Raw genomic sequence first — 286000 nt, 5'->3', positions numbered from 1 at the left:
ATTCTAACCTCTGCTCGGCACCTGTAGCTCAGTGAGTAGGGCACCAGCCACATACACTGAGGCTGACAGGTTTGAACCTGGCCCAGGCCTGCTAAACAACGACAACTGTAACCAAAAAGTAGCCAGGCATTCTGGCAGGTGCCTGTAGTCCCAGCTACTTGGGAGGCTGAAGCAAGAGCATGGCTTAAGCCCAAGAGTTTGAGGTTGCTGTGAGCTGTGACGCCACAGCACTTTACTGAGGATGACATACTGAGACTGTCTCAAAATAAATAAATAAATAAATAAAATTCTAACCTCCAGGTGTGCCAAATATTTTGTCTTTGTGGGGAGAAAACTGACTTCAGAGAACAATAACTTTAACATAATAAAATAAAATATTATTCACTTATTTTAAAATAATAATTTTTTAAGTAATTTACTTTTTAAAACAAATTTTACTTTTTTCTTTTTTTTTTTTCTGTGTCCTCACAACAAGACAACTGGGGTTCTTGCCAGGAAAGGACCAGCCACGTGGCCTCCAAGCTGGGATCCTCTGTATCTCATCTCCCATGCCTCCAACCTACTTCACCTTTCAATCCAAAAGTTACCAAATCTAATAGCTTTTTCATTTAAGATTTCTTCTGCTGTCTATGCCTCCACTGCCATGGCTTCATGCACCCTTGCTCAAATCATTGTCACTCTAAAGTCCCATCCCTGTCACTCCGCCCACTCAACCTTCCTGTCCAATGTGATCACCACCATGAGATTCCTGATTATTTTCATCTCCTGAATAAAACCCTTTATAGAGCCTCAGTGTTTATAACATAAAGTGCAAACTTCTTCCCAGAAAAGTCAAGGCCCTTGGCAGCTTAGAATTTTCTCCCCTCTGCAGCCATTGTGCCTTCAATTTCCCCTCAAGACCTACAATTCCCAATGCACATGACCCCTGGCCCAACGTTTGTTCATCCTACAGCCTCTGCCTGAATTCCTATTCAACTTCTTCACCTGGTGTTTTGGTTAGCTATTATTGTGAAACAAATCACCCTGAATCTTAGAGCTTCAGGCTGGGCATCTGAAGCACAGTGGTTATGGCACCGGCCACATGCACCCAGGCTAGTGGGTTCCAACCCAGCTCAGGCCAGATGAATAACAATGACAACTACAAAAAAAAAATAGCCAGACATTGTGATGGACACCTGTAATCCCAGCTACTTGGGAGGCTAAGGCAAGAGAATCACTTCAAGCCCAAGAGTTGGAGGTTGCTTTGAGCTGTGACACCACAGCACTCTACCAAGGGTAACATAGTAAGATTCTGTCTCAAAAAAAAAAAAAAAATCTTAGAGCTTGAAACAACAGTATCCATGTATTACTTCTCATCATTTCTACTGGTCAGGAACTCAGGATGGGCTCAGCTAAACAGTTCTTCCTTGGGGTATTTTGTGCAGTTGTAGTCATATATCAGCTGGGGCCACAGTCATCTAAAGGCCTGACTGGGGCTGGAGCAACTACTTTCACCAAGCTGGTGCTGACTGTGAGCCTCAGTCCTTCTCCACATCAGCCTCCACAGGGTTGCTTGAGTATCCTCCAAACATGGAGGCTGATTTCCCATAGAGTAAAAAATCTAAAAAACCAATGTGGAAGCTGCAATGCTTTTATTGTCTAGCCTCAAAAGTCACACATTGTGATTTCCATGGTATTTTTGGGGGTGATACAGTTACAAAAGTATGCTCATGTTCAGGGAAAAGGCATAGACTCCACCTCTTTTTTTTTTTTTTTTTTTTTTGAGACAAAGTGTCACTATGTCGCCCTCGGTTGAGTGTCGTGGTGTCACAGCTCACAGCAACCTCAAACTCCCGGCCTTAAGCAATTCTCTTGCCTCAGCCTCCCAAGTAGCTTGGACTATAGGTGCCCACCAGAACACCCAGCTATTTTTTTATTGCAATGGTTATTGTTGTTTGGCAGGCCTGGGCCAAATTCGAACCCACCAGCTCTGGTGTATGTGGCTGGTGGCCTAGCTGCTAAGCCACAGGCACTGTGCCAGACTCCACCTCTTGGCAGAGGAGTGTCAACATCAGTTTGTGATCAGAGTTTGTGGGATGGGAAATATATTGGAGTATCCATCTTCGGAAAATGTAGTCTGAGATATGATATAAGCAGTTATAAGCTAAAATCTAACTCCTGGATTGACTGGAGGAAGTGTTCAAATGAAGCAGGTGAGAACAGGGATTGTCTCTGTCTAACTATCTCTTTTCCCTTTGGAGGGGGGATTTGGGTGTCCCTGCCACAGAGTGAGAAGACCTAACTACAGGGATGAGGGTACAAGCAGTTGGTACCTAGATTTGTACGAGGGACTGTTTTTTTAATTGAGGAGAATTTTTTGTTTGTTTTCAATCCATTCCACCAGTCTCTTTTAATTGGTGAGTTTAAAGTGTTAGTTAAGTCTAACTAAAGAGGATTCATTGGCCTTTCCACTTTCAAATTTCAGCAAGATTGCATGGATGCTTTGCCTTGGGACCAGGGGAGAGTAGGCTGAGAGTTCATGAAGACTTCTGCCATTTTGCTATTTGTTTTCTGTATGTCTTAAATGTTTTTTTCCTCTCAGTTTGTACCAGGTACTTTCTGACCTTCAGTGAAATGCTCTATCACTGGGCCATACTCTTGACCCACTGTAACTCAGTAGCCACTGCCTTGTCACTCATGTGGACACACCCAGGGCCTCAAACTCACTTTCAGCAGCCAGCGGCACCAGCTGTAAAGATTGGTCTTCATTCCTGTCACAAATCATCCCTTCCTGTCTTCACGAACTCTCAACCTACCCTCCTCCAGTCCCAAGGCAAAGCATCCATGCAGTCTTGCTGCAATTTAAAAGTGGAAAGACCAACAAATCCTCTTTAGTTTGATTCAACTAACTCTTGTTTTGAGCATCTCCTGAATGCCTGAGCTCCAGAGACATGCCGATGAGAAATATCCTGACAATTCTCCTGCCTAATGCATGATCCTACTGGAAATAATGACAACACAATGACATCGGTGCTACAGTAGAGTTGTGAACAAAATGTTTAAAAATCAAAAACAAGGAATAGAAAAAGAGCCAGAGGTGTGGCGAAAGTCTTCCACACACAGCTGATTGGTCACCTCTGCCTCCAGGGATGAAGGTCTGTCGAGACAGTTGGGCTGGGCAAACGCGTTCAATAGCAAATAAAGAGACAGGGTCTGGAGAGGGGTGGCTGGAGGGCAGGTGTGTGCTTGAGAGTTCTGTGGTTTGGTGGTCTGGAGGGTGAGAAGGGAATACAAGAGAGAGGGAGGGGAGAGGCAGCAGAGAGGTGATGATGTTGACAAAATAGATGGACACAAGTTTGTGAGGGCCTTGTATACTCACTGTGCCCCTTCTTCTGCAAGTGGGAGGAAATTTATTTCTCGTGGTTTTAGAGGCTGGGAAGTATAAGGTGAAGGTGGATGCAGCAGTGGTGAGGGCTGGATTTCTGGCTTACCAATGGTGCGCTCTTCCTGTGTCCTCACATGGTGGAAGGGAAGAGGGCCTCTCTCTGGTCTCTCTTATAAGGATCCTAATTCCATTCATGAATGTTCCATCCTCATGACCTAATCACCTCCCAAAGGCCTCTTTTTTTTTTCTTTTTGAGACAGAGTCTCACTATGTCACCCTCGGTAGAGTGCCATGACGTCACAGCTCACAGCAACCTCAAATTCTTGGGCTTAAGCGATTCTCTTGCCTCAGTCTCCCAAGTAGCTGGGACTACTTGCCTGCCTTAACGCCCAGCTATTTCTTTGTGTGTGTGTGTGTGTGTGTGTGTGTGTGTGTGTGTGTGTGGTTGTAGTTTTCATTGTTGTTTGGCAGGCCTGGGGCTGGATTCAAACCCGCCAGCCCCGGTATATGTGGCCGGTGCCCTAGCCACAGAGCTACAGTTACCAAGCCCAGGCCTCACCTCTTAATACTGTCACTTTGGAGGTTACAATTTGGGAAAATGCAAACTTTCACACCATAGCCCGTACAAATAGAATATATAGAGAAAAAAGCTAGACCAAAAAAAGAATACATATCTTATGGTTCTGAAAGACTTGGGGCAGAACCCCCCACTCAGCCCGGAGCTCTGACCACCCCAATCAACCGCAAGAGTCGTCTCTTGATGCAAAAACGCAAGAGGATTTTTATTCCTGTATACGGGGACTTGATTCACAACTCTTTTAGGAGCCGAGAAATCAAGTCCCCCACAGCAGTTTTTTACAAACTTATAAAGGCAAAAACTACAAAGTAGGCGGGAATAGCAGACATGCCAGGGACTCTAACAAAGTAAGAGAGAATAAACACACCTGGGATTCTAATTAGATAAGGAGAACTCTAGTTCACTATTCAACTGTCTTAAGACAAGACTAATAGTCAAATATTTACTTAATAGTAAACATTTGCTGAAGCTCCTGGGGCTATCTTCTGAAACAGTTACAAAAGGTCACATTCCTATGGTAGGGAGCGAGAAGTGGTCACATTCTCATGGTAATATTTTCTTTCAGTTCCATATAAATAAAGTTCATAAATAGGCAAAATGAATACATGCTGATAGAAGCCAGGATAGTTTGATTCTTTTGGGGAGGGGTGGGCAGTGGCCAGGAGGGTACCCCAGGAGGTTTCGGAGTTTCTAGTACTTTTTTTTTCTTGACTTGAGGTGGTTATCAGGTAGATTCACCTTGTATTAACAATTGAGTTGTATGTACACTTAGGCTTTGTATACTTAGGCATTTTATATTTTAATTTTCCAAAAGAAAAGGAAAAAACTAGCCCATGAAAAGAAACCAACCAGCATTGTCTAGGTGAGAGACAGTTGTGATGCCTATTTTCTTTATAGCCCAGGAAAAAACTGATTGTCAGAAATATTCATGTGAGGCCAGGCCAGGTGGCTCACGCCTATAATCCTAGCATATTGGGAGGCTGAGGCAAGTGGATTGCTTGAGCTCAGGAGTGAGACCAGCCTGAGCAAGAGTGAGACCCTGTCTCTAATAAAAATAGAAAAACTAGCAGGTGTGGTGACAGGTGCCTGTAATCCCAGCTACTTGGGAGGCAGATTACTTAAGCCCAAGAGTTTGAGGTTGCCATGAGCTGTGATGCCACGGCATTCTATATATATATAAGTGAAATAAAGAATGGGTATTCTGTGGTAGTCAGGTACAATGTATTATATATGTCAATTAGATCGAATTTGTAGATATTGTGGTTTCAGTATTCTACATCCTTTTTGATATGCATCTGCTGTTCCATTGGTTACTAAGAGACGTGCATTAATTTCTTCCCCTATCCTTATGTATTTGTCTATTTCTTTATGATATTCTAAACTGGGTGCAGTGGCTCACACCTGTAATCCTAACACTCTGGTAGGCTGAGGTGGGAGATTGCTTGAGTTCAGGAGTTGGAGATCAGCCTGAGCAAGATATATGTGTGTGGGTGTGTGTGTGTGTATGTGTGATGAATTTAATCTTTTAAAAAATATCACAAAATGGGTGGCACCTGTGGCTCAGTCGGTAAGGTGCCGGCCCCATTTGCCAAGGGTGGCGGGTTCAAACCCGGCCCCGGCCAAACTGCAACCAAAAAAATAGCCGGGCGTTGTGGCGAGTGCCTGTAGTCCCAGCTACTTGGGAGGCTGAGGCAAGAGAATTGCTTAAGCCCAGGAGTTGGAGGTTGCTGTGAGCTGTGTGAGGCCACGGCACTCTACCGAGGGCCATAAAGTGAGACTCTGTCTCTACAAAAAAAAAAAAAATATATATATATATATATCACAAAATATTCCTCTTCATCTCTAATAATGCTTTTTTGCCTTAAAGTTTACTTGCCAGATATTAATAAGGCTATATAAAATTCCTTTTGATTAGTACTGGAGTGACATTTATTTTTCAAATATTTTACTTCTATTTTCCCTATAGCTTTATATTTCCACTATAGTTCCTATAAGGAGCATATGAATTATTTGATCCTATGTTTCATCTCTTGGCCTGGAAGTTATAGCCTTTTATAACAGTTATCCTACAGGATATAGCATGCATCCTGGAATATCGAAATTTAATATTGATGATACATTTACCCTCTCTCCAAGACACTGCAAGAACTTAAAACATTTCATTAATAATTCCTTTTATCTCCATCTTGACCTATGTAATATTGTTGTATATTTTAATCATCTGTATATGTTAAACTCAGTTAGAAATTATTGTTGTTGTTTTATACAACCAATATTTGTTTACATTTACAAACATATTTATTCATATTTTTCATCATTCTTTCCTTGCACATCCAATATTCTATCCATCTTTTCTTCCTGAAGAATAATCGTCAGCATTTCCTTTGAGGAGGTTAGCTGATGATAAATATGATATTTTTTGTTTGCTAAAAAAAAACTTTATGACATTTTCAGAGGAGGGATACAGGATATTCCAGGCAGTATATCTCCAAGAAAAACAAATTGAAGATTAACAGATGTGTTTTACTGGATTAGAGGAGATTTACAGTGAAAGGACAAGGAGAATGGTAATTAAAATAACAGCAAATATCATCACAATTTGGGAGTGATGATTTATTTCCGAGACTTGATTCCGACAGCATTAAATGCTTTCAATGACAGAACCGGGAGAAGGAAACTGCTCTCTAGGGCAGAACCCCAGAAGGGCCCAGGAGCTGGAGGCAGCAGATTCAGCAGCCAGGCTGGAAACCCAAGCATTTGTTCTATTTCCAAAGCAGACAGGCTCCAGATCCTTTCTGCCATAATGTAATCCAGGTGGCTGGCCTTCTCCACCTCTGGCAGGAGAGAGCTTTGCCCTTTGAGAGGGTGATCCAGGGAAGGTCTGGACTCAGGAGCATCAGCCATGGTTGCTCAACTAAAACCAAAAGGATTCATGGGTGGTGCTGGTGGCTCAATGAGTAGGGCGCCAGCCACATACACCGGGGCTGGCAAGTTCAAACCTGGCCGGGGCCAGCTAAAAAACAACTGCAACAACAAAAATAGCTGGGCATTGTGGCGGGCACCTGTAGTCCCAGCTAGTTGGGAGTCTGAGGCAAGAGAATCACTTAAGCCCAAGAGTTTGAGGTTGCTGTGAGCTGTGATGCCACAGCACTCTACCCAGGGTGACAGCTTGAGACTCTGTCTCTAAATAAATAAACACATAAAAAAACCCAAAGGGATTCACTCATCCTTTCAGCAGAGACAGTCATGTGCCTACAGTGGCTTGGCATGGTAACACAGCTACAGAATTAGCCAGACACCCTCACCGTCCTCACGGGCAACACTCTAGAGGGGACTGAGGGGAAGCCTACTTGCCAAATTGTGAGACTTTCTCCACCCCCTGCCCCTATTCTGTGTCCCCAGCTCACTGGCTGCCCTGTTACACTTCACAGCCATCTGGAGTCCTTATCTTTTGCATGTGATCTGCAAACAATCTCTTCTGGAACTCCCTACAATGAAGCCATCAGTGGGCGAGTGCCACCCATCCTCAGAGAGAACCTAGCAGTGTCAGGCACCCTCCTTGATTTACACATGGATAACGAAGGAGCCCCAGACTTCTAAGGCAACATGAAAACCATAGGTGAAAGCAGCCAGATAAAGAAAATGCGATGATACGGGGAGCAGAAGCAAACTTAAAATATATGTGTCTATCCTTGCTCTGTGCAGAGAGATGGGAAAGATTTTGTATGTGGGGAATAAGAACACAGTATAAAATCAGAAGAGAATACCAAAGAAAAAGAAAGACGGATTGGCAAGCACCTGACACCAAGGCTGTCACCAAGGGACTACACTGTGAAATTACAGACTTTTTATTTTTTTGAGACAGAGTCTTAAGCTGTTGCCCTGGTGGAGTGATATGGGCGTCACAGCTCACAGCAACCTCAAACTCTTGTGCTTAAGTGATTCTTTTGCCTCAGCCTCCCAACTGACTGGGACTACAGGTGCCGGCCAGCATGCCCGGCTATTTTTTTGTTGTTGCAGTTGTCACTGTTGCCCTAGCTGGCCCGGGCAAGGTTCAAACCCATCAGCCTGGGTGTATGTGGTCAGCGCCCAACCCACTGAGCTATGGGAACCGCCACCAAAATTACAAATTTGTAAAGTCTTCCACAGAGAGTGAGGAGAAAAAGGACAGATTCAAAGCATGGAGAATTAAAATTGCCATTGGAATTCTCAACAGTAACATTGGAAGTTAGAAAACAAGAGGACAATGCATTTTAACATTATGAAGAAAAATTCTGACCAACTCTAGATATGAAATTCCCAAGCTATTATACCAACCAAGCATGACATTAGAAGTTGTTTATATAGACCCAAGATCCTAGGAAGCCACTGGAGGACATGCTTCACCAAAGTGCTGTGATAAACTATCAAAGATGGGGAAGGGTGGACACTTCCCAAGCTGGTGGTGAAGGGAGGCCCCCAAATGACAGCTGGCAGCAACCCCAGAGCATGTGGGACAGTTCAGAGCAGGAAGTCAGGGCACTTTGGAAGGTATGTCTCAAAAAAAAAAAATAAGAAGAAGAAAAAAATAACACCAATAAATTGGTAAGCTTGATTAGAGATAACTCCTTTGTCAGAGACATCAAACTGATTAATGAGATTTATAGAAAATTTAGAGAACCACAGAAAAGGTCACCATAAATTCCTAGGAAGACAAAGAGTTGTACGAGAGAGAAAAACTATTCAGAGAACACTATAAAGCTCAGCTGTAAAAAAAGAATTTACATCTCATAATATTATAAATCCTGAATATTGAGTTGAGAGACTTGAGGAAGAAGTGTAGTGTGTGTGTGTGTGTGTGTGTGTGTGTGTGTGTGTGTGTGTGTGTGTGGACTGTGGAGAGGAAAGAGGTGTGTACATGAGCTAAATTCTTTTTTTTTTTTTTTTGAGACAGAGTCTCCTATGTCACCCTCGGCAGAGTGCCATGCCATCACAGATCACAGCAACCTCAAATTCTTGGGCCTGAGCAATTCTCTTGCTTCAGCCTCTCAAGAAGCTGGGAGTACAGGTGCCCACCACAACACCCAGCTATTTTGTTGTTGTTGTTGCAGTTGTCGCTGTTATTTAGCAGGCCCTGGCCAGGTTCAAACCCGCCAGCCTGGGTGTACATGGCTGGTGCCCTACTCACTGAGCTATGGGCACTGCCTAAATTTTTTTTTTAACTTGTATAAATTTGTAAGGTACAGTTAAGTGCAGTTTTGTTACAAACATAGATTGTGTAGTTGTGAACTCAGGGCTTTTAGGGTATCTGTCACCCAAATAACATGCATTGCACCCATTAGCCATTTTTCATTATCCATCCCCCTTTCTTCCAAGTCACCATCATCTGTCATTCCACACTCTATGTCCATGTGCACTTTATTTAGCTCCCACTTAGGGGTGAGGACGTGAGGTATGTGTCTTTCTGTGTCTGACTTGTCTCACTTAAGACAATGACCATCTATGATAATGTTCCATCTATGTTGCTGCAAGATGTGATTTCATTCTTTTTTATGGTGTATATAGTATGCCATTGTTTACGTGTTATGTATACATGACATATATATATATATATACACACATGTATATAACACACACACACACACACACACATATACATTTACACACATACACACATACCACCTTTTCTATATCCAGTCCTTCACTGATGGGCATTTAGGTTGATTCCATATCTTTGCTATTGTGAATAGTGCTTCAATAGACATATGAATGCATGTATCTTTTTTATATGATTTCTTTTCTTTTGGGTAAATACCCAGTAATGAGATTGCAGGGTCAAATGGTAGTTCTAATTTTCACTCTTTGAGAAATCTCAATACTGTTTTCCACCAAGGTTTCACTGATTTACATTCCTACAAATAGTCTATAAGAGTTCCATTATCTCTGCATCCTCACCAACATCTATTATTTTTTACATTTTCATAGTAGCTATTCTGACTGAGGTAAGGTGGATACTTCACCACGATTTTAATTTGTACTTCTCTGATGATTAGTGATGTTGAGCACATTTTCATATACCTAGTGGCCATTTGTATGTTTTCTTTTGAAATGTGTCTATTCATATCATTAGCCAACTTTTTTAATGGGATTATCTGGGGTTGTTTGTTGTTGTTCTTGTTTGAGTTCTTTGTATATTTTGAAAATCAAACTCTTGCCAGATGTACATTTTGTAAATATTTTCTCCCATTCTTCCAATTGTCTCTTCACTCTGCTGATTGTTTCTTTTTCTATACAGAAAGTAAATCCCATTTGTCTCTTTTTGTTTTCATTATCTGTGCTTTTGAGGTCTTTGTCATAAATTCTTTTTTTGTTTTTTGCAATTTTTGCCCGGGGCTGGGTTTGAACCCACCACTCCACCTATGGGGTCAGCGCCCTACTCCTTTGAGCCACAGGTGCCGCCCTGTCACAAATTCTTTACCTAGACCAATGTCTAGAAGAGTTTTCCCAAGGAGGAGGAGCGAGATGGTACACTACAGACATCTCTTTTGCAGCCACTCGTGGTGAGACCAGGACAAGAGGATTCCAGCCACCTGTGGCTAGGGTGCTGTGACCAGAAAAAATCACTTTGGGGGGGCACAAAGAAAGAGCAGGTGACTTAGGAGCCAACAAGGTCAGGAGCAGTGAAAGACCAACACAGAAGGCAAGTGCTTGGGTGCTGGCAGAAGCTGGCTGGCTCTCTGGCAGCAGTGGGCTAGAGATAGAGCTGTCCTTCAGTTTTATTTGTTTTTGTTTGTTTGTTTTGTTTATCTGGGTACTTGCCAGAGCTACCTTGGGAGAGCTGAAGCAAGCAAATAATCTTTTTTTTTTTTTTTTTTTTTTTTTTGTAGAGACAGAGTCTCACTTTATGGCCCTCGGTAGAGTGCCGTGGCGTCACACAGCTCACAGCAACCTCCAGCTCCTGGGCTTAAGCGATTCTCCTGCCTCAGCCTCGCAAGCAAATAATCTTAAACAGCACCTAGTGGCCAGCGTTGAGCCACTGGGTGGAGTGGAACTCTCATTGTTTGGCTGCTAGCAGAGTGCTACCCTTTTGGGAGGGCTGCCTTGGAAGAACATCCCACAGTGTTCTAGAATGAGGCCAGTTATGGCATGCCTGCTGAGCTGGGCAGCTATTCTTGGGGGGACTTGGGTGGATCCCACTCCCCAGGGAAAGCCACTTGTGGCCAAGGAGCAATGTTTGAAAACGTTGAGGCATGTCTTTTAAACAGGCTGATAAGAGCTTCAGGCTCCCAATTCTGTGGGGATTGAGGGAAAATAAATCAGGAAGACAGGATAAATGAACAAATCAGGCAAATACATCAGGAAGACAGGATTCTACTATATAAGATAGAGTCTGGGAGCCATTATCTAGTTGCAGATGAGACCACAGTAGAATCAGTGGTATAATTAGAGTCTCCTAATCCCAGAACACTACCTGTTGTCCAGGCAATATATTGCAATATGTATATATTTTTTCCTTTTTTCAATTTTTCCCTTTTTTTGTTGTATTTTTATTTTTTCGTTTTTACTTTCTTCATTAGTAAGGGCTCCATTTTAGCTACAGTTTTTCTGCTCCTTTTATTCTTTCTTTTTTCATTTTTTTTCCCCATGGGTTTGGCTTGATTGTGTTGTATTGCATTTTGTTGTATTTTTATTTTTTCATTTTTACTTTCTTCAATAGTAAGGGCTCCATTTTTGCTAAGGTTTTTCTACCCCTTTTATTCTTTATTTCCTTTCTATTTCTCTACTATTCTCTCTCTTTTTGTAGATATTTTTCTAATTTTCTTACCTTTCCCACATAAATTTCTCAAACAACAACTAAGATATCCCTTTTTTTTACATCTTCTATAATTTTATTTTCAATTTTATTTATATAATTTTTTTCTTTGCTTCTGATGCATTTTATTCCATTTCAATTTGTATTCCATTTATGGGAGAGAGCCTCACTCTGAGGCCTGGGCAGGGATGCAGTGCCTGGCTCAAATGGACCTTGAGCCCCTAGTCTAGGTGGTTCTTCTAGCTTTGGCCTTTGGAAAGATAGTACTGTTAGGTTCCCACTGTGACATACTGCTGAATTTTTTTTCTATATTTGATGTATATGGTGTCTTTCTTTTCTTCAGTCTGGTAAGGAGTTCCTGACCTTGAGAGACCCACCCAAACTGGCTCCACGGAGGCCTGGAATTGTGGGTGTGGGTCAGAGCACCCTGCTGAATACGACTATTACTCCCATCTCTCTTTTTCTGTTCTTCTTCTCTCCTTTTTTCCCATTCACCTCCCACCCTTCTTTCTCTTTTTTCTTTCTTTTCTACCTTCTCACTCCTTAGTGTTCTCTTCCTACCAAAAGGACACTTCAACACCTCAGCACAGAGACAAGGTAATTTCAAGAGAAGGAGAAAGTGAAAGAAAAAATGAGGGGAAGGAAGTGAACAAGAAGAAAACATTCATGAAGAATCAACAGAAAAATTCTGGCAGCATGAAAAACCAGAACAGATCAAACCCACCACCACCACCACCAAGAGATCATGAGGTAGCTACTACAGAGGATTCCACCTATAAATAATTTATGTAATTGATGGGAAGGGAATTTAAAATATAGATGACAAAAACAATGAAGGGAATTGAAGGTAAATTGGAGAATAACCAAAAAAAAATTTCAAAACCAACCCAAATAATGAAAGAAAGACATGAAGAAATTAGAAATAATATATCAGAGTTTATGAAAATGAAGGAGTAATTCAAGGACTTAAAGATGCAGTAGAAAGAATCAATAACAAATTAGACCATGAAGAAGAAAGAATCTCAGAGCTAGAAGATATGGCTCTTGAGCTAACCCATGCAGTTAAAGAGGCAGAAAATAAGAGAGAAAAAGCTGAGAATTCTTTCACAGAATTATGGGACTTCACAAAGAGATCAAAGATATGAGTTATAGGTATTCCTGAAGGAGAAGAATGTCCCAAAGAAATGGAAGCCCTACTGGAGGATATCATCAATGAAAATTTCCTAAGCATCACCAAAGATTCTGACACACTCCTTTCAAAGGGATATCAAAACCCAGGCCATCCCAACACAAATAGAGCATCTCCAAGACACATTGTAATGAACCTGTCCAAAGTCCAGCCAGGAGTAAGTGCTAATTGACCTACGGGGAAGATCCATTAGGGTGACAGTGGACTTTTCAACTGAAACCTTTCAAGTCAGAAGGGAATGGTCATCTACCTTTAACCTTCTTAAACAAAACTATTTTCATCCCAGAATTTTGTACCCTGCTAAACTAAAACTTCAAAATTGATGGAGAAATCAAATTTTTTATTGACATGCAAACATTGGGGAAATTTGCCACAAGAAGATCATCTCTGCAGGAAATACTCAAACCTGTTCTCTACACTGACCATCACAATGGCCACCAACAAAGTAAACACCCAGAAACTAAAGAACAAAAACCTAGCTTATACAATGGCACAAAGAATAAAACAAAGCAATGGACTTTCACCAAATGAGATGAATAGAACTCCACCACACTTATCAATTCTTTTTTTTTTTCTTAGAGACAGTCTCACTTTATTGCCCTCAGTAGAGTGCTATGGTGTCACAGCTCACAGCAACCTCAAACTCTTGGGCTTAGGTGATTCTCTTGCCTCAGTGTCCCGAGTAGCTTGGACTACAGGCACCCACTACAACACCCAGCTATTTTTTTGTTGAAGTTTAGCCAGGGCTGGGTTCCAACCTGCTACCCTTGGTATATGGGGCCAGCACCCTACTGAGCCACAGGCACTGCCCCCATACTTATCAATTCTATCAATAAATGTAAATGGCTTGAATTCCCCACTAAAGAGCACTGGGGAAGGCTGGCTGATTGGATTTAAAACACACACACACACACACACACACGCGCGCGCTATCTATATGCTGTCTCCAGGAGACACATCTAACCTTGAAGAGGGTGAAGGGTTGGAAAACAATATTTCCAGGCAAATGGAAATCAGAAGAAAAGATCAACTAAAGTTAAGAAAGACAAAGATGGTAACTTTATACTGGCTAAGGGAACAATGCAACAAGAGAACATTTCGATTCTAAATATTTATGCACCCAACTTAAATGCTCCCAGATTTATGAAACAGATTGCAATTGGGCTAAACAATATAATATGCTACAACACCATAATAGCTAGGGATTTTAACACTTTTCTGACAGAACTGGATATATACTCTAAACAGAAACTAAACAAAGATATAAGGGACATAATAATTGGACTTAATAGACATATATAGAACATACCATCCCAAAGCTAACAAATATGTATTTGTCTCATATAACCCATGGATCATACTCCAAAATAGATCATATCCTAGGACACAAATCAAACCTCAACAAAATTAAACGAACTGGAATTATACTTTGTATCTTTACTAACCACAAGGCAATAAAGGTGAAACTCAACTCCAGAAAAAGTTTTAATCCCTGGATCAGCACCCTAGCTCAGTGGTTAGGGCTCCAGCCACATACACAGGAGCTGGGGAGTTTGAACTTGGCCCAGGCCAGCTAAACAACAATGACAACTACAAAAACAAAAAAGAGCCAAGCACTGTGGCAGGCACCTATAGTCCCAGCGACTTGGGAGGCTGAGGCAAGAGAATCACTTAAGCCCAAGAGTTTGAGGTTGCTGTGACCTGTGATGCCAACGCACTCTACCGAGGGTGACATAGTAAGACTCTGTCTAAAAAAAATTTTTTTTCCATCCCCACACAAAGACATGCAAACTAAACAACTGTATGTTGAATGATAGTTGGATCAAGGAAAAGATAAAGGAGGAAGTTATTAAATTCCTCAAACACAACAATAATGAAGCCATAGCTACCAAAACCTGTGGGATACTGCAAAAACACTCCTAAGAGGCAAATTTATCACTTTAGATGCCTACATCCAAAAAACAGCAAGATAGCATATCAACAACCTAATGAAGCATCTCAAGGACATGGAAAAGGAAGAACAATCCAATCCCAAAACTAGCAAAAAATAAATAAATAAATATCAAAAATTAGGTAAAAAAATAAATGAGAGGGCAATGGCAAGATGGCCAACTTGAGCCAGCTTTCCACAGAGGCTCTTATCCAGAAGAGGAGTTAAAGGACAGAAATTTAGCAAGTAAGCTGATGGTCTGGAGCTGAGCCAAGACAGAAGGTTAAAGAACACACATCAACCCTGCTGAGTCTAGCTGCAACCCCAAGGATACAAGCAATAGGTACAAAATCCATCGCCAATCCAACAAATGGGAGTCCCCTCCCCACTGGGAGGCTCATAGTATACTTTCTACAAACAAGTGAGCAGAGTTCAAACATCCTCCCATTTTATCCCATGGGAAAGACCTTCTAAAAACTGGACCTCCTTCCCCTACTAGGGTGCCATGGCACTCTCCTGCCAGGCATAAAACTATATAAAACTGTATATATTCTCCACTTGCAATTCTGAACTCTCAGCACTCCCCTCCACTCTCACCCTGAGGTCTGGAAGCCTATCCCCCATGGAGTCCAGATTCTTGGGCTTTTTCTCAAGAGATGTGGACAAGGCATGGGCTGTTGCAGGTCTGTGCTGATTCTCCAGCACAGGGGTAAGGAGAAAATGGTGGACTGAAGGAAAAATACAGGAAAGGGAGAAGCAGTGCCCCCGGCACAGTGCAGCACCAGCAGCAGCAGGAACAATAGGGCTCACACCCCCTGGGAATATTTTGGAAGGACACTTCCTGTCTATCTGGGCAACCAGAGAAAGCTGGGCATCTTCTCCGGTGGCAGACACTGGCGGAATAGATCTGGGATGGTAATGCAGGTGCCCTGAGCAAATGGTATGCCTTAGGTGGTACCGGCCTGGGTGGAGCATGGCAGGAGACAGCATACTCCCAGGGCAGGTCGGTGCCAGAGGACTACTTTAGTGACCATGTGCAGAGATGGCATACTGCTAGGGTGGAGCTGAGCGAGAGGACTGCTTTCTTAGTGAGACTAAGAAACACCCAGCCCTCAGGGGATCATAGCTGAGACAAAGGCAGGCAGGCCAAGGCTGGAACTCTCAGCTGAGTGTGAGCTCTAACCACACCTGCCCCAACACAGACTGCGGGGGGAACAGAAACAGCACCTCTGGGCAGTGGCACAGACCAGGGCTGAATCATAGTTTCTGTGAACTCAAACAGTGCCTGGTCCACAGGGGAATGTAGCCAGGACATAATCACAGATTCTGTGCAAATATAAGTGTCATAAGTGTCATAAATCAGGGGTGGGGCTGGAACTGAGTGAACTGCCCCAGCTTCCATTAACCACCCGAGGTTGTCAGGTCTCAGCTTCCCCTGACAGATGGTGGCAGAATGTGGAGGCCTGGCCAAGGACACATAAGATCTCTCTGTGACTCAGGCAGGCTAAACCCCTGGAACATCTGCTCATTGGAGGGAACTGGGTCATAGCCCTGCGGGGTTACCAGTGACTGGATGTGACAGAGGTGCAAGGTGGGGAAGGAGGCATCAAACTTCCCAGACTAATTCATTTGCTGGGGAAGGGGGGGTCCTTCTGACTCCACAGAGCACCAGAACGAGTCATACTCAAGCTGACAGCAAACCCCTGTTATCTAGTTGCCAGAGACCTTTTGAACTCCCTCACTTGAGACCAGGTGCTGACTGGGACAATTGATTTGGATCTCTCGGACTGGACCAATCACCTGAGGACTATCCAAAGTGGTACCCTGGGTGTGTGGTTGTGGGAAGGTTTGATTTTCCTTCCAGTTGTTGCCATGGGGGACAGGGTGAATTAATTGCTGGTGTTTCTCCACAGCTGAGACTTCAACCCAGAGTAACTAATTCACTAGGGTAGGACAGAGACCAGCTGAAAACAATAAAGAGCCACTTAGCCCCACCACACCAAGTAAGTCCCCAGTGTCTCAGGCCATAGCACTGTACAGATCATTTGCAAAGCTCTAGGGGAAAAAGTACAGACACCAGTCACAGCTCTTGGGCAAAGGGCTGGTTAATCACTCCTCTAGGAGTCCCCCTGCTCATCTAGCCAGATGATGTAAAATAATCATTGGGCGGAATCAGCAGAAAAACTCTGGTAACATGAATGACCAGAGTAGATCAACTCCCCCAAGGAATGATATGGCAGACACAACTAAAGATCCCATTCATAGACAAATGGCTGAGATGTCAGAAATTGAACTCAGAGTTTGGATTGCAAATAAGATTAATAGAATGGAGGTAAAATTGGAATTATAAATTCAAGGAGCAATTCAAAAGTTGTCTCAAGAATTTGGTGAATTCAAAGACAAAATCACCAAAGATTTTGACACATTGAGAAAAGAAGTTGCAGCCCTCAAACATCTGAAAAAATACAGTAGACTCCCTCAGGAACAGAATGGAGCAAGCAGAAGAAAGGATTTCTAAACATTGAAGACAAAGCTTTTGAACACTCCCAAGTGCTCAAAGAGGAAGAGAAATGGAGAGCAAAAATGGATCATTCTCTCAGAGAGCTCTGGGATAATTCAACAAAAACTAATATTCGCCTCATAGGAATTCCTGAAGGCAATGAAGTTGCTTCACAAAGCACAGAGGCCCTTCTCATGAGATTATGAAGGAGAACTATCTAGACATGCCAAGAGATTCTGAAATTTAGATAGCAGACTGATTCACTCTGAGTCTATAAATATAGACTCAACCCGAATAAGACAACCCCCAGACACATCATAATTAACGTCACTAAAGTTAATATGAAGGAGAAAATTCTGAAAGCAGCCAGGCATAAGAAAACCATAACCTATAAGGGGAAGAATATTGGAATGACTGCAGATCTCTCTGCTGAAACTTTTCAAGCCAGAAGAGGGTGGTCATTGACTTTTAATCACCTAAAAGAAAATAACTTTCAACCCAGGATCCTGTATCCAGCTAAACTGAGTTTCATTTATGATAGAGAAATTAAATACTTTAATGACATTCACATGTTGAAGAAATTTGCCATAACGAAACCAGCTCTCCAGGATATTCTCAGACCTCTTCTCCATAATGACCATTCAATCCTCCACCACAAAAGTAAACTGACTCAGAAACTTTTGATCAAACCCCAACTTCCACAGTGCCAAAAGGATTAAAAAAGGCCATTGGACTTTCAAAAAACTCGACATCTAAAATTATACTAGGTTTATTAATATTCTCAATCAATGTGAATGGCTTAAATTGTCCTCTAAAGAGGCACAGGTTGGCTGACTGAATACAAAAACTCAGGCCAGATATCTGCTGCATACAAGAATCTCATCTTCCTTTAAAAGATAAATATAGACTCAGAGTGAAGGGATGGTCATCTATATTTCAGGCAAATGGAAAACAGAAAAAAGCAGGTGTTGCAATTTTATTCACAGATACAATAGGCTTTAAACCAACAAAAGTAAGGAAAGATAATAAGGGTCACTTCATATTTGTTAAGGGTAACACTCAATATGATGAGATTTCAATTATTAACATTTATGCACCCAACCAGAATGTACCTTAATTTATAAGACAGACTCTAACAGATACGAGCAACTTGATTTCCTCCGGCTTCATAATAGTCGGAGATTTTAATACTACTTTGGCAGTGTTGGATAGATCCTCCAATAAGAAGCTAAGCAAAGAAATTTTTGATTTAAACTTAACCATTCAACATTTGGATTTAACGGACATCTATAAAACATTTCATCCTAACAAAACTGAATAAACATACTTCTTATCAGCCCATGGAACATACTCCAAAATTGATCACATCTTAGGTAACAAGTCTAACCTCAGCAAATTTAAAAGAATAGAAATTATTCCTTGCATCTTCTTGGACCATCATGGAATAAAAGTTGAACTCAGTTACAACAGGAATCTGCATACTTATACAAAAACATGGAAGCTAAATAACCTTATGCTGAATGATAGCTGGGTCAGAGATGAGAATAAGAAGGAAATTACCAAATTTTGGGAACAAAACAATAATGAAGACATGAATTATAGGAACCTCTTGGATACTGAAAAGGCAGTCCTAAGAGGGAAGTTTATAGCACTACAAGCCTTCCTCAAGAGATTGGAAAGAGGCGGCTGAGTAACAGCCTCCGTGCAACAGGGTACGGTGAGTCTGGGGAGATAAGACTCCAGGCAACTCTGGCTGGTGGGATCTGCCTATAATTATCTCTTTGAAGATACAGGGAGTCAGCAAGGGACTTCTGGACCTCAAGAGGAGGACAAAAACAGTTAAAAACTGGCAACTGGTTGCATGGGTTCGATCGACCTAATCCCGCCGGCAGCCGTAAGTACAAGCAGCAGTGAGACTGCAAACTGGAAAGGCCTTACCTGTGAACTGTTTCAGTGATTTTGGACTGGGCACTCAGTTGAACTGCCCTGGGGAGAGCTTGAGCAGGAGTGAGGAGAACTTTGGGCATTGTCTAGGGCCCCAGACTGAGCTGCTGAGCTGGACGGAGCTAATAGTGTTCAGCTGTGGGCCGCAGGGAACTATTGTGAGAGAACTACCCCGCAATCTCCACCCTTAGGGTCGCAGAGCAAGGATCTGGCAGGAGCTAGTAACCTAAGTGACTGAGCAGCCTAAAGGCAGGGACTGAGCATCCATAAAGCCTTAACCCTCAGGGACAGAGCGAGACCGGTTTTGGCACAGTGGAGCCTCGGGCTGTGGCCCTGGGTAGAGTGCCATGCCATCACGGCTCATAGCAACCTCAAACTCCGGGGCTTGGCACCTCCATAAGAGCTGTGCCAGACCTCCATAAGAGCTGTGCCACGAACCCCAACCCACGAACCACACCCACCAGGCCTCCGCATGCCGTGACCAGAAACTGTGGGAGCCACACAACCCTGCGTCCTCCCTCTAATACCCACCTGTCTCCACACCAGCCCACTCGTCTGGCCAGGGACTCTGGTAGCTGCGTGCCCTCCGGAGCCCTCCCTGCCACTGTGCAGAGCCCTTCTCCTGGCCAGAAACTGCTGAGCCTTGGGCCCTCTGTGCCAAAGTCACTGGGTGCCAGGCACTCCCAGAACCATGCGCACCAACTCACACCCTGTTGCGGGATCCAGGTGTGTCACACTCTGGAGCTGCTTCCACAACCAGAACTCCCTGGCTGGGGCAGCCCCAGAGGAACTACACAGAGTCGCTCCCTACAAAGATCCAGCAAAAATAGACCCCTGCTGGGGTCTAATCTTGGAGAGACACCTACCCAACTCTGAGGATGGCCAGAAGCAATGGTGAAAAATAATCATGAGGCAAAATCAACAGAAAAAACTCTGGCAATATGAATAATCAGAGTAGATCAACTCCCCCAAGGATCAATGGGGCAGACACACCACAAGATCCCATGCACAAACAAATAGCTGAGATGTTAGAAATCGAATTCAGAATCTGGATAGCAAATAAGATCAAATTAGAATTCCAAGCAGTAACCTGAAAGATATCTCAAGAATTCAATGAATTCAAAGACCAAATGACCAAAGATATTGACATATTGAGACAAGAAGTTGTAGACCTCAAAGATCTGAGAAACACAGTAGAATCCCTCAGTAACAAAATGGAGGAAGCAGAAGAAAAATTTCTGACATTGAAGACAAAGATTTTGAATGCTCCCAAACTCTCAAAGAGGAAGAGAAATGGAGGGAAAAAACAGATCACTCTCTGGGAGTGAACAGAGACCTCTGGGATAATTCGAATAAAACCAATATTCATCTTATAGGGATCCCCAAAAGTGACAAGGCACAGAGTCTCTTCTCCATGAGATTATGAAGGAGAACTTTCCAGACATGCCAAGAGATTCTGAAATTCAGATAGCAGGCAGTTTCAGAATGCCAGCATGATTCAACCCAAATAAGGTATCCCCCAGACACATCATAATCAATTTCACTAAAGTTAATATGAAGGAGAAAACTCTGAAAGCTGCCAGATGAAAGAAAACCATTACCTACAAGGGGAAGAATATTAGAATAACTGCAGATCTATCTGCTGAAACCTTTCAAGCTAGAAGAGGATGGTCATTGACTTTTAATCTCCTAAAACAAAATAACTTTCAACCCAGGATCCTGTACCCAGCTAAACTGAATTTCATTTATGACAGAGAAATTAAATACTTCAATGACATTCATACATTGAAGAAATTTGCCATAATTAAGCCAGCTCTCCAGGATATTCTCAGACCTATCCTCCATAAAGACCAGCATAATCCTCCACCACAAAAGTAAACCCACTTGGAAAATTTTGATCAAATTCCAACTTCCATAGTCACAAAAGGATTAAAAATGTCCACTGGACTCTCGAAAGGCTTATCAATATTCTCAATTAATGTGAATGGTTTAAATTGTCCTCTAAAGAGGCACAGGTTGGCTGACTAGATACAAAAGCTCAAGCCAGATATCTGCTGCATACAAAATCGCATCTTACATTAAAAGACAAATTCAGTCTCAGATGAAGGGATGGTCATCTATAATCCAGGCAAATGGAAAGCAGAAAAAAGCAGGCGTTGCAATCCTATTCACAGATGCAATAGGCTTTAAACCAACCAAAATAAGGAAGGATAAAAATAAACACATCATATTTCTTACAGGTAATAATCAATATGATGAGATTTCAATTATTAATATTTATGCACCCAACCGGAATGCACCTCAATTTATAAAAGACACTCTAACAGACATGAGCAATTTGATTTCCTCCAGTTCCATGGTAGTTGGAGATTTTAACACCCCTTTAGCAGTGCTGGATAGATCCTCCAAAAAGAAGCTAAGCAAAGAAATTTTAGATTTAAACTGAACCATTCAACATCTGGACTTAACAGACATCTACAGAACATTTCATCCCAACAAAACTGAATACACATTTTTCTCATCAGCCCACAGAACATACTCCAAAATCGACCACATCCTAGGCCACAAATCTAACCTCAGCAAATTTTAAAAAATAAAAATTATTCCTTGCATCTCCTCAGAACATCATGGAATAAAAGTTGAACTCAATAACAACAGGAACTTGCATACCCATACAAAAACATGGAAGCTAAACAACCTTATGCTGAAGGATAGATGGGTTATAGACAAGATTAAGAAGGAAATCACCAAATGCAAATCAAAACTACTTTGATATATCACCTAACCCCAGTAAGAGTAGCCCACATAACAAAATCCCCAAACCAGAGATGTTGGCGTGGATGTGGAGAAAAGGGCACACTTCTACACTGCGTGTGGGAATGCACACTAATACGTTCCTTCTGGAAGGATGTTTGGAGAATACTTAGTGACCTAAAAATAGACCTGCCATTTGATCCTATAATTCCTTTACTACGTTTATACCCAGAAGACCAAAAATCACAATATAATGAAGACATCTGTACCAGAATGTTTATTGCAACCCAATTCATAATTGCTAAGTCATGGAAGAAGCCCAAGTGCCCATCGACCCATGAATGGATCAATAAATTATGGCACATGTACACCATGGAATATTATGCAGCCTTAAGGAAAGATGGAGACTTACCTCTTTCATGTTTACATGGATTGAGCTGGAACATATTCTTCTTAGCAAAATATCTCAAGAATGGAAGAAAACGTATCCAATGTACTCAGTCTTACTATGAAACCAATTTATAGCTTTCTTATGAAAGCTATAACCCAATTATAGCCCAAGAAGAAGAGGAAAGGGGAGAGTGAGGAGAGGGGAGGAGGGAGGATATGTGGAGGGAGAGTAATTGGTGAGACCACACCTATGATGCATCTTACAAGGGTACATGTGAAATTTACTAGATGCAGAATATAAATGTCTTAACACAATAACTAAGAAAATGCCGTGAAGGCTATGTTAACCAATTTGATGAAAAAATTTCAAATTGTATATAAAACCAGCACATTGTACCCCATGATTGCATTAATGTACACAGCTATGATTTAATAAAAAAAAAATAAATAAAATTTTAGCAAATACATTACAGCTGCACATTAAAAAATTACCCATCACAATTAAGTAGGCTTTATCCCAGAGATGCAAGGTTGATAACTAGAATCTACAGGGAACTCAAATTAATAAACATAAAATTTAACATATACAAATCCACAAATGTAATTCACCATATAAATAGAATAAAAATAAAAATCATATGATCTCTAAATATATGCAGAAAGAGCATTTGACAAAATAGAGCATCCTTTTCTAACAAGAACACTTAAGAAAATAGGCACATTTCTTAAACTGATTGAAGTCACCTACAACAAACCCACAGCCAATATCATACTGAATGGAGTAAAACTGAATGCTTTTCCACTTAGAACTGGAACCAAATAAGGATGCCCACTATCACCACTACCATTCAACAGAGTTCTGGAAGTTCTAGCCAATGCAATCAAGCAAGAGAAGGAGGTTAATGTCATTCAAATGGGGAATAGGAGGTAAAACTCTCATTTTTTGCTAATGATATGGTTTTATACTTAGAAAATTCCAGAGACTCAACTACAAGACTCCTGGAAGTGACCAAGAAATACAGTAACATCTCCGGGTATAAAAATCAATGTCCGCAAATCAGTAGCCTTTGTACATGCCAATAATGGCCAAGTTGAGAAGTAAATCAAGGGCATAATTCCCTTCACAGTACCTTCAAAGAAAATGAAATACCTAGGAATATACCTAACAAAAGAGGTGAAGGACCTCTACAAGAGAATTATGAAACCCTAAGAAAAGAAATAGCAGAGGATATTAACAAATGGAAGAACCTACCATGCTCTTGACTGGGAAGAATCAACATTGTTAAAATGTCTATACTACCCAAAGCAATCTACAGACTTACTACAATCCCCATTAAATTACCAATAGCATACTTTGAAGGACTAGAAAAAATAGTTCTTCATATTGCATGGAACCAGAATAACTGCAGTATAGTCAAAGCAATTCTTTGTGATAAAAACAAAGCTGGAAGCATCACTCTACCAGACTTCAGTGTTATATTACAGGTTCACAGCATGGCATTGACACAAAAATAGAAACAGAGACATATGGAGCAGAATAGAAAACCAAGAAATGAAACCAGTCTCTTATCACCATCTGATCTTTGATAAACCAAACAAAAGCATACACTGAGGAAAAGAATCCCTATTCAATACATGGTGCTGAGAGAACTCAAAAACCATATGCAAAAGACTGGAGCTGGACCTGCACCTTTCACCATTTACAAAAATTGACTCAAGATGTATAAAAGATTTAAATCTAAGGCATGAAATTATAAAAGAAAATGTGAGAAAAACTCTTATGGATGTTGGCCTGGGGAAAGATTTTATGAAGAAGACTTCAGTGACAATTGCAATAGCAACAAAAATAAACAAATAGGACTTAATTAAGCTGAAAAGCTTTTGCACCACTAAGGACACAACAATTAAAGTAAATAGACAACTTTCAGAATGGAAAAAGATAGTTGCATGTTATGAATCTGACAAGGGGTTGATAACTAGAATCTACAGAGAACTCAAATTAATAAACATAAAAAGAACTAACAATCCCATCTATTACTGGGCAAGAAACATGAATAGAACCTTCTCTGAAGGAGACAACAAATGGTTAACAAACATGAAAAAATGCTCATCATCCCTATTCATTAGAGAAATGTAAATCAAAACCACCCTGAGATATCACCTGGCCCCTGTGAGAATAGCCCACATCAGAAAGTTCCAAAACTGCAGATGCTGGCACAGATGTGGAAAGAAGGGAACACTTTTATAATGCTGGTGGCACTAACACAGTCTCTTTGGAAAGAAGTATGGAAAATCCTCAAAGAACTCAAAATAGACCTTCCATCTGATCCTATAATCCCATAAGTAGGCATCTACCCAAAGACAAAATATTATTTTATCATAAGGACATTTGCACTAGATTGTTTATCACAGCTCAATTTACAACCATCAAGATGTGGAAACAACCTAAATGCCCATCAACCCAGGAATGGATTAATAAACTGTAGTACATGTATATCATGGAATACCATTCAGCCATAAAAAAAGATGGAGACCTTACATCTTTTGTTTTACCTGGACAGAGTTGAAACACAGTCTTCTTAGTAAAGTATCACAAGAATGGAAAAGCAAGTATCCAATGTACATAATACTAACATGAAGGCAGTAGACAATCTAATACATGCCCACACAAGAGAAACGTCTTATTTTCCAGATGAGAAAACCGAGGCTTGGGAATATCAAGCAGCTGTGTCCAGGCAACATAGCCAGTGAAGAGGAGAATCAGGCATGTCTCTGAAGGCAGAGCTCTTTCAAGCATATTACATTATCCTCTTACACATGCAGGTGACCTCCTAGGATGCATTTTTTAAATAGCATCAGTTCCATGGGTGACTGATTCTTCACTGCTTCCTCTCTGGGAGAGGAGGACACCCTCTTTTACCTCATTTGTGCTACTTAAGGAGGGGGAATCTTCTGCATTCCATGCACATGATTTGTGGTTGGGGTCTCCACGTCACTTTGTCGGGACTGGGGCTCAGATGCAGACTGTCCACTTACTAGCTGGAGGCCTTGAATCAGTCATCCAGCCTCTCCAAGCCACACTTTCTTCATCTGTAAGGGCCTAAAAAAGAAATTACCACCAAGGTGGCTGGGAGAGTTGTGCAAAGAGATTCAGGGATGGTGCCCAGCACGGTGTCATTGGCCACAGCTGGTGTGTGGCTCATGATGGGACATGCAGCCTCTAGACCCCATCCTGGTGCTTCAAGGCTCTATTGGTTCTTCAGCTGTCTCAAACTCAGAAGGGCATAGAAAAGGTCATTCTTAAGTCCTGTGCAGTCAGAAGAATCAGCATTTTCACCACAGACCAGGAAAGGGCCACCAGCATGGCTGTGGGGCCACTGGGAGACAGGCAGACAGGAGCAGGATCCTGGAAGGAAGGGAAGAAGTTTGCAGGGGAGAAAATTTGCCAGCTCCTGGGATGTGCAGAAGTGTCAGACATTGCTGGCAGCCATGTGTCCTCACAGGCTATAGTGGCATTTGACTTTTCATGGCCATCCAGTGTCCCTTTCCCCTTCCTATCAGGATCTGAGCTTCCTTTGGGAGAACCTCTCTCCCTTTGGGTGTCCTTTAGCAGGATAGTAAAGCAATGTGCACCCTCTCCCCAGCCAAGTGCAGGGCAGACAGTTGTCCCATGCTAGGTCACATATTCTATTTGGGGACCTGAAATCCAGGGCAGCCCAAGGATGCATAAAAATACCAGTAGAGGGGGAGTGTTCAAGGGTAGCAGCTACTAGAGAATGTCAAGCTCTTCGCTATCCAGATAACCACTGAGCTACTCCAGGTCCTGCCAGCAAGCTCTCAAGCTCCCCCGCCTTTCTGTGACTTACCCAGTAGCTGCTCTGTAAGTTTCCTTTTGCTTAAATTATCTTAATTTCTGTGGCTTGCAACCTAGGAATACGAAGTCATACAAAAGCAGAAATGTGCTGGTTAGAAGTAATACACTACTGTTATACTTTGGCTACATGGCTCATGAGTACAGTGTTCTTCCGCTAAGTGTTTGGGATAATAGACTTCTGAGCCCACCCATGAAAAAGCTAACTACTGCGGGAATTGTCTTCCCAACATAAAAAATGAGATGATTGGACAGAATATATAAAACAATGGTTTTAGACATTAAGCAATAATCAGAGGGCAGTGACCCCTGAGAGAAGAGAAACAATAACTGGCATACTGCAGTACGGGGAGCAGGGGATGGGCATGGAGCCCGGCAGTCCCACTGAGTTGAAGACACAAAAGTAAGACTCCAGGGAGGTCAAGGCAGCTTGAATTGGTAGGAGAAAGTACTAGAAAGCTTCACCATGAGCTGTGGAAAACTGCAAGCCATCCCCACGGTGATGATGATGAGTATGCTAAAGAGGCCTGTGCATTTTCTACTGCTGTAACACAATTACAAAAACTGAGAGGACTAGACGACACAAACTTATTATTTCAGAATTGAACAGCATGGATTAAAGATGGCAGCCGAGTAACAGTGTCCCTGCAACTAGGCACGGTGAGTCTGGGGAGATGAGACTCCAGACATAGAGATGCTATGGCTGGTGGGATCTGCCTATAATCATCCCTTTGAGGATACAGGGAGCCAGCAAGGGACTTCTGGACCCCAAGAGGAGGACAAAAACAGTGGGAAACTGGCAAGTGGTTGCGTGTGTTCGATCAACCTAATCACGCCAGCAAACGTAAGTACAAGCAGCAGTGAGACTGCAAACCAGAAAGGCCTTACCTGTGAACTGTTTTGGTGTTTTTGGACTTGGCACTCAGTTGAACTGCCTTGGGGAGACTTGAGCAGGAGTGCGGAGAACTCTGGGCATTGTCTGGGGTCCCAGACAGAGCCACTGAGCTGGGCTACAGGGAGCCATTGTGTGAGAGAACTGCCCCGGCAAGCTCCACCCTCAGGGTCCAGAGCAAAAATCAGGCGGGACCTAGTAACCTACCAACTGAGCAGCCTAAAGGTGGGGACTGAGCTGCCTTACAGCCTTAACCCTTATGGGCACAGTGAGACTGTTTTGGCACACTGGAGGCTCGGGCTGTTGCCCTGGGGAGAGTGCCATGGTGTCACAGCTCATAGCAACCTCAAATTCCTGGGCTTGGTGCTGCCCGGACCTCCATAAGATCTGTGCCACGACCCCGAACCAACTGGGCCTCTGCATGCCCTGACCAGGAACTGCAGGAGCCGTGCAACCCTGCGTCCTCCCTCCTGTGTCCTCCCAGCTTCCACACTGGCCTGCTCATCTGGCCAAGGATACTGGTAGCCACGTGCCCTCTGGAGCCCTCCCTGCTTCTGGGCAGAGCCCTTCTCCTGGCCAGAGACTGCTGGAGCCTTGGGCTCTCTGTGCCAAAGTCACTGGGAGCCAGGCACTCCCAGAACCGTGCGCACCACCTCCCACCTGTTGCTGGATCTGGGTGTGTCACACGCTGGAGCTGCTTCCACAACCAGAACTCCCTAGCTGGAGTAGCCCTAGAGGAACTACACAGGGTCACTCCCTACAAAGATCAAGCAACAATAGAGTGATCCCGCTGGGATCTAATCTTGGAGAGACACCTCCCCAACTCTGAGGACGGCCAGAGGCAACGGTGAAAAACAATCATGAGGCAAAATCAACAGAAAAACTCTGGCAATATGAATAATCAGAGTAGATCAACTCCCCCAAGGATCAATGGGGCAGACACAGCACAAGATCCCATGCACAAACAAATAGCTGAGATGTCAGAAATCGAATTCAGAATCTGGATAGCAAATAAGATTGCATTAGAACTCCAAGCAGTAACCCAAAAGATATCTCAAGAATTCAACAAATTCAAAGACCAAATGACCAAAGATTTTGACACATTGAGACAAGAAGTTGTAGCCCTCAAAGATCTGAGAAACACAGTAGAATCCCTCAGTAACAGAACGGAGCAAGCAGAAGAAAGGATTTCTGACATTGAAGACAAAGGTTTTGAATGCTCCCAAACTCTCAAAGAGGATGAGAAATGGAGGGCAAAAACAGATCACTCTCTCAGAGAGCTCTGGCATAATTCGAAGAAAACCAATATTCATCTTATAGGGATCCCCGAAAGTCATGAAGTGGCTTCACAAGGCACAGAGTTTCTTCTTCATGAGATTATGAAGGAGAACTTTCCAGACATGCCAAGAGATTCTGAAATTCAGATAGCAGTTTCAGAACTCCAGCATGACTCAAGCAGAATAAGACATTCCCCCAGACACATCATAATCAATTTCACTAAAGTTAATATGAAGGAGAAAATTCTGAAAGCTGCCAGACGAAAGAGAACCATTACCTACAAGGAATATTAGAATAACTGCAGATCTCTCTGCTGAAACCTTTCAGCAGAGGATGGTCATCGACTTTTAATCTCCTAAATCAAAATAACTTTCAACCCAGGAGTTTCATTTATGATGGAGAAATTAAATACTTCAATGACATTCACATGTTGAAGAAATTTGCCACAACTAAACCAGCTCTCCAGGATATTCTCAGACCTATCCTCCATAAAGACCAACGTAATCCTCCACCACAAAGTAAACTCACCCAGAAATTTTTGATCAAATTCCAACTTCCACAGTTGCAAAAGGATTAAAAATGTCCACTGGACTCTCAAAAGGCTTATCAATATTCTCAATTAATGTGAATGGTTTAAACTGTCCTCTAAAGAGGCACAGGTTGGCGGACTGGATACAAAAACTCAAGCCAGATATCTGCTGCATACAAGAATCACATCTTACATTAAAAGACAAATATAGACTCAAGGTGAAGGGATGGTCATCTATACTCCAGGCAAATGGAAAGCAGAAAAAAGCAAGCATTGTAATCCTGTTTGCAGACACAATAGGCTTTAAACCAACCAAAATAATTAAGGATAAGGATGGACACTTCATATTTGTTAAAGGTAATACTCAATATGATGAGATCTCTATTATTAATACTTATGCACCCAACCACAACCCACCTCAATGTATAAGAGAAACTCTAACAGACATGAGCAACTCGATTTCCTCCACTTCCATAGTAGTTGGAGATTTTAACACCCCTTTAGCAGTGCTGGATAGATCCTCCAAAAAGAAGCTAAGCAAAGAAGAGGAGAGAGCAAGATGGCAGCTGAGTAACAGCTTCCTTGCATCTGGGCACCGTGAGTCTGGGGAGATAGGACTCCAGGCATCTCTGGCTGGTGGGATCTGCCTATCATTACCCCTGTGGGGATATAGGGAGTCAGCGAGAGACTTCTGGACCCCAAGAGGAGGACTAAAACAGTGGAAAAATGGCAAGTGGTTGCATGTGTTCAATCGGTCTAAACCTGCCCACAACTGTAAGTTCAGTAGCAGCGAGACTGCAAACCAGAAAGGCCTTACCTGTGAACTGTTTTGGTGTCTTTGGACTTGGCACTCAGTTGAACTGTCTTGGGGAGAGCCTGAGCGGGAGTGCGGAGGACTTTGGCCATTGTCTAGGGCCCCAGTCTGAGCCGCTGAGCCAGACGGAGCTAATAGTGTTTGGCTGTGGGCCATTGTGAGTGATCTGCCCCGGCAAGCTCCGCCTTCAGGGTCGCAGAGCTAGAATCGGGTGGGAGCTGGTATCCTAATGATGGAGTAGCCTAAGGGTGGGGTCTGAGCCACCTTGCAGCCCTAACCCTCAGGGGCAGAGTGAGACTGGTTTTGGCACACTGGGTAAGTGGATAGCCACTTCAGCAGTGATTCCAGCGACAAGCACTTTCCTAGGAAAGCTTCTGCTCAGCAAGTTTACAAGTTCAAAGTGCCTTTCAAGTGGGCTGAAGAGAGATTTAGGGTGTCTACCTGCTGGGGTTTGAGAAATCAGCAGCCTCCAGTCGTATCAGAACTGTGATCAACATCTCATACCCCAGAAGACCACGTGTTGCCCAGACAATCAATATTCAACAACATATACATACTGCTTAGCTTTTCGTTGTGTTTTTTTGTTTGTTTGGTTGGTTTTTCTTTTTCTGGTTTGGTTGTTTTTTTGTTTATTTTGATGTTGTTGATGTCGTTTTGTTTTTTAATTTCAACCTTTTCGATGCAGATCTTTCTTCTTTCCAATTTTTCTAGTTTAATTATAATTTCCCACTTCTGCCTTTTTCAATAACTAGAACTTCATTTTGCTTGTGTTTCTACAGCTATTATTTGTTTTTTCACCCAAATTTATCCCGTAAAGTTTTCTGTTTGCTTGTTTTGGTTTAATTTATAGCATTTTTGTCTTTCCTCTCTACTTGGTGGAGGTGGGGTACTGTGTCTGATCAGGTTAGCAAAGAGCTGCTGACCTCAAGGGAACCATCCAACTGGGCATCACCAGAAGTTGGGTTTTTTTTTTAAGGTTGTGTCAAAGTACCCTACTGTACACCTATATTGCTCTGTCTCCCTCTTTCTGTGCCTCTCTTCTTTTTGTCAATATTCCTTTTACCCACCCCCTCTCCTTTCTCTATTTTTTTTCTTTTCACTTGGTCCTCCTTTCTTTCATCCCTTTCTTGCTCTTCAACCTTCTCACCCTTCTGGTCCTATACCAAAAGGACTCATAGAACCCTTAGTCCACAGGCACGAGAACTTAAAGAGCAAGAGGAAGTGAAAGGAAAATTAGGACAAGGAAACAGATAAAAGAAATCACTCATGAGGAAGAATCAGCAGAAAACTTCAGGCAACATGAAGAACCAGTCCAGAACAACCCCACCAAAGGACCATGAGGTAGCTACTGCAGAAGATTCCACCTATAAAAAAATGTTAGGAATGACAGAAAGGGAATTTAGAATACACATGATGAAAACAATGAAAGAAATGATGGAAACAATGAAGGAAACTGCTAATAAAGTGGAAAATAACCAAAAGGAAATCCAAAAACAGAATCAAATGAGAGATGAACGATATGAAGAATATAAAAAGAATATAGCAGAGCTGAAGGAACTGAAACAGTCAATTAGGGAACTTAAAGATGCAATGGAAAGTACAGCAACAGGTTAGACCATGCAGAAGAAAGAATTTCAGAGGTAGAAGACAAAGTTCTTGAGATAACTCAGATAGTAAAAGAGGCAGAAAAGAAGAGAGAGAAAGCAGAACGTTCACTGTCAGAATTATGGGACTTTATGAAGCGTTCCAACATACGAGTATAGGAATCCCAGAAGGGGAAGAAGAATGCCCCAGAGGAATGGAAGCCATACTGGAGAATATTATAAAAGAAAATTTCCCAAATATCACCAAAGATTCTGACACACTGCTTTCAGAGGGATATTGGACCCCAGGTTGCCTCAAATCTAACCGAGCTTCTCCAAGACACATTGTGATGAACCTGTCCAAAGTCAAGACAAAAGAAAAGATTCTGCAAGCTGCCAGGAGTAAGTGCCAGTTGACCTATAGGGGCAAATCCATCAGAGTGACCACAAACTTCTCTAATGAAACTTTCCAAGCAAGAAGACAATGGTCATCTACCTTTAATCTACTTAAACAGAATAATTTCCAGCCCAGAATTCTGTACCCTTATAAGCTAAGCTTAAAAATTGACAGAGAAATCAAATCATTTACGGATATACAAACATTGAGGAAATTCGCCACAACAAGACCAGATCTACAGGAAATACTTCAACCTGTTCTGCACACTGACCACCACAATGGATCAGCAGCAAAGTAAGAACTCAGAAATTAAAGGACAGAACCTAACCTCCACACTGATGCAAAAGACAAAACTAAGCAATGGACTCTTACAAAATAAGACGAATAGAATACTACCACACTTATCAATTATCTCAATAAATGTTAATGGCTTGAATTCCCCACTGAAGAGACATAGATTGGCTGACTGGATTAAAAATACAAGCCATCCATTTGCTGTCTGCAAGAAACACACCTAGCTTCAAAAGACAAATTAAAGCTACGAGTCAAGGGTTGGAAAACAATTTTTCAGGTAAATGGAATCCAGAAGAAAAGAGGAGTTGCGATCTTATTTTCAGATACATGTGGATTTAAAGCAACTAAAGTAAAAAAAGACAAAGATGGTCACGTTATATTGGTCAAGGGAAAAATACAAGAAGATGTTTCAATTCTAAATATTTATGCACCCAATTTAAATGCTCCCAGATTCTTGAAACAGACCTTACTCAGTCTGAGTAATATGATATCTGATAATACCATAATAACAGGGGACTTTAACACTCCTCTTACAGAGCTGGACAGATCCTCTAAACAGAAATTAAACAAGGATATGAGAGATTTACATGAGACCCTAGAACAACTGTGTTTGATAGATGCATATAGAACACTCCATCCCAAAGACAAAGAATATACATTCTTCTCATCACCCCGTGGAATATTCTCCAAAATTGATCATATCCTGGGACACAAAACAAATATCAACAGAATCAAAAGAACTGAAATTTTACCTTGTATCTTCTCAGACCATAAGGCACTAAAGGTGGAACTCAACTCTAACAAAAATGCTCGACCCCACCAAAGGCTTGGAAATTAAACAATCTTCTGTTGAATAACAGATGGGTGCAGGAAGAAATAAAACAGGAAATCATTAACTTCCTTGAGCATAACAACAATGAAGACACAAGCTACCAAAACCTGTGGGATACTGCAAAAGCAGTTTTGAGAGGAAAATTCATCGCTTTAGATGCCTACATTCGAAAAACAGAAAGAGAGTGCATCAACAATTTCACAAGCCATCTTATGGAATTGGAAAAAGAAGAGCAATCTAAGCCTAAACTCAATAGAAGAAAAGAAATCTCCAAAATCAAATCAGAGATCAATGAAATTGAAAACAAAAGAATCATTCAGAAAATTAATGAAACAAGGAGTTGGTTTTTTTGAAAAAATAAATAAAATAGATAAACCATTGGCCAGACTAACGAGGAATAGAAAAGTAAAATCTCTAGTAACCTCAATCAAAAATGATAAAGGGGAAATAACAACTGATCCCACAGAGATACAAGAGATCATCTCTGAATACTACCAGAAACTCTATGCCCAGAAATTTGACAATGTGAAAGAAATGGATCAATATTTGGAATCACACCCTCTCCCTAGACTCAGCCAGGAAGAAATAGAGCTCCTGAACAGACCAATTTCAAGCACTGAGATCAAAGAAACAATAAAAAAGCTTCCAACTAAAAAATGCCCTGGTCCAGATGGCTTCACTCCAGAATTCTATCAAACCTTCAAGGAAGAGCTTATTCCTGTACTGCAGAAATTATTCCAAAAAATTGAGGAAGAAGGAATCTTCCCCAACACATTTTATGAAGCAAACATCACCCTGATACCAAAACCAGGAAAAGACCCAAACAAAAAGGAGAATTTCAGACCAATCTCACTCATGAATATAGACGCAAAAATTCTCAACAAAATCCTCGCCAATAGATTACAGCTTATCATCAAAAAAGTCATTCATCATGATCAAGTAGGCTTCATCCCAGGGATGCAAGGCTGGTTCAACATACGCAAGTCTATAAACGTTATCCACCATATTAACAGAGGCAAAAATAAAGATCACATGATCCTCTCAATAGATGCAGAAAAAGCTTTTGATAAAACCCAGCATCCTTTTCTAATTAGAACACTGAAGAGTATAGGCATAGATGGCACATTTCTAAAACTGATTGAAGCTATCTATGACAAACCCACAGCCAATATTTTACTGAATGGAGTAAAACTGAAAGCTTTTCCTCTTAGAACTGGAACCAGACAAGGTTGTCCTGTCACCTTTACTATTCAACGTAGTGCTGGAAGTTCTAGCCAATACAATCAGGCAAGACAATGAAATAAAGGGAATCCAAATGGGAGCAGAGGAAGTCAAACTCTCCCTCTTTGCTGACGACATGATCTTATACTTAGAGAACCCCAAAGACTCAACCACAAGACTCCTAGAAGTCATCAAAAAATACAGTAATGTTTCAGGATATAAAATCAATATCCACAAGTCAGTAGCCTTTGTGTACACCAATAACAGTCAAGATGAGAAGCTAATTAAGGACACAACTCCCTTCACCATAGTTTCAAAGAAAATGAAATACCTAGGAGTATACCTAACGAAGGAGGTGAAGGACCTCTATAAAGAAAACTATGAAATCCTCAGAAAGGAAATAGCAAAGGATATTAACAAATGGAAGAACATACCATGCTCATGGATGGGAAGAATCAATATTGTTAAAATGTCTATACTTCCCAAAGCAATCTACCTATTCAATGCCATTCCTATCAAAATACCAACATCGTACTTTCAAGATTTGGAAAAAATGATTCTGCATTTTGTATGGAACCGGAAAAAACCCCGTATAGCTAAGGCAGTTCTCTGTAACAAAAATAAAGCTGGGGGCATCAGCATACCAGATTTTAGTCTGTACTACAAAGCCATAGTGCTCAAGACAGCATGGTACTGGCACAAAAACAGAGACATAGACACTTGGAATCGAATTGAAAACCAAGAAATGAAACTAACATTTTACAACCACCTAATGTTTGATAAACCAAACAAGAACATACCTTGGGGGAAAGACTCCCTATTCAATAAATGGTGTTGGGAGAACTGGATGTCTACATGTAAAAGATTGAAACTGGACCCACACCTTTCCCCACTCACAAAAATTGATTCAAGATGGATAAAGGACTTAAATTTAAGGCATGAAACAATAAAAATTCTCCAAGAAAGCATAGGAAAAACACTGGAAGATATTGGCCTGGGGAAAGACTTCATGAAGAAGACTGCCATGGCAATTGCAACAACAACAAAAATAAACAAATGGGACTTCATTAAACTGAAAAGCTTCTGTACAGCTAAGGACACAATAACCAAAGCAAAGAGACAACCTACACAATGGGAAAGGATATTTGCATATTTTCAATCAGACAAAAGCTTGATAACTAGGATCTATAGAGAACTCAAATTAATCCACATGAAAAAAGCCAACAATCCCATATATCGATGGGCAAGAGACATGAATAGAACTTTCTCTAAAGACGACAGACGAATGGCTAACAAACACATGAAAAAATGTTCATCATCTCTATATATTAGAGAAATGCAAATCAAAACAACCCTGAGATATCATCTAACCCCAGTGAGAATGGCCCACATCACAAAATCTCAAAACTGCAGATGCTGGCGTGGATGTGGAGAGAAGGGAACACTTTTACACTGCTGGTGGGACTGCAAACTAGTACAACCTTTCTGGAAGGAAGTATGGAGAAACCTCAGAGCACTCAAGCTAGACCTCCCATTTGATCCTGCAATCCCATTACTGGGCATCTACCCAGAAGGAAAGAAATCCTTTTATCATAAGGACACTTGTACTAGACTGTTTATTGCAGCTCAACTTACAATCGCCAAAATGTGGAAACAGCCTGAATGCCCCCCAACCCAGGAATGGATTAACAAGCTGTGGTATATGTATGCCATGGAATACTATTCAGCCATTAAAAAAATGGAGACTTTACATCTTTCGTATTAACCTGGATGGACGTGGAAGACATTATTCTTAGTAAAGCATCACAAGAATGGAGAAGCATGAATCCTATGTACTCAATTTTGATATGAGGACAATTAATGACAATTATGGTTATGGGGGGGGAACAGAAAGAGGGAAGGAGGGAGGGGGTGGGGCCTTGGTGTGTGTCACACTTTATGGGGTCAAGACATGATTGCAAGAGGGACTTTACCTAACAATTGCAATCCGTGTAACCTGGCTTATTGTACCCTCAATGAATCCCCAACAATAAAAAAAAAAAGAAAGTGCAGTCGTGCACCCAGGCCCTTAAAAGTATTTGTTGATGAATGAACAAATGTTGATTAATTCATTAAATGCTTGTCATACTTAAAAAAAAAAAAGGAATTTAACCAAACCTAGTACCAAATTTTACATTTACAACATAAAATTCACAATTTCTATTACACAAGCAAAGATTTCCAGCCATGTAATGAAAAAGGAAAACATCCTCCATAATAAGAAAAACAGATACAGAAGAAAGAGAGATGATGGAGTTAGCAGAAAACGACCTTAAAATACCAAGTATATCTTATAAATACACTCAAGTATGCAAAGGAAAACAAAAACATGACAAGGAGAGAAATAAAAGGTATAAAAAAGATGCAATTATGACTTCTATAGATGAAAGTACAACATCTGAAATGAAAAATAACTAGACACTATAGAAGAAAAGATTATCAAACTTAAAGACATAGCAATATAAACTGCCAAAATGAAGCAAAAAGAGGAAGAAGGTCAAAAAAGGAGAATATGTTTAGTGAGCTTTGGGACTATATTAAACAGTTTGATATATATGTATTTGGAGTCTCAAAAGAAAAGAAAAGAGAGAGGTTAACAAAGAAATATTTCAGTAAATGCTCCAAAACTATTCCAATTTGATGAAAACTAGAAATCCATAGATCAAGAATCTTAACAAATCCCAGGCATGAGAATCATAATGAAAACCAAACCAAAGCATATTATGATAAAATTGCTAAAAATCAATGATAAAGAAAAAAATGTTAGAGATGTCTGGAGTTGGGAAAAATACATTAAGCTCAGAGGAATGAAGGCAGAATTCTTATTATAAATCATGCAGTCCAGAGAGGAAGAAAACAAACATCTTTTACAAAATACTATTAATTCTATACCCCATGAGGTGTTTACCCAGTGAAAATATCTTTCAATAATAAAGGTAAAATGAATATCTTCAGACCAACAAAAGCTGAACAAATTCATCACCAGTAGACCTACTGCACAGGAAATGTTAAAGGACTTTCTTCAAGTAGAGAAAAAGAATATCAGATGAAAATCTTAATCTGCACAAAGTAATGAAAGTGTCAAAAATGGTAAATATGTAGATAAATCTAATTTTAAGTATCATTTTAAACTCTCTTAAAAGATAATGCAAAAATAGCAATGCATTTTTGGGGTTTATAATATACATAGAAGTAAAATTTATGACAAAAATAACATAAAGGACAAAAGTGGGGGAAATGGAAATCTATTCTTGTAAGATTCTTACACTATCAGTGAAGTGGTAAAACATTATTTGAAGGTAAACTGTGAGATTTTTTTTCCTCTGTCACCCTAGGTAGAGTGCCATGACATCATCATAGCTCACAGCAACCTCAATCTCCTGGGCTCAAGTGATCCCCTTACCTCAGCCTCCCCAATAGCTGGGACTACAGGCCCCCACTGCAGTGACTGGCCAGTTTTTCTATTTTTATTACAGAAAGGGTCTTGCTTTTGCTCACGCTGTTCTCAAACTCCTCAGCTCAAAGGATCTGCTTGCGTCAGTTTCCCAGGGTGCTAGGACTACAGGCCTGAGCCACAGGATCCACCTTGTGATAAATGATAAGTAATCCAAAGGAAATCAGAAAAAAAAAAAAAAAGAACAAAGGACATAGGAGACAAAAACAAATAGTAAGATGGTAGATATAAATTTAACCTAGCAGGTAATTACATTAAATAAATATATATGGTTTAATCACTCCAATTAAAAGTCAAAGATTGTCATGCTGGATTGAAAAAACTATATGCTATCTATAAGAATGCTACTTCAGACTTTACCTACCAAATGCAATCAGGGTAACCTGGCTTATTGTACCCTCAATGAATCCCCAACAATAAAAAAAAAAAAGAATGCCGCTTCAAATATAAAATCATGGATAGTTTCAAGGAAAATAGATATACCACATAAGCACTAACCACAAGAAAGATAGAAAAGCTATTTGATAACAGACTAATTAGACTTCACAGTAAGGGAAATTATCAGTATTAAGGTGGAATATTTCATAATGATAAGATCAATTCATCAAAGAAAAATAACAATCCTAAATGTGTATGCATCTATTAACAGAGTTTCAAATTACATAAAGCATATCAACTTTTGGTAACTGAAGGTAGATCTGTATTTCCACCTCAAAAAATAAGCAGATCTTCAAGTAGTCTAATTAAGAAAAAACAGAAAAGACAAATGAACAATATAATGAAGGAAAACTAGAACATACCTAAATATACTTTCAAATGATAAGAGAATACTATGCACCACTTTATTCCATTTCTATTTCCAATTCCATTTAGTAATTCATGAAAACTAATTACTAAAATTGACCCAAGAATTGGAACACCTAAATAGACCATACCATAATGAAAGGGCATATTCTTGTGTTATATATAATATTTCAGAGCATAGGAAAATTATAAAAATATCTACAATTCACCCTCAGAAATGTGAATAATCTTGATATAAAAAATAAATAAAAAGAGCACATCCCCAAAAGAAAGTTATATAGGTCAATCTCATTTCATAATAATCTAAACAAAATAGTAGTAGAAAACCTTATCCAATAGTATAGTACAACATAACCACAAAGGATTCAAAATAGAATACAGTGATGGCTTAATATTGGAACATTTATTACTGTCAAAATAGGGGGCTCTTTGAGTGCAAGAACAAGTAAACCCAATGTCCAATCCCAGGCCCTTAATATATGCTGACATCTGCTTCCCTTTGCCTGTTTTCCCTTTCCCCAAAAAAGTTAAGGCTGCAGCTTAATTAGCCAGATACTTCCTCTGGGGTAAACCAAGTCCGCAAGAGCCTCTGCTGTAACCCAGGCCTTGGTCCCTGAACCCAAAAAGAAGAGTAGGAGATGGAGAAAAAGAATATTAAACATTAAAAGGAACAGGTAGAGATCCTCCTCTCCTAATATTACTACTACCAATAATAACAATAAGGATAATAATGAGGGTGGGAATGAGAAGAGGGGTGCTCAGGGGAGTATAGGTGGGAAGACTCTTGGAGAAGGGGAGCAAGTTCTCACAGGGGAGGAGGTGGATGTGCAGAGGAGCAGCTCGGGTAGCTCCCCAGGAGATGCAGGATGGCTAGAATACAGCATGGGGATGACTGTGATCATAAAAAAGTATCTTTATTCATGAAAGGAGGTATCTGGGGGTATATCTCAGGGGTAGAGCATTTGATTGCAGATCAAGAGGTCGCTGGTTCAAATCCAGGTGCCCCCTGTGTTACTGTCATTTTATTCAGAAATAAATACAGTATAGCCTCTTGGTATCTATTAACAGTAGAACCAAGTTTTCCAAGCTGTAGTAAAGACTAATGTGTTCTCCTTGTGACATTTTTCATATATTTCATTTTTACCTCCTTAGCCATAATCATTTCCTGTAGGGGTAGAGGAAGTCTGCCCTAGGCTTTCTTTGTGTTTCACTTGTGCCTAATTATTACCATCCTGATTTTATTTGTTTATACCAAGCTTGCTTTAAAAAAAAAAAAAAGAATCTGAGACAGCTTATAAAAGACGCAGTAAAACTCTAACTGGTCAAACAGGTATGAAAAGGTAAAAGCTGACTGTAAATAATTATTCCCGAGAGCGTAGTTTAGGAGAAGTTACTACTATGGCATATAAAATATAGCTTGTAGCTTCCTCTTAATCACACAGTATGAAAATATACCAGAATATACCACAGTATGAAAATATACCAATATACCAAAATATACCAATATACCAAAGAGATTTTCTCAGCAGGCATTCATATGATAAGTCTGTATGGATGGAACATTGGAGAGATAGTGGTTACCACTGGGCAGCCATGGACAGTCACTCAGGTTGCACTTTACACAATCTCACAATTACCAAGGACCCTGGAGTTATGCAACATAGTAATCCTAGATATTTCCTGTGTTTTATCCATTTAAAAAAAAAAAAAAGGTGCAAAACAGTGTTGTACATGTGTGCATGTGGCAGAGCCTACTGGTTAACTACCCAAAATACATTCTCCCTTCTTCCTTAGTACTAAAATCCCAGTTTTGCATTGAGCAGTTATGTTCCCACTAAAAGACCACATTTCCTGGCTTATCTTTGGCTAGAGCAGGCAATTGTGCTATAAATAACAGTCATTGGGCAAGACCACTGGGAAAACTGAATAGATAAACAAACACGACACGTGCCCCCTTTTTGCATTTATTCCTACTTCCTACTTGAAATATAGATGTGATGGCTGGAGCACAAGCTGCCAGTTTGAATCAGGAACCAACTTTGAGATTAGGATCCACATTTTAAGGAAGGCCAGGCCAGCCCTGGTCTGCTTGCCTCCAGATATCCTTTACAGAAAAAAAAAAAAAGATATAAATTCCTATCTTGCTTAAACTTCAGAGGAGAGACAAACCCATATGACTGTGAGGGTTCATGCCCTTTCCCCATTAACAACTTAGGAAGCACCTAGCTCAGGAAGTCTGAGTTAGTCATTAAAAGGAAGATTCTCTAACAAAGCTATTTCCTTGACCTGAAAATTCCCTTGTTACAGAATCAACTAGGTGCTCCCATGGATTTCCCAGCTCTCCTATAACAAAGGAAAGCGGCAAAGGAGAAAAGTCCTTCTATCGCTGAGTGTCCCATGGTTCACACAGCTCTGCCTGGTCCAAGCTCATGTCTCTGCAGGATTAGGAGAGCACATTCAGCCACTCCTCTGCCCATTGGTTCTCCCAGGGACTTCCTTTCCCTCACATCAGGAATGTAAGATACTTACTCTAGTGAATGAGCTGTACCCCTTAGCAGAGATGCCACCTTCATTTCTAGTGAGTTACTAGCAGCAGAATGCAGTTCCTGATTGCAGGTGTGAGATTCTTGCATAGGTTTGGAAAAGTCATTTCTATATATGACTCTTAAAACTAACTGAGAACAATGGCAAAGTCACCCCTCTACACCAGGGGGATTCATGGTCGACATGGCCATCATGAGTTCTCCAAGTTCAACATAACAGATGCAAGAGTAACCGAATAGCTCTCAACAAGATGGTATTTTTTTATTATTATTAAATCATAGCTGTGTACATTAATGCGATCATGGGGTACCATACACTGGTTTTATAGACTGTTTGACACATTTTCATCACACTGGTTAACATAGCCTTCCTGGCATTTTCTTAGTTATTGTGTTAAGACATTTATATTCTACATTTACTAAGTTTCACATGTATCCTTGTAAGATGCGCCGCAGGTGTAATCCCACCAATCACCCTCCCTCCACCCCTTCTCCCCCCTCCCTCCCCTCCCTCTCCCCTTTCCCCCTGTTCTTAGGTTATAACTGGGTTATAGCTTTCATGTGAAAGCCATAAGTTAGTTTCATAGTAGGGCTGAGTACATTGGATACTTTTTCTTCCATTCTTGAGATACTTTACTAAGAAGAATATGTTCCAGCTCCATCCATGTAAACATGAAAGAGGTAAAGTCTCCATCTTTCTTTAAGGCTGCGTAATATTCCATGGTGTACATATACCACAATTTATTAATCCATTCGTGGATCAATGGGCCCTTGGGCTTTTTCCATGACTTAGCAATTATGAATTGGGCTGCAATAAACATTCTGGTACAAATATCTTTGTTATGATGTGATTTTTGGTCTTCTGGGTATATACCTAGTAGAGGAATTATAGGATTGAATGGCAGATCTATTTTTAGATCTCTAAGACGGTATTGTGTGCAAAAGAATTTAAGATGCAGAACTATACAGTCAGCATTATGCCACTGGGTTTTTTTAACATACACAGAAAATACTGAAAATTGTTCGTGGATACTTACATGTGAATGGAAAAGATTTGAAAACAAGAAAACAATGAAAAAGATTTGAAAACATTCTGAACTTGTATTCAGAATGTATAATCATCAAAACTCAGCAGCAACAACACAAAATTCTAATTAGAAAATGGACAAATGGGGCTAGGCACGGTGGTTCATGCCTGTAATTCCAGCACTCTGGGAGGATTGCTTGAACTCATGAGTGGGTGGATTGCTTGAACGCATGAGTTTAAGACCAGCCTGAGCAAGAGTGAGCTCCTGTATCTAAAAAAAAATAGCCAGGTGCTGTGGCAGGTGCCTGTAGCTGCCCTCCAGCTACTCGGGAGGCGAGGCAAAAGGATCACTTGAGCCCAAGAGTTTGAGGCTTCTGTGAGCTACCCTGTTTCCCCAAAAATAAGACAGTGTCTTATTTTAAGGTGTGCTCCCAAAGATGCGCTAGGTCTTATTTTCAGGGGACGTCTTATCGTTCCTGTAAGTAGGTCTTATTTTCGGGGGATGTCTTATTTTCGGGAAAATGGGGTATGATGCCCCGGTACTCTAACGAGGGCAAGAAAGTGAGATTGTCTCAAAAAAAAAAAAAAGAAAGAAAGAAAATGGCCAAATGAATTGGACAGATATTTCACTGAAGAGGATGTGCAGTTGACAGATAAGCACATGAGAAGAGGTCAACACCCTTGGCCATTAGAGAAATGCAACTTAAAACCAAAATGAAATATCATTACCCATCAGAATGACTAAAATTTAGAAAATGATTACATGGAGAAAAGGGAACACTTTTACACTGCTGGTGGGATTGCAAACTAGTACAACCTCTGTGGAAGGAAGTGTGGAGAATTCTGAAAGAACTAAAAATCGACCTTCCATTTGATCTGGCAATCCCATTACTAGGTATCTACCCAGATGAAAAAAAATCATTTTACCACAAGGACATTTGCACTAGAATTTTTACTGCAGCTCAATTCACAATTGTCAAGACATGGAAGCAACCCAAGTGCCCATCAACCCATGGATGGATTAAAAACTGTGGCATATGTATTCTATGGAGTACTATTCAACCCCAAGAAAAGATGGAGACTTTACATCTTTTGTGTTTACCTGGGTGGAGTTGAAACACGTTTTTGTTAGTAAAGTATCTCAAGAATGGGGGGGGAAAGTATCCAGTGTACTCAATACTAATATGAAACCAATATATAAACACCTGCAGGCCCACATAAAAGAAAAACACCAGTATAGTCTAGCAAGGGAGGGGAGAAGAAGGAGGGGGAAGGGGAAGGAGGGCAATTGGCAGGATCTTACCTAATGTGCAGAATGCAAGAGTGTGTTCAGCACACCCCCTGGGTGAAGGGTTCAACTACAACTTGAACTTTATCTCAGAAATGCAAACAGTGTAACCTAAACATTTATATCCTCATGTCAATCTGAAATTAAAAGAATAAAAAATAAAATAAAAAGTGATAATACCGAATGCTGGTGAAGATTAAGAAAAAGCGGATCACTCATATATTGCTGGTAGGAATGTAAAATAGTACAGATACTCTACAAAAGAGTTTGGCAGGTTCTTACCAAACCAAACATGTACTTACTATAGGACCCAACAACTGCCCTCTTGGGCATTTATCCCAGACAAACAAAAACTTAATTTTCTCACAAAAACCTGTACACAGTGTTCATAGAAGCTTTATTCATAACAGCCAAAGCTAGGAAAGAATCCCAATGTCCTTCATTAGGTGAATGGTTAAGTAAACTGTGGTACATGTATACCATAGAATACTACTCAGCAATGAAAAGGGATAGGCTATTAGTACACACAGCAACTTGGATAGATCTCAAGGGATTTATACTGCGTGAACAAAAGCCAATCTCAAAAGGTTACATACTGTATGATCCCATGTGTATAACAATCTTGAAACATTGAAGTTATAAAGGTGGAGAAATGGATTAGTGGTTGCCAGAGGTTAGGGAGGGCTGAGGAGAGAAGTGGCTCTGGCTGAGAAGGTAGCATAAAGGACCCTTGTGAAGGGACTTTCCCACGTATCGATTGTGGTGGGGACCACAAAAATTCAGCATGATAGAATTGCATACAACTAAACACACACACACAAGAGCAGGTGGATCTGCTGACATCTGAGTAAGACTGGTGGCTTATATCAATATTCATTTCCTGGCAGTGATGTTGTATGTTAGTTACTTAAAATTATACCATTGGGGCTCTGCACCTGTGGCTCAAGCAGCTAAGGTGCCAGCCACATACACCTGAGCTGGCAGGTCAAATCCAGCCTGGGCCTGCCAAACAACAATGGCTGCAACCAAAAAATAGCCGGGCGTTGTGGCGGGCACCTGTAGTCCCAGCTATTTGGGAGGCGGAGGCAGGAGAATCGCTTGAGCCCAGGAGTTGGAGGTTGCTGTGAGCTGTGATGCCACAGCACTCTACCCAAGGCGACAGCTTGAGACTCTATCTCAAAAAAAAAAAAAACAGGGTGGCACCCGTGGCTCAAGGAGTAGGGCACCAGTCCCATATACCGGGGGTGGTGGGTTCAAGCCTGGCCCTGGCCAAAAGTGCAAAAAAAAAAAAATTATACCATTGGAAGAAACTGGCTGAAAGATACACAAGATCTATTTCCTTTTTGTTTCGTTGGTTTTGGTTTGGGGGGGAGGGGTTGAGACAGAGTCTCGCTCTGTTGCCCTGGGTAGAGTGCCCTGGTCTCAGCCTTGCTCACAGTAACCTCAAACTCTTCGGCTCAAGCAATCCTCCTGCCTCAGCCTCCTGAGAAGCTGGAACTACAGGCATGCACCACCACACCTGGCTAGTTTTTCTGTGTTTAGTAGAGTCTAGGGTCTCCCTCTTGCTCAGGCTGGTCTTGAACTCCCGAGCTCAGGTGATCCACCCACTTCAACCTCCCAGAGTGCTAGGATTACAGGCGTGAGGCACTGCCCGTTCAGCAAGATCTCCCTATCACAGCTACTTATGGATGTAGAATTATCTCAAAATAAAATAAGTTTTAAAAAACAGAGTGAAAGAATACAAGCTAAATTCATAACAGTAGCTATCTTTAGGGAAGGAAGGAGTGGGAGTGGATTAGAGAAGGAGGATGTTAAATGGGCCTTAGCTGGATTGATGTTGTCTTATTCTCTTGAAATGATGAGCCAAGAATTATATTTACACTCTATTTAGTCTATTAGGTGGGCAGTAATAGTATGTCTAAAAATGTACATACCTTAATTAAAAAGGCTTTCTTGTTAAAAAATGATCATCTGAATCTTTAGTGAATCATAGTTGTTTTGTGAATGGCTGCCTTGATGTTGATGGCTGCTGATTGATCAGAGTCCTGGTTGCTGAAGGTTCAGGCAGCCAGGGCGATTCTTAACATTAGACAATAATGTTAAAGTTTGCTGCATCAATTGACTCTTCCTCTTTTTTTTTTTTTTAAATGTTTGTGTGTGACCTTGCTTGGAAATCTTTTCCTTTTATAAAAGATTTCCTTGCAGGATGGGGCACTGACTTCTAAAATTGGAATTAATCCTCTCAAATCTTGCTGCTACTTTATCAACTAAGTTTATTTAATATCCTAAATCCTTTGCCTTCGTTTTAGCAATGTTCACAGCATCTTCACCAAGAAGAGATTCCATCTCAAGAAACCATTTTCTTTGTTCATCCATAAGAAGCAACACCTCATCTGTTAAAGGTTTATCATAAATTTGCAGCAATTCAGTCACATCTACAGGCTCCACAACTAATTCTAGATCTCTTGCTCTTTCCACCAAATCTATAGTGATTTTCCTCACTGAAGTCTGGAACTCCCCAAAGTCATTCATGAAGGTGGAATTAACTTTTCCCAAATTCCTGTTAATGTTGCCATATTGACTTCCTCCCATGTATCACAATTTTTTTTTTTTTTTTTGAGACAGAGCCTCACTTTGTTGCCCTTGGTCGAGTGCTGTGGCATCACAGCTCACAGCAACCTCAAACTCTTGGGCTTAAGCAATTCTCTTGCCTCAGCCTCCCTAGTAGCTGGGACTATAGTTGCCCACCACAACGCCCAGTTCTTTAGCTGGCCCAGACCAGGTGTGAACCCGCCACCCTTGGTATATGTGGCTGACACCCTGCCGACTGAGCCACGGGCGCTGGCCTCATTTCTAGCTTTTGATTCAAAGTGAGAGATATGTGATTCTTCCTTTCACTTGAGCACTTAGAGGTCATTGTAAACTGATTAATTGGCCTAATTTCATTATTGTTGTGTCTCAAGGAATAGGAAAAGTCAGTGAATGGCTGGTCAGTGAAGCAGTCAGGACACAGAACACACACATTTATTGATTGAGTTCACTATTTTACAAAGCCATGGTTCATGGTGCCCCCAAGCAATTACAATAGTAACACCAAGGGTCACTGATCACAGACCACCATGTTACAATCATGATAAAAGAGTTTGGAATATTTTGAGGATTCCCAAAATGTGACAAAGAGATACAAAGTGAACACATGTTGTTGAAAAAAAATGTGCCAATAGACTTGCTCGATGCAAGGTGGCCACAAATCTTCAACTTGCACATCCTGCAATGTGCAATGAAGTGGAATGCAGTAGAGTGAGGTGCACTGTCCCACAGAGTTGATGTCAGCAGGGATGGAAAGGGGGTATGGGGAAGACAGAAGGACAAGTAAGCAGTGAGGGGTGCAGGGCAGTTCTCTGGGTGGCCTTGCACTATTCCAGGTCTCCCCTCTTTTTTGCTTGTAAGTCTCAAGAATGACTATAGGATGGGCTGGGAGTACCCCGTCCTAAAACCAGGAGAGGTGGGTTCTGTTCCAGCTTGTTCTAAAACCAGCATGTCTATCAGTGCTTTGGCCCAGCATTTCATGTGATCCCAGGATATAAAACACCAGGTGGGCTGCTTGCGAGGGTCCCTTAGCGGTAGTGCAGTTGAGGTGCACAGATAGCTGTCCACTCTGGGCAGCTTTATGGAGTCTTATGGGACCTGCACATTGTGAATCCTAGGCTTCCTCTGTTGCTTGATGCCTACCTGTAAGTACTAAGCCCCCAAATGTAGATGTTGTGTGTGTGAGTGCTCTCCCTCCCAGGCTGGGTAAGTAGTGCAAGGGCAGCCTGAGATGCTGGCGGTGGGGGGGTGGGGGGGCCTCAAGTGGTAACCCATACATGCTGAGCTCCTGCCCAAGGTGAGGACGTAGAAGACAAAAAGCCAAAACAAAATTGGAAAGTCCAACTGCCTTAAACCCATGTGGCATTTGAAGGAGAGGTAGCAGAGATCATCCTGGTCCCCTGCTGTGGGTCACTGGAAAGTGATCTCAATTGAAACAGTAGCAAAGAACATTCCCACACTCCTTGGTAAGCAGAACCTTTCTACTGTCTGGGCTTCACCTTCTACCTGAATACAAGCCAGGCACACTTTGTTGTCTCAGATGCAACCTTCACTGAGCTTCTGAGCTGGTGCCAAGGGTCCAGTCAGGTGCTTAGCACTGCCTTAAAGACCAAAGACAAGACCAAGTCCAACCTCAATACCTGGCACCCCACTGGTAGCAATTTCTGTATCATTCCTAGTCACAGTAAAGAGAAAACTGCACCAGTGATTTTAACAGAGAGAATTCAATATAAGTAATTGTTTACCAGTGTACGTTTCCTAGGGTTACCTTAACAAAGTACCACAACATGGGTGGCTTAAAACAAAAGAAATGTCTTGTCTCACAGTTCCTAAAAAACATCAAAATGAAGGTTTTGGCGAGCTGCCCTCTCTCTGCAAGCTCCAGGGGACAATCCCTCCCTGCCCCTTCCTTGGCATTTCTTGGCCTGTAGGCACCTCAATCCGACCTCTCCAGCACCTTCACTTGACTGTCTTCTTCCCATGTGTCTCTCTCCTCTGCTTATAATGACACCAGTCGCGAGAATGCTGCAGCGTTGGCGCCATGTCTTCATTGAACCTCCCTGGGTTGTTGGCCGCACCTTGGCCACGGCACTGCACTCCCGGACAACAACTTCTAGAGGCTGCCAACATTCCTTGACCCCACCACTTCCTCCATCCTCAAAGACAGCAACTCAGGTCAGGATCACCCCTTCCATTTCTTTCCTTGAGGAAAACAAGTTCTCCAGGAGAAAAGTCAGAACTTATCAATCACTTAAGAAACCAAAGTTACCAGAAGGTCGTTTTGATGGGCCCGAAGATTCCCACTTAGAGAAGGAACCACTGGAAAAATTTCCAGATGATATTAATCCAATTACCAAAGAAAAAGGTGGACCCAGGGACGCAGAACCTACATGATATGGAGATTGGGAACAAAGGGGCCGATGTATTGATTTTTAAGTCACACATTCTTTAATTGAAGTATTATTTTTTAAATATGTACAACTGAATTAACTTCTGACTTTTTTCTTTATGTCCTTTAAGTCATGTAATTTCCGTAATGTGTTTAAAAATATATCTAATGGGAGAGAGATTAAAGATGGCGGCCGAGTAACAGCTTCCCTGCAACTGGGAACAGTGAGTCTGGGGAGACAAGACTCCAGGCATCTCTGGCCGGTGGGACTGCCTATAATCATCCCTTTGAGGATACAGAGAGCCAGCAAGGGACTTCTGGACCCCAAGAGGAGGACAAAAACAGTGGAAAACTGGCAAGTGGTTGTGTGTGTTCGATCGACCTAATCACGCTGGCAACCATAAGTACAAGCAGCAGTGAGACTGCAAACCGGAAAGGCCTTATCTGTGAACTGTTTCAGTGTTCTTGGACTTGGCACTCAGTTGAACTGCCTTGGGGAGAGCTTGAGCAGGAGTGTGGAGAACTTTGGGCATTGTCTGGGGCCCCAGACTGAGCCACTGAGCTGGGTGCAGGAAGCCATTGCAGAAAGAACTGCCCCGGCAAGCTCCGCACACAGGGTTTCAGAGCAAGAATTGGGCGTGTCAAAGTAACCTACTGACTGAGCAGCCTAAAGGCGGGGGATGAGCTGCCTTACAACCTTAATCCTTAGGGGCAGATTGAGACAGTTTTGACACACTGGAGCCTTGGGCTGTTGCCCTGGGTAGAGTGCCGTGACGTCACAGCTCAGAGCAACCTCAAACTCCTGGGCTTGGCGCTGCCCAGACCTCCATAAGAGCTGTGCAGTGACCCCCGACTGGTGACCTGCACCCACCAGGCCTCCACATTCCCTGACCAGGAACTGCAGGAGCCACGCAACCCTGCGTCCTCCCTCCTGTGTCCTCCCAGTTTCCACACTAGCCCATTCATCTGGACAGGGACTCTGGTAGCTGCGTGCCCTTTGGAGCCCTCCCTGCCTCTGTGCAGAGCTCTTCTCCTGGTCAGAGACCGCTGGAGCCTTGAGCTCTCTGTGCCAAAGTCACTGGGCGCCTGGCACTCCCAGAACCGTGTGCACCACCCCCAGCCCTGTTGCTGGATCCGGGTGTGTCACAAACCGGAGCTTCTTCCACAACCAGAACTCCCTAGCTAGAGCGGCCCCAGAGGAACTACACAGGGTCACTCCCTACAAAGATGCAGCAACAATAGAGTGATCCCGCTGGGGTCTAATCTTGGAGAGACACCTCCCCAACTCTGAGGACAGCCAGAGGCAACGGTGAAAAACAATCATGAGGCAAAATCAACAGAAAAACTTTGGCAATATGAATAATCAGAGTAGATCAACTTCCCCAAGGATCAATAAGGCAGAAACAGCACAAGAGCCAATGCCCAAACAAATAGCTGAGATGTCAGAAATTGAATTCAGGATCTGGATAGCAAATAAGATCAAATTAGAATTCCAAAAGTCATCTCAAGAATTCAGCGGATTCTGGGCGGCACCTGTGGCTCAGTCGGTAAGGTGCCAGCCCCATATACCGAGGATGGCGGGTTCAAACCCGGCCCCTGCTGAACTGCAACCAAAAAATAGCCGGGCATTGTGGCGAGCGCCTGTAGTCCCAGCTACTCAGGAAGCTGAGGCAAGAGAATTGCTGAAGCCCAGGAGTTGGAGGTTGCTGTGAGCTGTGTGATGCCACGGTACTCTACCGAGGGCTATAACGTGAGACTCTGTCTCTACAAAAAAAAAAAAAAAAAAAGAATTCAACGGATTCAAAGACCAAATGACCAAAGAATTTGACACATTGAGACAAGAAGTTGCAGCCCTCAAAGATCTGAGAAACACACAGAATCCCTCAGTAACAGAATGGAGCAAGCAGAAGAAAGGATTTCTGACATTGAAGACAAAGCTTTCAAATGCTCCCAAACCCTCACAGAAGAAGAGAAATGGAGAGCAAAAACAGACCACTCTCTCAGAGAGCTCTCGGATAATTTGAAGAAAACCAATATTCATCTTATAGGAATCCCCGAAAGTGACGAAGTGGCTTCACAAGGCACAGAGTCTCTTCTCCATGAGATGTTGTAGGAGAACTTTCCAGACATGCCAAGAGAGTCTGAAATTCAGATAGCAGTTTCAGAACTCCAGCATGACTCAACCCAACTAAGACATCCCCCAGACACATCATAATCAATTTCACTAAAGTTAATATGAAGGAGAAAATTCTGAAAGCTGCCAGATGAAAGAAAACCATTACCTACAAGGGGAAGAATATCAGAATAACTGCAGATCTCTCTGCTGAAACCTTTCAAGCTAGAAGAGGATGGTCATCGACTTTTAATCTCCTAAAACAAAATAACTTTCAACCCAGGATCCTGTACCCAGCTAAACTGAGCTTCGTTTATGACGGAGAAATTAAATACTTCAACGACATTCACATGTTGAAGAAATTTGCCACAACTAAACCAGCTCTCCAGGATATTCTCAGACCTATCCTCCATAAAGACCAGCGTAATCCTCCACCACAAAAATAAACCCACCCAGAACATTTTGATCAAATTCCAACTTCCACAGTCGCAAAAGGATTAAAAATGTCCATCAGTCTCTCGAAAGGCTTATCAATACTCTCAATTAATGTGAATGGTTTAAATTGTCCTCTAAAGAGACATAGGTTGTCAGACTGGATACAAAAACTCAAGCCAGATATCTGCTGCATACAAGAATCGCATCTTACATTAAAAGACAAATATAGACTGAAGGTGAAGGGATGGTCATCTATATTCCAGGCAAATGGAAAGCAGAAAAAAGCAGGCATTGCAATCCTGTTCACAGATGCAATAGGCTTTAAACCAACCAAAATAATTAAGGATAAGGATGGACACTTCATATTTGTTAAAGGTAATACTCAATATGATGAGATCTCAATTATTAATATTTATGCACCCAACCACAATGCACCTCAATTTATAAAAGAAACTCTAACAGACATGAGCAACTTGATTTCCTCCACTTCCATAGTAGTTGGAGATTTTAACACCCCTTTAGCAGTCCTGGATAGATCCTCCAAAAAGAAGCTAAGCAAAGAAATTTTAGATTTAAACACAACCATTCAACATCTGGATTTAACAGACATCTACAGAACATTTCATCTCAACAAAACTGAATACACATTCTTCTCATCAGCCCACGGAACATACTCCAAAATTGACCATGTCCTAGGCCACAAATCTAACCTCAGCAAATTTTAAAAAATAGAAATTATTCCTTGCATCTTCTCAGACCATCATGGAATAAAAGTTGAACTCAACTGAACAACAGGAACTTGCTTACCCATACAAAAACATGGACGCTAAACAACCTTATGCTGAAGGATATATGGGTTATAAACGAGATTAAGAAGGAAATCACCATATTTTTGGAACAAAACAACAATCAAGACACAAATTACCAGAACCTCTGGGATACTGCAAAGGCACTCCTAAGAGGGAAATTTATAGCACTGCAAGCCTTCCTCAAGAAAACAGAAAGAGAGAAAGTCAATAACTTAATGGAACATCTCAAGCAACTGGAGAAAGAACAACACTTCAACCCCAAATGCGGCAGAAGAAAAGAAATAACCAAAATTAGAGCAGAATTAAATGAAATTGAAAACAAAAGAATTATACAACAGATCAATAAATCCAAAAGCTGGTTTTTTGAAAAGATCAATAAAATAGATAAACCATTGGCCAACCTAACCAGGAAAAAAGAGTAAAATCTCTAATTTCATCAATCAGAAATGGTAATGATGAAATAACAACAGACCCCTCAGAAATTCAAAAATCCTTAACGAATACCACAAGAAACTCTACTCTCACAAATATGAAAATCTGAAAGAAATCAACCAATACCTGGAAGCACACCACCTATCAAGACTTAGCCAGAACGAAGTGGAAATGTTGAACAGGCCTATATCAAGTTCTGAAATAGCATCAACTATACAAAATCTCCCTAAAAAGAAAAGCCCAGGAGCAGATGGCTTTACGTCAGAATTCTACCAAACATTTAAAGAAGAACTAGTACCTATACTACTAAACCTCTTCCAAAATATAGAAAAAGAAGGAATATTACCCAGCACATTCTACGAAGCAAACATCACCTTGATCCCCAAACCATGGAAAGACCCAACAAGAAAAGAAAATTATAGACCAATATCACTAATGAATATTGATGCTAAAATACTCAATAAGATCCCAACAAATAGAATCCAGCAACACATCAAAAAAAATATACACCATGACCAAGTCGGATTTATCCCAGGGTCTCAAGGCTGGTTCAATATACCTAAATCTATAAATGTAATTCAACACATAAACAAACTTAAAAATAAAGACCATATGATTCTTTCAATTGATGCAGAAAAAGCTTTTGATAATATCCAGCATCCTTCATCATCAGGACACTTAAGAAAATTGGTATAGAAGGGACATTTCTTAAACTAATAGAGGCCATCTACAGCAAACCCACAGCCAATATCGTATTGAATGGAGTTAAATTGAAATCATTTCCACTCAGATCAGGAACCAGGCAAGGTTGCCCATTGTCTCCATTGCTCTTTAACATTGTAATGGAGGTTTTAGCCATTGCAATTAGGGAAGAAAAGGCAATCAAGGGTATCCACATATGGTCAGAAGAGATCAAACTTTCACTCTTCGCAGATGATATGATGGTATATCTGGAAAACACTAGGGATTCTACTACAAAACTTTTAGAAGTGATCAAGGAACACAGCAATGTCTCAGGCTACAAAATCAACACTTATAAATCTGTAGCCTTTATATATACCAACAATAACCAAGCTGAACAAACAGTCAAGGACTCTATTCCTTTCACAGTAGTGCCAAAGAAGATGAAATATTTGGGAGTATACCTAACAAAGGACGTGAAAGATCTCTACAACGAGAACTATGAAACTCTAAGAAAAGAAATGGCCGAAGATGTTAACAGATGGAAAAACATACCATGCTCAGGGCTGGGAAGAATCGACATTGTTAAAATGTCCATACTGCCCAAAGCAATATATAATTTTAATGCAATTCCTATTAAAGCTCCATTGTCATACTTTAAAGATCTTGAAAAAATAATACTTCATTTTATATGGAATCAGAAAAAACCTCGAATAGCCAAAACATTACTCAGCAATAAAAACAAAGCAGGAGGAATCACGCTACCAGACCTAAGACTGTACTATAAATCCATAGTGATCAAAACTGCATGGTTCTGGCACAAAAGCAGAGAAGTAGATGTCTGGAACAGAATAGAGGACCAAGAGATGGATCCAGCTACTTACCGTTATTTGATCTTTGACAAGCCAATTAAAAACATTCAGTGGGGAAAAGATTCCCTATTTAACAAATGGTGCTGGGTGAACTGGCTGGCAACCTGTAGAAGATTGAAACTGGACCCACACCTTTCACCATTAACTAAGATAGACTCACTGGATAAAAGATTTAAACTTAAGACGTGAAACTATAAAAATACTTGAAGAAAGTGCAGGGAAAACTCTTGAAGGAATCGGCCTGGGTGAATATTTTATGAGGAGGACTCCCCAGGCAATTGAAGCAGTATCAAAAATACACTACTGGGACCTGATCAAACTAAAAAGCTTCTGCACAGCCAAGAACATAGTGAGTAAAGCAAGCAGACAGCCCTCAGAATGGGAGAAAATATTTGCAGGTTATACCTCCGATAAAGGTCTAATAACCAGAATCCACAGAGAACTCAAACGTATTAACAAGAAAAGAACACGTGACCCCATCTCAGGGTGGGCAAGGGACTTGAAGAGAAACTTCTCTAAAGAAGACCAACGCACAATCGACAAACACATGAAAAAAAGCTCATCATCCTTAATCATCAGAGAAATGCAAATCAAAACTACTCTGAGATATCACCTAACCCCAGTAAGAGTAGCCCACAACAAAATCCCCAAACCAGAAATGTTGGCGTGGATGTGGAGGAATGGGCACACTTCTACACTGCTGGTGGGAATGCCCACTAATACGTTCCTTCTGGAAGGATGTTTGGAGAATACTTAGAGACCTAAAAATAGACCTGCCATTTGATCCTATAATTCCTTTACTAGGTTTATACCCAGAAGACCAAAAGTCACAATATAACAAAGACATCTGTACCAGAATGTTTATTGCAGCCCAATTCATAATTGCTAAGTCATGGAAGAAGCCCAAGTGTCCATCGACCCACGAATGGACTAGCAAATTGTGGTACATGTATACCATGGAATACTATGCAGCCTTAAAGAAAGATGGAGACTTTACCTCTTTCATGTTTAAATGGATGGAGCTGGAACATATTCTTCTTAGCAAAGTATCTCAGGAATGGAAGAAAAAGTATCCAATGTACTCAGCCCTACTATGAAGCTAAGTTATAGCTTTCACATGAAGACTATAACCCAACTATAGCACAAGACTATGGGGAAAGGGCCAAGGAAGGGGAAGGGAGGGGAGAGGTTTTGGTGGAGGGAGGGTAATGGGTGGGGCCACATCTATGGTGCATGTTAGAATGGGTACAGGCGATTGCACTAATGTACACAGTATGTTTAACAATAAAAAAAAAGAAAAATATATCTAATGGCTTTGGATAAAAATATGCTGCCATAAGTTAGGAAAGGGCTAATATTTTTACATTAGCCCTTTTACATTTACATTTAGCCCTTTTAAATTTACATTTAAATTTATTGCAGCACAAAGATGATTCAAGCTGTAAACTTTTACTTCATTGTTTTTTCAGTTTAATCAGTTTCTTGTAAAAGGCACGTGTAAATAAAATATTTTTTAAATGATAAAAAAATAAATAATAATGACACCAGTCATGTTGGAATTAAGAGCCCGCTCCGTCTTAACTAATTACATCTGCAAGGATCCTATTTCCAAATAAAGTCTCGTTCTGAGGTCCTGGGGGTTAAGACTCTACATGTGTTTTAGAAAGGATTAGAGAACTGTAAGGCAAAGAGGGAAGCTAAGTGCCATGTAGGTAGGACCCTCCGAAGCAGCTATCACCCAGGATTAGAGAACTGTAAGGCAAAGAGGGAAGCTAAGTGCCATGTAGGTAGGACCCTCCAGAAGCAGCTATCACCCTGGCTGGGAGAACAAATAGGGGAGGTCGGCCTTGTTAAAGTCTTAGAAGCCTAAGGAGTTATCTCTGGGGTCGGGGGCCCATACCTCTAAGGAATGCTGCTGTCTCTCAGAAGGCAGGACAATGCCAGTCCCGGGAGCACTCAGCTGTAGGTTGCAATCCCTATTGCTTCTGGTGTGAACTGTCACTGTCAGGTGACACTGACAGGTGACATTAACAGGAGCCCAAAGCTTCTCCCTCCTCTGTCATCCAGTCCCTCTAGAGCCCTTCTGGGAGAACCAGCCAGAAAGCTGGCAAAGAAGAAACAAGTTTTGCAGAGGCCCCGACCCAGCATCCCTGAGCAGAGCGTGGAAGGGCGAATGTGCAGCTTGGAGACAATCAGAACTTCAATCATTTATTCAAAGGTTCATCCCAGCAGATAAAAAGGTTGAATATATTGAGAGCTGGGGCAACAGGAGAAGGTCAGCCTGGTTCCTAGGTGTGGCTTTGTAGAGAGAGCTATCACCCAGCATTCTGAAAATGTGGGTTCTATCTTTGAGGTGTCCCAGGGTTAGCCAGGCTGTCATACATTTTGAGTCTCTTTTCGGGATACTCAGCACAAAACAATATAGATGTCTCTGTACATCCTTCCAGCTGTCAAGGGAATGCTCCCTAGGTCACTGCCCTTTCCCAGGGACCAAGGATGGAGAGGTGGCAAAGATGTGGGATAGGGAAACTGTTGCTTCCTCTAAGGCAGAAAGACAAGGTAGCAGTAAAGCAAGCCTGGCCACTCAGAAACCCATCCCCAGTGGCATCTGGGACAGCACCTCTGGGTGTGGCTGCTTAGGGAAAGGTTGTTAATTGAATGTCACTAGCACAGCTGGGGGTATAGCTCAGGGGTAGAGCATTTGACTGCAGATCAAGAGGTCCCCAGTTCAAATCTGAGTGCCCCCTAGCATTTTGGTCACTAAAAATGGAAAAGAAGCTCTAGTTTCCTCTTCCCTTTCTGAGTCTAACTTCTTCCTGCAAAGGCCGAAGATTCAGAGGCCATCCTTTCCTCCCAGGCTGATGCGTTTCTCTCAGCTCCCACTCCTCTGATCTTCCTACCCACCCTCACCTGATCCTTAGGCTTTGCAACGTGCACTTTGATCTTCTGGCCAAGGGTTAAGAACTAGGTCCTTCGAAAGTAGGTAGACAGAAGTCTGAGATCACCTGCTGCTGGCCAGAAGATGGTGCCGGAACACACTCAATGTGTTGGGAAGAAGTAACAGCCAGTTTAGAATTCTGGTCCCAGCAAAACTATTCTTCAGGAACAGACAAAAAGCTGAGAGAGTTTACCACTGACAGATCCTCACCAAAGAAAATTCCAAAATATGTGATTTAGAGCAAAGTAAAATGATCCCACCTGGGAGGCCTGGGATACAAGAAGGAATGTTAAAAAAGGAAACTGGTAGATATGTAAGTAAATCTACTTACATATTAATAAGTATTAATATTATTAATCTCTAACATAGTTTTTAAAAAAGATATAGCTAAAATAGTCCTTTTTGTGAGGTAGTCATTTTTGTGTTTCTCAGGAATACCTGAGACTGGGTAATTTATAAAGAAAAGAGGTTTATTTGGCCACAGTTCTGCAGACTGTACAAGGAGTGTGGCTCCAGCATCTGCTCCTGGTGAGGGTTTCAGGGGACTTCCAATCAAGGCAGAAGGCTAAGGGGGAGCAGGTGTGTCACCTGGAGAGAGCAGGATCAAGAGGGGGGCGGGGGTGCCAGGCTCCGTTAAACAATCAGCTCTTGAGTGAACTGACAAAGTGAGAACTCACTCCTTACGGGGGAGGGCACAAAGCAATTCATGAGGGATCTGCCCCCTGACCCAGACACCTCCCAACAGGCCACACCTCCAACTCCGGGGATCCAATTTCAACATGAGATTTGGAGGGGGCAAATATCCAAACCATTGTCAGCTGTTCAACAATATTATATAAAGAAAGAGGTTATCAAAGTAAAAAAAATTATAATGTCTCTATGTAATTTGGAAGGAAGATAATATTGATTACCTTTAGGCTTTTTAAATTTTCCTGCAGAAATTTCTAGTGTATCATTTTAAAAGTTGTGTTTTTGCCAAACAACAGATTAATAAGGAATGGAGGGTATATGCTGGTAGATAAAATATATAAAGTGGAAAAAAGATTCTAGTTAATCCAAGAAGGTGGGAAATGAAAAATGAAAGAAAAATGGAACAAATGGAAATAAGTATTCTGATATTTATTTTCTAAATGTTTTGGTGAAAATGTATCTATTCTTCAGTTGTTAAACAACTGAAATGTCCTTGGTTCATTTTGTGGCCTTAGATTTATTTTGTTAATGACATTGTTCAAATCTTCCAGATCTGTAATGTTTTTGTCTTCTTCTGTTAATTAGAAATCTATGTAAAAACTTCCCATTCTGGGCGGCACCTGTGGGTCAATGAACAGGGCACGGGCCCCATATACTGAGGATGACAGGTTTGAACCCGGCCCCAGCCAGCTAAAACAGCAATGGCAACTGCAACAAAAATAGCCAGGCGTTGTGGCGGGCGCCTGTAGTCCCAGGTACTCGCGAGGCTGAGGCAAGAAAATCACCCTAGCCCAAGAGCTGGAGGTTGCTGTGAGCTGTGATGCCACAGCACTCTACTGAAGGCAACAAGGTGAGACTCTTTCCCCCCCCAAAAAAAAACTTCCCATTCTGATTCTGCATTTTTAAACTTCTGTTTATTCTTCTGTCAGGCTTTTGCTTTACATATTTTAAGACCATTACTTGAAGCACAAAAATTAGAAATGTTTATATTTTCCTGGTAAATTCAGCCTTTTATTTTTTTAATTTTTTATTTTTTGCAGTTTTTGGCCGGGGCTGGGTTTGAACCTGCCACCTCCAGCATATGGGGCTGTTGCCCTAATCCTTTGAGCCATAGGTGCCACCCCTCAGCCTTTTATTACTAATAAGTGATCTTTTATCTTTAGCAATACTTCATATTTTAAAATCTATGTTGTCTAATGATAATATATACTCATTTTTATTAATGTCATAGAAGGCATTTTTAAAACGTTTTCACTTTTAATCTTTCTGTATCTCTAAGATGTGTTTCTTGCAAACAAAATATAGTTATTTGTTTGTTTTAGCCCAATATTACTGACAATCTTTGTCTTTTAACCTGGAGCATTTAATTTACTTTTAATGTAATTGCTGATGCAATTTTGTATTTTTTTCCTATTTTCTATTGCCTCTTTATGATTTTTTTCTCCTTTTCTCCTTTTCATATTTGAATGACTAAGTCATGTTTAGAGTACTCCCCTAGGCCAGCTAGTGACTATAGTGATATTGAGCAGGTAGGTAAAACTTTTTCTAGGATGAGTTTGAGAACTGAATTGTCAGACCTCATATGCTGACAGCTCTGACAGCCATTCCAGAAAAAGAGTTCCAAAATTGCTTTGAAGGATGGATTGGGCACTGACATCAGTGTATAGCTTCCCAATCGGAGTACTTTACAGGTGACAGTAGTGATAGTCAGCAATGAGGTGTGTAGCACTTTTTCTACGATGAGTTTGCAAACTTAATTGTCCAACCTCATACACTAGACTTTCTCATTGTATCCTCTGTACTTATTACCTTCTCTTCTGGGTTTGCCATATTTTTTTTTTTTTTTTTTTGAGACAGAGCCTCAAGCTGTCACCCTGGGTAGAGTGCTGTGGCATCACAGCTCACAGCAACCTCCAACTCCTGGGCTCAAGCGCTTCTCCTGCCTCCGCCTCCCAAGTAGCTGAGATTACAGGCACCTGCCGCAACGCTCAGCCATTTTTTGGTTGCAGCCGTCATTGTTGTTTGGTGGGCCCAGGCTGGATTCGGACCCGCCAGCTCAGGTGTATGTGGCTGGCACCTTAGCTGCTTGAACCACAGGCACAGAGGCTGTTGGCCATATTTTTATCTCTACATCTTTTATAATAAATAATTTTTCTTCCCAATATTTTAGTTCACTGATTTTCTCTTTGGCTTAATCTATTCAATGAGTTTTAATTTTAGTTATTATAGTTTTAGGTGTAAAACTGCTATTTTGTCCTCTTTTCAAATCTCCTCAGTTAATTTTTATGCTTTTTAATTTCCCATTGAAACTTTTAAGCTTGGTTTTTATCTCCTTGAACACAATAAGCATTATTATTTCACATTGTGTTCCTGGTGGTTCTAATACCCAAAGTTTCCTTGTTTAGTTCTGTTGTCTGTTGTTTCTTTTTCTTTCTCTCTTTTCTTTTTTTTGAGACAGTCTCACTTTGTTGCCCCTGGTAGAATTGCTCCTGGTACAGGCTCAGCGCCTGTAGCTCAGTCATTAGGGCACGAGCCACATAAACCAGGGTTGGCGAGTTCGAGCCTGGCCTGGGCCTGCTAAAACAACAATGACAACTACAACAAAAAAATAGCTGGACGTTGTAGTCCTGGGTACTCGGGAGGATGAGGCAAGAGAATCACTTAAGCCCAAGAGTTTGAGGTTCCCATGAGCTATGATGCCACAGCACTCTACTGGGGGGCAAAAAAGTGAGATTCTGTCTCAAAAAAAATTTTTTTTTACTTGTAGAACTAATTTGCAGCCAGGAATGATATTATCTTTATTTGCTTTTTCCAGGTAGCACGCTTTAATACAATTTCAAGGCTTAAGTTTTTCAGATGTTACAAAACCTAGCCACAAACTCTTACACTGGGTGTTTTTCTTTCAGTTTAATCTTATCCCTTGGAGTCCTAGTCCAAAGCCAGAGTCAGTTTTACTAGTGTCTATACTTGAATTAGGCCCATAATTCAACTTCTATCCCTCTAGTCCTGAGCGGCTTCCAACAGTTCTACTCAGCTTCTCAACTCCTTCTTGACTGAAAAACACACTCAGGGCCAAAGCAGCCTCTGATGTGGAGCTTTAACTTTTAATTCCCATCCTTTTCAAGTGTACATCTGGTATTTCCTGTCTAACTAGTTAGCTCTTTGAGGCTTTTAATGAAATATTTTTCATATTTCACAAATTTTTATTTGTCCTCATTAAAAAGATAGTTTCAAATTTCTTTGCTCTTCAAGGAAAGTGGAGAATCCCCTACAAGATTCTTTTTTTTATTTCAAAATATTAATGGGGTACAAATGTTTTTGTTACATGTATATCTTTTATAATGCTTAACTTGGGGCTTTTAGTGTGCCCATCATCTGAATAGTGTTCATTGTACCCAATAGGCAGTTTTTATGCCTCTTTCTTCCTCCTTCTTGAGTTCCAATGTCCTTTACATCTCTTTGTGCCCATGTTTGCTCATTGATTAGCTACCAATTATTAGAGAGTACATGTTTTGTTTGTCTTTCCATCCCTGAGGTACTTCCCTTAGCCTAATGGTCTCCAGTTCCATTCAATTGCTGCAAAAGACATTATTTCCTTCATTTTAATAGCTGAGTAGTGCTCTATGGTGTACATATGCCACAGTTTCTTAGTCCACTCGTGCATTGATGGGCACTTAGGTTGATTCCACATCTTTGTGACTGTGAATTGTGCAGCAATTAACATTCAAGTGCTGGTGTCTTTTATAAAATGACTTCTCTTCCTTTGGGTAGATATCTGGTAGTGGGATTGCTGGATTGAATGGTAACTCTATATTTATTTCTTTGAGGGATCTCCTTACTGTTTTATATAGAGGTTGTACTAATTTGCGGTCCCACCAACAGTATATAATAATTTCCTGCAACCAAAAAATAGCCAGGCATTATGGCGGGTACCTGTAGTTCCAGCTACTTGAGAGGATGAGGCAAGAGAATTGCTTAAGCCCAAGAGTTTGACGTTGCTGTGAGCTGTGATGCCACAGCAGTCTACGGAGGGCAACATAGTAAGACTCTGTCTCAAAAAAAAAAAAAAAGAAAGAAACAAAATAATTTCTTTCTGTATTCATGCCAACATCCATTGTTTTTTGACTTTTTTGTTGTTTTTTTTTTGAGACAGAGTCTCACTTTGCCACCCTCCATAGAGTGCTGTAGCATCATAGCTCACAGCAACCTCAAACTCTTGGGCTTAAGCGATCTTCTCACCTCAACCTCCCAAGTACCTGGAATACAAGAGTCTGTCTGCCACCATACCCAGCTATTTTGGGGGCGTGGTGGTCTTGAACTGGCTCAATCTGGTCTTGAACCCATGAACTCAGGGCATTCCACCTGCCTCAGCTTTTTTTTTTTCCTCAGCCTTGTTTTTCAACTTTTTAATAATAACCATTCTGACAGGGCCTCTGCAAGATACTTAAGACATTAAGTATCTTAAATATTTTATCTGAATTTTTAAAAATTATAATATAAAGTAGTGTCAACTTTTGGGCATTCTCACCAAGGAGAAGTGCAAACCCAGGGTAAGAAAGAAGTGGCAGAAGAAAAGAGGGGAAGAAGGTGCAATGGCCAGAGTCTATAGCAGAGCGAGTACCTCTGTGAGATTCCCAGGGAGAAGAAAAAGAAGGTTTTTGACATCGTTTTCAAGTCATTGCAGTTATACCTGGGAGGAAGGAAGATATTCTCTCCATACCTCGGAGGGTAGTAGCAAGAACAAAGTGATAGCCTGTTCCTTCTTTCTGGAGATTAGAGAAGCTGAGGAAATGAAACATTAAGACAGAGAAAGCTATGGCCACCCATAGGCCATGACGGGCAAGAGTCCCAGAGGTGGGGCTGAGCTGAGCTAACTTGGTCATGCTCTTCAATAAAACGTGACGGTGATAACCCTGGTAGCTATTATGTGGATGATGGTCAGGGGAGAATTCTTGGAGCTTATCATGACCCACACCCTAAATTCTATCACAGACAAAGCACATTAATTTAATGGCCACATATGGGGAGAAGGGGCAGAAATTCCCAGCACCTGTTTCAGTGATTAAAAAAGTAAGACGGCAGGGGCATCTGGATTTGAACCAGGGACCTCTTGATCTGCAGTCAAATGCTCTTCCCCTGAGCTATACCTCCCCACCCCCACCATCCCCACCCCCCACCCCCGTGTATGCCTTCTCATTAGCATAGTTTCATCCATGACACTCCACCCAGGTTATCTGCATATTTACCACCCACTGTTTTTTCTGTATGTTCCAGAAACTGGCAAGCCTTCTCTTCTGTAGGCTCCCCTCCTCTCCTTCCCTCTCTCCCTTGACTAGTTTCCCACTCCCCAGACTCCCCCTTTCTGGGATTGTGATAAGGGCACCAGCCTTCACACTGGGAATGACATCTGGATTCTAACGTTTTCCCATATCCACACGGGAGTAAGAGCTTTCCTTTCTGGGTCTTTAGTGAACCTCACACTCAGCCCAGGGAGTACCCCCTCAGCCTCAAAGAGGGTGCTAATTATTTCATGCATTCCTTATTCACATGATGAACACTCATGGAGCTTGTTAAGTGCCAACCCCTGTCATTCATGTTGAAGACACAGAAACAAATAAAACATTGACTTTCTCCAAATAGGACACAAACGAAAAGGGAGTAAGGAGCTGTCCTGCGGTGTGTGTGGGTGGGTGGGTGGTGGGGGGATATCAGGGAGGCCTTCCTGGAGGAGATGGCAAGGAAAATTTGTCAGAAGAAGAAGCTGGGAGGCCTCCAGGCCAAGAGAGGAAAAAGAACAAAGTCGGAGGGGTTTGTTTGTTCTGTTTTTTAAGTGGGTCAGGTGTCTCTGGAACTCAGTGGGGCTGAGACTGATGTTCTAAGGGAGGTGGATTTATCAACCCCACAAACATTTTAGAAAGCTGGATATCCATCACAGTGAATGAGACTCCCAGTCGCTGCCTTTGGAGGAAAGGCTGTAACATACACACTGACTGTTTCTAGAGAAGAGGGCGCAGACTGAGCACAGGGTGAACCCTGCACAGTTACTACCTCGGAAAGGGTGGGGCCCATACCAGCGGCCAGGACAATTACTTGCCTCCTTCTATGACCACTGCATCTGAAAGTGACCCAAGCAGGGGGCACCCGGATGGGGACCCCTTGATCTGCAGTCAAGCGCTCTGCCTCTGAGCTACACCCCAGGCCTAATCTGACGTCTTGATCGCACCTTTACTGAGCATGCGCCAAGCACATCCTTTCTCGCCTCTGCCGCCCACTCCGGTCAGCCCTGCGGCGGGCAGTCGGCGTCTGCCCTGGTTCACCTAAGCCTGGCTCCTCGCCTGCCGTCCCGCCCTGGGGCGCTGAGGCCAGAGAGGACTCTGGGCAGACGGAGGAGGAGCGGGTCCCGCACGTCCTGAGACACAGACCCCTCTCTCCCTTCCTCCCCGTGTGTCATTCATTCCACCCCGCACAGCCAGCTAAATACTGCGGAGAGCTGAGATGAACCAGCTCCGGATTCCCTCTGGAGAAGAAAACTCGAGGGCGGGGAGAGCGGGGTTGGGGGAACAGGGCGGTCACCGAGCCCCGCCGGCACCCAAGGCTGGTTTCTAGGCCCCTGGCAGAGCAGGAGGCGGAGGCAGGGCGCTGTCCCCTCGCTTGCTTCTGGGGACAGCCAGGAGAGGCCCCTGAGCGGAGCAGCCCACGGGGTCTACTCCCCTCTCGGCCTCTCCAGCGCCAGGCCCACCCATCCCCTGGCCTGTGGGCTCAGCCTGGAGCGGTCCACGCAGCTCTTGTGGACTTCGGGGAAGCAGCGACGTTTGTCCCCACTGAGGAGGGTCCTGACACCCGGGGAGGGTTTATCAGGCTCGCCCAGCTCGGAAGTAACCCTAGCCTCCTGTCCCTGCTTCCTTTCTCAAGGCCACTCAACAGACCAGCCCTGAGCGAAGCGTCCCTCTTTGACCCAAAGAGGTGGTATTTTTAGCCAGGTCAGCGGGTTCAGAAGCTGCACCTGTTTCCTGGGCTGCGTGTCCCGGAGCCTGGCACCCGCCCGATGGCACCTCTCGTTCCCCTCACCTGCAGTCTCTGTGTCCCCCTGTCCTCTCTGCCCGCCCAGGTCACTGGGTGAAGACGCGTCGGAGCAGCTTTGCTAGGAAACAGCGGAGGGCTGACCTAGCTCGGGTGTGTGCCAGGGGGTGAGGGACCGGCACGCGGCAGGGGCTAATCAGCCCAGGGGAGAGCAGGTCACCCATGCCCCTGGCCCCTTGGAAGCTGGGACATCAAGGAAGGCGCAAAGAGAAGGCACAGTGAGGAAGAGACAGTGCAGAGGTAGTTTTTGCGTCGGTTGCCTAAATGAAACTCTAAGAAAGCACAGCCGAAATTTTAAATGACTCAGGCTAGCAAGAGATGAGGGTTCTCCGCGGCATAGGGCCATGCAGTGTTCAGCCTGTTGAAGTGACTTCTAGAGGAACAGTGGCCACAGCAGGAGCGTGAAGGGAGAGCAGGGCCCCAGGGTCCTCCACCCACTTGTTACAAGGTACAAACCTCACTGCTATTACTGCTGTTTTATGTTGAGGAAAAACTGGCAATTTTTACATCATCATCTCATGAAACAGAAATCTTTTTGATTTTACATAGCAAATATCAATTTTTTGTTATGTCATATTTCCAACAGATAGAATTGGTACTGTGTTCTTTCTGAGGTTAAGGACTTATGGTGTGACTTTGAGTTAAGCAAAAATGTCTTAGCTATGACACCAAAAGCTCAATTGATAACTTGGACTCCATCAAAATTAAGAACATTTGCTTTTGAAAGATACTCTTAAGAGAATGTAAAGACTGCTCAGTGCCCATAGCACAGTGGTTACTACGCTGGCCACATGCACAGAGACTGGCGGGTTCCAACCTGGTCTGGGCTGCTAAACAACAATGACAACTACAACCAAAAAATAGCCGGGCATTATGGCAGGCACCTTTAGTCCCAGCTACTTGGGAGGCTGAGGCAAGAGAACGGCTTAAGCCCAAGAGTTTGAGGTTGCTGTGAGCTGTGATGCCACAGCTCTACTGAGGGTGACATAGTGAGACTCTGTCTCAAAAAAAAAAAAAGAAAAAGAAAAGACAAGTTACAGATGAGGGGAAAATATTTGCAAACCATGTATCTGACACAGGACTTGAACCTATAATATATAAAGAATTATCCAGACTTAATCAGGAGAAAACAAACAACCCAAATGAAAAAAATGGAAAAAAGATCTGAAAAGACACTTCACCAAACAAGATACGTGATGGCAATAAGCACATGAAAATGTGGTCAACATCAGTAGTAATTAGAGAAATACAAATTAAAAGCACAATGAGATACCACTAAATTACTTTGGAACATAAATAGAAAGACCAACCATAGCATTGGTGAGAATGTGGAGCAACTGGAACCCTCACACAGCCCACAGCCCAGGCTCTCGGCTGCCCCTGAGCGGCTTCCAGGATACTTCCTCCCCAGCCCTGAGCCTCTGGCTGGGCTTGGTGACTTCTGCATCCGGGTTGCTGAGCCTCCCAACTCCTAGCTCCTCAGTGCCTTCAACTCAGCTCCAGAGGACATTCCTGGGACCCAATCGTCTCTAGAAACTGCCCCACCTCCAAAAATCATGAACTCTGAAACCCTCCCACCTCACAACAATCACAAATCCTCCCCCTCCACCCCTGCCTCCCCTCCTCCCATTTGCTCCCTCCTCATCCCACTATTGGCCAGCTCTTTCTGGCCCCACTCCACCATCCTGCCACCCTCCTACTCAATACAGATGTCATGGCCGGGCACTTTGCTCTTGGCTTCCTTGGCTGTTCCTAGGAGTTCCAAAGGGGTGGGACAGTGGAACTGTCCATAGATGAAGATTCTAGAAATCCAAATGTGTGAACAAAACCTGGGCCTAGGGACTCCAAAAATACCATCGACAGAGCATTCAGATCCCCTCTTAGGTCTACAAGTTCACTAGTGATTTTCTTTTTTTGTTTTGTCTTGTTTTGTTTTGTGACAGGGTCTCACTCTGCTGCCCTGGATAGAGTGCTGTGGCCTTAGCCTAGCTCACAGCAACTTCAAACTCCTGAGCTTAATGGATCCTCCTGCCTCAGCCTCCCAATTAGCTGGAACTACCGATGCCTGCCACAACGCCCAGCTAATCTTTCTGTTTTCAGTAGAGATGAGGTCTTGCTCTTGCTTAGGCTGGTCTTGAACTGCTGAGCTCAAGTGCTTTTCTCATCTCAGCTTCCCGGAGTTCTAGGATTATAGACATGAGCTCCTGCATCTGCCCCCCCTTCCTTTTCTTTTCTTTTTTTTTTCCCCCTTCCTTTTCTAATGGCCAATCTCTACCCGTCCCAGTGAGAACTTGTCCCAGGATATCTGTGTCAACAACTAATAAAAAATTCCTCCTGCTGATTTCTGGACACTACTGCTTAGGAAACTGCTGTCTAACATTTTGTCTTTGCACCAAAATCTCTCTAATATTAAAAGTGGAATGCCCTGAATCAGATATGTTCATAATGTGCAGTCAAGCACTCCACTGTTGAGCAATAACCTCAGTAATTGGTCTATTATTGCACCTTCACATGCCCAGCCACACAGAGGCTCCAGCAATGCCCCCATTGTCCTGAGCCATCATATAGGCTCTTTATGAAGCTGAGAGGCAAGTTATTGCAGAGGCCTCACTGTCTGCCTTCTACCTCCACACAGTTGCTGTGTCTAATCACCCTAATCAAGACAGTCGCACCCAAGACTCCTGTCTTTCCTCAACAGTTCTGACTTTCCACATTGGGTTGCTTAGGGCTGAGTGGATCCCTTCCTAGTCATTACTCTCCTTCTCATCACTGGCAGGACCTCTGCCCACCATTCATCAGACTCCTGCTGCCATGGTTGGGGTGAGGTACAGCCTTGGCTGGTCGGTGGTAACCCCTCTCTAGGACCCAGAGGGGAAGCCCAGCTCTGGGCTAGAACTAGAGGCTTGTCCCAGCCTGAGGTTTGCACCCCCATCCCATTCAGGTCCCATGGGGTACCTTTGCCCTGGGGGGAGACCCTGTAGAGACTTATCCTCTGGACACTCCCCTCCCTGGTGACCTCCAAGTGGCTCTCTGCCCTCCCACCCCTGTTTGGGGAAGAGCTCCCAAGTCAGTGGGAGGACAGTGGAGATGAAGCTGTTCTGGATTCTGGTCTCTGGGGGGCTTGAGTTATTGTGTGAAAATGAAAGAGACTCCTAGCAATAAAATTACATATTGTGATAACTAGTGCTTTGGAATTTAAACTGGATTTAAACTGTGGTTTTCCTATTTACTAACTGTGGGACCCTAAGTCAGTCACTGAACCTCACTGAGAGGTGAGATCTTGTAAGTGTGGGTAACAAGAGTGCCTGTTCCTAAGGCTATTGTGGTTATTAGATGAGAAAGGACACTGAAAAATGCCAGGAAGAAAACAAACATTCAATACACATTAGCATCAATGGCCAAGACCTGTTGTAAACTCACCGTTCCTCACAAAGTTCCTTAAGATGGTAAAAAACTAAATGTCCAAACTCAGCATAATAGTGTGAATCAAGGTGTATCAAGGCCTATCAAGGCACAAGTCTTCACAGACACAACTTTTCCCCGTCTGCCCAGCCCATTTCCAATGGCTTCTCCTGGCCTCAAAGGACCATTCCACATTCTACACAGCATAGTCCCCGAACCGGACCCTTCTGCAATGAAAGTGCACTGGTTGTCTACGCATGTCATGAACGTCACTGTCTCTGCGAAGACCCCAGCCCCTGCCTTCCTCCTCTGGTTCCCTGGTGTCACATACCACACCCTCACAGCACACATGGCTCTCAGCAGTCCCGTGCCATGTCTCTAACTGCAGCAGCCAGATCTGTGCCCAGAAGCGAAGCAGAATCTAGGACAATTCACTCGAGTCCTGCCAAATATCTATCGGCTCATAATCATACGTCGGCCTTAGACTTACGGGACCTTACCATGTAAGGAGGAGCAGAGCCCAAGCCTGCCAGGGCTGCACATGTAGGATTGCAAAATTGGTCAAGAGGAGAGAGAATTGGCCTTTGGCTTTGGCAAAATATCGAAGAAATATGGGTCATCAATGAGCTTGCTGAAGGCTGCTTGTAAGGATCAGGTAAAATGAAAGCAGGATTGGAATGGGAGGTGGGAACACGGAGCCGGTAAATACACACAATTGTTTTGAGCCATTTTTCTGGGAAAAGGAAGCAGAAAAATTGAGCAGGAATTGGAAGGGTGATGGGATCAAGAGAAACTTCCTAAAGATGTGCAATATTAAGACAGGCTTATTTGTCTATGATAATAATCCTGTAGGAAGGAAGAAAGTGATGCAGGAGAGTGAAGTCATCATTACAGGGGAGTCCTTGGAGTGGAATTTAATTCACAAGTGATAGGTTGGCCTTGGGTAAGAATGAGGACATTCCCTCATGACAGAGAGGAAGGAAGAAGCTGTGAATACAGATGGAGACTGGTCTGCTGGAATTGATGGAAGAAAAGTGGACATGGTTCTTACTTGATAACTTCCATTTGCTAAATATTTAAGCTATTTGGCAACTTAAATAACAAACAGAGAGAGTCTCTCAAAGAAAATGACGTTTACTCAGGAATAGGCATTGCAATGGGAGCACATGTGCCAAAGTAAACTACGTGTGTATTGAGGGAGATAAAGGAAGACAGAGGTTTTTAAAAGGAAAAGTAAGGAGGATTACATAGTTGTTTTGAAAGAATTGTCCTTGGCTACAAGGATCAATAACAAGGGTGACGTCAATTTAAGGCTGGACAGGCAATTGCTGAGCAGATGTCCTTACAGGAGTGGTGTGTGTGTACATGTGTGTGCATGTGTGTGGTTGTGATGGCCATTGTGCAAGTTGGTGGTCTTTGCAGTCTTTTGTGATAGTTCTTGTTACCAGGCACACAAGCACGAGAACCTCTGTTCACGGCATTCCCAGGCTCCATTTCTCTGCAAAAGACGTTACTTTATTCCTTTTTGTGACTGAGTAGCATTCCATGAGGAGTGTGGTGCATACACATTTTCTTTATTGTCTTATCAGTTAGGTACTTAAGTTGATTCCATATTTTTGCTATTGCGAACTGTGTTGCAATAAACATCCAGGTGTGGTGTCTTTTTTATAAAATGATTTTTTTTTTTTTTGAGACAAAGTCTCACTTTGTTGCTCTCAGTAGAGTGCGGTGGCATCAGGGTAGTTACCCATTAATGAGATTGCTAGATCAAATGGTAGGTCTACTTTTACTTTGAGGAATCTCCATACTGCTTTCTGTAGCAGCTATACAAGTTCACATTCCCACCAAGAGTGAGTAAGTGTTCTCTTTTCACTAGAACAGCACCAACATCTCTGGTTTTCTAACTTTTTTTTTTTACAACTTACACATACTTTATTTACTTGATTGCCAGCTTACTGGGTTTTCTAACTTTTAATAATGGTGTTTCTAACAGGGGTAAGGTGGTATCTCACTGCGGTTTCAATTTGCATTTCCCTGACAATTAGTGATATTGGGCCTTTTTTCATGTTTGTTGACCATTTGTCTTTCTTCTTTTGAAAAAAAAATCTGTTTATGCCTTTTTTCTGCTTTTTATTTTATTTTTTTTAATTTCAGCTTGCTTTTTCATTCTTCTTCGGTTGAAGTACTCTTTTTTGTTGTTGTTGTTCATTTTCTTCTTCCTCTGGCGATGCTCTGTCCTGCTGTTTTTGATGTTAGTAGAGACGGGGTCTTACTCTGGCTCACTGCTGGTCATACTGGTCTTGAACCTCTGAGCTCAGGCAATCCACTCGCCTCAGCCTCCCACAGCACTGGGACTACAGGCCTGAGCTACCACGCCCAGCATTTTGTCTGCTTTTTAATGAGTTATTTGTTTTTCCTTGTTGATTTAAGCTGTTTGTAGATTTGGGATATTAGCCGTTTGTTAGATATGTAGTTTGTGAATATTTTCCCCCATTCTGTAGGTTGTCTATTTATTCTATTGATTACTTCCTTCTGGGCAGAAACGTTTTAGTTAATCAAGCCCCGTTGGTTTATTTTTGTTGTTGCTGTCTTTGCTTTTGCAAATTACTCATAAATTCTTCGCCTAGGCCAATGTCTACAAGTGTTTTTCCTATATTTTCTTCTAGAGTTTTTATGGTTTCAGGTCTTACATTTAAGTCTTTAATCCATCTTGTGTTAATTTTTGTGTATGGTGAGAGATAGGGATCCAGTTTCATTCTTCTGCATGTGGTTATCCAGTTTTTCCAGCACCATTTATTGAATAGGGTATCTTTTCCCATAGGGTGGCCATGGGCTTGTCATAGATGGCTTTTATTATTTTGAGGTTTGTTCCTTCTAAGCCTAGTTTGTTGAGGTTTTTTATCATGAGGTGGCGCTATATTTTATCAAATGCTATTTCTGCATCTAGTTCAATAATCACATGATCTTTGTTTTTAATCTTGTTTATGTGGTGAATCACATTTATTGATTTGAATTCATCCCAATCCCTGGGATGAATTCCACTTGACCAGGGTGGATAACTTTTTTATGCAATGTTGAATTTAGTTTGTTAGTATTTTACTGAGGGTTTTTGCACCTATGTTTATGAGGAATATTGGTCTACAATTTTTTTTCTTGTTTTTGTAGCCATTCCTGGCTTTGGTATCAGGGTGATACTGGCTTCCCAGAATGAGTTAGGGAGGATGCTCTCCTTCTTGATGTTAAAGAATAGTGTCAGTAGAATGGGTGCCAATTCTTCTTTGTAGTCTACTAGAATTTCAGCCATGAATCTTCCTGGTTCAGAGCTTTTTTCTTGGGAGACCTTTTATTACTGTTTGAATCTGGCTACTCATTATTGGTCTGTTTGGAATTTCTGTTTCTTCACTTCTCTCACACCTCCTCTCCATGGATTCCCAGTGCTCTCACTCAGACAGTAGATCCAAAGGTGCATATCCGTTTGCCACTTTTGATCCTCTCTGTGAGAGCAGCGTTGTGCAGGCTGCTTCTAGTCTGCCATCTTGGCTCCCCAAGAAGACATTCTTGCTGACATGAAACTAGGAAATTAAATAGATCTTAGAAAGAAATGTGATAGAAACAGTAAGTATGAAACAGGAAAAATCTACTATTTAGAATATGTTAAAGAAACAGATTTCATAATTTAAAATTAAAAACTTGCAATTCTGCTTTAAAAAAACCTTCTTATTCTAACATAGGGGAACAAATTTCAGTTTTGTATCAGTACATGTTTTTTGTCAGTGTATATTTAATATCAAGTGCTCTCTTTAGAGAGACTTATAAATAATTCCCTTCTAATTATAGCCAACTTGACCACATACAAAAATTTCTTTCATAAATTTAATCTTCACAGACTTTTCAAAACATCCACAGACCTTTCATGCATACCTTCTGCTTTGCCTTATACTTCCTCCTCCCCCAAATAACTAGACTTTTCACTTTAGGGCAAAAAATTACCACACAGTTCTGTCTCATGTAAAATTATTCTCTCTTTTTTTTTAAGACAGAGTCTCAAGCTGTCGCCCTGGGTAGAGTGCCGTAGCATCACAGCTCACAGCAACCTCCAACTCTTGGGTAAGCGATTCTCTTGCCTCAGCCTCCCCAGTAGCTGGGACTACAGATCCCCGCCACAATGCCCGGCTATTTTTTGGTTGTAGTTGTCATTGTTGTTTGGCAGGCCCAGGCTGGATTCAAACCCTCCAGCTCTGGTGTATGTGGCTGGCGCCCTAGATGCTTGAGCTACAGGCACTGAGCCTCTCTTTCTTCTTTATTCCCAAACATACATCTTCGTACCTATAATTTCTTTCTTTCTTTTTTTTTTTTTTTTTTGAGACAGAGTCTCACTATGTCCCCCTTGGTAGAGTGCCATGGTGTCACAGCTCACAGCAACCTGCAACTCCTGGACTTAAGCGATTCTCTTGCCTCAGCCTCCCAAGTAACTGGGACTACAGGTGCCTGCCACAACACCCGGCTGTTTTTCTGTTGCAGTTGTCATTGTTGCTTAGTTGAGCCGGACTGGATTCGAACCCAACAGCCTCAGTGTGTGTGACCAGCACCATAACCACTGTGCTATGAGCGCCAAGCCCATACCTGTAACTTTCTTCACATCTTTCTACTTACTGATTCCTCTCTATCTTGTTTCCATTTCCTTCCTAATTCTGTATTTAGAAATGACCTTTAAATAACCTTCTAATTAGACAAAATTAATTTTTTCTCAATAAATAGATTTCTGTGCTTTTCTTATAATTGTTCTCATCAAAAACACATTTTTGGTACACTGATACATTTTTTTATACAGAATTGTATATATTAATTAGGACTTTTAACTCTTCATAACCTTAATTTCTTTTTCTTTTTCCTTTTTTTGAAACAGAGTCTCAAGCTATCACCCTGGATAGGGTGCCATGGCGTCACAGCTCACAACAACCTCAAACTCTTGGGCTCCAGTGATTTTCTTGCCTCAACCTCCCAAGTAGCTGGGACTAAAGGTGCCTGCCACAACACACGGCTATTTTTTTGTTGCAGTTGTTTAGCTGGCCTGGGCAGGGTTCAAACCCACCACCCTCAGTGTATGTGGCTGGTGCTGTAACCACTGTGCTACGGGCACCAAGCCCATAACCTTAATTTCTAATGAAAACCTAGGAAACAAATTTTAAATTATCACATACCAATATTTTATAGATGGAAACCATTTTATGATTTTTAGAAAAATGTTTCCCCATAACATGTTTTATGTGCATGAATAGACCCCAATATATTTAGTCTTTCTTTAAGAGGGAAAGAACACACTTATATTTATGTTCATCAGTTTATTTTACCACTTTTTATTTTTTTGAGACAGAGTCTTACTTGGTTACCCTTGGTAGAGTGCCACGGTGTCTTAGCTCACAGCAACCTCCAACTCTTGGGCTCAAGCAATCTTCTTGCCTCAGCCTCCCAAGTAGTTGGGACTACAGGTGCCTGCCACAATGCCCAGCTATTTTTATAGAGACAGTGGGGGGGCGGGGGGGTCTCTCTCTGTCTCAGGCTGGTCTTGAACCAGTGAGCTTAGGCAATCCACCCACCTTGGCCTCCCAAGTGCTGGGATCATAGGCATGAGCCACTGCACCTGGCCCTGTTTTAGCATTTTAACTTATTTAGAAATAACCCAAAATCTAATGAGCATCTATCTATCATTTAATTTAACATAACAAAAATTTAAGATTTCGAAGCTGGGTATAGAGGCACATGCCTGTAGTCCTAGCTACTCAGGAGGATGAGGAAGAAGAATCAGTTGAGCCCAAGAGTTCAAGGCTGCAGTGAGCTATGAGGACACTACTGCACTCCAGCTTGATTGACAAAGTAAGACATTACCCAAAAGGAAAAAAAAAAAAAATTTCAAATTACATGACAGATTTATTTGTAAATGCTTATCCCATTACATTTACCTAATTTATTTACCTTTAACAATTATGGAAACTGTGACATTAGGCAAAGCTAGTTGTTATGTCTAATTTTTTCTCTATTAACCATCTCTATAGCCTGTGAAGATAAGGTGTTCACCTAAGTAAGAAACTTAAAGTTGAACATATGTGTTTTGACGATAACTCAGAAGATACAGCTGTTTTTATCAAATCACAATATTAAATTAGTTTTATTTATCAAAGAGTTAAAGATTATCAGCTTTTAGGGTAGGTTTATAGTTTTTAAGATTTTTTTTTTTTTTTTTGTAGAGACAGAGTCTCACTGTACCGCCCTTGGGTAGAGTGCCGTGGCGTCACACGGCTCACAGCAACCTCTAACTTTTGGGCTTACACGATTCTCTTGCTTCAGCCTCCCGAGCAGCTGAGACCACAGGCGCCCGCCACAACACCCAGCTATCTTTTTGCTGCAGTTTGGCCGGGGCTGGGTTTGAACCCGCCACCCTCGGCATATGGGGCCGGCGCCTTACTCACTGAGCCACAGGCGCCGCCCAGGTTTATAGTTTTATGATCTTAAAACATTATCAGGGCGGTGCCTGTGGCTCAAGGAGTAGGGCGCTGGTCCCATATGCCGGAGGTGGCGGGTTCAAACCTAGCCCCGGCCAAAAGAAAAAAAAATAAAAGTGATTTCTTTAAAAAAAAAAAATTATCAGAGGTAAGTATAATCCTGTCTGATCAATAAATGCAAAAATACGTATGCTGACAATTTTAAAGACATTTCTAGTTTTATCTTGTCGACAAATTTAAAACCAACTTATTTATTAAAGCTTCTCTTTCTTTCTTTTTTTATTTTTATTTTTTGAGACAGAGTCTTACTTTGTCACCCTCAGTAGAGTGCTGTGGCGTCACAGCTCATGGCAACCTCCAACTCTTGGGCTTAAGCAATTCTCTTGCCTCAGCCTCCCGAGCAGCTGGGACTACAGACATCCACCACAACGCCTGGCTACTTTTTGTTGCAATTCTCATTGCATTGCTGTTTTTTAGCTAGCCGGGGCTGGGTTCAAACACACTACCCTAGGTATATGGGGCCTGCGCCCTACCCACTGAGCCACAGGGGCCACCCTATCAAAGATGTTCTTAAGTCATGTGAACTAAAACATATTTGGACTAATTACTATATATTTTATATTTTATCTGACTATGCCAGATATTACCATGTAGACACAAATAAGCAACATGCATAAGCACACTTAAACACATGTGCACACACATAAGGATTTTATAGCTTTCATTCTAGAATTTTAGTCACAAGACAATAAAAAATAGTAATACAAACTCATCAGTTTATAAAAGACAAGTAGATCCATTTGATCCAATAGGTAATCTATAGTTTTTATTAGAAATGGAGGTCTCACTATACTGCCAAGGCTAGATTCTAACTTTTGGGCTCAAGCAATTCTCCCACCTCGGCCTCCTCACTAGCTGAGCCGATAGGTGTGCACCATAGCACCCAGCCCTAGGAAGTAATCTAACAAAGGCCATGAACCAAAATTTTGGGTAAGGAGTTTCCATAGCAGTTTGATTTTTTTGTTGTTTTGTTTCAGAGATGTGGTGTCACTCTTCACCCAGGCTAGGGTGTAGTGATGTGATCATAGTCACTGCAGCCTCAAAGTCCTGGGCTCAAGAGATCCTCCTGCCTTAGCCTCCTCATGGCTGACACTACAGGCTTGTGCCACCACATCTAGCCAAAGTTTGATTTTTAAAAGCCATTTCTTTATCCTATTTTCAGTTTCAAATGAGTTTATGATTAAATATTCAAATGTTTACATTTTAGATAAGACTGGCTGAATTGTACAAGAAAAATAAAATCTCAAATTATCTTCTATTTTTATTTATAAATATTAGTTATCTATTTGTGAGACTTTGGGGAAAAAAAGAAGAAGTTAACTGATGACTCCATACTGCACCTCAGAGTCAAAGCATTCTATGATAGACATACTTTTATCTGACATTGTGAATGTTACTTTGTTTTGCATTATTATTATTATTATTGCTCAATATTTCGTTGTAGCAATCGTCTGATTTCTTTTCCAAATGTATTTATCTTTGTTCGTTCTTTACGAGGTTTTTGTTTCTAGTCCTTATCTTAAATATTGCTATTGTTATTAAATTTTAAGCCTCTTTAATTTTCTGAAGGCAAAAAGTGGAAACCAAATAAACACATGTATATGTATAGAGAAAATTTTTAAAAAGAAAGAAAAATAAAATCTCCAAGTGGCCTTGAAAATTTTAGTAATGAATCTGTCTTTTGTTTGTCTGTCTGGTTTGCCCTGTGGACAGGGCATTTTAGCAAGTCTTTTTTTGTTGGTTGGTTGGTTTGTTCTGTGGGGGGTTTGTGGGTTTTTTCACTTTTTGTTCCCTGCATGGGAGACAAACGAATTTTTTTTTTTTTTTTTTTTTGCAGAGACAGAGTCTCACTGTACCGCCCTCGGTAGAGTGCCGTGGCTTCACACGGCTCACAGCAACCTCCATCTCCTGGGCTTAAGCGATTCTCTTGCCTCAGCCTCCCGAGCAGCTGGAGAGACAAACGAATTTTTATGCTGAACAGAATTACCTTATATTTTTGCTCTCAGCTCAAGAGTTTGACCTGTTTGATCTGAGAGCTCAATGTCTACAAACATTTGTCTAGTTCTTTTCTTTTCTTGAGACACAGTCTCACTCTCTCGCCCTAGGTAGAGTACCATGGCATCATTATAGCTCTCAGCAACCTCAATCTCTTGGGCTCAAGTGATCCTCTTGCTTCACCCTCTTTAGTAGCTGGGACTACAGGCGCCTGCCACAGTGCTTGGCCATTTTTTCTATTTTGGGGAGGGATGGGTCTTGCTCTTGCTCAGGCTGATTTCAAACTCCTGAGCTCAAGCAATCCACCCTCCTCAGTCTCCCAGAGTGCTAGGATTACAGGTGTGAGCTACCCCGCCAGCCTCTAGTTCTTTTCTTTTAGAATATTAATCCTTTTATTAACTGTTCCATCATTCTAAGCAAAGTTAGTTAGATAAACTTAAATTTACATTTTCAAAAAGTGTCTAGGTTGTTGGTTGTCCTAGAACTGTTGCAACTGGTAAAGTCATTCATTCAGAAGCCTCTTTTTTAAAGAAATAATTGGCTGCAATGCCACAAGCAGTCAGTCTATCTTAACACGGTCAGGAAAGTCAACAGATTCAAAACAGGTAGAAAAAAAGTGAAGATATATACAGAGAACTTAGAAAACTGTACATGTTAACCCTATAGTTGGTTGAAGTTTTCTTTTTTTTTTTTTCTTTATTTTTTTTTTTTATTTTTTGGCTGGGGCTGGGTTTGAACCCGCCACCTCCAGCATATGGGACCAGTGCCCTACCCGCTGAGCCACAGGCGCCGCCCAGTTGGTTGAAGTTTTCTTAAGAGAGTTCAAATAAAGATCACTTAAGCTCTGAATTTTCCTTGATACACTGTACCTATCAGTTTGAAAGTGTGTATGAGAATGGCCATAATTATTGGGCATGTCTTTAGAATTTGAGGTTCCCATTCCATTTCTTATTAATCTCTGAAGAGCAAAGAAAATCCTATAAATCCTGTCAGGGAATTTCAATAATTCCAACCAATGTTTGAGATGGTGGTGGTCACCCCAGAAGCTTTTGATTAGCCATCTCATGCCCACCATTTAGAAGAAACTAGCAAGGGGGAGAAAAGGCAAATCATTTATAGATATGTGTAACCAACCCAAAATGAAACAAAAAAGAATAGAGTTCAGACAAATTTTAAGTCAGTCCTACAGACCAAACAAAATATTAAACCATCAGTGCAGAGCCAGACAAGATGTAAATTCCATAGAAACCAGAGTACTCAAACCAGAAGGACTTTGTCTTTAGAAGATAAAGCACTTGTCAGAAAAGATCAAAAAGTCTTTTATTATCCCAGGAGGGATGAAAGGTCCTTTATTAAGGTGGCCTCACAACCAAATCAGATCCTGAATAAAATCAAAAAGAATCTACGAAAGGAAGGAGTCCAAGAATCTGAAAGGAGATTCACCAGCACTGAAAAATTGACTCACAAGATCAGAGAATGTAAAAGGCTTGTCTACACCTCACACTTCAGTCAGTTCCAGGGGCAGATGATCCATCCAAGGTGAGCTCCCTTTGGTCCTACTTCTGAGACATCATCGTGGAAGACTCCGTAAAAAAAAAAAAAAGAAAGAAAGAAAGTGTTTATGCAGGACTAGACATTGCAATGGGAATACATGTGCCACAGTAAAACCACACACAGTCAGGGAGGTTTTTAAAAGAAAAGCAAGAAGGGCGGCACCTGTTGCTCAGTGGGTAGGGCTCTGGCATCATATACCAAGGGTGGTAAGTTCGAATGGGGCCAAACTGCAACAACAACAACAACAAAAAAACAGCCGGGCATTGTGGCAGGCTCCTGTAGTCCCAGCCACTCAGGAGGCTGAGGCGAGAGAATCGCCTAAGCCCAGGAGCTGGAGGTTGCTGTGAGCTGTGACATAACAGCACTCTACCGAGGGCAATAAAGTGAGACTCTGTCTCAAGAAAAAAAAAAAAGAAAAGTGAGAAGATTACATAGTTGTTTTGAGAGAATTATCCTAGGTAACAATGATCAATATCAAGGATGTTGCCAACCCAAGGTTAGATAGGCAGTTGTTGGGCAAATGTCTTCAAGAAGTATTTTTTGTGTGTAATTTTGCAATAGTCTTTGTGCAAGTTTGTGGTTTTGGCAGAGTCTTCTGTGATCGTTCTTCTTATTAAGCATTTGTGTACAAGAATTCTCCCATCATAGAACTTCCCTAGCTCCATTTGCCAGGGTTTTTAGCACAAGTTGACTCCATTTTGACTCTGACAACTTTCACATATATCAACTACAATTGAAGATAATGAGGGAATGTTGAGAATTTGAAAAGAGCATAAAAGAGGTGAAACAGCCATCTCAGACAGTAAGAAAGTAAGTGTATCATACTGACCAGTAGGCTTGCCTCACCATGTTAAACGCTGATTGGAGATTTGGGTCACATGTGAGTCTAGTCAATATAGTTGTGTGGTTTTCCCCAAGCGATGTCCGCCTGTTGATTTGTGGTCTCAGAATAAGTGAATATCTGGATTGTAAATTCTATGCGAACAACCATGCTAAGTGGTCCCGCCTCCTCAAAATAGGAAATGGAAAAGCTCATTTGAGTTTCCTGCAAAACAAAAGACAGAACTCAGGCCAGGTGGTGGAGCTGCAAATCAAAAATCCCAAGTATCTCCTTAACAGTTCTGTGTTTCCCTACAACCTTTTAGTTCTCTGAACCTGGTGCTAACAACCTAGACTATACAAATCCCATGGGCTCACTCTCTCCCAGAGCTGCTTTGAGAAGAACTTTCATGTCAGAACTGGACCTGGAGAAGGCGGGGATGGGGCCTTTGGCAGAAAGGAGGAAATGGATAACTGTGGAGAGCACTCAGGGAGACTGATGGGATAAAGAGGGGTCATGGCTGATTCATGCATTCAACAGACAATTATTGAGCTCCTACCGTGTTTCAGTCTGTGCCATGTCCTGGGGACCCCTAGCTGATGAAGACTTCATCTTGGCGCCCAAGGAGGTCATGGTCCAGAGAAATGTCCCACTGCACTTGTATCCATGAAAGGGCAACCTTATCATCGTTCTAGTCTCAGTTCTCCCCCCGAGAGTTCTCTGCTCACAAGGTCAAGGGCTTTTTTGGTGCAAACCAACAAAGAAACATTACTTCCTTGTTGATGTCTTTGTCCTCATCATGGAGGAACGGAAAAGGAATGAGCAGGTTGCAAGGGCTGTGGGATGAGACCTCCAGGTGAGGAAGATGGTTCAGAAGGTGCAATGCTCAGCCCAGCTCTGCTCACCACATCTTCACTGACATAGTCTAACCTTGTCTTCCTTCCTGCCTTGTCCTCCTCCAGCCCAAACAAGGTTTTGTTTTGTTTCGAGTTTCAATCTGATCACATCACTCCCTCTGGTGGACATCTGTTGATTCTGTTTATCTGACATCCATTTCTCCAGCTCCTTAATACTCTTATTATTTCTTTTTTCTCACCATGTTTTTCCCTTCAAATACTAACTCCCAAAAGATGAACTCCAAAGATTCTAGGAGTAAAAAAAAAAACAAGGGGGCACCCAGATTTGAACTGGGGACCTCTTGATCTGCAGTCAAATGCTCTGCCACTGAGCTATACCCCCTGCTGGCTTTTTCTTTCTTACTAATGGTATTTCACTTTTAGAACCATGTTATATTACATGGTAAATGGAAGAGATCAAATTTCAACTGATAGAAAATAAAAGAAGGAATGTATTAAGTCACCACAGTGTAAATAGAGAAGAAACTGACTTCCAGGAGCTCAAATACTATCAGGACTCTCTCCCTCCAGCTGTCTTCTTTGGTTCCCTCTTAAGTCAGCGTTAGTATCTCAGACCAGTCTCCCCACACAGCTGACATGCTTCATTCCTGTCTGCAGTGTAGCAGGACCCCCATGAAGAACTCACAGGGGGGGCTCACATCTCCACATTTTGGTTGTCAGAGAGAAGTCTGAAAAATCCTAGGGAAGGGTTCTAGTTAGTTTGGCTGATGCCTATCCATGACCAAGCACTGTGACCAGGGATTAGGGTATCTGAGTAGTACAACTGTTTCAGAAATAAGGTCTGGTGAGAATATATCTGCTTCCACTCAGAATTTATGTCTATAGCAGTGGTTCTCAACCTGTGGGTCACAGACCCACAGGAACTGTATTACAGGGTTGCAGCATTAGGAAGGTTGAGAACCACTGTTCTATAGCACAGAAGAAAGGTGGTTCTCGGCTCGGCACCTGTGGCTCAAGTGGCTAAGGTGCCAGCCACATACACCTGAGCTGGCAGTTTCAAATCCAGCCCAGGCCCGCCAAACAACAATGACAGCTGCAACCAAAAAATAGCCGGGCGTTGTGGCAGGCGCCTGTAGTCCCAGCTACTTGGGAGGCAGAGGCAGGAGAATCACTTAAGCCCAGAAGTTAGAGGTTGCTGTGACCTGTGATGCCACAGTACTCTACCTAGGGTGAGAGCTTGAGGCTCTGTCTCAAAAAAAAAAAGGGTGGCTTTCCAAAAGAAGTCAGGGGTGGCCAAGACACAGCCCTGGGGACCACCACTACAGCTCTCGGGTCTTCTTGGCTGAGTCTACCTTATTAAGGAAGACTAGCAACCTAGTGCTTCTGCTGTACAGAGTCATCAAAAGCCACACGCAGCACATTCCTTAGTAGTTACCAAACAAGCCGGGCTTGGCGGCTCAGGCCTCTAATCTTGGCACTCTGGGAAGCCAGGGTGGGAAGATTGCTTACGCGTAGGAGTTCAAGACCAGCTTGAGCAGGAGTGAGACTCTGTCTCTACTAAACATAGAAAAACTAGCCGAGCATTGTGGCAGGCGCCTGCAGTCCCAGCTAGTCAGGAAGCTGAGGCAGGAGGATCACTTGAACCCAAGAGTTTGAGGTTGCTGTGAGCTAAGATGATGCCATGGCGCTCTATCCAAGGTGACAGAGTGAGACTCTGCCTCAAAAAAAAATTATCATACTGTGTAACTGACTCTAACAGCCACACAGTTCTGTCCTCAGCACAGTGGAAATACCTGACATGGCAACACAGGGTAATAAGGACTTTGGGGACACAGAATTGAGAGTGACTGGGACCACAGTAATGTCATGTTCCCTGTTTGAACTGAGTCTTGCACTCTGAGGAGCTTATAAACAAAGGAGATGGGAAGGAATTCCATGTATAATTGGCAGCAAAGCAAAAGTCCCATGTGGTCTTGACCAGAAGGTTTGAGGATGGCTGTTATGCAGTGTTGGTGAGAGGTGTTGAGGCCTTGGGGCTGTCTGCAGTGTAGCAGGATCCCCCCCACCCCCGAAGAACTAATAAACAACTTGAGCCCTGAGTGTGACCCCACAGGAGAAAAGGGACAATCACCTGCCAGTGTGTTGGGGTTGGAGCTTAGGGTGCTGGATTATAGGTCAAGAAGTTGGGGTTCTCGTCCAGATGCCTTTTTCAGACTCGAATGTCCTCCTATTTCATTCACGTGACAACCCACCTAGGACGTGAACTCTGGCACTGAAGGCTGGGGCACCTTCACTGTGTGTGTTCACCAAGAAGCAAGGTCCCTGCTAGGGGTTGAATTATGCTGCCTAACAAGGTATGTTGAAACCTCTGGTACCAGTGAATGTAACCTTATTTGGAAACAGGATCAATTCAAGTTGAGGTCATTAGGGTGGACCCTAATCCAATATGACTAGTGTCCTCATAAGAAGTGCACCCATGCACACACATGAAATGTCACGTGAAGACAAAGGTGGAGATTAGAGAGAACTGACCACAAGCCAGCAACACCACGGATTGAAGCTACCATCAGAGCTAAGAAAAGGTGAGGAAGGTTCTAGCCAAAATCTCAGAGGAAGCAGATTCTACTGGCCTTCGGTTTCTGACTTCTTGCCTCCAGAACACTGAGAGAATAAACTTCTGTTGTTTTAATACCAGTTTGTGGTACTCTGTATAGCAAGCCTAGGAAACTGATACTTTCCACAGCTTGTGTGGAAAGCAGAGAATGGCTCAGGCCCGGAGGTCAGAGTGCCCAGGAAAGCCCCACACAAAACTCAGCCCCTTACATGTGAAGCCAGGTGGTGGCCTGGCCCTCTTAGACCTTCCTGGGCACTCTGACCTCCGGGCCTGAGCCATTCTCTGCTTTCCACACAAGCTGTGGAAAGTATCAGTTTCCTAGGCTTGCTATACAGAGTACCACAAACTGGTACCTCTTAGACCCTCCTCACACAATGACCCAGCTGAAGCTGTGTGGCCCCACCCTGCAGCAAGGGCCAGTCAAGCCCTCTCCTCTTTGACCTGTCTAGGCCTCTGCTTCACCATCTGATAAGTGAAGAATAAAAGGCACTACAGGGCGGCGCCTGTGGCTCAAGGAGTAGGGCGCTGGTCCCATATGCCAGAGGTGGTGGGTTCAAACCCAGCCCTGGCCAAAAACCACAAAAAAAAAAAAAAAAGGCACTACAATTGTGACGATGAAAAACTTCAGACCAGGCATCAGCAAACTATCGCCACCGGGTGCACCCTCCTGGCTAAGAATGGATTTCGTAATTCTACATGGCTGGGGGAGAAAAAGAAGATGAATAAGACAATTGTTGAGTGCTCCAGAAATATTAGCTGTACTTTAGAAAAATATTTTGTGGCACATGAAAATTATATGAAATTCTAATTTCAGTGCCCATTTCAGCCACACTGGTTTGTTTATGTATAATCTACGGCTGCTTTCCTGTTATAAGGGCAGAGTTGAGCAGTTGCAACAGACTGGCCTGTAAAGTAACAAATATGTACAATCTGGCCCTTTTTTTTAAAAAGTGTTCAGAGTGGGCTTGGTGGCTCAGGCTTGTTAGGGGGGCCAAGGCAGGAGGACCACGTGAGGCCAGGAATCGGATACCAGCCTGAGCAACATGGCAAGACTCCATATTTACAAAACAGAAAAAATCAGCCAAATGTGGTGGCACATGCCTGTAAGCCCAGCTACTCGGTAGACTGAGGCAGAAGGGTCATTTCAGCCCAGGAGTTTGAGGTTCCAGTGAGCTATGATAACATCACTGCACTCTAGTCTGGGCAACAGATCAAGATCCAGGTCAAATTCTAGAACAGTCTGGGATCTGAATTATTGGCAGTCCCTCTTGATGTGACCCAGTGCTGTTCTTGGTTCACTTGTACACTTCTAGGACCTTTGTCTAAAAGTGATCTTTTGATCTGACATTGTCAAGAATAGTACTTATAAATACTTACAAGGTCTGACAAGTTCATGGACTTGCCACCATGTGCTTACGTTGGCAACATTGTACAAACAGCTCAGTAAGGTTTCATAACCTTGGCGTGTTCATGTCAACATATGATGTCGTCTTGCTGAGTATTTTATTAACGTTGTTGTATGTTTTTGTGTGATGTTGCAAGAATGTCGGAGCTTGAATTAGAGCAACTAACAAACATTAAATTTCTTATCAGACTTGGCAAGAGTGGAAGTTAAATCAGGGACATGCTAGTCCAAGTTTATGGGGATAATGTCATGAAGAAAACGGCAGTGTACAAATGGATTCAATGTTTTTCAGAAGGGAGAGAAAGCATCACTGATGAAGGGAGGTCAGGGTGGCTGGTAACAAGAACTGATGAAAACATTGCAAAAGTTTGTCAAATTGCGCATTGAAATCATCAGCTGACTGTGAGCATCAGAGTAGACCAAGTAAACATCACAGAGAAACAGGAAAACCTTAAGTGACAATCTTGGCATGAGGAAGAGATGTGCATTGTGCCAGCTCACACAGCGCTGTTGGAGAGCTTTCAGCCAGTAAACATGTAACTGTACCGAACATCCTCCCTACTCAGCTGATCTGGCCCCCAGTGACTCTCTTTCTTCACCAGAAGATAAACAAAATATTGAAAGACATTTTGATGACATTCAGGATATCAAGAGTAAACAGACTTGATGGCCATACCAGAAAGAGTTCCAAAACTGCTCTGAAGGGTGGACGAAGCACTGGTGTCTGCACGGCCTCCCAAGGGGAGCACTTGGAGGGTGACTGCAGTGTATTCGGCAATGAGCCATGTAGCTGTTTTTCTAGAATGAGTTTGCAAACTTATCAGACCTCATATTGGCTAACTTGTCAGCCAAGCTAGTTATCGTTTCTTAAAAGAAAACCTACCACACGTATATTTTTCCCAATTTGGTGGCACATCTACAGTTGGGGTGCACTTAATGGCATGCATCTGGAATAGAGTCATGGTGAAATGTACACATTTTTCCCTTGCTTAGTAAAACAGAAAGGTAAAACAGGTATCCTACAATTGTTGGATTGAGCCTAAGGGCTCAATGAAATACAGTAAATGTTTAACTATTATTCAAAATAGAAACTGGTAAATAAGTGTTAAGCATTTTTATTCATTCATTCCACAGAGGGCTTTCAATGTGCTGGGCACAGGGCTGGACACTCAGGCCATAGCCTCCAGGCACTGCTAGACCCTCCATGCCCACTCGGGCTCTGCCTTTCTTTGGGACCCTGCCTAGACCTCTGTCCATACTTTTTGAAGTACTTCAAAACTGAAGCACAACTGAAAATAACTGCAATTCACCACCGATCACTGGAGTCAAGTTTTGTTACTGCATCACAAACAAGAATAATCACAGAGTAAGAAGGGGGAGAGGGGAGATTTACATTTGCTCATATTTACAAAGATTGTGATTATGGCACAATAACAGCACTTCCATTAAAAGCCTACTCAAGGAATTACTAGTTTTGTTTTCTTTATTCCTTTCACATTCCCCCATTCCCCACCTTTGTGTTGGAGTTTACTGTGTTACCCTGTTTAAAAAAAAAAAAAAACCTACTCAAGGGGCAGTGCCTGTGGCTCAGTGGGGAGGGCACTGACCCCATATACTGAGGTTGGTGGGTTCAAACCCAGCCCCGGCCAAACTTCAACAAAAAATAACTGGGCATTTTGGCAGGTGCCTGTAGTCCCAGCTACTTGGGAGGCTGAGGCAAGAGAATCGCCTAAGCCCAGGAGTTGGAGGTTGCTGTGAGCTGTGACAGCACAGCACTCTACCAAGGGCAACAAAGTGAGACTCTGTCTCCAAAAAAAAAAAAAAAAAAAAAACCTACTCAAGGCTCAGCTCCTGTAGCAGCTAGGGCGCCGGCCACATACACTGGGGTTGGCAGGTGCAAACCCAGCCTGGGCCTGCCAAACAACAATAACTACAACAACAACAAAAATATAGCCGGGCATTGTGGTGAGTGCCTGTAGTGCCAGCTACTTGGGAGGCTGAGGCAAGAGAATCACTTAAGCCCAAGAGTTTGAGATTGCTGTGAGCTGTGACACCACAGCACTCTACCGAGGGTGACATAGTGAAACTGTCTCAAAAAAAAAAAAAAAACCTACTTAAGATACAGACACAAGCTGGAGGCAGCACCAGAGCCACCTCACCGGCCCCAAGCGCAGCTCTCCAGGGTTTACTAACATCTGCTCACGTGCCCCAGTGAGGAAGACGGTAAGGATAACACAAGCTTCTCCCGAATGGGTCCTTGGAAACACCGATGCATATGCTTCAAGCTCTCGGGGTCAGGGGGCATCCGGGAAAGTCAGGGTCACAGCTGAATCTCCAGTCGCTGAGGAGGAATTCAATGTAGCAAAATGGCAGGGTCCCAGGCACCCACAAGGGCCTACCTGGAAAGCCTAAGTTACTGGCCTAAATTGCCCACATAGTAGCAGAGGCCACCCGTGTCTTGGGGGCTCATCAGCCACTGGCAGGCCATGTCCAGGTTTCTTTCCCCCTTCCACCCAACTTGTAGGTGCTTCTGCAACACTTCCCGGAGCCCGTGCCACCTGCAGGTCTCTCTGTGGCACTCTTGCCACCACTGACGGTGGGCAGCCCTTGCAGTCCTACAGCTAGGGACCAAGACTTGGTTTTCTTTGCACCCCTGGTGGCTAGCACAGGTTGGATCTTCAGAAAGGCCCCTTTGCCTGCCTGTTCCAACAATGGTTTGAAGGCAAATCCTACACCACTGGACAGTGCCTTGTAAGGGCCAAGATGGCTGATCAGGAGCACAGGGCCCTTCTGGGACAGTGTGGCCCATAAAGCTGCCTTTCCCAGGTAATGGGGATGGGAGGGTGGAAGTTAGGGCAACATTCTGTGAATCTTCTGACAGCTCACCAAGGCTCTTAGATTCATACCTGAAGGACACATGAGCTAGGCCTAATAAACAAGAGGCAGGGTGTGGCCTGGACTCCTTCCAGGGACTCCCAGCACCACTCCCCACATGGAGAAGTGCTTTAGAATCTGCAGTTAGAACTGGGGAAGCCAAGAGGTATGGTTCAGTGTAAGCAAGGCCTGACTCGTTGGGGAAGCACTGAGCAGTCTCCATCTCCTACCCAGGAAGTCTCCAAAAGTCACTTTCCTAATGGAACAAGGGACAGCCAGCCACTCCCTCCCACCCAGACCCATACCCTGGCAATCCCCACCAGTGGGCACCCTAGGCCCCGTTTCCATGGCTGCCTCCCTGCATGAAGCCCATCAGCGTTCCGCCCAGCTCCCTGGGAGGACAGCCCTTCTTGGGAAGCCCAGACGACAGCACAGAGTACTCTGACCTGGCCAAGGAGTGCCCCTAAGAGGCTGCTTGATTCAAGGTGCACCAGTCATCCCTGCACCCTCAGTGGCCCCTTAGGGAGCTCTATGAGCTACCCAGCATTCTCCATCTTCACACGAGAGAGAGAAGTGTGCAGGGAACCGCCCTCCCAGACCTTCTCCATCATGACCACTCAGCTGCCTGTCACGGGGGCTTCCCCTGAGATCCCACTCCATCCCAGCAGTCTCAAATCTGGGCACAGCACAAGGGTCACTGGGGGGCCTTCCCCATACTGCACTCTGGAGGAGGTGCACAGGTGGCTCACCAGTCAGGCTGCCCCTCTCACACACCACACAAGACAGAGAGGCCTGACTGGCATGGCTGCCCTGGTGGCACACCATCCAGGAGGGACAAGTGAAGCTCTTGCCACACCGGCCACAGGGATAGCGCTTCTCCTGCAGGTGGCTGCGCAGGTGCCACAAGAAGCTGGGTCTCTGCAGGAAGCGCTTGTCACACTGTGCACACTGGAAGACGGGCTCGCCCGAGTGTGCCCTCTGGTGCACGGTCAGGTTAGCCAGGCACGTGAAGAGCTTGTCACACTGCAAGTACTGGAAGGGCCTCTCGCCCGTGTGTGTGCGCCAATGCTCCACCAGCGTGGACAGGCGGCCAAAACAGCTGCCGCATTGCGCGCACTGGAAGGGCCTCTCGCTCATGTGCGTGTGCCGGTGCTCCACCAGCGTGGACAGGCAGCAGAAGTGCTTCGCGCACTCGGTACACTTGTAGGGCCTCTTGCCAGAGTGCGTGCGGAAGTAGGTGGTGAGCATCAACTGGTACACAAAACTCATGCCACACTGGATGCAGGTGTAGGCACGCTCGGGCACGTGCACAGGCCAGTGGCTGGTGAGGGTGGCCTGCTGTGTGAAGCTTTGGGGACACTGGGTATAGCTGAAGGGCTGGGGGCCACAGTCCTCCTTCCAGAGCTCTGACCATACTTGGCACAGGGTGGGCACTGCCCAATGCCTGAAGTAGTTGGTACAGCCAGATTCTGGGGCCCTGGAGGGACAGAAGCCACTTCGCTATCTCTGGGGTCAGGAGGCAGATCCTCACAGGTGACCCCCTCCAAGCTCTCCTTGGCAGGTGCTGCTTCAGCTGCCCAGGTGGGCTCCCGTGCCTCACATTCTCCCTCCAGACTCCTCTTCTCTTTGATGACCAGCCAGGACTCTGCTGAGAAGGGACACAGAGGGGCACAGCAGGTTAGTGCTGCCACAGGTATTGAGTAAGACCGCCCCAATCCTTTGCAGTCCTGGTATCTGAAGCCAGAGGCTCTATCACTATCACTAAAGACCCTTGTGCTGGGTCAGCCTACTTGATCTCCTATGCCTTCTGCCAGGGTCCCGCCCTGTGCTGTTCTCCCTATGGATCTCACCTCTGCACCCCAGCTCAAGGGTACTCTCTACCCAGAACGCCTCCAGCCTCCCCTCTGCCTGTCACCCAGCCCCTCCCAGGTCCACCTCTCTCCTGGAGCCTGCCAAACAGACTGGTGATGTTCACCCGACAGCACCTTCAGCGTAACTACAGAGTGCTCTCAGCTGTACCCTCATGGTAAACATGTGCTTTTTCTTAGGATACTAGTCATGATTTCCATCAAATTTTCAAAGGGCTCTAGACACTGTCGTTTCCTCTTCTTATTTTACTTTACGCTGTTTATATCCATGCTAGTCTCCTCCCTCCTGACTGCAACCTGCTCGAGGGGAGGACATGGCTTTACGCATTGTGGACTCCCTGCCCAGCACTGCACTGCCTACTGACCTTGAAGTTGAGACAGTTTCAGGAAGAAAATAATAATTTCATGAAACTATATGGGAGGACACAGCACAGCAAACATGGAAGACCACAAGTTAGAAAGATGACATAGGTGGCCTGCTTGCTAGTCCCCCTCAGGACCCTTGTGCAGGAGGCTCCCCAAGGCCCAGGCATGTGCCTGTAGCCCTGCCACGGAGACTCACCTGGGCACCGGAGCACCAGGGTGATCTCCTGTGGGCCTTGCTGGTTCCTCCCACACACCTCTTCCTCTTGCTTGATCCACGTTGGAACTCCTGGGGATGCCAGTTGGACTGTTCCTTCCTGGGAGAAGAAGCCCTAAGGATATCAGATATCATGGGGCTCCTTTCTCTCCCACCAGTTTGGGGCAGACCCCACAGTGGACTCCCCACAATATAGGTCCAGCAAAGGCAGAGCAGATAGCGGGGCTGCTGAGACCACCAATGTCTCACATGATGGGAGTCAAGCTAGGGACTGTGTGGCTGCAAGCTGTGATGGGGACAGTCAGCATCGTCCAGCACCCTCTGCCCTCCTTCAGTGGTAACAGGGCACTTCGTGCCTGGCCAGGCACATGACCACCTAGAATATAGGCCATGTTTTGGGGCCTCCCAGCAAGCAGATGTGCCATGTAGCTAGTCTGACTAACAGGAAGTGAGGGGCACTGCTTCTTCCAGCCACATGACATTTGACAATTTATTCAGCCTCTCTGCACTTCAGTTTCCTCATCTATATCGTGAGTAAATAAAGGTTGCAATTGGCATAAGTGGGTCGATATTTATGAAATGCATGATAATTATTAAATGTGTATGTATCGAACAAGAAGTAAATGTGTTGTCCTTAGAGGGAAAGGGCACCCCCCTTTCCCTTCTACTTCCTTCTGAATAGTTACGATGACAAGGTCCTGCCGTAGAAGGGGGTAGAATAAAAAGGAGGAGTCTGAGTCTGTGAGTGTCAAACCAGTCCTGTTGGGAGAGAGAAACCAACTACTGCCTTGTTTAAGCTACTGTTCTGTTGCTTTGTTTTTTTTCCAGTCTGTTACAGCAGCCAAACACGTATCTATGGGGCCCTTGGGTAGGCATCCTTCAAGGGGAAAGTGATGTCACCAATCTGTGCCCATCCCTAATGTCCATTTTAAGGGCAGGGATAATTCCCTCTCCAGACTTGGATAGGTGCAATTTTTGTTCAAGAAATGAATGAATGAAAAACATTCCAAATCACCAAAACCTCGCAGATATCCACACTGCTCAGCCCTGCCTGGTTTCTACCCAGGAGGTCATGGGCAGAGCTCAGTCCTTTCCATTGTACACAAGGCACTGCTGACACAGTAGCATGAGAAAATGGAAGCCCAGCCACAGGTGCCTGGCTGCCACACACCAGGCTGGCTCCATGATGGACCAGGGCCCTAGAAACCAAGTTCTTACCATGTGGTCAGCCCAGGCTTCAGAGGGGAAGTCACTCAAAATGTACCAACATGAAAAGATCCTTGAGACACAGAGTTGAGAGAAAAGAGTGAGCTGCAGAAGACACACAGTTTACCCAAGTGTTGAACCCCGTATTTCTCTGCAGTGCACACACACACATAATACATGAGAAAGAAGCCTGCAATGTTACAAAGAAAGATGGTAACAGTGGCTACCCTGGGGAGGGGAGCAGGGCTGGGCAGGTGGCCAGGACAGAGAACCTTTAGCCCTATCCATGACCTCAGCACTGCCTAGTGAGAGTGTATTCCTGTAAGAATATATTTGCATAATCAAAACACAGATACTAGCAAAGGCCAGAGGCTGGTCAGTCCCTGTTCAGAGACCACAGACCACTGGTTCTCAAACTCTGACCACACCAGAATCCTCTGAGGAGCCTGCTGAAAGTATTCCGCTCAGACCCACTGGGTGACAATCCCATTTCCTTCCTAGAACTCTGGCAGAGGAGCCGCCAGCAGATGAAGTGGTCTTGTGTGCATATTGGGGTCTGCAAGTTTGCAGCACAGGGTGTAGAAACAGTCCCGGAGTGAGGCCTAGTCCTTCACAAAGTCCCCTCCTGATGAATCTAGCCAGAGGACATGGGAGGAAGTGCCACAACAATAAGGACTACCCAGCCCTACAGCAAACCCCAAGCACGCCTCATCCCTCCCATGCCAGGCCGACTCACACCAGATTCAGGAGCCACCCCGCCTGCTCTGCACACACCAAGAGCTGCTGCAGCCCTAGGGACCACAGCACTGGCCATAACTTCTGAGCCGGCCCCAGTTCTGTCCATACATGCTGAAGGAGCCCAGCCTGGTGGCCCTGGGGTGGCTGCAGCTCCAGGGTCAAGCTAATCTCCCTGAGCCATGGAGGAAGAAGCCCTGCTCAGGCCCCTGCAGTAACAGCACACAGAGGCACCACAGAGCCCACTCCTCTTGCTCCCCAGCGGGTTCAGCATGCTGCTCCGGCTGCCACCTCCATCCTGCCTTGCGCAGCTCCTCAACTTACTGCCCCTGCTCTCTCTGTGCTGCTCCCACCCCCTGCCTGAAAATATTTCAGTCCTACCTGCCAGCCACTCAATACCCTCTTCATGGCCCACCTCCTTCCCTGCTCTGGGCTTGCTGGGATTTAACATACCTACTCAGAGAGCTTGTGTAAGAATCTGGAAAGCACAGAGTGGGGTCATGGCGTGATCCGTTTTGTCTGAGCAAATGGGGATCCAGAATTCCTGTCCTTTGCCTCAATAAGAGTAGTCCCACTGTCCCCTCTGTTATATGCTTCCAGCTGTCATTTAAATAAAGGGTTGTTCACCTTAAAAAAGAAAAAAGCTATGAAAATTGCATTCTGATTCAATGCTGTTTATTTGAAAGATAAAGAAAACCAAGCTCCTATTCTGTTTCTGTTCACCTGGCCATCATTCGCCATCCTAGTACCTGCAGGTGATGTGTGGGTACTGGGGCATAGGTATTACAGCAAGATACAGTCCCTCCCATTAAGGACAGGGAAGTCCAGAGGGGAACAGGAACTGGACTGCAGAGTGAGGAGGCCCTGAGCACGCAAGTGCAAAGAAGCAGAGAAGGTCTGGAGGGGAGGCTGGCCTCCAGCCCACCCTGTCTCTCAGGATTCCAAATGCCTCCGACAGCCTTTCTCAATCCCAGGTTCCTTGGTATCTGCACTCCCCTCTGCCCTTCCCTGCAAGTCCCAGAATAGTCTCAGGCCATAGTAATGGCTCCCAAGGGACATGGATGATGGGAATTAGCCTGAGCATCTCCTTGGCATCAAGAACAGCTGGGTCTGGCCTGACATCAGCTGTGATGGCAGTAACTTACTTCCTCACCTCTGCCTCCTTCTTCAAGCAGGTATTCCGTGGCTGCCTGCCTTGTCTCCCCTCTCTGCTGTGATCGAGAGTTCTGGCTTGGTGACAGCACAGCCTGCAGGGAGAAGAGGGTAATGACAGGCCCAGAAAAGAGAAAGTCCTGACAAACTTGGACCAGGACCCACTCCCTTCTCAAGGTGTGTATAAGAGTCACTAGTATAGGGTGGAACAAGGCTGCTCAGTCCTCTTAGGCCAGAAGAGTGATAAGGTCAGGAGGAAGGGAGCACATCCCACTACACAGACAGGAACCCAGTCACCCAGTCCAGCCACCTCATAGGGATGGGGAAACTGAGGCCAAAGAGGAGTTAATTACACATGGCAGTTAGCTCTCAGGCATCCTGCTGCCCTTTCTTCTGCATGCTAACCCTTGACCCCCTACGGCCAGGCAGCCTCCTTCACCTGGAGCATACTGGTACCCTCTTCTAGAAGAGAAACATTTGGGGCCAAGGAAAGGGAAGCAAGACACCTTGTTCTAGGGCTCAGCCTCCAACAAGGGGAGCATGGACAAAATGCCAACTGTTCACCTGCCCAAAGTGAGGCAAGGACTCAGGTGTGCAACAGGGGAGCACGGGAGGGGGGTAGCTATAAAAATCCAGTTCTAATCAGGTCATACACAAGAAGCACACACCCCTGCCCGGAGAACCTAACATTCCAGGACTGGCCCCCATTTTCTAGACTCAGGGCACCCTTAAAAGCAGCCCACAATCAATCAGTAATTTCTCAAGTACTCACAGTGCACAGAGTACAGCTCAGAGTTCAAATAAAAGGTAGGGGAGCCCTGTTCCCCCAAAAGAAACAAAGTGGCAAGGGAGAGCTGCCTCTGGCACCATGTGAAGGGCAGGACTGAGAAGCAGATTCCATCTGTATTCGTGGACAAGTCATTAAACCTATGCCTCCCTTCATAAACCTAAAGTGATTAAGGATACCTTCCACCTGCCTGAAGACAGAGGCCCGATTAAACAATCTCCACATGCTTCCCACTCTCACATCTAAAGGAATAAAACCAAGGCTTGGGGCCAGCCTCTTACCCAGGGAGCCCCAGGCCTCGCAGCTCCCCTTCATGAAGTCCATACTGAGCTCCTTCTGCCAGCCCTCCAGGCCGCCCCCGGCTCTGAAAAGTACATGGCCGCATCTTTGGGGGTCACCTGCAAGTACAGGTCACCCAGGCCCACGGTGAGTTATAGCCATTACAGAGAGCAGCCCAACCAGTCTCTCCTCTCCCCTCCTCCAACCCCAAGGCATTGCTAGCCCAACCACTGTGCAGACACACACTCATTTTCACCACATTTCTGTCAGCTAAAGGGATTCAGGGTCAGGGCTCCTGAGTTCTCCCCTCTTGAGGGCACATCTACTTTCTGATCCAAGTGTGGGCTTCATGGCAGGACTTTCTGGTGATCTCCCCTACCTGAGCCAGTCCTTACTCTCAGAGATCATTCGGAATAAGAAGTATCCCTCCCAACAAACCCCATTCCACCTGCCAAACCAGACATCTTCCATGCTTCACAGTTTTCTTCTGACGTATTTCAAGCCCTTGAAAGTCAACTGGTGATTGGCTTTAGGTGCCCAGGGGTCAGGCTTGAGGGGCTCTCTCCACCATGTGAGTGCTTTCCACACATAACCAGTTCCTATACCTTGGGGGCCTCCCCCTTGCTGCCCAGGGGCAGCCTCAGGACCCAGAAGTTCCTGTTGCACAGCAGGTTCTCCACGTTCTCCAGCTGCCTCTGCAGCAGCCCATTCTCCTGCAGCAGGGTCCCCAGCACAGCCCACTTGCCCTCCAGCTGGTTGCCAAACTCCACGGCTGTTTTCCCGTAGTCGGCTAGCTTCTTCTCAGCTGTCCCCGTGCTCCCCTCCAGATTCTGGAGTCGGGCGGTCTGAGATTCCATCTTCTTCTCCATGCCATGAAGGGTAGCCAAGATGGCCAGGAGGGAGATCCCAGCAGACTGGATCTGGGCCTTTCGCTGAAGATCAGTCCTCATACACTAGTCCTGCCACCAAACCCAAGGAGGAGGATCAGCCACCAGAAGAGGAGCCCAAAGCCATTCCCAGCTTCAGAAAGGTCTGGGTCCTGTGGGATGGTGCCAGAGACCTCACTAGTCAGACCCTCAGACAGATCCCACCCAAAAGACAGTCAAAGGCAGCAGACACCAGATCCCACAGAGCCCCCAGGAGGAGAATCCTGCACCAAGACCTGGGGGCAACAGAAAAGGAAATAACAAACGTTCCCATCATAGACATAGAGTAAAAGAGGGTAGAACTCCAGCTTTACTACCTACTTATTTATCCAGTTACTAAACCAACCTGGGACCACAGCCCAGCAGCAAAAGCCAGGAAATGGTGAGAAACCTGAAACCAGAACACATGCCAGGGGCCCCAGGGGCCTGCGCCTGGGCACACCCAGGTTTCAATCTCAGCCCTCACCTTCTTGCAGTGGTGTCCAACTTTTTTTTCTCTGCCTCACACTGGAAGAAGAGAGATACCTTGGGCCACATATTAAATACACAAATACTAACAAAAACTGATTATCAAAAGAAAGGTCTGTGCACACTTTTTGTGATATCTGACACCACAGGTAGGCAAAAAAAGTCCTCAAAAAATCAGCATGGGCCTTGGCTAGAGGCCAGGCTCAGGAATGGAGAGATTGTGCTGTGAGGGAAGGAAGGAAGAGGTAGGCATCTGGTAACTAGTGCCTAGTATGTGGGGCACTTTCCTGAGTATTTTTTCAGGGAGGTCTCGGGGAAATTCAGTTGTACAAAGCCTGACCCCAAGTGGGCTCAGAGGGGAGGGAAATCTTATTGTTCTGGCCTTGGTGATCTCTAAGACAGCTTAGAGATCTGTCTCAAGGCCTTCTACTCTGACAGCTACTGGGGTGTGACTTCCTGCCCTGCCAGAGATACCAGGTCCCTGTGCCCCAGGTGCCTTGTCGACCAGCCCCAGGTAGACTCCCCAGTAGGAGACTAGGCCCTAGCTGCCAGGCAGCAGGGGCCAGAGAAAGCCTAAAAGCAGAACAAGGAGAGATGAGTAATAAAACAGTAGAATAGGGCAGCACCTGTGGCTAAAAGGAGTAGGGCGCCGGCCCCATATGCCGGAGGTGGTGGGTTCAAACCCAGCTCTGCCCAAAAACTACAAATATAAATTAATTAATTAATTAAATAAAATAGTAGAATAAGGAAATATTTCCAAGACTATCCTGGCAGTGCATGTAGCTCAGTAGGTAGGGCACCAGCCACATGCACCAGGGCTGGTGGGTTCAAACCCAGCCCGGGCCTGCTAAAACAAAAAAATAGGTGGGCATTGTGGCCAGTGCCTGTAGTCCCAGCTACTTGGAAGGCTGAGGCAAGAGAATCACTTGAGCTCAAGAGTTTGAGGTTGCTGTGAGCTATGACACCATCACTCTCTACCGAGGGCAAGTGAGCCTGTCTCAATTAAAAAAAAAAAAGACTATCCTGCCCACAAGAGGTAGAAAAATATATCATGTATTACCAAAAATAAAGTTTAAAATCCAGAAATGCCTCAGTGAGGAACAGCTGAGGTTTAAAGGGAGCACGCCTGCAAATGCACTCTACCAGAACTTGACTCAATGCATCTCCTGCCATCTGAGTCCTGTGCAATTTGAAGTAAAGCCACATAACTTCTCCAAGGTTCTATTTTTCACCTAAGACTAAGGTGGTTGTGTGGATGAAATGCACTACAAGTATGGGAAAGCACTCAGGGTGTATGACATTAGCACATACTATATTATTAAAAACATATGTAAGGGCCATAGACCAATGATGAGAATATGTTATGAACCAAAGACTGTGATTAATCCAATTTTGTATAACTGAATTTCCCCAAACCTCCCTGAAAAAAGTACTCAGGAAAGTGCCCCACATACTTGGCACTAGTCACCAGATGCCTACCTCTTCCTTCCTTCCCTCGCAGCACAATCTCTCCATTCCTGAGCCTGGCCTCTGGCCAACACAAAAAGTATAGCCTGGAGGAAACAGAGGTGACTTCCACAGATTGGGAACAAACATCCTTACCTCCCAGCACACAAATCGGGCATCATGGTATGTATCTAAAGCCATTACAGGGCAGCACCTATGGCTCAAGGAGTAGAGTGCTGGCCCCATATACCAGATGTGGTGGGTTCAAACCCGGCCCCGGCCAAAAACTGCAAAAAAATTAATAAATAAATAAAACCACTATAAAGCTATTTCTATCAGGAGATGATCCCTCCACATTCAAAGATAAACAAAAATCTCATCTCCACAATTTTTTTTTTTTTTTTTTTGTAGAGACAGAGTCTCACTGTACCGCCCTCGGGTAGAGGGCCGTGGCGTCACACGGCTCACAGCAACCTCCAACTCCTGGGCTTAAGCGATTCTCTTGCCTCAGCCTCCAGAGTAGCTGGGACTACAGGCGCCCGCCACAACGCCCGGCTATTTTTGGTTGCAGTTTGGCCAGGGCTGGGTTTGAACCCGCCACCCTCGGCATATGGGGCCGGGGCCCTACTCACTGAGCCACAGGCGCCACCCCACAATTCTTGTCACATAGTTCAGGGATGGATAGTTCAGGGACCCACTAACCAAAAGTCCTCTACAAACCACATCCAGCCAGGTGTGGTAGTGCGAGCTTGGACTCCCAGCTTAGCAAGAGGCTGAGGCAGGAGGATCATTTGAGCCCAGGAGTTGAAGGCTGCAATGATAGTGCCACTCTGGCCTAAGTAACAGAGCAAGCCCATCTTAAGACAACAAAAAACAACGTAGATCCCTTCTCAGCAGCAGTAGGACGGGCTTCATTGGGAATTCTGGAAAACAGTGGGCAGGCATCCAAACCAACCTGACTGGAATCAGAGCTCAGTTCTGAAAAATTCTCAGAGCCACAGGTGAGCAAGACTCTGGCTTCACCAGAAGAAGCTGAGAACCCTAATTGCAGTGAATATACCCTCCTCAGAGGATGGCATCTGTCTTAACTTGGAAAAGAAGAGATGGCGAACTGAGGGTTGGGGGTGCCAAAAGGGCAGGACCAGAAAAAGGAGCCTTGCAGTCTCTGTAGTAAGGACATCCATAGTCCATCACCCAACACCGGCGAGTATCAGGGCTGGAGGGAACCTAAGAAACTTTGTGGTTAAGTCAAACAGCCTTATTATACAGCAGAGGAAACGGGGACCAAGGATGGAGAAGGGACTTTACCATGTGGCCTCGGGCGTCCTAGTCCTCTCTCCACCCAGACTGAGCCCTCCCCAATTTCAGAGGTAGCAGGGCGGGGTGAGAAGTAGGACATCGTCCTGGCGGATTCAGAACTCAGCTCCACGTCCCCATGTTCTCTGCGAGAACCACTCTTACCGGAGCCGCGGTTGCCTCAGCCATGGCCTTGCGCTGTCCAGCCCGGCCCAGGAGTCACTGTCACTGCTGTGCGCGGCCCCAAGCAGACCCGTCTTCCCGGTCCCCTCTTCCCCCAACGAATCCGGCCATCGGAACACGCAACCCAAGCCTCGGCAGCGGCAGCGGCGGCTACGTAGCTGCGCACGTGCTCGTGGCCAGCAGAATTCCCCGGTAGGTAGCTGGGCCCCGCCCCGCCCTCCAGGAACAGATTTACAATGGCTGGCCCTGAAGGCCCCACGGCCGCTCCCCGCGCGGCCCAGCCCTGCAGCCCAGGGACAGCTCCCCATTGGCCAGCCAGGAGACCACGCCCCACCATGATGCGCCTGGGCTTTTTAACTTTGCCCGGCGGGCGCGAGCGCCGGTGCCCGGCAGCCTTCACCCGTGAAGGCGCCCTGGGGTGAGCAGCTGGAGTTCAGCCCACCGGTTTCGCCAGCTGCGACTGCCCCGTACTGCCGCTCACCATCTGAGAGCAGGAACCGGGTCACATGTGCACTCATGCCATCATGTTTATTGAGCACCAATTAGGGTAAGAAACTGAAGCCTTCACAGTTCTGCAGGGCTTTTCATGTCATACTCAGCTATTTATTTTACAAAAGAGGAAGCCTAAGCCCAGGTCTGGGAGAGTTTGGGGCCCAAGGCTCCCACCTCCCAGTCCGGGGCACCCTAGGCTCCTGCACTCCCAAGCTTTCGTTGACTCATTTCGATGTGAATAATGTTCTTTAAATACATCCTATTGAGAGCTGGGCAAACTCCCAAAGCCTAGCTCAGAGCTGCACATTCAGTGTTTTTTTTTGGGGGGGGTGGGGGAAGAGCCCGCTAGAGGCTAGTAATTTGTGGTTTGCACAGGGCGTTTTGCCCTCTCACCTGAGGCTGATGGGTAGGATCCACGGCCCAGAAGGATGGTGTCTCTTCTTTACAAAACCAAGGGAGCTTGGCTGATTTGTGGGATACTTACCCTCACCCCAGAAATGGCAATGTTATTGCCCCAACTCTGTTTAAGACTTTGGGAAAGCTATGAGTGGCCAGAGGGCACCAGGAAGTGGCACAGCCAGGGACCCAGGCCCGCAGAAGCAGGCCCCAAAGCTAGTCACCTCTCAGTCTCAGACAAGACAGTGACCTATCAGGATAGCCCGGAATCCATCCCTCCAGCTGCAGAATCACGCAGACCAGGGCCACTCTAGAGGCAGCACCTGAGTGGCGTGATAAAGAGTCACAAGACACTAACTGTCCTCAAGTCTCCATGAAGCCTGACTGCCAGAACTTCCAGTCTGAACCTTGTGCTTTGATAAGTATTTGGTTGAAATACACAGCCCATAGGGAAAGGCTTCCACTGAAGCCAGAACCCCACTCATTCCAGAAGATAAAGATGATTCCTGAAGGATTCTGACGGGAAAGGGCTGGTGACCAACATGGAAGAGAAAAAAGTAGGCTTCATGTTTGTCCCTGTGTCTCTAAATCTGACCCTGACAACTCTAAGGTGAGGTAGGACACACCAGGGCCATAACCTCTTTTGACAGTAACCATGACACTAACAGTGGTTGAAAGATTCACCCAGATCTCCCTGCTCAACTCTGCCTCAGAGCCTGGATTTCTCAAGAGAACACTTCGAAGAGGAGGCAGCCCGACCTTAATGGGACAAAGCAGGCCTGGAGAACTGACCAGCCTCACCCAGCCCAGGGTCTTCTTGGAGAAGAGCTTCCTAGGTGCTCTGCATCCCTCCCTCCCGCTCCCCAGAGTGTTTGGGGTCCAACTAATAGACCTTGCACATGATGAATACTGAGACCCTGGGGACAGGAAGTGTTATTCACTGCCCTCACAACTGGTAATAAAAGTCAATAATGCATATTATTCTGCAGAGGTAGAAGGACTAGGAATACTGGGCCTCACTCTGGGCAGAAAATACACCTGCTAAGACACTTTCTTGCCAGAACAGCAGCCTCGGTCTCTCCATCAAGACCCACAGGCCGGTGGACACTGAGCTCCTCTTCCAGCCCTGCCAGCCCCCTACATGGAAGAGGTGCCAGAATGATTCCTTCCCCTCAGGAGCTCTTGGTTCCCTTCACAACTACACACATCACAAAAGCACTAGAAAGGCTCCATAGAAGGAAAAATAATTCAAAATGACAAAGTAGCAAACTCAGTCTACAATGTCTTTTCTTCAGGCTGTCCACTCACTCTGTGGTCTCTCATGCTGATGGCAGGCAAGAGATATCTGTGCACAAAAATCAATGTCCCAGGTCCCCAAGTGTCTCTATCATAGGCTATGATCTCTGATCCTCTTAACTGTGGTACCTGCCAGACCCCCAACCAAAAATTGGCATTCTTTAAGCCCTAAGGAACCATTTATAAGTTAGGAATGTAGAAAAGGCCACAAGAATGGCAAACTTAGAAAACAGGAAATGGAGTCTAGTCATACACATCACTCCGTCACCAAAAGGACCCTGCTTCCCATCTGAATGGAAACAAAACAAAACAAAAACCCACTGTCTCCAAACCATCCCAGATATGGAAGCAGAGCCAGGCAGCAGGGAAGGCCCCGCAGACAGAGCGCAGAACCTGCCTGGTCAGCCCTCTTCCATGTGGCTGGGGTGGGGCAGGGGTGGGCTCCTGTGGTGGGCAGAGGGAGTGAGGAAGTGCGGGCCCGCTTGGCCTCGGGAGTGAGTCTGCATGTGGACAGCCAGGTGGTGATTCCGGTTGAAGGCCCGGCCACACTGGGGGCACTGGTAGGGCCGCTCGCCGGTGTGTATTCGCTGGTGCCGGAAGAGGTCCGAGGGCCGGCGGAAGGCCTTGCCGCAGTAAGGACAGGCAGGCCAGCCCTGGCTATTGCCCGTGTGCAGGCGCTGGTGCAGCAGCAGACTCTTCCGCTCCTGGAAGAAGCGCAGGCACTCGCTGCAGTGGTACACTTTGGTAGCCGTTGGCCTCCGCCCCATGAAGGCACGGCCAGCCAGGGAGCGGTGGCCCTCAGGCACCTCAGGGAGCCAGCGGATGACAGGGCCGGGGACCACCACCTCTCCTGGCTCCAGGGCACCGTGGCCTTCCCTCCACCCGGTGGGCGAGCTGCTCCTGGCCTCCCTATGCTCTTCCTCCACGTGGGTCCGCTGATGAATCGTCAGGTTAATCTTCAGGCGGAAGCTCTGCCCGCAGTCAGGGCAGGGGAAGGCCCGCTCCCGGCGGCGAGAGAGAACTCGGGGCGCTTCCCCCACAGCCCCTGGTGGCCGTGGGTCCCTCACCCGCACCTGCACCCTGGGCACACCCTCAGCATGATGCCTGCTGGGGCCCCCAGTCCTGCTCCGGGGCCCTTGGGGGATTCTACATTCGGTTTGGCTCAGGGACGCCCCCAGGAAGAGCTGCTCCGGCATCATCTCGTCTTCAGACTGTGTCTCCGTCTTGATGACCACACCACCACCTGGCAAAAGGAATCCACACTGGCTTCCAAGTAGACCTCACTGCCCTGTCCCCAGTGCTCGCTTCCAAGCTCAGCCCAGCTCCTGCCTCTCCAGAATCCTCTGTCCTGAGTGCTCACAGCATACAGGCACTGCCTGGTGATTTCATTCGGTCCTGTTTGCCTCATTCCTGGAGGCTGCCTGAGCTAAGGACATCAGGAGAGAGGACACCAAGCTGCCAACCAGAAGCCAGGGAGCCGGGAGGTCAGCAGTCAGCCATAGCAGAGATTGATGGGTGGGAAGATGAAGAGGAGGCTGAGACCTGGAGGGTGAGACACGTGGCACCGCACAGGTGCTGACAGGAACCCAACCCCCACCCCCACCCCAAGATCTGATGACAAGGTCAGGTGCATGAAGGGCAAGGAGCCCTGCTGCTCCAGACTATGCTAAGAGGCCCCCACGGCCTGGAGCTGGTGAGTGACTTACCCAGGCTCAAAGTTACTCATCCACACAACAAATCACACAGGGCATGCAGACCTGGCACTGCACTCACTGGCGACAGAGGCACCAGGACCTCAGTCTGGGCCTCACTTGACTCTGAGGGAGACTGAAGCATAGATGTTTCAAGGACAGGGCAGTGGAGGACAGGCTGAGACAGCAGGGGCTAAACACAGTGATATGCCCAGGACCTTAGACCTAAGATCTCACCAGACAGCTCTCTGGGATTCCTACCACTAGGAAGGCTCCTGGTGCCAAGCCCTATCAGGAGACCACAGACTCTAGGCAGAGGGACCGAGGGACCTGAATCACATCTCAGGCCACACATGTACACTGCAAGCCACAGGGGACTGCAACCTGGCCACTTCACAGGGCTGCTATGAGGCCAGGACAAGACCATGTGAGTGCCTTTCTCATCGTTATCAGACTGCAAACCCAGCATGCCACACCTTTCCACCCATGCCAGACCTCGATGGGGAAAGAGTACCACAGATTGATCTGGGTCCCCACAGTCTAGAACAGGCGTCCTCAAACTGCGGCCCGCGGGCCACATGAAGCGGTGTGAATTGTATTTGTTCCCATTTTGTTTTTTATTTCAAAATAAGATATGTGCAGTGTGCATAGGAATTTGTCAAAGTTTTTTTTTTTTTAACTATAGTCCGGCCCTCCAATGGTCTGAGGAACAGTGAATTGGCCCCCTGTTTAAAAAGTTTGAGGACGCCTGGTCTAGAAGGAACAGCTGGGGACTGAGGGAAGGAACCTTCAGAAGGAAGTCCCACTCCAGGTGCCCTCACCTGACCCATCCTGCCCCAAAAGGGCTCTGAGCACCTGGTGAGGCACTGCCATGGCCACAGGTGCCTCCTCCCTGCACTCACCTGGCTCCAAGCTGGGCAGGATGTCCCTGGGAGGGGAGGCTGGTGACTCCCTATCTGAAGACTCTCCCTCCTGTTTAATCAAGGACAAAACGCTGGTGCTGGCTGGAGGCTCTGTGAGAGAGAATCCTGTGAGGGCCTTTCCCAATGCTGGATTCCGACATTGGATGTCCCCAACAGGCCCTAGACATGCTCAAGTATCTGTGAGACGGGGCCAGAGGGCTTCTGTTTAGAGAGCTTCAGAGGTGACAGAGCTACGAAGACCACGCTCCCCACCCCCATTGCAGGCCAGTTTTAATGACTTAGCCCCTCGCCATCTGTCACCATCGTAGGCCTCAAAAGGACAAAGAGTTTGGGGAGTTCCCAGGACATAGCTCCAGATCTGCAATGGAGCAGAGACACTGCCTTCCCACCTAAAAAGGTCCCAGCAGCATCAGTCCAACTCCAAGAGCAGAGCCTAAACTTACACACCAGTTGGGAAGGAGGAACACAGGGACGGGAGGGGATGTCACCTCCAGCCTGTGGAAGGTCACATTCAGTGGGGGAGATATACTGAAATTGCTAGAGAGAAAGCAACCAGAGGCCAAACACCAAGTCAGCACAAGAAGTGGCTAGAAGCCAGGCCAGCAAAGCATACAAGGGTACAGAGACAAGGCTCTCCAGAGGCCTGGCCAAAAATAACACCAAGTGCCCTCTGAGTCACACATTGCTGTGACATGACGGGCATCAATTGCCTTTTGACCTCTGAAGGGATGAATAAAGCCAGAGTTCCTAATAGGTCTTCAGGAAGAGGACATTTACAGAAAAATTAGGAGGGGACATGTCTGGGTCACCCTATAGGAATCCAGTGTTGGGAAAGGCCCTCACAGGATTCTCTTTCACAGAGCCTCCATTCTAGGACAGGCCACACATGGCCCCACTGATGTGACCCTCTCAGAATCCATAACATGTGGCCTGCACACCCATCCCCTCACTTTAGCCAGACCAGTTTTTCAGGCTCCCAACACGTGTGAGGAACCCACCCCTCTGCTCAGACGGTTTTCTCATGCAGAGAATGCCCAAACCTACCTTCTTGTAGGCCTGTCTCAGGGGCCCCTTGCCTAGGAAGCCTGTCTAGCTCAGGCCAGCCATCTCTCCCGCCTCTAAGCTTCCAGCTCTGATCCCCAGGACCCTCTTTCCATGACCACATGCTGCCTTGGGACAGCTGATATCCCTCTGTTTCAGCTGTCCTCACTCACCAGCGCCCAGCCCAGCTGGAGTTGCTCTTGCCTCCAAGTCTCCCTGCTGCTCCAGGGCTGGCGCCTCTTTTGGCTCCTCCAGGGCTGGGCTGAGTGGGCTGGCAGCATGCTCTGGATGTGGAGGGAGGTCTGGGAAATGCAAATAGTGTCAATGAGCACAACATGGAAACATGGAAGTCTCCCACCCCATTGGCCAGGGACCCTCTGTGGAAGAGCAGAGCAGAATCAAGGGGATCCTGGGACATCACCTCAAACACAGGTGATGATGATCATCATCTAATGGCCAGATTCTAGTCCAAAGCCTCCATGACCAACAGAAGGAACCTGAACAGCACAGTAATTCACAGTAATCATCACCAGACAGGTCAGGATAGAGCAGGGTCAACAACCTGGCTTTTTGACTGGGTGCTGTGGCTCACACTCATAATCCCAGAATTTCAGGAGGCCAAGGCCAGAGGATCACTTGAGGCCAGGAGTTTAAGATTAGCATGGGCAACACAGCAAGATATCCCATCTCTATAAAAAAAAAATTTTTTTTAATCTGTCTTAAGGGAGAGAAAAGAAATGCCACGTGGCCTATTCTGCCAGCTGATGGGGTAGCTGCTAGCCCCCCTGGTGGCCTCCTCCTCCAAGCTGCTCTCTGTCACATCAGGGAGACCAGGATGAGGCAGAAATATATACTGAAGATGTGTCCCTTGGAGTGTCCACGCTTCGACACCTGCTCTCCTGATACCCCTGTGTTGACACAAAACATGTGCTCAGATTAGCACCTGCCTCCCCAGGGAATTATAACCAACCCAGCTGTTACTAAGATTTTCAAATAATGAAGCCTGGAAATGAGCATGTGTACCCTTTCCTACAGGAAACAAAGCTCTGACTTTTTTTTTTTTTTTTTTTTAGACAGAGCCTCAAGCTATTGCCCTGGGTAGAGTGTGGTGGCGTCACAGCTCACAGCAACCTCCAACTCCTGGGCTGAAGCGATTCTCTTGCCTCAGCCTCCCAAGTAGCCGGGACTACAGGCACCCGCCACAACACTGGCTATTCTTTGGTTGTAGTTGTCATTGTTTGGCAGGCCTGGGCTGGATTCCAACTCGCCAGCTCTAGTGTATGTGGCTGGTGCCTTAGCTGCTTGAGCTACAGGTGCCACCAAAGCTCTGACTTTTTAAGGAAAAAACACTGTGATAAGAAAAAGAAACACATGATGAGCAAAAGACTGACAGCAAAAGGGCTGATGGAACTCTATTATCTGAGCTAAAATCAGTTAACGGCTCACATCAAGTATCCATTCATGCTGAGAAGAGTTTGAAATCAGAAGTTTATAAAGGGACAGACAGGAAGTCCAGAATCGAATGAAAAAAGTGGCTCTATCTCTAAACCTAAGTTTGAACAGTCTGTTAGATTTTCCTGAACTGCAGGGTCCAGAGACCAATGATTTATCAAAGATAGAAAAGCAATCTATGTGGAACCCTGTCCACTCTGCCTGGACTGACAATTCTCTTCTAAAAGCAGTGGTAAAACCAGCTGCAGGGATGTCAAGGAGTAACATAACGGTAAAAAAAATAATCCAGCTGAATCTTAACTGATACCATTGGTACCAACTCCCCTTCACATATAAGGGAGTTACTGTAGACACCTAGTTTACACTGTTTGGCACACTATCTACAGATCTGTCACCAGCCCCTAAGAATGCTGCTTTCATGATAAACCTAAATAGAGTTGCTCTATCAGCAGATCCTAAAAATTTTAGAATATCATCCTCTGAAGTTTAATCAATGGATCCTTCCTTCAACAAAGAGAAACACATTGTTCAACCTACTCAAAAATCCAAACCAACACAAGGGGTGACTGAGCAAAATGAAGTCTCAAGAATGAAAAAAAGAAAGGTCTAAATCAAAGTATGATATATCCTAACAGTTCAAGAGCCACCAAGAATTGAAAATTTTAAAATAGTGGGAAGAAGAGCCAGATTCCGGTCCACCTGGGTAAGGGGTGAATGCTGACAGCACCAGAAATGCAGGGTCACCCCCAGAATCAAAGCCATCCTGCAAACCACTGGTGTTCCAGGTCTGAGCAGAGCTGGGCCCCTCCAAAGACACCTGTCAGTCAAGTCCCCAACACTACCCCTTAGACTACACAGGCCCCTGATGAAGAAGGAGAAACAGTAGGAGCTCTCCCAAACCAAGACACCAACATCACTGAAGACTATTTTGAACCTGCCAGCACAGGTGTATGTGGCTGGTGCCTTAGCCGCTTGAGCCACAGGGGCCGAGCTGCTGAAGACTATTTTGAAAGAATGGCAGGAGACAGCAGCAGCATCTCCCAGAAAATGCTGTGAGCGCAGCTTTTGCCAGTAACAATGCACAGAGTAGAGAGCAATGGTGACAATCAGTCCCTCAGGCACATGGACCCTCAGCTCCAGGAGGATGGAAAAAACAATGTAGGTCAAAGTCTCCAGATTTCAGTCTGATAAATCTACAATCTTTTCTTTTATAAACTAACATATTCTGACCTGTAGGCTACGAGGAGAGAAGTTTACTTTCCTAGTTTCCCTGTAAGTAAAGGGTTGGTTTATTTGAATAAAGATTTGTTTTTATTACATGGGAGGCTCAGCAAGAGAATTGCTTAAGCCCAAGAGTTTGAGGTTGCCTTGAGCTATGATACCATAGCACTCTACCCAGGGTGACAGCTTGAGACTCTGTCTGGAAAAAAAAAAAAAAAAAAAAAAAAAAATTTTTTTAAATGATTCTGGCTGTTTAGGAGCCCCTAGCTCAGAACACTACAATAGTGGCTCCAAACCTAACTCCCTTACCAGGTTGGTATAGAAGAATCCCTTGGGGAGCACCCCCTGATTCTAATCAGTAATTCCAGGTGGGGCCTAGGAAATAGGCACTTTTTAAAAACTTCCTATAGCAAAAAAAGGTGAAAAATTCATAGAAAAAATAAACTTAAATGGCCCTTAAATATATAAAAAAATTTAACCATGGGCAGCGCCCATGCCGGCCCCATAAACTGAGGGTGGCAGGTTCAAACCTGGCCCTGGCCAAACTGCAACAAAAAAATAGCCGGGCATTATGGCAAGCACCTGTAGTCCCAGCTACTCAGGAGGCTGAGGCAAGAGAATCGCCTAAGCCCAGGAGTTGGAGGTTGCTGTGAGCTGTGTGTGACACCACGGCACTCTACCAAGGGTGATAAAGTAAGACTCTGTCTCTACAAAAAAAAAAAAAAAAACTCAACCACACTCAATAAAAGAGGTGCCATTAAGGCTATACTGACATATTTCTTTTTTTTTTTTTTTTTTTTGTAGAGACAGAGTCTCACTGTACCACCCTCAGGTAGAGTGCTGTGGCGTCACATGGCTCACAGCAACCTCTAACTCCTGGGCTTATGCGATTCTCTTGCCTCAGCCTCCCGAGCAGCTGGGACTACAGGCGCCCGCCACAACGCCCAGCTATTTTTTGTTGCAGTTTGGCCAGGGCTGGGTTTGAACCCGCCACCCTCGGCATATGGGGCCGGCACCCTACTCACTGAGCCACGGGCGCCGCCCTATACTGACATATTTCTTCCCCTTTAGATGGACAAAAATTCTAAAAGATTGCCAGATTCTCTTGACAAGGCTGTAGGGAAGAGCCCTCTTCTATAACACTGATACAAGGCAAATGATATGAGCACTATGGAAGGGAATTCGGTGATAAATTCTACAAAAATTACATATTCATTTACCTTTTGACCCAGGAGTCCAGCAAATCAAAGACAGGTTGGCAAAAAAATGAACTGGATTTATGTACAAAGTACTCCTTTCAGTATTATTTATATAAGCAAAATACTGGAAAGAATCCAAGTGTCCACAGTGGGGACTGGTGAAATAAATGATCACATCACAGAACACTCTGAATCCCCAGAAGACCTAAGGAAGATCTTTACACCCCCACATAAAGTAATCTCCAGGACACACTAGACAAGACAGGGTGGGGTACAAATGTACCTGTTACTGATATCTCCAAAAGGAACACTGCACGTATAAATAAACTAATAAATGTATCCCTAGGGATAGGAGTCAAGGATGAAAATAGACTTCTCTACATGTACCTCGCTAAATCAAGTTTTGTGGTTTTTATTCTTTTTAAGACAGTGTCTCACTCTGTCACCCTGGGGTTGAATGCTGAGGCATCGTCAAAGCTCATAGTAACCTCAAACTCTTGGGCTGAAGTGATCTTCATGCCTCAGCTTCTCATGTAGCTGGGACTATCGGTGCCTGCCACATCACCCAGGTAATTTTTTCTGTTTTAGTAGAGACAGGATCTCACTCTTGCTCAGGTTGGTCTTGAACTCCTGAGCTCAAGCAATCTGCCTGCCTCAACCTCCCAGAGGGCTAGGACTACAGGCGTGAGCCACTGAGTCCAGCCTGCTAAATTGTTTTGACTTTGCACAACAAAAATATCTTACATATTCAAAAAATTAACTTAAATCATAAAATAAAAAAGAGCAATCTCTAAAGATCTAAAAATAAATAGAAACGAATGGATACAACTGCATACCAAATTGGTGACATAAATGCATAGAGAAAATAATTATTTCAAATAAATTTTTGTCTTTTCCTTGAGACAGAGTCTCACTATGTTGCCTTGGTAGAGTGCCATTGGCATCACAGCTCACAGCAACCTCAAACTCTTGGACTTAAGCAATTCTCTTGCCTCAGCCTCCCAAGTAGCTAGGACTACAGACACCCACCACAACGCCTCGCTTTTTTGTTGTGGTTGTTGTTGTCATTGTTGTTTGGCAGGCCCAGGGGCGGGATTTGAACCTGCCAGCCCCAGTGTATGTGGCCGGCACCCTAGCTGCTGAGCTACAGGCGCCAAGCCAATTATTTCAAGTGACTTTAAACTTTTCTAAGAGACAGGGTCTAGCTTTGTTGCCCAGGCTGGAGTACAATAGCATGATTGTAACCTCACCCTGCTGTGCCCCGATGATCCTCCTGCCTCAGCCTCTTGAGTAGCTGGGACTACAAGTGTGCCACCACATCCGGATATTTTTTTTTTTATTTTTTTGTAGAGACAGGAGTCTCACTGTTGCCCAGGCTGGTCTGGAACACCTGGCTTCAAGTGGTCCTCTTGCCTTGGCCTCCCAAAGTACTGGGATTATAGGCATGAGCTACCAAGCCCAGTCTAAAAGGTATTAACTTGTCTGTAAGTCCCAAATAGAACATATGCAGAAAATAAAGAGAGCTGCAAAGAAATCTTAGATTTCAATCTAAGGTCTAATTGTTAGTATAATTACTGGCTTCATTATTTTGAAATTGTAAGACATTACAGGATAATTAAATGTTAGGATTGGATATCAAATCATGCATAAGTAATTAGGCTAATTTAGTTGGGAATTTAAGATTTCCATGTAAAAGGAAAGTAACATACAAGTATAAAATCAAGAATATTAAATTGGTGGGTGGCGCCTGTGGCTCAGTGGGTAGGGCGCTGGCCCCATACACCGAGGGTGGCTGCAACAAAAAAATAGCCGGGCATTGTGGTGGGTGCCTGTAGTCCCAACTACTCGGGAGGCTGAGGCAAGAGAATCACCTAAGCCCAAGAGCTGGAGGTTGCTGTGAGCTGTGATGCTACAGCACTCTACCAAGGGCGACAAAGTGAGACTCTGTCTCAAAAAAAAAAAAAAGAAAGAATATTAAATTTGTGTTCAAAATACCAATATAAACTCATGATTTTTTCTGTTTTCAAAAATAGTATTTTTCTGAAAAAGCCTAGAAGTAATGTTAAAAATTAGGAAAAACTAACACTCACATTGGGGGACCTAAATACCATTCCTCACTGAAAGGAATCAAAAATCCATGAAGAAATGTTGATTCAGGTCTGGGGGAGGAAACACACAGATGAATCTGTCACATCTTTTGGGCACTGGGTTAACATCAAAATGACCTATGGGCCCACTTAAAGAATTCCTGCTGGCTCAGTGCCCGTAGCACAGTGGTTATGGTGCCAGCCAAAGCCTGGGCCACAGCTAAACAATGACAACTGCAACAACAACAACAAAAAAAAAATGGCAGAGCGTTGTGTGGGGTGCCTGTAGTCCTGGCTGCTTGGTAGGCTGAGGCAAGAGAGTCACTTGAGCCCAAGAGTTTGAGGTTGCTGTGAGCTGTAACGCCACAGCATTCTACCAAGGGTGACATAGTGAGACGCTCTCTCAAAAAAAAAAAAAAAAAAGTCCTACTAAAGATAGGACAATTTAAGCAAGAAAAGAATAGCTTCAGCGGTGCCTGTGGCTCAAAGGAGTAGGGCGCCAGCCCCATATGCCAGAGGTGGCAGGTTCAAACCCACCTCCGGCCAAAAAAAAAAAGAAAATAATAGCTTCAAAAGAATGACACACACAAAATATTCAACAATTTGTAGAGTCATAATAATACTTCAAATAAAGAAAGCCCAAGTTATGAGTCACCCCCAGAGAATACTAAGGCAGTGACTCTTCATTCTGAAACTGATGCAGGAAAGAATTAAGGATCTATCTTGCCTCTTCTATACAGGTTATATTTCAGGATAACTACTACTCTTGCCTGGTGCAGTGGCTCACACCTGCAATCCTAGCATTCTGGGAGGCTGAGGCGGGTGTACTGCCTGAGCTCAGGAGTTCAAGACCAGCCTCAGCAAGAGCGAGATCCCCATCTCTAAAAATAGCCGGGGATTGTGGCAGGCGTCTGTACTCCCAGCTACTTGGGAGGCTGAGGCAAGACAATCACTTGAGCCCAATAGTTGGAGGTTGCTGTGAGCTATGACGCCATGGCACTCCACCAAAGGTGACAAAATGAGACTCTGTCTCAAAAAAAAAAAAAAAAAAAAAAAACAAAAAAAACTATTCTTTGTAAAAGAATTTCTGCTATTAAGTCCAGAAGTGATGACAGAATTTCACCATACTGCAAACACCAATGAAATAATGAATCCAGACAATATTCAATGATAATTACAATCATCAGGGGAATGATGGAGAACTTTACAATAGAAGAATAAGGTTGACAATTGCTGCAAGACAGACAGCTAGACTTCTTGTACCTCCTGATGTGTTACAGCACCGTACAGGCACCACATCTGAAGCAGTTTTGTCAAAAAATTGATCTTAAGCCTAAATAAGCCTTTAGAGCTACCTACCAGCTTATAGGAAATGCAAGAAATAAAAGAGCAAAAAAAAAAAAAAATAAAAAAAAAAGAAAGAAAGAAAAGAGCATGCTAAATGACACCAAATCCAAAATATGACCATTAAAAAAGACATAAGAAATGACAATGAGATGTCAACAAATAAATGGCCTGGGGGATCCATCAACGACAAATGGATAGACAAAATGTTGTATACCTGCACAACAGGGCATTATGCAGCAGAGAGGAAAAAAGTATTGACATGCTAACACAGGGACAAACCTTGAAAACATATTGCACAGTTCCATTTATATGAAGTGTCCTGAATGGGCAGATCCATAGGAGCAAAAAGCAGATCAGTCGTTGCCTGAGGCAGGAGAACAGGGAGAGGGGACAGGAGAGACTGCTGGTGGGAATAGGGTTTCCTTCCAATGGAACAAGAAGTGTCTAAAATTGGATTGTGGTGCTAGTTGGACTCCTCTGTGAATATGCTAAGAAACACTGAATTGTATACCTTTATAGGTGAATTGTACAGGATGTGAATTATATCTCAACAGGAGTGTCAGAAAAGGATGGGGAGGTGTTTACAGTCTTTTTGTAGACTCAGGAAACACATAAACTAAATGGAACCTGTAGACTTTGGTCTGTTAGAATTAGGATGAAAACACCTGTAGAAACATTTTAGAGACAATCAGGGAATAGAAAACAAGGGCTAAGTATAAGAAGACATTCTGTGGGTGTAACATTGGTATTGTAGTTGTGTTTGGAAAAAAGAAAAGAACAGATGGATGAAGCAAATGTAGCAAACTCTCAATTACTGTTGAGTCTGGGTGATGATCCTTTGGAAATTCACTGTAATAATCTATTTTCATTTATTTTTTAAAATTTATTTTACTAAAGTCCCTGCAGGATTCTGATTTGTGGTCCCTTTTGGAAGCACTGTCCTGTATGTCAGCGATAGGGATGGAGCATGCCCAGCCTCTCCCAAGAGCCACTTCCAGAGGGAAGCAGTCCCTGTCCCTGACAGGCGTTCCCACTGCAGCTGAAACTGGGGAGCAGTGATGTGGGCACAGGCTAGATGTGGACATCCCCAAAGACTTCAGGATGCAGCAAAAATGCTGCAGCTGTTATTACTATTAGTAATAAGAAGTCCCCACAATTATAAAATGCACCAGCGTGTACATGTTCATCATTGTATTTAGTTCTCACATGAGGTGTGAATGTCTTGTAGTACAGATGGAGAAAGGAAAAACCTTCTACCTGCCTACTTGGGATGGCCTTGGAGAGATGGTGCCCTGCTTTGGGTTAAGCATCTATGCTCTCGTCCTGGCCTCTGAGATTGTCTGGTAAGCCCAAGAGGACAGGACTGCAGTTCAGCCTGCCCCAGCTGCTCCCCATCTCGCCCCATCTTACCAGCTCCAGGCTTCCTTGGGCATGCTGCCTCCTCCTCATTCCCCTTCTCCTGGTCCCACTGGTCTCCAGGACAAGGCTTCTCTCCCCTCTCTATCCGGGTAAGGATGTCTGGTTTGGAGATGGCATAATCTATGCATAGAATGAGGAATGGGGAGAGCTAGGTCCCAGATGCCCACAGAGATACAGAGACCCCCCTCAAAGTAACAGAAGCCAAAGTAAAGATATAGACTGCAGGAGCCGGCCTTCAGACGGAGGCCTGAGTCCTTCCTGTGCTGCCTTACCCAGGGAGACCAGCGTCTCGTAGTTGCCCCTCATCACATGCTTGTAGAGCTCCTTCTGCCAATCCTCCAGCTTGCCCCACTCCTGCTCGGAGAAATACACGGCCACGTCATCAAAGGTCACGGGCACCTAGAACCACAAGTGTCGCAGGCGCTCACCCACATGCTCACAGGCCGGCCCCTCAGACTCCCCCAGCCCAGGGTGCCCAAGGGCTACCTTGGGAGCCTCCCCCTTGATCCCCGGGGGCAGCCGCAGGATCCAGAAGTTCCTGTTGCGCAGCAGGTTCTCCACATTCTCCAGCCGCCTCTGCAGCAGCCCGTACTCCTGCAGCAGGGTCCCCAGCACGGCCCACTTGCCCTCCAGCTGGTTGCCAAACTCCAGGGCCGTCTTCTCGCAGTCAGCCAGCTTCTTCTCGGCTGTTCCCGTGCGCCCCTCCAGAGTCAGCAAGCGGGCCAGGCAGGAATCTACCTTCTTCTCCAAAGCCTGAATGGCTGCCACCACTGTCCACAGTGTAATCTCCGTGGAATAGAGATATGAACTCTTCTCAGTGGCTGGCTGGGGTGATAGAGAAGGAGTCAAAGGCCTCTGGTTCTCTGTTTGTTTGTCCCTCTCCAAAGCCTGCTCACAAGAAAAGAGAGATGATTTAGGAATTATACAATCAAAATTTCCATTCCCCAAAAACCCTCAGAATTGTGACTGCCCTGGGAAAGCCCCATCTGGGATCCTGCGGGCTGGTTAGTAGCAGAGAGGAGGTGGACAGGGAGGCTGGGATATCACTTAGGAATTCAGCTTTGGTGACAGGAGATACTGGCTAGACCAAGCTGCTCACAAGTGGGAGGAAAAACATGGCCGCAGAGAGGAACATGAGCAGTCTCAGACAAGTAACTCTTCTTCCTGGGTCTCAATCTCATCCTCAGACAATAAAGGGCCAAGGCTTTGTAGCACAGAGAGAACATAAAGCACTGAAGTCAGACAGCCCAGGTGTGACTCACAGCTCTACCACTCATAAGCTGGCCAGCTGAGAGCAAGGTTTTTAAGATATCTTTCAACTTCACTTTCACATCTAGAAAATGGAGATAATAGTACCTACATAATAAGATTGTGAGAATGAATGAGCATCTGTGAAAAAAAAAAAAAACCTCTTAGTACAATGTCTAGCACACAATAAATATTAAACACGAGCTCTGTGTTAATAGGGCTAAGAACGTAATGACTACTATGGAATGAATGTTTGTGTCACTCCAAAAATCTGTATGTTCAAGCACTAATCCCCAATATGATGGCCCTTGGAGCTAGGACCTCTGGGAGGCAATTAGGTCATGAAGGAAGAGCCCTCATAGATAGGATCAGTGCCCTTATAAGAAGAGACACAAGGCTCAGTGCCCGTAGCACAGTGGTTATGGCACCAGACACATTCACTGAACGTGGCGGGTTCGAACTCGGCCCGGGCCAGCTAAACAACTGCAACAACAACAACAACAAAAATAGCTGGGCGTTGTGGCGGGCACCTGTAGTCCCAGCTACTTGAGAGTCTGAGGCGAGACAATCACTTAAGACCAAGAGTTTAAGGTTGCTGGGAGCTGTGATGCCAATGACACTCTACTGAGGGTGACATAGTAAGACTCTGTCTCAAGAAAAAAAAAAAAAAAAAGTGACACAAGAAAGATGATTTCTTCTTCTTCCAGTTAAGGACACAAGGAGAAGACAACCATCCAAAAAGCATGAAGAGAGCCTCAAAGGGAATCAAATCAACTGGCGCTTTGATGTTGAACCTCCAGCCTCCAGAACTATGAGAAACAAATTTCTGTTGTTTATGCCACCCAACCTATGGTATTGCCTTATGGCAGCCAGAGCAGTGAGATTGATGATGGTGAGGTCTTGGCTCAGGAATACAGTATGAAATAGTTGGCGAGGCCTTTTCTTCTCTCCACCTCTTTTATTCCATCATCTTTCAGTGCCTTGGAAAAAAGCATCTGATGTGCCTTAGCTTGCCTTGGTGTCTAATTTATAAGCCTTCGCTGTACAGATGCAAATGGCCCAGATCCCAGTTCATGTTGCTAAAAGCTTCCAGGATGACAAATTAGCATCTCACTCCTCCATTTCATTTGTCCTTCATGGTTTGAGTCCTAACTGTTTGACTTCCGAAATCGTCTCAAATCCATCCACTTTCCTCCTTCTCTGCTGCCATCATCTAGTCCAAGTCCCCATCAGCCTGGCCTGGGCCACTGCAAGTCTGCCCGCCAAATCTCCTCACTTCAGTCTTCTCTCCCACAATACAGAGAATAGTCAGGAATCTTTTAAAAACACAAACTAGATCATTTCATTTCCCCACTTAAAACTCTTCAATAGCTGCCCAGCGCCTAGGATAAGATCTCAACTTCGTGCCCTGGCTTATCTCTCTGACTGTACGGCCTCCTATGGGTTCCTAGGTCACACCAGCTCCCCTCCACCTTACTCTTTGCACACTGGGTCCCTCTCATCTTTCAGGCTCTGGCTTAAACATCACCTCACAGACACTTTCACTGCCCAACTCATCTAGCACAGGCTAGGTATAGTCCCTTCCTTCATGGCACTAATAATCCATACTTTCATGTGTTTGCTTGTTTTATGGTGTTTCCCCATGTTTGTTCCCCAGCATGTTATTTGCAGTTGTACTTACAGCTTTTTTTTTTTTTTTTTTTGCGACGGAGTCTTAAGTTGTCACCCTGGATAGAATGCCATGGCGTCATCATAGCTCACAGCAACTGCCAACTCTTGGGCTCAAGTGATTCTCTTACCAAAGTTTTCCTATTTTTAGTAGATATGGGGTCTCGGTCTTGCTCAGGCTAATCTTAAACCCATGAGTTCAAGCAATCCACCCACCTCAGCCTCCCAGAGTGCTTATTTCCAGCTTCTAAAAGAATGTCTCACTCATAACAGATGCTCAATAACTACTTACTGAATAAATGAATGACAAAAAAGCATTCTTTCAGTAACAATTACTGAACACTCAACACACTAAAGGTGCAACAATGCTAGGTGCCACAACTCACCCCTGTAATCCCAGCACTTTGGAAGACAGGGGTTGCTTGAGCCCAGGAGTTCAAGGTTACAGTGAGCTATGATTGCACCACTGTACTCCAGCCTGGGTGACAGAGCAAGACTCTCAATCAACCAAGCAATCAATCAGTCAATAAAGGTACAATGGGAATACAGAAAAATTAATGTGGTTCTTCCTTCTCCAGGAGAAAAATTCTGTATTTTTAGAAATACTTTTTTTTTTTTTTTTTTTTTTTTTTTCAATTTTTAAGAGACAAGGTTCTCACTCTGTTGCTCAAGCTGGACTTGAGCACCTGGCCTGAAGCAATCCTCCTGCCTCAGCCTCTGTAGAGATTGTAGGGATTGTAGGCCAGAGCCACAGCACGGAACTCTTAAACAGTGTGACAGAAAGGACTAACTAGAGTTGAGGACAAATATGTCCTGTTTGGAGACTTTGGGGCTTTCAGGTGCTGCAAGGCCCCAGAGGGAAAGGAGCAGGTGGATAGAAATAGTCAGATGGTACTGAAGCAGCAAGCTGGTGCCAGGTGGGCTGCCATGTCACCCACACTGCTATAGAAAGGCCTTCCAGCTCTCCCCGAACCCACCCACCCCAGGGAATAGGACCGTAAACAGAATCCCAAATCTTCCTCTCCCTTGCACTCAGGGAACCCAAAAGGAAGCATACCAAACTGACTAAAGGAGAGGTAGAGGAAGTTTCTTTTTAAAGCATCCAGAAAAAAATCAAGTATTGAAACTTCACTGAAGTGCATTAATAATAACATCACTCGTGAACTTTTTATAGATGTTTTTCTAATTTGTCAAAGAATGGCCAAAAGATTCTTTTCGTTGAGTGGAAGAACTGAACACTTATCAAACCAATATTCTAAAATCTGCTAAACTAACCTTTAAAAAGAAAAAGACAACATTTCCTCTTATATAAACACTTTCTTTCTCCTAGGTCCAGGTATAATACTAGATATCTTAAACTGGACTGTGCGTGAGGCTCCAGCATCCGCTAGAGAGTGATCTTGGGCCAGTCCCTTCCCCAGCCTCAGACACCGTGGGTGTCCCATGCTAGCGACCCCGCCCTCCCTGCCTGTCTTGGGAGGAGGCCGCGGGACCTCAAATGAGACAATGGGTGACGAGAACAGCTAGTCAGTTCGGCTAGAAGCGAGGTCGCATCGTAGTCTTCAATGAGACTTGGGCGCCCGGCTTGGCAGAGGCAGCACAGGGGCCTGCTTGTCCTCTCGTTTGACGTCCTGTCCCGCCCGCCGGGCCTGCAGTTTGGGCCGCCCGGTGGGTAGCTCCACGCAGTGCCCTGACAGCAGACTAAAGCCGAAGGCGGGTCTCGGGGGCCCGGCACGCGCCGGCTGGGTGGAGGCAGCGAGCGCGGAGGCTGCGACCAGGGTCCTCCCGACGAGTGGCCGAGGCGCTAGCCAAGACCCTCGCGCGGGCCCACGCGGCGGCGGCCTGGCCCATCCAGACGTCCGCGGGGCCCGGGGCGCTTACCGGGGCGGGAGCCGCTTCGGCCATGGCTGCCCGTGTCTCTCGTTCGGCTACGGTCACCGGGCCGGGCCTGTCGGGCCTTGCTCGGCTCGGCGCGGCGGCGACGGTGGAGGCGGAGCGGGAGCCGCCCAGCCTCGGAGGTCCCGCGGGCGGCCGCGAGCTGCGTCCCGAGCCACGTGCCCCACTGGCCCTTTAAAAAAAGAGCTGTGCTGGGCGGCCGGGCCCGAGGGCGAGCGCAGCGCCCCCTGCAGCCCGTAGGACCGCACGCCCAGGCCGCCCCGCGGCAGCCTCGCCTGGCCCCAGGCGCCGAGTCCTCCAGCAGGGCCGTGTCGGGTGGAGGCCGCGCTCGGACCGGCGGGCGCCTGACCCCTCTCCAGAGTGCAGGGCGCAGGGGAGCCGGCGGCCTGCGCGGGGCCCGGGCGACGGCCACTAAAGGCACCGCGCAGAACATTTCGGAACTCCGGGAGCAAAACTTCGCTGGGAAAGGAGGGCATTCCTGCTGGGTCTCAGAAGTTGATTCAGACTTGCTATTTTATCTGTTAAACGGACCTAACGTGACTTTTATTAGTTTGAGAAAAGAAAAAGTATAGACTGTGTGCCCAAGGAGAAGCCAGAGAAACAGGTGAAAGTTTTAACTGGGGATTCTTCTGTGGCTGGACTCCCGGCTGGGATCACAGCAAGAGTCAGTCGGTCCATCACAAATTCAGGGCCTGAGGCATCTTGAATAAACCATTCAATCTAGGACCCATTTTCGTCACAGCATCACAACATGCTGAGGCATCTTGAATAAAATGTGCTGCGTGCAGTTTAAGCTTTGTTTTCTGTTTTTTCTGCATTTCCCATTCATCTTACACTCTTTGTCCAACAAGCTAGCAAATTCTCCCTACTAGGAATTAATGTACAGTTTTGTTTGTGTTGGGGGGGGTAGTTTTTTCCATTTTGCGGGATGTGAGGGGTAGAGGGAGAAAGTTATTTCTGCAAATATTTGATCCAAACAAAATCGTGGCTAACTAACACAGCAAGAACATAAAGAAAAACGGATAGCTAAGTAAGGAGAACTTCCTAGAATTCCTGATAGGAAGTGTTACTTTAAAGTAATAAAAAAAAATCGATAGCATTATTCAGTTTGGAAATTCTTGCTGAAATAATCCATCCTGAGAGACAAATTGCAAATGTGTGTGTATACATTAAGAGCATCCCTGGGATCTCATCAGGGGTTAGTCCAATGCATTAAAGATTGTAACTGGTTGGGCAGTGCCTGTGGCTCAAGGAGTAGGGCTCCTGCCCCATATACGGGAGGTGGGGGGTTCAAACCCAGCCCCGGCCAAAAACTGGAAAAAAAAAATTATAACTGGTTGTGGCTTTAGAACAGTGTCTGATGCAAACAGTTTGGAAAGTAGATTGGAGAGTGAGAAAACATTATATAATGAGCTCCACTCAGAGAGTAGTCCTATAATTTTTGACAACTGGTCTTAGTCTTTTAGGAAATAAGTTCTTCACTCAGTGCTGCTCAAACTTTAATGTGAGAACCAGAGCCCCGTTTATCAGTTTCCCACAGCTACATCCCATTTCCATGCTGTGATTTTACAAATGTTTGTACTTTTTTTTTGTTTGTTTTTAAACAAACCCTGGCTTGGCACCTGTGGCTCAAGTGGCTAAGGCGCCGGCCACATACACCTGAGCTGGCGGGTTCGAATCCAGCCCCAGCCTGCCAAACAACAATGACGGCAAGCAAAAAATAGCCGGGCATTGTGGCGGTACCTGTAGTCCCAGCTACTTGGGAGGCAGAGGCAAGAGAATCGCTTAAGCCCAAGAGTTGGAGGTTGCTGTGAGCTGTGACGCCATGGCACTCTACCCAGGGTGACAACTTGGGACTCAGTCTCAAAAAAAATAAATATTGGGTGGCGTCTGTGGCTCAAAGGAGTAGGGTGCCGGCCCCATATACAGGAGGTGGCATGTTCAAACCCAGCCCTAGCCAAAAACTGAAAATAAATAAATAAATAAATAAATCATTTGGTGAGCACCTGTTGCGTTCATTGCTGTCGTTTCTAAGATGTGATCCCCGTCTTCCCAAAGCCGCCTGGCCTGCAGACTCTCCCTTGCTAGTTTCGTCCATCACTCCCTTCCCACTGCAGCTGATCAGGTCCTCACTGGCTCTTGCTTGGTCTCACTCAAAAACCTTACACCCTACCCCCCACAACAACAAAAAGCATGGTATAATTCTTTTTTTTTTTTTTTTTAAGAGACAGGGTCTCACTTTATCGCCCTCGGTAGAGTGCCGTGGCACGACAGCTCACAGCAACCTCCAACTCCTGGGCTTAGGTGATTCTCCTGCCTCAGCCTCCCGAGTAGCTGGGACTATAGGTGTCTGCCACAACGCCCAGCTATTTTTTTTGTTGCAGTTTGGCCAGGGCTGGGTTCGAACCTGCCACTTTTGGTATATGGGGCCAGCACTCTATTCACTGAGCCACAGGCTCCACCCCATGGTATAATTCTCATTAGATAGTTTTCCTAAATCAGTGGTTCTCAACCTTCCTAATGCCATGGCCCTTTAATACAGTTCCTGTGGGTCGTGACCCACAGGTTGAGAACCGCTGTCCTAAATCATAGCTAGAATCAGGTCACCCTCTTGCCCAAAATTCTTCAGCCCCCCTTTACCAATTGTGTAACATAGAAGCTTCTTTAGCCTGACTCAACCATAATGCCCGCTGCTTTCCTCTCACCTGGCTCCCTGGCCAAATGTGATGAATTACCATTTGTCTGTACACACCTGTAGTATCTGTTAGTCATGCCACCTCCATTTAGAATGTCTTTCATATCCTTAAAGGGCCAGTTCAAAGTCACCTCTCACAAAGCCTTCCCCAGTGTCCCACATGTAAAATAATTGTTCACTGGATTCTTATAGCTTTTTAGCATCACTTACTTGACAACATATACTATTCTACCTTGTATTAAATTCCCTTAGCAGCCTGTAAATTCAAGATGTCTGATTATCCTTTTATCCCTCTGTAGAATTTTGCTTACGGAGGCTGCTCAGGTTTTTGTGAGTAAACAAACTTTAACGAAATATGGAATCCTGGGTGGCACCTATAGCTCAGTGGGTAGAGAGAGCATGGCCACATACACCCAGGCTGGAGGGTTCGAACCCGGCCCCAGCCTGTCAAACAACGACAACTGCAACAAAAAAAGACGGGCATTGTGGTAGGCACCTGTAGTCCCAGCTACTTAGGAGGCTGAGGCAAGAGAATCACTTAAGCCCAAGAGTTTGAGTTTGCTATGAGTTGTGATGCCCCGGCACTCTATTTAGGGCAACATAGTGAGACTGTCTCAAAAAAAGAAAAATGGAATCCTGTGCTAGTTTAGGTAAGGGTTCTGCCAAGGTGCAAAACTGATTTTGGTAAAATATAAACTCAACTAGGGCAAAGATCTCCATCTTGTTCCCTGATGTGTCTCAAGTTTTTAAACAATGCACAGACAATAGGTGCCTGATATATTATTGTCAAGTGAAAGAAGTGAATGAGGGAAGCTTTCCCAGAGGGGCTTATAAACCAAAACAGTGAAAAATCATGTTCAGTTCAAAGAGGGGCATTGCTGAGAGAAAGAACAGCTTATTCAATCAATGACAGGAAGCCTAATGTGGCAGCAGTGTAATTTGGAAAGTAAAAGGAGAAAAATGGCAGATGCATGAGGTTGTCAAAGTCTTGAGTTCTATATAAAAATGTTTGCTCTTTATTGGTAGCTGCTGAAAGCCATTACAAAGTTTTGAGGAACGCCTGTGTCCACTTATTTTCAAAGACAGTAACTTCGGAGGCAAAAAGCTGTAATTAGGAGGAAGAGACTTAGGTTACTGAGTTCAGGTGAGTGACAATTAGGACCTCAAATATGGAACTAGGAAGGAGACAGGACAGATAAATCTCTAATGCTTGGCATTTAATTCTTCCTAAGGACTCCTAACTCGATCAGACCTGTCCTTCGGATAGCCCATTTCGTGCTTTCTCCTTAGCACCTAGCAGAGCAGGCTTTGAATGAAAGAAGCTGGGGCAGCCAAGAGGCTGTTTTTCTGTGAGACCCAAGATAGTGCCTCCACGTGCAGAGAATTGGGTAAAGACCTTGCAAAATGCAGATTCCGACATAGTGGGTCTGGGATGGGACCTGAGAATCTGCACTTCTACCAAACTCCTGAGGTGCCAATGCTGCTGGGGCGGAACCTATGCTCTGAGACTTAGAATCCAACTGTGACATTAAGCTACTTAACTGCAGAAGGAATAGCAACCCGCAGCCAAGTGTGTGGGTTCTGAAGCAAGATGGGTTCATACTACCTCTGCCTGTTAACTTCACATCTCAGGTCTCTGCCCACATCTCACGTGCAAAATCAGGTAAATGTTCACCACACAGGATGGTATGAGGAAAGATCTTAATTTCTTTATGCAAAGAAATTAAAAGTGCCTAGCATACAAGTGTTCAACAAATGTTAGCAGTAGTCCAAATGCTTGCTGCAAGTACTTCCCTGCCTCAAGGAAAACTTAAGTTCGCTGGAGAAGAGGGACCATATCTTGTTCTTCACTTTGTTCTCCACAATGCAAGGCACAAGGATGGTCACGTTAAAACACTCAACAGGTGGGAGGTAAGAATAATCGAGGATGGAGCAGGTACCAATAATGCAAAAGCCTGGGGTAAGGAATGACTGCAAGAAACGAGGAGAGAAGCTCCAGAGGTTTTCCTTCACACTAAGAAGCGACACACCTCAGACAGCACCTGCCCTCGTGTTGCTTCTGTAACAAGACAGTGATGATCCCCTTCCTCACAGCAACCCAAGTGTCCTTTACCTATTAACTGTTCCTTTTTATCTTCATACCTCACTCATTTTCTCTGCAGCTAATTGTAATGTCTAATGTATATCTTCTAGTTTCTAAGTGTTCTTCGAAAGTGTTTTGTGTGCATATTTTTAATTTACATAAATGGTTTTATGTTATAGATCTCAATTTCTTACCTACTCTACTTAGCACTGTATGTTTGAGATGGATCCAGGTGTCTAAGCCAATGTTCCTAACAGCTGCCTGCTAGTCCCTCAGGTACCCAACCATGTTTCATCTGCCCTCCTTACCTCCCTGTAGCCAACAGTTCCCCACCACCAGGACCTTTGAATATTTTCATCATCACTCCCTCCTTGTCTTTGTCCTAAGTTTTTATGTAAAAGTGCAGGTCAGGCCGTGCCATCAGATCTACCACTGCTCCAGGTACACATTCTCCACCTGGGCCCCAGAGAGTGTTTTTGATAAATGGAGGAAAAATACATCTAATATGAGCCTTTTTGTTTTTGCTAGTACCAAGTTTTATTATTCTAGGCAACTGTAAATCATCCAAGGGGACATTCACATGTGACCCAGGAGCCTACTCCCATCTCCCCAGACAAGAGTGGGGCAGGTATTCAACACAGCTGGGAAACAAGCACCTGTATGCTTTTTCTCTATCATCCATGGAATAGACATCCCAGAAGGAACTTGCAAAGTGTAATATCAACAACCTCAAGTAAGGATTGCTACAACAGGAACAAACTCAAATAACCAATGGTATCAAATGAACAATCTTAAGTAACAAAGTAGTTACTTCTACTCTGGAAGGCTGCAAAACTGCAGCAAGGGGGGAGGCTAGGAAGAGGAAGAGAGGGATATGGTTCAACACCTAAGCTCCTAGAGCCGGACTCTCGGGTCCTTCCCCAGAATCTTTATCCCCAACAAGGATGAGGTCTACCCTACTACTTTCTTCCCCTTAGTCCTCCTAATACAATTAGCCCCATGTAAGAGCACCAAGCTCCCCCACAAGAGGGAGTCCTGTACTATGTCTCCTGCTCTCTGGCCTAAGTGTGGGTGGGCTAAAAGAGCCCCAAATACTATTCCCTCCTAGAGGGTAGTTCCAGTCCCCATGTTAGGAACAACTTCTACAACTCTTGAAATTTAAAAAACAAGTGTTGGGCTAAAATCTAATTTCAAAAAAAATGTTGTCAGAGCAGGGTAAGCAGTTCATTTAAATTATTTCTTCTACTTGTTATTAGTATAGACTACAGAAGAAGAAATGGAAGGTTATGTCCAGAACTCTTCCACACACCTGCTTACCCCCTGTGGCCTGATTTAACCACGTGGGAAGACAAGAAAAATGCTGGGATGAGTCCTGGAACCAGCCACCAGACCCTGGAGGGTTAGAACGCCAATCCTCACCCAAGAATATTGGCACAGATGGGAAAATTAGAGACCTGAAGGTACCAAGAGACAGCAAACTCAGCAGCAGGGTTAGACTTGGTCCCAGACTCTTCCCTCTCCACCTGGTTCTCAGGACAGCCTTTGGCTTGGCTTGGTCCCTGGTCAAGGGAAGGCAAAACAGAGGCAACTTCCTGAGGAAGAAGTCAGTCCCTGACTGCACAGTGTCTCTATGGGGGGACCAATGCCACCCCTCTCCGCCCCCCGGACGGGCGAGGGGCTGGCACTCTTAAAGCAGGCCATTGGGCCTTCCGGGCTCCGGAGCCAGCCCACCCCGCTCCCGCTGGTGGATCTTTTGATGCTGCAGGAGGTGCTGCTTCTGGACAAAGCTCTTCTCACACTCGGTGCAGCTGTACGGCCGCTCACCCGTGTGGATGCGCTGGTGTCGCACCAGGTCAGATGGGTGGCTGAAGCTCTTGCCACAGTAACCACAGATGAGGGAACTCCGGCTTTTCCTCCAAGGGATATGGCCAGGCAAGGCCACGAGACTGTTGGGTGAGAACCTCTCCTGGATGTGCTGGCCAGCACTGGGCCCCTCCTGCAGGTGGCAGCGCTGGTGAGTCACCAGGCTCACCTTGCAGCTGAAGCTCCTCAGACACACATTGCACTGATGTAGCTTGGCCCTCTTGGCCTGGGGTTTAAGCTGTGGCCTGGGCCTGTGGCTTTCCTCTGGCTCTTCAGGTATGTAAGACTCCCACGCTGAATGGGTTCTCAGATGTGTAGCCAGCTGCTGCTTATACCGGAAGCTGATCTCACACTTGGAACATTCATAGGGGCCAGAAGTGTCCCTTTTCAGCTTCAGGCCCTGCCCCTGTTCCTGACTCAACTGTATCTGCCTGTGAGATTTCTGCTTTGGACAGCCCAGAATTTGGTCACTGCTAAGGTCTCTACTGCCCTCAGTGGTCTTCTCTAGATTAGAGCCCCCAGGACCTGTTTCCAAGAGGACAGAACTACCCTGAACATCCCAGAGCTCAGTCTGCTCTGGGCTCAGGAAAGACTGCTCTTCAGTAATGGCTGAGAACTCTCCAGGAAGATTGGCAGAGCCTTGCAGCTTGTACTGTAGCTCTTTTTTGATCATGGCTCCATCTGCTGCAAAGTGGAAGACCAACAAAAAAGATCACTCTAGCATCTTTGGTTTCTTCTGAGCTAAACAAACATTTGTGAATTTCAGAAGCACTCCAGGAACAAGTGAATCTGGAGGAGGATGGTATTAACTGGGTCCCAAGACTTGTGAAAAACTAAACCTATATTCACATAAGCATGTTGACTGAAAAATATGAATAATATTACTCTTACAGAACAATGTTATAAATGACAGTTCTCCAGTTTGTCTACAAATTGATATTTAATTCCTGTGAAAAATGACAAAGTGTACTCTAATAATTACACTATTTGGAGAGAATGTTGAAATAACAAATTTGAGCAATTAAAGCGGTGGTTCTCGACTGCTTCCTAATGCCGCAACTCTTTAATACAGTTACTGTGGGTCGTGACCCACAGGTTGAGAACTGCTGAATTAAAGAGAAATAAACTAAACTAGCTTGGTGCCTCTAGCTCAGCGGCTAGGATGCCAGCCAATACACCGGAACTGGCGGGTTCAAACCCAGCCCAGGCCTGCCAAACAACAATGACAACTACAACCAAAAACTAGCCGGCAGGAGCCTGTAGTCCCAGATCCTTGGAGGGCTGAGGCAAAAGCCCAAGAGTTGGAGGTTGCTGTGAGCTGTGATGCTACAGCACTCTAATGAGGGCAACAAAGTGAGACTCTGTCTCAAAAAAAAAGAAAAGAAAAGAAAGAAACTAAACCTATAGCTTAAAAATTCAGGTGCCCTTGGGGCAGTGCCTGTGGCCCAGTGGGTAGGACAGCGGCCCCATATACCAAGAGTGGCAGGTTCAAACCCAGCCCCAGCCAGCTAAAACAGCAATGACAACTGCAACAGCAACAACAACAACAAAAAGCCAGGTGTTGTGGCGGGTACCTGTAGTCCCAGCTACTCGGGAGGCTAAGGCAAGAGAATCGCTTAAAAAAAAAAAAAAATTTCAGGTACCCAGGACTTTTCTTCCTGCAGTCTCCCAAATGACTTGCTAACAAGTGCTCTTTCTGCATTCCCTTCCCCACTGAAGCTCTGACCTGCCCCTCTCTCAATCTCCATCAGGTCTGACTACGGCCTGTTACATACTCTGTCCTGCAGGACATGAGGAAGGGTGATTGGCCAATAGTCTTCAGGACCCCACAGAGCAGGGGTAAGCCACACACAGAACAGGCAAACTAAAGTGTCATGAAGGAGTCTAGAACAAGCAAATGTAAGATGAGGTTGCCAAAAGTCAGCATTTGGCAGTTCAACAGCAGAAAAGCTCACTATAGGCTGCAAAGAGCTGAGGGAGGGAATGGAATATTCTGGAGCCACTCACCTGGGTGGGCACCAACAGGGCCTTCTTCCTCCAGGTCACCTAGCATCTCCGTACCCAATTCTGCTTCTCCCTCTGGCTGGCCAAGGACCTCTGGGTTGGAAACAGCACAGCATGAGTCCAGGAGAAAGTAAAGCTCACTGCACACTGGCCAGCTGCTGATGAACAAAGTAACCAATGGCAGGGAGTAGAAACTAAAATGTCCAAAGATTCAAAAGCTACTGTTGTTGTGACTTTCCCCTAGCAGTGTAGGACAATTAGACAGTTCCGGCCAATCCTCATTATCAATTTGGCTAGCTGCTTCAGTCCCCTCCTGGAGCTGAGGCAGTCGACCTACAGAGCCACCGCCACTCTCCCCAGTGCTACCACCACTTCCTCATGGGACACAGCTTCAGTCTTGCCAATGCTTCCTTTCAGGGGATCCAACTACACCCTTGCCAAGGCACTCTAAGGTAGGGTAGGCACTGTGACAGACAAGGAAACAGCTATGAGGAGATTCCCTGACCCAGCCCAGCTCACACAGTCACCTCTCTGGCCCATGTCTTACTTCCTCCCCCATTATTCCAGGCACAATGGCTTTCTTGCCATTCCTCAATGAAACCAGATTTTAAAAGACTGTGTCAACCAAACAAAATGCATCTACTACATAACAGGTAACATTGTACACATAAAGATTTCTACCTCTTAAGCAACACTTACAATCGACATGAAATAAAGATTATAACCACAATTGGGTGGCACCTGTGGCTCAAGAAGTAGGGCGCCAGTCCCATATGCCAGAGGTGGCGGGTTCAAACCCAGCCCCGGCCAAAAACCACAAAAAAAAAAAAAAAAAATTATAACCACAATAGCTATAATTCCAGCCAAATGTCAGAAAAAGCTCCAGTTAGCCTGTGCTGCAGGCCTTACTCCAGGTTACACAGGATTTCTTGTCAATGAAGAACTCTAGTCACAACACACTAGAATGTGTATGACATCTTATCTCTTAGAAAATATTATCAAGGACAGCACCTGTGGCTCAGTGCGTAGGGCACTAGTCCCATATACTGAGGGTGGTGGGTTCGAACCCGGCCCTGGCCAAACTACAACAAAAAATAGCCGGGTATTATGGTGGGCGCCTGTAGCCCCAGCTATTCAGGAGGCTGAGGCAAGAGAATCGCCTAAGCCCAAGAGCTGGAGGTTGCTGTAAGCTGTGACGCCACGGTGCCCTACTCAGAGCGACAAGGTGAGACTCTGTCTCTAAAAAAAAAAAAAAAGGAGAAAATATTATCAAGAACGGACTATGTGACCACAGAGAAAAAAGGCATAACACTAACGCCTTTCTGAAAGTCTCTACAAATGCAGGACAGAGACTCTCTTTCTCAACCCAGCACAGGCCAACAGTCACAGGTGTGGTCTGAGTCACAAGCTACTGGCCAGGAATCATAGGATGCCTGGCAAAGAATTCTAGGGAGAAGACCACTACTCACTCAGAGAGACCAGCGTCTCATAGTTGCTCTCCATCACATTTTTATAGAGCTCCTTCTGCCAGTCTTCCAGATTCTCCCACTCCTGCTCAGAGAAACAGATGCCATCATTCTCCAGTGACCTAGACACCTGAAATCACAAATGAGGTACACAATGAGCACCTCTCAGCAGTGCCACGAAAGAAAAGCAAGACATTTAGAATGTTAGATATCAAAGGGCCAGGCTCCCCTTCTCGCCTAACTTCTCAGTGGGACTACCTTGGGGGCCTCCCCCTTGCTGTCCGGGGGCAACCGCAGGACCCAGAAGTTCCTGTTGCGCAGCAGGTTCTCCACATTCTCCAGCCGCCTCTGCAGCAGCCCGTACTCCTGCAACAGGGTCCCCAGCACGGCCCACTTGCCCTCCAGCTGGTTGCCAAACTCCACAGCCATCTTCTCACAGTCAGCCAGTTTCTTCTCGGCTGTCCCCGTGCGCCCCTCCAGACTCTGGAGCCGGGCGGCCTGAGATTCCATCTTCTTCTCCACGGCCTGAATGGCAGCCACCACTGTCCAGAGTGAGATCTCAGTGGTCTGCAAATATGTGCTTTTCTCTGTGGCTTGCGAAGGGAGTGCTGAAGAAGATAAAGATGTGGAGCGTCGTTTTCTCCTGTTCTGAAGGATCAAAGACACAGGATCAGTCAGACAATATCATTTCCAAACATCAAGAAGTGATATTTGGGGCGGCGCCTGTGGCTCAGTGAGTAGGGCGCCAGCCCCATATGCCGAGGGTGGCGGGTTCAAACTCAGCCCCGGCCAAACTGCAACAAAAAAAAAAAAAAAAAAAATAGCCAGGCGTTGTGGCGGGTGCCTGTAGTCCCAGCTGCTTGGGAGGCTGAGGCAAGAGAATCGCTCTACGCCCAAGAGTAGAGGTTGCTGTGAGCCATGTGACGCCACGGCACTCTACGGAGGGCAGTACAGTGAGACTCTGTCTCTACAAAAAAAAAAAAAGAAGTGATATTTGGAAGAAAAAAAAAGAAAAGAACTGACATTTGGAAACTTCTGTCCAAGTCCAGAGGATACCAGAAACAAAGTCTAAAAACAAATAAGGACAGGATATTTAATAAGATATTAAGTTAGGGGTGGTGCCTGTGGCTCAGTGGGTGGGGTGCTGGCCCCATATACTGAGGGTGGTGAGTTCATACCCAACCCCAGCCAAACTGCAACAATAAAAAAAATTGAAAAAAAAAAAAGATATTAAGTTAGAAAGAAAAGACAAATAACCCAACAATAAAAATGCAAACTATAAATCATTCATGAAAGAGGCAATGCAGATGACCAATAAACAAATGACAAGACAACACCTTACAATCAAGAAATGTAAGTATAACCGAGTGAAACCACTTTTCACCCATCAGACTGCCAAACATGAACAGAGACACATGGTGCAACATTCAGAGCTGATCATGATGTGGTAAATGGACACTTTCATAACACTCCTGGAAGGAATGAAAAAATACTACAAACTCTTAGGGAAGGAAATTTTTTAAAGTCATTAAAAACTCTTTCACCTAGCAATCTCACTTAGAAAATCTACCTTAATTACTATTTAACAACATACATACAAAAATGACTACTGATGATACTCTTTGGAATACTCAAAACCTGAAGATGTCGATTAATTAGGGAATACTTAAACTATGGCACAACCAAATATGGTTTTATATAACTACTAGAAAGAATGAGGGTTTGGCATGGTGGCTCACACCTATAGTCCCAGCACTTTGGAAGGGCAATAGGGAAGGACTGCTTGAGACTAGGAGCTCAAGACCAGACTGAGATACAGCAAGACCTCATTTTCAACAAAAATAGAAGAAATTAGCCAGGCGTGGTGGCATGTGACTGTAGTCCCAGCTACCTGGGAGGCTGAGGCAGAAGGATCATTCAAGCGCTGGAGTTGGAGGCTGCAGTGAGCTATGAAAACGCCACTGCACTCTAGGCCAGGTGACCATGTCTCAAAAAGAAAAAAAAATTCAGTTCCTTGGTCATACTAGCTATATTTCAAATACTCAGAAACCACATGAGTAGTGTTAAACGGTATAGAGTATATTTCCATCATCTTGGGAAGTTCTAGTAAATACATTATATCCTAATAATTCTTTTCTGCTTGATAAAATACTAAAGTTCTGTTAACATCTTCTTCTATTATGATGGTGAATTTTTCTTGTTCTGCGACTTTTTGTTTTACATATATTGAGACTATGCAATTAGGTGCATACAGATTTAGAAATGTCTTATCAAGATGGTCAATTGAGTCTTTTACTGTTATAAAAGTAGTAGTATCCTTCTAGCAATGTTAATATATTTAAGTCAACTTTCTTTTCAACAGTATTTATTTGGTAAATTTTTTCATACTCTTTTATGTTCAACTGTTTCTATAGTCTTATCTTTTACTTGAAATCATATAGGTGGATTTTTTCCCCATCCTGATAGTCTTTGCCTTTTAACTAGAGCATTTAGTTCACTTATATTTATTGTAACTGTTGATTTATTTTTACCTTTTTGTGCTTTACCCCCATTTCTTTTCATCTTCCTTGCCTTCTTTTAGATCTTTTTCTTATTCTGTTATTTCCTTTTCTAATTTGTAGTTATACAAACAATTTTTACTTTTTTAGCAATTATCCTAGAAATTATAGGGAGCATACTTACAAAAGCATTTTGGGCTTGGCACCTGTAGCACAGTGGTTATGGCACCAGCCATATACACGGAGGCTGGCAGGTTCCAATCCAGCCCAGGCCAGCTAAACAACAATAACAACTGCAACAAAAAATAGCCAGGCATTGTGGCGGGTGCCTGTAGTCTCAACTACTTGGGAGGCTAAGGCAAAAGAATTGCTTAAGCCCAAGAATTAGAAGTTGCTGTGAGTTGTGATGCCACAGCACTCTACCAAGGGCAACATAGTGAAACTCTATCTCAAAAAAAAAAAAAAAAAAGAAAAATTTAACATTTGAATTCTGATCACCTCTTAACTTTTACATCAATGCTGTCGCGTATTTTAATTCTTTGTAATCCCACAAGAAATTATAACTGTTTTATTCAGTCAATATTTGCTTAAATTTATTCATTTTCATGGATTTTACATTCTTACATTTTTAGACTTTCTATTTGAGATAATTTTACTTTTACCTGAAATAATGCATCTTTTCAGATTTTTTGTTTGAGACAGAGCCTCAAGCTGTCGCCCTGGGTAGAATGCCATGGCATCACAGCTCACAGCAACCTCCAACTCCTGGGCTTAAGCAATTCTCTTGCCTCAGCCTCCCACGTAGCTGGGACTACAGGTGCCCACCACAGTGCCTAGCTATTTTTTGGTTGTAGTTGTCACTGTTGTTTGGCAGGCCCAGGCTAGATTCGAACCCACCAACTCTGGTATATGTGGCTAGCATCTTAGCCACTTGAGCTACATGCACCGAGCCTTATCCTTGTTTTTTGAAAGATATTTTTCTGAGTATAAAACTTGGGGCTCACAGTTATTTTCTTTCAGCCTACTGACAATATCATTCTACTCTAGCCTGGCTTCCATTATTGCCGTTGAGGAGCTGGCTCCTATTAGTCTTACTGTAGTTCATCAGACGGTCTCTCTCTCCGTTCTTTTAAGAATTCTCTCCAGCTCTGTACCTGTAGCTCAGCAGCTAGGGTGCCAGCCACATACATAGGAGCTGGCAGGTTCAAATCCAGCCCGGGCCTGCCAAACAACAATGACAACTACAACCAAAAAATAGCCAGGCATTGTGGTGGGGGCCTGTAGTCCCAGATACTTGGGAGGCTGAGGCAAGACAATCACTTAAACCCAAGAGTTTGAGGTTGCTTTGAGCTGTGACGCCACAGCACTTTACTGAGGGCAACATAGTGAGATTCTGTCTCAAAAAAAAAAGAATTCTCTCTGCCTTACATTATGTACATTCGCTATTATGTGTTTACATAAAGAGTTCTTTTTGCTTATCCTCATTAGGATCCACTAAGTTTCTATGTATTGGTATTTGTATGAGTTTGTACATGTTCTTTCTGGAATTCCAATTAATGAATGTTAAATTTTCTCATTCCATCTTCTATATCTCTTAACTTCTCATGTTTTCCATCTCTCTCTCTCCCCCTACCCTGTGTGTAATTTCTTTAGCTCTATATCCAGTTGTCTTGTCAGCATGTCTAAAGAGCTAAGCAAAAGTTTCCATTCACTTTTCAATTTTAATTGTATTTTCTGTTCTTAGAAGTTCTATGTTATTACTTTTCATACTTTTTGGCAATTTTTATAGTCTCTTGTACTTCACTCATATTTTCATTCCTTTTATCTTTAAATATATTAAACAGAAGTTATTTCATTCTATGTCTGATAACTCCAATATACAAAATCTTTGAGTCTCTAATTTTGTTGTCCATGATTTTTACTGGCTTTTCTTTGCAGTTTTTCCTTGTTTGGTAATTTTTTGTTGTGAACTTATATTTCTTATAACTTTATGAGAATTAGTTGAAGACTAAGTTACATGTAGATTCCTCAATACAAAGATTTGTGTTTATCTCAAATTTTCACCTGGGGGCTCTACTTTAAACTCTTGGCTCGAGGTTTCCTAGACCATCCAGGTATAGGCAGTCCCTGGGTTATAAACGAGGTAAGTTCTATAGGTTGGCCTTAAGTTGTATTTGTATATAATTTGGAACAGGTACATTTTCCTTCTTACCTATAATAGCTTCTGTTCACAAATGTGAGTCATACATCACTCAGATGTTCATAAGTCAGGAACTTACTGTAATAGCCTCCATTCGTAAGTGCAAGTTATATATGTCTGATGCTTGTAACTTGAGGTCTGCCTGTAGTATGAATTCAGCACCTCATACTCCCCTGTTAGTGCCAACCTTTGACACAATTTTCTTTGCAATCACCTAGGAGTAAGAACTCACTTTCAGTTCACCCTTACAGAATGTTGCCCTTTGGAGACTCAGCTTTATGTAACTAAAATAGGGAACTTGTACTCTCTACCTTAGGCTCTGAGTTTTATCTTCTACTTTCCCAGTTCCTTAAAGTTATAAACACCAAAGATAAATGTTCAGCAAATGTCTTCATAATTGCCTCTTTCACTTCATTTTTAGACTCCCAGTGTTCTTTTACTAACATACATTTCAAATATGTTTAGGTGGCTCCAAGTGTTCTTTACTAATGTACATTTCAAATATGTCTAGGTGGGGATTTCCCCCAGCATTTATAGTTGTTTTCATCAAGGGTACCTTGCCCCCATTCTAGTACTAATTTGGTCTTCAGGAAAATCCGACTCTTTGGATCAACTTAGCTTACAGGGGTCAGAAGTAAAATATTGTAAACATTGTATCTTGTCTTCTCAATTCAACTGTTAACTTCTTTGAAAGCAAACAATGTTCTCTAAGTCTTCCAATCTCTCCCCTCTCAGCTCTTACCTACTTCCTACACCCTGCTCCTGGTATAGTTTTTCCCACAGGATCTCCATGGAACTCTATTCTCACAAAGACTTCAGATGATTCTCAAAGTGTTTCTGGACCAAGAAATGCTTCATTAAAAACTAATTCAATTCCAACTGCCCTTTCCACAGCAAATCCTACTATATTATTAAGTTAACCATTACTTTTGAATAATATAGAAATGTCAGAGCTGGACAGAACCTCAGAGTTCATCTAACAACTAGGCCAACACACTTTAGATTTATGTTAACAGAGGCCCAGAAAGATAAAATTGCTTAAAATCAACCAACCGGACAGCTGAACGCTGAGTTATGGCTGAACTCCAAGATGTTCCTTCCACCAACCTTCATATCTTCACATTCCCTAAACAGAAATGGTTGGAAGCTAGAGAAGCAGAGTAGGAGAGCGCTCCACAAACAAAATTCAGCAACTAGACTGTAGGTTAGCACGTAATGCCTCCCAAAACGAAGCCCACCTTAGCTTCGACCTGTGGCTGCAACCCCAGTACACGACAGTGGGGCAGAAGAAACAGGTTACACCGCAGGCCAAGAATGAGATGACCGCAGAGAGGTAATGAGTCCTGGGGTCTCCAGGGCACCAGGTGAAATTATTGGTAGCGTGGGAGGCCCAGAATTTCCAACCTGGAAAGGGTTCTCTCTGGGACAAACGATAAAATGTGTGGGCAGGATCACAGCTCAAAGAACATAGAACAAACCTAGGAGAAGTTTCTAGGCAAAAGCGCGCAAAGCCTAGGCTCCGACCCTGAAGTGGAAGCACCCGGAAAAGATGGCAAGATATTAGGGTTGCGAGGAGGAAGGTCTGTGTTCACCCGCGCCAGCTGGAGCCCAGGGAAACCAAGCCCCGGACGGAGTCCCGACCGTGAAGGCCCGCCCCGGCCGGGGCTGCTTCATCCCGAAAAACCCTCGAGTGCACGCAAGGGTGTCTCTTACCCGAGCAGGCGCTGACTCCGCCATGGCTGCAGTCACCCTTCTACACCCGCGCCACGCCTGAACACCCTCCCGCTGCAAGCCTGTCCGCTAGGCGCCCCGGACCGTCCTGAAAGCTGCCACAGCCGCTGTGTTGATACAAGGCGCATTCTGGGAGCAGGGCCCTCCCGGACCCAAGATTGGCTCCAGCCGCTCGTCCGCACCGCGCGGGAGTCCCATTGCGCCCCCGTGCGGCGGGAGGGTGCGCAGCAGCAAGGCAGTCGCAGCCAGAGGCGGGGCGGTAAGAGGACTCCCCTCAAGTCAAAGTGCAGATTGCCTGAGCTCAAGAGTTCAAGACCAGACTGAGCAAAAACGAGAACCAGCCCCCCAACCCCGTCTCTACTAAAATAGAAAAACTGAGGCAAGAGGATCGCGTAAGCCCAAGAGTTGGAGGTTGCTGTGAGCTATGACGCTACAGCACTTTTAAAAAAAAGTGCGGATTCCAAATTTAAGGCAATCCCACAGGCCTATGTTATGTCTTCTGTGTGCCCAGCACTCCCCTAAATGTTTTCAGTGATTTATAAAAGGATAAAACTTGGACTTTTTTCTGAGAGAAAAACATATCTACTTGCAGGGCGGTGCCTGTGGCTGAAAGGAGTAGGGCGCCGGCCCCATATGCTGGAGGTGGTGGATTCAAACCCAGCCCTGGCCAGAAACTGCAAAAAAAAAACACATATATAATTGGAAAAAAGAGATATGGTCTCCAATGATAATGGTTTTATTCCAAAACTTTACTTCCTATTTGCTTTTACAAAATCTAGAAACACAGTTTGTCCACATCAACAGTGTGGGGTCAGTTGCCCAGGCCAACACAATGTACCCTATTAATTATGAAAATCACATGCTGTGAAAAATTCAAGACAGCTCTGATTTCAAATGTTTCCAGTCTTCATGCTTCAGGTTGGACCATGTGTTTGGACTTTTAGTTGGAAAGCATGGCTAGGTTACCATTTAATCCCTGAGCATTTAATACCCAATACCAGCAACGTTACTACAACCACACTCCCCTAATTTATGCCATACTTTATCTCTAGACACAGACAATGAATTTCCACTTCATATGATAGGAGTGAAGGCTTCATCTGAGAACTAAACTCTTCAGATAAAAAGAAAATTATTTTCATGTGGCTGCCTGGCTCCTTCTTTGTTACACACAGGACTCAGTTCCAATTCTGCTTCCTCCGAGACGCGTTCCTGCCCACCCTGTCCATGCTCAATTCCCCCTTCCATCCTAACACTCAATTACATTACCCTGCTCGAAACTTCACAACATTTATCACTATCTGAAATAATGTCATTTTTCATTGGTTTACATATCAATTATCTGAATGTCTTCCGCTAAGATGTCTACCTAAGATCTAGAAGCAGCTTTTTGCTCCTTCTTGCATCTCGGTCTGGTTTGGCCCATCTTTCTCCTTCCAGTCTTCACCATGTCCATCAGGGTGACCCAGAAATCCTACAAGGTGTCCACCTCTGCCCCCAGAGGCCTTCAGTAGCTGCTCATACAGCAGTGGGCCTAATGCCTGCATCAACTCCTTGAGCTTCTCTGGGTTGGGCAGCAGCAGCTTCTGGAGTGGCCTGGGCACCAGCCTGGGTCTGGGAGGAGGCTACGGAGGGGCCAGAGGTATGGGGTGCATCACAGCCATCACAGTGAACCAGAGCCTGCTGAGCCTACTCAACCTGGAGGCAGACCCTAAATTTGGTCTGTGCACACCCAGGAGAAAGAGGAGATCAAGATCGTCAACAACAAATTTGCCTCCTTCATCGAGGAGGCATGGACAGCATGTTTAAAAGCTCCACCAACAACATTTAGTGACAGCTGGACACATTGGGCCAGGAGAAGCTGAAGCTGGAGGCAGAGCATGGCAACTTGCAGGAGCTGGTGGAGGACTTCAAGAATAAGCATGAGGAGATCAAAAAGCGTGCAGAAATGGAGAATGAATTTGTCCTCATCAAGAAGGATGTGGGCTCTGCGCCTGTAGCACAGTGGTTACAGTGCCAGCCACATACACCGAGGCTGGCAGGTTCAAACCTAGTGGGGGCCAGCTAAGCAACAATGACAACAGAAAAATATCTGGGCATTGTGGCAGGTGCTTGTAGTCCCAGCTACTTGGGAGGGTGAGGCAAGAGAATAGCTTAAGCCCAAGAGTTTGAGGTTGCTGTGAGCTGTGACACCACAGCACTCTACCAAGGGCGACATAGTGAAACTCTGTCTGAAAAAAAAAAAAAAAGAAAGAAAAAAAAAGAAGGATGTGGATGAAGCATACATGAACAAGGTGGAGCTGGAGTCCCACCTGGAAAACCTGACAGACAAGATCAACTTCCTGAGGCAGCTGTATGAAGAGGAGGTCCGAGAGCTGCAGTCCCAGATCTCCAACACATCTGTGGTCCTGTCCATGGACAACAGTCACTCCCTGGACATGGACGGCATCATCACTGAGGTCGGCACCCAGTATGAGGAGATCGCCAACCGCAGCTGGCTGAGGCCGAGAGTGTGAATCAGACCAAGTACAAGGACCTGCAGGTGCAGTCCAGGAAGCACTGGGATGACCTGCAGCACAGGAAGATGGAGATCTCCAACATGAACTGGAACATCAGCCAGCTCCAGGCTGAGATCAAAGCTCTCAAAGGCCAGGGGACTTACCTGGAGGCTGCCATCACGGATGCCAAGCAGCATGGGGAGCTGGCTCTTAAGGGTGCCAATGAGAAGCTGGCCCAGCTGGAGGCCACCCTGCCTCAGGCAAAGCAGGACATGGCTCAGCAGCTGCGTGAATACCAGGATCTGATGAACATCAAACTGGCCCTGGATGTGGAGATCACCCCCTACCACAAGCTACTAGAGGGGGAGGAGAGCAGCTGGAGTCGGGGATGCAGAACATGAGTATCCACATGAACACCAACAGTGGCTACTCAGGTGACCTGAGCTCAGCCTACTGGGGCTTCACAAGCCCTGGCCTCAACTATGGTCTGAGCTCCTTCCAGACAGGCTTTGGCTCTGGTGGAGCCACCAGCTCCTTCAGCCACATCAGCTCTAGGGCCATGGTTGTGAAGAATATTGAGAACTACAATGGGCAGCTGGTATCTGAGTCCTCTGATGTCCTGCCCAAGAAAGCAGCCACTGCAGGCCCTCCAGTCTACCCTCTCACATGGCTGCCACAGAGCCTGTTGGTGGAGGCAGCTCCACCTGCGAGCACATGGAACAGGAGATCCACTTGAGGCTCATCTCCAACCCTCAGCCCACCCTTGGGTGGAGTTTACTGCCTAGGGTACCTCCTCTTATCCATGTCCCCAACTAAAAAACAATTTGATTGCTTTTTCCAAAATAAAGCCTCAGCTGCATTGACAACCAAAAAAAAAAAGAAAGAAAGAAAAGAAATGTCTGTCCACTGTATTATCAATTTATTGTACACAGAAGTGCTCATAAATATTTTTTGAATAGGCTTTAAACCAACAAAAGTAAGGAAAAATAAGAATGGTCACTTCATATATGTTAAGGGTAACACAACATGACGAGATTTCAATTATTAGTATATATGCATCCAACCAGAATGTGCCTCAATTTATAAGACAGACTCTAACAGAAATGAGCAACTTGATTTCTTCCAGCACCATAATAGTTGGAGATTTTAACATTCCTTTGGCAGTGTTGGATAGATCCTCCAATAAGAAGCCAAGCAAAGAAACTTCAGGCTTAAACTTAACCATTCAACAATTGGATTTAACAGACATCTACAGAACATTTCATCCTAACAAAACTGAATACACATTCTTCTCATCAGCCCATGGAATATACTCCAAGTATGGTCACACATCTTAGGTCACAAGTCTAATCTTAGCAAATTTGAAAGAATAGAAATTATTCCTTGCATCTTCTCGGACCATCATGGAATAAAAGTTGAACTCAATAACAACAGGAATCTGCATACTCATACAAAAACATGGAAACTAAATAACCTTATGCTGAATAATAGCTGGGTCATAGATGAGATGAAGAAGGAAATTGCCAAATGTTTTGAACAAAATGATAATAAAGACATGAGCCTCTGGGATGCTGCAAAGGCAGTTCTAAAAAGGAAATTTATAGCACTGAAAGCCTTCCTCAAGAGAACAGAAAGAGAGGAAATAACAACTTAATGGGACATCTCAAGCAACTGGAAAAGGAAGAACATTCCAATCCCAAACCCAGTAGTAAAAGAGAAATAACCAAAATTAGAGAAGAATTAAATGAAATTGAAAACAAAAGGATTATACAACAGATCAATAAATCAAAAAGTTGGTTTTAGGAAAAGGTCAATAAAATAGATAAACCTTTGGCTAACCTAACCAGGAAAAAAAGAGTAAAATCTCTAATTTCATCAGTCAGAAATGGTAAAGATGAAATAACAACAGACTCCTCAGAAATTCAAAAAATCATTAATGTGGCAGCGGCTGGGGCTCGGTGAGTAGTGAGTAGGGCACTGGCCATGTATACCGAGGGTGGTGGGTTCAAACCTGGCTCGAGCCAAACTGCAACAAAAAATAGCCAGGCAAAAAAAACATAGCCAGGCGTTGTGGTGGGCACCTATAGTCCCAGCTACTCAGGAGGCTGAGGCAAGAGAATCGCCTAAGCCAAAGAGCTGGAGGTTGCCGTGAGCTGTGATGCCACAGCACACTACCAAGGGCAACAAAGTGAGAGTCTGTCTCTTAAAAAAAAAAAATCCTTAATGTATATTACAAGAAACTTGGGCAGTGCCTGTGGCTCAATGAGTAGGGCGCCGGCCCCATATGCCCGAGGTGCTGGGTTCAAACCCAGCCCTGGCCAAAAACTGCAACCAAAAAAAAAAAAGAAAGAAAGAAACTCTATTCTCATAAATATAAAAATCTGAAGGAAATAGACCAATACTTAGAAGCACACCATCTTCCTAGAATTAGCCAGAATGAAGTGGAAATGTTGAACAGGCCTATATCAAGTTCTGAAATAGCATCAACTATACAAAATCTCCCTAAAAAGAAAATCCCAGGACCAGATGGCTTCACATCAGAATTCTACCAAACCTTTAAAGAGGAACTAGTACCTATATTACTCAACCTTTTCCAAAATATAGAAAAAGAAGGAATACTACCCAACACATTCTATGAAGCAAACATCATCTTGATCCCCAAACCAGGAAAAGACCCCACAAGAAAAGAAAATTAGAGACCAATATCACTAATGAATATTGATGCAAAAATATTCAACAAGATCCTAACAAACAGAATCAGCAACACATCAAACAAATTATACACCATGACCAAGTGGGTTTTATCCCAGGGTCTCAAGACTGGCTCAATATATGTAAATCTATAAATATAATTTATCACATAAGCAAAATAAAAAACAAAGACCATATGATTCTCTCAATTGAGGCAGAAAAAACTTTTGATAATATCCAGCATCCTTTCATGATCAGAACACTTAAGAAAATGGGTATAGAAGGGACATTTCTTAAACTGATAGAGGCCATCTACAGCAAACCCACAGCCAATATTGTATTGAATGGAGTTAAATTGAAATCATTTCCACTCAATCAGGAACCAGGCAAGGTTGCCCATTGTCTCCACTGATCTTTAACATTATAATGGAAGTCTTAGCCATTGCAATTAGGCAAGAAAATGTGATCAAGGGTATCCACTTAGGGTCAGAAGATATTAAACTTTCACGCTTCACAGATGATATGATTGTGTATCTGGAAAACACCAGGGATTCTACTACAAAATTCTTCGAAGTGATCAAGGAATACAGCAGTGTCTCATGTTACAAAATCAACACTTATAAATCTGTAGTCTTTATATAAACCAACAATAGTCATGCTGAAAAAACAGTCAAGGACTCTATTCCATTCACAATAGTGCCAAGAAAGATGAAATATTTGGGAGTTTATCTAACAAAGGATGTGGACGATCTCTATAAAGAGAACTATGAAACTCTAAGAAAAGAAATAGCTGAAAATGTTAACAAATGGAAAAACATACCACGTTCATGACTGGGAAGAATCAACATTATTAAAATGTCCATACTACCCAAAGCAGTATACAATTTTAATGCAATCCCTATTAAAGCTCCACTGTCATACTTTAAAGACCTCAAAAAATATATACTTCGTTTTATATGGAATCAGAAAAAACCTTGAATAGCCAAGACATTACTCAGAAATAAAAATAAAGCAGGAGAAATTACACCACCAGACCTCAGACTATACTATAAATCAATAGTGATCAAAACAGCATGGTACTGGCAAAAAAACAGAGAGGTAGATGTTTAGATGTTTCTCTATTCTAACAGAATAGAGAACCAAGAGATGAACCCAGCTACTTACCATTATTTAATCTTTGACAAGCCAATTAAAAACTTTCAGCTGGGGGCGGCGCCTGTGGCTCAGTGAGTAGGGCGCCAGCCCCATATGCCAAGGGTGGCAGGTTCAAACCCAGCCCCGGCCAAACTGCAACAACAACAACAACAAAAAACAGCCGGGCCTTGTGGTGGGCGCCTGTAGTCCCAGCTACTCGGGAGGCTGAGGCAAGAGAATCGCGTAAGCCCAGGAGTTAGAGGTTGCTGTGAGCCGTGTGATGCCATGGCACTCTACTGAGGGCGGTACAGTGAGACTCTGTCTCTACAAAAAAAAAAACAAAAGACAAAAAACATTCAGCTGGAAAAAGATTCCCTATTTAACAAATAGTGCTGGGTGAACTGGCTGGCAACCTGTAGAAGACTGAAACTGAACCCACACCTTTCACCATTAACCAAGATAGACTCTTACTGGATTAAAGATTTAAACTTAAGACATGAAAGTATACAAATACTAGAAGAAAGTACAAGGAAAACTCTTGAAGAAATTGGCCTGGGCAAATATTTTATGAGGGGACACCCCCCCCCCAAGCAATTGAAGCAACACCAAAAATACATTACTGGGACCTGATCAAACTAACAGCCTTCTGCACAGCCAAGAACACAGTAAGTAAAGCAAACAAACAGCCCTCAGAATGGGAGAAGATATTTGCACATTATGTCTCTGACAAAGGTTTAATAACCAGAATCCACAGAGAATAACAAACGTATTAGCAAGAAAAGAACAAGTGATCCCATCTCAGGCTGGGCAAGGGACTTGAAGAGAAACTTCTCTGAAGAAGACAGGCACATGGCCTACAGACATATGAAAAAATGCTCATCATCCTTAATCATCAGAGAAATGCAAATCAAAACTACTTTGAGATATCATCTAACTCCAGTAAGATTAGCCTATATCACAAAATCCCAAAACCAGAGATGTTGGTGTGGATGTGGAGAAAAGGGAACACTTCTACATTGCTGGTGGGAATGCAAACTAATACATTCCTTTTGGAATGATATTTGGAGAACACTTAGGGATCTAAAACTAGACCTGCCATTCGATCCTATAATTCCCCTACTAGGTATATATCCAGAAGACCAAAAATCACATTATAACAAAGATATATGTACCAGAATGTTTATTGCAGCCCAATTCACAATTGCTCAGTCATGGAAGAAGCCCAAGTGCCCAGCGACCTATGAATGGATTAACAAATTGTGGTATATGTACACCATGGAATATTGTGCAGCCTTAAAGAAAGATGGAGACTTTACCTCTTTCATGTTTACATGCATGGAGCTGGAACATATTCTTCTTAGTAAAGTATCTCAAGAATGGAAGAAAAAGTATCCAATGTACTCAGCCCTACTATGAAACCACTTTATAGCTTTCATATATATAAGCTATAACCCAATTATAGCTCAAGAATATGGGGAAAGGGGAGAGGCAGGAAGGGGAGGGGAAGGGGGAGGATGAGTAGAGGATGGGGGGACCACACCTACAGTGCATCTTACAAGGGTACATGTGAAATTTACTAAATGTAGAATATAAATCTCTTAACACCAGAGGTCCTCAAACTTTTTAAACAGGGGGCCAGTTCACTGTCCCTCAGACCGCTAGAGGGCCGAACTATAGTTTTTAAAAAAACTATGAACAAATTCCTATGCACACTGCACATATCTTATTTTGAAGTAAAAATACAAAACGGGAACAAATATAATCACATCGCCTCATGTGGCCCACAGGCCGCAGTTTGAGGACTCCTGCACACAATAACTAAGAAAATGCCATGAAAGCAATCTTAACCAGTTTGAAGAAAATATTTCAAATTATATATAAAACCAGTACATTGTATCCCATGATTACATTGATGTACACAGCTATGATTTAATTAAAAAAAAATTTTTTTTTGAGACAGAGTCTAATTTTGTCACCTGGTAGAGTGCCGTGTTATCATAACTCACAGCAACCTCAAACTCCTGGGCTCAAGTGATCCTCTTGCTTCAGCCACTCAAGTAACTGAGACTACAGGTACCCAATACATTGCTTTTTTAGAGCTGGGATCTCGCTCTTCCTCAGGCTGGTCTGGGACTCCTGAACTTAGGCAATCCACCTGTCTCAGCCTCCCAGAGTGCTGTGATTATAGGCATGAGGCACCATGCTCATAAATATTTTTGAATTATTGAATGATGAATCAGAGAGTAATGATGGGAAAAGTCACCTCAAAGAGAAGCCACAATTTCCAGGGCAACAAAATGGACAGGAACTCGATTGAATCATTAATAAATCTAAAGAAAGAACAGGTCAGCCTGAAGAAATGAGTCAGCCATGGAAATACTGCCCAGCGTCTGACCTATTAACTCTCTGAGGCCAATGAGCATTTGCTCTCTGATACAGAAAGATAATATGTCTTTCTCTCAATTAATTCAAATGGTTTGAACTCTCCTGTAAAGTGGCATAGGCTGGATGACTGAATAAAAAAACTCAGGCCAAATATCTGTGGCCTACAAGAAACTCACCTTACCTCAAAGGGTAAAATAAGACTCAGGATGAAGGGATGGACAATAGTATCCCAGGCAAATGGAAAGCAGAAAAAAGCTGGAGTTGCAATCTCTTTGGAGATACAATTGGATTCAAGCCTACAAAAATAATGAAAGATAAAGATGAACACTACATACTTGCCAAGGGAAACACACAACATGAAGAGATTTCAATAATTAGCATCTATGTACCCTATCTGAATGCTCCTTGATACATAAAACAAACCCTAACTGATCTGAACAATATGATATCTTCCCATACTATAATAGTTGGAGATTTTTAACTCTCTATTGGCAGTACTAGATAGATCCTCCAAGCAAAAACTAAATAAAGAAATAATGGACTAAAACAAGACCCTAGGCCAAATGGACTTAACAGACATTTACAGAACATTTTATTCTAACAAAACTGAATACACATTCTTCTCATCAGCCCACAGGTCATCTTCCAAAATTGATCATATCTTAGGACTCAAAGCTAACCTCAACTAATTAAAAAGAATAGAAATTATCCCCTGTATCTTCTCAGATCATTATGGAATAAAAATTAAACTCAACAGCAACAAAAATCTCCATACTCAAATAAAATCGTGGAAACTAAATAACCTTATGCTGAATGATAGCCGGGTCATAGACAAGATCAAGAAGGAGATTGTTAGATTCTGGAACAAAATGATAACAAAGCTACAAACTATCAAAACCTGTGGGATATTGCAAAGGCAGTCCTTAGAGGGAAATTTATAGCATTAGATGCTGTCATCAAAAACACAGAATGGGCCATCTCAAGCAACTGGAAAAGGAGGAAGAATCTAATCCCAGGGTGGCACCTGTGGCTCACTGGGTAGGGTACTAGTCCCACATACCAAAGGTGGTGGGTTCAAACCCAGCCCTGGCCAAATTGCAACAAAAAAATAGCCAGGCGTTATGGTGGGTGCCTGTAGTCCGAGCTACTGGAGAGGCTGAGGCAAGAGAATCACCTAAGCCCAGGAGTTGGAGGTTGCTGTGAGCTGTGTGATGCCACGGCACTCTACTAAGGGCGATAAAGTAAGACTCTGTCTCTACAAAAAAAAAACATCTAATCCCAAACCCAGCAGAAAAGAAATAACCAAAATTAGAGCAGAATTAAATTAAATTGAAAACAAAAGAATTATTCAGAAGATCATCAAAACAAAAAGTTGGTTCTGGCTCAGCACCTGTGGCTCAAGTGGCTAAGGCACCAGCCACATACACCTGAGCTGGCAGGTTCAAATCCATCCCAGGCCCACCAAACAATGATGATAGCTGCAACCAAAAATTAGCCGGGCATTGTGGTGGGCTCCTGTAGTCCCAGCTACTTGGAAGGTGGAAGCAGGAGAATTGCTTGAGCCCAAGAGTTGGAGGTTGCTGTGAGCTGTGATGCCATGGCACTCCACCCAGGGTGACAGCTTGAGTCTGTGTCTCAAAAAAAAAAAAAAAAAAGTTGGTTCTTTGAAAAGATTAATAAAATGAATAAACCCTTAGCTAGACTAACAAGAAACAGAAAAATAAGATCTATAATAACTACAATCAGAAATGATTAAGGGGAAATAACAACAGATGCCATGGAAATACAAAAGATTCTCAACAATTATCACAAAAAAACTCTATTTCCAGAAATATGAAAATGTAGAGGAGATGGACCACTATCTGGAAGCACAATACCTTCCAAACCTCAGCTAGAAAGATTTAGAAACCTTGAAAAGACCAATATCAAACACTGAAATAGCATGAATTATACAAAATCTCCCCAAAAAGAAAAGCCCTAGCCCAGATGGTTTCATACCAGAATTCTATTCAAAGCTTCAAAGAGGAACTAGTTCCCATAATGCATAAACTTTTCCAAAATATAGAGAAGGAAGGAATCCTCCCCAGTACATTCTAAGAAGCAAATATCACTCTGATCCCCAAATCAGGAAAGGACTCAACAAAAAAAGAAAACTATAGACCAATATTATTAATGAATATCAAAGCAAAAATATTCAACAAAATATTACCAAACAAAATACAACAACATATTAAAAAGGTTATACACGATGATCAAGTGGGTTTTATCCCAGAGACACAAGGTTGGTTCAACATATGCAAATCCATTAATATAATACAACACATAAATAGAATGAAAAACAAAGACCATTCTTTCAACTGATGCAGAAAAGGCTTTTGATATTATCCAGCATCCATTCATGATAAAAAACACTCAAGAAAATAGGCTTAGACGGAACATTCCTTAAACTGATAGAGGCCATGTACAGCAAACCCACAACCAATATTATATTGAAAGGAGTAAATCTGAATGCATTTCCACTCAAAACTGAAACCAGAAAAGAATGCCCACTGTCTCCACTGCTATTTAACATAGCGTTGGAAGTCCTAGCCATCAGGCAAGAGAAGGAGATCAAAGGAATCCAAATGGGGACAGAAGAGGTCAAACTCTCCCTCTTTGCAGATGACATGATCTTATGCCTGGAAAATGCCCGGGACTCAACTACAAAGCTCTTAGAAGTGATCAAGGAATATAGCAGTGGCTCGGGATACAAAATCAATACCCACAAATCAGTAGCCTTCCTATATGCCAACAATTGTCGAGCATAAAATCAAAGATTCTATTCAGCTCGGCGCCTGTGGCCCAAGCAGCTAAGGCACCAGCCACATACACCTGAGCTGGCAGGTTCGAATCCAGCCTGGGCCCGCCAAACAACAATGACAGCTGCAACCAAAAAATAGCCAGGCACTGTGGTGGGTGCTTATAGTCCCACCTACTTGGGAGGCAGAGGCAGGAGAATCACTTAAGCCCAGGAGTTGGAGGTTGCTGTGAGCTGTGATGCCACAGCACTCTACCCAGGGCAACAGTTGGAGGCTCTGTCTCAAGGAAAAAAAAAAAAAGACTCTATTCTTACGATACCACCAAAGAAGATGAATTATCTGGGAATATATCTAACAAAAGACATGAAAGATCTCTATAAAGAGAATTATGGGCTTGGCACCTATAGCTCAAGCAGCTAAGGCTCCAGACACATACACCAGAGCTGGTGAGTTCAAATCCAGCCCAGGCCTGCCAAACAACAATGACAACTACAACCAAAAAATGGCCGGGCATTGTGGCCATTTAGTCCCAGCTACGTGGGAGGCTGAAGCAAGAGAATCACTTGGGCCCAGGAGTTGGAAGTTGCTGTGAGCTGTGATGCCACCATACTCTACTACTTAGGGTGACTGCTTGAGGCTCTGTCTCAAAAAAAAAGAGAGAGAATTATGAAACTTTGAGAAAGGAAACAGCGGAAGATGTCAACAAATGCAAGAATATACCATGTTCATGGCTGGGAAGAAGCAACATGGTTAAAATATCCACACTACCTAAAACTATAGATTTAATGCAATCCCCATCAAAGCACCAATATCATACTTTAAAGAACTTAAAAAAATAGTACGTCAATTTATATGGAACCAGATAAAAACGTGAATAGCAAATACAGTTCTTAGAAATAAAAACAAATCTGGAGGCATCACATTGCCAGATTTCAGGTTCTACTACAAGGCATAGTGATCAAAACAGCATAGTACTGGCATAAAAATAGAGATGTAGATGGAATAGGATAGAAAATCTAGAGATGAACCCAGCCACATATCATCATTTAATCTTTGATAAGCCTAACAAAAGCATGCACTGGGGAAAAGAATCCTTATTTAACAAATTATGCAGGGATAACTGGTTATCCACATGTAGAAAACTGAAACTGGACCCACACCTCTCACCATTGACAAAAATTGATTCTCGTTGGATAAAAGATTTAAATTTAAGATCGAAACAATAAAACTTCTAGAAGAGAGTGTGGGGAAAACACTTGAAGATATTTGGGTAATACCCCCTCCTCAGCAATTGCAGCAACATGAAAAATAAATAACTGAGATTTGATCAAGCTAAAAAGCTTTTGCACAGCTAAGAGTGCCATAAACAAAACAAACAGCCTTTGGAATGGGCAAAGATCTTTGCATGTTATGAATCTGACAAAAGCATGATAAATAGAATCTACAGAGAACTCAAATTAAACCATAAGAAAAATGCAAACAGGGCAGCACCTGTGGCTCAGTGAGTAGGGTGCCAGCCCCATATACCAAGGGTGGCAGGTTCAAACCCAGCCCCAGCCAAACTGCAACAAAAAATAGCCAGGCATTGTGGCGGGCGCCTGTAGTCTCAGCTACTCAGGAGGCTGAGGCCTAAGAAAATCGCTAAGCCCAAGAGCTGGAGGTTGCTGTGAATTGTGACACCACGGCACTCTACTGAGGGCAACAAAGTGAGACTCTGTCTCAAAAAAAAAAAAAAGAAAAGAAAAAGAAAAAAGAAAGAAAAGAAAAGTGCAAACAACCTCCTCTACAAGTAAGAGATTTGAACAGAAACTTCTCTGAGGATGACAAAGGAATGGCCAACAAACACATGAAAAAACGTTTATTGTTTTTAATCATCAGAGAAATGCAAATCAAAAGCACTCTAACATATCACCTAACCCCAGTAAGATTAGCTCACATCACAAAGTTACATCATCACCAGATGATGGTGTGGCTGTGGAGAGAAAGGAACACTTGTACACTGCTAGTAGGATTGCAAACTAATACAGCCTTTTTAGAGAGAAGTATGGAGAATCCTCAGAGATCTAAAAGTAGATTTTTCATTTGATCCTGCAATCTCATTACTAAGTATCTACCCAGGAGAACAAAAATCATACCACAAAGACATTTGCACCAGGATGTTTATTGTGGCTCAATTCATAATTGCCAAGTCATGGAACCAGCCTACATGCTCATCAAACCACGACTGGATGAACAAACCGTGGTATATGTAGACCATGGAATACTATTCAGCCATTAAAAAGATGGAGACTTTACATCTTTTACATTTACCTGGATGGAGTTGGAATACATTCTTCTTAGTAAAGTGTTGCAAGAATGGAAAAATAACTATCCAATGTACTCGATGGTAATATGAAACCAATATATAAACAATTATATGCTCAAATGAACAATTAACACAAATATAGTCTAGTACGGGGTAGAGGGAGGTGGGACGGGGGAGGAGGTCAATTGGCAGAAGAAGGGAGGGCTTGAGGTGGGATCTCACCTAATGTGCACATTGTGAGGGATTCTTTTACAAATGGAACTTTACCTTGGAAGTGAGAACAATGTTACCTAAAAATATGTACCTTCATATTAATTTGAATAAAAAACAAATTAAAAAAAAAGAAAAAACTATTTTAAGGTACATGATCCTCATAATCCTAGCATTTGTTGTTATTTGCTTAAAATATTTCGATTAATTTTATTTAGTTGATTTAATAAAATGTTTCCTCAGTACAAAAAAAAAAAGAAGAAGAATATTTCACAACTGTGGAGACAGACATACCATGACATAAAATTCTGAGGGCATTAAGCAGCTCCAAGACAGAGCTCACTCCCGCTATGCTGCATATGTGCTCACCAAGCAACCTCTGACAATGCAGGTTCCCATGTAGTTGAGGGGAGGAACACGTGGACAAGGCTGAGCAAATGTCTGGTGCACCCCTGGACATTGTTAAACTGATACTCCAGATCATACATCAGTCTCTTGAGAGTCAACATGATTCAGCATCCCTGACTTTGACCCTGGAAGTCTGGAAAACAAGTTAGATCAAATTTCCAGCTTACAAGGGAAGCAGCACCACACACCGGCTTACAGTCTCCTGGGCTGGCAGAGCTGGTGTACCACAGTAATTTGCACAGTGGGGCTAAGGAGTGAGCCCATCCAGGGCGCTAGCCCAGCATGCCACTTACTAGATGTGGACCTTGGGCAAGTCTTTAACTTTCTAGTCTTCTGTTTCCTCATTATTATTGACGAATAACAATAGAACTTAGCTCCTAGAGTTATTGTGTGGGTTAAGTGAGTTAATACAAGTATCTGTCACGGAGCAGGAGCTCAAGGAGTGCTTGTAGTCATTATTATTCTCTGAGTCCAGCTCATTCACTTACTGAGAGTTGTGGGCTTACGCTCATGCTGCTTCAGTGTCCTTGCCATCCCATTGGGATTTCAAACACTGCCTTCTAGGGTTGTATACAACTAAAAGAAGTCATTTATGTAAAGGGCTTATGCAGCTGTACACAGTCAGGAACAGGCAATTTCTTGTTTCTGCTTTGCTTTTGCATTAGCAAATTCCAAGCCTTGTATTGTAACAAATTCACTGAGATAAATGTCACTTTGTGTCACTTTGTTGCTCTTCGAAGCTACTGGTAGTGGTGGTGGTGGTGGTGGTAGTTACAGCACCAGCCACATAGACTGAGGCTGGTGGGTTCGAACCTGGCCCGGGCCAGCAAAAACGAATGATAATTGCAACAAAAAATAGCGGGGTATTGTGGTGGGCACTTGTAGTCCCAGCTACTTGGGAGGCTGAGGCAAGAGAATCGCTTGAGCCCAAGAGTTGGAGGTTGCTATGAGCTGTGATGCCACGGCAGTCTACTGAGGGTGACATAGTGAGACTCTGTCTCAAAAAAAAAAAAAGAACTGCCCAATTATCCTTTCCTGCTGACACTCAAATCTTGACACATGCCTTTTAGGAAAGGTTCACAATTATTCCCATTGGTGGCAGTGTTATGAGAGAAACGAAGAAAATGGATGTTCATAGTACTTGCATGCTGTCAGCTCTCTATATGTGTAGAATGCAACACAGAGAGCTAAACATGACCTTACATACCATCTCGCTCACACTCTCATTTTTAGTGAAACAAAAAAGTATTTGGACCAGGCACAGTAGTTCATATCTTAATCCTAGCACTCTAGGAGGCCACAGCAGGAAGATCACTTGAGGTCAGGAGTTTGAGACCAGCCTGAGCAAGAGCAAGACCCCATCTCTACTAAAAACAGAAAAAATTAACCAACTGTGGTTGTGAGTGCCTGGAGTCCCAGATACTTAGGAGCCTGACGCAGGAGAATCCCTTAAGCCTAGGAGTTTAAAGTTGCAATGAGCTATGACATCACTGCACTTTAGCTGGGGCAACAGAGTACAACCCAAACAAATGATATGCATTTAGTTTAAGTGATGATTTTAAAATATTTATCTCATTCTTTAAACTTTCTATGTGTGTATGCTTTATAGCCTACGTATCAGCACATACATGTACACATATGCATGCCCAAACATTTTTTACTCGGGGAAGTTTATAAACCATGGCTTTATTTTGCTCGGTTGAGATTCTTTCTGTTCTGTTGCCCTTACTACCTTGCGAGTCCCCAGCTGGCAGGGACCACATCATGTGTGTTCCTTTCCTCATGTTGCTAACCAGCTGAAGAAGATGCCCTATTTGGCTTCTAGGTCATAGATAATCCTGGGATGAGCACCTCTTGGCTCAGGAGCCTTCCCTGCTGTATACGTGTGTGTAGTCGACACTCATGAACTTCATCAGCCAAGCTTATCTCCCGTTCTCCGGGCACAGCACCTCCTTCCCTTCAGGAAATGCTCCTCCAAAGGCTCTAGCCATATAATTCAAATATGTGCTACTATCATCCTATGACGCCACTCCAGCCTGCTCTTAGTGATGTCTGAAGGGTGAGCCCCTGACTCAAGCCAGCCCAATCATAATATCCTAGCCTCCTGGCCACAGTCACAAGCTGGCATGGGCATGTGACCTGAGCTGGACCAATCCAAACTCCTCCCTGTAATTCTTCTTACTGAGCTGAGAGAAAAGACTAATTTTCTTTCTAGTGAAACTATACGAATCAGGAACAGTTTTATCTTCCATGTTTTTGGAATAAGGTGGTTTAAAGGAATGTTATTTCTGCCGTTTTCTCTCCCAACAGAGAGAGAACAGCAGAAATAACAGACACATTTTTTCTGTGTTCAAGATTGGTTCTTCAACTGTTCTTTTCAGGCTGTGAATAATTCCAGGTTCCACCCAGAAAGTTTCCCTTTCTCCCTGTTTGGCCAGTTTCTGTGGTTGTAACCAGAAGCACATTGACTAATAAGATTATGATGGAAATAATAATAAACCAAATGGAAATAATAATAAACCAAATGGAAGGGCTCAGAGGTACGGAGTGCCTTCTATCCTGTCCTTGATTCTTTCAGCCTCCCAGTTCCTTGGATTTGGAGATACTTCTAAAGGCTCTGAGAAATCAGGAAAGGATGTGACGTGAAATAGGGGGACAGGAACAGGCGGAAGCAAAGCTGGGGCCTGAGAGACCAGACCCAGTTCCCTTGAGAGCAAAGGTGGGAATAAACAGGGGCAAGAAGTCAGCTGACAGGCCTGGCTAAGCATGGGGCGCAAGTGTGGGCAGTAGGCAATAGACGAGACAGAGCTTCTGCCGAACGGCTAAATGTCTGTGTTGTCATCACACAGGTAGTGTGCAGAAAGAAATGCCTCTTTAAAAACTGAAGGCAGTCAATAGGGAACTGGTAATGTAAATAAGGGCCATGCCCACAACGAACCCTATGCAGCTCCAAAAGAGAAGTTAACAGACTGATGGGCACAATCTCCCAGACCCCTTAAAAAGAAAGCAAAGTGAAGAACATAGTATTACATAGTATTGTACTGTTTCTGAGAGAAAAACAAACAAGAGGTGGGGCAGAGAAGAGTAGAGTATATGAGGCTGTCTGGAAAGGATTCAGCCATGGATGTCTCTATTTTTCATATTTAATGCTAAATCCTTTCCAAGCATCCCTGGGTGTGTGTGTGTGTGTGTGTGTGTGTGTGTAGACATATAGGTCAGAGCTGATGGCTTGAATGCTTCCACATCTGAGAACTGGATGACTGACTAGACGACAAGGAGACTTTTTAGTATATATCCTTTTACACGTTTTGAATTTTGAATGTATTCATGTAAAACATATTCAAAACTTAATTGATTAAAAACTGGTACAGAATTCCTCCTAGGGTCAGAACAGAGCTTTGTTTAGCCAGAGTTTTATCTGCCATTTTAGTTGTTGGAAAAAAACAAGCCTGAGGGCATGGCTGGGAGGGCAGAAGCTGAACAGAGGTAAAAGGAAGATCCCCATGATTAAAGAGGATCTTGGAGCCTCTGTGGTGCAGAATGGGGAGAAGAGCTGCTCTTTCAGAAGCAGAGACCCAGCCAGAGAGATGGCAAATTCTAAGTCCCTATGGTGAGATGGTTAAAGGTTTTTTTTTCTATTTTTTTTTTTTGTTTGTTTGAGGAGTTTGAGTGGAGGGTTTTTTGGTTTTTCATGGTCTCCTTCTGTGGCTAGAGTGCAGTGGCACGATCACGGCAAACTCTTGGGCTCAAGAGATCTTCCTGCCTCAGCCTCCTGAGTAGCAGGTACTACAAGCACCCACACCATGCCCAGTTAATTTGTGTATGTGTGTGTGTGTAGACTGGGGGGAAATCTCCCTATGTTGCCCAGGCTGGTGGGTCTTGAACTCCTGGCCTCAAGTGATCCACCTACTTCAGCTTCCCAAAGTGTTGGGATTGCAGGAGTAAGCCACTATGTTTAGCTAAAGGTCTTTTAAGAACAGGGATAACTAATAGGTTAGGTCTAATTTCTGGTCTTTTGCTGTCCTAAGCCAAGATGAGCCCCTTTCTGTAACTTCCAACGTATAAGAGTATACTACACATAAGTGCCTTATGGGGGAAATCAAGCAAAGAACTGAATGCCACCATGGGGCTTTGTTCAGAGCAGAGAGGAGCCCAGGAGTATGAAGGAAGATGCAGGCGAATCTGAGAATCCAGACAGCAGGAAAGTGAGGGACAAGCTGACAAAGGAAAATGAACCTGTCCTCACTCCCAAATCCTTGACAAGTCAGGCAGGGGCTGCTGCTTCTGGCACTATTGTAGGATAGGGGCTGAAAAGTGTGGGGACACCAGGATGAGCAATACTGGCTTATGCTTCCAACACTGGTACAGAGTCTCCCTTGAATCTTGGACAGGAGACAAAGGCAGTTTATGACCACAGGAGATAGTGAAACCTATAGAAATTATTATACTGGGTGGCGCCTGTGGCTCAGTGAGTAGGGCGATGGCCACGCCAGCCCCATATACCAAGGGTGGCGGGTTCAAACCCAGCCCCCGCCAAACTGCAACAACAAAAAAAACATAGCCGGGCATTGTGGCGGGCGCCTATTGTCCCAGCTACTTGGGAGGCTGAGGCGAGAGAATCGCCTAAACCCAAGAGCTGGAGGTCGCTATGAGCTGTGATGCCACGGCACTCTACCAAGGGCGACAAAGTGAGACTCTGTCTCTTAAAAAAAAAAAGAAAGAAAGAAATTATTATACTAAGGGGTGATATGGGTTTAAAATGTATCTAGAGGTTTAAACAGAGATCCTCAACCTTTGGGATGGAAATCTCGCCAGGATGGGGTGGGGGGTGTGATTCTGATAGCCACCCAGGACCCTTCCTATCAAGTGTGACTGGTTTAGAGATATCACTCCCTCTTGGCTCCCTAGGAGTCAGCAGGGGGTGGGGGGTTTGCGGAACGACAGCCATGGCCTCCCCCAAACTGTTCCACTGTGCTCTAATCAAGTCTGGCCCTGGGCTAATAGGATGCCCCATGGCATGTTTTGTAACAGTAGCTATTGGATGGACCAGTACTGTAAAATTATAGGCACAGACTGGTTAATCTCGGGCCTGGGGTAAAGTTCCCTCCTTTTCCTCTTTCTCCCCTCCCATAGCCAATACCCAGGGGCCAGATTTCAGGGAAGCAGCTATGGTGCCTGACTCCCTTTTTTTTCTTTTTTTGACAGAGTCTGACTGTGTCACCCTTTAGTAGAGTGCTGTGGCATCACAGCTCAGAGCAACCTCTTGGGCTTAAACCATTCTTTTGCTTCAGCCTCCCAAGTATCTGGGCTTACAAGTGCCTACCACATTGCCCAGCTATTTTTTTTTTTTTTTCAGTTTTTGGCCGGGGCTGGGTTTGAACCCACCACCTTGGCATATGGGGCCAGCGCCCTACTCCTTTGAGCCAGAGGCGCTGCCCCCGGCTATTTTTTTGTTATTGTTGTCAATAGGTCCTGCTGGGTTTGAACCCACCAGCCCTGGTGCATGTGGCTGGTGCCCTAACCACTGAGCACTAGCACCAAGCCTGGTGCCTGACTCCTCGATCATAAAATAATTTTGCTTCTGGTTTCTCTCACCTTCCAATGGTGTCTGGTTTAAACCTGCCTTTCTAAGATTTCCATCCCATCCTCTCTGGCCTTTCAGAGCTATGCACTCTGTTTCTACAGGATTCTGAAGAGGCTGCAGCACAGTGGACCCCAGGCTAAGAGGCAGCCTGTCTAGGCAGTCTGGTGTTCAAGGACCTCCATGGCCTGGCTGTGCCCCAACACCCAACCATCCCACCTACATCTTCAGTGCTCATCTCCACTGCCTCTGGCCACACCAGTCTCCCTGTTTTGTTTCTCTCCATTTTTCCTCTTCCTTACCCCATCCAACTCATCCTTCATGTCCCAGCTTTTATTTACCGTATCACGAATCCTACTCCTCATAAAGTTCTGTTGTCAAGCAAACCACACTGCCTCGGGCTGCCAGTTTCCTCTTCACATGGGTCTGTCTCCCAATTCCACTCACTTGCACCCCTCCAGCACCTGCCCTTGACCAGACGTATAGAAGTAATGGAGTAGAGCTCACCATGAGACCTGCACTGAGGGTTGGGACAACTCATGGTGCAATGGGGGCCACCAGTGCAGGACCCAGGAAACCAGAGACTCATTGTTGGCTATCACTAGCTTCCTTACTAAACTTCCTTGGGAATCAGCGCCTTGAGGGTAGAATAAAGATCAGATTTTGTGTTCAGATGTTTTAAATGCATGTCTCAGTGATTTCTCCCCTTCCTCATCCTGCCAACAGCCAAATAAAATTCGATCTTCTTTTTCATGATTTAGATTAAAATATTAATTTTCTATGTATGCTTTTGAAAGGTAGCATACTGTCCTCTCTCACTCACTGGCTGAACTGGAGGGTCGCTTCTGCTCTAAGAAAACTCTACTGAACCTTGTCTGTTTCATTTCTCACCTCAACTTGCTTTCTTAAGATTTGCCTCCTTCAAAAAGCAGAATGAAGAAACAAAAAAAATCCCAGTTAATTGGATTCCAGTTCATTGAGGCTTTACTATAGGAAGCCAAGCTGGAGAACCCCTGGCTTTGTGAACATGCAGTCCGCAATCTGGATACCTTTTATTCAATTTCAAGAATTCCCTTTGCACGGCAAAAAGGGGTCTGAGGAAAGCAGAGCAGCGCGATGAGGGCAAGGGCGGAAGCAGAGAGCTCACAAAGTGGTGCCAGGCGCTGGCTGCCCACTGTTCCCCTGGCTGGGAGAGAAGTGGGATCCATAGGAAGAGCAGGAAACGTCATTTTTGACACAAACAAAACAGGGTCCTGGGGCATGCCACCCCACCCCGTGCTTGGCCATGCAAGATGCTGAAATGGAGACGGTGGCCCCTCAGGACATGTTGCCCAGAGCCACAGAGCAGATGCACCAACATGAAAGGGAGTCCTTTGGGCGCCTCCCAGGGCGCCTGCAGGGTCCGGAGCACAGCAGGGTCTGTGTCCATGTCCAGGAGCATGGTCAGTTAACAGATAGCACCAATTGGGAGGCCCAGGGCAGAGAGACTGAGGCTCAGACTCTAGCACCTGTTTGCCCGGCCCTCCAAGGAAGAGACTCACTTTCTGGATGGCTGCTCTTGCAGTGAAGCCTCTCCCTTACCTTTACCCTGGGGAAACTGGAATAAATCGAGGTGAGGTCTGACCCAGGGCACCAGCTGCCTCTGGAGGGCCAGGGCACTATTTTGTGCAGTGAAAAGACCTCCTGCACCAGACTGAGGGACTGGAGATGGGAAGGACAGTCTGGGGCTTTGCAGGATGCTTCTGGAAGCTCTCACCTATAAAAAGGCTTCCGGAAGCATAGCCTGGGGTGTTTTTTAGCCAGTTTACCCCCTATTCCCAGTAACCCATGAGTTGGCCCCCTGTTGCTTCTAGGTTTTGTTTGTTTTTTATTTTGGTGGGTCAAGTGGAGGAAAGGGAGAGGAGAGCGCCCAGGAAGGCCAGGCCAGAGCAGTCTCTCCAACCACGGAGGTAGGCAGCGAGTGTGGTGGGGACCCTGCACTGGGGCGGGCACCTGTTCATGCCTGATCTTGGGTAAACCATCTCACGGTGTCTCACTTTCCTCTGTCACCAAGTCAAGAACATTCAACCCTATTTATCTTCAGAGGGATAGACTAAGGGTGAAAAATAGATAACGGATAGAAAACACTTTTTAAAAAGTATAAAGCGCCATTTAAACGCGAGGCAGTGTTGTCATAAACATGTTAACCCTTAGCACATCCCTCAGCTCACCATTAGACCTTTGCTTCCTTTTTCGGGGTATCTCCTAACCTTAGGACCTTAGTTCCTTATCTCAGAAGGGTCTGAGACTCCCTGGTCATTTCCCCTGACCACAATCTGTGGCCCTAGTGGCCAAAGGGCACCCTGGCTGGTCTGATGGGGGTGCCCGAAGACTCTCGCTGCCTTGCTGTCCCTGTGACACCTTCCCCAGCCGTTCGGTTCACCCTATGAGATGAGCTGGGCTGTCCATTCAGGCCAGATGAATCTGGGGTACCCCTGCCCAGCCCTCAGGGGCCCACCGTCTGGAGTGCAATTCTTGTTCCCGATTTCCAGCAGGCAGAGGGCGGGAAAGAACGCTGGGGCGGGAGGGTCTGGCCATTCCCACACGCCCAGTCCGTTCCCTCCCCCCCGCCCAGCCCTAGTCTCGCTCAGGTGGAGGCTGCAGCGGTCGCGGGGCGCCGATGCCGGGGCCGCCGCTGTGCACACGCAGGTGGTCCTTGAGCGACTCCTTGTAGCGGAAGCTCTTGCCGCACTCGCCGCACGTGTAGGGTCGCTCGCCCGTGTGGATGCGCTGGTGCTTGAGCAGGTTCTGCTTGCGGATGAAGCTCTTGCCACAGAGCGCGCACTGGAAGGGCCGCTCGCCCGTGTGCAGCCGCTGGTGGTTCTGCAGGTGCTCCTTGCGGCTGTAGGTCTTCTCACATTCGGAGCACTTGTAGGGCCGCTCGCCGCGGTGCGTCATCTGATGGCGGATGAGGCCCGAGTGGCAGTTGAAGCTCTTCTCACACTCGGCGCACTCGTAGGGCCGCTCCTTGGTGTGGCTGCGGTGGTGGATGATGAGGCTCTTGCGCACGCCGAAGCTCTTGCCGCACTCGGGGCACGAGTAGGGCTTGGTGCGCGCGCCGTGCAGGAGCAGGCTCCGCCGCAGGCCACCGGGACAGCAGCTGCCGCAGCCGCCACCCGCACTCGCTCCCGCGTCGCCGCCACCGCCACCGCCGCCGCCTCCCGCGCCGCCCTCCCCGCCCGGCGGCGCCTCGGCCGCACCGGCCCGCTCCCCAGGCAGAGCCGAGAAGCCGTCGTCCAGCAGCCCACGGCTCGGGGGGCCGCCCGGGTTCTCGGCCGTCGGGAGCGGGGGCAGGCCATGCGGCTGGGGCTGGGGCTGGGGCTGCGGCGGGGCCGGAGGGTTCTTCACCATCAGCAGGCTGTCACCTGGGGGAGACACAAAGAGGTGACCTGCTGACAGCGTCCTCGCCCACAACCCCATACTGCTCTGGCAAGGGGGCCTAGCTCACAAGCTACCTGGACCTCAGTTTCACTAAAAATGAGCAGACCGAAGATGAACAGTCACGATCTATGTGGCCCCCGACCTGCCCAAAGACATCCACTGTGGAGTGCCAGAAGTGGGTCGAGCGGACAGCACGCGGCAACGCCACGAAGCCAGCATGGCACTCGGGGCTTACGGGTAACAGGCTCCTCCCCATAAGTTACGGAAGGTAGAACTGTCCAGAAATAACCAGACTTGACTGCAGTCCAGTGGACAACCAGAAGGGAAGAATTTGCCAGGCCTTATCTAAAGTCTAGAGATCTAGAGGTCATAGGAATGGAATGCAGGAAGCTGGGACCATAAGCACCAGATGCCTGGCAGTCCTGTCTCCATTAGGCAAGTGGCATCTGACTTGTGATTCAGGGCAGGCACCTGGGACAGTGTGAGTCCCACCTTGGCCCTGGACCCTCAACACCCCTGTATGGAAGTAGCTGCCCTGACTGCTTCCCTGGGAAGTAGGGCTCCTATGTCCCCTTTCCCTGCACCCTAGAGTCTCCAGACCATGAGTGTACAGCTCTCCACCACTTCAGGGCTCAGTAGGGACAAAGCACAGGCTCTGGGCATCAGAATGGTGACCTTAGGCTGACAGAAAAGCCATCCTGTATGCTGCGCTTTTTTTTTGAGACAAAGTTTCACTATGTCGCCCTGGGTAGAGTGCCATGGCATCACAGCTTACAGCAACCTCCAACTCTTGGGCTTAAGTGATTCTCTGCCTCAGCCTCCCAAGTAGCTGGGACAACAGGTGCCCGCCACAACCCCCAGCTATTTTTTGTTGTTACTGCTGTGGTTGTTTAGCAGGCCCTAGCAGGGTTCAAACCCACCAGCCCGGTGCATGTGGTCAGTGCTCTAACCATTGAGCTAAGGGCACCATGCCACCTGGAGTCTTCTGAAACCTCCAACTTCTGTCACCTCCCCTGTATCCAGTCTGATTCCTTCTTCTGAGGAGCCCAGCTCCCACATTTAGGGGCAGCCTGTGAAAGAACTCTAAGGAAAGTGAAGTTTACATCTGCCCCCACCTCTTCTTGCCATCCTTTTTTCCCTTCTGTGTTCCTACTCCATCTCTGCCCAGGACCCAGCTGCTCCCTGGATGCCACTTCTCAGGCCACATTTGCTCCGTTTCCATCCAACCCCTGATGCTTGCTGGTGTCTGACCCAGGCCTATCCCTAAACAATACCCTTACATGGAGTGGGCCCAGCCTTCCCTCTCTGTCCCAATGAAAATCGATCAGGCAGGCCGGGCACGGAAGCTCACGACTATAATCCTAGCACTCTGGGAGGCCGAGGCAGGTGGATTGCTTGAGCTCAGAGTTCCAGACCAGCCTGAGCAAGAGCGAGACCCCATCTCTTCCAAAAACTAGCCAGGCATTGTGGTAGGAGCCTGTAGTCCCAGCTACTCAGGAGGCTGAAGCAAGAGGTTCACTAGAAGACATGAATCTGAGGTTGCTGTGAGCTAGATTGCCATGGCATTTAACCCCAGGGCGACTGTGAGACTGTCTCAAAAAAAAAAAAAAAAAGGCCAGGAAGAGAACTATGTCCATAGGACACTGCCCAGGAGCACAGGCCCAAATAATTCTCCTCCCCTCAATTCAGATATCCAGGAAGGTCACCCCAGCTCTGGAGCATCCTGTGAGACTAGTAAGGCCTCTGTGTCTACTGCACTGTGGGTCTTTGCTTCTCCTGATTCCCAGTCATGATGCTCTCTCTCCTGCACAGGTTAGACTCACAAGGAAACCACGTGCATGCAAACTTCCAAGGGCTGTTTCCTGGGAAACCTAAGACAATGGAACTCTGATAATTCTGCCAACCCAATGGAGCCACAATCCACTTTCTCACTGTCCTGCCATGGTCCACACCCTTTCTCCTTTTTTTTCTTCTGAGACAGAGCCTCAAGCTGTCGCCCTGGGTAGAATGCCGTGGCATCACAGGTCACAGCAACCTCTAACTCCTGGGCTTAAGTGATTCTCTTGCCTCAGCCTCCCAAGTAGCTGGGACTACAGGCGCCCGCCACAACACCCAGCTATTTGTTGTTGTTGTTGTAGTTGTCGTTGTTTGGCAGGCCCAGGCCGGGTTGGAACCCACCAGCCCCAGTGTATGTGGCCAGAGCCTTAACCACTGAGCTGTAGGTGCCAAGCTGAGATGAGGTCTTACTCTTGCTACGGCTGGTCTCAAACTCCTGAGCTCAAGCAATCCACCTGCCTTGGGATCCCTGAGTGCTAGGATTACAGGTGTGTGCCACAGTGCTTGGCTCCATACCCTTTTTCTATCTTCTTGATGCAACTTGGTGTCCCAATATAGTCCAATCACTTGCTGGCAAACACCCTTATCGCCTTTTCTCCCCTCTCCTCAGTCGTGCTTGCCTGGAAAACCCCAGTCCAGTTGCTGCAATTAGGCCACTGAATCTTGCTGCAGAAAACTGCACAGACCTCACGGGGGGACCCCACACAGCCTGGCATCATGTTCCGGGTGTCGGGTGTGTACTAACTTTCCACTCATACCTCCTCCTCTAGGCCCTTCCCCTGTACTGGACTTTTCTTTTCTCGTCACCAGCAGGTAACAGATTCAGAGGTAGGCATGTGACCTTATCCTGACCAATGAGGTATGAGGAAGGGTTTGCTGGGAGGCCTCAGGAAGGTTTCCCGTCTCCTTAAGAGTGTGCAGGAAAGGATGGGCTTTTTCTTCTGGGTTTGAATGTGATGCTTGGAGCAGCTACAGCCTTCAAGCTAGCAACTTGAGGATGAAGCCACATTACAGACGTCCAAGCAAAGAGTTGGAAAGAACCTGGGTCCTTGAAAACACAGCTGAGTCCTTGAACCAACTAAACCTGAACCTGACTACTTCAGGACTTCTAGGGATGTAAGAGAATACATTTCTTTATTCTTCAGGGCAGTTTGAATCAGGGTTCGAAAGCAGTTGAAAGCGTCCTACCAAAAACAATGATCTAGTTATCTTTCAACTTAAAAGAACACCCTCCCTAGACCCCTGCACTCCCCACCCCAGCTCATGTCATGTCATCTCTCTGTTGCTCTCCATAGCAAGATTCACCAGGAGTTACTGACACTTGCTGTCACTGCTTCTTTAACTCCCACTCTCTTTTCAGACAATCAGGCATATGTCCCCACACTCCACTGAAACAACTTTAGTCAAGGTCACCAACAATAATATCCCAAATCCAACAGCCTTTTCCCTGCCCTGCACGCAAAGCCCCTCATTGGAATCTCAGGTGGTTAAACACTCCTTCCTTCCTGCTGAGAGATTCTCTCCTAGCCTCCAGGGGCCGGATTTCTGGTTTTCCTCAAGGCTCAACCCCGGGATCTCTTTAGATCTTTGTCCCTAGAGCTCATTCAGTCTTCAGCCTTAAAACAACCTACCTGTAATAATTTGTCTGGTCTTTGTCCCTGGTTCCTGGGAAGTAGCCTGTAAATCCTTGGAATTTCCTAAGAGATAGGAGTGTCTTTGTTATTCATGGCAGGCCCCTAGAGGGTTGAAAATAACTAGGCTGGGGGCTACCCAGGCCTGAAACACCGACCTCCAGATTCAAGAGTTAGAGTTTGGAGCCCAACCTCCACGGAGTGGGGGAGGCTAGAGACTGAGTTGACTCTGGCAAGGGATGATTCCATCAATCATACCTGTATAAAGAAACCCCGACAAAAACTCTGACACCAAAGCTCAGGCGAAATTCCTTGGTTGGCAACACTCTGCATATTGTCACACATCAACGTGCTGGCAGGGTGACATGGCCTGACTCCGTAAGAAAAGGGCAATGGAAGTTGTGCGTCTGGGACCCTCCCAGACATAGTTTTATGTGTCTCTTTCTGGCTGCTCCTGATTTGAATGGTTTTGCTACAATAAAACTGTAATTATACATAGAGCACTTTCCTGAATTCTATCAGTCATTCTAGCAAATGATTGAACCTGAGGGGGTAGCAGGAATCCGCGAATTTGTAGCCAGTTGATCAGAAGTCAAGGTAACCTGGGTCCCCCAAATTTGTGTCTGGTGTCTGAGGCAAGGGCAGTACTGTGGAGGACTGTGCCCCTGACTATGAGGTCCAGCCTGCTGTTGAAGTTGCTGCAGCCTATGACTCCCAATTCAGGTGATGCCCATCTGTCTCTCCTGACCTTCAGACACCTATATTCATCTACCTAACACTGCCAGGTGGATGTCACTTCAGATTTTAATAGGTCCAAAGTAGAACACTGATTCCAACAGCAACACTGGTGCTTTTCCAGGACTCAGCACTGATTCACTCATTTCTTCAGGACTCAGACCTAGGAGCCATTCTTCATCCCACACCCACCACATGGAGTCCATCAGTCACACTCTCATTGGGCAGCTTGAATCCTGTGCCTCTCTCCTGTGCCCAGCTGCAACCCCAACTCTGACCACCCAGCACTCCCCCCACCCCCCACTCTGTCCCCAATCCAGTCCTGAATTTATCCTACAAAAATGTAAACCAGGCCGCATCAAGGTGGCTCACACCTGTAATCCTAGCACTCTGAGAGGCCAAGGTGTACAGATTGCTTGAGACTCAGGAGTTCAAGACCAGCCTGAGTAAGAGCAAGAGTAAGTAAGTAAGAGCAAGACCTCATCTCTACAAAAAAAAAAAAAAAGAAAAAAAGAAAAATTAGATGGGCTCAGCGCCTATAGCTTAAGCAGCTAAGGTGCCAGCCACATATACCAGAGCTGGCAGGTTCAAATCTAGCCTGGGCCCGCCAAACAACAACGACGGCTACAACCAAAAAATAGCCAGGCATTGTGGTGGGCACCTGTAGTCCCAGCTACTTGGGAGGCTGAGGTAAGAGAATTGCTTAAGCCCAGGAGTTGAAGGTTGCTGTGAGCTATGGTGCCACTGAACTCTACCCAGGGCGACAGCTTGAGGCTCTGTCTCAAAAAAAAAAAAAGAAAAAGAAAAATCAGATGGGCCTTGTGGTGTACACCTGTAATCCCAGCTACTTAGGAGGCTGAGGCAAGAGAATCGCCTAAGCCCAAGAGCTGGAGGTTGCTGTGACCTGTGATGACTCCACAGCACTCTACCCAGGGTGATAGAATGAGACTGTCTCAAAACAAAAAGTAAACCAGCTCATGTTACTACCCTGTTTAAAACCCTTTATTAATCTCCTTTTTTATCAGAATAAAATCCAAACTCTAACTCGGTGCACTGGTTGCCGTACGTGGTAGGTGCTCCCTGCTCAGAGCTCTAGCCATGCTCGGAGCCCCGGGCTCTTGCTCTTCCTGCTCAGTCTCCTCTTCTCAAGCCTGTGGGTGGCTCCTCCTCCTCTGGAGTAGGGAGCTGCTCACGTGTGACTCCCTGAGGGTGGCCTTTCCTGCCGACTCTACTCTCACTTCCACTCTCCTGTACTCCCTGACACACCATCCTCAGAAAAGTCACCACGCCCAGACTTTAACTTGCTTGCTTGCTTTTTATCCATCCTCTTCCCACAAAAGGAAAGGTCCTTCTTCACTATTTATTCTTAGTGCTTATAATACTGATAGCACGCAGCAGGCACTAAGTAAATATTTGCTAAATAAAACTAAAAAACATTAGAAACACTGTTTTAACCCAAAGCAGTGAATAATATGGGAATTTTAACAGGGCACTTTCCAATCCCATTCTGGGTAGGGTGGCCAGGCTCCCTCCACCACTCACTCCAGTAGTCACTGAACTCCAAAGTCCTATCCACACATCCTGCTTCGATGAAGCCTCACACACATTAACTTTGGGGGATCTGAATTTTCCCCTGTTTTACACTAATGGAGAGCACAGACTCAATACTAATGTATACATTCAGAAATCCTTTTTTGTGAAAATGCAATGTCCAATTAGGTTGAGGTCTTTCTTTGACTCAAACAGAATAGCAGTTCTTTCTCACTTACATATCCCAGGGCCAGAGAAGGTTGGCAGGAATGGGTGTTATATACTCTGCATTTTACTCTCTACCTCCCTGCTCTGTTCCCTCTGGCCCCTTTCCAGAGACTCTTCCACACTCCACCCTGATTCACCATCAGTTGTTCCTGGCAACCACACACTAGGTTGGTCTTAAGCCTCAAAGAAACCACAGATGAGACACCAGTTTCAAATTCCAACATGAATAACTGGGAGGGGGGGCCCACTTTGAGAGAAAGAACAGAGGCCCTGATGAGAGGCTACAATGACTGGGCAGATAAGAGAAGCATTTCAGACACTCCTATCTCCCAAATTCTGGGCATTTCCTCACAAATGCTAGGATTCAAAGGCTTTCCAAAGATAAAACAACATAAGGCCAATCATTTTATGAGCCATCGTGGCCAAACGCAAGTAGGGAAATGGCCCCGTGGGTTGTTCCCCAGTCTTCCTAGATTGACTTCCACACAGCCCTGGTCCTCAGGAAAAGGCTTCTGCAGGCCCACGGGCTCCCAGCCAAGTTGGAGGACCCGGCAGGTAGCGCTGAGGGATAAGCAAGGGTTTGGGCAGAACTTCCCAGCCCACATCTGATGAGCCAGCTCCTGACACACAGCTAGCCGTGGTGGCCCAGGGGCTGTGGAGGAAAAAGTGGTGTCAGCTGCTACCATTTCTCAAGGCACACTAGTCCCCTGGCTTTCCCCCATGTCATCTTACCATGGCAACAGGTTACAAAGAGGACTACTTTCTGGCTGGGTGCAGTGATTCATGCCTATAATTCTAGCACACTAGGAGCCCAGGCCAGTGGATTGCTTAAGCTCAGGAGTTTGAGACCAGCCTGAACAAGAATAAGACCCCATTTCTAAAACTAGCTGGGCGCCTGTAGACCCAGCTACTCAGGAGGCTAAGGCAAGAGGATCACTTGAACCCAAAAATTTGTGGTTATTGTGAGCTATGATGCCACGGCACTCTGGTGAGGGTAAGAAAGTGAGACTGTCTCAAAAAAAAAAAAAAAAAAAATGAATGAACACAATAATTAAGAAAACGCCAGGAAGACTATGTTAACCAGTGTGATGAAAATTCGTCAAATGGTATATAAAACCACTGTATGGTGAAAAAAAAAAAAAAAGACTGCTTTCAATTTTATCTCAAACAGGGGCATATACTGTTTCTCTACCATCCCAGGCCAATTCCTCCAGGCCGACCTGCCCTGTGTTTTTCAGAACTGAAGTAAATTTGTCTCACAGAAAGCATGATCCATTCACCTGAGTTTGAAGTGGCCGTTCAGATTTGAAATAACCTATGTCCTCAGCTCCTACATGGATTTAAGCTCTTCTAGGATAGCAGGAGTACAAACAAAAAAGGCATGTTCAGCCAGCCCTGTAACATTCTGATCAATCCTTGGTGATCCTAAAGTAGCCACCCTGAGGGCAAGGGGATTGCACTGAGTCTATAAGGAATGTTAGCTGATGCTAAGTGTGTTAAATAATCCATGAACATATGCCTAAAGTCATAGGTCAACAGGTACTGCTGCAGAAGGACCCAAGAGCCTCAACTCTGGTAAAATATTAGGAGAAAAAAAAATCCCCTCTCTATTTGAGCTTCAGTATCTTTACCGCTTACATGAGGATGTCCACTCAGGCCTGACTTGGGTACTTGGCTAGTGTTTTCTAGAATGTGGCCACCTGTTGTTGCCAACCTGCCTCAGACACCACGGCTCAGCTCTTCCCTTCCCTGCCATTAAGGATTGAATTATGTCCTTCTCCCCAAATATGTTGAAGTCCTAACCCCCAGTACCTCAGAACGAGGCCATCTGGAAATAGGGTTGCTGCAGATGTAGTTAGTTAAGATGAAGTTGTACTAGAGTAGAGTGGACCCCTGGTGTCCTTATGAGACGATGGCCATGTGAAGACAGACAAACAGAGGACACCAAGTGAAGACGGAGGACTAGAGTGATGCAGCTACAGGCCACAGAGTGCCAGAGACTGCCAGCAACTGCCAGCAGCAGGAAGAACTCCCCTACAGGCTTCAGAGGGGGCACATCTCTGCCTACCCCTTGATTTTACACTTCTGGCCTGTGGAAATGTGAGAGAATAAATTTCTGATTTTAAGCCACCCAATATGTGGGACTTTGTTATGACAGCACTTGGAGCTAATACACCTGTTCTCACATGCCAAAAAGAAAGGGATAACACTTTGGTGCAAGTCTTTGAAAGGCTGCCATCAACAGAATGTCATGCCATAAGGGACAGGCTGAGGAAAGTAACCAGCCTTCATCTTGGGCCTCAGCTGTTTAGCTCAAGAGGAGATATCCAGGGTCGCGGTGGGCGCATTACTCACTGGGGCCAGAGTCTAATCCAAGCTCTCCTTCCACTGAGTCACGTGAGCCCCATGGGTAGGGCTGCTCCTCCTGCTTGATCCATGACAAAATGTCATGTGCTGAGATGAGAGACTCTGTGTCACGGAAAGAAGGGCATCTTAGATTTTGTTCACTTCTGTTTGGCATCTTATCAAAGCTTCAAAAACCATTGCATGCAAAGGCTCTAGCTCGCAGGGCATGTGGCAGTTGGGGTGTCTGTGGAGCGTATAGAGGCCATCATTCCTCCCCACTAAAGTGCCTTCCTAAACTGGCTCTCACTGCTCACGACACGTCAAATTGCTCAGAGAGGAGGCGGCTCATCCCAAAGACTGTCCTGAGGCACAGCCAGTATGAGAACCTGGATCTTTCCAATCTATTTACCAATCCCCTGAGGAACCTGTGCAGCCAGGACAGGCCAGAGGTCAGACTTATGGCTGACCACCCACAGGATCCCAGCTGATTGGTGCGACTCAGAAACCAGCAACAGCAAAGGCAACCACAAGAGGTCACTGATGGGAATGGCAGAGAAGCCTGATGACTCTTCACCAGGAAGCCACTGCACTCCTCTGCCCTGAGTCCCTTCAACTTCTATTGTCAAGTTGATAAACTACAAGGAATCCTAGATTCTACTTCTCATCTCCCTGGTATGGGTGGTGGTGGGGGTAGGAGGGATAAGACTGGTGTCATAACCACCAGGCAAAAGACACTGGGCTTCTCCATCTCTGTAAACATGTACATAGGCCCTGGCCAGGTGGAGCTTCCATGCTGTTCTTTTATGCTTCCCTGAATGGCTGGACCCTCCCTAGAAGTTTCTTAGGAGTCATCTTAGGAATATTCACTCGAGAAATTCCAGAATGTATAAATGATATTTTTTCCCACTTATTTTTAAATTTATTTTTTAAGAGACAACAGTTTCACTTTGCTGCCCTCGGTAGAGTGCTGTGGTGTCACACAGCTCACAGCAACCTCCAGCTCTTGGGCTTAGGCGATTCTCTTGCCTCAGCCTCCCAAGTAGCTAGGACTACAGGTGCCCACCACAACGCCCAGGCTGGGTTTGAACCCACAACCCTCACCCTACTCACTGAGCCACAGGAGCCACCCCTAATTTTTTTTTTTTTAGTTATGATGGGCACGTAAGAGTTGCAGTATATGACTTTCTGACAGAAATACACAGTTTTTAGAATCTTTTGATTGTTTTTATTATCCAAAACTCAGTGTGGAAGTAATTTTTAGTATCAGTTCCATTGACACAATAAATCATCAACTGTGTTTCCTTTTGAGAAATACTGGCTGCCCTCAGCATTCATTCTGGCATCTTTCTCACCTGAATTGGGGTCTGTAGGGATGTCTCTGTCTGCCAGATCCTGCTGATCCCACACACACTGGTGTTCCTCCTGTTTAATCCGGGACAAGAGGTCCTGGGCAGAAATTGGGGAGTCTACTCGTGGGGACAAGAGCAGCAAAGGCATTAGAAGATAAGAAATTGCCTGCAAGCTTTGTGTTTTGCATGCAATTATCTCTTTCCCCCAAACATCAGGTGTAATTAAATTAGTCTCATTAACTAAAGGTTTAAGTTGGGTTGGCCCCAATTAATGGAGATTTTGCTGCAAATAAGTGGATGCTACAGGGAGTGACTAAACAGTGACTTTAAGATAAAGAGTCTCTCTGGGCTACGGGAACTTAAATGTCCTCAGAACGAGGTTGCTGCCCTCGTGCCGAGACCACCATGGAAAGACGTATCCTCATGAGGGGATTTTCTAGGAAGACGACACTTTCCAGGAAGCCTTTTTTAAAAAAAACTTGCACGTTGACAAATTATAGTTATATATATTTATGGGGTACAAAATAATGTTCCAAGAAACCTTTTAATCTTTTGAATGGGATTTTTCTAAGATGTAAGGAAGAGATCCTATATTTTCTTTCTTCTGCAGAGTCTATTAAACCTGACTGACCCTTCGTTGCTTTCTTATCTGTTAAAGATCTCTTTCAAGGTGCTTTTAAGGAACATGCCTGATGATGAGTGAACGGGCTTTCCTCTACCCAGATACTGTTCACACTTACCTATGGGTTTGAGGCTTTGACTAAGGGGGGGATGAGGTGTGTGGAGCTCTAACCTGTGGATAAGTAAAGAGCTACAGTATGTTAATGTATCTTGTGAGGGTTAATTTTATGTGTCAACTTGGCTTGGCCACAGTACCCAAATATTTGGTCAAACATTATTTAGAATAGTTTCCATGAAGCTATTTTTTAGATAAGATTAACATTTAAATCAGTAGTCTCTGAGTAAAGCAGAAGACCCTCCCTAACATGGGTGGGCATCATCCAACTAGATGAAGAAGGCCTGATAGAAAAGGACTGACCTTCCCTACAGAAGAGGGAACTCTGCCAACAGACAGCCCCCGCCAACCAGAGCTGCAACATCAACTCTTCCCTAGGTGTCCAGCCCGCTGGCCTGCCCTGTAAGCTCCAGACTTGCCAGCCTCTATGATTATGTGAGCCAATTTCTTAAAGCTGTCTCTGTCTCTACACGCACGCTGGTGCGCACGCGTGCGCGCACACACACACCCTTATTGGTTCTGTTTCTCTGGAGGATTCTGACTCATAGGCACATCTGCTCCAAGAGAGTTCTCACCTACAAGTGGAGTCCAGCTGAAACACCACCTAAAAGGACCTCCCTGTAGGACCACAGCCATGTGGGTACCTGGCACAGAGGCAGCAGCCCGTAAAATACTTGTTTAAAACAATGGAAGGTCTTCCTGGTCAGGGAGCAGGTCTATTTTTTTTTTTTAGGTGGTGGGGGGACAGTCTCACTTGGTCACCCTTGGTAGAGTGCTGTAGCGTCACATCACAGCTCACAGCAACCTCCAACTCTTGGGCTTAGGTGATTCTCTTGCCTCAGCCTCCCGAGTAGCTGGGACTACAGGCGCCCGCCACAACGCCCAGCTATTTTTTGGTTGCAATTTGGCCAGGGCCGGGTTTGAACCTGCCACCCTCAGTATATGGGGCTGGGGCCCTACTCACTGAGCCACAGGTGCCACCCAAGGGAGGTCTTGCTGATCTCTCTGTTCCCTACCCACAAAGCCTAGGAAAGTGCTTAGCACTTCTGCCAGGATATTGTTTTTTAAAGGTGAGGGAGAGGGCGGGGCCTGAAGCTCAGTGGGTAAGGTGCTGATGACATACACCAAGGCTGGTGGGTTCGAACCTGGCCTGGGTTAGCTAAAACAATGACAACTGCAACCGAAAAAAAAAAAAAAAAATAGTCAGGCATTGTGGCGGGCACCTATGTTCCCAGTTGATTGGGAGGCTGAGGCAAGAGAATCACTTGAGCCCAAGAGTTTGAGGTTACTGTGAGCTGTGACACCACAGCACTCTACACAGGGAGACAGCTTGAGATGCTGTCTCAAAAAGAAAGAAAAAGGTGAGGGAGAAATAGTTAAAAACTGATAATACAAATAAGAAACAGAACAAGCTAAGATGGGCCTAGATGGGCCAGCACATCCTCAGTGCCGGGTGCCATGTTTGTGTCCTAGAAGGGTCCTGTCTCAGCCCTATACTGGACCCACGGCCCCTCCATTTCTAGCTCAGTCCTGTGGCCTGGCACACACAACAGACAACTCTAGGAGCATGGAGACCATGTGAGATGTTTGTGGTCTGGGCAGCTGAGTGGCTTACTCACCAGTGATGGATTCTGTAGGGATGGCTCTTTCCTCCAGGCCCCGCTGGTCCCGGACACACAGGGCTTCCTCACGTTTCACCTGGGAGGGCGTGTCCTGTGTGGACACCAGGGGCTCTGCTCCTGGGGACAAAGAATCACATTGCTTGGTGTCTTTTTTCTGCCCGATGGTCACCAGAACATTCTGGGGTCAGAATATGACTGTCAGCACTTGCCAGGGGAGAGTCCAGGGGTCTTGGGTTCCTGTTGGAGCCACACAGGACCCTGGAGTAGAATGTCCCAGGAGTAGAAAGGCAGTCAACATCAAGAAAAAGGAACAGGGAAGCAGCAAAAGGAGGTATGGCAAGGCCAGAGACAGAGTTTAGAAATGACCATGCTGTGTGCTAATCAGGACAAGTTTGACCTCCGTGAAGGAGTTGTTAGACCTTGTTTTTCACCAGGCCATGGCCAGGTCCACACACCATGAGCATACGTATGATTAGTAAGAAGTCGGGCCAGGCAAAGAGGTACAACCAAGCTGTGTTCTCAGGTGGACGAGGCCTGACTTCTTTAAACAGTCCGTCCTCACTTAATGTCGTCAAAGCCTCTTAAGAGACTTTAAGCAGTAAGACACGGGGAAGGTCTTCAAATAACATCATTTCCTTTGACCTTGTTTCACTGTAACATTGATGAGAAAAAAAAATCAGCTGTGTTATACATTCTTTCTTTTAAAGTCAGTTTCCAAGAACCTGCTGATGACATGAAGTGAGGGGTTACTGTTCATAAATACCAGTGACAGGTCCTCTCCACAGAACCCTAGTATGTGACAAACTGGACCTCTTCATTTGAAGGCATTTCTGGGCTCAGTGTGCTAGCCCTGGCAGGAGGCAGCTTAGGCAACAGGAAAGAGATGAGGCGAAGAATCTGAAGATGGGCTGCTGCTCCCAATGCCCTGTCTCAGTGGATGAGCCATTTAACCTCTCTGAGTTCTGGTCTGCTCTTCTCGTTTATAAAACAGGCTCCATCTCATGCATAGCAATGGCTCGAAACCCACTGAAACTGCTGAGGTTTCAGTGCTTCAATGTAAAAAGCTACCATGTAAGACTAGTTACCACAGCTGCCGGACACAAACATCTGCAGTGTTTGACAAGGTCAGGGAAGGAAGCATGTTAGATGAGATGTCCGGGACAGGAAATCCCACTGAGACAGAAAGCAGAAGAGTGACTGTCAAGGGTTGTGGGGGACGAGAAAGTGGGTAGTGACTGCTAAGGGGCCTGGGGCTTCTTATGATGGAAATGTTCTAGAATTAGATGGTGGTGATAACTAAAAAACTTTATGAAACACAGAATTGCATATTCATTTATTTATTTTTTTGAGACAGAGCCTCAAGCTGTTGCCCTAGGTAGAGTGCTGTGGCATCACAGCTCACAGCAACCTCCAACTCCTGGACTCAGGCGATTCTCCTGCCTCCGCCTCCCAAGTAGCTGGAACTACAGGCACCTGCCACAACATCCGACTGTTTTTTGGTTGCAGCCGTCGTTGTTTGGCAGGCCCGGGCTGGATTCAAACCCGCCAGCTCAGGTCTGGCGCCTTAGCCGCTTGAGCCACAGGTGCCGAGCCAGAATTGCATATTTTAAAAAGAGTAAATTTCATGATCTATAAATTAAACCCCAATAAAACAGAAAGACTGGTAAGGAGGGAGAAGAATGTGGCCCTAGGAGCCACCTTCTGAGAGAAGCCTCAGTAAAACTGCTCTCCACTAAAAAACAAGGAAGGACATAGGCCCCAGGTGGGTGAAAGTAAATCTAATCTGGCAGAAAATGCAGTTTCAGCCAGAATCTACCTTGTCCAGCACTGCTGAGGCCCTGAGAAAAAAGACTTCCAGGGCAGAGCAGTGTCAAGGCCCCTGGAGGCTCCCATCCCACTGAGATTTCACGTGTGATGATGGACTTCTTCAAAACTTAAGATTCTGTTTGTAGTGAAGAAAAGCCTGCTGGGCTAGTCTGCGTGTGATATGCATGTTTCTGTGTAAGAGTGAGGAGCTAATGCCACAGATCACAGCTGACCAATGGACACTGGGCCAGGGTACAACCTTGGTCTGCTGCAGACTCCCTTTCAGCTCCTGTCCACCTCCCTGAGCCTGGGCCTGGGGCCTTCGGTGCTCTCCCAGCCTGGGGCCTCTCTCTGCAGTTCCCCATTAGGCCCTTCATCTTTCTAAGCAGTTTACCTATGAGTCCGGAGCTACATGGCTTTTCGAAACCTCAGGACACATACCCATGGTGCAATTTCAGGCCCTGAGATCTCTTCCTATATGAGACCACCAACTTCAACTACAGCAAAAGTGGCTGCTGGGAACAACTGAGGACATGCTCCACCTGGAAGACGCGCAGGAATGCCTTCCAGCATGCAGGCTGCCCGGCTCTCCTCCACTGCCAGGCCCTGCACCTGGCACTCTCTTCAGCTGCCATCACCTGTGTCTGGATCCATGGCGATTTCTCTCTCCTCGGGGTGACGCTGCTCCCACACACAAGGCTCTTCCCTGGGCTCAGCTGGGGCCGGGGCATCTGGCTTGGGCACTGGGCCCTCTGCATCTGGAAATGAGTTGAAGAAGGAGGGCTGAGTGAAGCTGACCAGGGCGCCAAGAGCAAATTGACAGAAAGGCTCTCACTAGCCAGGGTCCCCCCTCCACCCATGTCCCTCCACATGGTAGCAGGTGTGCAAGTAAGGTAGGTGATGGATAGCTCATGAGGAACCTTGAAAACAACCAAATAATGTGTAGTGTAGAAAGAGCTGGTCTCTGAAAGCCGACATCAGACCAACTAGGCCCACCTCAGGCTGTTGGGGGGCAGCGCAGTAAGGTGCAAAGGGTGCTATTTTACTATATTCCAAATAGCAGTGGTGTATTGCTGAATTCTATGGCAACGAGCTCTGTTACTAGGTTTTTCATATTCATCCTATATCTATCTTATTAGCATTGGAGAAGCAAATAGTTTCTTGAGTTTCCATTTGGTATAAACATGAGAGGACTTGCCCAGGTGGGGTTAATGTAGATCAGCAAGCATAAAACCCTCTCTAGAGACCGTGCACCCAAGAGGAGAGGTGTCCTTACCTAGGGACATCAGGGTTTTGTAGTTCTCCTTAACAAGGTTGTTATAAAGCTCCTTCTGCCATTCGTCCAGGTTCCTCCACTCATCCTCAGAGAAGTAAACAGCAATGTCGACAAAAGTCACTGGAACCTGAACCAATGAGACCTTTAGCACAATGCCTCCTGCTTGCTCCTTTCTGCCCTCATCACCCGCCAGCCATGGGCCCCACAGCCCTAAGCCTGTCCCCTGCCCATGGCTCCGGCCCCCACTTCTGAGTCCTAGCCCAGGGCAGCCCACTCCAAAGCAGCCAGTCCTCTGTCCCTGACCTTCTCGTGCTTCCAGTAACAATGATGGTCAATGCTGCCCGCCCCGTTTAAAAACATTTAACTACATCCTTTGTTATTTCACTTATAGGTCAACTGGATCCCTGAAGGTAAAGTGCAGTCAATGTGCTTCTTTGGGCAATCAGGGTGACAGAGGGTGGAAGGTTCTCAGAGTGGGTGTCAGTGAGCCAAGCACAGTAAAACTCTGTTATCAAACCTGTATTTCAGGTCAGGTCGCCTCTGTGTACACAGTTACATTTTGTCAGAAAAACATGCAAAATCTGAAGGCCTGTGCTGCCAGGTGCAGTGGCTCATACCTGTAATCCTAGCAGTCTGGGAGGCTGAGAGGGGTGGATCGCCTGAGCTCAGGAGTTCAAGACCAGCCTGAGCAAGAGCAAGACTCCGTCTCTAAAAATAGCCAGGCGTGGTGGCGGGCACCTGTAGTCCCAGCTACTTGGGACTGGGGCTGAGGCAAGTGAATCACTTAAGCCAAAGAGTTTGAGGTTGCTGTGAGCTGTAACACCACAGCATTCTACCAAGGGCGGCAAAATGAGACTCTGTCTAAAAATAAATAATAAATAAAGGCCTGTGCTAAAGCTCCAGGACCTCCGTCTGCTGTCTCTCAAGTGGGCAGAGCACACTGCAGGGAATCAACACACACTTTTCAGTTGCTTGAGGGGTCACTCACTTGTCAGTCAAGGCAACCTGCTCTAATAATAAAGCTGTTATTCGGGTGGTGCCTGTGGCTCAGTCCGTAAGGCGCCGGCCCCATATACCGAGGGTGGCGGGTTCAAACCCGGCCCCGGCTGAACTGCAACCAAAAAATAGCCGGGCGTTGTGGCGGGCGCCTGTAGTCCCAGCTACTCGGGAGGCTGAGGCAAGAGAATCGCTTAAGCCCAGGAGTTGGAGGTTGCTGTGAGCTGTGTGATGCCATGGCACTCTACCAAGGGCCATAAAGTGAGACTCTGTCTCTACAAAAAAATAAATAAATAAATAAAATAAAGCTGTTATTCTAGGTTGACAAGGATCTTCCTCCCTTCTCACTTCAGCCACTCACCAGCAAGCACTACCGCACCTGAGACCGAGCTGTGCAAAATGGTTTCACTTCCATGACTTTGATAACTGAACTTCCTTCTGTGGCCACACAGGCTTCCCTCCTACCACTCCCCCAAACCCACCAAGCTGGCCTTTCTCAGTCTGTAGAACCCAACCCCTCCAATCTCACCCACTCCCAGGCCTAGTCCTGCAGTCTTTGTACCTGCATTTACAGGGCCAAGGCCAGACCATGTGGCACCTTGGTGCACTTAGAAAAAGAGAGCAGAGTCAGGCACACAGCAATGGTGAGCGGCAGCACCTTTTCCTGACTTAGAAATGTCAGCCCTTGGGCCAGGCGAACGCAACTCTCAGGGTGGCCTGTGCATTGGCAATGTGTACCCATGTGCACGGCCCATCCCTATTCACTATATCTCACCATCCCTCTCTGGAATCAGAGCTAGAATTTGTTGTTGTTGTTGTTGAGACAGAGTCCCACCCTATGACCCAGTAGAGTGCAATGGCATCGTAGTTCACGGCAATCTCAGACTCGGGCTGTGGGCATCGTGCTGCCTCAGCCTCTGGAAGCCACTGGGATTATAGGTCCTCGCAACAGTGCCCAGCTGGGTTTTTCCATTTTTTTAGGAGTTGGGGGTCTCACTCTCACTCAGGCAAGTCTCGAACTCCTGAGCTCAACCAATTCTCCCTCCTCAGCCTCCCACAGTGCTGGGATTATAGGCGTGAGCCACTGCACCTGGCCAGAGCTAGAACTTTTAACTCCTTGCAATTTTCACCAGACTCAGGAAATCCTCAAATCCAGGAAAGTTAATATAGATCCCTTTCCTCAATTAAACTCCCTGTTGCTAGATAAAACTCACAAAATCCTGCAGATGACATCCTCCATAAATTCATGGCATCTCAAGGCCTTTCGCTGATCTCCTGTTGAGAGATCACTATGTTCGCTGGGAGGCTTGTTCCAAACTTCTCACTCTCCCAAACCTCCACCTGGCTTTCCCCCATTTTCTTCCATCCACCTTTGATCTCAGGGGGACACTGCTGCTTCCTCATCCTCCTCCTTCCTGCACAGCCATACCTGTCAATACTCAGCCTTCATTTCTCCTCCACCCCCCACCTGTGCAACTTCATCCAACCTCTTCTTTTTCACATCGTCAGTTTCTCCCTCCCCATCAACTTGTTCCCTTCAGGATCATCTCAACCTCAGAAAAGCCCATCTCAGCTCTGCTACCTCAAGTTCCTCCGCTCCCTGCCTGTACCTGGAACACCCGAGATGCAGTCTGTCTTTTCTTCTTCATGATCTCTGCCCATCCAGCATGCCCAAGAGCAGACAATGAATTATTGTTGATATTGCTAGCAACATCGATTAACATTTTCATGGTGCTTTATGATTGGGGTAGTTTTAAAATATGTCCACAAATTATTTGACAGTCTCTTTAATAGGTAAAGCCTATTCTCCCCTTGAGTGTGGACAGGATTTGGTGATTTGCCTCTAAAACACTGGTTAATGAAAGTGTAGAGCTTCTGAGACTAAGTTGTAAAAGACATGGCAGCTTCCATCCTGGTCTCTCTTGGCTCACTCCCGCTCGGGGAAGCCATCTGCCATGCTCTGAGGAAGCTCAAGTAGCCCTATGCGGGAGGTCCACACATGAGAACTCCTGCCAATAGCATGGTTAGTGTGCCATCTTAGAAACAGACCCTCAGTCCCAGTTAAGCCCCAGATGGCTGCTGCCCCAGTCAATAACTTGAATGTAACTTCATGGGACTCTGAGCCAGAACCACTCAGCTAAGCAGCTCCTGAATTCCTGACACACAGAAATAGCAAGATGATAACTATTTTTCTTAGGCAGCTACGTTTGTTTTGGGGTAGTCTGTTACACAGCAACAGCTTACTAACACAATGACTTACATAGTGTTTTCTCATAAACAAAATCAATTATTCTTCACAACTCCATGAAGTTAAGCAAACGAGCACCTTCATTTTATGACAATAATATTGAAACTCAGAGGAACCGGCTGAGAATTTACTTAATTATTTATACTCCACTTCTTCCAAAAGAGGAATTGAGGAGGCTCAGAGACAAAAAAACATACTTGAACAATGGTCGGAAAAACCAGTATGTGGTTAAGTCAAGATTCAAACCCAAGTGCTCTCATTCTGGACCCCCAACCATTTCTTTATTCTGTAAGGGCACATGTCAACTCGAGGCTCCTTGAAAGCCTCATCCAACATACAGAACATGTTGTGCCACATAAAGATACAGCACAGAGTTAAACACACAGCCCAGAGAAGAAGGCAGGGTGTTAGCAGATGGTCATCGTGCTAGACAAGCAATATGTGCAAAACCACACTAAAAAGCACTCTGTGTGGGCTCCAGTGCTAGGGAATGTTTTGTGAAGGAACCAAAGCCACTATTACAACTCAATTCTGTGAAGCCTCAATAAATAAACGTCAAACAACTACTCTGGCAAAGTCGCTAGGGTTGGTTGCCGACCTGGCCCCTTCCACGGAGCTGTCAGCTCTCTAGCTGGAGTGTCATGTATTGCCTCCATCTCTAAGCCAGGTACTATCATAGGCACAGGGACAGCAGTGAACCGAGCAGAATTTACATTCTGGTTGGGGAAAACCAACCAAGACTAAAAAAAAAAAAAAAAAAAAAAACATTTCAGATGCCAGGGACATACGTGCTTTGGAGAAAGTAAGAGCAGGCCCTGGGAGAAGAACATGCTGGGGGCACTTGGTCCTTTTATAGAGAGGGTGGCTGTGGAAGGGGACCCTGATGAAGGGACAACCGAGCAGACCCCTGGTGGACACAGGGATGCAGAGCTGTGCAGATACCCAGAGAAGGAGCCGCTTAGTGACATGAGGGAAGGGAAGGAAAAGCAAGCCAAGAGGCAGGGAAGAGCATAGGAGCCATAGACAAACGCAGGGGTTTTGTTTTCTTTTTTTGTGAGACAGAGTCTCACTCAGTTGCTCTGGATAGAGTGCCATGGCATCGTAGCTCACAGAAGCCTCAAACTCCTGAGCTCAAGTGATCCTCCTGCCTCAGCCTCCTGAATAGCTGGGACTACAGGTGCCCACCATGATGCCCGCCAATTTTCTTTTTTTCTATTTTCAATAGGGGAGTGGGGTCTTGCTCTTTCTCAGTCTGGCCTCAAACTCCTAAGCGCAAGCAATCTACCTGCTTTGGCCTCCCAGAGTGCTAAGATTACAGGAGTGAGCCACCAGGCCTGACCTCCCAACTCACGCTTTCATTCTGAGTCAGATGGGAAGCCATTTGGGAAATTTAAGTGCAGGTGTACCTGACTATTTATGTATTAAAGGGATCATGTGGCTGGCTGTTCTGCCGAGACTAGATTGTATAGGTTGGGGATAAGGAGGAGACAAGGAGACCCATCAGAAGGCCATGGCAAGAATCAGATGAGAGATGACACAGCTCAGACCAGACGGCAGTGTCAGCAGTAGAGGTGTTGAGAAGCAGTCAAATTTTGGATATATTCTGAATAAAAATCAAACAGTATTTACTAATATATTGAAAGTAGGATGTGAAAAAGAAAGGAGACAGGTATGACTCCAAAGTTTTGGCCTGAGCACCCGAAAGGATAGAACCATCATCAACAGAGATGAGGATGACTTTGGGTAGAACGGATTCAGGTAGAAAATCAGGAACACAGTTTGGTCATGTTAAATCTAAGGTATTTACTGACATCCAAATGGAGATGCTGAATTAAAAGACATCTGGGCAAAATCTAAGACATTTACTGACATCCAAATCGAGATCTGAATTAATAGGCATCTGGGCAAGACACAGAGAGAGGGAGAGTGGGAGGAAAAGAATCTGCTTGGGAACTGATGGCACAGATTGCATTTAACACCATAAGACTGGATGCAGTCATCAGGAGTGAGTGTAAACAGTGGAAGGCCAAGACACAGCCCTAGACTTGAAACAAGAAATTGGCAAAGGAGGTGAAACCTGCAAAGAAGACTGAGAGAGAGCAGCCAGTGAGGAAGGAAAAGAGTCCAGGGAGAACAGTCCCCTGGAAGCCACGTGGAAGGGGTTGATTTATTTATTTATTTTTTGAGAGAGAGGCTTCCTCTGTCACCCTGGGTAGAGGACCTTGGCATCAGTGTAGCTCATAGCAACCTCAAACTTTTAGGGTCCAGCCTCAGCCTCCAGTGTAGCTGGGACTATAGGGTCCCACTACTACACATGGCTAGTTTTTCTATTGTTAGTAGTGACAGGGTCTCACTCTTGCTCAGGCTGGTCTCAAACTCTTGAGCTCTATAAATCCACCTGCCTCAGCCTCCCAAATGTGAGCCACCATGCCTGGCCATGAAAGGGGTTTTAAAGAGGGTGAGTCAGCTGTACACAGCGGGGCAGACAGCACAGGGAGGAGGAAGACGGAGGTCTCATCACTGGCTGTAATACCAGGGGCAGCATGAGGGAGGAAAGGCGTGATCTGGGAGGGTTCCACAGAAAACCAATTCCCAAAACACTGAGAAGACAGGAACGTGTTAAACGAGGGTGCAGGGAGCAGAATTCAGACAGTCAGACACTTGATAGGACAGATGGTCCCATTCCTTCCACAGATAAATTATGAGGGAAAATAAAAGATAGAAGAGGAGCCGACAGATAAAAAAAAAAAAGACTTAAGAAACATCTCAACCCCAATGTGTGGACCTTATTTAAATCCTGAATTAAACAAAAACAAAGCAAAAAAAAATGGAAACAATTAAAAACTTGAACACGGACTAGACATTTGAGTAGGTTACTGTGGTGGTGATAACATCAAGGTTATCTTTTTTTTTTTTAAAGAGTTCCTATCATTTACAGCTAACACCAAAATATTTACAAATGAAATGATTACATCTGGAATTTGCTTCAAAATAAAATGGAATGTGGCTGGGCGCCCTCAGTGAGTAGGGCACCTGCCATATACACCAAGGCTGGCAGATTTGAGCCTGGCGCGGGCCTGCTAAACAACAGTGACAACTGCAACCCCAAAACAGCCGGGCATTGTGGCAGGAGCCTGTAGTCCCAGCTACTCTGGAGGCTGAGGCAGAAGGATTGCTCGAGCGCAGGAGTTTGAGGTTGCTGTGAGCTGTGACGCCACGGCACTCTATCCAGGGCAACATAGTGAGACTCTTGTCTCAACAACATAAATAAACAAATAAATAAAATAGAATGGGATGGCAGGAAGTGGGTAAGGATTTAGGTGACACAAGATTGGCCGAGAGCTGATTTGTATTAAAGCTGGACAAGAGTTCATAGGGGATCACACCACTATTCCATTTACTTTTGTATGGAATGTATATGTTTGAATATTCTTCAATAAGAGGGGATAATGGGGAAGGGAGAAGCTAGGGAAGAAAGAATCAGAGATAACATGTATAGACAACTCTTTTAAGGGATTCTGCTCAGAAAAGGAGCAGAGAACTGTGGCGCTATGTAGAGGATTTTTGTGATGTGACAGAGATGGGCTGTGGGAGGGAGAGTTCACCTGCTGGTGGTCAAGACCCAGCATAGCAAGGAGAACTGATGGTGTGGAAGAAAAGGGGAGATGACAGGGAGAACCTGAGCGAAGGGGGAAGGGTGTGGACACCACACCACAGCAGCAAGAGAACGCAGACTCTGTGGGAGCCAAGGCAGCAGGTGAATGAACATACAGTGTGTGGAAGCCCCTTCTGGGTGACTCCATTCTCTCAGCAAAATTGACAGTGCTGATAATGCAGGGTGGTGAATGCAACGGGAAATGGAGCATGAATTCTGAGCCTCCAGACGAGCCCACCTAAAGTTAATGACCTTGACTTGAAAGCAATCCTGGTTGGCGTGGCTTGGGGTCCAACATCAGCCACGTTCAGATGAGGATATACAAAGAGAACCAAAGACAAATGGTCACTGGTAGGTGCCAAGTGGGCAAAGCAAGGAGTGAAGACTTGCAGGAATCTGCAGACAACCAGATGACTCGGGGAGGCTCTAGGACGAGTGAGGACAAAGGACCTAAGAGAGAGGCATGTAGACTCTATGGGGAATGAGCCGAGGCCAGCCGTTCTAGGCTGGAACATTCCAGGCCAGGTAAAGCAGAGACACTGAAATGAAGAGCCCAAGAAGTTTGTAAGAAATGACAAAATAAAACCAAGGGTTTTGTTCACCTGTGCTGTTCCTCACCTCCACACTGACTCTGGGGACCCCCACATACCTTGGGGGCCTCGCCCTTGCTGCCCGGGGGCAGCCGCAGGACCCAGAAGTTCCTGTTGCGTAGCAGGTTCTCCAAGTTCTCCAGCCGCCTCTGCAGCAGCCCGTACTCCTGCAGCAGGGTCCCCAGCACGGCCCACTTGCTCTCCATGTGGTTGCCGAATTCCACAGCTGTCTTCTCACAGTCGGCCAGCTTTTTCTCAGCTGTCCCCGTGCGCCCCTCCAGGTTCAGCAGTTGGCTGGCCTGGGCATCCACCTTGCGTTCCACAGCCTGAATGGCGGCGACCACAGTCCATAGCGAGATCTCTGCTGTGGGCAACTGTGGCTCCCGCATCATGCGGTCAGGGAAGACAGGTGCCCTGTCCGGGAAGGGTGGGAACTGAAAAGGCATGGGTCGCCGGGCATCCATGTCCCATTCTTGAGCCTGTGTGCAAAGAGAGTTAAGTGACAGAGCAGGATGAGACCTATGTCTGGGGGGAAGGTGCCTGAGAACAGATGACAACTAAGCAAATACTACAGATTATCTCTCTTCTGCTAAGTGCCCACCCCTCAGGCTGTGGTGCTCATTAATGCCCTCAGCAATAGCTAGAGTGACCACCCACCCAGCCAACTAATCACTCTCCAATCTCCAGCCTATAGAATTCAGGCTGGTCACTGGTTCACCCACCTTGACTTGCCAAGTGACCCCTGTGACCCCTGACTAAAATATCACAGACCACTTTCTTAGAATAGAACAGCTATTTTCTCAAAGGGCCAGACTTAAAGACAAACTTCATAATTGCCTAGTGTTTTTTCTTTCACATAAGTGATGTGATGCTAATCTTCCCAGCAATCTTTCAGCAGGTTAGGGCAAGAATGATGATCTCTTCTTTAAAGACGATGAAAGCGAGACAGAGAGAAACAGCTGGTCATCCTACGGCACCTCCCTGCACTGCCAACCGGAGCAGCTCCAGGTACTGTAGGTAACAAAAACACCTCTCAGGCAAGCATTGCCACTGCCATTCCTGCCAGGGCTGTGGTCAAGGGACAGACCAGAGAGCCTCAGGGAGAGGCCAGACAAGCAGCTTCCCCCCACATATGACTCGTTTAATATTTTGCAAAATGAAAATAGGTTTATCAAAAATGTCACTCATTGGGAAGCACCTGTGGCTCAGTGGGTAGGGCGCTGGCCCCATATACCAAAGGTGGCAAGTTCGAACCCGGCCCTGGCCAAACTGCAACAAAAAAAAAATAGCCAGGTGTTGTGGCAGGTGCATGTAGTTCCAGCTACTAGGGAGGCTGAGGCAAGAGAATCGCCTAAGCCCAGGAGTTGGAGGTTGCTGTCAGCTGTGATGCCACGGCACTCTCCTGAGGGCGATAAAGTGAAACTGTGTCTCAAAAAAAAAGTCACTCATTACAGAGGAAGAGGAGACATCCCTCACTGGCAAGAAGTATAAGACAAAGGGAAAAACTCCTCTAGGCCCCCTCTCCACTTTCTGGGGAAGAGCTGCCCCAGGGTCTGGGGCCTCTGCCTGAATTCTTCTAGCACAGCCCCTCACCCTAGAAGGTGAGGCCAAGAGGAGCAGCTTGGGAGCTGAGCCCTGAGGCCAAGAGAGAAGAGTCAAGGGTGGTCACAGTTCACTGGTAATCTGGGGGACTGGTGTCATACTATGCCAGAGGCCAGGGCTCACTGGACAACAGCTATGGTGATAACTGACTCTCCTTCCCACGTGGGACAGGAAGAGGTGTCATTTTCTGTTCCTCCTGTTGCTGCCTAGGAGGCCCTTGGGCTCCAAAAAGTAGAGACCTGCTCCTTTGAGGTGGCCTGGGCAGACCGATGACCAGCACCCTGGCCACCCTCTCTAACTGAGAGCCCCAACAGCTACAGAGGAGGACCCTACAGCTTTCTGAGAGTGCCTTGGTGACAGGGTTGAGTGGAGGGCAGGGCCTTCTAAGTCAGAGGTGGCTGTGTCTCTATCAAAGGCTCCATTTGGGCTCCAGGAAGCTTCACTCCCGCCCAGCCCATAGAGGGGTCAGGGCTGACAGTTAAAAGTTTAGGAAGTCACGGCCCAGCTTAGCTTCCTCAGGACCTAAAGCTGGGAAATGATTACACACAGCAGCACAGCTCCTGGCTAACCTGTGAGAGCCCAGCGGAGAGCAGAAGGGGCCTGTGAGGAGCATCCGGGCACTCAGAGACACCCCCCTCGGGGAAGCCACCGGGTGCACTGGGTCCCTCTGTTCTATGCCCAATTCTGGAGCACTGGCTCTCAGATCCTGCGCGGAAGATCACTGAGGGAGTCTTAAGCGACTGGTGCCTCCTGAGGCTCCCGAGGATCTGCCTTAGCTGCTCCGGGATGAGGCCCGGGCAACGAGAGCTGCCCAGGCGGCTCCCGGGTGCAGCCGTTTGCAAACAGCCGGAAAGAAGACAAAGTCACTGCTCCACCACACCTTCCCTGGCTCACACCTGGTGCAGGGGAAAAGTGAATTACTCCTCGGTTTTGGTAAAAGACGGCAATAAAACATTTTTGAAAAGCTTCTGGTCAAACTGACTGTAGCATAAGCCTCCATGAGATATTCATTCCCGCCGCCGGCCGCCTGCACAAGGGAGCCCCGGGACGGATTTGGCAACGGGTCTCGGCTCCGCCAGGTCCCGGAAAGGGCGGGCCGGGGTCCTGGCCTCGAGGCCTCCGCACTCCACCGGGCACTCGGCCCCGCGATCGCACTCTGCGGCCGCACAGGCCGGGCCTACGCCCGGGGCCTGCGCCGAGGCCCGCTCCGCCCCGCCGGCGTGGGGCCTGCTCTCCGCGCCGCAAGACAGGGGAGCGGGCCAGGCCTCCCCGAGGACTCGCGGCCCGGTCCCCGCGGCGCCCGCCCGCGCCCCGCCCCCACGGCAGCGGCCATGGCGCCGGCGGGGGCTGCACCCACCTGCATAGGCGGCATTCCCTCGGCCATTTCCCCGCGCAGCGCCGGCTCCTGGTGGCAGACCTCCTCCGGGGGCAGAGCCTGGGCCCAGCTCCAGCTCCCACTGTCCAGCCCCAAGCCCTGGATGCCCAGCTGCTGAGGCTGCGGCCGTGTTGACACAAACTGCATCCTGGGAGTGCTGTTCCCCGCTCGGGCCGGCCAGGGAGAAGAAGAACGTTTTCCAGGCGCCTTCCCCCTCGCCGGGGCCGGACAGCTCCATCTACAGCCCGTAGGAGCAAACAGTCTCCTTCTGCGGCGCTCCCCGCCCCTCCGCAGCCAGCGCGCCAGCCAATGGCCTCTGAGCTCCTGCCCGCCCGCGTCGACGGGCCGGGGTCACTCCCGAGCTGGGGCCGCCGCCGCCCCCAAAGTGGAGATGCGGCAGCTTGGCCCTCGGTCTGGGATGGCCTACCTTAAAGTCCTAAACCACGCAGCGTCCTGAACCGTGGGCTTCATTTCTGTTAATTCTGAGAATGTAGTGGGCATCCCAGGAGAAAATAGTGCCTGACCCTTTCGAAAATTTTTCAAAAGTAATTCTATCTATCTATGCCTTCTTTTGGCCTTTTCCTTTCCCTCACTCCTTTGCAGGCTTCACCGCTTCCCTCTCCTTTCACAGTCGAAATTCACCTGAACCAATCCTAGGCCTTTGCCTTGGTCTGGATGACTAAGAAGTGACTTGTGCCAAAGTATCAAGAGGGCCCAGCTTTTCCTCCCAGACAAGGTGCGCTGCATTTTAACAGCTGCCTCTTCAAACACCGTTAGATGCAGGTCAGTGTCATTGAAAGGTAAGGCCAGGTCAGAGGAGGACCAAAGAAGAAGACAGAACATGGGGAGAGGGTAATTCATTCATCCATACACAAATATTTATTGAGCACCTGTTACGTGTCAGGTACTGTTTTGGCAGAGGGTAGTCTTTACAGTTGCATACACTTGAGTTTATGTTCCAGAATCACTGCTAAGCTGTGAGTTTGAGCAATTTATTTAACTTCTCTGAGCCTCATTTATTCTCCTCTTATATAAATGAAGAAAATAATGCCTACTGTATTCTAAGTTTGTGAAATTAAATGACAATAGCGCCTGCCGTATGGTAGGAACTCAGCAAAGTTACTCCCCAAAGGTAAACCTTTATAATTATCCTCAAAATAGTGCCTACTTTGTCTTCCTAAATGACCAGTCCCTGTTAAAACAGAGATCTCTGAGGCTCATCACTCTGTAGACCTTTGAGTTCCACTGCACTTAGAAAAATAAAGGACATTGTTATTCCAAGTGAGACATGGAGCACATTCCGAAGGACAATTGTCAAGTACTTCCTCTGTCAGGCACACTTCTAGGATATGCCATAGAACTGAGTATCTCAGGGATTTAGCACTCAAGGAGTTCACAGGATAGTAGAGGTCATGCTCCCAGAAGTCAATGATTTCCTTCCCCCATTTCCTGGCCACAAGCTGCCCTGATTATAAATTCATGTCCACTACTATTAGGAGAACTAGGCAAGTCCAGTCTGAAAAGTTCTCAGCAAATTCATTTACACCAACAAGCCATTTCAGAACACACCTTCTTTCTGTCCTATAGATTATCAATTATCTTCCCCTCTTTCCTAGAGGTAAAAAGGGAAAAGATTACGTTAGTTCTAGGTCTAAACTGTCTTTTCAGTATAATGCAGTTAAAGCTACTTCCCTTCTTGATCATTTAACTAGTTATAACTACATCCCTTTTTATAGCCTAGGACACTTCACGTTTCTCTTTTATAAAGGGTAGATTTTTCTTTTCTTTTTTTTTTTTTTAGAGACAGAGTCTCACTTTGTTGCCCTCGGTAGAGTGCTGTGCTGTCACAGCTCACAGCAACCTCCAGCTCTTGGGCTCAAGGCGATTCTCTTGCCTCAGCCTCTCGAGTAACTAGGACTACAGGCGCCCGTCACAGCCTGGCTATTTTTTATTGCTGTTTGGCCGGGGCTGGGTTTGAACCCACCACCCTGGGTTTATGGGGCCGGTGCCCTACCTACTGAGCCACAGGCGCTGCCCAAGAGTAGATTTTTCATACAACCATTCACACTTTCACCCCTGTGGCCAGAGTGCCTGCTCAGAGATGGAGGTCCCATTAACTGTTATATGAGCAAATTTGCTCAAGTCAAACAGAAATTAAATGCATAGGCTTCATGATACCAGCACTGCTTTATAACCACCAAACCTAGCAACCACAGGCCACAAAAACCCATAGTGAATACAGCAAGAGAGCAGTGAATTCAGTGACCTAGGGGAATGTCCCAGAAGGAAAACAAGAAGGGAAAGAGGAGGGAGCTGCTATAGCCACACAGCCGTGGCCCTATCACAAGTGACCAAATGGCCACCAGCCTGAGAGATATCCAGGGTGGGAATGATCCTGTCCTAAGAGAGTCTGGTCATGAGACTGGTTTGTAGGAGTCCCCAGGTAACTATGAAGTAGTTAGCTACCTTATGGATGAGCAGAATGAGCAACTATGTAAAGGTGATTTAAAATGTCAAATGCGGGCAGTGCCTGTAGCTGAAAGGAGTAGGGTGTGGCCCCATATGCTGGAGATGGCGGGTTCAAACCCAGCCCCGGACAAAAACTGCAAATAAAATAAAAAATAAATAAAATGTCAAATGCCATAGTTAATATACATCTTTTGTAAGAGAAGGACCCAGGTCTGACCCCTCAGTCTCACTGGTGGGAAGTGACTGTGTTTCATCTCCTTCTCAGGGAATTCCAGGGCTACTGCTCTGGACAGAGTATTTGAAGTGATAGATGCTAAACTAAAGGAGGGGATCCATAAATACGAGAACATCTACCTCTACCATTCCCTTTTTTTTTTTTTTTTTTTTTTGAGACAGAGACTCAAGTTGTCGTCTTGGGTAGAATGCTGTGGCATCACAGCTCACAGCAACCTCCAACTCCTGGGCTCAAGCGATTCTCCTGCCTCTGCTTCGCAAGTAACTGGGACTACAGGCACCCACCACAATGCCTGGCTATTTTTTGGTTGCAGCTGTCATTGTTATTTGGCAGGCCCAGGCTGGATTCAAACCTGCCAGCTCAGGTGTATGTGGCTGATCCACAGGCGTCAAGCCACCTCTACCATTTCCTAAAGAATTATATTGTTCTATGTCCTTTCAATAATTACAACAAAGCTTTATTTGAGGAAGAAAACCTCTAGACTTACTCTTAGCTAAGTAAAGAAGGTTACCAGCTTTGTATGTCTATCTTGAGATCACCCTATATCATAACCTACTTTAACAGGCAGGCTAAGGACTACCAATGTGGTCACTGAGACCAGACAATGGGGGCAGCCTCAGATCGTCATGGTATCCTCCCTCACTGGCATGGCCCAGTTTACAGCTTTCTACCTTCACTTTAGGACACTGTGCCATCCTCCAAGGAAGAGAAACTCCTTAGGTCACAATATCACTGGCATCCTCAGTTGGACTAAAAGAGACAGGGCATCATGGACAGGAAGGGTGCTGAGAATAAGGTGATTAATCTCCAAGGCCACAGAGAAGGGACAAAAAGCATTAATGTGAGGGTCACAGTCCAATTTTTTTGTATTAAAAAGTTTTGGGCAGCGCCTGTGGCTCAAAGGAGTAGGGCACTGGTGCCATATGCTGGAGGTGGTAGGTTCAAGCCCAGCCCCGGCCAAAAAACAAAAAAGTTTTAAAGGGGCTCAGGAACTGTAGCTCAATGGCTAGGGCGCCAGCCACATACACTGGAGCTGGTGCGTTCAAATCCAGCCCAGACCTGCCAAACAACAATGACAACTACCACCAAAAATACAGCTGGATGTTATGGTGGGTGCCTAGAGTCCCAGCTACTTGGGAGACTGAAGCAAGAGAATGGCGTAAGCCCAAGAGTTTGAAGTTGCTGGGAGCTGTGAAGTCACGGCACTCTACCCAGGGTGACATAGTGAGATTCTGTCTCAAAAAAAAAAAAGTTTTAAAGGGCAATTTGTTCTTGCTAATGAGTTTTCAACATCCCTGCCTTTATAGACCCTACTCTTATCAGCATTTAAATTCAACTTCAAATACCCAAACACACACAAATACTTAACACTTAAGCAATTCTCCTGCCTCAGCCTCCCAAGTAGCTAGGACTATATGCACCCACCACAACGGCTTAAGCCCAAGGTTTGAGGTTGCTGGGATCTGTGATGCCACGGCACTGTATCCAGGGCAATAGCTTGAGGCTCTGAGAAAGTATTTTCTCTAAACCTTACAGAGGTATAAGACAAATTTTCAGAAGGAGGTCCTCAGCTTCCGAAGTAGCTAGGACCACAGGCACCTGCCACAATGCCTGGCTATTTTTTGGTTGTAGCTGTCATTGTTGTTTGGCAGACCTGGGCTGGATTTGAACCCGCCAGCTCTGGAGTATGTGGCTAGTGCCTTAGTCACTTGAGCTACAGGCACTGAGCCAATTAAGTTTATTCTTAATCTACTTCAAATAAGCATTTCATCACCTTCTTTACAAGTTTGTTTGTTTGTTTTGAGACAAGAGTCACCCTGAATAGAGTGCTATGACATCTTAGCTCACAGCAACTCAAACTCTTGGGCTCAAGCGATTCTCCTGCCTCAGCCTCCTGAGTAGCTGGGACTATAGGCACCCACCACAACGTCCGGCTATTTTTAGAGACAGAGTCTTGCTCTAGCTCAGGCTGGTCTGGAACCTGTGAGCTCAGTTGTTAGTGACTCTGTGATACCTTTCCTCAGTCTCGGTAAATGGGTAATCGTTTCGGTGACTAGATGAGTAAACTACTCAGTAGTTTTTTGTTTTTTTTTTTAGAGACAGAGTCTCACTTTATCACCCTTGGTAGAGTGCTGTGGCGTCACAGCTCACAGCAACCTCCAACTCCTGGGCTTAGGTGATTCGCTTGCCTTAGCCTCCCCAGTAGCTGGGACTACAGGAGCCCGCCACAAAGCCTGGCTAGCTTCTCAATAGTTCTAAACACAACAGACATAGGGTTTAGAAATCCTACATGCAGAAAACGTGTTTTATGTTGGCAATTACAGGATATTCTCTTGAATATTTTCAATGAGCAACTTTTCAACTTTTAAGTGCAAATTTGATTACTAAAGTGGTCTGGGCAGTAGTCATTTATTCATGTCCAATTTACTTGTGCTAGGGAGAAGTTTTGTTTTGTTTTGTTTTTTGTCGGGTTTTATTTTTTTGGCCAGGGCTGGATCTGAACCCACCACCTCTGGCATATGGGACTGGCGCCCTACCCCTTTGAGCCACAGGCGCTGCCCATGGGAGAAGTTTTATTCTTTCAAAATAAAGTCTGGTACTCATGCAGAAACATACTAGTTTTTACAAGTGCACAAATAAGGTATTAGAACCATGTCTTATTATTAAATCCAGGCTGGTAAGGATGTCACCAGTCTCTTATTGTTTAACAAACTGCTTTTACGAGTAGATGCCAGCCTCATCTTGATAGAGGCTAGTTAGGCCCATACCATAGGCATGGGGCACCAGTCCCATCTGTGCTCCCCCAGTCCTACCAGTATTTTCTTTTCTTTTCTTTCTTTTTTTTTTTTTTTGAGACAGAGCCTCAAGCTGTCACCCTGGGTAGAGTGCTGTGGCATCACAGCTCACAGCAACCTCAAACTGCTGGCCTCAAGCAATTCTCCTGCCTCCACCTCCCAAGTAGCTGGGACTACAGGCACCCGCCACAACGCCCCACTATTTTTAGGTTGCAGTCATCATTGTTGTTTGGTGGGCCCGGGCTGAAATTGAACCCGCCAGCTCAGGTGTATGTGGCTGGTGCCTTAGCTGCTTGAGCCACAGGTGCTGAGCCCTACCAGTATTTTCAATACCAGGCTCCAGACACAGCCTGCAGCAGGCACAGCTGAAGTTGGTGCTGTTTTTCCCACTGCCTCCAGATCTCCTAACTTAATATTGAGATCACTCAAAACTGTCAACAACCATCCCCAAGCCGTATTTCCTTCTGAGTCTAATTTCCTTCTGAATCACATTATGACTTCCCACTGTGGATTCAAAGACCTTTCATTTATCTCCAAGCCACAGCTCTCTGCTCCAGTAAAACAGGCTGACCATTTCCAATCTAATAATTTGCTTTCTCTTTCTATGATCTTCTAAACCTTGCAGGCATGTGAAAATCACTTGGGGGAACTTTAAAAAAACAGACATCCCAACTCGGCACCTGTAGCTCAGTGGCTAGGTTGCCAGCCACATACACCAGAGCTGGTGGGTTCAAATCCAGCCTGGGCCTGCCAAACAACAACTGCAACCAAAAAATGGCCAGGCATTGTGGCAGGCACCTGTGGTCCCAGCTACTTGGGAGGCTGAAGCAAGAGAATGGCTTAAGTCCAAGAGTTTGAGGTTGCTGTGAGCTGTGACACCACAGCACTCTACCCAGGGCAACATAGTGAGACTCTGTCTCAAACACACACACACACACACACACAGACATCCAGGCCCCATCACAACCTGATCAAATCATGCCAGATTTTTTTTTTAAGAGAGAGTTTCACTTTGTCGCCCTCGGTAGAGTGCCTGGCATCATAACTCACAGAAAACTCCAGCTGTTGAGCTTAGGCGATTCTCTTGCATCAGCCTCCTGAGTAGCTGGTATTACAGGCACCCGCCACAACGCTTGACTATCTTTTTTTGTTGTTGTTGCAGTTTGGCCGGGGCCGGGTTCAAACCCGCCACACTTGGCATATGGTGCCGGCGCCCTACTCACTGAGCCACAGGAGCCGCCCAATGTCAGATATCTTTTTAAGCTCCCCAGGTTATTCTATTGTTCAGCCACAAACAAACCGGTGCAGCAGAATCTTCCTGCTCCTCCTCATCTCCTTGTCTCAACCCAGGATCATCTGGGGAAATGAACACCCTCAGTTATTACTCACTAGCTTATACTACCTATCGTATTATTTATTCTTTTCTTTCTTTGGTTTGAGACAGAGCCTCAAGCTATCACTCTGGTAGAGTGCCATAGCATCACAGCTCACAGCAACCTCAAACTCTTGGGCTTAAGTGATTCTCTTGCCTCAGTCTCCCAAGTAGCTGGGACTACAGGCACCACCTCCATGCTGGGCTATTTTTTGTTGCAGCTGTCATTGTTGTTTAGCAGGTCTGGGCCAGGCTTGAACTCACTAGTTTCGGTGTATGTGGCTGGCACCATAACCACTGTGCTATGGGTGCCGAGCCATATTATTCTTTTTTTTAATATATATCATATTATTTATTCTTGTTTTCATCCTGCTCATTCAGGATTGGCTTGTAGATATTCATTTTCTTTTCTTTTTTTTTGTAGAGACAGAGTCTCACTTTATGGCCCTCGGTAGAGTGCCGTGGCCTCACACAGCTCACAGCAACCTCCAACTCCTGGGCTTAAGCGATTCTCTTGCCTCAGCCTCCCGAGTAGCTGGGACTACAGGCGCCCGCCACAACGCCCGGCTAGATATTTATTTTCTTATACAATTTTTAAAATTTGTAAACTCAAAGCCAAGAACTGACTCAATATAGATTCATGTACATCCTTAATTTTGAATTCTGCTTATTTATTCAAGTCTCTCCAATAATGTTCCTCTTACCTTCCTGATCTAATTCTTCCTATACATAAAACTGATTTTACAGGCCCAGCGCCTATAGCTCAGTGCCTAGGGCATCAGCAATTAAGCAATTCTCCTGCCTCAGCCTCCAGGTTTAAATTCAGCCTGGGCCTGCCAAACAACAATGACAACTACAACCAAAAAATAGCAGGGCGTTGTGGCGGGCACCTGTAGTCCCAGCTACTTCAGAGGCTGAGGCAAGAGAATTGCTTAAGCCCAAGTTTGAGGTTGCTGTGAGCTGTGATGCCACAGCAAAATGCTTTACACAAAGTGCTTTCTTTACATTACACAAAACTTACAGAAAAGTAATCATTAGGGCGGCGTCTATGGCTCAGTGAGTAGGGCGCCGGCCCCATATACCGAGGGTGGCAGGTTCAAAGCCAGCCCTGGCCAAACTGCAACAAAAAAATAGCCGGGCGTTGCGGCGGGTGCCTGTAGTCCCAGCTGCTCGGGAGGCTGAGGCAAGAGAATCACGTAATCCCTAGAGCTGGAGGTTGCTGTGAGCTGTGTGATGTCATGGCACTCTACCGAGGGCGGTAAAGTGAGACTCTCTACAAAAAAAAAAAATAAATAATAAAATAAAAATAAAAGTAATCATTAAATGACCCCAGTACCATGGCAGAATAATTATTTTCCTTCTGTTTTCCTATGCATTTAAAAATGTAGTTAAGGGCAGCACCTGTGGCTCAGTTGGTAGGGCACCGGCCCCATATACCAAGGGTGGCAGGTTCAAGCCCAGCCCTGGCCAGACTGCAACCAAAAAAAAAAAAAAAAATAGCTGGGCATTGTGGCGGGCGCCTGTAGTCCCAGCTACTTGGGAGGCTGAGGCAAGAGAATCGCCTAAGCCCAGGAGTTGGAGGTTGCTGTGAGCTGTGTGAAGCCACGGCACTCTACCGAGGGCCATAGGATGAGACTCTGTCTCTACAAAAAAAAAAAAAAAATGTAGTTAAATATATACTTTCTTATTATTTTTTTTTTTTTGTAGAGACAGAGTCTCACTGTACCACCCTTGGGTAGAGTGCCATGGCGTCACATGGCTCACAGCAACCTCTAACTCTTGGGCTTACGCGATTCTCTTGCCTCAGCCTCCCAAGTAGCTGGGACTACAGGCGCCCGCCACAACGCCCAGCTATTTTTTTTTGTTGTTGTTGCAGTTTGGCCGGGGCTGGGTTTGAACCCGCCACCTTCGGCATATGGGGCTGGCACCGTACTCACTGAGCCACAGGTGCCGCCCGATACTTTATTTTTAAATGCATACTTCATAAGTATTTAAGACAAAATTGTATACTTTTGCTAGAACTTAGTTTGTGTGGCTTTGAAGGAATTATAATACGGTTAGAGTGAGACTCTTCCATCTGTTAATAATGCACACTTCTCCAAGGTGTTCCTTCTGCTGTGCTGAAGCAGCCACTCAAGAGGGCAAAACCCAGGTGGGAAGAAACCAAAGAGACAGGACCCGAAAGTATAATCTTAAATTCTATAATTTTAGAGTTGGAAGGGACCTTATAAGGTCCCTATACATAAAAATATATTACCATTTTGTTCAATCTTCACATTAGAACTAGGAAAAAGATCTTCATAAATCAGTTTGCCCCATATCATGTAGAGAATGTTAAGTAAGGACCATAATCCAGTTAACTCCTACTCCAGTGGTCTTCCCACTACACAACTGATCATGAGCGTCCATGTGCCTACAGCAAGAGCCACCATGCAGGATACAAAATAAGACATGACTTCTGTTCCAGTAGCTTGCCACCGGACAAGTCTTAAGATTTTACAGTAAATACTGGCTGATACACACACAAAGTCGCATAGTTCATGAGGTTTTATCATATCTGCAATATAACCTGGCAATCTTTGAGTTGCAGCATCTGCTTTTGAGGATTCTCTGATGAGTAGTTGCTTAGTGGTGAGATATATTTTTTTGTTTTAAGGAGGCAATTTAATTGACCACATTGACAAAAGTCACTGTGTGTGGGTATGACTATGGCTAGAGTTACCCATTTAAAAAGAACTGGAGCAGGTCCAGAAAGGGATGAATAGATTAAAAAGTGACACGACTCACTCCACGTGATACGTAAACACCACCTTCCAGGTGCTCTATGCGAGGAACAATGTTCTGGCCCCTGATGGCACTTAAGAAGTCTTTTAAAGAACCCTGATATAGGTTAGATTCTCTCTATCCAGGTAGTAGTAACAGTGCCATACATACTGTGTCAGTTTTCCTATTCCCAAGTGAATCTACCAGGCCCACAGAACCTGGAGCAGGGGGCCACAGGACTGTCACACCTGACTCTAGCTGACTGAACCAGAATGAGCAAGTACTTAAGGGCAGCAATCTAAGGGTTGGCTGGAAACATCTGTGGGCTGGTACAGACAGGAAAGCTAGGCCAGATTCCCCACTATTAGAAAATGAACTAAGAAAAGGCAGGAGAATCAGAGCCACATGGTATCATAACAGAGATGTAAGGAAGCCAACAGGTACAGAAATGATACAACAGGCCAAATAAAAGCAAAAGATGGTAGGCAACAAGCTGAGACATGTAGTGGTCGTGTGCTTCTGTAGAGCAGCTATAGTTCTCAACACTTTCCACTTCGAACTGAGCCCAGCTTTCTGGCTCCCTCTCTGGTTCGTCCTATAAACTCTTTCCTGACGGCTATCACTGAGCTGCCTGAGTCAAGCTCTCTGCTAGACGCCACATAGGCTTTCTCCTCAGCCTTAACATCTCTGAGACACAGGTATCAACATCTGTCTTTTACAAGTGAGGAAACTAAGGTTAAGTAAGAAATCAGTTACATTACCTGTGATGTCAGGACCCAAACCTAGAGCTAATACAGAGGCTGTGCCCTTAGTCCTTAAGCTGTATCCTTGTGTTGAGTACCTGCTCCCACCCGACCCTCCCACCACTTCGACCCCAAAGTACAAATTTTTGCTTGTAAGAGCCTAAAACTTCCCCCCAAAAGAGCAGCTTCTGCATAAACCCTATGAGAAGAGACTACTACTTTCCTACAGATAAAGAATGAGTGCCAAAGAGAACAGGGTCGCAAGTATCCACAAGCCTACAGAAAAAACTATCTGATGACATCAGAGGTCCTTGTCCATGACAGCCTTTTTGGAGAAAGACTTGCTTTTGCTATTGAGCAACTCTTGGGTTGTTAAGGACACTTTTTCTCATTAAAGAAGCTAAGACACAGGGTTGGGGGTCCTGTCTCTTCAGAGGAAATCTAAGCAGATATTTGGGATTCCCATATCATTTGGAATGCATAAAGGAACTCGTGCCCCCTCTTTTTATTAATCAACAAGGCTTTTTTGGACTAGATGATGAATATGTTTTTACCTAGTAAACCACAGGTTCTGGTCCTTGGCATGGACAGCCAGCTCTCAAAATTGCTCAAGAGAAGCCAGCAGAGCCCCCAAACTCTGCAGACTTCATTATTGGTGATGAGGGATACTACAGAGAGCACTGCTCTAGAGTCCAGCTAAGGACTATCAATCAAATGTGAGGATCAAGGTCCTCACTTGCTAGATAATCAATCAACTTCCTTTTCACATATGTGGCTAAACCAGATCATTCAATAGTGACAATGAAAAATCTAGTAAGCAAAGAGTGAGTCTGGGTTACAGTCAACCTCTGGATCCACTGCAGTGCCCGTATGTGATAGTGCAGACTTCTTCATCCAGAGGGAAGACAGAAGAGCATGTTTCTGGGGTCTCCTCTGCCCTATCTCATCTGCTCACGATGACCAGTCCTCAGGTACTTCTTTAACTACAGCATTAAATGCAGTTTCTCTCAGGAGCACTTGATGGCCAAGAGTTTCTCCTCCACAGACTGAGATCTTATTGGACTTTACCTTATCTTTTCCACTGATCCATTTTATTTATCCACTCTTGAATCTTAAGCAAACACTCTTTAGAAATAGCCTTGGAGTTCTACCTGGTAGAGGTCTGATGGAGGGAGAGAACAGAATGTAAATAGTTGAAATCTACTCTGTGCCAGGGCTGAGGAATAAGATCACACCTACTTCCATTTTTCTGGGATGACCTTACACAGTCCCTTTCATTCAGCTGTACAGCTCTTGCTTCACTATTATTGAAAAATGTTCACTACATGCCAAATTTTGGTCCCTGCTAGTTACATTTCCTTGCATGAGGGGCTCTAGAATATATCTGCAGAATTTTAACCCACAGCTCTCCTTGTATCCTTGCCAAATCTTTGAGTAAAAAAGAATGCCAACTGGTACCTAGTCCCACGTCATACCGAGTGTAGGAATCCCTTCTCCACCATACCCTGGCAAATGCTTGAATCTATTCTGAAAAGGGAGCCCACCACCAAAGACAATACTTCAATTCTTCTCCATTTTCACTGGGGGAAATAAGGAGCTAACCAGAGCTGAAATCTCATTCTCAAGTTCCTAATGGGTCACCAATGAAGCCAGAACTCTGGTTTTTGGATTCCCAGAACCCCCAAATTTTCCAAGATTCTGGCTAGAAAATTCTTAATTTTTATATGCTGGGGTTCCGTTCATCATGTTGTTCTAACCCCTCATTTAGACTATGAGTTATGATGTGTATGAGACTCAGCCTCACACACCTCTTATGTCTCCCATGGTCCTGGTATTGTGAATGTCATAGCAAATGTATTATAAATGTGATTATCCTAAAGAGCAGCATGTTCAGACACGGCCTTCCCAGATGCAAAACTAGCTGGGCTAACACCTTTCCCTAGAATGGATAAGCATAATTAGGCAGAGTGAAGGGTAGGCTAGGTGATAAGAAAAATCTGGATCCCTTCCTTAACACTTCATCATGAAAGTATCCTAAATATTTTCAGATCTTATTCCAGGCATCTTAGGAAGAATCAGGGGAAACAAGAGAGTGCAGGAACAAACAACTTTTCTTCCCAAGACACAGGGCTTCTGCATTCTCTCTCTCCTCAAGCTTCGAAGCAGAAGTAAAACAACAAATCAAATTCATTTCAGTCAAGTTTCAGCAAGAATTTCTCTGCTTTGATTTTGCTGTCTTATTTGGCTTTGCCTGGGCAGAAGCCAAAGACAGAGACAGGATTTTGGCAAGAGAAGGAATGTATCACAAGATATTAAAAAAAAAAAATTTCTAGAGGTTCACTTTTTTCCTTTCAACTGTTTTCCTTATTTTGCAGATGAAAATTTGAGATCTGTGAAGGGAAAGTGACTTATACCCAGTTCTACTTAGAAGTGCTCACCTTAGTCAAATGCTCCCAGTTGATTAAATGACCTCAAGAAAAAAATTACATAGTAGTCTACACATGGTGCTTAGCTCTCAGTGATCCAGGACTTCCCTCAATCTGTCTGCTGAGGGGGGAAAGGGGGTGTAGAGCCAGGTGGGGTGAACACACCTTCTCTCTGATGGCCCGAGAATGCTGCATTACAACACTGTCATCCTTTCACTTCTGAGGAAATGAAAGTTGAGAGTTTGCTGGCACTTTCTGAAACTTCATAATGCTTCTGTAAAGTGCAGTGATCTTTGTTCCTGATGATCGCCAAGAATGTCAGACACCAGGAATGGAAAAGCCAGCTTACTGACTTGGAAAAGATAAGGAAGAATTTGATGTAAATGATTCTAAAAACATGGTGTAGATACAAATTTTAGGCAGTCCTATCATTGTTTTGCCACCTATTTCTCTGGGATCCCTAGCTTTTAAACTTGGGCTGAGAATCTGCTATCAATTTTTTAACCAGGATCAAGGCAAAGGTTTCTCATAGTTTAAAGGCTAGTTAGAGTCTGAGCGCTTCAAATTGAGCCAGTGAAGTTAGAAAATGTTCTCCTTAACATATTTTTAAACCAGATTTCTTATTCACTCAATTAAATAAAATGTATTAGAGGAATTAATCTAGGTAGTCTTGAGTTGCCATGTTTTAGGGAAGGGCAGCTACACAGGTGTGTGAACAGAGCATGGCTGCTTCCAAGATAGGTATTTACATAAACAGTGGCTTAAGCACCTTTTTCCAACAACCATCTTACCTATCCAGGAATTAATGAAAAGCTTTAGTTAAACATTCTCATGCCTCACAATGGGCTTCAAGCTTTGGAGGGTCTTCCCATCCACCTGTCTCTACTTAGAGACATAATCTATTATTCATCTGTTATCCTGTAATCACAAGATAACCAGAGGCCAAATCTTGCTTTCCAACCTCTCTGTAATATTCTTGTCACTTCTGCTTTTCCAGTATCATTGAAAAGATGGGTATGCTGGGCTCTTTCCCAGGTCTTTCTAGGTTTCAGAATATGGTACTCTTGTAAGGGTGTGAAGTTCCAAAGCACAAGCAATGTCTCTAGTCAAGTGTATAGGACCCCAAATTCACTGATGTGCTGGATGATAATTACTGTGAGTGGTAGAGAGGCTCACAGGCTTTCTCTTAGATTTTCTGCCAATAGATAACCATGAAGTCACAGAGATTTAGATTTATAAAACTCCCCCCCACTCCCTTCCCCATACCACTGGTTGGCCTGTAGACCTTCAGTGTTAACACCTAGGCCAGAGGTTTCCAGCCCAGTTAAGAGGGGACCTGGTGGGTCAGGTGGCTGTCCAGATGGGTTGCTATCACCCCCACAGCCTCCGCTGTGGCCTGAACGCAGGTGGTCTTTGAGTGTCTGTTTGTAGCGAAAGCTTCTACCACAGAAGGAGCAGGGGTAGGGGCGCTCCCCAGTGTGGATGCGCTGGTGTTTCATGAGGTGATGCTTGCGGATGAAGCTCTTGCCACAGTGAGGGCAGCTGAAGGGCCGTTCACCCGTGTGTAGCCGCCGGTGGTTAAGTAGGTGCTCCTTGCGCATAAAGCTCTTACTGCAGTCAGTGCACGGGTAAGGACGCTCGCCTGTGTGGATCATCTGGTGGCGGATGAGGGCCGAGTGGCCATTGAAGTCAATGCCACACTGAGGACAGGAGAAAGGCCGCTCTTGTGCATGACCCCGCTGGTGAAGCAGGAGGCTGATCTTCAAACTGAAGCTCCTGCCACACTGGGCACAGCGGAAGGGCCTCTCACTTGCATGAGCTCTCCGGTGGCTGGTAAGTCGGGCCTGGTCAGCAAAGCGCTTGGGACAATCAGGACATGGGAAAGGGCGCTCAGTGCTGTTATGGACCCTGAGATGGTAGGTGAGTCTTGATGGGTGAGTAAAAGTCCTGGAGCAGTGTGGGCAGGTTGGGGGTGTCTCACGGGCAGGGTCCTGGGGAGTGCTACTGAGGTTGGCTTGCGGAGGAAGGTGCTTAGGGCATTGAGCACAGGGTGAGGAGTGCTCCCCAGTGTGGTTACACTGGTGGGTCAGCAACATATCTTGGCTGAGATTCTTGCCGCAGTGGTGGCATGAGAATACCTGCTCCCCAACTGGGGGTGGGAGGGGGTAGCTGCCCAACTGAGTAAAAGTCACTTGTCCCTCAGACGCTTCAGGAAGGTCAGTGACTGGACGTCCAAAAGGTGTCATGGATGCAGACTGCTGGCTTTTGAAAGCCACATCTGAAAAAGCATCCTTTGCTGCTACTGCTAGTGGAGAGAAGGGAACTGGAACCTCGGGGCACAAGGAGCCTTGAGCAAGGCTTTCAGCTTTGATGACAAGTTCTTCATCTGAAAGAAAGGGATTAAGAGTTATTCCTACCCACAACTGCCTCACTAGCTACTCCCCTGCCTTCCCACCCAGCTCTAACAGATGCCCTAAGCTCTTAATTGGCTCAGATAAGAAATTCAGTGAAGGGCTGCAATAATAATCTAGGCATCTGTAGACCCTGTGATAAATCATCAGAAAATCGAACACTATACCTCTTTGATGCTCCCTGCTTAGAAAAGGAAAAGCCTTGGCATCAATCTTCCCAACATTATTATGTTTCCCCTCTGCTCAAGAACTTACTTTTTTTTTTTGTAGAGACAGAGTCTCACCTTACCGCCTTCAGTAGAGTGCCATGATGTACACAGGACTCACAGCAACCTCTAGCTCTTGGGCTTCCGCGATTCTCCTGCCTCAGCCTCCCAAGCAGCTGGGATTACAGGCGCCCACCACAACGCCTGGCTATTTTTTGGTTGCAGTTCAGCAGGGGCTGGGTTTGAACCGGCCACCCTCGGTATATGGGGCTGGCGCCTTACTCACTGAGCCACAGGGTGGCTCACAAGAACTTACTTTTTTTTCTTTAAGACAGCCTCAAGCTGTCGCCCTGGGTAGAGTGCCTAGGTGTCACAGGTCACAGCAACCTCAAACTCTTAAGTGATTCTCTTGCCTCAGCCTCCCAGAAGCTGGGACTATAGGAAGCGGCCACAACTCCCAGCTATTTTTTGGTTGTAATTGTCATTGTTGTTTGGCGGGGTATGGGCTGGGTTCGAACCCGCCAGCTCTGGTGTAGGTGGCTGGCACCCTAGCTGCTGAGCTACAGGCGCTGAGCCTGCTCAAGAACTTTCTGTTGCCTATTGTGACAAAGCCTGAAATCACATTTTTTTTTTTTTTAGAGACAGAGTCTCACTTTGTCGCCCTTGGTAGAGTGCCGTGGTGTCACAGCACACAGCAACCTCCAACTCCCGGGCCTAGGCGATTCTCTTGCCTCAGCCTCCCAAGTAGCTGGGACCACAGGCACCCGCCACAGCGCCCGGCTATGAAATCACATATTTTTAGCTACTCCTATTCCTCTCCATTCTACCAGTAAATCCTTCACTATGGTCAACTGTCCTTATATTCCCTGAAAACAGAGCACACATTTCTGCTCACATCTTCACTCATTTTGTCCTCCCTTTTGCAGAATGCTTCCCCCTCTCCCTGTCTTCCCAAATTATACTCAACCATATCATACCAATCTTTTTTTTTTAAAGACAGAGTCTCACTCTGTAGCCCTAGGTATAATGCCATGGTGTCATCATAGCCCACAGCAACCTCAGACTCCTGGGTTTAAGAGACCCTCTTGCCTCAGCCTCCTGAGTATCTGAGACTACAGGTAACTACTACAATGCTCAGCTAGTTGTCCTGTTTTTAGTAGAGATGGGGTCTTACCATGCTCAGGCTGGTCTCAAACTCGAGAGCTCAGGCAATCTACCCACCTCAGCCTCCCGGAGTGCTAGAATTAAAGGCATGAGCCACTATACCTGGTCATACCAGTCTTCTAAGGCCCCATTCTCCTTTATCTGAATACCGATACTAAAACTGACGCATACTCTTGAAACTTCTCATTTCTTTCATATAAGCACCTATCCCACTTACACTTGACACTGAACGACAGGCATGCTTAGTATTAACATGTGTTTCTCTACGAGCAGCAACTATCTTATTTTTCATTTGTATTTTCCAGTTAAAAAAAACACAGTGTGCTTGCTTCAGCAGCACATATACTAAAATTGGAATGATATAGAGAAGATTAGCATGGCCCCTGAGCAAGGATGACATGCAAATTCGTGAAGCATTCCATATTTTTATAAAAGATATAATTAAAAAAAAAATAGGACATACAAGTAACTAAAAAATGGGTCCCTTCTAACCTTGAGATTCTCTTTAGTAATTCAAATGGCAAAATACAGACGGTACTAAGTATTTTAGAGGGAAGATACCTTTCTTTTCCATCATTGTTTTCCCTTTCCACAAAGGTGAGCTCTTCCTGACATCCCCCATGAGCATGAGAACCTCTCCCTTGCTTGTCCCCCAACCTACTCCCTATTGTTTTTCCTATCCTTTCTCCATTATCGTTAAATGCTCTTCTGTCTTTTCCCACCCTGTACTTTTGGTCCATTTGTATGCATTATCTTCGTTCCTCTGACAATTCTAATTTTTCTTGCATGTTAAGAGTGTATTTCCTCATTTAGAAGTCATCTTAGTGATCTTTTGGTTTCATTTTCAGCCTATTAGAGCATGTCTTTCTTTCCTTTTCTCATTCTTCTCCCATGCCCTTGCCTCTACAACCTCATTTCATTTTCATCCGCTCCTTCTTTAGACAGTCCTGACATAAGCTTGATCTGATGTGAACCTCTCTTTGACGTCTTACCAGCATAGGTGCTCTTATATATGTCACTCTCCTTGGACTCCTGTGGGGCCACAATCTGAGGCTCTTCCTCTTGTTTAATCCAAGACAGAATATCTGATGTTGAAATGCCAGGCTCTATATATAGGGAAAAAAAGAGAATGGCCTTTAGGAACTTGACTGAGAAGGGGACAATCATGTTGGTTTGTTGAACACTATGTTTTGCCCATACGCACATTTTTAAATTTTGTTTATTTATTTATTTCATAAGTAGAGACAGGGTTTCGCTTATGTTGTCAAGACTGGTCTTGAACTCCTGGCCTCAAGCTATCTTCCTGCCTCAGCCTCCTAAAATGCTGGGATTACAGGTGTGACCCAACATGCCTGGCACCAAATATTTATTTCTAACTAACAACGAAACTGAATCAGCATTTAAAAAAAATCCATTCAGGCTCAGTGCCTATAGCTCAGTGGCTAGAGTGCCAGCCATGTACACTGAAATTGGTGGGTTTGGATCCAGCCCAGACCTGCCAAACGACAATGACAAAAAATAGCTGGGTGTTGTGGCAGGCGCCTGTAGTCCCAGCTACTTGGGAGGCTGAGGCAAGAGACTTGCTTAAGCCCAAGAGTTTGAAGTTGCTGTGAGCTGTGACACCACAGCACTCTACCCAGGGCGACAGCTTGAGACTCTGTCTCAAAAAAAAAAAAAAAAATCCATTAAAACTCTAGAGAACCCATTTGATATAAAACCAAATTTATATATTTTTACATGATATAATCAGTTTGATTCTTTACTTTCAGTGAGCCCATTTAAAAACAAATATCTAGAATCAATGGTATCATTTATTTCATAAGTATTCTTATATTTAAAATATTTCCACTTTTTTCTTTCACATGTTTATGAAATAATGAAGCAAAAAATATTTTCTCTCAGTAGAGAAGCCTACACAGGCTAACAATATTGCCAATAAGGAAGTATTTATAGTAAAATGCTGTATTCTCAAATATTTGCTTTAAAATAGTGTACCAGAAAAAAGGGAAAGAAGACTGACCAAAAAAAGTTGGTAATGTTAATTAAACAGCAAATAAACTTCCACAACTACAAAGTTAGGTCAGTAGAAACATAGGATCTGACTTCCCAGAAACATACCTTTCAGATTCCCAATAATGGGCTCTTTTCCAGAGATCACAATTGCATATTAACTGATACAGGTCATAGTTTCTTCTTCTTCTTCTTTTTTTTTTTTCTTTTGAGACAGAGTCTCACTATGTTACCCTTGGTAGCCGTGGCATCACAGCTCACCGCAACCTCAAACTCTTGGGCTTAAGTGATTCTCTTGCCTCAGCCTCCAAAGTAGCTGGGACTACAGGCACCTGCCATAATGCCCGGCTATTTATTTTTTTGTTGCAGTTGTCATTGTTGTTTAGCTGGCCTGGCCACGCTCAAACTCACCAGCCTCGGTGTATGTGGCTGGCGCCCTACTTGCTGAGCTACAGGCGCCAAGCCAGGCCATAGTTCCTTAATACTTGGGAGGGGAAGGAGAGTGCCTGCAAGTCTTTCAGGTCTCAGGGATTCTCCTCAAATGAAAAAGCACACAACCCCCCAAGGCTTCACTCACAACATGCCTCATGTGGTCAATACAGACGTGTACTTGCTATTCTGGCCTAGGCCTAACTGGCCTTTTTTGCTCTAAAAGGACAAGCTGGCAAGATCCAAATTATTTCCCAAAAAGAGGCTTGTGGGAAGATTATGTCTTTATTCTTAGCAAATGGACAGAATTCACTGCTTTGCCCAATGCCCTTCAAATAAGTTAGAGACCACTGAAATCTAAAGGTGTGCCAAAAGCAGAAATAAGAGGCTGGATAAGACTGAAGTCCTAAACACCAGGTTATGTGGAGAAACTGGGAAAAATACAGACTGGAGCACATGTGACAGTTGCCTTCCAACTTCTTGTAAGCAAAGCTGAAGGGTATTAAACATAGTCCAACTTAAAATCTTTGTTCTCATCCAGATTTTATATACATATATCTCTAAAAAGAAAAAGGAGAGGGTGGTGCCTGTGGCTCAAAGGAGTAGGGCGCCGGGCCCCATATACTGGAGGTGGCAGGTTCAAACCTGGCCCTGGCCAAAAACTGAAAAAAAAAAAAAAAAAGAGAAAGATTAAGGAAGAGGATCTTTTTTTTTTTTTTGAGACAGTGTCTCACTCTGTTGCTGCCTAGTAAAGTGCCATGCTGTCATAACTACAGCAACCTCAAACTCTTGGGCTCAAGTGATCCTCTTGCCTCAGCCTCCCAAGTAGCTGGGACTATCGGTGCCGGTCACAATGCCCAGCTACCTTTTTTTAAGAGACGGGGTTTGGTTCTTCCTCAGGCTGGTCTCAAACTCATGAGTTCAAGCAATCCACCTGCCTCAGCCTCCCAGAGTGCTAGGATTACAGGTGTGAGCCACTGTACTCAGCCCTGAAGAGGATCTCTTAAAAGACATATAGAGGGAAATTTCTATTCATCAAAAATATACTTTTAGGTTTGGCATCTGCAGTTCAGTGGTTAGGGCGCCAGCGACACACACCAGGACTAGTGGGTTTGAACCCAGCCTGGGCCTTCTAAACAACAATGACAACTAGAACAAAAATATAGCTGGGCGTTGTGGTGGGCGCCTGTAGTCCCAGGTACTTGTGTGGCAGAGGCAAGAGAATCACTTAAGCCCAAGAGTTTGAGGCTGCTGTGAGCTGTGACGCCATAGCACTCTATCGAGGCCAACATACATCTCTGTTTCAAGGGTGGTGCCTGTGGCTAAATGAGTAGGGCGCTGGCCCCATACACCAGGGATGGCGGGTTGAAGCTTGGCCCCGGCCAAAACTGCAAAAAAAAAGACTTTTAAAGTGCTTACATGCTTTTATTTGACAATTTTGTGAATAATGACTTAGTGTCTAGAAACCTCCACATATGATTGAAGTGATTTTGGCTTTTTGTTGTTATGAATTCACAGAACATCATATATATCTGACTAGTTTCAATCCGTTGCAGTCATCATTCTTTTCAATGCTGAAGTGCCCTTCTTTACCCAGTGGGAACCTCAGCAGATGAGCTCTATGTCCTTCTCGCACAACGAGAAGCATCTACTTCCTCCATTTCTGGTGTGACAAACCAACCCATGTGCATCATGTACATTTCCAGCTCTCAGCTCACAATCAATAATCATTCTAAGAAATGAGATTTAAGGCTTGGCACCTATAGCTCAGCGGCTGGGTTACCAGCTGTATTCACCGGGGCTGGTGGGTTCAAACCCAGTTCCCATTGTTGGGCCTGCCTAACAACAATGGCAACTGCAACAAAAAAATAGCCAAGCAGGCTATTGTGGTGGGCACCCATAGTCCTAGCTACTTGGGAGGCTGAGGCAAGAGAATCGCTTAAGCCCAAGAGTTTGAGGTTGCTGTTAGCTGAGACGCCACAGCACTCTACTGAGGGCGACAGAGAAAGACTGTCTCAAAAAAAAAAAAGTAGCTGGGACTACAGGTGCCTGCCACAATGCCCAGCTATTTTTCTGTTGCAGTTGTCATTGTTGCTTAGTTGGCCCCCGCAGGGTTTGAACCCACCAGCCTCGGTGTATGTGGCTGGTGCTGTAACCACTGTGCTACGGGTGTGGAGCCCACATCCTTCTTGATGAGGACAAATTCATTCTCCATCTCTGTACACTTGTTGATCTCTTCCTTATACTTATTCTTGAAGTCTTCCACCGGCTCCTGCAAGTTGCCATGCTCTGCCTCCAGCTTCAGCTTCTCCTGGACCAATGTGTCCAGCTGTCACTGAACGTTGTTGATGGAGCTTTCAAACATGCTGTCCATGTTGCTGCGAGCCGTCTGTTGCTGCTGCAGGAGGTTCCACTTGGTCTCTAGCATCTTGTTCTCCTGCTCCAGGAAGCTCACTTTGGAGATGAAGGAGGCGAACTTGTTGAGGATCTTGATCTCCTCTTTCTCCTGGGTGTGCACACCCTGAATGTAGGGGTCCACCTCCAAACCCCTACAACAGGCTCAGCAGGCTCTGGTTCACTGTGATGGCTGTTATGCCCCCCATACCTCTGGCCCCCATGTAGCCTCCTCCCAGACCCAGGCCAGTCCCCAGGCCACTCCAGAAGCTGCTGCTGCCCAACCCAGAGAAGCTCAAGTTGCTGATGCAGGCACTGGGCCCACTGCTGTATGAGCAGCTGCTGAAGGCCTGTGGGGCAGAGGTGGACACCTTGTAGGACTTCTGGGCCAACCTGATGGACATGGTGAAGACTGGAATGAAGACAGACGGGCCAAACCAGATCGAGATGCAAGAAAGAGCAAAAAGCTCCTTCTAGATCTTAAGTAGATCTTAGCGGAAGACATACAGATAATTAATATATAAACCAATGAAAAATGACATTATTTCAGGTAGTGATAAATGTTGTGAAGTTTCGAGCAGGGTAATAAAATTGAGTGTTAGGATGGAAGGGGGCATTGAGCATGGACAGGGTGGGCAGGAACGCGTCTCGGAGGAAGCAGAATTGGAACTGAGTCCTGTGTGTAACAAAGAAGGAGCCAGGCAGCCACATGAAAATAATTTTCTTTTTATCTGAAGAGTTTAGTTCTCAGATGAAGCCTTCGCTCCTATCATATGAAGTGGAAATTGTCTGTGTCTAGAGATACAGAATGGCATAAATTAGGGGAGTGTGGTTGTAGTAGTGTTGCTGGTATTGGGTATTAAATGCTCAGGGATTAAATGGTAACCTAGCCATGCTTTCCAACTAAAAGTCCAAACACATGGTCCAACCTGAAGCATGAAGACTGGAAACATTTGAAATCAGAGCTGTCTTGAATTTTTCAAGGCATGTGATTTTCATAATTAATAGGGTACATTGTGTTGGCCTGGGCAACTGACCCTACGCCATTGATGTGGAAATTGTGTTACTAGATTTTGTAAAAGTAAATAGCAAGTAAAGTCTCATTACGTCACCCTCAGTAGAGTGCAGTGGCATCTCAGCTCACAGCAACCTCAAACTCTTAGGCTTAAGTGATTCTCTTGCCTCAGCCTCCCAAGTAGCTGGGACTACAGGTGCCCGCCACAACGCCTGGCTATTTTTGTTGTTGTAGTTATCATTGTCATTTGGCAGGCCCGGGCACAGTTTGAACCCACCAGCTCCAGTGTATGTGGTATGTGGCTGGCACCCTAGCCTCTGAGCTGCAGGCGCCAAGGCAATCGATCCTTTCACTTTTGTATCTTTTCCTTTTTTTTTTTTTTTTTGTATCTTTTCTTTCTTATCCTGAAATACAATCTTTGCTTTATCTGAAAATATGTTTCAAAATAATACCAAATTATTAACAAAAATAAGAACTCCAAGATTTTTCTCATGGTTTAGTCTTTAGGATATATTCCTTTAGAAACATATAGTTAAAATATGTTTTCAAGTTGTTTGCAATAAATCTTCTGTATATATTTGTCACCAACCCGATATACAGTTAGGTTTAGTTGTTTCAATATGTGTTAATTAAAAAATTATGCGGGCGGCCCCTGTGGCTCAGTGAGTAGGGTGCCGGCCCCATATACTGAGAGTGGTGGGTTCAAACCTGGCCCCAGACAAACCACAAAAAATAGCCAGGCATTGTGGCAGGCGCCTATGGTCCTGGCTGCTCAGGAGGCTGAGGCAGGAGAATCGCCTAAGTCCAAGAGCTAGAGGATGCTGTGAGCTGTGACGCCATAGCACTCTGCCGAGGGCAATAAAGTGAGACTCTGTCTCTACCAAAAAAAAAAAAAAAAAAAAATTTATACAAAATATTTATAGGGTTCTAAAATCAAAACTATAAAATAAGGTATATTCAGAGAGGTCTAAGTTACAGCTCTATTTCCTCTCTCCTTGTATAGACACCATTCTTAACTATTTTTGTTTTAATTTTCTATGGTTTCCTTGTAAATATATAAACAAATACATTAGTCCTCCCTTATCATGGGGATATGTTCCAGCACCCCCCGTGGATGTCTAAAACCACAGATAGCATCGAGCCCCATACACACACACGCACATACATGTGTCTCAATTTATTGCGCTTTGCAATAAAGTGCACTCGATGTGTGTGAGTGGTTTTTTTTTTACAAATTGAAGGTGTGTGGCAACTGTGTCAAGTCATTCTGTTGATGCCATTTTTCCTATAGCATATGCACAATGTACAAGTAAAAAAAATGTAAATGTACAAGTGAAAAAAAGAGTAGCAAATCTCTCACCTTCAATCAAAAACCAGAAATAATTAAGCTTATAGTGAACAAGGCATGTCAAAAGCTTAGAGGCCAAAAGGTAGGCCTCTTGTTCAGAACAGCCAACTTTCCAAACCAAAGAAAAGTTCCTGAAGGAAATGAAAAGAGTAGTGCTACTCCAGTGAACACGCAAATGATAAGAAAGTGGAACAAATTGACTGCTGACATGGACAAAGTTTTTGTGGTCTGGACAGAAGATCAAAGCAGACATAATATTTCCTTAAGCCACAGTCTAAGCTGGGACCCTAACTTTCCTCAATTTTACACAGGCTGAGAGAAATGAGGAAGCTAGCAAAGTTGTTGGCTCAAAGAGGTTTAAGGAAAGAAGCCATCTTTATAAAATAAAAGTGTAGAGTGAAGCAGCAACTATTTATGTAGAAGCTGCAGCAAGTTACCCAGAAGATCCACTAAAATCACTGATGAAGGTGGCTACACTAAACAACAGATTTTCAACATAGATGAAACAGCTTTCTTTTTCATAGCTAGAATTAAAAGTTTCAAAAGACAGGCTGACTCTCTTGTTAAGGAGCTAATGTAGCTGGTGATAAGCTAAGGCCAATACTCATTTACCTTTGTGAAAACCCTAGCTAGGGCTCTTAAGAATTATACTAAATCTGGCTCAGTGCCTATAGTTCAGTGAGTAGGGCGCCAGCCACAAACACTGAGGGTGGTGGGTTTGAGCCTAGTCCAGGCGTTGTGGCAGGCACCTGTAGTCCCAGCTACTCAGGAGGCTGAGGCAAGAGAATCTCTTGAACCCAAGAGTTTGAGGTTGCTGTGAGCTGTAACACCATGGCTGTATGCTGTAACACATTCTACCAAGGACTACACGGCGAGACTCTGTCTCAAAAAAAAAAAAAGAATTATGCTAAATCTATTCTGCCTGTACTCTATAAAGAAAATGAAGCCTGGTTCGGCACGGGTAGCTCAGCAGCTAGGGGGCCAGCCACATACACTGGAGCTGGCGGGTTCAAATCCAGCCCAGGCTTGCCAAACAATAACTACAACCAAAAAATAGCCAGGTGTTATGGCGGGCACCTGTAGTCCCAGCTACTCAGGAGGCTGAGGCAAGAGAATCTCTTAAGCCCAAGAATTAGATGTTGCTGTGAGTTGTGACACCATGGAACTCTACCAAGGGCGACATAGTGAGACTCTGTCTCAAAAAAAAAAAAAAAAAATTGGGCGGCGCCTGTGGTTCAGTGGGTAGGGCCCCGGCCCCATATACCAAGGGTGATGGGTTCAAACCCGACCCCAGCCAAACTGCAACAACAAAATAGCCAGGCGTTGTGGCGGGCACCTGTATTCCCAGCTACTCGGGAGGCTGAGGCAAGAGAATCACCTAAGCCCAAGAGCTGGAGGTTGCTGTGAGCTGTGATGCCACTGCTCTCTACCGAGGGTGACAAAGTAAGACTCTGTCTCTAAAAAACAAAAAAAAATTAACTGTTCATTGACAATGCACTTGGTTATCAGAGAGCTCTATGGAGAGGTATAATGAGATTAATTTTGTTTCCATGTCTGCTTACACTATATCCATTCTGTAGCCAAGGAGTAATTTGACTTTCAAGTCTTATTATTTAAGAAATATATTTTACAAAAGGCTATATCTGCTATCGATAGTGATCCCTCTGTTGGATCTGGTCAGAGTAAATTAAAAACTTTCTAGAAAGAATTCACCATTCTAGATGCCATTGGAACTATCATGATTCATGGGAAGAGGTTAAAATGGCAACATGAACAGGAGTTTGGAGAAAGTTGATTCCAACCCTCATGGATGACTTTGAGAGGTTCAGTACTTCAGTGGAGGAAGTGACTACAGATATGGTGGAAAAAGTAAAAGAACTGGAATTAGAGGTGGAACCTGAAGATGTGACTAAATTGCTGCAATTTCATACAACTTGAACAGATGAGGAGCTGCTTGTTATGGATGAGCAAAGAAAGTGGTTTCTTGAGATGGAATCTACTCCTGGTGAAGACGCCGTGAACATTGTTGAAATGACAACAAAGGATTTAGAATATCCACCTAAGTGATAAAGCAGCAGCAGGTTTGAGAAGACAGACTCCAATTTTGACATTTACTGTGGGTAAAATGCAATCCAACAGTAGCACATGCTATCGGGAAAATCTTTGGGGAAGGTAAGAGTCAACAGATGCAGCAAACTTCACTGCTGTCTAATATTTAGAACTGCCACAGCCACTTCAACCTTTAGCAACCAGCACCCTGAGCAGCCAGCAGCCACCAACCTCAAGGCAGGAACCTCCACCAACAGTTAGATTATGATTCACTGAAGGGTCAGATGATCATTAGCATTTTTTATTTTATTTTATTTTTTTTTGTAGAGACAGAGTCTCATTGTACAGCCCTCAGGTAGAGTGCCGTGGCGTCACACAGCTCACAGCAACCTCTAACTCTTGGGCTTACGCGATTCTCTTGCCTCAGCCTCCCGAGCAGCTGGGACTACAGGTGCCCGCCACAAAGCCCAGCTATTTTTTGGTTGCAGTTTGGCCGGGGCTGGGTTTGAACCTGCCACCCTCGGCATATGGGGCCGGTGCCCTTCTCACTGAGCCACAGGCGCCGCCCAATCATTAGCATTTTTTAGCAACAAAGTATTTTAATTAAGGTTTTTTTTTTAGACATAATGCTATTGTGTAAACATTTCTCTTACATGCAGTGGGAAACAAAAAAATTTGTATAACCCACTTTATTATGGTAGTCTGGAACTGAACCCACATTATCCCTGAGATACGCCTGTACTTGCCCCCCCTGTTTTTTTTCTGTTTTTATGAAACAGGGTCTCACTATGTTGTCCAAGCTAATCTCAAACTGCTGGCCTCAAGTGATCCTCCTGCTTCAGCCTCCCAAAATGCTGTGATTACAGGTATGAGCTACAGTGCCTGCTGTACCTGCCTTTAATGCCAGCTCCATCTTAACTGAGTACTTATCACATGCACACTGTGGCCGTAACTTTTACAGTTTGAATGGGACAGCAAAACTAACACAAATTTCTTTTTCTTTCTTCACAGTTTCACAGGTAGAAGATTCATTTATTCTTACTGTAGATCCTGGCAACCTCAGCGTACCACTTTCCTTCCTTAACTTAAAAAATTTCATCTTCTAAAAAAATTTTTCAAAGTTTCACCTTCTCACTTAAAGAGTTACTTAAACATAAGCACCGTTATACCACCACAGTAGAGAAGGCTATTAACTGACTAATAGGCAAGTAGGGCATACAGTGTGGGCTCACTGGACAAAGGGATGACTCAGTCCCAGGTGGGAAGAAGCAGGATAGTGCAAGATTTCATCACACTCCTCAGAAAATGCAATTTAGGCTTGGCGCCTGTAGCACAGTGATTACGGCACCAGCCACAAGCACCTGAGGGGGGGCGGGTTCGAACCCGCTGGGCCAGCTAAACAACAATGACAACTGCAACCAAAAATAGCCAGGCAGTGTGGCAGGCGCCTGTAGTCCCAGCTACTTGGGAGGCTGAGGCAAGAGAATCACTTAAGCCCAAGAGTCTGAGGTTGCTGTGAGCTGTGATACAACTGCACTCTACTGAGGACGACATAGTGAGACTCTGTCTCAAAAAAAAAAAAAAAAAAGAGAGAAAAAGCAATTTAAAAATTATGAATTATTTCTGGCATTTTCCATTTCACATTTTTCTTTTTGGTTTTTTTGAGATAGGGTCTTACCCTGTCACCCAAGCTAGAGTGCAGCAGCATCATCTACAACCTTAAACTCTCAGGCTTCAGGCTTGGTGCCTATAGCTCAGCAGCTAGGGCGCCAGCCATGCACACCAGAGGTGGTGGGTTCAAATCCAGCCTGGGTTTGGAACAATGACAACTGCAACCAAAAAAATGAAAAATAGCCAGGTATTATGGCGGGTGCCTGTAGTCTCAACTACTTGGGAAGCTGAGGCAAGACAATTGCTTAAGCCCAAGAGTTTGAGGTTGCTGTGAGCAGTGACGTCATAGTACTCTACCCCTAGGGCCACATAGTGAGACTGTCTCAAAAACAAAAACAAAAACTCTGAGGCTTCAGCAACCTTCCTGCCTCAGTCTTCCAAGTATCTGGGACCACAGACACACACTACTGTGCCTTGTTAATTTTTCTTTTTATTTTCTTTTTAGAGACAGAGTCTCACTTTGTCACCCTCGGTAGAGTGCCGCGGCATCACAACTCACAGAAACTGCCAGCTCTTGGGCTTAGGCGATTCTCTTGCCTCAGCCTCCTGAGTAGCTGGGACTACAGGCGCCCGCCACAACACCTGGCTATTTTTTTGTTGCAATTTGGCGGGGGCAGATTTGAACCCACCACCCTTGGTATATGGGGCCAGTGCCCTACTCATTGAGCCGTAGGTACTGCCCAATTTTTCTGTTTTTTATAGAGATGGGCTAGCTCTCACTACATTGCTCAGGCTAGCTTCAAACTTGTGGCCTCAAACAATCCTCCTGTCTCAGCCTCCCAAAGTGCTTGGATTACAGGCATGAGTCACTGTGCCCAGCTTCCCTTTAATATTTTTGGACCACAGTTGACCTGGGTAACTGAAACCATGGAAAACAAAACTTCAGATAAGGGGGAACTACTGTGTGTATGCGTATTATATATATATATATATTTTTTTTTTTTTTGAGACAGTCTATGTCGCCCTCGGTAGAGTGCCGTGGTATCACAGCTCACAGCAACCTCAAACTCTGGGGCTTAAGCAATTCTCTTGCCTCAGCCTCCCAAGTAGCTAGGACTACAGGCACCCACCACAAAGCCTGGCTATTTTTCGGCTGCAGTTGCCATTGTTGTTTGGCAGGCCCGGGCTGGATTTGAACTTGCCAGCTCCAGTGTACATGGCTGGTGCCCTAGCTGCTGAGCTACAGGTGTGGAGCCTGTATGCATATTCATATTTTCCCTCTTTAACATATACATCATACTATACAAATTATTCTTTATCTCGATTTTTCACTTAACAAGAATAGTCTGGAGATCTTTCTTATTCTTTTTTATAGTTGTACTATGTAGGTGTAACACAGTTTATTCAAGAGTTCTTGATTGATGGGCATTTGGAATTTTTCCAGTCTTTTGCTACAGTATTAGTTAACCATAACAGCTATAGAGAGCTAAAACAATACGCCAGTTTGCCAGAGATATAAGCAGTGACTACTACAGTCTACTACCTAAAATGTCTTCATTGAACTTGAGGATCTAATACTTGTTCTTTGAATGGCAATGCTAAATCTAAACATTCTAGGTGACACCTGTAGCTCAGTGAGTAGAGTGCCGGCCACATACACCAAGACTGGCGGGTTCGAACCCGGCCCAGGCCAGCTAAAACAATGACAGCTATAAAAAAAAAAAAAAAAAAATAGCCAGGCATTGTGGCAGGCACCTGTAGTCCCAGCTACTTGGGAGGCTGAGGCAAGAGAATCATTTAAGCCGAGAGTGAGAATTTCAGTCTGCTTGCCCTGCCTCGCTGCTCATCACCGGCAGTGTTGCCTTTTCGGTCTGCCCAGTCAGCTCCCCTCTTCCCCAGGCACTCAGGCACAGCTCTACAGTCCTGCTCTGCAGAAGACTCCCCTTCCCAGTCAAGGCACAGATCTGGGTTAAACTCTAATAGACTCAAAGCATGGAGCTGGATGGGCAACCAGTGATGGCTCAAGTTTTCTATGGGGTAAAGCAGTAGAAACTGCTAAACCAGAGGATGTGAAAAACTTACAGAACCTGGAGAACTCTCCAGATTCCAATGACAGTAGAAGGAAAAAGAAACTGGCCTGTTGGAGGATGAAGAGGCTTCAGAGGTAGAGGAGGATGAAGAGGTGTCAGGGGTGGAAGAAGAGGGCTCAGGGTTGGAAGAGGAGGAAAAGGATGAGACTTCACTGTTATGTGAGGAACAGGACTCAGCTTTTCTGTGGTAGATGCAAAGCATGGAGTTGAGGAAATAACCCGTGATGGTGTGGATATTATTTTGGTTGATGTAGAGAAAGATTCTGAGCCATAGGAGGAAGAAGAGGAAGAAAATGTCTCTGAGATAGGAAAGGTAGGGACTACTGTCCAGGCTGAGAAAAAAGGGGACTCAGGAGAACTTAAACAAATTTCTTCTAGTTGTTTGGTTTGGGAATCTAAGAAGGAAAAGGTAGTGAAACACCAGGTGGTAGACAAAACCCATGAGAAGTATTCACGTGCAAATTTGGGTACCACATCAAGAGTCACCAAAAATATTAGGAAAACAGAGAATGAGATTTATAAATTTCTGCAAACAGAACAGCTAACATCCAAAAAAGTAGACTTAATATGGGAAATAGAAGAAAACTTTAGAAGAACTGTGATTAATAGCATCAGAGAGATGCAAGAGGGGGCTAGAAATATTAAAAATTACCATCCGGAAGTCTCAAATATTAAAAATTCAATAGATGATCTGAGCAGTGGGACAGACACACTTGAAGAAAGATTGAACAATCTATTCAATCAATTGATTGAACAAGATCAAATTGAGGAGTTCTTTCAGGATACCACACAAAGAACAAAACAGATAAGTAAAGAGAGATTAAGAGATGTAGAGGACACATCCCTAGCTCTAACATTCGTTTATAGGAATTCCAGAAAAGAATAACAATGAGAATGATGCAGAGGACATAATTAAGGAAATAACTGATGAAAACTTTCCAGAGTTAAAGAGTCGACTCTTGAGATTGTCAGTGCTTACCAAATACCCAGTAAGACTGGTAAGAAAAAACTCACTTCTAGACACGTCTTGGCAAAATTTTGCAATTCTAGTGATAAAGAGAAAATCTTAATGACTTCCAGAGAGAGAAAATAAATAATCTACTGTGGAACAAGAATAGATTGATGGCAGATTTACCACTGGACACCCTGGATGCTATAAGTAAAAAGTCTTCCAGTATAAAGGCTTTAAACCTAGAATTCTATATCCAGCCAAAATTGGCATTTGATTTTCAGGGTAAAACAAAAACATTTCTTGATAGCAAAGAATTTAGGAAGTCTATTTTTTCTATACCCTCTTTGAAAGAGTTACTAGAGAATATATTTTAGCTACATAGTGTGACAGCAAACACTTGTACATGTTTTCCTTCCACCAACACATGCATCTAAAAATCAAGGAAAAGCAGAAAATAAAACAGCTCTGATAAGAAGGGTAGATAGCTAACCAACATACTTTGGAATATAGGGAAAGAAGTCTACAGATGCTACCTAAATGTTGGTGAAATTTTTAAAAAATAGACTGCTCTGAAGGTAGTGAGTTATTTCAATTATTGTTCAGTCAATTAGAATGCCTTGTTACTATTTCCTTCTTCACTACTGCACCTACTAGTCTTAAATGACAATTAATAGTAACCATCTGGGGCGGCGCCTGTGGCTCAGTGAGCAGGGCGCCGGCCCCATATACCAAGGGTGGCGGGTTCAAAGCCAGTCCCGGCCAAACTACAACAAAAAAATAGCCGGGCATTGTGGCGGGTGCCGTAGTCCCAGCTGCTCCGAAGGCTGAGGCAAGACAATCACGTAAGCCCAAGAGCTGGAGGTTGCTGTGAGCTGTGTGACGCCACGGCACTTTACCGAGGGCAGTAAAGTGAGACTGTCTCTACAAAAAAAAAAAAAAATAGTAACCATCTGAGCTTGTACAGGAGAAAACTTTCTATAACAGCTAAGAGATGGGAATCTGTCAATGAAACTTATCAAGGCAAGAGAAAGCCGTAGAAAAACACGGGATGAGGTGGCGGGATAAGTAAAAATAGAAAAGATGGAAAAGCAGAACTCCTCAAAAGGATATTTCGTTAATTTTATTGTTTATCATGATGTGAATCTCGAAGTTTCATATTAAATCTTTTTCCTTTGGGAAAAAAAAAAAAAAGAATCGCTTAACCCAGCAGTGTGAGGTTACTGTGAGGTGTGACACCATGACACTCTACCCAGAGTGACCAAATGAGAGTCTGTCTCAAAAAAAACTCTAAACGTTTATCTAGCCAGTACCACTAACTAGAGCAATACAACAAAGTAAATACTTATTACATAACTGGTTCTTACCTCTGCTATATAAGGATGGATAGAACACTTCGGTGTCTACTACCCTTGGGTGAGAGTGGTGAAGTGTATACCGAGGGGAATGGGTGGGAGTGAGCTAAAGGAGCAGGACCTCAATACGAGGAGGGCCTGATATAGACACTGACTGATTTGGTAGTAATGGGGCAACTAACTGCTAGGTCACCACAGTGGCACTCAAAGCATATTCCTCACAAGTCTAAGGAATCCCTACACTGGATATTTAGAGTCACAAAACAAAAGTAAAATCATTGGTTCATGCAAGTACCAGCCTTTGGAGAAAGCCAGAGGCAGAGAAAACATGAATACTGATTAGGTAAGAGGGACTGAACAAATGCCACAATTTCCAGTATGAGAATGGTCAAAAATAGGTTTGGTGCTCATGGCACAGTGGTTACGGCATTGGCCACATAAGGCTGGCAATTTCAGACCCAGCCCGGGCCTGCTTAACAATGACAACTGCAACAAAAAAGTAGCGGACATTGTGGCAGGTGCCTGTAGCCCCAGCTACTTGGGAGACTAAGGCAAGAGAATTGCTTTAAGCCCAAGAATTTGAGGTTGCTGTGAGCTGTGATGCTATGGCATTCTATTGAGGGTGACATAGCAAGACTCTGTCTTAAAAAAACACAAAGGTAATCAGTGTAACCTGGTTTCTGTACCCTCAATGAATCCCCAACAATAAAACACACACACACACACACACAAAAACGAAGGTAAAAACAAATTGTTACTTATTTTTTTTACCCATCGCGAAAAAGATATAGTCATTTATACTCACTGAGAAGTATGGCAGATAACTAACAATACAGACCAAAGAGACACTCCCCATAATGAATCTTTCTGTAGTCAAGTCATTCATCTTTATGGGTGTTATTTTAATCTTATTACTTTTATCTATGACATACAGATTAATCAAATATAACCGGTTGTATTGCTTAAATGCAATCATCCACACATTTTTTTCTTTTTTGAAATAGTCTCACTATGTTGCCCTCAGTAGAATGCTGTGGCGTCACAGCTCATAGCAATCTCAAACTCTTGGGTTCAAGCGATTCTCCTGCCTCAGCCTCCCAAATAGGTGGAACCACAGGCGCCCAATACAACGTCCAGCTTTTTTTTTTTCGTGGCAGTTATCATTGTTGTTTAGCAGGCCAGGGCCGGGTTTGTGGCTTGGTGTATGTGGCTAAAGTATGGGTGAGGCTTGGCCAACCACTGAGCTACGGGCACCGAGCCTCACCCATACTTCTTTTCTTTTTTGGCAGTTTTTGGCCAGGGCTGGGTTTGAACCTGCCACCTCTGGCATATGGGGCCAGCGCCCCACTCCTTTGAGCCACAGGCGCCACCCCCCATACTTTAAAAAAAAAAAACATGTGTGACAGATGTATGCATTGCTCAAAACTCAGACAATGTACAATTGAGACTTAAGCATTTCGGCTTGGTGCCTATAGCTCAGCAGCTAGGGTGCTAGCCACATACGCCAGAGCTGGCTGGTTCGAATCCAGCCCCGGCCTGCCAAACAACAATGACAACTACAACCAAAAAATAGCTGGGCGTTGTGGCAGGCACCTGTAGTCCCAGCTAGTTGGGAGGCTGAGGCAAGAGAATCGCTTAGGCCTAAGAGTTTGAGGTTGCTGTGAGCTATGACACCACAGCATTCTACCCAGGGTGACATAGTGAGACTCTGTCTCAAAAAAAAAAAAAAAAAAAAAGACTTAAGCATTTCATTGTATATAAAATTTTTCCACCCAAAACCCAAATATTGAACTCTCCAATATTCATGATGCACCTATTAGAGGAGGAATGTATACATCTCTACTGATTTTGAAATACATTGAAAATAGAATAAATTGATGGATATGTGTATGGTAAGGAAAAATGGTAAAATGTCAGTGGTGGAATCTATGTGCTGGATATCTAGGTGTTTGCTATTTTCTATTTCAAGTTTTCTAACTGAAGATTTTCATAAAATGTTAGAAAAAAAGATAACAGTGTATGGGACAGGGATGAGTTGTAAGAGAAGTTCATCTAAGAGAGATGTCTTGAGGATGAATTTTCTGGGTTGGCTTCTAGCCAACAAAGACAAACAAAGTGTATGAGAATTTTCTGATAACTAAGGTGGGACATGAGAGAAACAATACAATTGGACTTTGGCTAGCAGTCTTTCCGCAGCATATTAAGCAGCTGCCAATCAAAAAGTTAGGAAGAGTCAGCTTGGCCTGTGGCTCAGGGGCTAGAGTGCCAGCCACATACACCGGAACTGGCAGGTTCGTATGCAGCCTGGGCCTGCCAAACAACAATGACAACTACAACTAAAAAATAGCCAGGCATTGTGGCAGGCACCTGTAGTCCCAGCTATTAGGGAGGCTGAGGCAAGAGAACAGCTTAAGTGCAAGAGTTTGAGGTTGCTGTGAGCTATGACACCACTCCACTCTACTGAGGGTGACACAGTGAGACTCTGTCTCAAACAAAAAAAAAATAAAAAAAGAAAAGAAAGTTAGGAAGTGTCTTTGACAGCTGGCTCCCCAGACCTTACAGAATCCATGATGCTCAGGGGGTCTCCTAAGGCTCCACCAGTTCCATACTCCTTGGAAGGACCATGCGGATGCCTGGTCTCTTCAACACTCAAAGAGGTTCATGTGTATATTCCCTCAAGCCATCATTCCAGCCGAGTGTGACTGCTTCCTAAGCATTTTGTTCCTCAGCACCATGTTTGTTTTTCTAAATAGCTAGGTCTCAGTACTTTTGTCAGGGAGTACAATTAACAACCCTTAGGTGTGTGGTACTGATGGGCAAAGGCATTAGACAAGGTGATGTCTAAGCACCCTTGTACATTTATACAGGTGATGATGCATTCAAAGTCTCTCTAGATGCGTTAGCAATGAATGGCTCTAGAAGCTCCTAAGTCCTGCTTCTCTGACCAGGAAAGGGAAATGAGGTGTGGAAAATCTCTTCTCCCACTTACCTTCACTTGGATCTGCGGGAATCTCACTTTCCTCTGGCCCTGCTTGGTCTTCTGCATTTTGTCCTCCTTCTGGTTGAATCTGTGATAACACATCAGGTTGATTCATAGCATAATCTAGGAGAAGAAAAAGGGAGAGTGGGGAAATAAAATGAGGATGACAATTAATTACCATCAAGGCTAACCTAAAGCTTTGAAGTCTATAGTCCCAGGGGATTTATTTTAGATTCCATGTCACTTCTCCCCATTCGTCCACCTCCAACTATGGATGTCTATTCAGGGAAGCAGGTAAGAGGAAATGTAATGTGTGGACAAAGCACAAGTGACAAGTTGGCATGGCCTATCTGCTCTTGTCATTAAGAGTCAGTGTGCCTCAAGGGGGAGAAGTCAAGCTCCTTTCTAAGTAAAGGACACCATGGAAATCATCAGCTAGTACATCCATAACCTTGAACTTCACTCTCTGCCCTACAGTTTGACAAAAAGAGAGATTATGATTCCTATTAAGCAAGTGTGTATTGTTCATCTTTGCCTCAGAACCAGAATCTGAAGTAAGGATAGAAAGAATAAGGACACTAAAGGAAAAGAGACTGTTGTAAGCCCTCTGGGAGCTGCTGTGATCTCATTCAAAAGGTGCCAACTCAGCCTCACCCATGGAGATGAGAGACTCGTAGTTGCCCTTCATGATATTCTTGTAAAGTTCTTTTTGCCATTCTTCTAATTTTTCCCACTCTGGAGCAGAAAAGTAGATGGAGACATCATCAAAGGCCACAGGCACCTAAAATTACAATCACGTGGGTTAGTCCCTCCCATTGCATTTCAGTCATTCAATAAATCGTTTCCGTCCTAATTAGATCCTTTTATTATTTTTTACATTTCACAGCATTGCCAATAAATATTCTAAATATCTCTGGAACTGTTTCTTTTGATGTTACACTTGCCATTAGCATGATCGTAAAATCCTGAGACTCAGGCAATACAGCATGTAGCTAGTACTTTTCCTTGAGGCACATTCAAGTGCTTTGGCAAGCAGTAGTAAGGTATCTAAATGCCACCATTTAAAAACATCTCAAGCTTGGGCGGCGCCCGTGGCTCAGTCGGTAAGGCGCCGGCCCCATATACCGAGGGTGGCAGGTTCAAACCCGGCCCCAGCCAAACTGCAACCAAAAAATAGCAGGGCGTTGTGGCGGGTGCCTGTAGTCCCAGCTACTTGGGAGGCTGAGGCAAGAGAATCGCTTAAACCCAGAAGTTGGAGGTTGCTGTGAGCTGTGTGAGGCCACGGCGCTCTACCGAGGGCCAGAAAGTGAGACTCTGCCTCTCCAAAAAAAAAAAAAAAAAAAAAACATCTCAAGCTTTATTGAATCATCTCTTTTGAACTACCTTTTCTCCAAAAACACCATTCCCTAGGAGATCCTAGTTCTTCTATTTGTTTGGTATTGTTCCTAGTTCTTCTAGTCTTTTGCCAGGTAGAGTTAGTTCCCTTTGATGCTATTCCTTTGTGCAGGAGAAGGAAAGGATAATTCCATGGTTGGTGACTGAAAGCTAATAGGATTGATGCTGGAGGCATGTTAGGAACCAGAATGAAACTTCAAAATTCATTGTCTTCTCTGTACATCCGTTAGTCCTTTTTAAACTTTGTATATTCTTCAAATGGAACATTTTTTGTCTATTTAACGCCTGACTTTGTTTCAAATTCTTCTCTTTTTGCCTCCAAGACTGCCACTTTCTCCTGCATTCTCTTCCTTTTCATAAGATTTGCTCTTTTTCTGGGCAACGACAGCTCTCTGCAGTTTCTCTCTAGCTTGATTGTACATTTCTTCTCTATGGTACATTCATGAAGCATATACTTTTTTCTTCCAAACACTATATCTGTTCCTCTTTCAATGTCTTCCACTTCTAGCTGCATTTTTTCAGCTTGACATTCCTGTTTTAACCTCTCCATCGTTTCCTTCAGCATTTGTTGTGAATTCTGCAAGTCATTCTTTGACTCTGTGAGTGAGGATCACGTGAACCTGATAACTACTGATTTACTGTTTTAAGTCAGAGTTTTCATTTTGCATTTTGTTCTTTGCTTGACTGTAGCTCTTTTTCTAAGCATTTGGCCTAAAGGTTAGCTGATGTTGAGATCTGACCAGTAGCCTGCATTTCAGCCAGCTGTCACACCTGTATTCTTTTGACTTTTCAAACTAAGTGCCAAAATTCTCTTTTTGAGCCATTAAATTCTGCTACCTCAGCCTCTGAATATATTAATTTATGAAAGAAATGGACTTTTTTTTTTTTGAGACAGAGTCTTAAGCTGTCACCCTGGGTAGAGTACCATGGCGTCACAGATCACAGTAACCTCTAATTCTTGTGCTTAAGTGATTCTCTTGCCTCAGCCTCCCAAGTAGCTGGCACTATAGGCACCTGCCACAACACCCAGCTATTTTTGTTGTTGTTGTTATTGCAATTGTCATTATTGTTTTAGCTGGCCCAGGCCAGGTTCGAACCCTCCAGCTTCGGTGTATGTGGCGGGCGCCCTACCCACTGAGCTACGGGTGCCACCCAGAAGTGGACTTCCTTGAACAAGTTCCTCCTTTGCTGTCTCTTATGGGATCAGCCAGTAACCAGCTGGCTATGCAGTTCTTCATCTTTCTCTAGTGCAAATTCTGCTTTATGGTGATCAAATTCCTATTTGAGAAAACATTCATGTTCACATCAGAGTGAAGAGGGTGGGACGGGGCACAAAAGGAGTTCCTCAAGTTTCCTATCCTGAGGAAATATGAGGTCTTCCAGTAAAGCTCTGAGGGCAGAGAGGGCTGTGTTGGAGAAAAGCCCATCTCTTCCTCAGGTATATGAAGACCAAGACACCACCACAGCCTGCTGCCCACACTCAAGGCCCCTCATCTTTCCTAAGTGCCTAGTAGTTGCAAAAAATTATGTGAGTTACTGAAAGGAAAAAAAAATTTTTTTTTTTTTTTTTTTTTTTTTGAGACAGAGTCTCACTATGTTGCTCTTGGTAGAGTGTCGTGGCATCACATTTCACAGCAACCTCAACCTCTTGGGCTTAAATGATTTTCTTACCTCAGCCTCCCAAGTAACTGGGACTACAGGTGCGGCCACAATGCCCCACTACTTTTTGGTTGTAGTTGTCATTGTTATTTGGCATGGCTGGGTTTGAACCTGTGAGCTCTGGTGTATGTGGCTGGCGCCCTAGCCGCTGAGCTACAGGAACCGAAACTGAAAGGAAAAATTTAATTCAAAGACCAACCCCTAGTATTTTACAAGGTTTTGAAGAAGAAAGGCTATGAAGTTTGAGAAAGTGGAAGACATTACCCATCAACAGTCACTCACAGAGTTAGGTACAAATGCAAAACTGTATTTATTCCACATAACAAAACATTCTGAGTATCTACTACATATAAGGTTTTCCACAGCACCAACAAAAAAATAGACTACCATTGTGGTGGGCACCTGTAGTCCCAGCTACATGGGAGGCTGAGGCAAGAGAATTGCTTACACCCAGAAGTTGGAGGTTGCTGTGAGCTGTGACACCATGGCACTCTACCCAGGGCGGCAGCTTGAGACTGTCTCAAAAAAAAAAAAAAAGAAAGGTTTCTGCCCAAAGTGGGTATATGACTATAAGCCATAGAAACAGAGCCGTAATGAGACTGGGATGATTCTAAAAGAGATGGGGCTTTGGCTAGTCCAAACAGGAATAGATAAAACATACTGACAAGGAAAGCTGAAAAGTGCATTAGGAGATATTTGTGTGTTCTGTGTAGTTGGAGTCAAGGTTTCACGTATGGAATGGCCATATACGAAAAAGAGTTGCCCCCACTTCTTAGTATAGATTGGCCTAAAGCTATTGGAAAGTTAGTCTGTGATGAAATACAAGAAGTGTCCGGGAAAATCAAACCACCCAGTACAAACACTACCACCCAACAAAAAGCTGTCCTCATTCTGGAGTTTAGTGACAAGTCATTATAATGGTTGACTACTTCCTCCTCCCACCTGGCAGTGTTCCAGTTTTCTTTTTAAACTTTTAAAAATCTTTTGTAGAGACAGGGCCTTGCTATATTGTCCAGGCCTCAAGCAATCCTCCCACCTTGGCCTCCCAAAGTGCTGAGATTAGTTTTTGGGGGGTTTTTCTTGAGACAGAGCCTCAAGTTGCCACCTTGAGTAGAATGCCAGGGCATGACAGCTCACAGCAACTTCCAACTCCTGGGCTCAAGCGATTCTCCTGCCTCTGCCTCCCAAAGAGCTGGGACTACAGGCGCCTGCCACAACGCCTGGCTATTTTTTGGTTGCAGCCATCACTGTTGTTTGGTGGGCCCGGCTGGATTCGAACCCAACAGCTTGGGTGTATGTGGCTGGCACGTTAGCCACTTGAGCCACAGGCACCGAACCAAAGATTACAGTTTTATTCTTTTGAGACAGAGACTCACTATGTGGCCCTCAGTAGAGTGCTGTAGCATCACAGCTCACAGCAACCTCAAACTCTTGAGCTTAAGCGATTCTCTTGCCTCCGCCACCCGAGAAGCCAGGACTACAGGCGCCCACCACAACACCCAGCTATCTTTTTTTTCTTTTGGGTGCAGTTGTCATTGTTGTTTAGCACACCTGGACTGGGCTTGAACCCACCAGCCTCACTGTATGTGGCTGGCACCCTACTCACTGAGATGGGTGCCGAGCCTATAGTTTTATGCTTAAATATGGACTGTTAATTATCCATGACCATTTAGAGACAACCTGTGATATGAACATGAAAAACTAAACTGAGGAAAGAAAAACATAAGAAATCCAGAAATAATTAGCAAACAGAATTTAAAAATAAAAAAATTTTTCTTCAATAAATATGGGTGCTTCTCACGTGTATTTATGGCTAATACAGCCATAACATAAAAACAGATGCCTTGGAAAAAGGACAATAGGAGAACAAGAGCTATTTGTGGCATAACCATGTTTCAGTCAAGGACAGACTACATATACCACAGATAAATATTGATTACCTGAACTCTATGTAGGCCTAGGCTAATATGTACATTTGTGTTTTAGAGTTTAATAGTTTTTTTTGAGACAGGGTCTCACTATATCATCCAGGCTGATCTTGAGGCCTGGCCTCAAGCAATCCTCCTATCTCAGGCTAATGAGTACACTGAGATTACAGGTACAAGACACCATGCCTGACTAATGGTAATTTTAAAAGTAATAAAACAAAAAAATCTTGGCTCGGCGCCTGTGGCTCAAACGGCTAAGGCACCAGCCATATATACCTGAGCTGGCGGGTTCGAATCCAGCCTGGGCTCACCAAACAACAATGACGGCTACAACCAAAAATAGCTGAGAGTTGTGGCAGGCGCCTGTAGTCCCAGCTACTTGGGAGGCAGAGGCAGGAAAATTGCTTGAGCCCAGGAGTTGGAAGTTGCTGTGAGCCATGATGTTACAGTACTCTACCCAGGGCGACAACTTGAGGCTCTGTCTCAAAAAACAAAAAGGAATCCAGAACAACACTGTATGGACCACGCTCAGTAGCACAGAAAGGCAGAGGACAATTATTTTATATATGGGACACCAGGGAAGCCGTTATGAGAGGTGACTCTGAACTGCCCTTTAAGGATGTGAAGGATCTGTTTATAACATACCCAAAAGGAAATTGGGATCATTGTGATGAGGGGCACAGAATTTATAGCCTCTCTATGAACAAATTCCCTATATGTGAAGAAGAAAAAAACTATAAAATGTATGTGGTGGATGTATGGGTGATTACTGTATAATTCTTTCAACTGTACTGTATGTTTTTAAAATTGCCTAATACATTCTTCTCAATAAAGCATCGTAAGAATGAAAAAAAGAAAAAAAAGGTGTGAAGGACATTCTAAATGGAGGTGGCATGACCAACATAGAGGACATTTTGCAGCATGTACAGACAAACGGCAATTTACCCAATTGTTTTTTTTTTTTTTTTTTGAGACAGAGTCTCATTATGTCATCCTTGGTAGAGTACTGTAACATCACAGCTCACAGCAACCTCAAACTCTTGGGCTTAAGCAATTCTCCTGCCTCCGCCTCCCAAGTAGCTAGGACTACAGGCGCCCTCCACAATGCATGGCTATTTTTTTGTTGCAGTTGACACTGTTGTTTAGCTGGCCCGGGCTGGGCTCGAACCCACCACCCTCGGTGTATGTGGCTAGTGCCATAATCACTGTGCTAGGGGCGCCGAGCCATGACTGGTTTCTTAAAACCATAAACAATGAGTTTATATCAAACAATAGCATAAACATGAATATATCTCAAACAGGGAGCTTAACACTCAACATTTTAACTCTGTAGTGGCAGTTCCATCATTTGAGTTCTGAATTTTTCTTGATACAATTTTCCCTTCAGTGAAAACTGTGTGTGCACAAAAATTGGCCATTCTAGAAAACCTGGCATGCCTTTGATAAAAATACTTGCAAGTAGAGGCACCACCATACACCAGGAGGGGATAATTCTCCTTGTTTTCCTTCATTTTTCTTTTTTTTTAAAGCAATTTTTTTTTTTGTTTTTTTGTAGAGACAGAGTCTCACTTTATCGCCCTCGGTAGAGTGCCATGGCATCACACAGCTCACAGCAACCTCCAACTCCTGGGCTTAAGCGATTCTCTTGCCTCATCCTCCCGAGCAGCTGGGACTACAGGCGCCCGCCACAACACCCAGCTATTTTTTTTGTTGCAGTTTGGCCGGGGCCGAGTTTGAACCCGCCACCCTTGGTATATGGGGCTGGCGCCTTACCGACTGAGCCACAGGTGCCGCCCGTTTTCCTTCATTTTTAAAGGATTTATTTCCCATTGAAAACTCATTTATCGGCAGCGCCTGTGGCTCAGTGAGTGGGTCGCCGGCCCCATGTGCCGAGGGTGGCGGGTTCAAGCCCGGACCCGGCCAAACTGCAACAACAGAAAAAAAAATAGCCGGGCGTTGTGGTGGGCGCCTGTAGTCCCAGCTACTCGGGAGGCTGAGGCAGGAGAATCGCCTAAGCCCAGGAGTTGGAGGTTGCTGTGAGCCGTGTGACGCCACGGCACTCTACCAGAGGGCCATAAAGTGAGACTCTGTCTCTACAAAAGAAAAAAAAAAAAAAAAAAAAAAACTCATTTATCTCTCAGAATAAACCAAGGACCATCAACCACCACTTTTCCTCATACTCCACACAAGTGGTATGTATCACAATACAAAAATTTACTAGGTAAGTGGTACAAAAATTCACAATCAAACACAAACAATACAGAGAATTCTCAACACAAATAATCTAAAATGCCACAGCCTATTGATCAAAAGGGAACTTTCATATAACAGAATACCATTCTCTTTCCAAATTTTTTTCCAAGAGACTTTCCTTACGTTGCAAGGAAACTCACAAATAACAGACAATGCAGGGGACCCTTAACACAATAATGGCCTATCAAACAAATGAGAATCCAAAGAGCACAAAAGCCATCCCAAATGCCACCTCAGGCAGTGATTCAAATGCCTTACCACAGGGCTGGAAGGTTCAAAATCCTCCCTAAATGGGTGGCCTAATTCTCATCTTCTAGGCCCCAATGGACAGCCTGTAACTATAATGCCCAGGAAAATTTTACTTTTAGGGCGGTGCCTGTGGCTGTAAGGAATAGCGCACCAGCCCCATATACCAGAGGTGGTGGGTTCAAACCCGGCCCCGGCCAAAAACTGAAAAAAAAAAAAAAAGAAAATTTTACTTTTGGGCAGCGCCTGTAGCTCAAGGAGTAGGGCGCCGGTCCCATATGCCAGAGGTGGCAGGTTCAAACCTAGCCCCAGCCAAAAACCAAAAAAAAAAAAGAAAATTTTACTTTTATTTATTTTATTGTATTGGTTTTTTTTGAGAAGGAGAGAGTCTCACTTTGTCGCCCCTAGTAGAGTACCACAGTGTCACAGCTCACAGCAACCTCAAACTCTTGGGCTTAAGCGAGTCTCCTAAGCCTCAGCCTCCCAAGTAGTTGGGACTACAAGCGCTCACCACAATGCCTGGCTATTTTTAGCGATGAAGTCACGCTCTGGGTTACGCTGGTCTGGAACTCATGAGCTCAGATAATCCATCCACCTCGGCCTCCCAGAGTGCTAGGATTACAGGCGAGAGCCACTGTGCCCAGCCTTCCTACGAAAATTTTAAAAGTTTACCAGGTCATTTTTTCAGGTACAGACAGGGATGAAAAACACTGACCCTCTACCTATTTCTCCTGTCAGGCTCCCATTCACTCACACATACCAACTAACTGGCCTTTTTCCTTTTCTTCAAAGGTCCAAATCTTTTTATGCCTCAGGGACTTTGCACTAGCCACTCTAGGGGTGTCCAACTTTTTCTTTTTTGCTGCAAACTGGAAGAATAAGAGGTGTCTTTGGCCACACAGTAAATACACAAACACTAGTGAAAGCTGGATTAGCAAAAAAAAAAGACCTGTGCATACTTTTTGTGATATCTGACACCACAGATAAGCAAAAAATTCCCTGCAAAATCAGCATGTAGCCTGCAGGCAGATTAAAAACCCTAAATTCTTTCTGCTTGGAAAGCCCTTTCTCAGACCTTATCACAGTGGGGTCCTCCAACACCTTTCAGTCTCAACTTAAATATTAGCTCCTTTACCAGACCTTCTCTGACATCCAAATGAAAATAGATCAGATGACACTCGTTTTATTTTTATCAACCCCTTTATATGTATTTTTGAATGTTTATATTGTGACCCAGTGAGTAAGGCGCCAGCCCCATATGCCAAGGGTGATGGGTTCAAACCTGGCCCCGGCCAAACTGCAACAAAAAATAGCCAGACGTTGTGGTGGGCACCTGTGGTCCCAGCTACTCGGGAGGCTGAGGCAAGAAAATTGCTTAAGCCCAAGAGCTGGAGGTTGCTGTGAGCTGTGAAGCTACAACACTCTACCAAGGGAGACAAAGTGAGACTCTGTCTGGGGGTGGGGTGGGGGGGTGGATTTAAACTCCAGAGTTTAGGTATTCACTGCTATGCCCTCGGGGTATAGATCAAGTATTCAAGAAACAATTGCTGAATGAATGAGAAAATAAATTGGCTTTCTTGGAACCCAGGCAAATAGGCAGGCCTCAGAACTGTCTTCCATAGCTTTAGAACAATGTTTATTTCCTTTTGTTTTATGGATATTTCCTCCATCCTAGCATATGTTTGTAAACGATGTTATAGAACAGGGTGTTTATTTTTTGAGACAGAGTCTCAACCTTGTCACCCTCAGCAGAATGCCCTGGCATCACAGCTCACAGCAACCTCAAACTCTTAGGCTCAAGTGATTCTCTAGCTTCAGCCTTCTGAGTAGGTGGGATTACAGGCACCTGCCACAGGGACAAGGTCTTGTTCTGGCTCAAGAAGTTCTCAAACCTGTAAGCCCAGGCCATCCACCTGCCTCAGCTTCCAAGAGTGCCAGGATTACAGATGCCGCGCCCAGCCCCAAGACAGGATTTGTATCAACCCTATTAACTATTTGTACATCCCTTACCGCATCCTCCTTCTAACTTTTTCACTAGAATTGCCAACAAAGTCAAATCGACTTATTGAAAAGACAGTTTCCTTGCTAAGATTCTGACAGACTGGTTAACAAAGAAGGGCCTCATGGGTAATGGTTAGAAGAAACCAAAGAGAAAAAAGTCCATCTACCAGATGGCCAACTTTAATTTGGAAAGAATTTTCCAATCTTGCAAGACATGATTGCAAGAGGGACTTTACCTAACAATTGCAATCAGTGTAACCTGGCTTATTGTACCTTCAATGAATCCCCAACAATAAAAAAAAAAAAAAATTTTCCAATCTGAAGCTTGACACTCTAAATAGGCATTAAGTTGAACACAAAATGTTTCCCAAATAAACAAACATAAAACACCTTCATGGTTCCTTCAACCCAAGACTTTAAGAAACTTTAAAAAAAAAATAGAAACATCTAAGTAACTGACCCAGACTATCCCTCACCACTAGCAATTTTACATCTAGAAGTGAAGGTATTACCTTTGGGATATCTCCCTTAATACCTGGGGGCAGCCGCAGGATCCAGAAGTTCCTGTTACGCAACAGGTTCTCCAAGTTCTCCAGCCGCCTCTGCAGCAGCCCATACTCCTGCAGCAGGGTCCCCAGCACGGCCCACTTGCCCTCCAGCTGGTTGCCAAGCTCCATCACTGTCTTTTCACAGCTGGCTAATTTCTTCTCTGCTGTCCCTGTTCGGCCTTCTAGGTGTAGCAATCGCCGGCTGTGGACCTCCACCTTCCTCTCGATAGCCTGCACGGCAGCCACCACTGTCCACAAAGAGATGGCTGCTGTCTGCAGGTGTGCCTCATTTGCTGCTGGAGCCGTGGGAAGAGGAAGCGGCTGAAGGGATGTAAGGCACTCGGAGTCCCATTCAGAAGTCTGTGTGCAGTGGAGAGATGGCACAAGACATTGAGCATTAGAAGGAACCCTAATTCCAAATTATTGCTTAATTGAACTGCTTAACTATCTGGCTGAGATTAATGTGAACATAATTTTACTACTGCCTACATATGCCTCCACTTTCTGGAGCTCACTGGCATCAACAGCCAAGAAGACTGCTTTGGTGTTTCACAGATGATTTGGTAAGACAGTGAACGAATGAAATTGGCTCTTTAAGAACCAGTCTGGATGGTGCCCCTGGCTCAGTGGGTAGGGCGTGGCCACATACAACGAGGCTGGAAGGTTCGAAGCCTGCCCAGGCCAGCTAAAACAATGACAACTGCAACAAAAAAAATAGCCGGGTGTTGTGGCGGGCACCTGTGGTCCCAGCTACTTGGGAGGCTGAGGCAAGAGAATCGCTTAAGCCCAAGAGTTTTAGGTTGCTGTGAGCTGTGACACCACGGCACTCTACCAAGGGCAACATACTGAGACTGTCTCAAGAAAAAAACAAAAAGAACCAGTCTGGTATATGTCCTCCAACATAAGGCCAAGGAACTCAGGTTGCTGCTGCATCTTCTGTTTTTGGAAAAGGCAAATGTACACAAAGATCCTTTCCAGTTTCACTTAACTTAATGCCGTCTGATAAATCCCTTATAGACATGCTCTGGCTCTGCCCACACCCTGTTCACAAACCATAACTACACCACTCAGTAACGGTTGAATAAGCTGAGAATCTTGAATGTGGAGAAACAATGACAATTGTTTTCAAATATTTGAGGGTTATAAAACATAAGGCAGCTTATTCAAACCACGCCTTCTTCTTTCCTTCCCAAGGGAAAAAGTACCATCCTACTTAAAGCTAATCCCTCCACTCATGCTGAATGCCAATTCCCTCACCTTTTGGGTACTTTTTTTTTTTTTTTTGAGACAGAGTCTCACTTTGTCATCCTTGGTAGAATGCCATGGCATTACAGCTCACAGCAACCTCAAATGGTTGAGCTTAAGTGATTCTCTTGCCTCAGCCTCCCAAGTAGCTAGAACTACAGGCAACGCTCACAATGCCCAGATTTTTTTTTTTTTTTTTTAGACAGAGTCTCACTTTGTTGCCCTCAGTACCACCCAGCTACTTTTAGAGATGAGGTCTTGCTCTGGCTCAGGTTAGTCTTGAACTACTGAGTTCAGGCAATCTATCTGCCTCAGCCTCCCAGAGTGCTAGGATTACAAGCGTGAACCACAATGCCTGGCCTTCTTTTTTTTTTTTTTTTTTTTGTTATGAGACAGATCTTACTATCACCCTTTGTAGAGTGCCGTGGCCTCACAGCTCATAGCAACCTCAAACTCTTGGGCTTAAATGATTCTCTTGCCTCAGCCTCCCAAGTAGCTGGGACTACAGACGCTAGCGACAACAGCCCGCTATTTTGCTGGTGCAGTAGTTTAACTGGCCCGGGCCAGGTTCGAACCCGCCATCCTTGGTGTATGTGGCTGGAGCCATAACCACTTAGCTACTCAGGAGGCCGAGGCCACAGCACTCTATAGACTGGGGCAACAGAGTGAGACTCTGCTTCAGAAAAAAGGAAAAAGAAAAGAAATAGGGTCTGGCTATGTTATCCAAGCTGGGCTGAACTCCCCTGCTGAAGCAATTCTCCCACCTCCCCTGTAGCTAGAACTACAGGAGCTCGCACCTGCACCTGTTTTTTAAAACACTGCTACTAGAGAATTTTAAGTTATGTATGTAGCTTCCATTATATTTCTATTGGACAAGGCTGGCACAAACGATCATCTCTACCACATTACCAAAAAAGAGGGTGGGGGAATAGGTCCAAGAGTAAAGATGACATCACCAACCCCCACCCCACCACCCCCTCTGCTCTTTTTCCTCCTCTCCCCTCTCGCACTTTCCTGTCACTCTTCAGCGGACTGGTCTGGCTCTTGACCCACCAAAACGAGTCTCCTTGAGATGACCAAAGGCTTCTCAGGTAGCAAATCCAAGAAATGCCCTTTAATCTGTTACTTGACCCTTTCCCCGGGCATTCTAAACGGCCGAGTTCAGGGACGTCTCGGTTGACTCTGCCAACTAGCCGCTACTGGGCCCCCTGCGCGCCTTCCGTAAACTCTCTCCGGAAGGATGAGCCCACGAGGCTGATCGCACCCTGGGAGCCCGCACCAATCATTCATTCGGCACATATTTGTGGAGGCCTCCCGCGTGAGCTTGTCGTGCGCTCCAGATACTCCGCGCTGGGGATCCAGCCGCCACGCAGTCTGGCAGGAGGGCGCCTGAATACACCTAAATTCCACCTCCGCCAGCGCCCAGGTCGCCGCACTGAGGATTTGGTGACGACAGCTCCCACAGCTGGGAGAATGGCTGACGGATTACAAAACCAAACCAACCCCATTCCCCGGCTTCTGGCAGGCCGTCGTGGTCTACCATCGAGCGGGACCTCTCCTTTCGGCTAAAACGCTCCCTCTGGGGAAGGAGGGGTCCCTGGGCCTCACCCCGGGGGAGCAGGTGGTGAGCGAGTCCTCTCAGACCTGCACTCTACCTGGTGTCCCCAGTGGGCGGTTTCACACCCACCCACTACGTTCCCTCCCGGCAGCCCGCAGTTGCAAAGCACCGGACCACAGGCGACGTGGCTAGCGGGACCCCGGAGGAAGACGACCGTATCGGGCGCTCCCGGAACGCCTGCCCGCCCCGTTTCCTCTCCCGGGGTCTGGGTCGCAGAGACCCTCCCGGGATGACCGCCCTCGCGCACTGGCCGCCCTTACCGGGGCCGGGGTCGCCTCGGCCATGGCCCTGCGCTGTACGGCCCACGGGGAGTCGCCGCCGCCCGCAGCCCCACGCAGCCCCGGCCGCCCGGTCCTCTTGACAAGAGGCAACGGCCCGGCCCTGCCTTCAAGCACCGACTCAGTCTCGTGGATGTCGGGCTTCCGAACGCGGCAGAGGCGCGGGACGGACGGACGGACGGGCAGAGTGCTGGCAGGATGGAGCTGAGGTGGCGAGACAGGCTCCGCCGCGCTCAGCCCGCAGCGACTCCTCCGGTGGCGCTTCGTGGGCAGCGAGTGCACCGGGCCGGCCTAGACCCGCCGCAGGCTCGCGCCGCCCACCCGCCACGGTCAGCGCGCCCCCTGCCGGCCCCTGCGGCCAACGCCGCCCGCGGTCCCTCTGCCCCCGCGGGAGGTCGGCTGCCGCGCGGTGAGCTGGGCGCGCTGAGCCCGCGCGTGTCCTGCTTTCTCACATACCCCGAGAAGCCTCCACGGATGGTAGTTTAGGCCCAGCTCCAAACCAGGGTTGGTGCTGGCAAGTGATTTTCTTCTTGGAGGCCCAATGAGCAGCCCCCACTGAAGGGAAACGCTGAGGCAGAATGGGCTGAGTGAGAAGGTGTCAGACAGTGGCCCCAGTGAGCATGGGAATGAGAAAGCGTAACCAAGAGGCACGAATATGTGATGAAGGAGATGTGTATCATTTGTAGAAATTACAGACTACAAGTTGAAGTGGTTCACATCCCACATGATCCGTGTTGGGACCAAATAGTACCTAGGGTCTCGCTTGCATCTCGGATTATTGCCTCTCTGCGGCTTGGACATGGCAGAACAAACGCTTAACGTTCGGGTTAGCTGGGTTTGGGCTAATGTGAGGGGAGAACCAAGTGTCACCTGTGACCTGAACGTTTTAGGTCAACAGAGTGTTACAGTAAGATAACCCGCACAATCCTAGTTTTCCAGCACAGTCTACACTTCAAACATGCATGACTCAGGCAAACCTGTATTTCAAGAAAGGAATCAAGTCAGTGCCCAGTAAAACTATCCGTAAATCACGGAAGTATGAGAATCAGCCGCCAGACAACTGCTCTTGAGAGTGCTATTTGTTTTTAGCCTGTAGCTACATGTAATTTAAAGTTTACCTTAATACACATATTGGTCAAATGGTGAATGTTGGATAGTTAAAGTTGGCATTCTCAAATGAATGAGAATGAACATGACCAGTTACACGAAAAAAAAAATCCTAAATTTCCTTGGAAAGAAAATTCCATTCTAAAATTGCATTATTTAAAATTTCGTAGTTGGGCGGTACCCGTGGCTCAAAGGAGTAGGGCGCCAGCCCCATATACTGGAGGTGGCAGGTTCAAACCCAGCCCTGGCCAAAGAAACTGCAAAATAATAATAATAACAATAAATAAAATAAAATTTCGTAGTTAACATTTTAAAGTTTGACCTTACTAGGCAAACTTACAATTTAACAGGGACATTTTCATGACTAAATAAGACACTTTCCAAGGAGTGGCCAAGCTACCATTGTATAATATACATAATATTACCACAAATGTATTACATGTTCCTTCCTCTAATAGAAACTTTTTTTTTTTTTTGAGACAGAATCTCAAGCTGTAGCCCTAGGTAGAGTGCCATGGCGTCATAGCTCACTGAAGCCTCCAACTCAGGCTCAAGTGACCCTCTCGCCTCAATATTTCTATTTTTGGTAGAGACAGGGTAATGCTTTTGCTCAGGCTGGTCTCAAATTCATGAGCTCAAGCAATCCACCTGCCTTGGCCTCCCAGAATGCTAGGAGTACAGGCTTGAGCCATTGTGCCCAGCCCTCCAATAGGAACTCTTTCCTCCTATTTAATGCCTGGCTTTAAAAAGATTTTTGTACAAAACACCAGATGCTAGGGTGGATATGGAGAGAAAGGACCCCTTCTACATGGGATTGCAAACTAATATAGCCCTTTTGGAAAGAAGTATGGAGAATCCTCAAAGATCTAAATGTAGACCTTACATTTCACTCTGCAATCCCAGAAGAATGTAAAACATTTTACCACAAAGAAATGTGTACTAGAATGTTTCTTGCAGCTCAATTCACAATTGCCAAGTCGTGGAAGCAACCTAAGTGCTTATAAACCAAAGAATGGATCAACAAACTATGATATATGTAAAAAAAAAAGGTTGGCTCAGTACCTGTAGCTTAATGGTTAGGGTGCTACCACATACACTGGGTCTGGCAGGTTCCAACCCCGCCTGGCCTGGGCCTGCTAAACAATGACAACTGCAACAACAACACACACACAAAATAGCCAGGTGTTGTGGTGGGGGCCTGTATTCCCAGCTACTTAGGAAAGGGAGGCAAGAGAATCCCTTAAGCCCAAGAGTTTGAGGTCGCTGTGAGCTGTGACTCTGTGACACTCTACCAAGGGCAACATAATGAGACTCTGTCTCAAAAAAAAAAAAAAAAAAAAAAAGTGGAGACTTTACATCTTTTACATTTACCTGGGTAGAGTTGAAATACATTTGTCTTAGTGAAGTATTGCAAGAATGTAAAGATGAATATCCAATGCACTCCATACTGATATGAAATCAATATATAAACAATTACATGTCCCTAAGAACAATAAAACACTATTGTAGGGCAGCGCCTGTGGCTCAGTGGGCAGTGCACCGTCTCCACGTACCAAGGGTGGTGGGTACAAACTCGGCCGGGCCAAACTGCGACAAAAAAAATAGCCAGGTGTTGTGGCGGGCACCTGTAGTCCCAGCTACTTGGGAAGCTGAGGGAATTGCCTAAGCTCAGGACTTGGAGGTTGCTATGAGCTGTGTGACGCCACGGCACTCTACTACTGTGGGCAATAAAGTGAAACTCTGTCTCTAAAAATAAAAAAAACACACTATTATAGTCCAGTTCGGGGCAGAGGGAAAGGAGAGGGGCAGTTGGTGAAGGACGTAAGGCAGAAGGAGGGAGGGCAGTAGGGGATCTCACCTAATGTGCACATTGTGAGGGTAACAGGTCCCTGGGTGAGGAGCTCTTCTACAAATGGAGCTTTATCCTGGCAGTGAGAACAATTAACCTAAATATTGTACCCTTATATTAATTTTAATAAAGTTTAAAAAAAATAAATATATATATATATATGTATTTTAGGCTCGGCGCCTGTGGCTCAAGCGGCTAAGGCACCAGCCACATACAACTGAGCTGGTGGTTTCAAATCCAGCCCAGGCCCACCAAACAACAATGACGGCTGGGGGCGGCGCCTGTGGCTCAGTCGGTAAGGCGCCGGCCCCATGTACCGAGGGTGGTGGGTTCAAATCCAGCCCCGGCCAAACTGCAACCAAAAAATAGCCGGGCGTTGTGGCGGGCGCCTGTAATCTCAGCTACTTGGGAGGCGGAGGCAGGAGAATTGCTTGAGCCCAGGAGTTGGAAGTTGCTGTGAGCTGTGATGCTACAGCACTCTACCCAGGGGGACAGCTTGAGGCTCTGTCTCAAAACGAAATAAATAAATTAATTAATTAATTAATGCCAAACACAGCAAAGTGAATGAATGAAGAAAGCATTACACTTTTGAGGAGCCAGTCACAAAAAGAGCTAGTCTCATATATTACATGATACCACTTATATGCCATTCTCAATAAAGAAGAAATAAAAGGAGAAAGAAGAAGAAAGAGAAGAAGGACGAAGAAGGAGAAACTATAACAGGAACAGCCAGACATGGTGGCCGGCCCCTCCCAGCTGTTCGGGAGGCTGAGGCAGGAGGACTGCTGAGCCATGGAGTTGGAAGCTGCAGTGAGCTATGATGATGTAACCGCACTCCAGCTGGGCAACAGAGAGTTATTCTCCTGTCTGTAAATAATAATAATAATAATGACAACATAAAATAGAAAACAAAGGATGAGGAGCAGTTCAGTCGTTCCAGGGGATACAGATGTGGGCATTGGCCTGGGGTGGAGCACAGAGAGTTTCTGGACTATTAGACTGTTCTGTATCTTGATCATGCTGGTTTCATACATCCAGATGTGTGAAAATACATAGATCTTACCTTTACAGGTGTCCATACACATGTGAAAATTCACAGAAGAAAAAGTTAATTTTACTGTAAGATATTTAAAAAATGAAAAATATAAAACAGTAAGGTAGATGTACAGTTTGTAACTGAGTCTGAAACTGAGTCCAAACTTGTACCACTCCCAGCACAACATCACTATGTCCAGAGGCAAGGTGTTGAGGCAACAAAAGTGACTTTTATCCAGAGAGCCAACAGATGGAGAAGATGGAGCACTAGGGTCCTAAAGAACCATCTTACATTAGTATGAACTTCAGGCTCTTTTTTATGTGAAGGAAAGAGGGAAGAGGAGGGACATTACAAGAGGCAACTGAGGCGGACAGACAACTGCAGACATCTGGCGTCAGCAAACAAGGGTCAGAGGAGGTGCAAAATGTCCTTTTTCTCAGTTAACATTGATGATTGACTTAGGTCAGAGTGTTCCTATGATCTTTAACGTAGCATTGTCACTTGTGTGCATGCTTTCTTTACCTCCCCAGGCATTAGTTTTGGGAAAGAGATGGGTATAGTCTTCATTTTTTAAAAAATTATTATTATTTTTTATTTTTTGAGATAGAGCCTCAAGCTGTCACCCTGGGTAGAGTACTGTGACATCCAGCTCAAAGTAGCTGGGACCACAGGTGCCTGCCACAACGCCAGCTATTTTTTGGTTGCAGCCGTCATTGTTGTTTGGCGGGCCAGGCTGGATTCGAACTCGCCAGCTCAGGTGTATGTGGCTGGCACCTTAGCTGCTTGAGCCACAGGCACCGAGCCGGTTATAGTCTTTTTTCTAATTTAACTCAAACGGAATTTTTCCTAAAATTAGCTGACCTGTGTGCAGAGCTAAGCAGAAGCTTTTAATCTAAATGCTATCACTGTGGGGGATCACAAACAAAATGGAGCTAGTCATGCTAAGCTTCCCTTCCACGTTACACGTTCACTATTCCATAGCAAACACACATATGCACACACTCATCCTAGGGGTCATCCCTCTTTCTCCAGAGGCTGCTCACGTTTCCTTTCAGTTACATTAGCCTGACTCCTAAACTATGATAAGGATAGAATCTAAGTTGATGTTCTGGGGGCAATTATCAACCCCCCTCCCTATGTCACCAATTTCTGTGTCTCCCCATCTCTTTCCAAGGTCTCTGACCTTTTGGTGCTTCTCCCTCAAGATTTCACCACCCCCCACCTCCCCACCCCCAGCACCTTTTCCTCCACCTCTCATTCTCTCCACCTTACCGGAGAGGCCCTGAGCACCTGGGCCATCCCTTTGGCCAACCTTGGCCCCTGAGCCAGGCACCGCACCCCCAAACCCAAGCCAGGCATGGCTTCCCAAGTCCCTCTGCCCGAAGCTACTCTTGGACTATGACAGACTATGGCCTGGGCCCAGGTGAATCGACCCCGGAAAAACAGAACATCCAGCCTCCTTGGCACGTGGGGAACAAGCCCTTGCGCTTCACAGCTTGCAAACCTGGCTCTACCGCGATGCCTTCCTGTTCCATCCCACCTCCTTGGTGGTTTCATTCCCCACCACCTTCGCTTGAGTCCTGGGATCCCTTCACAGATGAAGCCCGTGGGCCTCATCCTTGACTCAGAGTTGGCTTTGGGGGGCAGAACCACACACTCCCTCTTGCACCAAGCTCCTAATCTCAGTTCGATTTCTGGGAGGGACGTCTCCCCCTGTCCCTCACTCTTCTCTCTCCATTTCCAGCTGCCTGGCCCTTGCCCCCTTCACACTTCACTTTCTTTGTCCCTTGAGATGCCAACACATTCCGAGGACCCATCACCCATGGTTGGGATGTGGCCTACAAGGTTCTGTGGCCAGAACCCTTTTCTTTTCTTTTCCTTTTTTTTTGAGACAGGGTCTCACTTTATCACCCTCGGTAGAGTGCCGTGGAGTCACAGCTCACAGCAACCTCAAACTCTTGGATTTAAGCAATTCCTTTGCTTCAGCCTCCCTAGTTGCTGGGACTACAGGCATGCACCACAACGCCCGGCTATTTTTAAAGACCGGGTTTCATTGTTGTTAAAGCTGGTCTCCAACCTGTGAGCTCAGACAATCCAGGTGCCACGGCCTCCAAAATGCTGTGATTACAGGTCTGAGCCACTTCGCCCTGCCATTTGGACCGTTCTCTGAGGGCCGACCCCGAGCAGCGCCTGATCCTCCCGGCCGCAGGGAGCGCTGCGGGGCAGGAAGTCCAGCCGGGGTATCTTCGTCCCCCCCGACTCCGCGGGCTTTTCCTGAGAGATGGGGCTCTGCGGGCAGGTACTTGTTCCTCCTGTCCGCAGGGGGAGCTGTGAGCGGAACGCCTTTGGCCCTGGGCCGCCGAGTCCCAGAATGCACCACGTTCTGGCCGCACTACGTTAGAGGGATATCCGCGCTCTATGGGATCCTCGCAGGGTCTGGGGCGGGGTCGGCGGAAGTGCGCTACATGGCGGGTTCCCGCGGATCCGCAGTGGCTCACCCGGCTTCGGTAAGAGGGACTGGTGGAGGCTGCAGGCTCTGCCAAAACTACAGTCTTGTCGCGGCTGGAGTTGCTTCCCGCCTAGGGAGTGAAGCGAGGGGAGCCCGAGCCTGAGGATATTTGTCTGTGTTCTCTGGACCGAGCTCCGAGCCGACGCTGGAGAAGGCGCAGTTTTGGTGCCCTGGAATTTTCTGGCAATGAGTCGGTGTGGGCGGAGTGGGGTGGAGGCGCAGTGACTTGCGCCTGTGACCCCAGCTGCTTGGGAAGTTGAGGCGGGGGCGTCTCTTGAGCCCGGGAGCTGTGCCCGCGGCGTGTCCACACTAAACTGGACATCTGTGGGTGACCTTTTGGGAGCGGGGGCTAGCAGGATGCCTAACAAGGGTGAACTGACCTAAGTCCGAAAAAACTGCGTGTAGATCTGTAATGAGATCTCGCCGGTGAATAGCCCCTACTCTCAAGCCTGGGCGACATAGGGAGACCCCATCTCTTTGGGGATGGGGAAGAAGGGAAAAAACGATTAGTCTGAAAATTAGAGCCCGAGTGAGGTCCGGTGTTTGGGCCTTTTGTCTGCTGTGGTCAACGACCGTTCCCCCTGTTGGTCTCGTGTAAGGGTTGGGGCTGTTCCATGCTCTGCTGCTGGAAGGAGCCTCAGAGAAGAACCTCTGCAGAAGTAGATGAGAAAAAGAGAGGGTAGGAAACTGGAACTGAGAGGAATTGGAGACTGCTTCTTGTAGAAATGGACAGAAAACTGGAAACCAGTTTGGGTTGTTATCCTAAATGAAATTTACCACCATTGCTGTAGTATAATGCATAGTTTGACACTGGTTTTAGAGTCTGAAAGGCATATCCTGAATTTCTCTCTTTTTCTTTTTTTTTGCAGTTTTTGGCCGAGGCTGGGTTTGAACCCTCCACCTCCGGCATATGGGGCCGGCGCCCTACTCCTTTGAGCCATAGGCGCCATCCCATATCTTGAATCTTAATTCAAAAACCCCAGAAGGCTCGGCGCCTGGGGCTCAAGTGGCTAAGGCACCCACCACATACACCTGATTTGGCAGGTTCAATTCCAGCCAAACAACAATGATGGCTGCAACCAAAAAATAGCCAGGCGTTGTGGCAGGCGCCTGTATTCCCAGCTACTTGAGAGGCAGGGGCAGGAGAATCACTTGAGCCCAGGAGTTGGAGGTTGCTGTGAGCTGTAATGGCATGGCACTCTACCCAGAACAAAAGCTTGAAGCTCTGTCAAAAAAAACAAACATTAGTTTCAGTTAAGTATAACTTGCTTAAATGTGCAAATGTTCTGAGTGCATTGAAATTTAAAACTCTTGGTAATGTAATGCTCCCTATTTACATATTGTTCTCCTCTGCCTAACACCCTCTTTCCCTAGCCTCCTTTGACAGACACATATTCTTTCCCAAGTTCTTCAACATACGTCTCTTTAGCCAGGGTTTCCTTTTCTCCGCTCTTCTGTAGGTGGTTGGGACCCTCCTGGAATACAAATTAGTGAATGTCATTATATTCTTTTGTTTTTTTTTGAGTCAGAGTCTCAAGCTGTCACCCTGGGTAAGAGTGCTGTAGCATCACAGCTCACAGCAACCTCTAACTCTTGGGCTTAAGCGATTCTCCTGCTGCAGCCTCCAAGTAGCTGGGACTACAGGCGCCTGCCACAACATCTGGCTATTTTTTGGTTGTAGTTGTCATTGTTGTTTGGCAGGCCTGTGGTTGGATTTGAACCTGCCAGCTCTGGGGTATGTGGCTGGTGCCCTAGCCGTTGAGCTACAGGTGCCAAGCCGTGAATGTGATTATAAAGAGTTGGGACTAGCCGGGCGTTGTGGCGGGCGCCTGTAGTCCCAGCTGCTTGGGAGGCTGAGGCAAGAGAATCGCATAAGCCCAAGAGTTAGAGGTTGCTGTGAGCCGTGTGATGTCATGGCACTCTACCTGAGGATGGTACAGTGAGACTCTGTCTCTACAAAAAAAAAAAAAAAAGAGTTGGAACAAGGGAGTTCTTTGTGATGAAGGGGTATAGTCATTCCTTAGTATCTGAGGACCCTCAGATACCAAAATCCATGGGTGCTGAAGTTGCTTATATAAAATGGCTTAGTATTTGCACATGGCCTGCATGCATCCTTTCATATATATTAAATAATTCCTGCATTACTTATAATACAATGGAAATGCTATGTAAATAGTTTTGTGCTAGATTATTTTCTTTTTTTTTTTTTTTTTGCAGTTTTGGCCAGGGCTGGGTTTGAACCCTCTACCTCCAGCATATGGGGCCAGCACCCCACTCCTTTGAGCCACAGGCACCACCCTATTTTCGTTCTTTTTAATTGCTCTCTTTCTCTCTATATATACACACTTTTTTTCAATTTGAGGTTGGTTGTATCTATGGATGCTGAATCCAGGAATACGGAGGTCTACTGTTTTGTGTTGTCTTTTTTTTTTTTAGACAGAGTCTCACTATGTCACCGTTGGTAGGGTACTGTGGCGTCCCAGCTCACAGCAACCTCAAAACTCTTGGGCTTAAGTGATTCTCTTGCCTCAGCCTTCCAAGTAGCTGGGATTACGGGTGCTCACCACAATGCCTGGCTAGTTTTTGGTTGTAGTTGTTTAGCTGGCCCAGGCCGGGTTCTAACTCGCCACCCTCAGTGTATATGGCTGGCACCATAACCACTGTGCTATGGGCACCAAGCCAATCTGACTGTTACTTGTTTCTTCATTGCAGTGGCGGTTACATGAGTTAGCACATGTGATGAAATCACAGAGACATACATATATACACATTATGCCAGTGTCAATTTACTGGTTTTTATATTGTGCAATAATACCAAAATGTACAATATGACCTTTAAGATAAAGGGTACACAGAACTTTTCTGAAGTTTCTCTTTAACTCCTTGTAATTATTTCAAAATTAAAAAGTTTTTCTTTTTTTTTCAAAATTAAAAAGTTTTAATTGACACATCCACTAAAGTAGGCCCAGGCTTGCATAACAACAGTAATTGGTTTCTGCTAAGTAAAGGATCCTCCTTTAGATGGTGCACATACTCAAAGGTCTACTCTTTCTTCATTCACTTTATTTGGCTCCACAGGACATTTCTGACCTCTTTAGTATGTTCATTAAATTATATGGCACCATCCAGAGATCACTGGTATGTTTTTTTCTGTCTCTTAGTAAAGTCATGGACATTGAAAAAGTAGCCTTAAAGAGAAAGTATGTATATACTGTTTGTGCTCTAGGTAACCGTGACATTTGATGATGTGGCCTTATATTTTACGGAGCAAGAGTGGGAGATCCTCGAGAAATGGCAGAAGGAAATGTATAAACAAGTGATGAAGACCAATTATGAGACCCTTGATTCCCTGGGTAAGATGGGCTTCCAGGGAATGGCTTTTTGAGAACCAATACTAAGAGGTTTCCTTATCTGTATCAGCTATGAGCTGGTTGAATAAGATCCTGTGCCCAATTTACATTCATAATATTTCCTTGCCTTCCTATAATAGAATATTTTTCACTTGTCCCTTTCTATCCAGTGGCGTCTGTGCCTTCAGTATTATTAAAAAAGGGTGTTCTTTTATTTCTTTAATGAATACTCTAGTGCCTGCCTATATTGCCTGGATAAGACAAATTTCCTGCTTTGTGAGAAATATGGCTTTCATGAAGGGGGTATAGTTATTAAGCTAGAATAAGCTGGGGCGTTGGCTCGGCACCAGTAGCACAGTGTTTACAGCATTAGCCACATCCACCAAGGCTATCAGGTTCGAGCTTGGGCCAGCTAAACAACAATGACAACTGCAACAAATAATAGCCAGGTATTGTGGCAGGTGCCTGTAGTCCCAGCTACTTGGGAGGCTGAAGCAAGAAAATCTCTTAAGCCCAAGAGTTTGAGGTTGCTGTGAGTTGTGACGCTACTGCACTCTACAGAGAGAGACATAGTGAGACTCTGTCTCAAAAAAAAAAAAAAAAAAGAATCCTAATGCTATAATTGGGTAAATGAAGTGAAAGCTATGTTGATTAGTATGATGTAAGCACTCCCAATTTGTACAAATAATCAACACACTGAAAATGGCATAAATGTATTTATGATCTATGTACAAAAAACTTAAAAAAAAATGAATAAGCTAGGGCACAAAACGGTGCACAGTGTGGATACAGTATACAAGAACGGGTGCCCGGGTAGAGGAAGAGGGAAGAGAGCAGTGGGAGGGGACGCTTAGGTGATTCCAGGGAAATATTCAAGGAGTACATTAAAAACAAATTCGAGGAAATTATACTTTGCTGCTTAGCCAAGTCGCTCCACTTAACATTTCTAATAGTGAGACACCATCTCTACAAAAACTTTTTTTTTTTGTTTTTGAGACAGAGTCTGACTTTGTCGCCCTCAGTATAGTGCCGTGGCATCATGGCTCACAGCAACCTCAGACTCTTGGGACTAAGTGATTCTCTTGCCTCAGCCTCCCAAGTAGCTGGGACTACAGGCATAGAGACCCCAAGAGTCTGAAGACTCCACAATGCCCGGCTATTTTTTGTTATTGTTGTTGTGTTGTCATTGTTTGGCAGGCCTGGGCTGGGTTCAAACCCGCCAGCCCCAGTCTATGTGGCTGGCACCCTAGCCGCTGAGCTTGCAAAAAATATTTTAAGATTAGTGAGACCTGGTGGCAGGTGCCTATCGTCCTAGCCACTTGGAAGATGGAGGCTGGAGGATCATTCAAGCCCAAGAGTTTGAGATGCAGTGAGCTACTGCACTACTGCCTTCCAGCATAGATGACAGAGCAAGACCTGATCACTTTTTTTTTTTGTGGAGACAGGGTCTCACTTTATCGCCCTTGGTAGAGTGCTGTGGCATCAGACATCTCACAGCAACCTCCAACTCCTGGGCCTAGGCAACTCTTCTGCCTCAGCCTCTCCAGCAGCCAGGACTACAGGCGCCCGCCACAATGCCTGGCTATTTTTTTGTTGCAATTTGGCCAGGGCTGGGTTCGAACCCGCCACCCTTGGTATATGGGGCCAGCGCCCCACTCATTGAGTGTCAGGCTCCACCTTGAAATTTTTTTAGAGATCAAGTCTTGGGCTGCACCTGTGGTTCAATGGGTGGGGCACCAGCCCCATATACTGAGGGTGGTGGGTTCGAACCCGGCCCTGGCCAAACTGCAACAAAAAATAGCCGGGCATTATGGCGGGCGCCTATAGTCCCAGCTACTTGGGAGGTAGAGGCAAGAGAATCGCCAAAGCCCAAGAGTTGGAGGTTGCTGTGAGCTGTGATGCCACTGCACTCTACCAGGGCGATAGAGTGAGACTATCTCAAGACAACAAACAAAAAAAAATTTCAAAAACCTATTTCTACTCTGGTCAATTTAATAAAGCCTGAAGGAGTCTTTCCCTGTACAGGAGATTATAACATCCTAAATAAGATATGAATGACAAGAAGCCATTAACTATGTGAAATCAGGGATAAGAGAATACTAGGCAAGGGAAAAGCTAGTGCAAAGGCCCCAAAGTCAGAAAACATGAGGTCAGGCTCAGCGCCCATAGTTCAGTGAGTAGGGCATCAGCCACAGACACCGAGGCTAGTGGGTTCCAGCCTGGCCCGGGCCTGCTAAACAATAGTAACAATAGCAACCCCCAAATAGCTGGGCATTGTGGCAGGCGCCTGTAGTTCCAGCTATTCGGAGGCTGAGGCAAGAGAATCGCTTAAGCCCAAGAGTTTGAGGTTGCTGTGAGATGTGATGCCACAGCACTCTACTGAGGGCAACACAGTGAGACTGTCTCAAAAAAACAAAAACGGAAGAATGAGATCAATATGTTGGGAACCACTCGGAATCAGTCTATTGTAGCACATGTATCGGGGCTAGTAGGGAATGAAACCAAGATAAGGAGTCGAATTTTATCCAACATACAGGGGAATTGCTTCTTGGTCTTTGGGCTAAGATCAAGTATACATACAAGGGGAAGATGATGATGATGGGGGATTTAAACGTAGGTGAATAATACCCTTTTTTTTTTTTTCTAGAGACAGAGTCTTTGTCGCCCTAGGTAGAGTCCTGTCTGTCCTAGCTCACAGGAACCTCAAACTCTTGGAGTGAAGCCATTCTCTCTCTTGCCTTAGCCTCCCAAGTAGCTGAGAGTACAGGCACCCACCACAATGCCGGACTTTTTTTTCAGACAGATTCTCACTTTGTCATTTCTGCTGTGGCGTCATAGCTCACAGAAATCTCAGACACTTGGGCTTAAGCGATTCTCTTGCCTCCGCCTCCCAGGTAGCTGGGATTACAGGCCCCCACCACAATGCTGGGCTACTTTTTGGAGAGGGGTCCCACTCTGGCTCAGGCTGGTCTTGAACTCGTGAGCTTAGAGGATCTGCCTGCCTTGGTTTCCCAGGGTGCTCGGATTACAGGTGTGAGCCACTGCACTCCTCTCTACCTCTTAACTGCTGATATTTAACAGCTTCCTGTTTCTTTCACTTCATTGATTAAGCATCTTGGTACCTCAATAGTCAGTTTCCTCAGATGTGAGGCCTCTCTATTCAGAAATATGGACCCTGTGATCAAGGCTCCCTCACAAACTCCCTCTGGTTGTACCAGTTAAAATGATCACTTTGGACACTTTCTGCCTGAATGTCAAATGTTTTAAAATCCTTATCCTCCTTACTTCTCTGTATCCTTTAATTTTGTAAAATACTACAGAGAGTATTTAAGGAATAATTTTGTTGGGCTCTATTCCGCTGTCATTGACATAATTTGCAGAACTTTCTGTTTTGTTTTGTTTGTTTGTTTTTGACCTAACATGGATGTCTTCAGGAATCAAAGTCAACTATGAAAGTAACTTTCAGTTAAATACTCAGTAAGCCCAGACTGAGACTTTGTCAACTATGTTTTCAGGCTATGTTTTTTGTAAGCCAGATTTGATCACATGGATGGAACAAGGGAGAATGCTGTTCATCAGAGCTCAGGAATACCTAGAGAAAAGACTGACAATTAGCCCTTCCGATGAGCAGTTGGACTTGAAGAACACTGGAAAGGCACTGTGCTGTGGTGAGTAGGATGGTTATAAGGACATCTATCATTTAATTTTCCTACCTTTGTTTTCTGTACTTTTCTTTTTGGATAGTTGGCTAGAACTTGGTTTTTTTTTTAAGAGCTAGAATCTCACTTTATTGCCCTCAGTGGAGTGCTGTGGTGTTACAGCTCACAGCAACCTCCAACTCCTGGGCTTAAACAATTCTTTTGCCTCAGCCTCCTGAGTAGCTGGGACTACAGGCGCCCGCCACAATGCCTGGATAGAGAATTTCTTGTAAAAGAGCAAGGAATCCATTCATCGATGCCTTGAGGAAAAAACCACCTGCCTGTCATACCATGGTGTCCATATGAATTTGTTTATTGGTTTTTGTTTTTTTGAGACAGAGTCTCACTGTGTTGCCCTCAGTAGAGTGCTTATGGCGTCACAGCTCACAGCAACCTACAACTCTTGGGTTTAAGTGATTCTTTTGCCTCAGCCTCCCAAGTAGCTAGGAATATAGACACAGCCACAATGCCCGGCTATTTTTGGTTGCAGTTGTCATTGTTGTTTAACAGGCCCAGACTAGGCTTGAACCCAGCAGCCTTGGTATATGTAGCCAGTGCCCTACTCCCTGAGCTATAGGCACCCATCCATATCCATTTGAATTTTAAAGTCTTATGATCAAATTGTGATGGAAACTTTAGAAATACTTAACACTTCTAATATTTTAAGGACTGTTTCACTTTTATAGTATGTGAATACTTTACTAAATCCTAAGAGTCAAGGAACTCTGAAGAAGAAGGGAATATGAACCCAGGGAGTGAAATCAAGCTCCATCAAGAGGATAAAAGAGGCTCAGTGCCCGTAGGCCAGTGGTTAGGGCGCTGGCCACGTACAATGAGGCTAACAGGTTCAAATCCGGCCAGGGACTGCTAAAACAATGACAACTACAACAACAATAAAAAAATAGACTACCATTGTGGCAGGCACCCCGTAGTCCCAGCTACTTGGGAGGCTGGGCAAGAGAATCGCTTAAGCCCAAGAGTTAGAGGTTGCTGTGAGCTGTGGTGCCATGGCATTCTACTGAGAGTGACATACTGAGACTCTATCTCGAAAAAAAAAAAAAAGAAGATAAAAGAATTCCTAAGAAAGAATTTCATTTCATTGCTACTGTATATTTTTCTATTTATTTAACCAATATTGCCATGCTTACAGTATTTCTTTGGCTAGGGAAAACAGGTTTATGTAATACGGCATGTATGTACAAATAAAAGAATGTTTATACTCTAGATTTTTTTTTTTTTTGAGCCTCACTATGTTGCCCTTGGTAGAGTTCCATAGCATCACAGCAACCTCAACTCCTGTGCTTAAGTGATTCTCTTGCTTCAGCCTCCTGATTATCTGGGATTACAGGGGTATACTCTAGACTTTATCTTAGTGACATAGCAATTAACTTAGTCAACATATTGTACTGTTGAGTTAGTCAATTATAAAATATAACAGGTCATATTGATAGAAACTGCTATAGGGATCTAGAAAAGAAAAAATGGAAGACAGAAATATCCCTGGGGGACTCTGAAAAGAACCAGGATGTAAATAGCCAAACCCTGGGCAGATTTGGTGAGGGAAAGAAGCAACAGTGGTGATACATGAGCTGAGGTCATAAGATTGGAACATATATGGGGGGGTGCCTGTGGCTCGGTAGGGCGCCAGCCCCATATACTGAGGGTGGCGGGTTCGAACCCTGCCCTGGCCAGCTAAAACAGCAATGACAACTGCAACAACAGCAACAAAAAAAAAGCCAGGCATTGTGTCAGGCGCCTATAGTCCCAGCTACTTGGGAGGCTGAGGCAAGAGAATTGTTTAAGCCCAAGAGTTGGAGGTTGCTATTAGCCGTGATGCCACGGCACTCTACTGAGGGCAACAAAGCAAGCCTGTGTCTCAAAAGAAAAAAAAGAAAAGTCATTGGAGGTGAACCAATTCTGAAACACAGTGGCTTAGGTGAATGTCTAAAATTATCCTCTCCATATTTGGTGGGTAATCATGTGATAACTCAGGTCCTTCTGTGGACCTATTTGGAAAATAGCCTGTTTGTGGGCTATTTGGAAAAGTAGTGAGGTGCTTATATAAATATATCTTTCTTATAAGGCAGAGTTCTTTTGAAAGTAAAATAATTTCTATACTGAATTCTTTATAATTTGGGTAAATTACAACCTGGACATTCTTTTTTTTTTTAAGAGACAGAGTCTCATTTTGTCATCCTTGGTAGAGTTCTGTGGCATCACAGCTCACAGCAACCTCCAGCTCTTGGGCTTAGGCGATTCTCTAGCCTCAGCCTCCTGAGTACCTGGGACTACAGGCACCTGCCACAACACCAGCTATTTTTTTGTTGCAGTTTGGCTGGGGCCAGGTTTGAACCTGCCACCCTCAGTATATGGGGGGGTGCCCTACTCACTGAGCCACAGATGCTGCCTTGAGGTAACTTTTTTTTTTTTTATGAGACAGAGTCTCAAGCTGTCGCCCTGGCGTCACAGCTCACAATAACCTCCAAACTCCTGGGCTTAAGCGATTCTCTTGCTTCAGCCTCCCAATAGCTGGGACTATAGGCGCCCACCACAATGCCTGCCTATTTTTTGATTGTAGTTGTCATTGTTGTTTGGTGGGCCCGGGCTGGATTCGAACCTGCCAGCTCCAGTGTATATGTCTGGTGCCCTAGCTGCTTGAGCTACAGGCACTGAGCCAACCTGGACATTCTTGAGAAAGATACTTTTTAATACCATTTCTTTTAGAAATTTTTCTTGAACTCTATAGTAGAAGAGGACAAGAATATGACCCTAAGGGCGGCGCCTGTGGCTCAGTCGGTAAGGCGCCGGCCCCATATACCAAGGGTGGCGGGTTCAATCCCGGCCCCAGCCGAATCTCAACAGAAAAATAGCCGGGTGTTGTGGCGGGCGCCTGTAGTCCCAGCTACTCAGGAGGCTGAGGCAGGAGAATTGCTTAAGCCCAGGAGTTGGAGGTTGCTGTGAGCTGTGTTGATGCCACCGCACTCTACCCAGGGCCATAAAGTGAAACTCTGTCTCTACAAAAAAAAAAAAGAATATAACCCTAAGACTTCTTACATAAATATTATGCTGCTTATTTCATAGATTAAGGAAATATTACAGTCAGAGTACATGTGAGTATAGTCTCTATAATACAGTCTGAATATGACTATTATAGTACAGTTATATTCTCAGAGTAACTCATTTTAATTGTCTCCAGCTTCTGCTTATCCTATGAGGGTCAGTTGTAGTTCACAAGATGTATTTGGTAAAAGGAATTTAAAAGTGAAATATAATTTATCTGTGGGAGGTAGATTCACAAACTCATTGACATCAGTGAGATTCCCTTTCCCACTTTGTTAGTGAGGTGAGGCAGTCCTGAATCCCCCTGTAGAGTGGACATACCACTGATGAGAGTGGTACTTTTTTCTTATCCAGGTGACCAAGGAACTATTGGGGCAAAAGAAAATGAATCCCATTTAAATGGTCTTCAAAAGAATGACTTGTGTGCTACCTTATTAGAGAAGAGTAGAGAGATTTTATCAGATCAAAGACCTACTTTCCAGTGTCCAAGTCTCCAAGAAACAGAGACTCTACACAAAAAACTCAATGTCCCAGCTTTTAATCAGGAAAAAAAAGAGCTGTATTATAAGCCTCCAGATACATTAGGTCACTTGGAAATTCCAGCAGAGCCAAGATTGTATTCCTGGTATGTCTGTGAGAAACTCTTCCAGGTAAAGAGTAACTTGGTAAACCGCAAGAACAAATCCAGAGGGAAAACTGAACTCAAGTGGAGCCAGAGGTTCCCTTGTAAGAAGCAGCGGTTCCAGTGCAATGAATGTGAGAAGAGCTACAGTCTGAAGGACAGCCTAGTCGCTCACCAGGTCGTCCACACAGGACAGCGGCCCTACCCCTGCCCTGAATGTGACAAGACCTTCCGGTATAGAGGAAACTTAAAGAGGCACCTATATTTGCACAAAGGAGAAAGGCCATTTTGCTGTGAGGAGTGTGGCAAGGCTTTCTTCGTGCGGTGGGAGCTCACCGAGCACCTCCGGCTACACAGTGGAGAGAAGCCTTTCCAGTGTCCTCTGTGTGACAGGAGCTTCCGCCTGAAGAGAAGGATGAAGTTCCATCTTTTCCAGCACAGCGAGAAGAAGCCCTTCCACTATCCAAAGTGTGACAGAAGCTTTTCTCGGCAGGCTACTTTGAAGACCCACCAAAGGACACGTAGTGAAGAGAAGCCATTTTCTTGCGGTGATTGTGGCAGGAAATTCATCTACAAGGTGGAACTCAATGAGCATATCAGAGTTCATACAGGAGAGAAGCCCTTTTCATGTCCCGAGTGTAATAAAAGTTTCCGCCTAAAGAGAAGCCTAAAGGCCCATCGATTGCAGCACAGTGGACAGAAGCCTTTCCAATGTCCAGAGTGTAAGAAGAGCTTCTTTTGGAGGCATGCCATGAAGGCCCACCAGCGTCTACATAGTGAGAAGCCATTCTGCTGTGAGGAGTGTGGCAAGAGGTTCACCGAACCCTCTAAGCTTGCCTGCCATGCCAGAGTTCACAATGGTCAGAGGGAATTCCCCTGTGGGGAGTGCAAAAAGACCTTTTCTCGGCAGTCAGCCCTCACACAGCACCTCAAGATCCACACCACAGAAAAGCCATTCTCCTGTGCTGAGTGCAGCCGGAGCTTCCGCCGACGTGCACATCTCACTGAGCACATGAGGCTTCACACTGGAGAGATGCCCTTCTGGTGTACTGAGTGTGACAAGGGCTTCCGACAAAAGAGAAGTTTGAAGGCCCATCTATCCCATCACTTTGGGGAGAGGCCTTTTTCTTGTGATGAGTGTGGACGGAGATTCACATACGTGGGGGCGCTCAAGACCCACATTGCACTGCACACCAAGGAAAAGCCATCTAGTCTCTAGTTCAAGCCATACAGCAGTCACACAGTGAATCTATTTCTTTATTTTTTTTCAGGACAGAGTCTCACTCTGTTTTCCAGGCTAAAGTGCAGTGGCATCATCATAGCTCAATTGCCTGGGATCAAGCAATCCTCCTGCCTCAGCCTTCCACATAGTTGCAACTACAGGCACCCACTACAACACCTGGCTAATTTTTCTATTTTTCTTAAACATGGGGTCTAGCTCTTTATTGCTTTGGCTGGTCTTAAACTCCTGAGCTCAAGCAGTCTTTTCACCTTGGCCTTCCAAAGTGCTAGGATTCGAGGCCTGAGCCACCATGCCTGCCACACAGGGACCTTTTTTAGGTGGAGCCAGAAGCTCTGTTAGCTCAAATTGAGTCAGGGTAAAGAATTCTCAGAATACTGGCTACAGACATGCACAAAAGTTCCAGATGATCCAGGCAAAGATAGTCAAAGAGGCGTTACCCTGTGGTAATCTTCATAGACATGGCCTGCCAGACTTGGAAGAAAGATTGTATACTGATCTGCTAGTCCAACAGATTTTTCCAGTGCCATCCAAGAGCATAATCCCTTCATTAAATTCAGAGATCACAGCCTCAGTGAACAAATGTTAGAGACAGGAATGTTTACCCCACGTTCCTCAATCAGCTTTTCCTGACCAGGTCTCCTTATAAATGTCTATTGAAACCTAGAGTTTTCTCTCATAGTGGATTTTCATTTTTTCTCCAATGGTGAGAGGACACCTGTTCCTAGGCAGAATTTCTGACTATAGTTAAAAACTAAATGTCGTCTTCCACCATCTCATTTGTTAAAATCATTACCCACATAAATGTTACTTCCTTCTGGGTTAATTTAGAAATCCACCACTGTGAGTAACAAGCAATGTTATTTATCTAACCCCACTGCATTTTCAATGCTGTGTCAATTCTTTTTTTTTTTTTGACAGTTCTTAAAGAAATACTCTTGCCTTAATATTAGGATCTCTGGGCACAGTGGCTCATGCCTAAATCCCAGCATTTTGGGAGGCAGGAGGATCACTTCGGGCCAGGACTTTGAGACCAGCCTGAGCAAGAGTGAAACCTTGTCTTATAAAAAAAAAAAATCAATCAATAAAATGAAAAATTAGCTGTGCGTGGTGGCTCATGCGAGTATCTCTCTCTTTTTTTTTTTTTTTTTTGCAATTTTTGCCCAGTGCCAGGTTTGAACCCACAACCTCTGGTATATGCGGCCGGCGCCCTACTCCTTGAGCCACAGGTGCTGCCAAGAGTGTCTCTTCAGGAAGATACCAAAGGAAAACATATTGTCTGTGGCATCACTGATTTTTTTCTCTGACCTGATCTTTTTTTTTTTTTGAGACAGAGTCTCACTTCATCGTCCTCAGTAGAATGCCATGGTGTCACAGCTCCCAGCAACCTCCAGCTTAGGTGATTCTCTTGCCCCAGCCTCCCGAGTAGCTGGGGCTACAGGCGCCCGCCACAACATCTGGCTATCTTTTGTTGCAGTTTGGGCTATCTTTTGTTGCCAGGGCCGGGTTCAAACCTGCCATCCTCAGTATATGGGGCCGGTGCCCTGCCCACTGAGCCACAGGTGTTGCCCCTAATCTATTGTTATAAAGTAATTTTTCAGGCTATTCTAGCAAATCTTTTTTTTTTTTTGCAGTTTTTGGCCGGGGCTGGGCTTAAACCCGCCACCTCCGGAATATGGGGCCAGCATCCTACTTCTTTGAGCCACAGGCGCTGCCCTATTCTAGCAAATCTTAATCTGTCTTTCAGATTGCCAGTCTTTAACACTACTCTGAGTGTTAAGAAAATGTACACCTTTCCTTAAGAAATTTCAAGGTCCTCATCAATTTTGTGTAACAGAAAATGTGATTCCCAATTACCTGAATCAGAGTCAGCTGGCATTAAGCGCCTTACAAGGATTAATGTCTATACAAAAAGGAAAAAAGTGCCACCTGTGGTTAGTACAGTGCTTGTGCTGATTTGTAAGTTATTGGTCCCCTGGTTCAAAGAAGAAAGCACTTTGGCTGTGCTGGAGCAGGTGTGGGTCAAACTTCAGCACTCACTGTCCTCTTCGCCATGTACCTCAGGACAGTTCTGTTTTTGTCTGGCATGCATGTTAAAAATGCAGACTCTTGGGACCTTCCACAGATGAGCTGAGTAAAAATCTTCCCAGGTGATGATGTGTAAAGTTTCAAAACATTGGTTTCCACGAATGTTGAGACTGGAGGAGGAAGAACTGTTTCTGTGAATCCTTCTAGCCATTCAGAGGTGAGATTCAGGTTAGAATTTGCCCTGTAGCCTTTTCCTCCTCCCTTGTATAATAAAGTCTCTGTGATAAATGTTGCTTATATTTATGGAGTGTATTAGTCTACAGGAGAGAAGGAAGGATTTGTGAAAGAATTTGGGAAGGAGTGCTCGCTTCCGCAGCACATATACTAAAATTGGAATGATACAGAGAAGATTAGCATGGCCCCTGTGCAAGGATGACACGCAAATTCATGAAGTGTTCCATATTTTTAAAGTTATGATTTAATAAAAAAAAGAAAAAAATTCTGGAAGGAGAATGTCCATTTTGGTAAGATTCTTTTTATTTCTTTCTTTTTTTTTTTTGTTTTGAGACAGAATCTCATTGTATCACCCTCGGTAGAATGCCTTGGAGTCACAGCCTCAAACTCTTGGGCTTAAGTGATTCTCTTGCCTCAGCCTCCCAAGTAGCTGGGACTGTAGGCGCCTTGGAGAATGCCTTGGAGTCACAGCCTCAAACTCTTGGGCTTAAGTGATTCTCTTGCCTCAGCCTCCCAAGTAGCTAGGACTGTAGGCGCCCACCACAACACCCAGCTATTTTTTGTTGCAGTTGATATTGTTGTTTAGTTGGCCCAGGCTGGATTTGAACCCGCCAGCCTGCCGTAACCATTGTGCTACCAGCACTGAGTCCGTTTTGGTAAGATTCTTGAGGCACTACTAAAATCATTAATAAAGTTTGTGATCAGCTACGTGAACTCTGTTAAAGTAAAGACTTCTCTATTTGGAAGAAGGTATGACTGAACCAGGCGTGAGGAACCTGAGGCCTTAAGGCCACATGTGGCTGTCCACATCCCCAAGTGTAGCCCCTTGACCAAATCCAAACTTCACAGAACAAACCCTTAACCTATTTCATGTCAAACATGGATCTCTAAGGGTGAGTTGAGTAAAATCTATAAACAAAATTCATATATGGGCAATAAAAGAGTTCATTAATACTAGCAAACTACCTCCACCTATGTTAGAAAATAATATTTTTCCATTATAAGTAAAACAAGATTCATGCTTGCTTTTTTTAAAAAATAGACTTTCTAAAGCACTTTAGGTTCACGGCAAAATTGAGAGAAAGGTACAGAGATTTCCCATATACCCTCTTCCCACTGTCAGTACACCCCCACCATCGTGGTACATTTGTTAGAATTGATGAACCTACAGTGACACGGAGTCTATATGGATTAGGATCTACTGTTGGTGTTGCGTGTTGTTTTCTTTAGTTTACAGTAGGGTTCACTCTTGGTATTGTGTATTCTGTGGGCACTGTACATTCTCTGGGATGCCCTTCATGGTCAGGTAAGTTGAAATTTTAGTGACATGTATCCACCATTATAGTATCATGCACAGTAGTTTCATTGCCCTAAACTTTCTCTGTGTTTTACTCAGGATAACTGGCTCTCTCCCACATGAGGTTCGTAGTTTTTAATGGACAATCTGAAAATAAAACAAAAGTCTTTAAGATAATCACTTTTTAAGCTCAATGATTCCTCTTTTAGAAATTTGTCCTATAGCAGTAATCCAAAATAAGAAAACAATGCAGTGGCTTGGCGCTCATTGCTCAGTGTTTACAGCGCCAGCCACATACACGGGGGCTGGTGGGTTCAATTCTGGCCCAGCCTGCTAAAAAACAACAATGACAACTGCAACTACAACAACAACAACAAAAAATATAGCTGGGCGTTGTGGCAGGCGCCTGTAGTCCCAACTACTTGGGAGGCGGGGGCAAGAGAATCACTGAAGCCCAAGATTTTGAGGTTGCTGTGAGCTGTGATGCCATTGCACCTACTGAGGGCGATATAGTGAGACTGTCTCAAAAAAAAAAAAGGAAGGAAGGAGAAAAATGTAGTATGGTTAAAAATCAAAATCTGTATCAGTGTTACTCATAATAGTAAAAGAGAAACAAAGTAAATACATAATACTGGTGAAATTAAGGCTCTGTGCCAGCCACATACACCAAGGCTGGTGGGTTCGAACCCAGCCCGGGCCAGCTAAAAACCAATGACAACTACAACAAAAAATAGCTGGGCACTGTGGCTGGTGCCTATAGTCCTAGCTACCTGGGAGGCTGAGGCAATAGAATTGCTGTAGCCTATGAGTTTGAGGTTGCTGTGAGCTATGATGCTACAGCACTCTAACAGTGGGCAATACAGTGAGACTGTCTCAAAAAAATAAACTAGTGAAATTAAGTCAAATCAACTAGATGAAATGTGCTATAGCAATTAAAATACTAAATGTGAAGACCATGTAAGTAGATGAAAAAGTATAAACGAGAAGAAAATGATAAGGCCATCATTAGAATTTTAAAACTACATTTATGTAAGTAGAAGATTAGGAGGGAACTTCTGAAGCACATTTCCTCTAACAGTAAAGCAATAATATAAGAAAATAAAAATTCTATAAGTTAAAGACAAGAGAAACATTAACACAGTCAGGAAATGTAACTGAAATGGGCAGCGCCCATTGCTCAGTGGGTAGGGCACTGGCCACATACACTAAGGAAGGCGGGTTTGAACCTGGTCCAGGCCTGCTAAACAACAATGACAATGGCAACAACAAAAATATAGCCAGGCATTGTGGTGCTCACCTGAAGTCCCAGCTACTCGGGAAGCTGAGGCAAGAAAATTGCTTACGCCCAACAGTTTGAGGTTGCTGTGAGCTGTGATGCCACAACACTCTACGGAGGGCAACAAAGTCAGACTGTCTCAAAAAAATAAAAGTAACTGAAATGCAAAGAGGTAGGTGGGTTCTGTGTCTGGATGCTGCAGTTAACAGGGACTAATGGTGCTCTGTGAGTGACAGATGAACAGATCCAGACGGACCATCAAAAACAAGGGGCTTTGGGTTGGATGAGGTAGCTCAGGCCAGTAATCCCAGCACTCTGGGAGGCTGAGATGGGCAGATCACCTGATCTCAGGAGTTGGAGACCAGCCTGAGCAAGAACAAGACCCCATCTCTAAAAAATAGCCAGGCGCTGTCGAGGGCCCTGGTAGTCCCAGCAACTTGAGCGGCTGAGGAAAGACAATCACTTGAGCCCAAGAGTCTGACGTTGCTGTTGCCAGGGCACTCTACCAGGGGGCGAGAAAGTAAGACTCTGTCTCAAAAATATAAATAAATGAAACAAGGGGCTTGTGTGGCTCACTAGAAGAGGCTGATGAAAATCTGCCAGGTTATTTCCCTTTGGCTTAAGTGAAACCACAGACATAGGGAGAAAAAGGATTTAAAACACAGACTGGCTCGGCACCTATTCACTATAAACCTACTTTTTTTTTTTTTTTGTAGAGACAGAGTCTCACTTTATGGCCCTCAGTAGAGTGGCATGGCATCACACAGCTCACAGCAACCTCCAACTTCTGGGCTTAAGCAATTCTCTTGCCTCAGCCTCCCAAGCAGCTGGGACCACAGGCGCCCACCACAACGCCCAGCTATTTTTTTTGGTTGCAGTTCAGCAGGGGCCGGGTTTGAACCCGCCACCCTCGGTATATGGGGCCGGCGCCTTACCAACTGAGCCACAGGCTCTGCCCACCTTCTACTTTTCAAATCTGACAAAACAGAGAGATAGGAGAATTGGTGTGTACTTCCTAGTATTCTCTCAACTCCAGCGTCAACAGTTAAAATTTTATGTCTTCTTCCTAAAACTAAGGTTTTGCTGTATGAGGTGTGTCAAAGGGTTTTATTTGATAAGTTCAACTGTCATGGTTCCCAATGTTGTAGGCTTTCTTTTTTTTTTTTTTTTTTGTAGAGACAGAGTCTCACTTCATGGCCCTCGGCAGAGTGCCGTGGCCTCACACAGCTCACAGCAACCTCCAACTCCTGGGCTTAAGCGATTCTCCTGCCTCAGCCTCCCGAGCAGCCGGGACCACAGGCGCCCGCCACAACGCCCGGCTATCTTTTTTTTGGTTGCAGTTTGGCCGGGGCCGGGTCCGAACCCGCCACCCTCGGTATATGGGGCCGGCGCCCCACCGACTGAGCCACAGGCGCCGCCCTGTTGTAGGCTTTCTACATCTTAGAACATCCAACAAAACCAGGTGCTCTGGAGAATGTGGAGCAACTGGAACTCTCATACATTTCTTCTGGGAATGCAAAATATAAATCAACTCTGAAAATGGTTTGTCTGTTTCTTATAAAGTTATTAATAAACATATACTTGAGAAGCTGATGCAGGAGGATTGTTTGAGCTCAGAAGTTAGAGAACACCCTGAGCACAAGAGCAACACCCCATCTCTACTAAAAATTGAAAAATGAGCTGGGCTACTCAGGAGTCTTAGGCAGCAGGATCTCTTGAGCCCCAAAGTTTGAGATTGCAGTGAGCTGTGATGACGCCACTGCACTCTACCCAGGACAACAGAGTGAGACTTGTCTTAAAAAAAAAAAAAAAAGTTGACTAGTCCAAGTGCAGTGTTGTTTACAACTAATTGATCACAACTAGGTACAGATTTCTTTGTTCTGTCTCCACTCCCACTGCTTCACTTGACTAGAAAAAAAATAAAGTGAAACATATTCAAAGACCCATCAATCCCACTCCTGGGTATCTGCCCTATACAAATGAAAACTTCTGTTCACACAAATGAATGTTTGCAGCAGCTCTCTTCATAATTTCCAAAGTCTGGAACAACCCACATATCCTTCAATGGGTGATGGATTATAATATACTGTAATGTATTCATAGCATGTGTGTTTTCATTTACATTTTTTAAAGAGTCTTGCCATTGGGCCCCAGCTGGCCTCAATCTCCTGGGCTCAAGGGATCCTCCTGCCTCTGGCCTTCCAAGTAACTATGAAGACAGGCGTGCATTACTATACTCAGTGACATTGACTATTATGTCTATATTTTCAGATCCTCTGACTTTTGAGGATGTTGCCAATTTATTTTTCAGAGGAAGAATGACAGAATCCAGAGGCATGGCAGAAGGAACTATACAAGTATGTCATGAGAACCAATTATGAGATGCTCATCTCTCTAGGTAAAACATGTTCACCTTTGTGGGTAACTCATGGAACTGGAATAGCTCTCAGTCACTTGATGCTTTGGGGGTTTTAGTTACTTTTCTTTCTAATTCACGTTTTCATCATATCCCTATGATTATGCATCCTCTTAGTCATACAGTCAATTACATGGACCCACATCTATACACGCAAAGCAATTCCAGTCAAAATCCCAATAGACCTTTTCATGGAATTTGATAAGCTGATCTAAAGAACATGGAAGAACAAAGATAAGGAAAACCAAAACACGTTTTGGAATAAGACAATGATTGTCCTATCAGATACCAAGACTTGTATCTCTTATATACTATATCAGAGACAAAAACATTTGGTAGCACCACATGTTGTCAAAATGAGGATGCTTCCACTCTGTTGATGAGATTGTCAATCAGCACAGCCATGTTGGAGAGCTACTTGGTAACATACAGGAGGTTGAAGACAGTTTAACCAGGGATAGAGCAGTTCACTGTCATTGCTTGGGTGTGTACTCAAACAGGTGTGCCAGTGAACAGAAGAAACAGAAGACAGATAATGAAGTATTTGTGTAATTGAACTATTGAATAAATCCAAGTGTTTCAAAATGGAGAAATTTTGAAAACATAATTTGGAAGAAAAGCAAGTTGCAGTATAATGTCATATGGTTTATGTTTAAAATCAGTACTATTTTCTGCCTTGGCACCTGTAGCACAGTGATTGTGGTGCCAGCCACATACACTGAGGCTGGTGGGTTGGAATCCGGCCCAAGCCAGCTGAAACAACAATGACAACTGCAACAACAACAACAACAAAAATAGCCGGGCATTGTGGCGGGCACCTGTACTCCCAGCTACTGGGAGGCAAGAGAATCGCTTAAGCCTCAAGAGTTTGAGGTTGCTGTGAAGCCACCGCACTCTACTGAGGGCGAAATAGTGAGACTCTGTCTCAAAAAAAAATAAAAAATCAGTACTATTTTCTTTATATATGTATGTATTTAAAAATAAAAATAAGAATGATAAACACCAGATTCAGGGAAGTGCTTACCTCTGGATCAGGGGATACGGCAGCTGAAACTGTAGTGTCTCATATTAAAAAAAAAGGAAAGAAGGGCGGCGCCTGTGGCTCAGTGAGTAGGGCGCCGGCCCCATATGCCGAGGGTGGCGGGTTCAAACCCAGCCCCGGCCAAACTGCAACAAAAAAATAGCCGGGTGTTGTGGCGGGCGCCTGTAGTCCCAGCTGCTTGGGAGGCTGAGGCAAGAGAATCACGTAAGCCCAGGAGTTAGAGGTTGCTGTGAGCCGTGTTGACGCCACGGCACTCTACCCGAGGGCGGTACAGTGAGACTCTGTCTCTACAAAAAACAAAACAAAACCAAAAAAAAACACCTTAAGTATGGTAAGATTTGCCGTGGCGTCACAGCTCACAGCAACCTCAAACTCCTGGGCTCAAGCTATCCCTCTCGTCTCAGCCTCCCCAGTCATGGGATTACGGGCACCCCACCATGGGCACTCGGCCCCTGCAGGCACCCCACCCCCATACCCACGCCAGGGTGGCTTCCCACCTCTCTCTGCCCGAGGCTACTCTCAGACCGAGGACAGACTATGGCCCAGGCCCAGGTGAATCGACCCCCGAAGGACAGGACATGGAGGACAGAGCCGGCCTCCCGGAGCGGGGAACAAGCCCGTGCGCTCCGCAGCCCGCAAGCCGGCTGGACGGACCCCGGGCGCACAGCGGGCCGCCGGATCCACGCCATGCCCTCCTGTGCCGTCCCACCTCCTCACTGGCGGTCTCTTTCCCCACCACCTTCGCTTGAGTCCTGGGATCCCCTCACAGATGAACCCCGTGGGCCTAATCCTTGATTCAGGGTCAGCTTTGGTGGGGGCAGAACCACGCATTCCCTCTCGCGCCAGCTCCTGATCTCAGTTCGTCTTCTGGGAGGGGCGCCTCCCTGTCCCTCACTCTTGTCTCTCCACTCCCAGCTGACTCGCCATTGCCTCTTCACTCTTCGAATCTTAAGCTCTCTCCAACTGTTTCTGTCCCTTGAGATCCCAACACATTCGGAAGACCCATCGCCCACGTTTGGACTGTGGCCTCTACAGCCTGGAACAGGCCCCCTTTACGGAGGGCTGATCCCAAGCGGCTCCTTCTCCTTCCGGCGACAGGGGGCGCTGTGGGGCTGGGAGGCTGGGCCCCGGATCCGTCTTCTGAGGGTCATCAGCGGAACAGCGGGAGTTCTTCCCGCCGGACGGGGGCGCTGTGGGTAGGTGCCGGAACCTCCCGGCCGCAGAGGTCGCTATGAGGCTGCCTGTTCTGGGCCGTCGGCTGCCGAGTCCAGGATGCACCGCGCTCTGGCCGGCGCTGGTTTGGGGGAATACCCGGGCTCTATCCAGGGGTCGGGTCGGGGCCAGGGGCAAAACGCTGTCGAGCCGGTTCCCGCGGAGCCGCCATGGCTCACCCGGCTTGGGTAAGAGGGACTGGTGGAGGCTGCAGGCTCTACCGAAACTACAGTCTTGTCGCGGCTGGAGTTGCGTCCCGCCTAGGGAGTGAAGCGAGGGGAGCCCGAGCCTGAGGATATTTATCTGTGTTCTCTGGACCGAGCTCCGAACCGAGGCTGGAGAAGGCGCAGTTTTGGTGCCCTGGAATTTTCTGGCAATGAGTCGGTGTGGGCGGAGTGGGGTGGAGGCGCAGTGACTTGCGCCTGTGACCCCAGCTGCTTGGGAAGTTGAGGCGGGGGCGTCTCTTGAGCCCGGGAGCTGTGCCCGCGGCGTGTCCACATTAAACTGGACATCTGTGGGTGACCTTTTGGGAGCGGGGGCTAGCAGGATGCCTAACAAGGGTGAACTGACCTAAGTCCGAAAAAACTGCGTGTAGATCTGTAATGAGATCTCGCCGGTGAATAGCCCCTACTCTCGAGCCTGGACGACATAGGGAGACCCCGTCTCACTGGGGATGGGGAAGAAGGGAAAAAACGATTAGTCTGAAAATTAGAGCCCGGGTGAGGTCCAGTTTTGGGGCCTATTGTCTGCTCTGGTCGACGACTGTCCCAGTCCTCAGGGCTCTGGAGCCCTGGGTCCCTGTTGGTCTCGTGTAAGGGTCGGGGCTGTTCCACGCTCTGCTGCTGGAAGGAGCCTCAGAGTAGAACCTCTGCAGAAGTAGATGAGAAAAAGGGAGGGTAGGAAAACTGCAACTGAGAGAAATTGGAGACTGCTCCCTCTAGAAAAGGACAGAAAACTGGAAGCCAGTTTGGGTAGTTATCCTAAATGAAAGTTACCACCAGTGCTGTAGTACACGGCAAAGTTTGAACACTGGTTTTAGAGTCTGAAAGGAATATCTTGAGAAAACTTAATCCAAAATAAACCCTATTAGTTTCGGTTAACTGTAACTAGCTTGAATATGCAAATGTTCGGTGTGCCCCCGTTGAAATGTAAAAGTCTTGCTAAGGTAATGCTCCCTGTTTGCATATTCTCCGAGTTTCTTCAACCTATGTCTCTTCAGCCAGGCTTTCCTTTATCCTCCCTCTTCTGTAGGAGGTTGGGAACCTCCTGGAATATTCCTCTCTGTTCTATGAAACTTTGGTGCCTCTTCTTTGACTGTAAATTTGAATCCATAGAGCATGTGATGACTTCTTGGCCATTGAATTATTTGGGATAGGCAAGGGAAAATCTTTATTCTTTTAATTTTCCTTTACACTGGGCGGCGCCTGTGGCTCAGTGAGTAGGGCGCCAGCCCCATATGCCGAGGGTGGTGGGTTCAAACCCAGCCCCGGCCAAACTGAAACCAAAAAATAGCCGGGCGTTGTTGCGGGCGCCTGTAGTCCCAGCTGCTCGGGAGGCTGAGGCAGGAGAATCGCGTAAGCCCAGGAGTTAGAGGTTGCTGTGAGCCGTGTGACGCCACGGCACTCTACCAAGGGCGGTACAGTGAGACTCTGTCTCTACAAAAAAAAAAAAAAAAATTTTCCTTTACACTGGAGAGGTTCAGTGCTAATTGTAAATACGGTAATCAATGAGTCTTTTGTGGGTGGCAAATGTGGGTGAGGTACAAGGAGATTGAAGAAGCATTTATTTGAAATCTCATAAAAATACCAATCAGTTTGAACTTGTTTGTTATGATAGGTGATACATCAGCTTTTGGAGCCTATTATACTTTTGATAATAGAATTTTTTTCTTTTTTAGAGATAGAGTTTCACTTTGTCACCCTCGGTAGAGTGCTGTAGTGTCACAGCTCACAGCAACCTCCAGCTCTTGGGCTTAGGCAATTCTCTTGCCTCAGTCTCCCCAGTAACTGGGAGGACAGGCGCCCTCCACAACACCTGACTACTTTTTGTTGCAGTTTGGCCGGGGCCAGATGTGAACCAGCCACCCTCAGTATATGGGGCCTGTGCCCTACCCACTGAGCCACAGGCACCGCCCTTGATGATAGAATTTTATCTCTGCAGCTTTTCTCTTCAAAATCTTGAGTGTTAAACAGCCTTGGCTATTAGGTGGTCTAAATTCCCTACTGGGAGAATACATTTTGTAGTACTTGTGACCACCATTTTTTTTTTTTTTTTTTTTTTTTTGTAGAGACAGAGTCTCACTTTATGGCCCTCAGTAGAGTGCCGTGGCCTCACACAGCTCACAGCAACCTCCAACTTCTGGGCTTAAGCGATTCTCTTGCCTCAGCCTCCCGAGTAGCTGGGACTACAGGCGCCCGCCACAACGCCCGGCTATTTTTTTGGTTGCAGTTTGGCCGGGGCGGGTTTGAACCCGCCACCCTTGGTATATGGGGCCGGCGCCTTACCGACTGAGCCACAGGCGCCGCCCGTGACCACCATTTTTTATATTCTTGGGGAAGCACATCTATTTTTCTAGATGACCAACGCCTTTGGAGGGGAGCCTCTCATCTGTTTGTAGCACAGAACCTGAGAGGAGTGAAAATGGAATTTTCCATTTACCACATATGTTCTGTTCCGTTGCTTTCCCATTACCACAGTGGATCTGTCCGTGAAATACCCAGGAAAGTACCCCTGGTTTGTCCATTACCAGAGATTGTAGATTAATGGTCCATGAGCTAATCATGACTTGCAAACATATTTTGTTTGGAACATCTTTGCTGTTAAAATTGTGAATTTTAATTGCCAAGATGAGGATTCACATAATATGATGTACATTTCCTGTTTTTATCTTGATATCTGGCACATTCCAATATAAAACATAAAGCTGTAAAACCTGTAGAAGGTCACAGTGGGGACATCTTTGAGACGTAGGGCATGGTCAACGTTCTTAGATGTGGCACCAAAGAAAGCACAGTCTATAAAAGGTAACAAGTGATAAGTTGTACATCATCAAAATTAACTTTTACTTTGGAAAGATACAAGTAAAGATAGGATACAGACTGGGGGAGTATATTTACAAACCACATATCTGACAAAGTATCTAGAATATATTAAGAATTCTCACAGAATAGTAAAAAACATCAAAATCTAATTGTGAACGGGAAAACTTATAAAGAGACATTTCACCTAAGAAAATATATGCATAGTAAATAAACACATGGAAAAAATGTTCAAAACTCATTAGAAAAATTTAGAATGAAACCATAAAAATATCACTATATACCTGTTAGAACAATGAAAAAAATTTTTAAGTGGCATTAATAAACAGTGGTGTAGGTGCTCAGAAACTGCCTCTTATACGTTGCTGGTAGGAATGTAAAATCCTTTTTCTTTTTTTTTTTTTTTTATGAGACAGAGTCTCACTCTGACACCCTTGGTAGAGTGCTGTGGCCTCACAGCTCATGGCAACGTCCAACTCTGGGACTTAAGCAATTCTCTTGCCTTAGCCTTCGGAGTACCTGGGACTACAAGCACCCGTCACAACGCCTGGCTAAGGGATGTAAAATCTTTTGGCCACTCTTGAAAATAGTTTGGCAGTTTCTTTAAAAACTAAACATATGGCTCGACACCTGTAGCACAGTGGTTACAGCGCCGGCCACATACACCGAGGCTGGCGGGTTTGTACCCAGCCCAAACCAGCTAAAAAAAAAAAAAAACAATGACAACTGCAACAAAAAAATAGCCAGGTGTTGTGGCAGACACCTGTAGTCCCAGCTGCTTGGGAGGCTGAGGCAAGAGAATTGCTTAAGCCCAAGAGTTGGAGGTTGCTGTGAGCTGTGACTCCATAGCACTCTACCGAGGGCGGCATAGTAAGTAAGACTCTGTTTCAAAAAAAAAAAAAAAAACCATGTACATGCCATACATTGTGGTCCTGGGCATTTATCCCAGAAAAACAAAAATGTTGACTCAAAATATCCCTCAATAGTTGAATGGTTAATCAAGTTGTACATCCATATTGTGTAATACTACTCAGCAATAAAAATAAATGCAAACTCATTTAATGAGAGGAATACAGTCTGAGAAATTCATGGTGATTTTTTTCATTTTACAAAATTAGAGTTTGTACTTAGAGAAACCAAGATGCTATAGTGTAGCCTACCTACTACACACCTAAGGCTAGATGGTATAGCCTGTTGTGGGCACAGACGTGTACAACGTGTTACTATACTGAATAGTATTGTCAACTTGTTTTTTTTTTTGTGGTTTTTGGCCAGGACTAGGTTTGAACCCGCCACCTCCGGCATATGGGACCAGCGCCCTACTCCTTGAGCCACAGGTGCCGCCCCAGTATTGTCAACTATTACAGTGATAAGTAATTGTGTAGAAAAGACAGTAAAACTATGGTACTACAATATTAGTGGATCACTGTGGTATATGTGGCACTTGACTGTATTGCTATAAACGACAATGTGGATGGGTCTCAAGGACATCCTCTGAAAACAGTCTCAAAAGGTTGCATGTTATAAGATTCCACTTATATATTGGGCGGTGCCTGTGACTCAACGGAGTAGGGTGATGGCCCCATATGCCGGAGGTGGTGGGTTCAAACCCAGCCCCTGCCAAAAACTGCAAAAAAAAAAAAGATTCCGCTTATATAAAATTCTTGAAATGACAAACTTCTGATGGACAATAAATTAGTGAATGTGTGTAAAGAGTTGGAACAAGGGAGCTCTTTGTGATGAAGGGATATAGTTATTCCTTAGTATCTAATAGTATTGGTTCCAGGATACCCCTCAGGGAACTAAAATTCAGGGATGCCCAAGTCACTTATATAAAATGGCTTAGTTTTGTAGATAGCCTGCATGCATCCTTTCATATGTATTAATAATTCCTAGATTACTTATAGTGCAATGGAAATGCTCTGTAAATAATTCCTAGATTATTGTCATTGTTTTTAATTACTATCTCTATATGTACATATATAGATATACACACACTTTTTTTTCGATCTAAGGTTGGTTGCATCTATGGATGCAGAACCCAGGAATAGGGAGGGCTGACTGTTTCTTCACTGCGGTGGTGGTTACATGAGGTAGCACATGTGATGAAATCTCACAGACCTATACACATATTATACCAGTGTCAATTTCCTGCTTTTGATATTGTGCTATAATATAAAAATGCACAATATGACCTTTGAGGTAAAGGGTATGTGGAGCTTTTCTGAGGTATCTTTGTAACTTCCTGTGAATCTGTAATTATTTCAAACTAAAAAGCTTTTGACACATCCAGTAAACTAGGCCCAGTCTTAGCAGAAATTCATTGTTACTAAGTAAAGGATCCTTTCTTAGATGGTGCATGTGCTCAAAGGCCTGCTTTTCCTTTGTTCACTTTCCTTGACTCCACTGGACATTTGTGACCTCTTTAGTATATTCATTAAATTATATGGCACCATCCAGAGATCACTGGTATGTTTTTTTTCCGTCTCTTAGTAAAGTCATGGACATTGAAAAAGTAGCCTTAAAGAGAAAATGTATGTATATACTGTTTGTGCTCTAGGTAACCGTGACATTTGATGATGTGGCCTTATATTTTACGGAGCAAGAGTGGGAGATCCTGGAGAAATGGCAGAAGGAAATGTATAAGCAAGAGATGAAGACCAATTATGAGACCCTCGATTCCCTGGGTAAGATGGGCTTCCAAGGAATGGCTTTTTGAGAACCAACCTTAGAATACTAAGAGGTTTCCTTCTCTGAATCAGCTGTGAGCTGGTTGAATAAGATCCTGTGCCCAGTTTACATTCATAATATTTCCTTGCCTTCCTTTAATGGGAGGAGAATATTTTACTTGTCTATTTCTATCCAGTGGTGTCTGTGCCTTTTATTTCTTTAAATAAAAGGGTGTTCTTTTATTTCTTTTTTTTTTTCCCCCACAGCCAAGTACTTTATTCTTAAGAAAATATAAGGGAAAGTTCTTTTATTTCTTTAATGAATTCTTTAGTGCCTGCCTATGTTGCCTGGATAAGAATTTCCTGTCTTTGTGAGAACTATGGCTTTCATGAAGTGGGTATAGTTATTAAGTTATCATAAGCTGGGGCACAACACAGTGCACAGTGTGGATACAATAGGCAAGAAAGGGTGCCCAGGTAGAGGAAGAGGGAAGAGAGTGGTGGGATGGGACACTTAGGTGACTCCGGGGAGATATTCAAGGATATGTTAGCCACAGGCGCCGCCTAAGGATATCTTAAAAACAGATTTGAGGAAATTATACTTTGCTGCTTAGCCAACTCACTCTAACTTATTCCTGTGATACTAAAAGGATTTCTAACAGACCCCATCTCTACAAAAAATTTTTAAAGATGAGCCAGGCATGGTGGCAGGGGCCTGTAGTCTAGTCACTTGGAAGGTTGAGGCTGGAGGATCGTTCAAGCCCAAGAGTATGAGGATGCAGTGAGCTATGATTGCACTACTGCCTTCCAGCCTATGGGACATCTTGTAAAAAAAAAAAAAAAGAGCGGGCAGCACCTGTGGCTCAGTCGGTAAGGCGCCGGCCCCATATACCGAGGGTGGCGGGTTCAAACCCGGCCCCAGCCAAACTGCAACAACAACAAAAAAAAAATAGCCAGGTGTTGTGGCGGGCGCTGTAGTCCCAGCTGCTCGGGAGGCTGAGGCAAGAGAATCGCTTAAGCCCAGGAGTTGGAGGTTGCTGTGAGCCGGGTGACGCCACGACACTCTACCGAGGGCGATAAAGTGAGACTCTGTCTCTACGAAAAAAAAAAAAGAGAGACCACATCTCCTTAAAATTTTTAAAACCCATTTCTACTGGTGTCAATTTAATAAAGCCTGAAGGAGTCTTTCCCTATTGAAGGAGATTATAACATTCTTTTAGAAAATTCTTTTTTTTTTTTTGTAGAGACAGAGTCACTTTATGGCCCTCGGTAGAGTGCCGTGGCGTCACACAGCTCACAGCAACCTCCAACTCCTGGGCTTAAGCGATTCTCTTGCCTCAGCCTCCCGAGCAGCTGGGACTACAGGCGCCCGCCACAACGCCCGACTATTTTTTTGTTGCAGTTTGGCCAGGGCCGGGTTTGAACCTGCCACCCTCGGCGTATGGGGCCGGCGCCCTACTCACTGAGCCACAGGCGCTGCCCTATAACATAGTCTTAAATAAGTAAGATATGAATGACAAGAAGGCATTGACGATGTGAAATCATGGATAAGAAAATTCTAGGCAAGAGAAAAGCTAGGCAAAGGCCAAAAAGTCACAAAGAATGAGCTCAATATTTTGGGAATCACACTGAATCAGTCTTGTAGCACATGTATTGAGGCTAGTGGGGAATGAAAACAAGGTAAGGAGTTGAATTTTGTTTGACATACAAGGGGAATTGCTTCTTGGCCTTTTGGCTAAGATCAGGTATACAAACAAGGGGAAGGTGATGGGGGGATTTAAATGTAGGTGAATAATATACTTTTTGTTGTGAGACAGAGTCACTATGGGTAGAGTGCAGTGGCATCAACGTAGCTCACTGCAACCCCAGACTCTTGGGCTCAAGTAATCCTCCTGCCTTAGCCTCCAAGAAGCGGGGACTATAGGCACATACCACAAAGCCTAGGTAATTTTTCTATTTTTAACAGGAATGGGGTTTTGCTTTTATTCAAGCATGTCTCAAACTTCTAAGCTTAAGTGATCCACCTAAAGCTCACAGAATCTAGGGTTAGCGATATACTTTTAAAATGATTGCTTGGCTTGCACTATGGAGAACGAATCATGGATCTCAATGAAAAGAGGGAGACCACCCAACAAGCTTTAGCAGCACTGGTGAGATTTACTGGGTAAATAATAATTCAGACAAAGAGAAGTAGTTGTCCTCCAGGTATGTTTCAGAGGTAAAATCCCAGATTTTGCTGATACATGGGGTATGGAGTAAAAGGGTGAAAGGAGAATACATTCCTCAAGTTTTGAGTATCTTGATGGTGAATGGCTTTATTTGCTGGTAGGAGGAAGGATTGAGGAGGCAGCAGGTTTGGGCTGCGCTGAATCCGAGATGCTTATAGACATTTTTGTGGAAATAGAAAATGGATGATTGGCTTTGGGAAGGTGGAATTCCAAGGAACCGTCAGGACTAGATTTCTACTTTTGGGAGACATTACCTGGATGGTGTTTTAAGCCACGGGGCTAATTGGAATGATCTAGGGAGAATATATAGATGGGACAGAGACAGCCCTGGGACCTGTCTCTGTCATAGCATTTAGAGCATTGGTTCTCAACCTTCCTAATGCTGCGAACCTTTAATACAGTCCAAAGGGGTCTTGACCCACAGGTTGAGAACCGCTGATTTAGAGGTTAAGGAGAGGAGACTGAGGCCCAGTGACCAGCAGGGTAAGAGAAACAAGAGCCGCATGCTGATTCACTTGCAGTTTGAGCCTTCACAATTGGCATCCTTGAGCTTGGAAAATTCAGTCTGATTTTCCAAATTTTAAAACTAAATGACCTAATATTCCAACAGTTTCTTTACACAACATCCAGATCCCAGCCTCAGAGATTAAGATTGAGCAGATTCAGGCTCAGTACCAGGGACCTACTTTTTTTTTTTTTTTTTTTTGCAGTTTTGGCCAGGGCCGGGTTTGAACCCATCACCCCAGTATATGGGGCCGGCGCCCTACTCCTTGAGCCACAGGCACTGCTCCCAGGGACCTACATTTTTCAAAATACTTGAGGTGCTGCTGGGCTGGTGATATGCAATTCACTTTGATAAGTAGAGACCTGAGAGCCCAGTTGTGGTAATACCCAGCTGTTGCATCTGAAATCACTCTACTCTGATCTACTGATTTATGGAAACCGTTCTTCTCTCCAGGCTGATTCTCTTAGACTACAGAGTACTTGCTACCTCTTAATCACTGGTGTTTAACAGGCTCCTGTTTCCTTGACTTTACTGACTAAGCATCTTGGTACCTCAGTCGTCAGTTTCCTCAGACGCGAGGCCTCTATTCAGAAATGTGGGCCCTGTGATCAGGGCTCCCTCACTAACTCCCTCTGGTTGTCCAGTTGTTCAGCTCACACTGTTCTTACAATGTCTTATAATGAACTCTGGACACTTTCTGCCTGGATGAAAATTTAAAATTTTTTTTTTTTTTTTTTGTAGAGACAGAGTCTCACTTGATGGCCCTCGGTAGAGTGCCATGGCCTCACACAGCTCACAGCAACCTCCAACTCCTGGACTTAAGCGATTCTCTTGCCTCAGCCTCCCGAGTAGCTGGGACTACAGGCGCCCGCCACAACGCCCGGCTATTTTTTTTTTTTTTGTTGCAGTTTGGCCGGGGCTGGGTTTGAACCCACCACCCCCGGTATATGGGGCCGGTGCCTTACCGACTGAGCCACAGGCGCCGCCCGAAAATTTAAAATTTTTAAAGTTTTAAAATCCTTATCATCCTTACTTCTCTGCATCCTTTAATTTTGTAAAATATTGCAGAGAGTATTTAAGCTAAGGAATCATTTCATTGAGCTCTATTCCACTGTCATTCACATAACTTCCAGGACTTTCTGTTCTTTTTTTCTTCTTCTTTTTTTTTTTTAGACCTACCATTGATCTCATGTCTCTAGGAATCAGAGTCAACTGTGAGAGTAACTAAGTAACTTTTAGTTAAGTACTCAGTAAGCCCAGACTGAGTTGTGTCCACTGTGTTTGCAGGCTATGCTTTTTACAAGCCAGATTTGATCACATGGATGGAACAGGGGAGAATGTTATTAATCAGAGATCAGGAATGCTTAGAGAAAAGACTGACAATTAGCCCTTCTGATGAGCAGTTGGACTTGAAGAACACTGGAAAGGCACTGTGTTTTGGTGAGTAGGATGGTTTTAAGGCCATTAATCCTTTTTTTTGAGACAGTGTCTCACTATGTCGCCCTTGGGAGACTGCTGTGGCATCACAGCTCACAACAACTTCCACCTCCTGGGCTTAAGCCATTCTCTTGCCACGGCCTCCCACGTAGCTGGGACTACAGGCACCTACCACAACGCCCAGCTATTTTTTGTTGTTGTTACAGTTGTCATTGTTGTTTAGCTGGCCCAGGCTGAGTTCGAACCCTCCAGCCTTGTTGTTTGTGGCCAGTGCCCTACCCACTGACCAACAGGTGCTGCCGGGGCCATGAATCATTTAATTTTCCTACCCTTGTTTTCTGAATCTTTCTTTTTTGATAGTTGGCTAGACCTTGTTTTCAATAAGAAATGTTGTTTTGACGAAGAACATTAGTTTTCTTTACTCAAGTGGGTAGCAAATGTGAGAATGTATTACTTTTGTAGAGGGAAGTTATATATACAATATTTTTTTCAAAAAAACTTGGAACAATGATGAGAATTCCTTATAAAAGAGCAAGGGATCCACTTACCAAAGCCCTGAGGAGAACCACCTTCCTGTCATACCATGGTGTCCATTTGCGTATTTAAATGTTAAAAACCTTATGATTGAATCACGATGGAAACCTCAGAAATATCTTAACACTTCTAATATTTAAGGAACTATTTTACTTTTATAGTATGTGAATGGTTTACTAAATCCCTGGAAGACAAGGAATTCTGATGAAGAAGGGAATATGAACCCAGGGAGTGAGTTCAAGCTCCAAGAAGATTGTTGCATTCCTAATGGTTTCATTATATTGCCACTATCTGTTTTTCTATTTATTTAACCAATATTGAGTACCTATCATGCTCACAGCATTACTTAGGCTAGGACAAACGACTATACATAACAGAGAGTATGCATACAATGTAAAACAACCCTTACACTCTAGATGTTGATTGTCTTAGTGACTAAGTGATTAAGTTAATCATGTTATACTATTGAGTTAGTCAATTATAAAATATAACAAGCCACTTTAATAGAAAGTACTATGTGGATTTAGAAGAGAAAGAATGGAAGAGAGACAGAAATATCCCTTGAGGACTCTGAAAAGAATCAGGATGTAAATAGCCAAACCCTGGGCAGATTTGGTGAGGCAAAGAAGCATCAAGAGTGAGTGATATATGAGGCAGCTCCCACAGCTCAGTGGGCAGGACTCCAGCCATATACACCAAGGCTGACAGGTTCCAACCTGGCCCAGGCCAGCTAAAACAACATTGACAACTGCAACCAAAAGTATCCAGGCGTTGTGGCGGGTGCCTATAGTCCCAGCTACTAAGAAGGCTGCAAGAGAATTACTTAAGCCCTAGAGTTTGAGGTTGCTGTGAGGTGTGATGCCACAGCATTCTACCCAGGGTAACAGCCTGAGACTCTGTCTCAAAAAATAAAAAAAGAGTGCTACATGAGCTAAGGCCCAAAGATGGGAACATATTTATTAAATTCAGGAAACAAGGAAGACACCAACCTGCCTGTTCTTGGGACATAATGGAAGAGAGGAAGGAAAACGTAGCTGGTATCAGGTTATCTCAGGTCGGGAATGCCAGTGTAAAAAGCATGACTTCATCTTACAGAAAGGGAGGAGCCTGGAAAGTTTTTTGAGTACCAAAGAATTAACAACTTTGGTGGATATTCTTACAAATCTGTGTTGTTCCCTTGGCACGAGGTGGTCCTCAACCGTTAAGTACAACTGCCTCTCTACTGGGCTTAAATAGTAAAAGCATGTTTATAGGAAGATTAAATTTCCAGTGATGAGAAATAGGATTCCAGGAAACAGCTAAGTATGCCTTTGCCATGATCTAGACAAAAGCCATTGAGTACTGACTTACTAAATAACATGATCCAGTTGGAACCATCACTTATGTTGTCCTTAAGATGAACACAGAGCATAATGAGAGTCCTCTGGGGGTAGTGCCACTCAGGTTTCCTCCGAGGTTAAAAGATAAAAATAAGAGAGCTCTGTTATCCTGTTCAACAGGACATTGGAGGAGAAGCAGTTCTGAAACACAATGGCTTAGGTGAATGTCTGAAATTATCCTGTCCATATCTGGTGGGTAATCGTGTGATAACTCAGTTCCTTCTGTGTTCTGTTATCATGGATATTTGGAACGGTAGTGAGTGTGCTTATATACATAGATCTTTCCTATAAGACAGAGTCCTTTGGAAAGTGAAATAATTTCTACATTGAATTCTTTGTAATTTCAGTAAATTGCAACTTGTAAGAAAAAATGTTGTATTACCATTTCTTCTAGAAATTTTTCTTAAAATCTATAGTAGAAAAGGATGAGAATATGATGACTTCTTAAATATTGTGCTCCTTATTTCATAGATTTAAGGAAATATAGTCAGACATGTGACTACAGTCTGTGGCTATATAATCAGGCTGTATTATAGTACAGTCATTCTCAAGAGTGGCTCATTTTTTTTTTTTTTTGGTAAAGACAGTCTCACTTTATCACCCTTGGTAGAGTGCCGTGGCCTCACACAGCTCACAGCAACTTCCAACTCCTGGGCTTAGACAATTCTCTTGTCTCAGTCTCCCGAGTAGCTGGGACTACAGGTGCCTGCCACGCCTGGCTATTTTTTTGTTGCAGTTTGTCTAGAGCCGGGTTTGAATCCACCACCCTTGGTATATGGGGCTAGCGCCCTACTCACGGAGCCACAGGTGCCATCCCAGAGTAGCTCATTTTAATTGTCTCCATCTTCTGCTAAGTGTCATCTATAGTGTACAAGATGTATTTGCTTGCAATTGTTTTATGCTAAGTCATTTCTTTTTTTTTAAATAGTAGAAGTATGTTTATAGGAAGATAAGCATGTTTATAGGAAGAGTTTTACTTTGTCACCCTCAGTAGAGTGCTATAGCTCATAGTAACCTCAAACTCTCGGACTCAAGAGATTCTCTTGCCTCAACCTCCCTAATAGCTGGGACTATAAGCACCTGCTGCAACATCCGGTCATTTTTTTTGTTTGCTTGTTTAGCAGGCTCCGGCTAGGTTCGAACCCACCTGCCCCTGACCATGTGGCCAGCACCCTAACCACTGAGCTATGGGCACCCCCTGCTAAGTCATTTCTTTTCTTTTTTTGTAGAGACAGAGTCTCACTTTATGGCCCTCAGTAGAGCCGTGGCCTCACACAGCTTACAGCAACCTCCAACTCCTGAGCTTAAGCGATTCTCTTGCCTCAGCCTCCCGAGTAGCTGGGACTACAGGCACCCACCACAACGCCGGGCTATTTTTTGGTTGCAGTTTGGCTGGGGCCGGGTTTGAACCCGCCACCCTCGGTATATGGGGCCGGCGCCTTACCGACTGAGCCACAGGCGCCACCCGAGAACTATTTTTTTTTTTTTTTTTTGTGGTTTTTGGCCGGGGCTGGGTTTGAACCTGCCACTTCCGGCATATGGGACCAGCGCCCTACTCCTTGAGCTACAGGCGCCGCCCCTGCTAAGTCATTTCTTAACACATAGTAAAGGAATTTAAAAGTGAAATAAAATTTATCTGTGGGAGGTATGAGATTTCCTTTCCCATTTTGTTAGTAATATGAAGGCAGTCCTTTAATCCTATTGTATAATGGACATACCACTGATGAGAGTAGTATTTTTTTCTTCTACAGGTGACCAAGGAACTTTTGGGACAAAAGAAGAAGAATCTCATTTAAATGGTCTTCAAAAGCATGACTTGTGCGCTACTTTATTAGGGGAGAGAAGAAAGATTTTATCGAATCGAAGATCCATCTTCCAGTCTCCAAGTCTGGAGAAAACAGAGATTATACACAAAAAACTCAATGTCACAGCTCCTAACCAGGACAGAAAAGGTCTGTGGCATAAGTCTCCAGATACACCAGGTCACTTGGAAATTCCGGCAGAGCCAAGAGTTTATTACTGCTATGTCTGTGGGAAAGTCTTCCAGGTAAAGAGTGACTTGGTAAACCACAAAAGGTGCCACTCCAAGAACCAGCTGTATAAATATCCAAAATCCAAGAACAAATCCAGAGGGAAATCTGAATTCAGGTGGAGCCAGAGGTTCCCTTATAAAAGGCAGCGGTTCCAGTGCAATCAATGTGAGAAGAGCTACAGTCTGAAGGACAGCCTAGTCGCTCACCAGGTTGTCCACACAGGACAGCGGCCCTACCCCTGCCCTGAATGTGACAAGACCTTCCGGTATAGAGCCAACTTAAAGAAGCACCTGTGTTTGCACAAAGGAGAAAGGCCCTTTTGCTGTGAGGAGTGTGGCAAGGCTTTCATTGAGCAGTGTGAGCTCACTGAGCACCTCCGGTTACACAGTGGGGAGAAGCCTTTCCAGTGTCCGCTGTGTGGCAGGAGCTTCCACCTGAAGAGAGGGATGAAGGTCCATTTTTCCCAGCATAGTGGGAAGAAGCCCTTCCACTGTCCAGAGTGTGACCGAAGCTTTTCTCAGGAGGCTATTTTGAAGACCCACCAAAGGACACGTAGTGAAGAGAAGCCATTTTCTTGCGATAATTGTGGCAGGAAATTCATCTACAGGATTAAACTCAATGAGCATATCAGAGTTCATACGGGAGAGAAGCCCTTTTCATGTCCTGAGTGTAATAAAAGTTTCCGCCTAAAGAGAAGCCTAAAAGCCCATCGGTTGCAGCACAGTGGACAGAAGCCCTTCCAATGCCCAGAGTGTAACAAGAGCTTCTTCTGGAGGAATGCCATGGAGGCCCACCAGCGTCTACATAGTGAGGAGAAGCCATTCTCCTGTGAGGAGTGTGGCAAGAGGTTCACCCGGCCCTCCAAGCTTGCCTGCCATGCCAGAGTTCATAGCAGACAAAGGGAATTCCCCTGTGGGGAGTGCAAAAAGACCTTTTCTCAGCAGGCAGCCCTCACACAGCACCTCAAGATCCACGCCACAGAAAAGCCATTCTCCTGTGCTGAGTGCAGCCGGAGCTTCCGCCGACGTGCACATCTCACTGAGCACATGAGGCTTCACAGTGGGGAGGAGCCTTTTCAGTGTCCTGAGTGTGACAAGAGCTTCTCCTGGAAGGCTTCCCTGAAGTTCCACCAGCGGACACACAGGGACGAGAAGCCCTTCAGGTGTAGTGAGTGTAGCAAGACTTACACTCATCAGTCTCAGCTCACTGAACATCTGAGAGTGCACAGTGGCGAGAAGCCCTACCAGTGTCCTGAATGCAATAAAACTTTCCGTCTCAAGGGAAATTTGAAAAGCCACCTGCTCCAGCACAGTGGCAAAAAGCCATTCTCTTGTATTATGTGTGGCAAAAGTTTCACTCAGCAGTACAGGCTCACAGAACACATGCGAGTCCATAGTGGTGAGAAGCCCTTCCAGTGTCCAGAGTGTGACAAGAGCTACTGCATAAGGGGAAGTTTAAAGGTCCATTTGTATACACACAGTGGAGAGAGACCCTTCCGGTGTAGTGAGTGTGGCAAGGGCTTTCTACAGAAGAGAAGTTTGAAGGCCCATCTGTACCATCACAGTGGTGAGAGGCCTTTTTCTTGTGATGAGTGTGGAAGGAGGTTCACATATGTGGGTGCGCTTAAGACCCACACTGCACTGCATGCCAAGGAAAGGCCATCCAGTCTCTAGCTCAAGCCACATGGTAGTCATGAAGTGACATCCTTTTTTTTTTTTTTTTTTAATTTTATTTTCCTTAAGACAGAGGCTCACTCTATTCCCCAGGCTAGAGTGCAATGACATCATCAGAACTCATAGCAACCTCAAATTCCTGGGCTCAAGCAATCCTCCTGCCTCAGCCTCCCAAGTAGCTGGGACTATAGGTGCCCACCAAAACACCTGCTAATTTTTCTATTTTTCATAGACATGGAATCTAGCTGTTGCTCAGGCTGGTCTTGAGCTCCTGAGCTCAAGCGAACTTCCCACCTTGGCCTCCCAGAATGCTAGGATTAGAGGCCTGAGCCACCAGGCCTGCCACACAGGGACCATTTTTAGGTGAAGCCAGCAGCTCTGTTAGCTCAAATTGAGTCAGGGTAATGGATTCTCAGAATACTGGCTGCAAACATGCTGGCCAGGTGCATAGTCAATTGGACCTGGTCACTCCTTGACAGAAATTCCACATGATCCAGGCAAAGACCTTCAAGGAGGCATTTCCCTCTGGTAATCTTCATAGACGTGGCCTGCTAGACAACATCTGCTAGCCCAGAAGATTTTTCCAATGCCATCCAAGAGCATAATAATCCCTTCATTAAATTCAGAGATCACAGCCTCAGTGAACAAATGTTAGAGACAGGAATGTTTACCGCATGTTCCTCAGTCAGCTTTTCCTGACCAGGTCTCCTTATTTTAATGTCTGTTGAAACCTTGAGTTTTCTCTCATAGTGGATTTTCATTTTCTCTCCAATGGTGAGAGGACACCTGTTCCTAGGCAGAATTTCCAACATAAATTACCCACATAAATGTTACTTCCTTCTGGGTTAATTTAGAAATCCACCACTGTGAGTAACAAGCAATGTTATTTATCTGACCCCACTGCATTTTCTTTTTTTTTTTGAGACAGAGTCTAAAGCTGTCACCCTGGGTAGAGTGTCATGGCGTCACAGCTCACAGCAACCTCAAACTCTTAGGCTTAAGTGTTGTTTTGCCTCAGTTTCCCAAGTAGCTGGGGACTACAGGTTCCCACCACAACACCTAGCTGTTTTGTTTTTCGTTGGTTTTTTTTTTTTTTTTTTTTTTTTTGTAGAGACAGAGTCTCACTTTATGGCCCTTGGTAGAGTGCCGTGGCATCACACAGCTCACAGCAACCTCCAACTCCTGGGCTTCAGCGATTCTCTTGCCTCAGCCTCCCGAGTAGCTGGGACTACAGGCGCCCGCCACAACGCCCAGCTCGTTGGTTGTTGTTGTTGTTGTTGTTGTTGTAGTTGTCATTATTGTTTGGCAGGCCCAGGCTGGATTCAAACCCACCAGCTCCTGTTTATGGCTGCTGCCCTAGCTGGTTGAGCTATAGGCGCCGAGCCCCACTGCATTTTGAATGCTGTGTCAATTCTCAAAGAAATGTTCTTGCCTTAATATTAGGGTATCTTAATCTGGGCACAGTGGCTCATGCGTATAAACCAAGCACTTTGGGAGGCAGGAGGATCACTTCAGGCCAGGAGTTTTGAGACCAGCCTGAGCAAGAGTAAGACCCTGTCTTCTACAAATACAAAATAAAAATAAAAAATTAGCTGGGCATGGTGGCACATGCCTGTAATCCCAGCTATTTGAAATACTGAGACAGGAGGAGCACTTGAGCCCAGGAATTTGAGGTTGCAGTGAGCTATGATGACATCACTGCACTGCAGCCTGGGTGACAGAGTGGAACCCTGTATCTAAAAAAAAGAAAAGGTCTCTTGAGGAAAACACCAAAGGAAAAAATATTGTCAGTCTGTGGCATCATTGTTTTTTTTCCTCTGTGACCTGATCTATTGTTACAAAGAAATTTTTCAGGCTATTCTAGCAAATCTTAATCTACCTTTCAGATTATCAGTCTTTAACATTACTCTTAAGAAAATGTACACCTTTTCTTAGGAAATCTCAAGGCCCTCATCAATTTTGTATGTTTAGCTTTCAGCAAATGTGATCCCAATTACCTGAATCAGAGTCAGCTGGGATTAAGCGCCTTAAAAGGATTAATGTCTATACAAAGAGGACAAAAGTACCATCCATGGTTAGTACAGTGCTTGTGCTCATTGGTGAGTCAGTGGTGCCCTGGTGCAAAGAAAAAAGCACTTCAGCTGTGCTGGGGCACGTGTGGGTCAAACTTCAGCACTTGTTGGCCTCTTTAGCATGTACTTCAGGACAATTCTTTTTTTTTTTTCTAGCATGTGTGTTAAAAATGCAGATGCTTGTGACCCTCCACAGATGAACTGAGTAAGAATCTTTCTGGGTGATGATGTGTAAATTTTCAAAACATTGCATCCCATGAATGTTGAGACTAGAGGAGGAAGAACTATTTCTGTGAATCATTCTAGCCATTCAGAGGTGAGATTCAGGTTAGAATTTGCCCTGTAGCCTTTTCGTCCTCCCTTGATAATAAAGCCCCTTGTGGTAAAAGTTGCTTACATTTATTAGTCTACTGGGGAGAAGGAAGGAATTGTGAAAGAATTTGGGAAGGAGAATGTCTGTTTTGGTAAGATTCTTGAGGCATCACTAAAATCATTAATAGTGTTTCCGATCAGTCGCATGAACTCTGTTGAAGTAAAGACTTCTCACTGTATTTGGAAGAAGACATGATTGAACCAGGCGTGGGGAACCTGAGGTCTCAAGGCCACATTCTCCACATCCCCACAGCCCCTTGACCAAATCCAAACTTCACAGAACAAACCCTTAATCTATTTCATGTCAGACATGGACCTCTAAAGGTGAGTTGGGTAAAATCTATAAACAAAATTCAAATATGAGCATAAAAAAGTAAGCTAATATTGGAAAATTAGTTCCACTTAAGTTAGTTAGAAAATAATACTTTTCCATCATAAAGTTAATAAAAATGAAAATGTAATACTGCTAGTGAGTTGCAGGAAAGTTCTTGTGTATTGCTGGGGTTTTTTTTGTAGAGACAGAGTCTCACCTTATGGCCCTCGGTAGAGTGCCGTGGCATCACACAGCTCACAGCAACCTCCAACTCCTGGGCTTAAGCCATTCTCTTGCCTCAGCTTCCCGAGTAGCTGGGACTACAGGCGCCCACCACAACGCCGGCTATTTTTTTTTTTTTTTTTTGGTTGCAGTTCAGCTGGGGCCAGATTTGAACCTGCCACCCTCGGTATATGGGGCCGGCGCCCTACTGACTGAGCCACAGGCGCTGCCCGTGTATTGCTGGTTTTGATGTAAAAAAATTCATGCTTGATTTTTAAAAAAATAAACTATTTCTAAAGCAGTTCTAGGTTCATGGCAAAATTGAGAGAAAGGTACAGAGATTTCCCATATACTCTCTTCCCACTATCAGTACACCCCACCAGAGTGGTACGTTTGTTGGAATTGATGAACCTACAGTGACACAGCATTATCACATGGATAGGATCTACTGTTGGTGTTGTGTGTTTGTGTTCTATTCTGTAGTTTACAGTAGGGTTCACTCTTAGTATTGTACATTCTGTGGGCACTGTACATTCTATGGGATGCCCTTCATGGTCAGGTAAGTTGAAATTTTAGTGACATGTATCCACCATTATAGTATACACAGTAGTTTCATTGCCCTAAAATTCCTCTGTGTTTTCCTCAGGATAACTGGCTCTCTCCCACCTGAGGTTCATGCTTCTTAATGGACAATCTGAAAATAAAATAAAAGTCTTTAATCACTTTTTAAGCTCAACAATTACTCTTTTAGGAATCTTGTCTTATAGCAGTAATTCAAAATAAAAAAATGTAGTATGGTTAAAAATCAGTATCAGTGTTATTTATAATAGTAAAATAAACAGTAAATTCTTAATTCTAGGGAAATAAGTCAAATTAGCTAGATGAAATGTTCTACAGCAATTAAAATACTAAATGTGAAGACCATGTAGGTAGATAGAAAAGTGTATACCAAATAAAAGAACAAGAAAATGATATTGCCATCATTAGAATTTTAAAACTACACTTACGTAAATAGAAGATTAGGAGGGAACTTAGGAAGTACATTTCCTCTAACAGTAAAGCAATAATGTGAGAAAATGAAAATTCTGTAGCTGTGGGCAGCACCCGTAGCTCAGTGGATAGGGCGCCAGCCACATACACTAAGGCTGGTGGGTTCAAACCAGCCCGGGCCAGCTAAAACAAGGACAACTGCAACAATAACAAAAAACAAATAGCCGGGCGTTGTGGCAGGTGCCTGTAGTCCCAGCTACTCCGGAGGCTGAGGCAAGAGAATCACCTAAGCCCAAGAGCTGGAGTTTGCTGTGAGCTGCGATGCCATAGCACTCTACTGAGGACGACAAAGTGAGACTGTCTCTAAAAAAACAAAAAAATCCACCAACCAGTTTATTTCATTTTGGCTTAAGTGAAGCCACAGACATAAGGAGAAAATGGATTTAAAGCACAGACTGATGTGCAAATACTGAATCAAACTAAGCTATTCTCTGCCTTAATACTTAGACCTGTGATATCCCCAGTATCACTATGGGGTGGGAAGCCCTGAACTACTGATGTAGGAGTTGGTTATTGACTGAAGGTGGCAGGAGCCAGGTTAAGGTAACTGCAAAAAATCTAGACAAGGGGCAGCACCATATGCCGGAGATGGTGGGTCCAAACCCAGCCCCAGCCAAAAACTGAAAAAAAAAAAAAAGATCTAGACAAGAATAGTTGAATGTGCACATACTCTTTCACATACACAGAACTCTCTGTTCAAAATGGTCTTGCTAACCAAAGTTCTAAACCCCTGTATTAATCTAAGTAGCAAACCAACAACAACAAAATCAGAAAACAGATTTATTCCCAGTGAGATTAAAATACTAGAGAAGAAAAATAAATATACTAGAAAAACAAAACATTAGGATAAGAAAAATCTTAAAATGAGCATTTTGATTCATGAAAATGTAAGTAAATTATAACAATTAAAAATATTAGTAAAGAAAATCCAGAAGTGATACACAAACAGGTGGGTATGAAAAAACCTTGGAGATGAGAAAGTAGTTACTAAACTAAAATATTCATAAGCAGAATAAACTCTAGACTAGATACAATTGAGAGAATCCGTGAAGTAGAAGTTAGTACTTTGGAATTTACCCAGAATGTAGCAGAGAGAGAGAAATATTTTTAAAAGTGAGATACACAGAGAATTGTGAGAGCCTCCAATATATAACTAATGTGAATTACAGAAGGAAACAATAAAGGTAGTGGCTGAGTAGCAAAACTTGAAAATGGCTAAGTTCCCAAAGTTCTCAATTTAAAGGAGCACCTCTATGACTGAGCAGGAAAATTAAAATTAATATATACTTAGGAATCACAGAAACTAGTATACAAAATGAGAAAATAATCTTAAGGAATGACATGAGGAATCTTTCTGGGTAATGGGTATGTTTATTATTTTAATTTCCCAACTGAAAAACAGTATTCTTATTCACCACGTGTATCATTCCTCCTGAAATCAGCTGTAAAGTGGCTGACACCCTGTATCAGTTTGTGAAGACCATATTGATAAAGACTTCTCTGAACCATAGAGTAGCTCTGATGTCCAAGCCTGGGTAAAGTTCCAGAACATCAAAGTACATCCATAATTGAATGAAAGGTAAAAACTTTTATTGGGCTGGCATTTTTCTGATCCTGATTGTGTTACTTTCATTTAATAATGAGGCTATCATTTGTCCAATTCACAAGTGATTAGGTCAAACCAGGTCTAGGAGAACTTGATGTATCTCTGTGAGCTGAGCTGTCTTCACTGAGGCCCAGAGGTGGCTGCTAACTGCTTTCCCATGAATTATAACCCTTAGCTGACTGGTGGTTCAGGTATCACAAAACTCAAATACCTGCTATACCTTCCAAATCGTCAAGGATACATATGTGGGGGGTCATAACTGTAACTGAGCATTAGGTACCAAAAAGCAACTCATTATGTGCAGTTGCTCTCTGGTCCCCAAAGTCCTCATTTGTTTTGGAATCCTACAAATTGTGATACTTCTTAAGCAATCTGAAGATGGGGCTGAAATTTGAGTATTTTTTTTGTTAAAATATGTTCATTAATTTCTGTGCCTCTTTTTTGATGATAGACGCCTCAAAAACAAAACTTACGCCCTTGTAGTTAAAGAAGGAATAAGAGAAGAGAGATCTTCAGATGCAATGATAAATGTGATGATTACCTTCACACATTATGATCCCCCCAAGGAGAAATTAAGCATCCTTATACCAGGACAATGACAGTAATTTACATTCCTACCTGGTGAAAAAAAAAATTATGTTTGGTGGCCAAGGCAAATGAGTATTGAAAAGAAAACACTAGATTAACAACCATGTGCAATGAAGGATGATATTGAAGGATCTTCCAGTACATAAAAAATAAAACCCAGGGTGGCACCTGTGGCTCAGTGGGTAGGGCGCCTAGCTCCCTATACCGAGAGTGGGTGGTTCAAACCCAGCCTCGGCCAAACTGCAACAAAAAAATAGCCAGGCGTTGTGGTGGGTGCCTGTAGTCCCAGCTACTTGGGAGTCTGGGGCAAGAGAATTACCTAAGCCCAGGAGTTGGTAGTTGCTGTGAGCTGTGTGATGCCACGGCACTCTACTGAGGGCAATAAAGTAAGACTCTATCTCTACAAAATAATACAATAATAATAATAATAATAATACCCAGCCCTGGCCATTAACTCCATTTAGTTTTCTAAAATTGACACCTACTCACTATAAACCTTCTACTTTTCAGATCTTACAAACCAGACAGATAGAAGAACTGGTGTGTACTTTCTAGGATTCTCTCAACTCTAGCATCAACAGTTAAAATTTTATATCTTCTTCCTAAAACTAAGGTTTTTGCTAGATGAGATGTGTCAAAGGGTTTTATTTGACAAGTTCAGTTGTCATGGTTCCAAACATTGTAGGCTTTCTACACCTTAGAAGATCTGACATAGCCAGGTGCTCTGGAGAATGTGGAGCAACTGGAACTCTTATACATTGCCTGCGGGAATACAAAATAGTAATACAACTCTGGAAAATGGTTTGTTTCTTATAAAGTTATTAATAAATATATAGTTGGGGCTGGGCACAGTGGTTCACGGCTGTGATCCCAGCACTCTGGGAGGCCTAGTCAGGTGGATTGCTTGAGCTCACAGTTTGGAGACCAGCCTAAGCAAGAGGGAGACCCAGTCTCTAAAAATAGCCTGGCCTTGTGGCAAGCGCCTATAGTCCCAGCTACTTCGGAGGCTGAGGCAAGAGAATTACTTGAGCCCAAGAGTTTGAGGTTGCTGTGAGCTGTGTGACAAAGTGAGACTCTGTCTCAAAAAATATGTATATAGTTGGGAAACCAAAGCAGGAGGATTGCTAGAGCTCAGGAGTTCGAGAATAGCTTGCACAAGAGCGAAGACCCCATCTCTACTAAAAATTGAAAAATTAGCTGGGCTACTCAGGAGGCTAAGGCAGGAGGATCTCTTGAGCCCAGGAATTTGAGGTTGCAGTGAGCTGTGATGATGCCACTGCACTCTACCAGGGCAACAGAGCAAGACTGTGTCTCAAAAAAAAATAATAATAATAATAATAAAATAAAAACATATGGAATGACCCATCAATCCCACTCCTGGGTATCTGCCCTAGACAAATGAAAACGTCTGTTCACACAAATGAATGTTTGTAGCAGCTCTCTTCATAATTTCCAAAGTCTGGAACAACCCACATATCCTTCAATGGGTGATGGATTATAATAAACTATAATGTATTCATAGCACATGTTCTTTTCTGTTCCTTTTTTTTTTTTTTGAATTGAGTCTCACTTTGTTGCCCTCAGTAGAGTGCTGTGCTGTCACAGCTCACAGCAACCTCCAACTCTTGGGCTTAAATGATTCTCTTGCCCCAGCATTCCAAGTAGCTGGGACTACGGGCACCCGCCACAACCCAGCGCTATTTTTTTTTTTGAGTTTTTTTTTTTTTTTTTTGTAGAGACAGAGTCTCACTTTATGGCCCTCGGTAGAGTGCCGTGGCCTCACACAGCTCACAGCAACCTCCAACTCCTGGGCTTAAGCGATTCTCTTGCCGCAGCCTCCCAAGCAGCTGGGATTACAGGCGCCCGCCACAACGCCCGGCTGTTTTTTTGGTTGCAGTTTGGCCGGGGCCAGGTTTGAACCCACCACCCTCGGTATATGGGGCCGGCGCCCTACCGACTGAGCCACAGGCGCTGCCCTATGATGTTTTTTAAAATAAAAGAATTTAAACAGTAAGGTATTCCACAGCAAACACATACAAGCACATGCTCATCGTAGCTATACCGGGACTATTTTATTTCTCTTGCCACTCCCTCTCCCCCTAGGCTTCTCACTTTCGGTTACATAGCTTGACTCCTAAACTACGATTAGGATAGAATCCGAGTTTGATTTTCTGGGGACAATTGTCACCCCTCTCCATTATTTTCCTTTCTCTGCCTCTTTCTGTGCCACCCCCTTGCTGTGTTTCCCCATCTCTTTCCATATTCTCCAACGGTTTTCCCCCCTTTGGAAATTTCAACACTTTTGGAGGACCCATCTCACGTGCGTAAGCTGTGGCCTGCGTGGCCAGGCCAGAGACCCCTCCTCGCAGGGCCATCGTGAACGGCGCCTGCTCCTCTCGGTCGCAGGGGGCGCTGTGGGGCTGGGCATCCTAGGCTCCAGAACCGTGTCTGGGACTGCGCGGCTCCTCCCGCCCGACGGGGGCGCTGTGGGGCCGGGCGTCCGCTGCGCCCTGGCCCGCTACTTCCCAGTGTGCACTGCGCCTTGGCCCGCGCTGCGCTGGGGTCGACCCCAGGTCAGGCTAGGAGCCTGGGCGTGACTGAGGTCAGTCCGCTGCCGGGCTGCTTCTTGTGGAATCGGCGAGTACGGTCGGCGTTGTCGGGCCAAGCAGAGCCGCGGGAGGCGATGGTTGAGCCGACTCCAGTAAGAGGGCTACAGTGGGCAGACGCCCAATTTGGGGGCGCCTGGCGGGTTTGGCGTCCGGGCTGGCCGCGTCCTGGGTTCTTCGTGGGCAGCTGGGGTGCAGGGATGAGACTGAGTCTGTAGGTCGCTTAGGTTGAGGGTGTGGAGTCCGGGCCCTGGCTGAAGCCGCCACTCTAGGGGCTCGTCTGTGGCCAAACGCCGGAACAAAGCTGAGCGTGGACCGTGACCGAACCCAGGCGGGGACTCTGGCGTGGCGGCGAGTGGACAGGGGAAAGGATGGAAATAGGCCTGGCGGCAGGGATGAGTGTTAACAGCTCAACCACAGTTAGGCATCGTAGTCACCGAATCCAGAGCAAATGTTTTTAAAGAATTAATATTCTGAACGGTGCAAGTGGTGTTTGAGGGGGGCTTGCGGTAAATGTCAGAGGTTAGCCGCTAATTGTTTTTTGAGTGTAAGGGATAGTACGCTGTGAGGAGTAGAAGACCCTACACAGAGTACACATTATTTGACTGTTGTTTTGTTAAAGTCAAAGTTTAGAGGGAGTAGCTGATTTTTATTATTATTTGATCTTGTAAACTTTTCTGTTGAGCATTTTTGCTGATTATTAAACCGATTAATGAGCTAAGAGGAAGGCATGGAACCGATTCTCCCTTTAGAGCCTTCTCAGGATAGGATGGATGTGCTGATACCTTAATTTTATGCTTCTACTAACTGTGGGAATAAAATTCTGTTGTGTTAAGCCACTCAATTTGTGGTACCTTAGTTATGGCAGCCCAGGGAAACTAATGCATAGACCTTCAAAAGTGGTTTGGGGACCACTGGCTTGTCCATTTTGGGAAAAAAAAATATTAAGCTCGGGGCCTGTAGCTCAGTGGCTAGGGCGCCAGCCACATACACCAAGGATGGCGGGTTTGAACCTAGTCTAGGTCTGCTAAACAATGACAACTGCAACAACAACAACAACAACAAAAAATAGCTGGGTGTTGTGACGGGCGCCTGTAGTCCCAGCTACTTGGGAGGCTGAAGCAAGAGAATCACTGAGGGCTGATTTTGAGGAGTTTGAGGTTGCTGTGAGCTGTGACTCGAAGGCACTCTACAGAGAGCAATATAGGGATACTCTGTCTCAAAAAAAAAAGAAGAAAAACCACGTTAGAAGTAAAGAATTTAATCAAGAGGAGAATAAGTATATTTAACACAGAAATATAAACATACCTTCAGTTCCGCTGTAATACAGCATATGTGTTTCTAAAAATAATGGTCCATTGTGAAGTTGTGTGATAAAAATCAGTTTAGGAAAGAAATGTTAGGTACACAACAATCAAATTTCCATAAGTGACTTATTAAAAAGAAAAGATTAGGACCCAATAAAGTTAAAGATTAATAAATTAAAAAATCTTTAGCTGGGCGTTGTGGGCGCCTGTAGTCCCAGCTACTCGGGAGGCTGAGGCAGGAGAATCACTTAAGCCCAGGAGTTGGAGGTTGCTGTGAGCTGGGTGAGGCCACGGCACTCTACCGAGGGCCATAAAGTGAGACTCTGTCTCTACAAAAATAAATAAATTAATTAATTAATTAATTAAAATATCTTAATTGCCTTAAAAGCTGCCTGAAATTTACATGTGGAAGTGAGTTATTGTGAAGTAAAAGGAAGGCTACCTGAAATGAAGTGGAAAGTTTTGACCCCAGATATGGATAGGTAGGTGTATTACACAGGGTAAACTGATGTTTGAAGTATGTTCATTTTGTGTGTTCCTACACAGCTCAGTTCTCTTTGTAGACCCAGTGCCAAGGTTTCTCACCCTTGCCACTACCATTATGTACTGGGTAACTGTCTGTTGCAGTGCCTACCCTGTGCAGGATGTTTATCAGTATTCTTTGCAAAACGTCTCCTTCATTTCTAAAGTGTAGCACTGAAAAAAAAAATTGAATGTCCTTTGAGGTACAAAATTGCCTTAATTGAAAACCACTTACCTAGTGTTTCTTACAGACAAAATTGCACATAAGCAAATGTGAATTTTTTTTTTTTTTCTTGAGACAGTCTGAATATGTCACCTTTGGTAGAGTGCTGTGGTGTCACTGTTTAGCTGGCCTGGGCCGGGTTCGAACCCACCAGCCCCGGTGTATGTGGCAAGAGCCCTAACTACTGATCTACGGGTGCCCCCAAGCCTAAATGTGAATTTCTGTTTAATAGTTTGTTTCCTAATTTATCAATCATGTTGGGACAAATTTATGTTTCAAAGTAAGTATTATACCAAAAATGACTATTTCGGCTTGGAGTCTGTAGCTCAGTGGCTAGGACGCCAGACACGTACACCAGAGCTGGTGGGTTCGAATCCAGACTGGACCTGCCAAATGACAATGACAACTACAACCAAAAAATAGGTGGGCATTGTGGTGGGCGCCTGTAGTCCTAGCTACTTGGGAGGCTGAGGCAATGAGAATCGCTTAAGCCCAAGAGTTTGAGGTTGCTGTGAGCTGTGATGTCACATTACTACCAAAGGCAACAGCTTGAGACTCTGTCTTAAAAAAAAAAAAAGACTATTTCATTAAACTTAAAATAATGAATTCCTGATTTAAACGTTCCTATAGTTTTGGATGTTTATTCTCCAAACCTCATGTTGAAATTTGACCCATAGTTTGGAGGTGGGGCCTAATGGGGGTGTTAGGTCATGTGGGTGAATACCTTATGAATGGCTTGATGCCATCCCCTAAAGTTCCCAATAGAGCTAGTTGTTAAAAAGATCCTCACACCTCTCTCCTTTGTCTTGCTTCCTCTCTAAGCATGTGATCCTTGCACAAGCCCTTCACTTCCTGCCTTGATTGGATGCATGCTGAGGCCTTCACCAAAGCAGATGCCGACTCAATGCTTCTTGTACAGCCTATAGAACCATGAACCTTTTTTCTTGATAAATTACTCTACATCTGGTATTCATTTATAGCAACACTAAACAGACTAAAACAGATGTACAGGAGTCATTTACATTTACTCAAACTGACTACAGAATGATGAAAAAAAAATTTTTTTTTTTTTTGTAGAGACAGAGTCTCACTTTATGGCCCTCGGTAGAGTGCCGAGGCCTCACACAGCTCACAGCAACCTCCAACTCCTGGGCTCAAGCGATTCTCTTGCCTCAGCCTCCCGAGTAGCTGGGACTACAGGCGCCCTCCACAACGCCTGGCTATTTTTTGGTTGCAGTTTTGGCCGGGGCCGGGTTTGAACCTGCCACCCTCGGTATATGGGGCCGGCGCCCTACTGACTGAGCCATAGGCGCCGCCCATGATGAAAAAAATAAAAGTTGAAACAAGATATACTTTAATACACATAGAAAATAAGCACACATGTGAATAATTGCAGTTCAATAAAAGAGATGTA

At 44.9% G+C, this 286000-nt stretch overlaps 8 protein-coding genes, 5 non-coding genes and 3 pseudogenes across 30 annotated transcripts in view; 9 read left to right on the top strand and 7 right to left on the bottom strand.

Moving 5' to 3' along the window:
• The first annotated feature begins 39384 nt into the window (after positions 1 to 39384).
• Positions 39385 to 39456, top strand: TRNAC-GCA (transfer RNA cysteine (anticodon GCA)). Its single transcript has one exon. It is a non-coding gene; the product is annotated as a tRNA-Cys (tRNA).
• A 16845-nt stretch (positions 39457 to 56301) lies between these two features.
• TRNAC-GCA (transfer RNA cysteine (anticodon GCA)) lies at positions 56302 to 56373 on the top strand. The gene has a single exon. It is a non-coding gene; the product is annotated as a tRNA-Cys (tRNA).
• A 23459-nt stretch (positions 56374 to 79832) lies between these two features.
• Positions 79833 to 79904, bottom strand: TRNAC-GCA (transfer RNA cysteine (anticodon GCA)). The gene has a single exon. It is a non-coding gene; the product is annotated as a tRNA-Cys (tRNA).
• A 6775-nt stretch (positions 79905 to 86679) lies between these two features.
• On the bottom strand, positions 86680 to 97772 carry LOC128598525 (zinc finger protein 746-like). 5 transcript variants are annotated; one of them, XM_053608999.1, is made up of 4 exons: positions 97324 to 97421; positions 93628 to 93981; positions 88846 to 88963; positions 87552 to 88063 (listed from the first exon to the last, which is right to left on the bottom strand). In XM_053608999.1, the coding sequence occupies exons 2-4, from the start codon at positions 93970 to 93972 to the stop codon at positions 87681 to 87683; spliced, it is 846 nt and encodes a 281-aa protein (XP_053464974.1). In that variant the 5' UTR covers positions 93973 to 93981; positions 97324 to 97421; the 3' UTR covers positions 87552 to 87680. The 5 variants fall into 5 exon arrangements, with proteins under 5 accessions (XP_053464971.1, XP_053464972.1, XP_053464973.1 ...); XM_053608996.1 differs by lacking the exon at positions 93628 to 93981 and having other exon boundaries at positions 86680 to 88063; positions 97324 to 97772; XM_053608997.1 differs by lacking the exon at positions 93628 to 93981 and having other exon boundaries at positions 86680 to 88060; positions 97324 to 97772.
• A 75-nt stretch (positions 97773 to 97847) lies between these two features.
• Positions 97848 to 116893, bottom strand: ZNF783 (zinc finger protein 783). Of its 4 annotated transcripts, XM_053608988.1 has the most exons (8): positions 116703 to 116892; positions 112392 to 112793; positions 112178 to 112304; positions 111897 to 112025; positions 103354 to 103482; positions 102119 to 102229; positions 100332 to 100768; positions 97848 to 100229 (listed from the first exon to the last, which is right to left on the bottom strand). In XM_053608988.1, exons 1-8 carry the CDS (start codon positions 116724 to 116726, stop codon positions 99927 to 99929), a joined length of 1662 nt encoding a protein of 553 aa, XP_053464963.1. In that variant the 5' UTR covers positions 116727 to 116892; the 3' UTR covers positions 97848 to 99926. The 4 variants fall into 4 exon arrangements, with proteins under 4 accessions (XP_053464963.1, XP_053464962.1, XP_053464961.1 ...); XM_053608987.1 differs by having other exon boundaries at positions 97848 to 100768; positions 112178 to 112259; positions 116703 to 116893; XM_053608986.1 differs by having other exon boundaries at positions 97848 to 100768; positions 116703 to 116891.
• A 5121-nt stretch (positions 116894 to 122014) lies between these two features.
• On the bottom strand, positions 122015 to 133369 carry ZNF212 (zinc finger protein 212). Of its 5 annotated transcripts, none has more exons than XM_053608991.1 (6): positions 133240 to 133363; positions 132580 to 132652; positions 127087 to 127476; positions 126832 to 126958; positions 125366 to 125455; positions 122015 to 124042 (listed from the first exon to the last, which is right to left on the bottom strand). In XM_053608991.1, the coding sequence occupies exons 2-6, from the start codon at positions 132637 to 132639 to the stop codon at positions 123183 to 123185; spliced, it is 1527 nt and encodes a 508-aa protein (XP_053464966.1). In that variant the 5' UTR covers positions 132640 to 132652; positions 133240 to 133363; the 3' UTR covers positions 122015 to 123182. The 5 variants fall into 5 exon arrangements, with proteins under 5 accessions (XP_053464966.1, XP_053464968.1, XP_053464967.1 ...); XM_053608993.1 differs by having other exon boundaries at positions 122015 to 124039; XM_053608992.1 differs by lacking the exon at positions 133240 to 133363 and adding an exon at positions 132765 to 133201.
• A 1298-nt stretch (positions 133370 to 134667) lies between these two features.
• LOC128598414 (keratin, type II cytoskeletal 8-like) lies at positions 134668 to 136491 on the top strand (annotated as a pseudogene).
• A 17737-nt stretch (positions 136492 to 154228) lies between these two features.
• On the bottom strand, positions 154229 to 182665 carry ZNF282 (zinc finger protein 282). 2 transcript variants are annotated; one of them, XM_053553920.1, is made up of 9 exons: positions 182231 to 182665; positions 179331 to 179750; positions 171783 to 171909; positions 171145 to 171264; positions 168698 to 168817; positions 166346 to 166459; positions 165003 to 165116; positions 160155 to 160220; positions 154229 to 156671 (listed from the first exon to the last, which is right to left on the bottom strand). In XM_053553920.1, the coding sequence occupies exons 1-9, from the start codon at positions 182393 to 182395 to the stop codon at positions 155884 to 155886; spliced, it is 2034 nt and encodes a 677-aa protein (XP_053409895.1). In that variant the 5' UTR covers positions 182396 to 182665; the 3' UTR covers positions 154229 to 155883. The 2 variants fall into 2 exon arrangements, with proteins under 2 accessions (XP_053409895.1, XP_053409896.1); XM_053553921.1 differs by lacking the exon at positions 160155 to 160220 and having other exon boundaries at positions 182231 to 182664.
• A 12986-nt stretch (positions 182666 to 195651) lies between these two features.
• ZNF398 (zinc finger protein 398) lies at positions 195652 to 230488 on the bottom strand. Of its 2 annotated transcripts, XM_053553922.1 has the most exons (6): positions 230216 to 230488; positions 227057 to 227452; positions 217717 to 217843; positions 217072 to 217185; positions 199825 to 199938; positions 195652 to 197437 (listed from the first exon to the last, which is right to left on the bottom strand). In XM_053553922.1, exons 1-6 carry the CDS (start codon positions 230237 to 230239, stop codon positions 196269 to 196271), a joined length of 1944 nt encoding a protein of 647 aa, XP_053409897.1. In that variant the 5' UTR covers positions 230240 to 230488; the 3' UTR covers positions 195652 to 196268. The 2 variants fall into 2 exon arrangements, with proteins under 2 accessions (XP_053409897.1, XP_053409899.1); XM_053553924.1 differs by lacking the exon at positions 230216 to 230488 and having other exon boundaries at positions 227080 to 227291.
• Positions 199154 to 199260, top strand: LOC128560491 (U6 spliceosomal RNA). The gene has a single exon (XR_008372989.1). It is a non-coding gene; the product is annotated as a U6 spliceosomal RNA (small nuclear RNA).
• On the bottom strand, positions 202603 to 204530 carry LOC128560329 (keratin, type II cytoskeletal 8-like; annotated as a pseudogene).
• LOC128560636 (uncharacterized) lies at positions 222661 to 222764 on the top strand (annotated as a pseudogene).
• A 6122-nt stretch (positions 230489 to 236610) lies between the features above and the next one.
• On the top strand, positions 236611 to 251246 carry LOC128560328 (zinc finger protein 425-like). Of its 3 annotated transcripts, none has more exons than XM_053553929.1 (4): positions 236611 to 236732; positions 239961 to 240087; positions 243600 to 243752; positions 247197 to 251246. In XM_053553929.1, exons 1-4 carry the CDS (start codon positions 236691 to 236693, stop codon positions 248681 to 248683), a joined length of 1809 nt encoding a protein of 602 aa, XP_053409904.1. In that variant the 5' UTR covers positions 236611 to 236690; the 3' UTR covers positions 248684 to 251246. The 3 variants fall into 3 exon arrangements, with proteins under 3 accessions (XP_053409904.1, XP_053409903.1, XP_053409902.1); XM_053553928.1 differs by lacking the exon at positions 236611 to 236732 and adding an exon at positions 237866 to 237987 and having other exon boundaries at positions 243621 to 243752; XM_053553927.1 differs by lacking the exon at positions 236611 to 236732 and adding an exon at positions 237867 to 237987.
• LOC128560469 (U6 spliceosomal RNA) lies at positions 251093 to 251199 on the top strand. The gene has a single exon (XR_008372968.1). It is a non-coding gene; the product is annotated as a U6 spliceosomal RNA (small nuclear RNA).
• Positions 251247 to 258263: 7017 nt separating the features above from the next.
• On the top strand, positions 258264 to 275816 carry ZNF425 (zinc finger protein 425). The gene is made up of 4 exons (XM_053553919.1): positions 258264 to 258397; positions 263808 to 263934; positions 267937 to 268089; positions 271751 to 275816. Exons 1-4 carry the CDS (start codon positions 258380 to 258382, stop codon positions 273703 to 273705), a joined length of 2253 nt encoding a protein of 750 aa, XP_053409894.1. The 5' UTR covers positions 258264 to 258379; the 3' UTR covers positions 273706 to 275816.
• Positions 275817 to 282486: 6670 nt separating this feature from the next.
• ZNF786 (zinc finger protein 786) overlaps positions 282487 to 286000 on the top strand; it is a 17188-nt gene continuing 13674 nt past the window's right edge. Inside the window, exons 1-2 of one of the 3 annotated variants that reach the window (XM_053553916.1) lie at positions 282508 to 282629; positions 285409 to 285499. In XM_053553916.1, the coding sequence (XP_053409891.1) occupies positions 285452 to 285499 (48 nt within the window). In that variant the 5' untranslated portion in view covers positions 282508 to 282629; positions 285409 to 285451. Of the gene's footprint in view, positions 282630 to 284221; positions 284324 to 285408; positions 285500 to 286000 lie in introns of those variants that run through there. The other 2 variants (XM_053553917.1, XM_053553918.1) reach the window with 2 other exon arrangements.

This window comes from Nycticebus coucang, chromosome 11 (genome assembly GCF_027406575.1).
Source record: "Nycticebus coucang isolate mNycCou1 chromosome 11, mNycCou1.pri, whole genome shotgun sequence".
Taxonomy (NCBI): domain Eukaryota; kingdom Metazoa; phylum Chordata; class Mammalia; order Primates; family Lorisidae; genus Nycticebus; species Nycticebus coucang.
This window is presented reverse-complemented; position numbering and strand designations above follow the sequence as displayed.

Coding starts and splice junctions, on each gene's coding strand:
- LOC128598525 (XM_053608996.1), bottom strand. CDS start 97,649: ATGGGGAGCTGTCCCTGGGCTGCAGGGCTGGGCCGCGCGGGGAGCGGC. Junction 88,964..97,323: donor CTGAGGCAACCGCGGCTCCG/GTAAGAGTGGTT, acceptor TTCTTCTCCCAG/GAAGGAACAGTCCAACTGGC. Junction 88,064..88,845: donor CCTGGTGCTCCGGTGCCCAG/GTGAGTCTCCGT, acceptor GTCCCTTCTCAG/CAGAGTCCTGGCTGGTCATC.
- ZNF783 (XM_053608986.1), bottom strand. CDS start 116,726: ATGGCCGAAGCGGCTCCCGCCCCG. Junction 112,026..112,177: donor CGAGACGCTGGTCTCCCTGG/GTAAGGCAGCAC, acceptor TTCTATGCATAG/ATTATGCCATCTCCAAACCA. Junction 102,230..103,353: donor TCCAGCTGGGCTGGGCGCTG/GTGAGTGAGGAC, acceptor TCTCTCTCACAG/AGCCTCCAGCCAGCACCAGC.
- ZNF212 (XM_053608991.1), bottom strand. CDS start 132,639: ATGAAGGTTGGTGGAAGGAACATCTTGGAGTTCAGCCATAACTCAGCG. Junction 126,959..127,086: donor GCAAGGGGGAGGCCCCCAAG/GTAGTCCCACTG, acceptor TTGTGATTTCAG/GTGTCTAGGTCACTGGAGAA. Junction 125,456..126,831: donor TGAGACGCTGGTCTCTCTGA/GTGAGTAGTGGT, acceptor TTTCCAACCCAG/AGGTCCTTGGCCAGCCAGAG.
- ZNF282 (XM_053553920.1), bottom strand. CDS start 182,395: ATGCAGTTTGTGTCAACACGGCCGCAGCCTCAGCAGCTGGGCATCCAG. Junction 171,265..171,782: donor CAAAACCCTGATGTCCCTAG/GTAAGGACACCT, acceptor ACTCATTTCCAG/ATGCAGAGGGCCCAGTGCCC. Junction 160,221..165,002: donor TGGATTAGACTCTGGCCCCA/GTGAGTAATGCG, acceptor CCTATCTCTTAG/GAAATTCCAAGGATTTACAG.
- ZNF398 (XM_053553922.1), bottom strand. CDS start 230,239: ATGGCCGAGGCGACCCCGGCCCCG. Junction 217,186..217,716: donor CGAGTCTCTCATCTCCATGG/GTGAGGCTGAGT, acceptor TTCTTCTCCTAG/ATTATGCTATGAATCAACCT. Junction 197,438..199,824: donor ATATAAGAGCACCTATGCTG/GTAAGACGTCAA, acceptor CCTTTCTTTCAG/ATGAAGAACTTGTCATCAAA.
- LOC128560328 (XM_053553927.1), top strand. CDS start 237,922: ATGGCATGGCACTCTACCCAGAACAAAAGCTTGAAGCTCTGTCAAAAA. Junction 237,988..239,960: donor AAAAACAAACATTAGTTTCA/GTTAAGTATAAC, acceptor TTTGTGCTCTAG/GTAACCGTGACATTTGATGA. Junction 240,088..243,599: donor TGAGACCCTTGATTCCCTGG/GTAAGATGGGCT, acceptor CTATGTTTTCAG/GCTATGTTTTTTGTAAGCCA.
- ZNF425 (XM_053553919.1), top strand. Junction 263,935..267,936: donor TGAGACCCTCGATTCCCTGG/GTAAGATGGGCT, acceptor CTGTGTTTGCAG/GCTATGCTTTTTACAAGCCA. Junction 268,090..271,750: donor TGGAAAGGCACTGTGTTTTG/GTGAGTAGGATG, acceptor TTTCTTCTACAG/GTGACCAAGGAACTTTTGGG.